We start from the raw sequence: 288,358 nt of genomic DNA, 5'->3' as shown, positions 1-288,358 counted from the left end.
CGTGGGAGGCAAACAGGTCTACCTGTGCATCCCCGAACTGATCCCAAATCAGCTGGACCAACTGGGGTTGGAGTCTCCATTCTCCAGCGAGAGGCCGAAGCCGAGACAGCTTGTCGGCCGCCTGGTTCAGGTCTCCCGGGATATAAATGGCTCGAAGCGACCTCAGATGCTTCTGACTCCATATGAGGAGGTGGCGAGCGAGTTGCGACATACGGCAGGAGCGTAGACCACCTTGATGGTTGATGTACGCTACTGTCGCGGTATTGTCTGATCGGACTAGTACGTGCTGACCCCTGAGCAACGCACGGAAGCGGTGCAGGGCGAGACGTACAGCCAGCAACTCAAGGCAATTGACATGCCAAAGGCGCTGGGGTCCTGTCCAGGAGCCCGCAGCAGCATGTCCATTGCATATGGCGCCCCAGCCCATGGTGGAGGCATCTGTTGGAACAACAACATGCCAGGAAACTCGTTCTAAGGGCACTCCGGCCCGTAGAAAACTGAGGTTCGTCCACGGGGTGAAGTTATGACGGCAGGCTGGAGTCACTGGGACTTGGATCATGCCGTGTTGCCATGCCCACCTTGGGACTCGATCGCGAAGCCAAAGCTAAAGCGGTCTCATATGAAGCAACCCGAGCGGCGTTACTGCGACTGCGGATGCCATATGACCCAGGAGCCTCTGAAATAGTTTCAGTGGAACCGCACTCTTGTCGTCGAATTGGCGAAGACAAGTCAGCAGTGACTGCGCGCGCTCGCTCATAAGCTGCGCGCACATGGCGACCGAGTCGATCTCCATGGCGAGAAAAGAGATCCTTTGCACGGGGCAGAGTTTGCTCTTCTCCCAGTTGACCCGAAGGCCCAGACGAGCTAGGTGCCGGAGCACAAGGTCCCTGTGTTCGCAAACCTGGTCTCGAGAGTGAGCTAGGATTAGCCAGTCATCGAGATAATTCAGGATGCGAACCCCGTGTTCCCGGAGGGGAACAAGGGCTGCCTCGACGACCTTTGTGAAGACGCAAGGAGACAGGGCTAGCCCGAATGGGAGAACCGCATACTGGTATGCCCGCCCCTCGAAAGCAAACCGTAGGAACGGTCTGTGTCGAGGTAAGATGGAGACATGAAAGTAGGCGTCCTTCAGGTCGATCGCTGCAAACCAATCCTGTGGCCGCACGCACTGGAGGATGTGTTTGGCCGTGAGCATCTTGACAGGCAGCCTGTGAAGGGAGTGGTTCAAGACGCGCAGGTCGAGGATTGGCCGTAACCCACCGGATTTCTTCGGTACAATGAAAGAAGGGCTGTAGAAGCCGGACTTCATTTCGGCTGGAGGGACAGTCTCGATCGCACCCTTCGCCAGTAGGGTGGCGACCTCCACTCTCATGACAGGGGCATTGCCACCGACCATAGTGAAGCGGACTCTCCTGAAGCGGGGAGGAGACCGCGCGAACTGAACCGCGTAGCCGAGCCTGATGGTTCTCGCGACCCAGCATGACAGTCTGGGAGCTCTAGCCAGGCTCCCAGAAACTGCGCCAGCGGGGTCATTCGAACCACAGACGTACCGTCGGTGGTGCAGCGATGCCGAATGACCGGCTCAGGCGAGGGTGGCATAGCAGCCCTGTGCGGGGGCACGGTCATTAGCCGCGTCCTGCCAGAGGAGGCCAGGGGAGGACCAGCGTCCCGCGGGGGCGTGGTCTGGCGACAGAGGGGGATGAGAGGAGCGTGGCCCGTGGGCGGCGCGTGCTGTCATCCAGAGCCTCTTGGGGCTCAGAGAAAGAGCATCAGTTCTTTTTGAACGAGATTCTCCCCCAGCCCTCCACAGGGGGAAGGAGTGGTCCTGCTACCAGCTCCTGAAAGAACCGAGCCCTAACTCCAAGCTGCCCATCTCAGGAGTGCTGCTTAGCCAGGTGTTAGCCGGCTAAGGGCAGAGACAGGTGGTGCCAGCCTCCAGCGACCTCCTCGTGCTCGGGCCGTTGAAGGCTCGAGGGGAGGAGCCGCATGGAGGCGGCGTCAGCGGGAAGCAGACTAAGGAGACCACACGGACGGATGACCGTCAGTGCAGAAGCCTCAGTCCGCTTCTGGAGTGATCGAAGAATGTTGGGCGTAGTCCTCAACCACACCGCCGACCAAGCTGCCCGTCTCAAGAGTGCTGCTTAGGCTGGCGTGGCAGTCTAAGGGGCGGAGACGGGCAGGGCCGGTGAAGGTCCGAGGCGAGGAGCCGCATGGAGGTGGCCTTGGCGGGAAGCAGATTAAGGAGACCACAGGAATGGATGATCATCAGTGCAGACGAACCTGAGTCTGCTTCTGGTGGCCGAAGCCACCCCGCCGAAGAGCCCAGCCTGGGACGTGGGGGAGCTGAGAAAATGAATTCTCAGACCCCCTCACATCAACCTGGCTAAGCCCATGTCTGGACCACTCTAGTAGACACCACCTGGCCCAGGATCACGCAGGTACCGATGTCGCCCGAGAGCAAGGTCAGTAGTGTGCGCGGCGGAACGACCAGGCCGGGCATGGGAGGCATAGCGTCCCAGCAAGGGGGCGTGGTCGAGTTTCCGCGTTCTGTCAGCATTTCATTGCCATTAGCTCGTTTTGTATACTCGAAGGTGAGAGGCTTTCTAAGCGAAACCCCATTCGTCGTCATCCGACGTAACTCGGAGTGACCATGAAAGGGAACCATCCTTACAAATAAAAAGTTTCTTTGTAAGAAAAGAAAAAAATAGTTTCCGTATTTTAAAAATATGAGAAAAACTTTAATAATAGATTTTTAATCAATTTTATTCAAAATTAGCTTGTCAGATTTGGTATGTCCAACTCATAAGTGATATTCAGATATTTTATTAAGGTAGCATAGCTATTTATTACAGTGATATTTACAAAGCCACTGTTTTAGAGTCTGAACAAAGACGGTCTGTTTACAATGTTTGTACCAGAGATATTGCATTGTGATAAAAATGTGAGTTATTGCTGTGTCAAGACTTGGAGTTTGCCAGAGGGTCCAGTGCATATGCTTTGCATGTGCATTCATGTGTCTGGTGCCTTTAATTGTGGAGATTGTGTCTCTGTTCATGAGCAAATACAGTTAAAGAGGAACAACATCACCCCTCTGTGCTCAGAAGACAACACTGCATGCATCCCTTTTATATTCAGTGTTAAAACAGTTACAACTCTCACCAGTATCATTCTTAACAATGCTATTACTCCTTTACCAGCTGTTGTGTCACAATTCACAACAATTAATTTGGATTGGAAACGTTTTTCAATAGCAATCTGAGCAAAACAACTGTAAGTCACGTTACAGGTGCTATAACAGCAAGTTTGTTGCCCCAGGCAGGGATCAAATTTACAGCTTGAATCTATTTTCCTCCACAGGAGACTATTTTATTTTATCTTATATTTACTATTTTATCAATTCTACTCTAAGATGGAAGACATAAGTGGTCATATACAGTACATCAGTGTTGTGGGTAACAGCACAGTGACAATGGCTTTGCTGTCAAAATAAAGCAGTTGTGAATGAGAAGATTCTAGAGGACAACACAAAAGCCAGAGGAGGGAGGGAAAGTTTTAATAAACTGCACCCCAGAGGGACACTATATTGTATCTGCTCACAACTACCAGACAAACACATTTGAGCACAAACAGAAAGCGAACAGCAGAAGCTAAATGAGGAGATGAATAATAAGGAAGAAAGAGTGAAGAAATTGAGCCCTGTGCCTTTTAATAAATGCAGCTCGAGCTGACCACTATATGGCCCATGGCTGCTATTTGCACTAATTATAGCGTACCAAAACACACAGTGCCTAATTTTTTTTAAAGCCAAATCTGTCTTGTCAGAAGTTAAGGGTTCTGCCATTAGAGGAAGTTGGTGGGCACTGAGTAGGGTGTTGAATGGCTCCAAAAACATCACTGTTCAGGGGTCTTGTGGGACCCTGTTGGTTGGGTAAAAAGAGAAAGTACACAGATCAAAAGAAAAAAGAAGAAAGAGGGCAAAATAATGAGGACAGAGAGAGACTAGATTGGATGATGTCTGAAGAGAGGAGAAAGTCATTAGAGCTTGACTTGGGTTCTGTAACAATTAACTTTGCCGAAAATAGCGCGGAATGCACGTGCTGTGCATCACAGTCCACGTTTTTTGACAGCCCTCATGCCCAGAGGAGAGATAATAATAGGACTGTTTTCTTTGTGATAACATACAGCAAAACATTTGGCGATTATAATCAATTTATATGATCCAGCTTGGCAATTTAAAATATAATGATGGTAATTTGTTTTATATACTATATTGTATCAGGTTCTCAATCCATGACAAAGCAGAACTGGCAGAAGGGATAATGAAGAGATAATTAGAGTGGGCAATTGATGAGAGCAGTGCTATTCTTTCCATTGTCAAAAATAAAATGGTACCCTAATCAGTTCATTTCAGTGATCTGAACAATGGTCCTGGCAAATTGAACTATTATTTCCAGGAATCTGTTATCATTTTGTCAATGCATTTACTTAAAGCTAAATGCTTAAAAGGGATTTATTTCCATTTACACTTTACACAAGGTGTACCTTACCTCAAGGTGCAGGTGTTTTCAGTGTTGGGTCTGCAATGGAAGGAGGTGTAGGGGCCCAGGAAAATTTGAGATAAAAAATACAAAATTAAGTTTAAAAAGAAGCAATAAAAAAACAAATATGCATATTGTTTTGCAGAATCGTTTTTAATGTCCATCTCTCCATTTTCTTTCTTCTACATAATGTTCAATATTAGTTTGTACTGTATACTGTATGCTGTTTGTGTAGCAAACAACCAAATACTCACTGTCATCTTTAGCTTGTTCAGCAGTTATTTTCACTAAAGCTGCATATGAATTATTATGAAAAGTGCTATAAATGTGAATTTAAATGTTTATCTTGAAAATGTTTCTACTTTAATAGAAAAAAAAACTCTCAAAATGGCTCTTCGACAATACATAAAATAAGCTTTGTAGGAACAATATAAAATGAATAACTTACCACAAACTAAAAATCCTGTCATTTACTCTCCTTCATGTCGCTCCAAACTTGTTCTTGTCCCGGGAAAAGAGCTTGACGATTCTGAATACCAACATCCCAAAAAACAAAATGCACATAAGCTTGCGCTTGATGTCATATAAGGAGAAGGGTCAGAGCCATATAGAGATAGGAGATATGAGATAGGAAAACTAAACTGCCCTCAAACCTCAATGGTTGATTTGCACATATATCATCGACTGGGGTATATTTGGATGTGTGTATAGAGAACAAGATTTCAGAACTGATTAGGGAAGTAAAAATAATATTTCATCTGAACAGATTTTTTTTTTTGAATGCCATCAATTCTGTAAAGATATGCCCTTTGCAGCCAAATGTTAAAGGGATAGTTCAGGTAAAAATAAAAATTCTGTCATCATTTATTCAGTCATTCCAAACCCTTTTGTTCTTCTTCGGAACACAAATTAAGATATTATTCATAAAAACTGAGCGATTTCTGTCCCTCTATTGACAGCTATGCAACCACTTTGACGGTTCAAAAAGTTCATAAAGAGATTGTACCCGAATTGAGCAGTTAACACAATCACTATACTATATGCTGAATAGATTTAAGTTTTTATTCACATAAACATTCATCAACGCACACATCAGTTGTGGTAAACGGAAGCTCAAGCATCCTTGCTTGACGTGATAACCAATAAGGTTCATTCTCATGTGTTACGCAGCACGTTTGAGCTTCTGAAGGAACCAATGAGGTTTGTTCTCGCAAGTCAAGCAGTTTCAGATGAGCGTCTGTTTATGTTCGCTGATCAATATTAATGTGTGAATAAAAGCCTAAATTCAATCTGTTCATCATATAAAGCGATTATGAAAATCAAATAATTTGATCTAAACCACTCAATTCATATGGATTAGTTTTACAATCTCTTTATGAACTTTATGAAGCGTCAAAGTGGTAGTTGCCTACATCTGTCAATGGAGAGTACATCAGACAAAAAATATCGGTAACATTTTACAATAAGGTTTCATTAGTTAACTTTAGTTAACATGAATATATAAATATATTAGAATGAATGATCCTTCTCCAGCATTTTAATTGTAATACATTTTAGTGCACAATACATTTAATACATAACTTTTAATAACATTATTTAAAAAAATCAAAAGTTGTAAATTTTAACATTAGTTAATTAACTGTGAACTGACATGAACAATGAAAGACAGTATTTTTATTACCTAAGATTAACAAAAGATTAATAAATATTGTAACAAATGTATTGCTCATTGTTAGTTGATGTTAACACATTAACTGACAAATGAGACCTTATTGTAAGGTGGAACCAAAATATCTTCATTTGTGTTCCGAAGATGAACAAAAGTCTTATGGATTTGGAACTACACGAAGGTGAGTAAATGATGACAAAATTATAATTTTTGGGTGAACTATCCTTTTAAGGAATCAAGCAGCAAAAGCCATGCTAAACATCAATACCTCTGGAAATCCATATGTTGATGTGAGCTATTAAATGATCTCACAAACCACCATCCAGTGCTTTTTTTAGACAGTAATTCATTTTTGAACACTGAATAATTATTCATTAATTGAAGTCAGCGCTGAGTGACATTAATTCCCAGACTCTTGTCTGTCCCTAATGACTTTTATAAAACCATTGATCTTTTTCAACACAAGCCATTACCGTCTCCATTATTTATTCTGAAGCTGTCCCATAATTGCAGACTTTTTCATGCTGACTTCACTGACCAATAGAAAGAGGTATGAGCATTAATTTATACATGTGCAGTCTAACATTCTTTATCCTTATGGTGCATGTGCCATATGGTGCGTGTTTGAGTAATTTTTGTGTGTATATAAGTGCAAAAGGCTAAACCAACTAAATTTAGCAAGAGAACTCAAAGCTGAAAATGAAAAAGAGACACTAAAGATGTTTTAATAGATTTAATAGTATTTTTTTATAATTAGTTCTCAAAATATTTCTACATCTTTAGTTATTACAAGTAGAGAAGACTCAAAAAAGATCTGCTAACATTAATCCCATGTTGACTAGAGTTAATATGAGTATGGATTAAGTATAGTATATTAAGTTAGAATTTTACTCATTGTCGTTGTTTTTGTAAAACTAAATTACACAAATTATACAGTATATCATAGTATATTTAGTAAATTCCTAAATCGTTTTGTAGTACTTTCAGTTACAGAACAGTTTCACTGCTGAAAATCAACATGTGTATGTGAGTGTTGTAATTGTGTTAACACACTCTTCCGATAATGATTTGCACAAGATGGCAAAATCTTATACAAAAATGTATAGAACAATAATAGGTAGGTCCCAGGGGTTGAGTTTTATGGTTACTTTTAGGTTTGAATCATACGCTCTACATTTTTGCCATTTCAAATGAACTCTAATGACACTGTGTGTATTAGCGTTTTCTGCGCTCCAATGTGATCCAGATGCCTTGCTCTGGTCGCAGCACCAGTTCACCCAGTGGCCGGAGTTCCTCCCTCTTCTGACATGCCACTATGTTAAAGTAGCGCAGAATATAAGCCAGAATAACCTTCTCCTCCATTATAGCAAACCGCTGACCTGAATACATAGAAACGTAAAAAAAAAAATGTTGGGAGCTAGAATAATAAATGAATGAAAAGTATGATGTTTGTGTGTAGGTCTCACCGATGCAGTTGCGAAGACCGGCAGAGAAAGGAAGGAAGGCATATGGATGTCGACCGACGCAATTCTCTGGCAGAAAGCGCTCAGGGCGGAACTCTTCAGGCTCAGGGAAGAAGCGTGGGTCACGGTGAAGGGCATAAGTTATGATGATGGCATTTGTTCCTTTAGGGACTTTATAGCCATCTACAGAAGGCATATCACACACACACACACACACACACACACACACACACATATCATGTCAGATGTCCATCCTTATAGTTTCTCATAATAGGAAGGACTAGCTAACCAAGAGATTGTCATTATTTTAATATATATATATATATATATATATAAATAATGACAATATACTTATGATGACATTAATGTAGCTTCAGTGGAAAGAAAAAGATTATGCCCTCATAATATTTATTTAAAATAACTTTTGTCTACTTCTTGCAATTACTTCTCTTTTCTAACGTATTTACTGGGGCTATATGGGACAACCTGTCACCTGTCTCACATGAGATCACATCATTAGCAAACCACAACAATCCAGTCAATTCCAGATGGACAAAATAAAGTCCTGCACTATGTTTGAGAAGCCATTTCACTCTGATATGTCATAATAGAGAAGAAAAGACTATCGCAACGTCCGTTTCATGCTGAATTAATTTTATTAACTGATGAATAGACAGAGCAAAATGGACTCAAAAAGATACTAAAAGGTGTAAATGCATGCATGACTTAAGGAATGAATGAATATGTGAGAAGGGAAGACTAATCAAAGGAACTCACTTATCTGTGTATCCTCGCAGATGGTTCGGGCAAAAAATGGAACAGAGGGGAAGAGACGCAGAGACTCCTTTATCACACACTCCAGATAACGCAGTTTCTTCAGATCCTCTGTGTTAACAGGTCTCTCAGACTCGCCTGACACACACACACATTGCAAAAATTATTAAAATGAGTTCCAAGCTGTTTCAGGTTCTTTTACCTCACAAAAATATTTCAACTATACTAGGTGTTTAACTGCATATTATGAACCACAAGTGGGCTTAACACACCAAAAACCTCAAATAGTTCTTGTTGGGCCTTTCTTTGGATTTCAGGATGGGAACCTAACAAGTGTATGGCCCAGTTCATGGCAGCCGCTGTAGTGTCATGACCCTGCAAAATGTTGCAAAAATACTAATTGGAATAAAGCCATCAGGATATAACAGCACTCTAACATGAAGTTATTGTAACAGTTCCTGCCTCAAACATAAAGGTGTCCACTTCCTCCTGGATATCTTTGTGAGTTAACTTTTTCCCATCCTCATCTGTTGTTTTCAACAGCATGTCCAAGAAAGCCCGTCTTTTCTTCATCCCCTGATCTGATTCGCTGTCGGACTCAATGTAGGTGATGTACTCTGCCCTTTCATAAATCACCTGTGTCAGAAAAAAAAAACAAAAAAAAAAACACAGGTGATCAGAATGCAGCCTTGGCTAGAATGAATTTGGACGGATAACACATAGACACTCACACTCTCTGTGAAGGAGTGAAGGATCTTCAGACTACGGTTGTGTTCTCTGCCTTCGCCAAAATAGTTATACACAAAATCAGGCCAGTACCAGGGCATCCTCTGGCGCCTAGTGATGATGTCACTCATTCTACACCAAAGAGAAAAAAAAGGGACTTGTTTCCACAATTATCAACATTGCAAATCCATAACCTTTTTTCATATTTTCATTTCTGTTAATTAATATACATTTATCGCGGTAAACTTTGTGTTAAATTACCTTGGCAGTAAACTACAAAAATAAATTAACACTCTGAGGGTGTTTCTTATATAACGGCTAAGGGAGTGATGGCAAATATCACATCATTCTCTCTTCTGACCAACATAATCAATCTCTCAATATTTTTTACTCAATATAGTTACATCTGAAATGTGAAAAGGATCCATGGACTGTTTAGAATAGCATACTATATATAATTTTTTTTAAATTTATGTTCTTTGATAATTCAAGCTAGAATTATTTCAAGTATTTTGAAACTCTCAGAGCACTGACTACAACTCCAAACTATTTGTGACCCTGGACCACAAAACTTTTTTTTTTAACTTGTTAATTGTTAATTAAGCTTTTCATTGATTTATGGTTTGTTAGGATAGGACAATATTTAGCCGAGATACAACTATTTGAAAATCTGGAATCTGAGGGTGCAAACAAATCTAAATATTGAGAAAATCGCCTTTAAAGTTGTCGCCTGTTCTGTTGCCGATTTTGCTGCATCCACTCACAAAAATAATTTTTTGATATATTTAGGGTAGGAAATGTATGAAATATCTTCATGGATCATGATCTTTACTTAATATCCTAACGATTTTTGGCATAAAAGAAAAATCGATAATTTTGACCCTATTACCACAAATATACCTGTGCGACTTATGACTGGTTTTGTGGTCCAGGGTCACATTTGATAAAGACACTGTATTGCATGGCCTTTACCCTATTCAAACAAACATGACGAGGAATAAAAGCTAACTCGCCAACCCAGATAAATACACACAGTCATTTGCACAGTTACAAACCAGCATTGATTTGTACTCAGATGCACAGTCCAATCTGTCTAATGTCCACCCTAGATATCCCTGCCATATTAACACTAATATAAAAAAAAAACACTTACTTGTACACACTGCGCACATACTCAGAGTCATAGTTGCTCTGTGCATAGATCTTCTTCCCCATAGCAGTCTCTGAAATGCAAACAAGATCTGTTTTTGGCACTTGCTCCACTTCCTCAAAGTACTTTCTATTGTCATCAACACTAAAAACTAAAACCATCATTAACACACAAAACCGTGTACCTTTAAGATCAGTCCAGAATGTATATATTATCTATACCCTGCATACATATTAGACTATCAGTACCTAGCCTGTTATCATTCAGTGTCCTGATGGTAGCGTGACACTTGCCACCCTTTTTTATTGCCATCTGAGTTATCATCATAAATATAATTCGAAACCTTACTTGAAATTCATGACTTTGGACATTGCAATACCATGAAAACTATAATTTATAACCTTTTAGCAGGCTCAATTGTTGTGTTATCAGTAACCAGTTTGGAACACAACTTGGTTAGAAACGGCTTTGATTTTCTAGTTATTTTAGAGTATATATATACAGTAGTATAAAATGAAAAATGTTTAGTTTAGTAGCTAAATTTGTTTTACAGTAAACTTAAACTTGAAGTGCTTTGATTTCTGCATTGATCTGTTGAGTGGCTTCTTTAAAAATAGTCAAACCATGAATTATAACAATTTAAGTTCAGCTCTATGCTCAAAAAGAGGAGTGACAGTTAACAGGTCAAGGTTCAAGTGTACTCAGAAAATCACACAAACCACAGATGATGTCAAGGGCGCAGAGAGTGATGTGGTTAAAGCAGTTGAAAGGCCCTTTTCCAGCTTGCTTCTCCAGTTTCTCTATGAGCACCTCCGCCTGCTCATTCATCACCTCAAGGAACTCAGTTAGTATAGAGAAATGAAATGTTGGAGTTAGCATCTTACGTCTGCGTCTCCACTTATCCCCAGTACTAATAGAAAGGAAAATAGAAGAATATTTTAGACAAATATCCTTTATATCAGTGTGGATATTCACATCTACGTTATGGATAATTTGATCATTATTTGCAAAGGGATAGTACTAATATGTTTACTCTTTTATTAAGAGTAATTTAGTTTACCTGGTGAGTAGTCCTGTTCCCAGCCAGGGGTGCAGAAATTTGTAAGCGTAGGCTTTGTCCATGTGAACAGGGTTGTTCAGCAATGTCTGTATACGTGGAAGGATTTGCCAAGAGCAACATATTAAACAGAGAAGTGAGGACTTGCTTTGTAATAAATTGAATTTCGCATGAGTGTTACCACTAGGGTTAGATGAAATATTGAGTATTTATGATTTGTCTGCAATGGAAACATTTTGTCAGCAATATAAAATTAAGCAACATTTTGAATCTTTTTATTTGACAATTAAGTTTCCTAAAGACTGCGTCCTAACACTAGTTTCACAATCTTGTCTTTTTTCATAAGTGTGAGGCATTCTGTTGCTGATTTGTGTCTTTTGTACACAGTGAAACTTGCACTTTTTTATCATATTGGACTTTAATACTCCACTGAAAATTCTCTTTGAATATTCTCTTCTAATCTGAAACCTCCTATGTATTTCTTTATACAGATAACATATATTATCTTTTTAGTTATAGTTATCAACTTTGTCGTGTCAGATAAGTTCGCAAACCAAGGTTATCTTCATCTTCAAACATTCACTCATATTGTGAAATATACTGATTAGGCCAGAGACCCTGATCATTACAGGTGAGTCTTTCTGTCTACATGCAAATGGACAATACAGTACCTCAATAGTCTCAGCATGGTATAAGATGAGAAACGGGACAGGTCCAATCCATAATTTAAACAGAGGAGAATTCCGGAATTCATTTGTGTAGCCAACCAACTGACAAAAGAAATCTGAAAGAAAGTTTTCAACTTTTTTATTTTAATGCATCTGAAAGGTTACTTTAAGTCAAGTGCAATTGGCGTTGTTGACAGTAACATGGACATGGACTTTTTATTTTAAATTTAATAGAGACTAGGGGTAGTAGTCACATTGGTATAGGTGACACAACTATAAATATATATTTCAACTAAAGTTTGTAAGTAAAATTATTGCACAATCAATTACGCAAAATATTTACTCTAGAGTAAAAATGTGACGCCTAGTCCCAGGCTTAAAATATGGTAAGGGAAACTGTACATTTTAGGTGTTTTTAACTGATACTAATTTATTTTTCGTTCTCCCTTTTATAGTATTGAGAATCAGATTTAAGAACAAGCCTCCAAATAATCTCAAGAAAAACATTTTGAGAAAATAAAATATCTCATTTGTAATTTCTCATCAGAAATATTTTTGATTTGGGAAAATGTGGCTGATTCATTTGCTACAAACGCATGACCTGAAAGCGAATGAAGTTGATTTTTTAAATACAATACTCTAGTCTTTCAATTAATATGTCATAAGCCTGCATTGATAAGAAGTGCACATATTAGGAAATTAGGAATTATAGCATATTACAATGGATTAGTAGCCTCATTACTTGACATGTCATATCAATTACCCATTTGATTGTTATCATCCTTATATAATTTAGTTTAAAATATTTTCATGTATAAATTATATTTGTATTTTTATTGAATTTTATTTTATTTTATTGGACCGATATAAAGATCCTCTTACCTCCCCCGTTTGATTTAAACTGCAGCGCGTTCCCAATGAATGGATATGTGTTTCCAATGCTCGGGATGGGCTTCAGCTCTTTCCAGTTGTGCAGGTAGTTTTTCAGCAGCTGGTAAGTGATATGTGTCAAGAGAATAACGCATACTGCCGCGGCCACGAACCCAAAGGTATACACACCGACAAACACGACCATCTTGACAGTGAGACGCACGGCCGGCGAGTCGTCTGTGTCTCTATCAGCTCTCCAGTGAATTTATTGGACTTTGGATCATCCTGACAATAATTCCACAAGCGCTAGTACAACCCACTGAAGAATGGCAGAACTGTTCAAAATCAAAATGTACTTTGAAATTACACAATTAAGTTTGGTGTGTTTATGTTGGGAAAGTCCCAATGGGAATTTTTGGAAGGACTATAGACTACAATACGATGTTTGAAGCATAGAAGCGGTTAGAGTGAATATCAAAGTGTCCCAAAAGAATAATTTGTATAGAGATCTGCCAGAAGAATCAGCCATAATGAATGGCTTAACTGATTACAGAGGCATCTGATGACCAAAATAAATTGCAATTCACGAATTTTAAATCAAGTGAGCCCAGAGCGATTTGTGTTCACAATGTAGCCTACGTTTTAGTTAAATGTACTCAGACCACATCCCAGGATGCTCTCGGGTTGGTTCAGTCTCGTTTGGAGTACTCAGCATATCGAGCAAAAAGACCCCTAAAAAAGGACCAAGTGTGAAAACACATTTAAGGATGTGTTCACACTTGTTGATAGCACGTAGCGTGCTATCAACAAGTGTGAACACATCCTTAAATGTGTTTTCACACTTGGTCCTTTTTTAGGCTACATCACACAGATATATGCTCACCCGCAATATGTCTCTAAGACTTTTCCTGTCAGATGTCAAAAAGACATTTAGAAAAAGACATTTATCAGATTTTTGTACACAGCATATGCTTTCCAGACATTGTGCTCTCCTCTGAGTCTGTACAAGACATCTTGAAGATGTACATGTGCTATCTGGGTTAGTTCTTTTGGTCCGGACCAAAACAAAAAAATAAATAATTCCTGATTTGTTTAGCATTCACACTGTCATTTTTAATACCGAACCTAAAGATACAAAAAAAATTGCCTTTAAGTTTTCATACTGAGCTCATAGATTAAGATAAAGATTGTGTTCTAAGGGGTTAGAATTGTTGCATTATTCCAGATAAATAGATTGAGATTCACAAATAAATGTAAAGAGTTTAACAAAATGAATAAAATTCACAAATAAATAAAAAGAGATTTCCAAATAAAAACAGTATTTACAGATGTGTTTCATGACACAAACACAACTCTGCCTGGCATTCATTTGTGAATCGCTTTCTGTGCATGTGTAGATCCCCGCACGCTTTTGTGGATTTTGAAATACTTGTAGCGTCAAGACGTGCAGACAAATCCACAAATAAGTGGAATCCACCCACCATCTACTTAAGCCAATCCGATAACATCCATATCTGACCACTCATAGCACGCTCATGCTCCAACCAGTCTTCAAAATCAGGGTGGTCTTGCCCTAAAATAAAGGTGCGTTCACGCCATGTTGTACTTGCCGCAATTACATGATTTCAACTTGTAAGAAGCGTTCACTTCCTCGTAGAGCTCGTAATTACAGCTTATACAGTAAGATGGGAATTCATTTAGGTGTTGATAGTGGTGCCATAGAAACAAATAAGTTTCTATTCTGAACAGCTCAGAATATAACGCCACGTGTTGTCATCTTCAGACTAAGGTAATTACGACATGGCGTGAATGCAGCATAACTTTGCTCATTAATCTGCATTTGCTCAAATAGGAAGCATAAGGCCCATAAAATTGGTACAGCAAAAGATGTTTTAAATTTGGATTTCATTAAACCATTAGACTGTGTATCAAGCCAAGCCAGTATTATATTTTATGAGCCTTTGAAACTGCCTGAGAAACAACGCTTAACATTTCTGTTATGGGAAAAAGGGGTTATGGAAGCGTCACATTATTCAAGATAGAACAGAAAAGCATTTCACAGTCCTGTTCCCAATGTACATATGTACTTATTATAGTAATCACAATAACTGGGAATAGTATAACTAGGTACTAACCAGAGCCCGTCTACGGAGAGCCTGGCCACTCCCTATTAAGTCCTATTGTACCGAATTTTGGTTGTAGTTCCACCAGAGTTCCACTGAGGGGCGATCGCCCATGAGTGCAAAATGAATGGGAGTCTATGGGGCTAGACGGCTAAATTTGTCTCTTTCACCCGATTGCCATTGAGAAATCTCAGATTTGATTGTAGGTTTTGCAAGTTCAACATGGGTTATACGTCGAAAGTTGAATGAACGAGTACTTATGTCCTTTCGATTTCTTACAGGTTGAGTTGTTGTTGCCCATAACACGCTAGCATTCTGCTAATGAACGCTGATTGGTCAGTGAAGGACCGATTACGACCAGAGATACGCTTGATGGCATCGTGGCATCCGAAGCGGGAGCAGAAACAAACAAAACAAAAACTCTTCTAGCACGTGTGTTTGCCTGTGTCAGCTGTGTTGTCGATGCCTCGAGAGAAAAGAAAGTGCAGAGTGCAAAAGCACCAAAGTGACTGAAGGATTGCCGTAAAGCAGTAACTCTGGTCGTACGATGTGTCATAACGTCATTGACACTTTAAAAGACTATTTAAAGCAAATACTGTAAGTGACTCTAAAAAATCTAACACCCAGTGATGTGTAATTTCTTTGCATCTCCTTTCGAATACAACATTCAAATTACTAGACAAAAAAATATATCCTGAGAAAAGTGGATTTTGATGGGTATAGCGCCATAGACCTCCATTCATTCTGCACTCGCCTGCGAGCGCCCCCGCATGGACAGACACGTGTTACTGCAGCCAGTCCAGAAACCGGAAGTAACCAGAGAGTGCCAATTCTCTTCCTATTAGACATTCTCTGGTACTAACTCTGAACCTACCCCTAAACCGAACATTAACCACGTAGTTAGGCCTACCTTACCAGGTAAACAGGCTACACTGTAAGTACAAGTAAGTGCACATACTGTGAAATAAAGTGCAACTGAAAAAGCATCAATAAAAATGGTCTAACAAAATCCAAATTTAAACATCTTTTACTGTACCAATTTCATGAGCCTCAGAGTTGTGTTTGTGACATAAAACATTTGTAAGTATTGTTAGTAAAATTTGTAAGTAAATATTGTTTTTATTCGCAAATCTCAATTTATTTGTGAATTATATTAATTTTTGTGAAACTCTTTACATTTATTTGTGGATCTTCATTTATTTATTTGGAATAATGCAACAATTCTAACCCCATAGAAAAGAGAGGAGCAGATGGCAAAAAAAAATACAGGTTACTTAAAGGTATGGCAGCAGACAGCAGTTTTACGAACAATTTTCACATAAATTTTGTGTTGAGGCACAACTGTGAAATTTTTACATTGGTGGAAGTTGTGGCTGTAATTAAGGGCGTCTGGATTTAAGAATGTGAATATTGCATTGAAATGTTGCTATAGTTTGTTTATCTGCCTGCGTGCAAAGCATAACGTGAAGTTTGGCTACAGGTTTCCTTCGTCATTAATGCATGACAAAAGAAATGTCTAGGTTGCCAGGATACGGTTATCAGAGTTGCAGTTATTCAGCTCCGCGGGAGAGGGAGGCATTGTGCGCGTGAAAGTCTTGTTGGGTCGTCAGGGACAGACAAAACACTGAAGCTCATTCGAGGGCAGGTTATCGTTTTAAATGTTTTATTGCTGTCTTTATTATTAGTGTTAAGTTTAACGTAGTTAGATACTGTAAGCTACTTATAGATCATGCACACGTTAATCATAAATAGAATAGCCTAATTATTTTAAAAAGCCACAATTTAAAAAGGTGGCATAAAGTAGCTAAATTAATATATCTTACTTTACTTTATATTATGTTTTATATTATATCCTGTAACGGTAGCCTAATAATCGTATTGTATTGTAACTTTGCACTTACCTCTTCTGTTAGAATTAAAACTGAGCGCGTTGCCTAGGAAAGGGTAAGTTGGACTAATCCCGGGGACAGGTTTTAGTGCTCTCCATTTGTGGAAGTAATCTTTAAAAAACTGATATGTTGTGAAAGTCAAAACAAGTAGAAGTAAGACAAAAATTAGAAATCCATTTAACAGTTCACCAACTTCCACATGCATTTTGATGTTTTGTAAGATGTTTCGTGCAGTGCTTTTCCAGAGCTCATCGTCTAAATGACTACTTGAAAATGTTGTAGGCTACATCCCCCTAAAGACATGGGACGTGCTTAGGTTTTCAAATAAACAAAATGACTCTCCCTGTTTATTCTGCACAAGCATATGACCACAATCTTTATTTATTTAACATGGAATAGAAATGACAAATACCCCTCTCTCTCTCTCTCTCTCTCTCTCTCTCTCTCTCTCTCTCTCTCTCTATATATATATATATATATATTTATACATACATGTACATATATGTGTATATATATATATATATATATATATATATATATATATATATATATATATATATATATATATATATATATATATATATATATATGAAATGTCAAATGGCATTTAAATGTGCTTAGAGAAAGACAAAAATAAAAATTTACAAAGAAACATTCTGTAGAGTAAAGAAATGAACACTGGGTGGCTGCATTGTACCAAAAACAAAAAGCAATTAGTTAGCATTCAAAAATACTCAAACATGAGCTGCTTTCTTAGTGACATCATTGGTATTTACATTGTTTAGCATTAACATTGATTTTAAATACAAAGTGCAACATTTATCATCAGTTTTTTTACTATTACTCCTCCTCAGGTTGAAACAATCAAATAATCAGTACCTGAGGCAACATCCCAAAGCTACTCAATCTACAAAAACATATCCTGCTCTGCTGTATTTTGTTTGACTAAAACCTATTGAGAAACTGAGGGGAAAAAATAATAAATTAATACAAAAAAATACTGTATATTTTATAGTTCAACAGATCATTGAAAGTGATTGCTAAATACATATTTTTACCTTTTCTATTTGGATCTGATGGAAGTGGCCAGCAAATGGACAGATTTGATAAAAATTTTATGTTCACAAATGCAAGTTTGTGTAAACTGATCTCTTTGGGCATAAGGAAATAGCACCTTAGACATACTGGGCCTTATTGCAAGTATGGAGTTGTAAATGGATTATGGTACTGAGGTTACTAAAGAGGGTAAAAAGGTAGTGAAACTTCTAATCATAATAAATGTATGTGTTTGATTAAAATAATTTGACAGGTCACATTTGGTAGCTTCCTTGCAAAGACATTTGATGTAATTTCTGCTAGGTGGCACGGTCTGCTGGCTTTGGAAGGAACCATCACTCAATATTATCTGACCTGCAACTTCTTTTCAACTGTAAATGTGTTAAGAAATATGAAAGTGATGAAACTGAGAATACATGTACGGACCTGGACCTGGCACAAAATAAACATTATGGAAAAATAATTTCTAGTTAAGCCTGTTGGTGGAGGCTAATGCAGAACGAAGTTTCTGATGGAAAGCTGGGATACGCTCCCTGTGTAACGGCCAGTTGAGAACACAGCAAGGTTTCAACATGCCACGACGAAGATGCAGAGAGCGGTTCAGATTGTAATCAGTTACATCTTGCAAGAAAATCAGAATCAAGGAGACGATTCTCCTCCATTACCTGGTGAAGTGCATGATGTGCTTTGAATCTGCAGAGAAAGGAGAAGAAAGTGTAAATACTTCTGATCTTTTGAATACGCTGAAATACCTGTGCATTTCAATAACTTGCTGAAAAGGAAGCTTGTGTTTGGTGAATATGTGAGGTGTTTTTTTCAGGATCTGAATCTATACCTTAAAGAACCGAAAATGGTCAGTGGTTTGTATTTAATTAATGGTGACAAAATATTATTGTAGGTATGCCTTTTTCTATCTATAGATTGAGTAATTTTACTTACTGCCTACACCATGGATCCTTTAAAAGCATTTCTGTGATAACAAAAATTATCTTCCTGGATTGTCCCATGTTATCAATAATGGTGTCAAGTTGAGAAAAGCCAGGGATTGCATCTCTGTCTTCAAGGAAAAAATTAAAATTTTCGTCCTCTAGGGGGAGCAAGCTTCGTTCCACCCATGGTCTGTCCTTCGCAGTGTGAATGATATAAGCATCATACTCATATCTACCTTCAGCAACGCTTTCATCCTCCAGCGACCCCAGCATACGGTTTACCATTATGCTCCAAAAGAACTGGATTCTCCATCCTTGGAAGTGCACCAGGAAAGCTGTAAATAACAACATTAAGACCCCTGTGCTACTCAAAATGTACAGTGCCTTAAAAGGTGTCATATCCTTGCAGGACAATGGGTCAAAGTTCATGACTGAGCGGTTAAAGTAGGCATTTGGGGTGTTACAGATGTAACTCTGAGGAAATCCAGGAACGCTTGCATTGGTGGAGTTTAGCCACTCGGAGAACCACAGGATGCTCTCGCATGTGCAGTCAAAGGGGTTGCGGTCCATGGAAAGTTCTGTCAGGTTGGACAGCGGCACGCCAAATGTGGCACGTTGGACGGATGTTATAAGGTTCTTTTGAAGATGCAAATACTTTAAAGACTGTAGGTCATCAAAAACAGAGGCATGCAGCTGATTCAAGAGATTCCCACGGAGACTTAGCTCGTGTAACTCAGAGAAGCCACGCAAAGCATCAAGTGGAATCTCATCTAGGCCATTGTAATCCAGATCCAGAAGAGTCAGCTTTGTGGCATCCTTGAGGAAAAACACTGGACCACCAGGGTTGGCTGTCTTCCACAACCTAGCCAAGTTGTTGTGCTGCATTTTCAGCACTTTCAGATGATACAGCCCTGTCAGCATGCCAGCATTTATGTTTGCAATATTGTTATTACTGAGATCTAGAACTGTGAGGTTGACTAGTGGCTTGAATGGAGATTGTTCCATATCTAGGGTCCCTTTTAGGGCACGGCCTAGCTTTAGAATCCTCAACGTAGGGACGTGGATGAATGATGCATTGGTAAGGGAAATACTTTGCTGGTTTATAGACATGTCAATCTCTTTAATGCTAGTTAGGCCCTCAAACTCATCCCCTTTCAACTGCTGATTAATGAAGTTTCGGCCAAGTAGAAGTGTAGTAAGGTTGCCCAAAATTGAGAAGGCACCAGGCCCCAACTTGTTTATACCCATGGCTGTAAGATTAAGAGTCTCAAGAAGTGGAGATTCTTGCAGAGAAGCAAAGGTTTTGTTTGTGACTGTCTTCAACCCTGTGATGCTCCAACTTAAATCCAGTGTCTTCAGGTGCAGAAGTCCAGAGAAGATGTGTTCCGTTATCTCTCGGAATGCAGTATTTCCCATACACAGATGCTCCAGCTGGACTAAATGGTGGAATGAGAAGTCTTCAATAATTGGTAAGGATGATGTATGACTCTTAATCAGTGCTTTCTGCAGGTTTAGCTGCCTTAGGTTTCCCAGTCCACTGAAGGTGTCCTTAGTTAGGTGTCTAAGGGAGTTATGCTCCAGGGATAAAGATTCCAGTCGGGGAAACCACTGAAATGCACCATCAGCAATCTTTGACATTGTGTTGTAGCTGAGGTCAAGCACTGTGATGTTAGTCTTGTCAAGACCTAGAAAAGTCATGTTTGAAAGTGTCACCTGGAGAGTGTTCTTAAGGGAAAGGTTTTGCAAGGCTGTGCCACCAAGTTCTTTGCTAAGATTGGTGATAAACTGAGAGCTGAGCCTGCTCCCATCCAGAACCAAGTCAGATATTCTAGCAATAGCCTGGAAACAGCCTTCCTCAACCTGAGTTAACAAAACAATTGAAAAAGAAAACAAAGTTTGTTGGAGTGAGAATGGTAGAGCCAAACCAGGTTCAAGAAACTACACTTTATAGCATGACATTGAAAAAAATAAGGCTGCACAATTAATCGCAATTAACATGAAATTGCGTTTAAACAGATTTGGCTTATCTGCGATTATTTGTTGCGCAGCTTGTCAGTGACGGACGGCTCTGTGATCAGTAGTAAATGCTGCTCCATCTGAAAAAACTGTGAGTTTGAGTCACTTATAACGTGCATTTGAAAAAGCAACACGCGTCATTCCAATCATGAGAGCGCATCTATGAACCTCTTGTCCAACAAAAGACAACACTTAATATACAAATTAAATAAACAGTGCCTTATTTTTTCAGATACAGTAGCAGTAGGTGTATTTAGCAGTAGCATTGAAGAAAGTATTAAATGAACAAATATGAAATTAAAACTCTAGACTTCACTGTATAAATTATACATTGATTCTTATTAAAGCTACTATTAAAGTTCTCAGTCAGTGAGTGATTTTCTCTTTGTGTTTTGTTGTTTTATTAACATTAACACTAGAACTGCCATGGCGGTTTTGAATTTTATAACTGCAATAACTTTGTTGAAAAAATAAATACAATCCTGCTGGTACCTGACTTTTCCTAAAAGTGTCTGTATTTTCATTTAAAATGTTTTTTATATAAATTACACATAAGGCAAAAAAAAACAAATGAAAATATTTACCTATTTCGATCATAAACGGTCATATTGACCGCACTGAATTTCGCGGTATTATTATACATATACCAATATACACAACAATAAAATGTGGTAAAAAATACACTAAACATATTCAACAACAAATCATTTAAATGTAATGATATTCAGAACAGAACAACAATGAAAAAATAACTATAAACAAGCCAAAATTAAATAGGCCTACTTTATAAGCGAAAGTGAAAGTAAGCGGCGTTAGGCTCACGTAACACTCTAATTAGAATCAAAATGTTTCAACATTTGCGATGTATTTAAATGGTAAACTATTTTTTATTATAGGCTTTGTACTTCACTCCTGTTCCAATATTGACGGAAAAAAATCATCCTCTTCACACACGCAAAATGGTACAAATTGTACTAGGCTACTGAGAAACAGAGCAGTGGAATTTTTATATGTTAGGTTGACTATTTTATTATTATATTTTATTATGGCTATAATGAACAGGCTGCAATGTCAAGATTGCAATGCTGGAATATGGTGTGTGTGTGTGTGTGTGTGTGTGTGTGTGTGTGTGTGTGTGTGTGTGTGTGTGTGTGTGTGTCGGCGGGTACGGGCGCGGGCGCGATCGAACAGTGGAAACATGAAAACATAGGCTAGGCTACTCCGTCATTTTGTTCAGGACATCTACGGATATTATTTATTTATAAATGTATAATTAAACTTGTTTAAATGTACAGTTTGGTGTTGTTTTGTTTTTAAAAGACATCCTAATACAATAAATGCATTAATCTCTCAATTGGGTATTTATCATTAAAGATATAGAGTTTGGAATCTAGCGGTCAAAATGACGGCTTGCGGCAGTTCTAGTAGTTATGGAATCCTGGCACTTCTAGTGTTAAAGGATTAGTTTCCCCAAAAAATGAAAATTGTCATAATTTACTCACTCAAGTTGTTTTAAACCCAAATAAGTTCCTTTCTTCTGTTGAAAATAAAAGTTATTTTGAAGAATGTGGGTAACCAAACAGTTGCTGGTCCCTAGTGTATAGTTTTTTCTCCTATGGAAGTCAATGGGGACCAGCAACTATTTAGTTACCCACATTCTTCAAAATATCTTCTTTTGTGCTCAGCACAAGAAAGAAATTAATACAGGTTCAGAACAACATTAGAGTGAGTAAACAATAACAATTAAAATTTTTTGGTGAACTATCCCTTTAAGGACAAGCAGCAGCATGTTTACCATTAGGCCGGTGACACACTGGATGCGTGGCGTGAGCGTGGCGTTTCTGTTGCGTGTCAGCTGCGTGGCGGCTGCATCGCGTTTTCCATGTCTTTGCACACCAGAAGCGTGTCTGACGCGGCGCTGCTGCTGCTAGGTGACATATTTGACATATGGGGAGAGAGTTGTGGAAGGCCTATACTTCATGTTAAACAAATATATAGCAGCAAAGACAACGTCGGCAGTGTTGACGGCAATATAGACTATAGAATATTTCGTTCTGTATTGACAGGTGCAGTATTTGAAAATCGATAATATTTTTTTCAATTGCATTTATATTTGCATTTATGTCAAACCCTAGACACTTTCAAACATCAAAATGACATTTATTAACATGTATTCGTGTCAAAATTTCATATAAACATCTTTTCCTATTCAATTTTGCTTGGAAACTCTTCCAAGACGCTTGCGTGTCGCGTGAAAAATAGGCGTCGGTTCTATTTCTAGCAAGCACGCGTTTTCCGCGCGGCTCGGGCCGCGCCTGAGACGCGCGTGTCATGCACGCACTGTGCAAGCTCTAACCTGTTAACATGGGAGCCGAAATAAAAACGGACACGCCACGCAGCTGAGACGCTTACGCCACGCATCCAGTGTGTCACCGGCCCTTAGGCTACTGTCACTTTAAGACCGACATGCGACGCATATAATATACACGCATATAACACACGCACCAGATTTTCTCTCAAATGTTTGCTTTCACTTTAGACATAAGCAACTCTGTTTATGTAAACCTTGTGTGTATTTGACAGAATTAGCGCAATGAGACTCTAAAGATAACTTAGTCCAGTAAACAGGCGCTGTTTGACAGGCTGTTAGTTCCTGTGAGCTTCGGGTGTACGCGCTCAGAAAAGCGCATGTTAGAACAGTGCATCAGCATGCAAATGAAATGTCTAACTGGCAAGGCTTTAAAGCACATGTAAATAATGAGCTTTTGTGAAATATTTTGTTTTAACGACATAACATCTCGTTATTACGAGAAAATATGTTGTTAAAATGACATAACATCTCGTTATTACCACATAATAGAGTTGAGAAATAATATCTATGTGGCAGCAATGCGCCATTGAACAAACGAAACGAAACGAACGGACCTTGGAGTCAAACCCATGTCACTAAGAGCAAACTAAACTGCTACCCGTGCATGCAGTCTACTGCCCTGAAGGTGGCAGATAAGGATAGATGCGAGTAAACACTCACTGTGGCAAACACGTATGGTGGAGTCTGAAACACTAAAAAAGGTTTTTTATATAGATTCTAATGTGCAGTGAAAGTAACCTAACATGTGTCACATTCTGTTCCTCTTACCTTTTTAAGAGACCGAGACGAGAGTATCAGAACCCGAAATCCAGAGGAATTACTGAGGAATGAGAAGTCATTCTTTTGCAGTACAGAAAATTCATTTCCAGAAAGAACAAGGGTCACCAGATTTGGCAGCTGAGGTTGTATGCCCAGTTTAGCAGATTTTAGTTTGTTTCGAGATACATCCAACCATGTCAAACTCTAAATAGGGAGGAAATGTTATTGAAATGCTTATCTATGAGACCATAACAGACTGGAAAATGTTTCTTCCAGTAAGAGGACATAGCATGAAATCAGTAATTGGTTTGAGTAAACACCTCAAACTTTTGATTGTATTTCATATTTTTTCCCTGTGTGGGAAAATGTGTCTCCTTATAAACATACCTTTAGAACAGAGAAGGGTTCCCCTTTTAGCTTCAGACGATTGTCAGACAAGTCAAGTTGTGTTAAATGAACACAGTTTGTCAGGTCTTTCTCGCTCATCAAATATACTTCATTGTGTTGCACATTCAGAATTTGCAGGTGTGGCAGAGAAAGACATAGATCCTTTTCTATGGCAGTTAAAGAGTTGTAGCTGGCATCTACATTCACCAGATTCGAGTACAAAAGCAAGGAAGACAGATTTTTTAATCTATTGTGAGACACATCCAATGTGGTGATATTTTGCGGCAAGTTGGTTGGAACTACATCCAGATTCATATGACTACAGTCTGCTTTGGCATTTTCAATACTACATGTTGGCTTGTGTGGATATGCAGAGCCTGCACAGTGGAAACAAGTGCAGAACAGGGGCAACAATATGAGTTTCATCAGTTCCATATATTTCCCTTCCTTATAGGCTTTTTTCCTCCAAGTCAAACTGCAATAAACATAATATTGTTGACAACAATATGTCATACACAAAGTATAAGCTTTCCTAAAGACAATACAACATGCTACCTTACGAAAAGATCTAAAAGAGACCAGGGCTAATTGTAACATGAGGAAGTTGGCACAAGATTTTAACTGAAGTTGAAACCTCGGGATAAGTGTATTTCTTTCTTGTCTGGTTGGGTCAGGTTATCACATTGGTAATTATATACTTATACAGTTTATTACTTACTACTATTAATGTTATATGGTATGGTGCCTTGTAACTAGCCCTGGTCTCCACTCTGAACTCTTATTAAAGAAACATTCTACATCTCAGGAAAGTTATAACAAAATAATTGTTTAGACTCTTTCCAAAACTGCTAACATTAGGCTGCACGTAAACTTATTATTTTTGTAACAAAGTGCTGCTATTGAATTTAGCATGTGTGTTCATTTCATGGACTTACTTGAATTGTGACGATCTAATTTCCCACGTTCAGCTCAAATATCTGCATGGTTAAGTGGTTCAAGAGTGAAGCAACTCAAGTCAGTCCTCTTGTATAGCTTGTAAAATATAATATTTGCATGGGGAAAATAACCTTCTAAAGGGAACAATTCCTGTTTCTTAAGAAGTGAAACAAAGAGAGGCGGATCCTTTCACAGAGACGTGTCCTAGATATCAAATTTCGTCACTCAGTAGCCTATCTGAGTCTCAGATTCGACAGCGAGGTCAAGAGATTAATCATAATATAAAATGTAGCCTATGCCAAATAACATGTTCCCCTCATTATTTCAATGCAGAATCGAATATGTTGCAAATTGCTTTATGACAAGTTAAAATTTCATTTGTCAACAAAAAACAAAACAAAAAACTTCCTGATTGTCATATGAACTTGCGAATTTAATATCACTTCTGCTATTAGTTTTTCCCCCTCGATATATATATATATTTTATTGGCTTCCTGAAAAGAAAGATAGGAAGTGAGTAATCTAAGAGGGATTTCCCCCTCAAGAACATTCTGCAGACTCTCGAGCTTTTGTGAAAACTTGATAAATAATGAATTGCAATAATTATTTTTAGTTGATTTAGGGTCTACGATATTTATTAATTAAAAAATAAAACTTAATTATCATTTTAAATGCAACATCGCTTTAGCAGTCATTCATCAGAATGTCCAACAGGGGGCGCCAGATATTTCAAAATGTGATGACGTTGGTCAAGATTCAATAAAACACTTTGTAGCCTATTAGCCTACTGTTTTTTCCAATTGCTAACACACTAAAATGACATGCACAGCACAATTATTGACACACAGAGAGTAAAACCTCTTCTCAAGTCTTCAAAAGTCTAAACACATTTTCTGCTTTACACGCATTTTGCAATTCAAAATGGCACTTTTTAAATGCACTGAACATGGTTCTCTGCATAAAACATTACAATCTGACATAAAGTCACATGTTTGTCATTTCAAAACACTGCCATTCAAAATGACACTATGTGAGCTAATTTGCCAATACATGTGCCAGCTGGCCAAACACCTCAATGGATAATTGTTAACACTTTTTTTTTTTTTTTTTTTTTACTTGTTTGGTGAAAAATAAATACATAAATGTTTCAACAGCATGTGTGTGTATCTGCAAATATTTCTGTGCATGTGAACAATCTGAATAATTTTCTACAATTTGAACTATTTTAGTATTATGACAAAGCATACTAAAGATGAGTGCTTTTCATTATGCCCAACAGTGTGTAGTTGGTTAGACAAAAACCTGGTAATATGAATGAAGTGTGTGCCATTTCGTGCAAAAGTTTGATTTTGATAATGCTATTTGCAGTTTTGGTTGCATTGCTTCAATTTTTCAGGATATATTAGGTATTTTTGCAGTGTGGTTTTGTGAATTGTGTTTTTTGATAGTTTTTTGGTTTTATCAAAAGTATTTTGATAAAACCAGCCTAGTTTGCAAAATTGTGTATTAGCAATTGGAAAAAACTGTAACAATGTTTAATAAATCAGCATTCCATGTATGTTTGAATATGAATAGAAAAATAAATATGAATCTGGCATTTCTAACTATTTGAATGTAGGCTATAGACGTATAGGCTAGTTAAACATGTGAAATGTCTTGCTACTCACATTAAAGGATCTCTGCTCCGGCTGAATTCTGCGGGAAAATGTGTTCACAATCTCTATAATAATTTTAATTCAAATGTAATTTTTAAAAAAATCATTAGAACTGGTCTTTGGTTTCATAAGATGGCAATGAACACCTTGGTGTCAGAGTTCAGCAGGTGTCTTGAGGAATAGGTGTGCATGTGGTTCTTAAGAATTTGGATGCAGATGTGTGCAGTTACCTAGCAACTGCAGCAGGAAGTGGAAGGGAGACTCCAGGTGAATGACTCATTGACAAAACAGCAGGTTACCAAATTTTTATTGGAAAATTATATCAAATAGACTGTCTATATGTTCAACGCTTTTTAATTTCAGCCACATTTTCTTTCTCTTTCACCCACACTCCATATATCTCTCCATGCAATAGTGACTGAACAATGCTGGACAGGTTTCATAGTCAGCAATTATTCGGTCCACTCAAGTGATCAATATTCTGTGTGTGTGATGCTGGTAAACCTGTGCATGTTTCGCTGACACAGTTAGTAACATGCAGTTATTCTCACAGATAGTTACTGCAGGCAATCCATCAGTCCAGGCACCCACACAGACTGTAAGTACACTCTATGATTCTGAAAGAATCAGCGGCAGGTAATGTCTCAAACATTCAAAATTGTGCATAATTTATGGTAGTGAACATTTGCATATAAATAGATGGAGTGAAAGCTAGTTTGGTTACAGTGACTGTGCAGATCAGAGTTTATTATCTTGTTTCCACATATAAGAGCATCAAGTGCAGGAATGAAAGTGTGGACTTTGCGTTAGAAGATGTGTACGACCAAAGCCTATATACAGATTTTATTGCATCCATCAAAACCTGAATCTGTATATAGGCTTTGGTCTATACTGTATATAGGCTTTGTACGACCAAAGCCTATATACAGATTTTATTGCATCCATCAAAACCTGAATCTGTCATTAAAGGGAAAACAAGTTACAATTTCTCTATGCTGATAATACTTTACTATAATACTTAATACTTTTATTTTAGCATTAATTAGAACTTATCAATTTTATTTTACATTTAAATGTATACATTTTAAAAGTATATATTTTGTATTTGCACAAGTCTTTTCCCCATGGCCTAAATAAAAACCTGCCTTTATACCTGTCCAACTCATGCATAATTGAATTGATAACATAATACCCTTTGTTTCTTTCCATCTCTCTAGACAGAATTCTTTTGTTTCCTTCTTTTATCTCTCCTCTCAACAATCTCTTTCAGTTGGTTATTCCCAAGCATTCTTTCAGAGATCAGAACAGAAAGATATGACCTTTGATTGACCTCGAAGTGATGCCAGTTCTGTACCTCAGTCTACTCTATACTACATCTGTATATTCTACATCAATATATCCTTAATGTATATATATATATATTATATATATACACATTAAACATTCATTATATATTCATTATATAGTACATCTGTATACTGCACTCAACCTGTATCTTATATACTGTAAATTAGTTTGTACAATGAATATTTAGCATGCATTTACATCAGTCTTTATAATAAGTCTACATATTGTATAGGCCAATTTAATGTATACTCTACACCAGTCTAGTCTGTGGGAAGTAAAGTCAAAATACAACTACATGCCACATCTATACACTACCGGTCAAAGGTTTAAAATAATTAAGATTTTTAAAAAATGTTTTTGAAAGATGTCTCCTATGCTTGTCAAGGCTGCATCTTTTTCTCTCATTTTGTAAATTATTATTAGCCTACAATTTAAAATAACAATTTTCTATTTGAATACATTTAAAAATGCAATTTATTCCTGCTGTGATACACAACTGTTTAAAAGTTGCACCAAAATGTAATAATATTTCACAGTATTACTTTATTTTTTACTATATTGCTGTATATTTTATCTAAAAGTAGCCTTGGTGAGCAGGCTCCATTTATTTGATAAAAAATTCAGATCTTCCAAAAACATTAAAAAAGTCATTCCAAACTTTTGACTGGTATATCATTTCAAGGCATTGTAAAGTACCAATGTAAATACCCCTGGCAGCATCCCTCCATCTCTATTGCTTCACTCCACCTAGAAGAAAAAGGAAAATGAGCAGAAAATCAAAAGGTTATTGCAATCAAGTTGAGCTGAAATGAGGACTTTATGCTGTCAGTCGTATGTCTCTCAGATTTGATCTGTTGGCATTTATCGGTAGAGATCTGCACTGTGGCCTTCTAAAGACTGAAGGATGTAGGTGAAAAATACTCATACAGGGAGAGAGACAGAAAAGGGAGGTTTAGAGAAAATTGATGGACAATTAAGTTAGAGAGAAAGGAAACTGAGAGAGAGAGAGCAAACCTTGCAGAAATCAGCCGTGCACTGGAGTCAGCAGTGGAGAGGGAGACCGAGAGAGAGCTGTTGGGAAAAGAGTACTGTCACATTCACAGGCTGGAATCTACTTATGAAGAAACACATACTTGGATACAGTAGGACATTTCGTGTCTAAGTGCACGTGTCAAAGTCCACTCATGTAGATGGAATAACCACATGGGTTGCTGTTGAATCAGAGAATGTTTCAGAAAGACAGAGAGAGAGAGAGCTAGTGAATGCATAACAGCGTGTTCAAAGCAAACCCTCAATCTGAGCTTCACATACACTCACATATATATATACGCTTTCTGGATTTGGACCGTACTCTGGACAAGGTAAGAGCTTAATGAGTTTGTGTGAATGTGTATTACTGTGATCTTGTGTCTATCTTAAAATGAAAAGGTGAGAAGTGTGTGTGTTTACACTTTTCCTAGAATATTACACTGCGGTAACAATCCTGCATTCTCATTTGCTGACAAATAGTGTATAGAGGTCATCTTGTATGTGTTTGTGGGTGTGTAGAGTGTTGTGCGAATGTCATGCTGAAAAAGAAATTGCTTTAGGTTACTAGTGGTGGGCAATTTCATTTAAGTCCTACTGGTTAAGCAATGGTGCTGAAATACTGTAGATACAGGGTATGTAGACAAGGCAGATCTACTGTCAATATCTAATAACTGAAAACGTCTCAGCACAGCGTCAATCACCTGATAAAATGTCTTTTCAATGGAAGGTCAGGAAGACATTACAGTATGGGCCATAAAACCCTCATAGCTTTATGTGGATAATTGGTAGAGTCAGTGCTTTGTGATGACGTGTGTATATGTGTGTGAAAACAATAGCTCATGGTGCTTTTTTCACTTCAGGGGCTGCAGTGCAAACCAATCGCTGACTCAGCCACACACACACACACACACACACACACACACACACACACACACACACACACACACACACACACACACACACACACACACACACATATAATGTGCCCCCTGGGGCAGCAGGGCATCAATACTACACCCAGATCAGCAGCATAGCTCAGCATAGAACAGAGCAGAGCAGAAACACAGCCTCAAATACAACACAAAACAGCAAGAGTAACATTAAACTATAAATGAAGCAGTCGGATTTCATTGAAGGCTTTTCCTGAGATGGTCTGACCTATACAGAAAGACCCTGCTTCATCCTTGCATCTCATTTTACATCTTCTTTTATGTTATGGTTGACTTTATCTTATTTGTGTTAGGGTCCCCGAGCCCCCACGATATATGTGTAAAAATAATACCGTTTTTTTTTCAAATGCTTACACACATTTTCAAAACTTTGCCTCTTTTTTTTCCGCAACTTTACACACAAATGTGCATTGCACACACAAAATGCATTTGCCTTATTGCAAACACCTTTGCCATAATATTATATTTTTAGATACATCATACACAGTTTTTCTTCTTACATGAGCTCCTATGTACATTTATGTACATGATTGAAAGTAATTGGCAGAGACATGTTGAAAAATTCACGGTAAACACGAAAGCAAGATTGTAACCAAACTATTTATTTTTTACTGTAAGCATTTGTGGTTGTGAATACAGTATTACACAGTCCGAAAAACCTATAACTTGACCTTTGACCTATTTATAGGCCATGATTGGTTGGTGTTAAGCAAATCAATGAGTGTTTGCACATGTGAGGAGTTAGTGCGAGGCTCTGATGAATTAGTGTGGCATTTTGATAGGTTGTATTAACAATGGGTGGAATTATAATTATTGTTAACATCATTATTAATGTTATTGACTGTTATACAGGTTTACATTGTCATGAAAAGCTGTGATTTTTTTTTTACCCAATATGCCAAATTAACGGATGTTTATTTGTTGTTGTTGTTGTTTTTAACTATCAAGTAGTCCTTGGAGTCTCTCAGACCCCAAATGGAACATGAGATTTAACATCTTCAGACAATACAGAGAATACAGTACAGAGAGTAATAAAGTTGTTGTATTTTTTCCTTTTTCTTTTCTTATCTCTCATTTTGAGAAGGTCAAACACAACAGAAGTAATGAAACATGCTCTTTTATTCTGATTAGTTAAAGGAAGTTGAACAGTCTAGTTGACCCTCCCAGGAAATTTGCTCGGTGTGGAATGTGTGGGAATGCATTCTTCGATTCATTCATAGCATTTTTGTCCTGCCTGACTGCTGAATTGTGAAAAAACATATCCGTCCTCAGTCCCTTTTTGGCTATGATGATGATAGTGTGAATATGAAAGGATAATTCTTTTAGTCATGTTACAGAAGATATATAGAGCTGCTACCAAAGAAGGGAAAGAAAAGAAACCAGATTCCATTCAGTACAGCAGCTCAGAAAACCCCTAATCCCGTTCATCAGCGTTGTGTGAAGAAAATCATATATCATGCCAAAAGAAGATTTATAGAGAATGGGGGGGTTTACGTTTTTACATTAATAAATTCTGTAGTATAATAATGCCTCTTTGTTGTTACAGGCCATTCGTGCAATAATTTATACCACAATAATAGAATAATAGAATGGCATGAAAATGATTTTATTTTTAAATAATAACATTAGCCCTGGTCATGTAAGCTAATTTCAGAGTAAAAAAAAAAAAAAAAAAAAGCTAATTGCTATTTTATTTCTTGTAATTGCGACTTTATTTCTCGTAATTGTGACTTTGTATATCTCACATAATTGACTATAGCTTGAAATCTGACTTTATATCTCGCAGTGTGACTTTATATCTCAGAAGGCAACTTTATATCTCTCAGTGTGACTATATCCAACACAATCTCATGGTAATTCGTAACTATTTTACGTTTTGGCGAATTGTTTGCTGATTCGTATGAATTCATACGATCTCATTAGTTTTCATACGATCTGCTTACGCCCCAGTGACAGTTATAGTTATATTTAGGGGTGGACCTTCTTACCTTTTTTTCTAATATTTGTATGTAAAATTTATACAAAATCATCCCCTTGTTAAATAGTTACGTTTTCCCATGAGTTTGGGTTTCTATCTGTTTCTCATAAATTTGACTTTATCTCAAAATTGCAATTTTATATCTCACATTGTGACATTATGTCTTGCAATTTTGACTTTTTTTCCCTTATAAATGCAACTTCATATCTATGACTTACTTTCTTATTTATCTCAAAATTATCTTTTTATTTATAGGCTTCCACACTCTGTTGTACAGAAAACACCAACAATCTAGTGGAAATGTTTATAGATTTTTGTGATTTGTATTTCTTCCCATCCAAAATTAACTAGAGCAGACTAATGCAGTGGTTTTCAAACTGTGGGTCACACAGTGAGAAAAGGTGAGTCGCACAAAGGCACTTAGGCCCCGTCCACACTACTGCGTTTTTGTTTAGAAACGGAGAATTAAAACGAATACGATTTCCGTCCACACCAGCGTTTTAGCTGCGTATTAGAATTGATCTCCGTCCACATTAAAACGACTGAAAACGCGGATCACGTGACTATTCACCAACACTGGGCATGCGCGTGCCGGTGTAAACATAGAGACTTTCAGACATAGACTGTAAAAAATGCTTTCAAACATCAAAATGTCATTTATTAATATGTGTTTGTGTCAAAATTACATATTTTCCTATTCTATTTTGCCTGGAAACGCTTCCAACACGTATCGCAGGAAAAATAGGCGTCGGTTCTATTTATAACATGCACGCGTTTACCGCGCGAGCCGCGCTTGAGACGCGGCAGTTTATTACTGTAAGAAACTGTTCCAGCGGGTGAAGTTTACTGAATATTACCTGTGTACTCCATGACTGATGACACCCAATCATAGAGCCGAGCGTGAGCCTCTGCGTCATCGTTTCTAAAGTCCTCCGTTTTGACCCGTCCACACTAAAACGCCCTCCGGAGATTCAAAACGAAAAACGGGTCGGCAGCGTTTCTAAACTTCTCCGTTTTGGGTCTCCGTTTTTGCCGTCCTCCACACCCTTCTAACCGTCAGAATGGGCGTGGCCAGCGTGTATATATTCAGCGCTCACAGGCTAAAATTCTGATTTTCTTGTCTTCAGCGACGCTCTTCGCATCGCTGGATCTTGAGAGCCGCCGCCGTTGAAACCAGCGACCAGCAAGCTTAGGACAGCGCCTGAGGAAGCCGGCCGTCTTCGCCGCCTTCAGCCATCCGTGCCTGCTACGCTATCCGGCGACATATCCTTTACATTATTACTCTTTCTGTGTGTACTCTAAAAGAGCACGAGGCGTTTTTGTAAAAACGCCTCGTTTTTGCGGCTCGTGCCGCGCCCCGCTCAGCAACGGAGACCGCCACCTCTCTGCGCTCTCCGCCTGGGCCGCGGGCACGCCGCCACCGCACTCTCCGAGTGCGAAGAGCTTTCAATGTCGACCCTGCGGGCTCGACTTGAAGCTTTCGACCAAGCTGTCGCTCCGCCTGTCCCTGCCGGGCCGCGCAATAAGAAGCGCCGCTCGCAGCGACCACCGGAGACTGTTGTGACTGAGGAGCTCGCCGGAACCTCTCCCTCGAGCTCTCTCTCGCCCTCTCCCTCCCGGCCGCTCTACCGCCGGCTCTGCCCGCGCCGCCGCCGCGTCAGGAGATGAGGCGAATGTGATAGATACCCGTACTCTCCCTCTGTTCGAGCCGTGCAATACGCCGCTCACAAGGGATGGCAGAAGCGGACGGTCTTGGAGCGAGTTTCCTCTCCCTCTGTTCGAGCCGCGCAAACTGAGCCGCTCACGAGGGATGGCAGAAGCGGACGGTCTCGGAGCGAGTTTCCTCTCCCTCTGTTCGAGCCGTGCAATACGCCGCTCACGAGGGATGGCAGAAGCGGACGGTCTCGGAGCGAGTTTCCTCTCCCTCTGTTCGAGCCGCGCAAACTGAGCCGCTCACGAGGGATGGCAGAAGCGGACGGTCTCGGAGCGAGTTTCCTCTCCCTCTGTTCGAGCCGTGCAATACGCCGCTCACGAGGGATGGCAGGAGCGGACGGTCTCGGAGCGAGTTTCCTCTCCCTCTGTTCGAGCCGCGCAAACTGCGCCGCTCACAAGGGATGGCAGGAGCGGACGGTCTGAGCTCTCTTTACGTTACAAGAAAGCTACTCCGTCCTCGCGCGTCACTGGTGAAAGGGGAACAGAGTGTTTTCGTCCCGCCGTGGCCTGGACTATAACCTCCATTCTCACACATTTCTCAGTCCCCTCTTAAGTTCAGGCGACTGGAATTGTTACTATTGCAGTATACAAGCCTGTTATAAATACACGCTCGCCTGCAAGCAAACACCGTCACAAGACGTGATAATAATGTATTCTCCCCGTGGCTCAGTGGCGGAATCCTAGACTGTCAAGCTAGAGACCGGGGTTCGGTCCCCGCTCTCGCGGCAGTTAAAGTTTATGCTGTTCGCTTCTCCGAGCTCGCGGCCAGTTTTTCTTACATACAGAAAACAAGCCCGCTCTCTCCCTCGTTGGGCCGCGCAGATTGCGCCGTTCAAGGGATGACAAAGCGGACGGTCACGAGCAGCGTTCAGCGTGCGCGCCTCACTCACCGGCGAAAAGAGAAGAGAGTGTGTTAGTCTCGCTACGGCTGGACAACCGCCAATTCTCACACATTTCTCAGTCCCCTCTTAAGTTCAGGCGACTGGAAATATTACTATTGCAGTAAACGAGCCTGTTTTAAACACACGCTCGCCTGCAAACGAACGCCGACGCGACACATGAGGTCGCTTTTTATATGCTCGCGCTAACTGAAAGCCTATGTGATTCCCCTGTGGCTCAGTGGCAGAATCATACGCTTTCATGCGAGAGACCCGCGTTCGATCCCAGCTCTCGGGGAAAATAAAATTTATGCTGCTTGCTTCTCCGAGCTCGCGGCCAGTCTTTCTTACTTACAGAAAGCGAACCCGCCCCTCGCACCACACCTTCTCAGGGTGCTCGAGTATTTTTTGAGCGTCTAAACACGAGAGAAGAAAAGACGGTTAAATCCCGCAGCCCTGCGGCTGGACCACCGTCGAAGCTTAACGCTCTGTCAGTCCCCGTTGCCACGGCTACTGCAGCTGTTTACCCCGCAGTCAACGAGCCGGTATCTACCCGCTCGCCTGCGCGCATCCGCCGTTCTCACGGCAACCCAGAAAAATGTCAAAAGAGCATAATGTCTGGTTGCACGGCTGACGCCGTATGTGTTTCTAGTACAGTGAATGTGCCCACGTTCTGTGCTCACCCCTGTACACAAGCACTATACATCCCGTGTCTCTCACAGAGCCCACTCTCATGAAGCAGGCAAAAGCCGCTTTAGTGTTAAAAGTAGGTCACGTGTCCACTTCTCCGTGCCCACACCTACTCACTGCCCGCTCTGTCACACGGCCTCGCACGACCGGTCATGTTTTGAATGTGAGTCCTGTGCCCGCCCTCGAGCGCTCACACATACATTTTCGCGCCTCACACTATATGTTCCCCGTCCAAAGCCACCGGGACACTGTGTGTAAAACGGCCAGCTATCGCTACGTGCGATCCGCCGTATCTAACCACCAAGAGCGCGCGCGCCGCGCCCGCCCCTGAATGTAACTCCTGTGCCCGCCCTCGAGCGCTCACACATACTAACGAACATTTTCGCCCCGACGCCGCCATCGCGCGTCGCGCCTCACACTTTATGTTCCCCGTCTAAAGCCACCGGGACACTGTGTGTAAAACGGCCAGCTATCGCTGCGTGCGATCTGACGTATCTAAGCACCAAGAGCACGCGCGCCGCGCCCGCCCCTCCGTTTCGAGCTCTCGAGCCCGCGATGCGCGGCGATCGGAGCCCGGAGGCCATTCTGCCCCTGGCTGCACACGCAAAAGCGTGGGAAACTATTCCAGGCGCATCAGAACGGGTGCTAAGCACAGTAAAACAGGGCTATACTCTGCAGTTCGCTCGCCGCCCTCCGCGCTTTCAAGCGCGTATCGAGACCAGAGTGAATGGGGAAGTAGCACATCTACTTCGAGCAGAAATAGCTACACTTCTGTGCAAAAGGGCTATGGAACCGGTTTCCCCTTCCATGAGCGAGTCGGGCTTTTACAGCCGTTATTTCCTCGTTCCCAAGAAGGACGGAGCACTCAGACCAATTTTGGATCTGAGACGTTTGAACGAGGCTCTTATGAGAAGACCGTTCAAAATGCTCACAACCAGACAAATTCTCGCACAAATTCGCCCGAGGGACTGGTTTATATCTCTCGATCTAAAAGACGCGTGCTTTTCAGATCCTGATAATACCCCGTCACAGGCCATTCTTGAGATTCGCCTTCGACGGTCAGGTATATCAGTACACGGCCCACCTGTCGACACAGCGCGCGCGCTGCATTCGACGCCTGGCCGCGTCCCTCCGGCCGGGCAGCACCGTACCTCTCAAAACATTTCAGAGGCTACTGGGTTGTATGGCCTCAGCCGCAGCAGTGCTTCGGCTGGGTCTTTTACGAATGCGCCCGCTACAACGCTGGCTGAATGCCCGAGTGCCTCACAGAGCATGGGCTTCCGGCGGTATTCGCATCAGAGTGACTCAGAGCTGCGTTTCAGCTCTGAAGCCCTGGTTAGCGGCCGACTGGTACCAGCGGGGAGTGACAATGGGAGCTATCTCACACCGCAAAATTATCTCGACGGACGCTTCAACCTCAGGCTGGGGCGCTCTGTTCGAGGGCAAACCGGCTTTTGGCCTATGGTCAGACCGGGAAAAATGCCTCCACATAAACTGTTTGGAGATGATAGCGGTCGAGAACGCGCTCAGGCGCTTCCTCCCATTCATACGGGATCACCATGTGCTAGTCCGCTCGGACACCATGTCCGTGGTATCCTATGTGAACCGACAGGGCGGTGTCAGATCCAGGAATCTGTGCAGGCTGACAGAACGCCTTCTCGTGTGGGCTTACCGCTCGCTGCGCTCGCTGAAAGCCGCGCACGTACCGGGCCACCTGAATGTCGGTCCAGACAGACTGTCCAGGGACAACATTCCCCCGGGAGAATGGTCTCTGCACCTCCAGACAGTCCAGTTTCTCTGGCGCCTATTCGGCAGAGCGGAAATCGACCTCTTTGCGTCGAAAGACAATGCTCAATGCCTGAAGTTTTATTTGAAGAGCGAGGACGCGCTGTCCCAGACATGGCCCAGCCTCCCGCTGTATGCTTTTCCTCCGATCTCCCTGTTGCCACAGGTCATTTCGAGGATCAGAGAAACGCACCACTCAGTGCTGCTGTCGCACTCACCCCCGTGGCCGATCCCGGTGAGAAAGGATCTCCTCTCCCAAGCCGCTGGATCGATCTGGCATCCCCATCCAGAGCGCTGGTCGCTGCATGCATGGGTGATCAACGGATACCCGTTGACCTGTCAGAAGGGGTCGTGAACACGATCACACAGTCGAGAGCCCCCTCCACGAGACGGCTCTATGCGTCTAAATGGTCGGTGTTTTCTAAATGGTGCGCTACTCAAAACCTGGATCCGCGCGCATGCGGGGTCCCGCGGGTGCTCTCCTTCTTACAAGAGCTGTTGGAAAAGGGCAGATCCCCTTCCACGCTCAAAGTATATGTAGCCGCTATTACAGCGTTCGCTGAGACGACGCGCGGCCGGGCAATGGGAAGGAATGAGCTCATTATCCGCTTCCTCAGAGGAGCTAGACGGATGAATCCCCCGCGGCCCCCCTCGGTTCCCTCGTGGGATCTGTCCTTGGTCCTGGCGGCCCTAAAGGCTTTTCCCTTTGAACCGCTTGAATCTGCGGATCTAAAGTATCTGTCGCTTAAAACCGTTTTTCTGATAGCTCTGTCTTCAGTCAAACGAGTGGGTGATTTGCACGCGCTATCTGTTAGCCCTGCATGTCTCGAGTTCGGGCCGAATGACTCGAAAGTCATTCTCAGACCGAGGCACGGTTACATCCCCAAAGCGATTGGAACCCTGTTTAGGGCACAAGTTATTTCCCTCTCGGCTCTGCCAGCATCCGATAGTGGGGACAGTGATAACCTCCTATGCCCTGTCCGGGCGCTGAGAGTTTACATCACGCGCTCCGCCGCTTTCAGGCGTTCAAAGCAGCTCTTTGTTTCCTTCGGCGGACGCACCAAAGGTCTTGCCGCCTCGAAGCAGAGCTTGTCCAGGTGGATAGTGGACGCGATAGCAGCAGCTTATGCCTCCAAACACCTGCAGTGCCCTCTGGGCATCAGAGCCCATTCCACTAGAGGCATGGCCTCGTCGTGGGCCTGGTCCAGCGGAATTTCTATCCACGACATTTGTATGGCGGCGAGCTGGGCCTCCCCGTCAACATTCGTGAGAAAGTTGGTAGCACCAGAGCAAGTGGGTCTTGAGATTGATTATACTTGTCTAGGTGGGTCCCAGAATGAAAAAGTTTGGGAACCCCTGGACTAATGCATAGGCATAACTCAGAAAACAAACATATACAGTTATCTTGGGAGTATCTAATTATCTTGCTAAAACGTATCTCAAACAAAACTGAATATCTTTATAAAGATTTATTTCCATTAACCTGGCAAATCCAATGATTTGATGTTTCATCCTCAAAAGCACTTGTTGTATTAGCTTTGTCCCTTTTAAAGACAATTGTTTACAGGCAGATTAATAAAATAAAATAAAACTAGTCCTAACCTAAATTTTAAATCTGGTTGGCAGGAATGTTATTCCAGGACTAAATCACAGTAAGCCTTTCGTCTCCATCTGTGATTCAAGAGAGATAAGATGTTCTAACAGACATGCAAATCTGACAGACACTCACACAATGCTTTACTACAACAGAAATGCTGTGTTTTGTTTGCGTGTATGTGTGTGGGTGTATTTTCATATTGTGGCAAAGCAGTCCAGTTGTCGGCTTCATCTCCTTATGCCAGTGCCAATCCACAGCATCTGTACGGCTAATGCAAGAGCGGCAAACAGGAACAAATGCTTCTTTCTATAGTGAATTAATCTAAGTTCACTAAAATAACCTGCAGCTCTTCAAATGACCAGACTGAGTGTGTGCCCGTCTCGCTCTGTCTGAGTGTGTAGGTGCTAGCCGTCATAAGTGTGGGAGAGATGGTGATTGCTAAGTGCCGCTGAGAGCCGGCTCTATTATTATGCTCTATTATTCTGCAGAGGTGGCTTTGATGCCTTTTGAGTGAAGCATGGTAAGTGTGTGTGAACCACACCCTGGCACAGCGTACCAGTTATTCCAGACATTTATTTTACATTCATCACAGACACAAGATACTGTATGTGAATACATACTTTGAGTTACCAAAAAATGGGCAAACAAAAGTGTCTATGACGGCAAAAACAAACAAACATAAAAAAAAAACGTTTGAATGACTTTATACATGCTTAGTTATAACATTTGGGGACATTCAGGCAAGTTCAGGAAAAAATCAGAGACTTGTTTGGAATAAAAACATGCTATGCTTACTATAAAAATGCTAAATGTTTCATAGTCTATTGCAGGGATGGGCAACTTTGGTCCTGGAGGGCCACTGTCCTACAGAGTTTAGCTCCAACCCTGAAAAAATCACCTGCCTGTAACTTTCTAGTAATCCTGAGGACCTTGATTATTGTTCAGGTGTGTTTGATTAGGGTTGGAGCTAAACTCTGTAGGACATTGGCCCTCCAGGACCGAAGTTGCCCATCCCTGGTCTATAGGGTGTGAGTTTGAGTTATGGTTGGCAAAATTCAGATTAAAAGAATTTAGCTCTGTCTGTCTGTCTGTCTGTCTGTCTATCTAAAAAAACCTTTCAAATATGGCTGTCAAACCAACATTAAACATTTTTTTCTAGTTTAAAATTAGTTAAACATCTTTGAATTTCTACTTTTTTACATTTCAATCGAATTGCAATTCTACATCCTGTTTGCTATACCTTAATTCATATTCAGACATGTCATTCTCAATTCAGCTCTGAATGATAGACAATCTAGGTTTGATTTAGCCTATAGGAATTATAAATTACTTTATATTAAAACAATAGAAGTCTATATGCCCTCATATAGATAGCTAGGTAAACTAGTTTGTGCATGTGTGCATTCATGTGTGAAAGTGGGAATCATTCCTATTCCCCCAAACACTCTCAGCTGTGAAAGTGATGGAGATGTTAAACATGACAGAATCTCACCTCTGTTCCACTCTTCTCACTTCTGCTCTCTCCTCTCTTATTCTTCCCTCTCAATCTGTATCATTTGGTGTTCTCGCTCCCATTGCATCATGTCATAAGAGTGTCTCTTTTAAATAAATAAATAAATAGCCTGTGTGTACAGTATGTGTGTGGTCAGATGCCTTGAGGTCTGTACAGTGGCAAGAGTGAGTTTGAGAGGGTTGTATAAACAAATAAAATTAAGAATATATTTTATCTTTTTTATCTCACAGTTGCAACTTTGTTTGTAAGAATTTCATCTTCTATGTCACAGATACCTCACAGTGTGGCAGTGGGATTTTATTTCAAATATTATTTTACAATTATTACTTTTTACTCTAAGGCAGAAGCAGACTTTTATAAGGAACAGTGCAAAACATGCCCAAAAATTGACATGCTGCAGGTCCTGTTCCTGAGAAACGAAGAAGGGAGAGGGAAAGTGCGATAATCCACTCCTGTACAGCTGGAGCAAGATCAATACTGCACAGTTTAATTCTGCTTGAATGCAGAGTCAATAAAGTTCAACTTTATAGACAAAGGGGAGGACATAAAGAAATGCAGAGAATAAGAATGAAGACACCAAATTAATCAGCTGAGGACAGAGGTAGTATCGACCAATATGGGATTTTTTAATAAACAGTGTCAATATCTGTGATTCTTGACCACAGCCACCATCTTTAAATTGCAGATAGCTTAGTGAATAAGCTGCAGTTTAATATGTACACATTTGCATGTGACCCTGGACCACAAAATCAGTCACATGGGTAAGTTTTTTTAAATTTAGATTTATACATAACCTGAAAGCTGAATAGGATATGACAATATTTGGCCGATATACAACTATTTGAAAATCTGGAATCTGAAGGTGCAAAAAATCGAAACATGAGAAAATCGCCTTTAAAGTTGTCTATTTATGTTTGCAGTTGTGCTGCATTCACTCACAAAAATAAATGTTTTACATATTTATGGTAGGAAATGTAAAAAATATCTTCATGGAACATGATCTTTACTTAATATCCCAATGATTTTTGGCATAAAAGAAAAAACGATAATTTTGACTCATACAATGTTTTGTTGGCTATTGCCACAAATATAACCGTGCGACGTGACTGGTTTTGTAGTCCAGGGTCACTTATGTTCATTTACATGAGACTCCAGTCAAATCAGTCTTATAAAAGCGGTTACGGGTATTTTTTACATGGATGGCAAAATGAGTGGCACTATTTTGAGATAACATGACGAGCTGAATATTTCTATAAACCCCCTGTTATTGGACACTCTTGCCCATGAATCTGAATAGCATTGTTAGCTGAAAACTTTTGCTTTTGGGTGAAACCGCTTAGTGTCAGTATATCTCCGAAATGGCTACCATATTGGCCAGAACATACAAAAGTGCACATGCAGTAAAGATTCCACCATCCTAAGATCAAAGGTGAGCCCAAGTTCTCTTGAATCCATTCATTACTCTTAGAAAAATTACCTCATGCTGGAATGTTTCTGTCCGGAATGCTATGTGGCTAAAGCAGATAGAGATAAAACCACACTATCAAGTGCATGGAATGCAAAGTGAACAGTAGGAGCAGGAGATAAGGGTGTTATTTTTTTCCTGTGTATTTCATCACGTATGCAGATGCAACAAAGTGTGGCTGTGTGTGTGTATGTGTGAACAGAAAGCATGCAAGCCACATTCCGTGGTATTTTTGGAGCTCACATGCAAGATTATTAGAGACTAGTGCATCACGTCATGCTGTAAGTGGTGGGCTGTGACATGTGCCATGCTCTGTGTATGTGTGTACTCATGCATGTGTTCTCACAGTGTAAACTGGGTTGTTTTCAGTGCATACTGTGCCACAATCTAAATTAGGTCAACTAGGCAACCCAGCTACCAATAAGGAGGCACAAATGTTTGTTTAGATAAAGTTCAGCTTATTTAAACTTGTCATTCATCAGATAAATTAATACAAAATTCAATCCTTACTGTAAAAAGTCACCAGCATGTTGATTTTGGAAGCTAGTATGCTAGTTTCCCTCTCCAAACCCTTGAAATATCTTAACCAGCAAAACATTTATGGTCATTTATCTTCACAAAAAGACCAGGCTGTTTAAAATTTTACTGGTGAACAGCATGTCTATGTCAGTCAGAGGCCTACTTTAGACTAACATTAACCATCTGTGATTAGGTATGTATGCAGATATAAGCTGTTTTTTTCATGGTAAAGTGCATTGTTTGAGGCCTAAGGATTATGAGGTTCTTTAAATATATTTACATTGACTATTCATATAGCAGATGCTTTTATTCAAAGCAAATTTTAAACAATGAAAAACAGGAGCAAAGACAAGCAACTTGCCTGGAATTGAAAATTAAAACATTTGCTTTACCAACCTAGACTCTTAAACAAGGTCACTACCTGTGGTAACGCTTTACAATTAGGTTTACTATATTAGTTAACATTAACTATCAATGAAAAATATTTTAAAAGCCTTTATTTGTCATGGTCGGTGCTTGTAATGAAGCACACGACTAAGGAACTATTCAAACAAAGGAGCTGATTAGTAAATTACCGAGACACATCTGAACAGAATACTCAAATCAATCAGAACCATAGAAACAAACAGGCAGGGAATGGAGTAGAAATGAACTAAATAACAAACTAGAAGCAATGACAAACTGGAACATGACAAGGAGACTGAGTCAAGCAGAAATATAAATAATAAATATGACAAAAACAAACTCAAAATGTGACAGTACACCCCCCTCCCGGAAGGTGCGTCCTCGCGCTATATAAGTCCATAGGGGTGGGAGGGTGCGAGGGTGGTTGCCCGCCCACCCACCTGCCCGCCTGCCCGCCCGCCCGCCCTGGAGGATGACGAGGGGTGGCTTAGGCAGGAGAGGAAGCCTCCATGGAGATACCAGCAATACAGGGAGCCAGGGAGGTGCCGGTACTTCAGGGAGCCAGGGAGGCAACAGTAACTCAGGGAACCAGGGAGGTGCCAGTAGCTCAAGGATCCCGGGAGGGGCCAGCTTCACTGGGACCCAGGGAGGTGCCGGCAGTGCTGGAGCAGACTCTGGAGTGGACTCAGGGACTGAAACAGACTCTGGACTGGACTCAGGGACTGGAGCATACTCTGGACTGTGCTCAGGGGTAGGTGTAGATCTCTGTGTGGCCCAGACACACATAAATGGTAGAGTCATTATGAACAGTGCAGTGCTCTCTTGTTTGAGCTCTGGGATTTCCCTCACTGGAATGGACTTGGGAGTTTCTCTCACTGGAACAGACTCTGGAACTTATCTCACTGGAACGGACTCAGGAATCTCACACACTGGAACAGGCTTGGGAATTTCTCTCATTGGAAGCATTGTGTCCTGTTGCACTGTCAATGCTGTAATCCTTGGAGCAGGATTTTTTCTCACTGGAAAGGACTCAGGAACATTACTAACTTGAACAGACTCTGGAAATTTTCTCACTGGAATTGATTCAGGGGTTTTTCTCACTGGAACAGACTTGGGAAGATGACTCACTTTCTTAGCAATGCTATAATCCTTGGACCTGGAGACACTGTGACCATTTGTATTGGTAGTGCTGCTAAGTCCATCTGAAATGGTCTTGCCTTTTGTCACGGTCGGTGGCTGTTCAAGGAGATATTCAAAATAAATCTTTTATCCAAGAATCAAAACAATAAACAGGAGAATAACTCTGAAGAAACACAACCATGAACACACTGACTTAAAACAACAACACAAGACAGCAAACAGACTCAAACAGAGGGCTTAAATACATGAGCACAAACAAAGGAGCTGATGAGTACATTAACAAGACACCTTTACAGAATACTCAAATCAATCGGAAACAGGCAGGGAACGAAACTAAACTAATAAACAAAGTAGAAGGAATGGCAAACTACTGTAGAACATTAAGGAGACTGAATCAAACAGAAATATAAACAATAAACATGACAATTACAAACTTAAAACGTGACATTATTAATGTTAACAGATTAATAATTACAGTACCAAATGTATTACTTATTGTTAGTTCATGTTATTTAATGAAATTAATTAATAACGTTGTTACAATTCCTGTCGTGTTTCCCCTGTTTTGTGTTTAAGGTCTTGTATTATTATTTTATTTGATTATTATTTAATGTTATTATTATTTCATATGTATTTTCTGTCCCCATTGTTTCAGTGTTTCACTTCTTGTGTTTATGTTGTATTGTAATGTTGTAATTACTTTAATTGTGAAATTTCAACTTGTAAAAAGAGATCATGTCCTCGTAGAGCTCGTAATTACAGCTTGTAAGATGGGAATTGTACCACCTGACCATTGCCGATTAATTAAGGCATTGATATTGTTGCCATAGAAATCCCTACTTCCCAGTCTGAGGACGTAAACCGCTCCGCATAGAACGTCACATGTTGTCATCTCGAGGCTATATGGTAATTACGACATGGCGTTAATGCAGCATGGGTTCCTTTATTTGCCTTGTTTCCCTAGCTCCCTTATTTGTTTCCATAGTTACCCTTGTTTGTTCCCATAGTGATTACCTGTCCCTTGTTAGCCCCTTGTTATCTTGTGTATATATACCCCTATGTTTCAGTCTTTGTTTATCGGTCATTGTTTTCACATCCCTTTAGTAAAGGCATGTCTTCTGCATGGTTCGAATTAGTGTTTTTGTTTGGATTTACATTTGCCTTGTTTTGATGTATGTTTCTTGTTAAGATTTTGGTATTATCCATTACTTTGGATTACTCCTGCTTGGATCTATTTATGTGCTTTCTAAAGTAATCTGCATTTAGATCATCGACTCTACTCTTCCCTGTCACCGTGTAACAGAACAGCAGACCCATGTAATGTATATAGCAGCAGTAAGCAGAAATTTCGAGGAGTAATTTTGCGCCATCTATCAAAATGTATGCCTTTGTTGAGGAGTTTCCCAGGGATCTTTTGTTTCTTGGTATGAGGTGATAATAATGGACTGTTTTTGGAGTGGGTTAGACTATGGCATCAGTCGACTGATGCCAGAGGGAGATTCCAGCTGGACCCTTGCGCAGTACAGTACATGGATCTGGCTCTGTAGTTGACACACCATGGACCTAGAGCACAAACCAACTACCACTACCAACCCAGAGTCTCCTTATGTCATGGCCACTACGCCAAAGCACTCAGCCATCTTGGCCCCTGTGATAGAGTCCTCAGCTTAATGAAGACAGAATAAACGAAGGCTGTCTCTTGGTGTTGGGTACTGGCATCCAAGGTGGCGGACCCTTCAATGATGTCAGCCCGTGCAGCTGTGAAAATGTTGCCGGTGGTTCCAAGTCCGGTGGTCTTAGAGGTCCTTACACCATCAGCTGCACCTCCTGTGCTTGCAACCACCATCTTGTGTGTTTGGCCAAAACACACTTCCCCTGCTCCTCCTAAGGCGGCGGCGACACAACAGCTCCTCATGACACAGAGAACTCTCTGCCTGGCCTGTCATGGCCAAGGAGGCTGTCTTTGAACTACCTGAGCTCCCAATTACGACCAGTGAGGCAGTCAATAAACTCTGTGCTCTCTGTTTCAGTTGCACCTTGGTGGCCTACAGGTCTGCCTGTTCAGCCGTGGTGGTCTCCAACTTCGCCTGCTCCACCTTGGTGGCCTTCTGCTCTGTCAGCTCTGCCGTGGTGATCTCCTGCTCCACCCTGGCTGCCTGATCCTTCTACTCCACACTGGCTCCCTGTCTCCAGTCAGTCTTCCACTTCAAGGGTCTGGCCCTCCATCTCTCCATCCCTACCTCTGCTCCACCTCTGCTATATGCTCCAGTATATGGTATATGTTCCCTACATCTTGTCAGGAGTTTTGTTGTATTTCCTGTTTCTAGTGCCATGTTTCTAGTTAGTTGTATTTTTCTCTTTTGATTTGTCTTGATTGTTCCCAGGTGTGTCTTGTTAGCTTGTTACACCTTTGTGTATTTATAACCCTGGCATTTGTTTGTTCCTTGTCAGTCGATTCTTGCTGTTTCATGGAGAGTTCTTTTGTTCTTCCTTATGTTCCCTAGCTCTTTGTGTTCCGTAGCGCTTAGTTCTTTATTTGTGTTTAGTTTGTTTGGACTATTAAACCCTGAACATGAATCCTTGTTTAAGAATTATTAAAGGGGACATAACACACACAGTTTCTGCCAATCTCATGTTAATCTTGAGTACCTATAGAGTAGTAGGCCTATTGCATCCTTCATATCTCCGAAGAGTCTTTAGTTTTTTCCAGATTTATAAAAGACAAATATGCTCTGAGCTGAACTCCTGGAGGCGTGACAAATCCAGCGTCGAACTGGGCCTTGTTTATAAAACATTTGTCACTGAAATGCCGAGAACAATCAAACACACTAGCACGACTCTGTTGCAGCCCCGGAAAAACTCCTGCATCCACTGTTTTCCTAACGCTGAGTTCTTTGGGAAGCTGAACAAGGTTATCTTTCCTTCACAACCAAAAACAGTCTTTTTTGGTGACATTGTTGATTCCGTGATCTAAAAACAAAATGGCAGTGCTGCCAATGGCTTCCGTAACCCGAACGAAGCATGTTGATTCATTGCTCTTGCTCTCTCTCTGGTTGATGTGTGCATGCGCTCTTCCAGGAGAAGTGCCCATACAAGGAATTCTGCCCTTTATGACATCATACAGGGCCATCCTCGAAAAAAACTTTCCGAAACTTATATGAATCCTGAAGGAGTGTATTTGGCAGAGAAATGCTCCGTCATACGTCCAACTCATTTTTTTTTTAACTTTGGCCATGATAATCCAACTCGTCAGAATGCATGAAATAGCATTAGACATCAACTTTAAAGAATATACACTCTCAGATATCTTTAGGGGTATAACAGCTTGTCATTGGGGCTCTAAAATGTGTGTGTGTGTGTGTGTGTGTGTGTGTGTGTGTGTGTGTGTGTGTGTGTGTGTGTGTGTGTGTGTGTGTGTGTGTGTGTGTGTGTGTGTGTGTGTGTGTGTGTGTTTATATCATATAATATAAATATATAATTATATATTTATTAATTTTTTTCTCATTTCAGTTAATCAAGTCCTGGTTATCTGCTATGACTAAGCACATCCTCGTCACATACTCGTACACACATGTACAGTCATATTCTATCGCAAAGGTCAGCTGTGAGTGAAGAGATTATATTTGGATGTCTTTGATCTGCAGTAGTCAGAGGTGTTACTGATGTGGGGTATTTGAGACTCAGTCTCCACAGCAGCATAACAGTACAGTGGGACATTTGTGACAGAGCTGAAATCTCACCGTAAATGCACTCTGTTGTTTTTGCTCCTTATGAAATTATTATTATAAGGATTCAATGTTTTCATATTTAAAATATTCTAGAAGGTTAGAATTAAATTCTAAAAAAAGACAAGTCCCATGACATGTTTGCCATAAAATGCATGTTAAGGTAGTTAAGATATTACGATAACATGAAAACCTGACAAAGCTGTCCTCCATCTACTGTATTTCAGAGTCTCACACCAGACCATGGTTAAATCTATTCTGTGAAAAAAAAAAAAAAAACATTAAAAAAATTCATGACAGCATGGCATTCTGCCATAAAGATTTGCCAAGTCCCAATGACTGCCAAAACAGCGCAGGATAAAATATTATATTATATTATATTATATTATATTATATTATATTATATTATATTATATTATATTATATTATATTATATTATATTATATTATTTAAAATGTGTATAAAATATGATATTTCTATTTCCAACATTGTAACATCTGTCTAAGAGGGAGATTGACAGCAACTTGTACATTAGTGTAAGGATCAGAGCCACTGTATATCAACCAGAGAAAACAGTACTATTACAATAGTTTGGATATTTGTTTAGTATTATTTATGCAAATACATTTTCCAATAAGATAACATTTTAATAAAATCCAAAACGATAAGCATGTTATTTCTTATGCTTTATCACATTTAAGAAGAAGTCAAATGCAATATTTTACATGGCAAATAGGTAATGAGCAAATCTGACCATAATGAGAAAAAAGACAATGTGATGCATTGTGTAATATTACCTTGTAGCTGTGACATTATAAATATATACTGCAAAAGATTAAACCATACCATTCTAAATTATGTAAGATAAACTATCAAAATTCCACTTAACAGCTGCTCTGAACGCTGTATCCCCATTACTTTCAGTCCTTGTAACGCACAGGTGTTCTGAGGGCAAATATGTAGAGTCTTTGGCTAATTAAGTAAATGCTTTGTGAAGATTATTTGTCTGGTTATGCATTTGAGAGGTTTGTTTGGGTTGGTAGGTTTGTATTTGTCAGTGCTGCTGTATGTCTTGGTGTTTTAATATGTGGGTCAAACTATAGGGGAACCCACCATGCTGCCACTGAATAATATATTACTGTGTGTGTGTGTGTGTGTGTGTGTGTGTGTGTGTGTGTGTGTGTGTGTGTGTGTGTGTGTGTGTGTGTGTGTGTGTGTGTGTGTGTGTGTGTGTGTGTGTGTGTGTGTGTGTGAGAGAGAGAGAGAGAGAGAGAGAAAGAGAGAGAGAGAGAGAGAGAGAGAGAGAGAGAGAGAGAGAGAGAGAGAGAGAGAGAGACTAACTTTTTATATGATGGCATAATTTGTGTATATCCACATCCTATTAGTGATGTTCTTATTTTATTTATTTTATTATTTAAATAATTGATGTCCTGTTTATTATACATATAGAATAAAGAGAGTTAAAGTGGGACACTTTCTATTAATTTGTAATTGGCATTGTTTTTTTTGTTTTTTTTTGTTGTTTTTTTTTGTTGTTGTTTTTAAGTCCAAATGGTCCAAAATTCCCTCACACAATACTATTTTAAAAATAAGAAATATTAAAAACAGAAACTTCTTTAACACGCACAGACCACAAATAACAATTTGACAGGAATTGGCTGGCAAACTGGGATACATTTATAAAGTAGTTATTACAGCAATACAGCAATATTTGATTATATATGTAATCAATAAAATGCATAATAATAATAATAGATTTACAAAATTAGGCCTGTCCTGGCCTTCTTCCCTTTAATGTCTTTCTTAATAATTATAATAATAACTATAAACATTATTATTATTATTACTTCTAGTAATGCCTAGTAAGTCTTAAGCATGCATTTACATAACATGTAGTATTATTCCTCTAATATTTGATGGTGAAATACAAATATAATTTATTGCCCCTCTTAAAATTACTTAAACATGGTCCCAATTTACCAATCAATACCAGTTTGCCAGTTGTTGTCAATGTAAAAGCATCAAAGAAAATATAAATTATTAATTTGAAAACTATTATATGTTATCACATGCGCCATCATATTTTGCTATTTTATTACACACAGCCAGAAATGATGTCAGAACCTGTATTCACCCAGTGGAATCTGGTTCATTGCAATTCTTTGTTAATAACAACTCCACATTCCTGAGGACTATATTGGTGGCAGGTCAAACGGCAGCATTAATAGTCGGAGATGCCTTTCAGTTCTACTCTGTACAAACTTTTCATCAAACTTTAGAGACTGATACAACAGTTCAATGCGGTGCTTTTGCCCTTGAGGTGACCTCAGCATCTCACATCACAGTTTGTGCTCCCCTGAGCCCTCGCGCTGATTGAAGTGTTCTGGTTGCCATGACTACTGAGAACCTGTGAGGGACCAATGCGCGGCGCTGCTCTCCATCTCACACATGAACGCGCGGACTGTGCTATAAAATACTCCTCTTCCCTGAGAAACAAGCGACGATTGGATGATGTCTGGATAAAGTCTCTATTAAGGACTAGCCTCTTGCGTTCGTGACGTGCTCATACGCGCTCTCGCGCTCAAGCGTCGCGTCCTTTAAAGTAAGCAAAACGAATGTGATATTGCGTTTCTATCTCCTCCTCCTCCGCCTACGTGTGAGAAGTGTTTCGTCATGTGTAAAGAGACAGTTTTACCGCAATGCTATTCCAATAGCTCTCCAGCTCCGCACGAGAGCCACTGACCCAAGAGGAAAGGGTGGTGCCGCGCAGTGGCATAGTCCATGCGCGTTCACGCGTTTATCTGGAGTCGGCACGGCACAGCGGAGAAGAACCGAGCGGAGAGCAGGTGTGTGCTTTCAGTCTGGGTTCTCTCTCTCTCTCTCTCTCTCTCTCGTCTCTGACTTTGATGGACTTACATGCGGCACGTTAGTGTGTAACTGCGGTGGATGACTCCATATGCGTGTTTATTACTCAGGGTAAGAAACGCTTGTTTCACGGACACACACTGACAGAATCACAGTAGCGCATAGAATGAGCAGAGTTTGAAATCACAGAGGCAGATTTAGAGGTAGATTTAAGAAACAACATATTAGACGCAGAATTAAAAGACAAAGTATAGGCTACAGAAACAAAATTTTAACGACACGTTACAAACAGTAGGTTAAACAGATACAGATTTTTGAGGCATGACATTCCAGAGACATGAGAGTCAGTTATCAAAGGCAGATATTAGGGATGGAGGCAGAGCATTTCAGATACATAATTCAGCTGCACATTCCAGCAGCACATCATTCTACCTGGAGATTTCAGACCATTATAGAATAATAAATTGAGACCGGTATATGTGGCACAGCATGGACCCTTTAATGAAAAAACTATATTTGCTTAGCTGAACTGTTTATGATGATCTCGAAACATAATGTACAGCTATCAGATGTTGTAACACTTTCTCATCACCAATTTTGTATTCTCTGCTGCTTCTCAGTTTGCAGTAGCCTACATGGCGTTGGTTACAGTAGCACATCTGCACATTTGGATGGTGCTGTATTCGCCTCCTTTAGATGTTTTACTCTGCGATTCTGATGTGTTGTAATAGTTGACCCAACAAGTGTCAGAATAAAATTGTGTCAGTTTTGTCCTAATTCCAATGCTTTGGCGTGTGAATTGAGTTTGTGCAAAAAGTGAAACTGATTACCCGTAACTCAATCTAGCATGACCTTCCACAACAACAAAGAGCGCTTGTGTCCCAAAATCCTACGCCAAGATCCTTTGGCTTAATTGATTAACATAACAATTAAGAGGCTTGTCATTACCAGCTCATTAGTGAGGTCCAGTAAGCGGTGGAGGTAATGACCGATCTGTGTACGGATGATGGTCAAGTGTGTGGATTTGCATTTTATTATCCGGTGATGGATTTCACAAGAATTTCAGCACTGTGTCCACGATCATCTGATTCAATCATAATTTTGTGCAATGCAAAGTCTGTATATATATACTGTGTATATATAATTGTATATTAGAATATAATTAAATCTCTTTTCTAACACAAGCTGTGTACAGACTTTGCATTGCACAAAATTATGATTGAATCAGATGATCATGGACACAGTGCTGAAATTCTTGTGAAATAAAATAATCCCATCACCGGATAATAAAATGCAAATCCACACACTTGACCACACTTGACCACAGTAAAATGAATGTGTAATACAGATATAGTCACCTCATCAGATTTGACTATAGAAATATCACCATTTAAACAAGAAATTTAGGCTAATTTAACTTCTTCAGTGAGTTCATCAGTAAATACACCATTTGTATTATTATATAAAATTATATTATTACTATATATATATATATATATATATATATATATATATATATATATATATATATATATATAATTCAGTATGTTTTATTTTATTTATATGTTTTGCTTTTATTTATAGTTAAATGCAAAAAATTACTTTAAAAAAAATGTTTTATTATATTTCTAGAATCCTGTTTCCTTTTATAGTATTATATATATATATATATATATATATATATATATATATATATATATATATATATATATATATATATATATATATATATATATATATATATTGTAATAATATAATTTTAGATAATAATAATTCAGTATGTTTTATTTTATTTATATGTTTTGCTTTTATTTATAGTTAAATGAAAAATGTACTTTAAAAAAATATGTTTTATTATATTTCTAGAATCCTGTTTCCTTTTATAGTGGTATCTATATGTACTGATAAACTCACTGAAGAAGTTAGATTAAATTTCTTGTTTAAATGGTGATGTTTCTTTAGTCAAATCTGATGAGGTGACTATAGCCCAGGGATATGATGTTAATGTGTCAAACAGAGAGAATAGAGGTGCTTTAATCTCTTGTGAACCAGATCTGTGTGATATTGTGTGTATATGATGATATAATGACAGTAAAGTGAGATGATTTCTTTTCCTTTCTCTTTATCTCTCGATATCTGTAATACACATTCATTTAAATACTGTTCTTGTGGGAGATTAACTAGCGGGGAAAAGTCACACCAGATCACGCCATTGACCTCACACTGAGAGATGTGTGTGTTCAGCAATGGAATAGTTCCAGAGTTACGCAATCAATCAAAAGTAAAGGTTTTCAATACATTAACTTGATTAACTTGTATATAAGGATGCTTAATGGCAACTCTAATCTAGTTGTTACCTTTCTGAAATATGTAGCACACATGAAACTGAAAGCTTTCAATCACTGCGTTAACAGAATTAAGGCAAAAGCAGCTCTGGAGGGAAACCCCCGAAGCAAATAAACCTCTCTCTGAAGTTACTTAAATTCCTCATCATCATTAATATTTAATGCAGGATTTATGGCTCATTCTCAAAGTTTATGACCTCAGTGTGTGCCATATATAAAACTGCCTTAAATCTGCATTTTCAATGAGAATATAATCTGCAGGAATGTGTAGACCAGAGCTTCTGTAACACACACAGACAGACACATGCACCTAGTGTCAGTGTCAAAAAGGTGTGAAGTGCTAAAGAAAGCATCTCTGTGAACCCAACGCTGAGTGTTTGTGTGATGAGATCTGCATGCCTGAAGCCAAGGTGCCTGTGTACATTTGTCTAATGTTACTGGGTAGAGATCCCTAGAATAGTGCCGGATAAAGTGCAGATTACTTTCTAGGCCCACTGTAGTTGAGTGGAGGCAAGAGAAATGCTCTGATCACTACTTTCAGAGAAACCTTGGCCCTGCGTCCCGATAATGATGGATATTGACTCTTAAGGGCTTTCTCATGCAAGGTGTTTGAATGCATTTCACATGAGCCATATTTATTTATCTTTATTTACAAATTTCATCTAATATATTTAATACATTGTATGTTTTATTTTAAATTGTAGCCTATTATTTTAATTTAAACTAAAATACATGTGTTCAGATTTCAACATATCTGGCATTGCTGCATAAACTATACAATACATTCATTTTAGGTGTAATTTTGCTGTATGCAGGTGATGCACTTAGCAACTGAAGAGTACTTGTAGATCTATGGTGATTTTAAGTGCTGCTACTTTAAGCTATGATGCTTTTGGGAAACAGGCCATAAAAAAAGATGATTTTATAGTTTCTACTACACTTACAATGATTTTGGTCAGTGTGGTCCAGAGCATTCTAATTTTTGATTAGAGTTTTGTTTGTACATTCCATTTATCATCTCCAGATAAAACTAGTGCTGCCAAACACAGGGCAAATAGCAGTGACTGCTGTATCGACCCACAGATATTGTATAATTGTTAGCGTTACTGTATATTATCAACAGCAATGCTTTTTATAACTTCTCACTTGCTGTGTCAGGAATGTTTAGCTCATATTCATTGTGATAGTGTTGACATGGGTCAACAGAGGTAATGTCTATCCATTCCCTCCACTGTTTCAATACACATTTGTTTAATTTTAGACATTTAATAGTGGATGTGAGTGTATATTAGTATTTGCAAGAGTGGGAGTGGAAGTAATTGCATGGTTAAGTGTGATTCCTTTGTGAAAACAGGGATTCAGCTAAATTAATTGTATACTTTTTATTTGTCACATCCACTATATGCATTTAGCCTGATATTTGCTTTTTAAGAACTGTTTGCTGGCCATAAAACAGCAGTTCGGTAATGGTTTTGCAGTGGTCCTTTGCACCACCTCAGCATTTCGCTGCGTATGACTTATGAGTTGGCAATAGTTTTCTTTGGAGATTAAAGAAAAATTCCAGTTTATTCCCATGTGCTTTAAACCATCAGTACTTAAATGTTTTTTTAAGGACTATAGATGATTAAAATCTAGTTTAATAAATAAAAATGATGGCATCAAGCTTTAAAATATATACATTTTTGTTGTTATTGGAATCAATTTATTTTAAACCTATGCGTCAAGTTTCCTTTACTTTGGTAAATTGATTAGCTTAGTTTTTGAAGTTTATGCTGTGTCATTGTATGATGTTCTCTGGTGAACGATGAAGTAAATTAAATAACATAAATGAGTGGCTTTCCTCAGATTTTCTCTTAGCCATAACTTCTTGTCTTTTATCTGTGTAATCTCTCCTAGAACAGTTCTTATTTGTATTGTTCTCAAATGTTCCTAACTGTAGTTTTATCAGGCTACTGGAACATTTACTTACCATTACATCATTGTTGTGCATAGTATCAGTTTGCAGCTCGTTGTGATAGCACAGTCATGCCTGGCATGTACAGGACCTGTGATCGCGTCCTTTTTCATCCAGCGCTGACCGGCCAGCAGGCCGTTGTATCAGAGACCGTGTCATGCATCACTTCAGACTAAACTCACACCAACCCACTTACAGATGTCTAATTCTCTACACCTCACTAACAGATCATATAAGGACATTAAAAAATAGTTTTTGAATTTCATTAAACCTTTTATTAAATCAGTTGTGCCGTGACCATGGAAAACACAGCAAATAAGGGCAACAGAACTTAAATCATTCTCCTACATTGTTTGAACTGATTAATCAAATAGGGTTTAGTGATATGATCCCTTCACATGCATACTTATTACATCTAATTATTGAATCCTATGAGATATTTTACATAACCTTAAATGACAGTTTAGTACCACAACATCAGACCCTAGGATAAACAGCACTTCAACTTTTATATAGCTGTTAAACTTGTTTTAATTAGTGTTTTGTTGTGTGTATATGACACTACAGTATGCACCATCTATAGTATTGACCACAGTTAATGGAAAGATGACATACAAAGAATTTCGAGTCTTTGAGAATGATATAAAATACAGTCATCTGTCAGCAAAGGGTTGCAATAAATAGGTAATGTAATGTAAAAAAAAAAATTTAAGATTACATGAGGAACAGGAAACACTAGGGACTGAACAAGATAATTAACAAGACACAGGCGTAACACATAAGGGCTAATCGAACACTATGGCGAAAGATGATCAAAGACATAAAACTGAATAAAACAGTGCAAATCCAACTCAAAGTCGACTAAAACAGGCAAAACGTGATATCAAAATATCTGTAATGACAAAAACATTGTTACCATATTTTTTACATTGAAAATTTGGTAACAGCTGTCAGTTTTTATTAAAAGTGTTTTGTTTTTGTTGTTGTTGTTGTTGTTGTTGTTGTTTTACATTGTACACAGATATATTTGTCAGTTGCTTTAACTTCATTGTACAGCTGCTTACAGTCACAGTAAAAACAGCTATGCACACAAATTCACACATTAATCAGCATTTTGATGTGGTGATGTATGCGTCTCTTAAATGCTAGGTCAGTAGATTAGGCATGCATATTTCTCAAACTGCCCTGTTGTACGTTAGAATCTCTCTTTGGGACCATAATTTCGATGTGAAGCAAAATCGCTTGACACTTTAAGGTGCTTTATGGCTTGTTAAATTTCCCTGAGGTTACTGAGCCGCTTACAGTGGATGTGAAGATGTTGGGTCACTGATTCAGACATGACAGGTGGAGCCATGCAGACCTCAGAGGGGAACTTTCTAGCCACTACAGAAGCATGTCCAACTACCAAAATAGACCTATCTGATCTCTCCCTTTTTCTCACTAACCCCACCTATCTTTCACTGTCTAACTCTCCTGTCTCCCCGGAGTGGTGCTCTGCTCTGGATGGTGAGACTTGACAATGATAGCCTGAATACAGAAGAACAAAAAACTAATTAAAAAAAGCGAATTCAAGACAAGCAGAAAAGTGACATTTCCCTGACTTTTGAATGAGAGCGCGAGTGGAATTTATATGAAGGTAGGATTATGCTTGTTCTGTGTCTCTTTCTTTCCCCACATCTCTTGCTTTCTCTTATTGTTGTGCTGATCACGCATCTTAGTGAAATGGCATTGTCTCTTCATGTGCCTGACTTCATGTCTAATATGACAAAAAATCTGACAGATCACAGTAAAGTTTTGCACCATGTATAGTGGCTAGTATATGGTGGTGTTGAGAATATATCTGGTTAATATTATGTCAGTATCAAGGAAAGAGATGTTCTCTGCTCGTGAGGCACCTACAGAGGCAGAGTAAGCACTTCCCACAGATCGATTGTTCCAAATGATGTACATACTAATTATGCTGCCCCCTCTTAAGATACCTTGATTTAGCCCAATTCTAAGGGAGATTCTAAGACAATGCAGTAATGCTGATTAGGCATATATAAAACATGTATTTATGTTGTGTATATTATGTTGCTATCTGGTATGTGTTCTCATGCTATTGTAATTTATTATCATAATCATAATCTAAATAGTTTTAACGTTTACTGCACTTACCTATAGCGGCTAATGAATCGGATGTCTCGCACATTCACGGGAAATGACTTACTTCCGTGTTGGAAAATAAGGTGGAGACTAGTATTGTGTTGTTATCTTATGCTCTATTGAACTTTATTGTGTAGTCTTTTATATGGAACACTATTTGAGTCGCTGCCTATGTACAGCATTCTAACTTGGACACTTATGAGTTTCCATTACACTGGGATGCTATTAGAAGGTAGCTGCCAATGTATGCTGCGAGGAACTCAATAGGTTTTGAATGGCTTGGATATTGAAATATAATGATCTTTACACTTTCACTGAGTCATTGAAGTCAGAATTAAAGAGCATGTACACTTTTTTATGGAAAATGTTCAGAGATATGACTGGTGAGAAGGTCAGCACAATGCAAGTCATATTGCTGCAAAAGCTGCAGTAAGTCTCCCAGGGAGTATATGCAGCAATTCAGTCTGTGCCACTGTATGTAAGAGGAAGGCTATACGCTCATACAGCATCTGAACACAGTTGTCAGAATTGGTTCAGGGTGCTTCAAATACAGTTATATTCACACACAGTTATTAATAATAGCTATGTGTTAAAGAGAACAAAATCATCACTTACTGGGAAATTGGTGCTAAATGCATAAAAATGGAAGTTGCTGCAATCGGGGAAGCCACTGTAGCTCTTCTTTTGTACATCATCAGTGATTTGTGCCTCAGAGCGGGCAGATGAAATGTAATAAACACTGTCATGTTATCTTGCATTTGGAGGCATGATGCCTGGTTTTATGGGTGGTAATTATACCCAACCATTTTGATGACAGACATTGGCTCAGGTATTTCAGAATGACCAAACCAACATTTTAGATACTGTGTGTGCAATAAAATTGGTTCACTGGTTAGTCCAGTTGTCCAATCACATCCTATGTTGAGGCAAATTCTTTTTTTCTTTTTTTTTTTTGCACATCAAGGGATTTATTTGGTAGATGTGTTTCCATTGTAGTTTATGTGCATGTCTTCCTATTGGATAAAAAATATCAGTCTCAATTGTGTGCATACATTTTTTATGCACATTTTTAGAATTTAGTGAATGGAAACGTATTGTGACAAACTCTTTAACACCACAATAAAGGAACGTAATAAGTGCATCTATAGTTTTGTATTATATTTTTCTTTCTTTCTTTCTTTCTTTCTTTCTTTCTTTCTTTCTTTCTTTCTTTCTTTCTTTCTTTCTTTCTTTCTTTCTTTCTTTCTTTCTTTCTTTCTTTCTTTCTTTCTTTCTTTCTTTCTTTCTTTCTTTCTTTCTCTATCATTTGAGATATACTATACTTGTTTGCATGAACTGTTAATTGTTTAGATATGTAGCATTTGTTTCCATAAATTATTATTATTATTTTTGTTTTAATTTTGGCCTTTATTCGTGAAATGTGAGGAGAACAAATTGCTGCATGAATCAGTCCGTTCTTACATTGTCACATTCAATTTAACACAACAATTTTTGCAAGAATGTTTTACAAATGTTTTCCATTGGGAGCACAACATGCTATAGGATGAAGGCTGTCTGTGATTTGTCTTACTTCTGTGTGCATGTATGTGTGGGTCTTTAGTTAGTCTCTGGTGTTCTGGAATGTCACCTTGATCTCATCACCCTTAAAGTACATAGAAAGTGAGATCTCTGATTGTATTACACACACACACACACACACACACACACCTGCACACACACTAATTTTAAATGATTTATATTTTAAGTACAGTAGCAGATCTAAAAACAGACAACAACTTGGTAACACACACCAGCACATTATTTGACATTCTCTGTTTTTGATACAGAAAAGATACAGAAAATGGGAAGAGTGAGAGGATGTGTGTACCAGCTCTTTGTGTATTTTCCCTCTCTTCCTCATTCCTCTGTTTGTGTGTGATTAGTTTAAGCTCACTTGCTCTCACCACAACAAAGGCCTCAAAAGGGAACACGGTGAGTTTGAGTTTCAGTGGTCTGGGAATACTTGGAAACCTGGCCAAACAGGGCATGCAGGCAAACACACACACACACACACACACACACACACACACACACACACACACACACACACACACACACACACACACACACACACACACACACACACACACACACACACACACACACACACACATACACACACACACTGGACATGTATCTGGCTAGATGTGGACATACATACAATAGAGATTTATTTATATTTGACTAATTATAAAAACTGGAGACTAACCCAAACTCACACTAACACTAACACAACAAACGCCAATACAATGGTAAGTCAAACTCAAACACTTTTACACACAACTGTTATAATATATTATAATATATTAATATATTAATAATATATTATATTTTTGGCATTCTGATCAGAATCTTTTTTTCATATTCATTACACACACACACACGCACACGCGCGCGCACACACACACACTACTGTTCAAAAGTAATGGTAGTTTTTAAAAAGATTTTAATACTTTTATTCTCAAGAATGCATGTAATTAATTCAAAGAGAGTAAGGATTTTTACAGTATACATTGTTATAAAAATGCTGTTCTTTTGAACTTTCGATTGATCAAAGAATTCTGAAAAAAATATTATGCATTTAAGAAATATTTTCGAAGGATCATGTGACACTGAAGACTGTAATGTAAAGAAAGTAATGGCTGCTGAAAATTCAGCTTTGCCATCATGGGAACAAAGTAGCCTATACATTTTAAAATATATTAAAATAGATTTTTTATATAATAAACATTTATTTTACATTGTATTCATATTTCACAAAATGTACTGTATTATGGATCAAATAAATGCAGCCCTGGTGAGCGCAAGAGGAAAAAAAAATCTTACTGACCCAAACCTTTTGAATGGTATTTAAAAATTATAAGTTGAACCAAGCGTATGCCCTCCAAACACCTGTAGAAATGTATTTTTGTAGATGACTTGGTTGAGCATGCTTTTCAAACAGGATAGAGGTGCAGGGCTTTATATTTAGACTCATCGTATCAGTGGTATTTGGACTGGAGTGGCTGGGTGACATTATTCACAGACTTAAGTATGATGGATGGATTGCAGGTGATTCTGTTCAAGCTTCCTCTGTCCACCCGTTTACTATGATCGAAGTTAAGCATGTGATGTGGCCTGTGCCGTCCAGTAACTGTTAGGACTTTCCCATCTGAAGTAAGTTTTTAAAGGAGTGTTAGTGTACATAGTACATAGATGAGAAGGCAACAAAATATTTCACACCTTTGTGTTTTGCCAAAGAAGAAACACTGCATGTTTTTCAGAGTAATTGTTAGTTGTTATGAACTGATCTCCGCACAATCATGATGTATTTCATAAATGTGACCGATTGGGTTCATAGAAATACAAAAACTTTAAAAGAAATAACCAAAACATGTTGTCCATACGCGCGTGTGTGTGTGTGTGGTCCAGGTATTTCCTATGTTGTAGGGAGTAAGGAGGAAACCTGCCATTTTTGATGATGTTTTAAAATTTCTGTCCCCATGAGGAAACAATTTATGAATCATACCACAAAACCCATACTGTGCATGAATGTATAAGAGATATTGTTCATGTTCCTTTCATGAGCCAAACTTTTATTGTCATGTTCATGGTGCACACAAACCACAGCAATTAGTCCAATTTGCACTGAGTCCTAATGAAGTTTCCGCTGTGGTGCCTGGTGTGTATGTGTGTGTGTGGGGAACTGGTCTTTGTTAATATCGTGCACTGAAGGAACTCATTCATCTTACATAATACTGCATGCCACAGGCTCTCACTGAATTTCTAATTTCTCTGTCCTTGCGGTTTCTATTGGTTAATCGCCTCTCTCTCTCTCTCTCTCTCTCTCTCTCTCTCTCTCTCTCTCTCTCTCCCTGTTTTCATCCTCTTCAAATTCTGCTAAAAATATATTAATTCTTTTTCCTCTACCACATAATAAAAAATTTCATCTCACCAAATTAGATTGTCCAAACCTTAGGGCTATTGTTTGTATATTTGTCTCCTGTTTCTCTGTCTGACATGTTGTCCCCAAGCTCCCTAATTTTCATTTTCCTCATATCATCACTTTTTTCTTTTCTTTTTTTTTTACCTTAGGCATGAATATTTTGTCAACTCTGTGAGGAGTAACAGGTTATCATGATGAATATGTCATCAGACCCTGCATGCTCTGAGGAGATGCTGCATTACATAATCAAATCACCCTACAGTTCAGTGGCTTCAAGAGTCCCTGCCATGTGTTGTGCATGTTAGAGTATGGAGTAGAAAATACGATGAAACACTAAGCAGATCTATTCTATTCTATTCTATTCTATTCTATTCTATTCTATTCTATTCTATTCTATTCTATTCTATTCTATTATATTCTATTTTGTAACAGATTTCAGATGTAAAATCTAAATGGGGATGTAATATTCAATCAAAGACATGTATTCTGTTAATTTGACCATCTTTAACATAAAATGGACTTTACACCCATTTTGCTTTAATCGAACACATTTAGGAGTGAAACAGGATATTCCATATCAAAAAATATAGGACGTAACTTGATTTGATCCATTTAGCATCGAATGGATTTTGAAAAGTGTGGGCTTTACATTCTAGAATGGAATTGGTGATGTCAGGCTAAAAGGAAAATTCAGGTTTCAATTTCAAAAGTAGAGTAAACTATTATATTTTGATGAAATATTGCAAAGACTAGCAGTTTTTGTCCATTTGGGACATTATGCACTGATGGGAATATGAAAATTGTTCACAATAAGACCAGGGATGTGCATTTAGAAAGTCAGTAAACATTTTGTTATCATGTTGACTTTTAGAAATTCGGATTTGCGTCAAGCCTAATGGTAACTTCTCTTCCGTCATAAACAGAATATAGATCACAACTTTGAATGGTTTTTCTATTCCTATTCAGTTTAACACAGCAGCAGGGACAAAGACTGTAGTATATCATTATATCATTATTTTGGATTTAATTTATCTGGAAACACTCTTTTGGACCAGCAGTGTTTCATTTGCCTTTATGGTCTTGTTTTGTTTTGGAGATCATAAGGGTAAAGCTCCAGGGAAACAGAAGTGCCTTGTTGCATTTAACTAGAATATATGTGGTCAGTTGGGAAACCAAGAGAGCAATCTAGACCAAGCAACAGCAGCTGGTATTTAACCACCCAGTCTCTCAAACTCCTGACATGACGCTTTTAAGATATGAGGCTTTTAAAATATCCTACGAAAAATGTACCAAACAAATATCTTGGCAATGTTTCAGAAGCTTGTTCCGTGAAAAGACAAACTGGATTCTTCCTTATTTGGATGGATCTTGTGTTTGGAGGGAATTGAGACTTGTGTCTGCATTCAGATTTATATGGACATCTGGCTTGAAATTCTGAAGGAAGGATAACATTGCTGCCCTCAGAATTTGTATTTAAGTGGTATGTGTTTGGTTGTTCACCACCAAAATTGACTTGATGTGAAAATAAATGTAATGTAACTCACATCCAGAAATAGCTGCCTGTTCCAAACATATCGATAGATTGAAAACTGTACAGATAGGTGAGTCTGATAGTTAAAGCGGTTTATCTACTGCTCTTTTCTTGCACAGCTTTAAATAGGGGCGTATGCACTCACACACACACTTAAGCACACGCACACACACATACTCTTAAGTGGTTACAGTCTGTGAGCGTGCCCGCCATAGTGGCCCTGACATGTCATGACCTTTTCCCCTTAGACCAAAGAGTCACCTTATCTCCGTCGCATATTTTTTAAAGGTCTACCCTTTACATGTAAGTGTATTGCAAAAAGTCTTTACTTTATCTGTATTGTGTATTGTTTTCCAGTAGAAATTAGAATTTCGTAGAATAAAATAGAAAAGTTGAATTTCTACTGGAAATCGTACATCCCTGGTATGAAAGTTCTGGGCCTAAATTGAAGATTGTGGATGCTCTTGGCTGAAAAACAAAACTAAAAATGCTTTTTAATAATTATTTGTTTTTTTTTATTTTAAATTAGCTTTTTTTTAAATAATTGTATTAATACTGTAGACTTTTAAATTAAATTCAATAATTTTAATGATTATGAATAATAAAAAAAAATACTTTTATTGAAAGTAACAAACTAAAATTATACAGAAAATATATTCATATTTAATATAAATAGGCAATATTATTCTTTATTTAGTTCTGTGCAACAGATTTGACCAATTATCCAAATAATAGTCCTACAAAGCTATTACTATCAGAGCATGTGAGCAGAGCAGCGAGGAGCGGATCAGTGAACAAGAGGGTAGCATCATTTTTCCAGCGTTACCACACCATGTTATAGCACAGTTATTGCAAACAGAAACAAGTGGAAATTTCACATCGGCACATTATTTGAGCGGACTTTGCTTTCTGATTTTTTTTGTCTGTGTGTTTGGTTTCCTATGATTCCTTGAGAATATGAGTATAACACATGGGCTGACTGTGATATGTTTTATGAAGGTTTATTTCTGCATGCAAAGTCTCTTTGTGGTTGTGGCTTTCACCAGTGTAGGTTTTTCTATGTCTGTCACAGTAGCAGGAATCTGGATCATGTTCCAATCATATCGGTTAAAATAATATGAGGCAGCACCGGACTGAATTAAACTTGACTCATGTAGCTCTGTTTTATTTCAGTGTTATTGCTTTCTGAGTTCCTCATGTAACCATACTGCCTGTGTCACACAGTTAACCACATGATACAATAAAAATAATTTACTGCATTCTACCGTAAACCACATTGCGCTTTATAAAGAAAATAAATAATAAATCACTCTGCGGTACTGGAGTACTGCCAGCAGGAATACCCTCCAGAATCATTTTTGTCAGTTTGCTATAACATGATTGTTTGATGATGGCTCGATTTCATGATGAAATAACTCTGGTTAAGTTGGCAATAGGGCAGAATTCCCCATACAAGACAATATTATGGGCACATTATTCATTTCCTGCCTCTAAACCTTTATGAAACAATAAACAGTGTCAGTTGCATTCATTGTTTGATCACCTGTACGGTAGCTTCTCTCAAAATTCTGTGGAGGATATTATTATAATATAGGCCTATAGTCATTCTGATATGCTGATTTTGTGCTCAAGAAACGTTTCTTATTATCAATGTTGAAAACAGTTGTGGTTCTTTTGTAACATTTTCTAATGTCTTTACTGCCACTGAATGTCCTTGCTGAATAAAAGTATTAATTTCTTTAAAAAAAAAAAAAAAATTGTACAGACCTCAAATTTGAACAGTTGTGTAAATGTTTCATAAGGAGACAGTAAAATGAAAAAAAATGTGTCTCAAAATTGTTCGGTATTGATACTTTGCAGTCACGTGATATCTGGCGGGCAACAAACGCGGTTAGTGCATCCAATCGCACAACAACTATCTGGCATGTCGTGTACACCTCAAAACACCAACTTTTCTATATTAAAACTGGCAACGTCCGGGCAAGATCCTTGATTAGTTTACTGGTTTTCGTTGCTAGAGAATGACGTTCTTGCCGGCCAGCCAGTACAACTGACGTCACGTGCAAAGTATCAATATGTAAAGTGTACTGTATGTAAGAAAAACCTTCTACAGATTCTCATCCCATTCTTGCTTCATTTAGCACTTAGAATTATGTTATTAGCATTTATCATTGTGTTTGTAAAAAACACTGCTTTTGCATAAACTCAGTTGAAAAATCTGGTTTAGCTCAAAACATTAGCATAGTTTACATATTGTGTACTGTGCCAGACGCTTCACTGCACTAATAGGAAGTGGAATGTGGTTTGTGGCATTTCGGTCGAAGCCACTAATGAATCAGCATCTCTGACTGAGGGAGGCAGAGAGTCTGGTTTGGGCAGGAGTGTAAAGGGTCTACAAAAAACTTTTAGACACACACATTCGTTTGGGCATCCAATAGTACACTAATGACAACTTTTGTATAACTTTAGAAACCCAAATGGCCTCCACATCTCTCTTTAATGGCACAAACACACACGCACAACTGCAGAACAACCTCTTATATTCCTCCTCTCACTCCCACATAGCTTTAGATAGAACAGCTAATCTGACTGAACATCAACATTAATTTTGTTGTGTCATGCTTGATGTTGTCCTCCCCTGTTTTGTAGATTCTGTCATCAAGTTATGCAGAGTTGATTTATTTAGCTGACTAAAATTCTCTGGCCCTTTAAATCTGTCATGGTGGTTTAAAAATATTCCAAATCAAATTCTTTGGCGGTCGATGGTGGCCTATTTAGAGCGATTTTATTTATGCTTACAAGACACACACATTCACTCGTAGACACTTCAGATTCGTAATATATCACTGTTCTACATTTAACTCAACGCCTGTTATATATGGGATAAAAAATTACCTTATTACACAGACATGCTCTCTGCCACCAGTTCTGTCATATAAATATGATTAAATGTCACTGCTTATAAGGGGCCATTCTTAACTGTGCCTCTCAAGTAAAAATCATCAATACAGGCCATGTTTGATTAAGTACATAACAGTCCTGAAGCTGTTTCTGTTAAGAATTACAGGACATTAATAGATTACTTACAAATGCTGCCATAACGATCATTTTAAATGCATGTTGAATGCAAAATGAAGATGATATTTAAAAAAAACACTAGGACATTTTTTACACAGAAAGCTACAAGAAACTAATTATTTAAATTTTTGAACAAACTATCCCTTAATGGAGAGATTGATGAATATATGAAAATGTATAAATAGCAAATAAATCTGTAGAGCTGTCAGATGTGAAATATTTTCTATCATGTGGCGCATATTGATGTTCTCATGGTTGCCGGAACCACTCTGAATCAGCTGTCAGATCAGTTTACTGCAGCCACTAACACGTTTTTGAGAAGCATGAAAGAACTTTATGATGGATTTCACGATTTGAGATTGTGTTTTCTAACTTGTCATATTGCTTCCTATTACTTTTTCACAAAATAAGAAAGATCCCTAGAGAACTGAAGAGGTCTTGACTGCACTGCTTTATCTAACACTTCAGAATTGGACTTAAAAAATACACTATTGTTCAAAAGTTTGGGGTTTGTAGGATTCTGTTTATTTATTTATTTAAAAAAAGGTACAAAGATGTCATTTTAAAGGCACTGCCCCAGTGACAACCTGTTGTACCCCTAAAGGTAACATTTTTACACCTTTTTTCTCTGTCTTGGATAATTATTAATAATGGGTCTTATTAACAATGTTGAAAAGAGTTGTGCTGATAATTGTAATAATTTTGTGGAAGCCATGATACATTTTTATAGGATCCTGAGGTAAAAATTGTTGTGCTCAATTATCAATAATTACCCTTTGCTTAACAAATCGCTTATATCCCATGATCCTTTAAAAATAGTTCTAAAAATAGTTGCTGAGCAGCATTTTAGAACTATTTTTAAAGGATCATGGGATATAAGCGATTTGTTAAGCGAAACGTTGAAAAATATTACTGACCCCAAACTGTTGAACAGTATTGTATATTTCATCATACTGTATGCCTGTGTGTGTAGACAGCTGTTGTGACTCCTCCGGTCTGCCCATTGAAACACTATCCTTGCACTGTCCTGTCACTGTATGCTGATCTATAGTGCTGACATTCCAAAGGCAATGTGAGTGTGTGGATGAGAGCATTTAAGAGGCCACAAATGAGTGAGAGTGTGTTACCAATAACCAATGGTGAACAGTGAAAGCCTGCATGTATGCTAGGCAATGGTAAAGGGTAGCCTAACTTTATTAGCATCTAAGTCATGTCAAGAAAACGGCAAACAAACACTCAAAGCTACTGACAAAATTTTTACTGAGCTTACTCTAGCTATTTGTTCCACAAATCTATCTGAAAACACCAATATCTACCATCTGAACCTTGTCAAACAATGGAGAATTACAGTATTCATGGGTAAGTGCACAACCGTGGCAGCTTGTCCATTACATAACGGAAATGCCAGCTTAATAGCCCTTTAACACAAGCTGCAGATGGCATTGAATGTTTGTCACACTCAAGTACACCCAGAGGGCTTTGCACTAATATTGCCAGTAACTAATCAGGCGCTCTAAGCTGCAGCTGTGGATCAGAATAAAACATTTTGAGGTGGGATGGACAGGACTTAATTCTACCCATCGGGAATAGGATTGTGTAAAGGTTGGAATTATATATAAGCCAGGTGGATGCTGTGAAGGAGTTGAAAAATAAGGAAAATTTATGTTATTGGTCAGAGTGCAACATGTTTGTCAGTTTATTTGGTGATGATTCAGAATCAATCTCACTAAAGTATGAGTTTTCTGAAATATGAAAACCAATCTCATGAGAGAATTTTATATTGAGGTGAATTGTGATGAATTTGTATGAATTCGTACAATATGAGTAGTATAAAACATACAATTTATTGAAAAAACTAAGCATGAAAATCCACCCCAAAAACTAAAGCTTCAGTGTAAGCAGATCGAACGAAAACATACAAATGTAATTCACCAAAACATAAAATAGTTACGAATTTCCATGAAAGTATTTTGGAAATAACACTTGGTAGTAAAATAGTAAACTGGTTTGCATAGTGTAGATGATCTTTAAATAGCCTGTGTTTTGCTTCCTTTTCGTGATGACCCAGAGACTCATTCTTTTTAAAGATGTTACAGACTATTATAAGTGTTTTTAGTGTCTTTATTTTAGGCCCAACAAGTAGAGAAGAAACTTCACACCATAAGCTGGTTCCCGCAGCATGTTATGAAAATCTTTCTAGAGTGTTCTTTTACTTTCTGCATTAGTTTCAAGGTATAGGGGATAATAAAAACGGACATATAGCCACTAAGCGAATGCCATAGTTTCAGTTACTGAGACTCAAATAGTGTTGACAGCGTTTTCACTCTCTGAGTGTTACACGACTTTCTTTGTAAGTTATAAATCTGTCAGTGGCCAAGGGATATCCGACAACTGCATCTTATTTTTATGTCTAAATGCTCTCTCGCATAGGCTCTCTCTATCTCTCTTTAATCCATTATGTCTGCTCCCGTTTAGCCTCAGTGAACGAGAGACATATTATCAGTTATTGTAAGGAGTGCGTTTGGAAATCCTCAACTGTTGCTATTCTTAAGTGGAGTGACATTATCATAACAATATCCCGACATAATTTCTATCTGCTACTGTCTGCATTACCATGTTCCCAGCTAACAGAGAATGTTCCCAGAATTTTGGATAACGTTCTGGCAAGGTTCTTCAGTTATGAAGAAATGTTTTTCCAGTATGTTCTTTTTGTATTTTATAATGTATACTGTTATTTCTATAAACATTAGTACAAAAACATTATTTTTACATTATTCATGGAACATTTTTTTCCTGAAATGTTTTAGTTGGACGTTCATCTAATGTTTTTTTTTATATATATATACTTGTTTCTTTTCTCTGTTCTCTGAACATTCTGAAGTATCTCCAAAACGTTTGCAAAATGATAATTTCGCATAACCAAGAAAAAAACATTTTTAAAACAATGTGATTAAAAACGTGTTAAAGGTACAATATGTAAGAATTTTGTATCAAAATATCCAAAAACCACTTCCACAGTGTTATATATTTCTTTCATTTGTGTACTTCCATTATCCTAAATGTTTCCAAGAATTTGTAAATTCAGAGAAATTTTACACAATTTTAAAAAGTGCCCGTCCCTGTTCACTTGTCGCCTGTCAATTACATAATATCTGCATTATCCCTGGTTTCCGCTTGTACTGCCATAGTAACCATGGCGACAGACGTGGACAACTGCGTTACGTCTAGCAGGACGCTCACGCTGTTGTTGTTTCGTTCAAACATTATGAATCATGGCAAGCAGACTTTTGGACAAAAGGAGAACTAAAACGAGGATCAATATCAGCGTGGCATTTTCGAGATGCCGAGAGCTCCACGTCCGCAACTAACTTGGACTTGACGCCACTCTTGCATGTACTTTATTAGACAGGTGAGCAAATGTACATAAAACAAATCAATGTTATATAGCTCAACATGGTGAAATGTTAGAATATGATCAGTATGTTATTCTAATGTTGATCTAGCTTACTGCTAGTCTCATATAGCAAACAAACTAACACAGAATAACATTATAACTTTCAACACTCTCAAATGCTGTTTAGTGTGATAGTATAAAGTTAGACCAAATGAAACAGCGCTGCGTTACCTCACAAGTTTAATTCGTCAAAAAAACTGACCTGTGTGAGTAGTAATTTAGCACTTGCGGGTAGTTCGGTAGAATGAAATGTCCTTATTCCTTTATATCCGCGGGACTCGCGTATGGCGCTGATATCTGTCTTCATACCACAGTCATGTTAAAAAACATGAATGTTTTCACTCATCCATAAACATTATTAGATCTTTCAGCATGACGACAAGTCCCATCATTCTGCTTGTTCACTGCGTCATCAACCTACGCCTTTGTTATTGTAAGAGGTTAGCGACCCCTAGCAGCGAAAAAATATATACATATTGTAGCTTTAAATATTCAGAGAACATTGAAACATAACGTTGTTCATCATAACATTCTTAAGGACTGTTCAGAATGTGCTTTTCCATTCCACTCTGCTACTCTTCCATTGTTTTTCTATGTAAACACATGCTAGACGGATGTGTTTGATATTGCACCTCATGTCTTTTGCAGTGTTTTGTACGTTTTGTTCTAAAATTCGGCACAACAAGATAAAATAAGTTCAGCTTTAAACAAAATTCATCTCTAGTCCTTTCATTTCCCCCCCCCCCATTCCACTGACGCATGTTTAACTGCAAAAATACATTCTGTGTGAACTGACCCTTATAACACATTTTTTTGTTAGCTGGGCAAACATTGTCTAGTGGGCAACATTATTTAGTATTCATATGAGACAGATGCAAATGCTATAATTATCCCACCACACACACTCCACTCCTCATATTTGCAAATTCTGATAGTGATTAGAGAGAGTGAAATATGTGTGTAGCACACTGTAAAATTAACACATAGCAGGCACACCAAGTGCATTCCTGGTGTCCAGACTGTCTGGTGTCAGTCAGAGTATTACAACATGTGCACACACACCGACGCCACCGTTTCTAGCTGTTGTCTGTCATGGATCCATATTAAGGTCTGTGTCTCCATTTGATACACAACAAACATGTTTAAAGCAGAATATCTTCTATATCTGCCACACTGAGTAAATATAACTTGTGCTAGTCATAGAACAGTTTAGGCACTTTACCATGCGGTATTGGGCATTAAACAACATAGATAATTTAGCTAATAATTAAGCATGCTAATTCATTCTTCAAAACAATATACTTTTAGCATCTATTTATGTAGATATAGAAGAATTGATTTTGAGATTATAAATAGTTTGATGTTTTACAGGTGAAAGTGTCCTTTTTCAGAACACAGATCAGTGGAGATCATCATCATGAATACAGGTAAGTCCGTTATTAAAATACCTGTGTGATTTCTTTGCCATTAGCCCATCATTAGTGTGCATTTGTAATCAGATTTTATGAAAAATGTCATGACATGTTGTGGGCTAATAAGATATTGTATCAAGAAAGAGATCAGAAAGAGGTGCAGTAAGTGCTTCTGGTTCATGCATCACACTTTAAATAAAGGTCAAGCCAAGCACACTGCATTCTGGGATATGCTAGAATATATCACACAGTAAGCTCTGTTGTATACTGTTCATTTGGACCAGCTTCGGACCAATTACTGCATTACTTTATTACATACCAGATGTGTTCACATCACACCTGGTTAGGAAACAATGTCATTAGGTGTGTACGGCTTGAAGCAGCGCTGTGCCGACCAATTGGTGTATGACATCAAAATTCTTAGAGAGCTATTAGAGAGCAGACGGCTCACTATGCTTTCAAATCGTTTTTGCGGTAATTTGATGTAATACACCAATCCGTCTGCAACGAACACACCTAAAATAATCTGTCATCTTTCCTGCAATGCTTTGCAAATCAGATACTGCACAAGTCGTATGCTGTTCTGTAAAGGACTAACTTTTAATTGGTATAATACAGTACCATTCAAAAGTTTGGGGTTTGTAAGATTTTTTTATTTTTTTTTTTGTATCTTATGCTCATCCTTTGCATGTATTAGATCAAAAATACAGTAAAACACAACATTTTACAAAATATTATTACACTTTGAAATGTTTTCAATTTTAACATAATTCAATAAAATTAATTAATTTATTCCTGATAACAACAATAATTCTAATATGCTGATTTGGTGCTCAAGAAACATTTCTTATTATTATCAATGAAAACAGTTGTGCTGCTTAATATTTTTTGCAAACTGATACATTTTAAAAAGGATTCTTTAAAGGATAGAAAGGTAAAAAAAAACAGCATTTATTTGAAATCAGGGGCGGACTTTACCATTAGGCAAAGGTCGGCAATTGCCTTGGGCCCCGAGCTACCTAGGGGCCCCCAAAATGCCCTATTAACTTATGTCTAAGGTTTTTTTTTTAATTATATATTTCTAAAACTCCATTTGCGAAAAATGGCATCAAATCATTAGTGTCGCAGACAGGAGGGGGCCCCCCCGCCTCACTACATTGGATTATTCCATTATCTCACTTACTGCGCATCTGCGAAAGTGACAAGGCTGTGCCAAAAAACTGACGGAGAAAAGAAGTGATTGACAGACAGAGTGTACAGAGTGACAGAGACAGAGTAAAAATGAAGCGAAGCTAGCTACCCAAGCGGTGCTGAAAAAAGGAGGAAGCGGGAGGAAAGCAAAAAGTCCGTAAAGGTGCGTGGCGCGAAAGATAAACAACACGCAGTAACAGGAGGACTGGGAAATACACAAACAGAGCAAGACGAGTCTAAACGCGAAAATTTAAAGTTTCGAGGTTACCCAAGCGGCTCAAATAAAAGAAATAAGTGAAAAGACGCTGATAAGTATTATTACGGCTACTGTTGGGGATACAGATCAGGAACAACAACGTCCAAGTCCAACGCACAGAAAAATCGTGAAGCAAAGAGGACACGGAGATCGACAGACAAAACTGAGCAGTTTATGAATCATGATATTTAAAAAAATCTCAGCTCTCAGATTCTGTCAATTCTATAACGAAATACAAACAATAGGTGAATTCAGGTAGAGTGGGACATCAGGTTGAGTGGGACACTTAAGCTTTTGAGTACTGTACTGGGTTAATTTTGTAAGCCAATCACAACAATTGTTACTGTGTTGTTGCTGAATGTCTATTGGATATGAAATAAAGGTTGTGATTGGTGTGACATCACAGATGTGGTCCAGTTGTTATTTTTCAAATTGCTTGACTCCTGGGACCTCATGGTAAGCCACCCGGCAAGTGTAAATCTATTTAGAATAATAAGGTTGATAATTCTGTCACTTATTATGTAACAATAAAACTTTTGCTTTTGCATACATTTACACTGTCTGTGTATTAGAGATTAATAACAATGAGCATCTAACTGTTTAAAATATTTGTGAAAATTAGATTCACAGCACTGTCCCACTCAACCTGACAGTGTTAGGTTGAGTGGGACAGTGCATTTCAGGTTGAGTGGGACAGTGCTGTGAATCTAATTTTCACAAATATTTTAAACAGTTAGATGCTCATTGTTATTAATCTCTAATACACAGACAGTATACATGTATGTAAAAGCAAAAGTTTTATTGTTACATCATAAGTGACAGAATTATCAACCTTATTATCCTGAATTCAGCCCCCCATGCCTCCACACTCACAACTGCGCCACCCTCACCTCCAGATGACTTCATCTTTCTCGGATGTGTTCACTGAAGTTGTTAAAAGGTGGTAAAAAGATGTAGGCTTAATGACAGTTCCATTCATTGAATGTAGAGTGAAGTTTACAATGTTACGATTTTTGCATTAGTTCCACAAATGCATTTAAAAAAAAATCCTTCCAAGTATTAATTCATTTGAAGGTCTCCGTTGTTGTATTTTGCGCTTCATAATGCGCCACACATTTATGTATTCTGGTTTTATTTACGTTTTACACAACGTCCCAACTTCATTGGAATTGGGGTTGTATTTCTCATGTTCATTTTAACCATAAAATAGTGTCCCACTTTCCCTAACAAAGTGTCCCACTCAACCTGATTGCTTCCAGTTTGCTGAAGAGGGTGTCAGATGGTGTTTAAAGATGAACAGTTTGTTAATAAATACATAAATTGGAAAAATTTCACCATAGTGGCCTTCATTACAATCTATTTAAACAAAACACATACAATTTTAATACATTCTAACTGATTTAGGTTGTTTAAAATGCAATTTACCAAAAAGTGTCCCACTTTACCTGACTTCACCCTAAATACCGTTTTGCCGTTTTAATGTTACGTGACAGATTCCTATAGCGGCATGTGAACTCATCATCTCTTGCTAATAGTAAATAAACACGAATTAACAATGTTGAAAGATACAGTATAACTTACCGAAATGTATAATCCTCTTTCATAATATCGATCAATAAGTGTTTTTCAACCGTGGAAAGCTGTAAAACAGCTGGAGAACAATCGTCACATAACTTTACCTCAGGAAAGCCATTTAATTGGCTAGAAAAATAAGAGCTATTAGAGAGTATTTGGCTAAATATGTGTAGGCTACTATATTACTCATTTTAACCTTAAATTATACCAGCTGATAGGGCTTTTTTTTCTTGAGAAAAAGTAACGCCTATCTTGTGAAACGTTACCTAATATTTATCCAAATAAGTCAATATTGAATCAAATCACAAGAATTGAATCGAAATGGTGAAATTTGTCAAGCAAAAAAAAAAAAAAAAAAAACATAGCTTACCAGAAATTGTACCATGTAGGCTAAACATTGTAACATGTTTCTGTTTAGGAGTAAAGAAGTGTATGCAGGGTTTAAAGGGGACGTTTTTTCTCCTCTCTAACCTTTACATCCCCGTAGATTAGCTTTACCTGCCTATCCACCATTCAGTTGGTACATATTTTTTTCGCTCTCTTTTAAAGATTGGATGGGGAGGGGGCCCATAGCTCTACCTCGCCTTGGGCCCCCGATTTGCTAAATCCGCCACTGTTTGAAATACTTTTTTTTTGTAATTCATTTCTTTACTCTCACTTTTGATCTATTTATTGCAATCTTGCTAAAAAAAAAGTACGAATTTCTTTAAAAAAAATCAAACTGACCCCAAACCTTTGAACGGTATACATTTTTTCATTTTATTTACTTTTTCTCTTTTTTTTTGCATTATCTTTTGGTGCAATAATGTTGCATTTAAAATGCATGTGCTTTGCTTTCTGTTTGTTTTGCATGTATGCTTCTGTGTGTGTGTGCAAACAAACATACTCCAGATAGCGGAGGACGTGCTCATAAAAGAGCATCCCTGTTGCTCCCTCTCTGGCCTGTGAAGAGGGTCCAGAGCTCACCCAACCTGTACGCTGCTGCAGGTATCAGTTATAGAGCAAGACTGTCTAACAGACACAGATCTTTAAAATAGAGTTTTTAGAATGTCTTTTTGCATATCAGTGTTCCATCTGTATAAGTAATTTAGATGAGTTTTCTCCCCAGTGTTCTGTTTGTGTGTGTGTATGCAAGCATGCTTGTTTTGCATGTGTTTGCAACATCTGTTTTGTTCCATATTTGTCTTGCTAAGTTTGAAGATAACAGAGGCATTATATTTAGGCTTTTCTATATTGTCAATATGATACAATTTTAAAGGAATAGTTCATTATTAACATAACATTATTAACTCACTCTATCTCTCAATATTCCTTGAATATATTCAAAGCAGATTTACAAGAACAGAAAACAATGGCCTGCATGTGCAAGATAATTAACATCTTTAAATTAAGCCTTTCAATTTAACATGTTAATTTAGGGCATTATAACACAATAAAAAGGTTAATGCAATTAATTGTGTGCCTTAACCCATATGCAAATGTCAGTAATATTACATTTTCTTACCATCAGAGCAATTCATGATTCATGATTAAAGTTAATATGACGGAACTTTCTAGTTGATTGACAGCCTTACATTAAATTAAAAGGTTTTGGGACAATTATAGTGTACCAGAGAAAGAAAAAAAGAAAAAGAGACTACTGGACATATTTTCTCTGAACAAATGGGGTGCTATAACAGTTTTCCAATTTAACGTAACCTAATCTGGCTTCTTAATTTATAAATAATGCTCAGTTTGTAGTCAGTTGTACTATGTGGTAAATATTGTAGACACTGTTCAGGTTTTAATGAAATCAATAAAACCATTTTCCCTTTCAACACACTCTCTATTAAAAATAGAAAATTGCTGCCATTTTGGTGCTAATAGTTACAAGGATCCAGGCAACTTTGTTGTTATTTTCTGTTGCTTTAGTGAGTTTGCTGAAAAAGTGACATGATGTCAAGACCTGCCAGGGACATGACAACTCATCTTTAAATTTTGAAAAGCTGCTGAATGTTGAATTGTTTAAGGCACATAGGCTACTGGTTTATCAGATGTCAGTTTGAATAGCAAAATGGAGACCATACCCTTCACTTTCACGTATAACAGTCCATACGTTACTGGACCCTCTGTCATCCTCACAGCATGTTCATGTATATTTTGCAATAGAAGATTTTTGTGCTTCCACTCTTTAAATGTACATAGTGTTTTAGTTTTAATCATCATAATGAGTAAGAGGATTAGGTATGTTTCAAACTTTGTGTGGTCTTAAGTAGTGTTAAGTGGCGTTAAGTAGCAGCTTCTGCTCTTTAATCTTCTGTCCTCTGTAATTCTGCATCTCTATTTTCATTCTCATATGTTGTCCGTCCTCCAGTTAGATGCTTTCAGGCATCATGGACCTAATTTTTGAAGGGACACCAATAGTAGGACTGGCTCACAATTTGCAATAAGCAAGATAGGACATACTGTAACATAATTTTTGTTGCAAAATCCACCTCCAAATGGATAGCTCTCTTATGTAGTTATTACAATTTTATTTGTTTGCAATTTTATGTTTATATTAATTATTAATATATCTTTTTTCCCCATAGGTAGTGATTCCCAGTCATCAGATTCAGGCAAGTGTTTGCTGGATGTGTACGTGATTCTGTTCATTAGTGTGTTTGTGTTTGTGTGCACGTGTATATATAATATCTTTGTGTGTAGATGCCTGGCGTTCACGCAGCGTGACTGAGGGGTTGAGGAATGGAGACGCCAGCAGCTCGTCCTTGACTGCTAAAGGCTTCCGCAGCGTTAGACCCAACCTACAGGAAAAGAAATCCCCTACACCGGTACATATTTATCTAATTATAATGCAATTTGGGCTGTTAATGCATTCTTGCTTGATCATACTGCTGTTATATATATATTTTTTATTGTACTTCATGACTGTTTAGATTAATATTGGTCATGTTTTCCAAAATGACTTTTTGGAAGTGTTTAGACAAGGGTTCATATCAAGTGTTTTCTTGACTCCTTAAGCAGTCAAACTGAAATTTCTCTATTTATTCTATTTAAAATTCACTCTATTTGAACTGATTTTATATATTTGAATTGACCTTTTTTCTGTCAGGTCCCCTTGCCGCCCCCTAGGAGAGAGAGCTATCACATGACCCCTAACCCCCCATCTTACAGTTCCCTCGCAATACTGTCAGACACCTTCCTCTCTCACCCACAGAATGATAATGTAATTTCCACAGGCTCTTACACTAACCAATCTAGTGCCACCTCCTCATTTTCAAACTCTAAGACCACCCGAACCTACACAAGCACCTCTGGAGCCCCCCTCGAGGAGCCCCCCTCGTCCCAACAGGCTAATGCTAACAGTTTTATCACTCGGGTTCTTGGGAGCAAATTGCCCTCTTCGAAATTCACCACTGACCATTTAAATTCAGCACCTAACAAGATGAATATGATTAATACTGACCCTATGTCTAAAACTAAGCGGAAAGGTACATCCGCTCCCCCACCTCAAGACCCCACTGCCACTTCTGAAATGCATGTAGCCTCTCTCTCCATCCAGTTAGCTCCCCGCAGTCCAGAACCCCAAGCAGAGACCCAATCAGGGCCTGAGACTGAATCCAGGACTAACGCATTGGACCCCGCTGACCCCATGCGACCCCCTGTCGTACCACCAAGACCAGCCAGCAATTTGGTGGTATTACTGTCATTCATTTACAGTGAAAATGTACAACTACTGTGCCAGTCAAAAGTTTGTAATAATTTATATTTTTCAATGTTTTTGAAAGAAGTCCTTTACGCTATCCAAACAATTTAAAAGAAACATTAAAAAATAGCTTCATTATTCCAAACTTTTGACCAGTAGTGTATCTCATACTCTTAAACCAACTGTGTAAACAGCACCCATTGACCCTCATCTGTTAGGATAGAGTGAACAAACACAGTCGGCATGATGAAAGAGCGTGTGTTTCTGCTAATTACTCATTTTGTTTTATATTTCCAGCCAACCTTTTATTTCTTCCCACAGATTTACCAGTTCTTCTTCACTCAACATGGTTAATTTGCTTTAATCACTTCTTGCTCACTGGCTTTGTTTTGTGTTCACGTTAATTTCTTGTCTTCCTTCCCTTTTATTCCCACTCACCTCCATCAGCGTGAGTTTTCCCCTGTAAGAGGGGGCACTGGAATGCTCTCTTCTGGACCCCCCTCCCCAGACCCGTCAGCTCGTCGCTCACCGTATAGCCGGGCGAGTCAGGATTCCCCCGACTTCCTGTCGGGGCTATTGCCCAAAGCCCTCTCGCCAACACCCTACACCCCTCTGGAACGTTCTGGGCTAATGTCGGCCTCACCTGCTGCGTCACCGGTAACCGTGTCTGCGCTGAGTCATTATTCATCATCCACGGTCGGGCTGGAGGAGCTGCAGATCTGCGGCATGGACTCCTCCCCCACGGCCACGGCCACCCCTTCCCCCACTCTCAGCCACGCCTCCAATGCCCCTGACGAGCTTCCTACCGCCCCGTCAGCTGCCACAGGCACTAACGTAACTATCACGCTCGACTGGCGCACCTCACCTCAATCTGCTGTCACGTTTGTTTGAATCTGCTCGTGTTTGTATGTCCTCACTAGTCTTTCAGCGCTATTGTATGTCTAACTTTGACATGCTTTATGTGTCAGCTTACAGCAGGTGGCTGTCTTGGTTTTCACTCTGCTCTATGTATTCAGTTTTTCATTGTGTGCTATGTATGTTGTTTCCCATTTAAAGTCAACATGCATGCGTCATGTGACATGTTTTAAATTGAAACAGAATGTAAAAACTGTAGGATGGATTTTATCCATTGAGAATTTAAAAGTGGGAGTCCATGGTAGAATGGAGCCAGACATAAATGCGAGTTTGTGGTTGAGAAAGAAATTTTATTAATATGAACAAAAACCTATTACTGCTGTACTATTTATTATTGTATATAAATGCACACTACCTATAAAAAGCTTGGAGTTGTTTTTTAAAAGAAGATTCTAATTTGCATTTATTTAATGTGAAATATTACAATATCAAATATTACATTTGTATTAAAGATTACAAACCTTTTTCTTTGGAGTAATGTGCATTGATTAATTGTCCAGGAATGTGTATTAAAAAAAGGAGAAATTTAAATTTCATGTTAACTTTAAGGTTCCTATGATGACCTCTGATTCTCCATGTGACCTTTCATGACGTTTGTTTGATTACTCGAACATCAATGGATTATGATTGTATAATGGAGCTATATTCCAGTGTTTTTAACACTCTTTCTTACATAAATTGCCCTGCACTTATTATCTACTAAAGGTTATTTTAATGTATGTTTGTTGTCATGTGGTCTAACAGTTTTTCAATTACATCTATATTTGTCGTCCATAATTTCTCTCATGTTACTACAGAAGCACCAACATCTGATCACAGCCTTTGTCTTTTTTGTAACAGCATTTTCCCCATTAATGACATCTCTCAGATACATTTGTTATACATTTGTCTTTTGATGTGTACTCTAATGTCTTGCATTTCTCATTTTTCTAATTACTTATTGTCTCATAGCTTTCACCCACTCATACTTTGTTTGACTTAAATTGACTCTATAAATGACATTACCTACAGTTCAATTTCTTATGTTCCCCAGGGTCAGATGGCAGTGAATGGAAGATCTCAGTCTCAGAGGCCCTTCTCTCCGCCTGTGTACCCCCCTCCACCCCCAACCCTCAGTCCAGGCCTGGTAAAGATTCAGCGGGGTCGTTGTTCAGGTGAGCTCCGGCTAGTATCGCAGAGTAGAGTTTTGACTATCAGCATATTGTTGCTTATTTAGGCAAGAACCGTCCACTTACAGTAGACTGAAATAGTATGTCTGAAGCACATGTAAAACAAGTTTTTTGCTACATAGTGAGACTAACTCGATTACATCATTTGTGGTTCTTCATGAGAGAGGCCATTCCCTGCAAGCTCCTTTGCTATTTGCTCATTATGACTCTATGATTGGTGGAATTTTCCATATAGAGAAAATGAATGGAGTTTTTAATTTTAGAATCCAACTATTTCATTCTATACACAACTCCTCTCCCCTGGCTTCATATGATAGTAAAGTGACCATTGAATGTGTACTCTAGAATTTTTTTCCAGAATACTATCTAGTATGACTAGGCATATTCAGATACAGCTAAACTTTTAAGTTTCCTCAATTGTCTTTTTGTGATTTTATTGATTGATTCCTAGTTTTGGCATTCTAAAATAATGGATTTGTAATGTACTGTACAGTTCTTGTTAGTGGATGCCGGTTTTGTCAGTTAACGGTGCAATCCAGTCCTCAGGATATGATGCATTTGCATCCATTAGACCAGACCAGAGCAATCAATACCTGAACAAAGGGAAACTGAGGACAGGAAAATCTCTGACTCTTTAGAGGGGATTTGCTTAGGATGGCAAATTCATACAATTGTTGTAGAAGAAAGATGCTGACAAAAAGTTTGCTGTAGTATTTCCACATGTCATTGCTTTTTTGTTACTGCAAACCTATAGATGTGAAGGAATAAATGTAGCTGTCTCATTTATGCTGTATCATGCAAATTTCATAGTTCAGGGTGCTTAGTCAGAGTGAGAGCTTGTGCCATGTCAGTGTTCCTGCTCAATTAGATTAGATTTGACTGTGACTGTCAAGCTCACACACGCCATTTAGTTTCTATTCCCAATTTCTGTCACTGTAGTGTAGTGGTTTTTTTTTGGGTGGACACTGTGTGATATTTGCCATGATTTTACCATCTGAGACACATTTTTGAGGAATATTCTAGATTTATGTTGCCGAAGGCAGTCTTTGTTCGCTTAGTGTGGCATACTCATAGACAACCAATTAATTGCCTTTACGATTAATTGCCTCCGACAAAGTCCTGACAGTAACAAATTTTGTGTCCTGCACTGTGACCGTATCTATGGAAGCAGTGTAATGAAGAGCCAATAGCAGCACAGCAATCAATGATGTGTGTGTGCGAGAGAGTGACAGAGAGGGAGAGACGTTCCGTTAAAAAGGTTGATACTAGGTTGTTGCACTGTCTGCATTTGCTGTTACCCAGGATCTCACTGGGGTCATATACAATTTGACAAGAAACAATTTTCAATGACAGAAAAAATTACACAGCAGTTCTAAGCTGTATCCAAACCTCTCTCTCTCTCTCTCTCTCTCTCTCTCTCTCTCTCTCTCTCTCTCTCTCTCTCTCTCTCTCTCTCTCTCTCTCTCTCTCAGAGGGTTCAGAGACGTTGAAGAGGGAGACCATTGTCTCTGGTCAGACAGTGGTCAGTAGCTCTGTGCCCATTGCTCGTTTCTCGGAGGAAGAGAAGAAGGTGTCTGTGATAAAAGCGCCCCATTACGAAGGCATTGGACCAGTGGATGAGTCAGGCATTCCCATCGCCATCCGTACGGTGAGTGATATGCAGGCATTTTTAAGGGAACTGACAAAAATTACAATGGTAATAATTGGTTAATTGATTCTCCTCACCTGTTCCCTCTGTTCACTTAAGCCTCGTTCAGACTGTCAGTTCAAATCAGATTTTTGTTCATATCCGATTGGAATCTGGCAAAACGGCAAAAAAATCATGAAATGTGATTTTTACAAATCTTTTTTGAGCTACATTCATGTGTGGTTTGAAATCCTATTCAAATTGCATTTCTGTAAATCCATTTCAGTCTGACCACTCTAATCAAAATTTGCTTTGTTTTTGTCACTTTCTCACGTCACGTAAAATGTAAACATAGTAGACGTTGTTACAGTATAGGAAACATGCTGAAAGTCACTATAAAGCAAGGTTGTGTTGTTGAGCCGGTCAAGCAGAAAATTACATTACAATAAAGACATGTTTTGAGACCGGCAGAGACGACAGCACAGAATAAAGCTGTGCAGCCTCCTACGTTTCTGCCGCTGCCTCTGAAGACGTAGTAGTCCAGTGCGGCGGCTACATATTGTCATGTTGTAAATAAGACAACATCTGGATTGCAAAAACCTCCACATTGCTGTTGTAGTTTTTGCCTTATGTCTACCAGCGCAACATCATTGCCATAGAAACCAATGCAGATATTTCAGATCTGAACAGTTGCGATACACAGTGTGGACAGTCAATAATTTATATCAGATTCCAATCAGATACACAAATAATCGAATTTGAACTGATAGGGTGAACATAGCCTTAATCTGTGTATAAATAGCCCTCAGTTTTAGTTCATATTTGTCTGTTCTCATCTGTTATGTTGGTTGCTGTTCTCTTGAGTCTCTCTGGTTCGCTTGTGCTCCTGCGTGTTTGTTGTTTTGATTATATTGTTAATAAATGTGACTTCTGCAAGTAGATCCGTAATGTCCATAATGAACTGCAGCATGTGATATGATCAGGACTCTCTTGAAAAGCGAGTCATTGAACCATTTATTGAACCAATTCATTCAAAACACTAATTCGTTCAAGAGAGAAGCAACTGTTGCTCGGAGATGCGAGTGGTTGAGTCTATTTTGAATTTGTTTGGTTATTTTTGTTGGCAAAATACACAGAGTGACTGCCAATATTTTCTAAAATGTGAGTTACTCCATATTAATTGTGTTTATTGAACTGTTTATATCAGTTTAGTGTTATGAAGCAGGTTTTTGAACCAGTTTAGAGTACACAGCGCTTTCCACTAATAATCAACAGAATGTTGTGGTTGGTTAGTACAGAGATTTTCATATCTTTTATTATGTGTTGCAATATCACAGGCGGATCTGGTTAGTAACGGAACAAAAACAAAAACTCATCCTCTTTTTCAAGTCACATGAAACGGAAGTTGCAATAGTCTTTTCTTCCCTATTGTAACATCTATCCGAGGGAAAAGTATTCTTGAACAAGAAAAAATGTAGAGCGGGACCTGATTTTTTCCATCAGGTATTGATAGGATCATTGGATCATTGTCGTTTGCTGTTGCTATAATCTTATGTGAATCTACTGCACCTACCAAGCCAGTAAACACATCATCAGAGAAGAGAAGAGATGTTGCTGCAAGAGAGAGAAGTTATTTTGATTAAAGATTATGAAGGCACAAGAATTTCAAAGAAAGAAAAAAAGAAAGACGTGCACGGATAAATCATTTATAATAAATACTGCAATATTCCATAAGAAATAAGAATCGTCCATTTTGATTTCATGGAGAGTTTAAACAGTACGACATCTGCTGACTGTCACTGATCAGTTTTAAAACAACGATTAGCTGTTAATGATCTGTTTTGAGGGCATTTTTCTTGATTTGTGTCCGAGTTGTTGTGACATTTGATCCTCTTATTGTGGTTAGAGGAATGCTTTTGAGCTCTCAGCAGTTCAGACTGTCTGTGAATGTGTGTGTTTGTGAGCAGAAGAGAACATTCCTGGCTCTTTGCTGGCAGGTTACTATGATACTCCCTGTCTGTTTCTCTCTCTCTGCTTTGGTGATTTTGTTGGTTGTCAGGTAATGACAAATGCTGTTAGCTTTTTGTGCGCTCAACCAACAAACTGACAAGGCTGCTCGTTTCTGTGTGTGTGTATGTGTGTGCTTCTGTTTAGACTGTGGACAGACCCAAGGACTGGTACAAGACCATGTTCAAACAGATTCACATGGTTCATAAAGCAGGTGTGTATGATGGAGTGAGTGGGAGGATAATAGAACATATCCTGGAGTATTCATTTAAACTGACAAACACATACTTTATTTTTAGACTTTTTTTGGCTTTTTTTGCTTAACTGTGTAATTCTGTTTTAACAGACGATGACTATGCAGACACATATAATGCATCTTATACTGTCATAAACAATGGTAAGATCTGAAATCTGAAGAGCTGATGTAAACTTCCATCTTCCATCTGGTTGCTTAAAATCTAACAATGTGTAATAGTGTTATAAAAGTCTGAATCATATGTCTGTGTTTCTGCGTTGCATATAAGAAGTGTTTTTTAGTTTTTAGGGTATTAAATTGTACAATATAACTATTTAGGTGTAATTATTTTTCTACAGTACCTATCTACCACATTAACAAAAATGGATATTCAATTTGAGTTACAATTGTGTTAAAAATAGAATAAAGAGTTGGCATCTAGAAAGTGTCAAATTACTGTATTGTTTGTCTTAAATTGTGAACAATAAATATATTATTTTGTAATATAATATATTTAGTTTTTTTAAACCTAAAAAGCTATTTTGTGATATTTGCTGATATTTCTTTAAAATAAATAAATATAATTTCTTATATAACATACACTAACTTTTAAAAGTTTGAGGTCAGTAAGATTTGTGTTTTTGAAAGAAATTATCACTTTTATTCAGCCAAGAATGCATTGATCAAATTGATCAAAATTGTTAGTAAAAACGTTTAAAATGTTGCAAAATATTTTTAAAATAAACAGTTCTTTCCTGAATCCTGAAAAACACTTTTTTTCAACATTGATAATAAGTAATGTTTCTTGAGCACCAAATCATAATATTAAAATGATTTCTTCAGGATCATGTGACTGAAAATTCAGCTTTACCATCACAGGAATAAATTATATTTTGAAATGTATTAAAATATAAAACAGGTATTTTGAATTGTAGTCATATTTCACACTACTACTGTTTTTGCTGTATTTTTGATCATGTAACTTGCGTTGGTATAAGAGACTTCTTTTAAAAACATAAAAAAAATCTGCCCCCAAACTTTTGAATAGTAGTGTACGTTCATTTATTTTATGTTTTGCTCTAATGTAGCCACTATACATTTGTTTTGTTGATCTGTCATATTACTGTGATATTCGTGCCTCTTTCTTAGACAACTACCCTCCTGTCCATGCACACCCACCCCCTCGAACACACACGTACCGGCCTCTCTCTAGAAATGCCTCAGACACGCCGGACGGTGCCACCCAGCGGGAGCTCTCACAGTCACCTGTGCCCCCGCCACCCCCTCCCATGCCCTCACTCCTTCAGCTCCGCTCGCGGGACATGGACAGAGAGAGAGAGTTTTCACACGACCCGTAAGACACCCAACCTCATGCAATGAGCTCCGTTTCAAAGGTGCCCGACCACTCTGATTGGTTCTTATTGTCATTGTTACCTGCAGAAATGAGTGGGGTCCTCCAGATCGTAAAGTGGACACGCGTAAATACCGGGCGGAACCACGGAGCATCTTTGAGTATGAGCCTGGAAAATCCTCCATCCTCGAGCAAGAAAGGCCTGTGAGTGATCATAGAGTGATTGTTGTTCATTCATTTAATTTAAACTGGCTTAAAAATCCCCATTACATGGACTCATGGTTTCAAAGGTCTAAAGGAAATTCTGTTCTTGGATTCTCCTTCATTTTAGAGTAATTCAGTGCTGTTCCAGTCTATTTAATCACAAAATCAAATATACAGGGTCAGTCTCCTACACGGATTAGGCCTTGTCCTGGATTAAATTGCTCTGTCAGCAGAGACTTGCCATTTGAAAATCTTTTTTAGTCTGCGTAAAGCCAAATTTGTGTCCCAGAAACTGTAGAAAGTTTTAAAGAAGATTAATATTTTGTCATTATTTACTCACCATGTCATTCCAGACCTGTATGACTTTCTTTTTTCTGTGGAACACAAACACGCACATTCAAATATGACATTTAAAGATGCGTCCCACCAGGTTTTTATGTGGATTTTCACAATAACGAAATAACGGAAAAAATTGTGGTCTGTTCCTCAAAGTTATCATAACCTCAGACTGAAATATAGTGCACACATCATATGGACCACTTTTATGATACTTTTATAGTGCTTTTTTTGTCAATTTTTTTGTTAAGTGTGTAAAATTAACATCCTAAACATTTTTCTACAACATGTTGTTTGAAATAAATTAAATTAATATTTAGATTTAAGTAGAATTTAGTGAACTAATCATTTGGGACAATTTAGTTTTCAGTTAACTTTTCCTTTAATTTCTGTATGATGATTTTTTTAAATATAATTTTACAATTTTATAAAAGTATAATTTTTTTTTTTTTTTTTTTTTATAAATGCAGCCTTGGAGAGCATGAAAGACTTCTTTTAAAAACATAATGAAAATTAAATCACAAAGCAAAAATCTCAATTTCATTGTTTTTTTCAGTGTTTGTGCTTGAATTCACCTTTATAAAGTTGTCGCTCACAGGCCTGACTGTTTAGTACAATGTCGAACTGCAGTTTTCCAGCCGGATGATTGGACATGTGTTAAGGCTGGGTTTCCATGGATTATTTGACCAGATATTGGACCATCAGCAATGAGTTTGCTTATCAAGAGCAATGTGGTGCTATAGCAAGCTTTCTTTTGCTTTGTATATTAGTTCATGTAGTGGGTAAAATATTGGTAAAGGTTTGCAATAAAAACAATCAATTGGAGCTATAGTGCTGTGGTTAACATTAAGTCATGATATTCATGCGAGCAATGCAGCTTTGAATTTTGCCAGCAATACAGCATGTCCTAATCCCATTCTTCCCTTAATAATAACTCTTTCTTTGTACTGTATTTGTGTAAAAAAAAAAAAAAAAGGCACAAACAAAATGGCTCAGTTGAGGATTTTCCCCTATGCTTCCTTTGAGAGCAGTTGAACTTTTATTTTGCATTGCAGATGTAAAGAGCTGGAAGGGTGTCAGACAAAGCGGCGCAGTTGTAGCCAGTGGCTCGGTTCACAGGGAACAATGGGATAGAAATGTCAGGAGGTTGAATCACAGCACTGCCCTCAGCACAAATGCTGTGGATGTGGCAGTGGGAGATGTCCCAGGTGGCAATATGAGTGGGCAGTTTTCTCAGCATGTTCTGACATAGCTCGAGGATGAGAGAAAAAGACTTTAGAGAGAGAGAAGAGAGGAAAAAGCATGATGTCTCCCCCTTCTGGACAGAACTGAAAGGCACAATTCCAACTGATAATGAAAAGTCTGTCATCCTTTACTCACCCTAATGTCGTTCCAAATGACTTACTTTCTTTTGTGGAATGTTGACACTTTTGGTTCCCATTGACTTCCGTTGTTTTTTTGTCCATACAGTGGAAGTCGATGGGAACCAAAACTGTTTGGTTATCAACATTCATCAAAATATTTTATTTTGTGTTGCACAGAGGAAAGTAAGTCACACAGGTTTGGAATGTCATAAGGGTGAGTAAATGATGACAGAATTTTCTTTTTTGTGGTGGACTATACCTTTACGTCCTAAGTATTGTTATGATTTGATGTTGCATATTTTGTGTGTGAAAGAAATTGTGTTGATGACCCACAACATCATCCTCTTCTGTTCTTTACCCGCCATGCCTTGCAGCATATTTTGGTCCTAACGCTGATTGCATCTCTCTTTTCCTCTCATTGTTTTCCTCTCTGTTTACCTCTATTCTTCCACGTTGCTTCTTGCTCCAGACGTTTGATTTAAACCCAGATGACATAGATTTAGAGAACGAGCCTTGGTTTAAATTCTTTTCCGAGTTGGAGTTTGGACGGCCGGTAAGTTGAATGAGGGAACGGCAGGTTGGCATGCTGTAGGCTTTAATCCGGCACAAATGCTGTTGTGTCATGACAAGCATCTGTGTGTATGTGTGTGTGTGTGTGTGTGTTGTAGTTAAAGTTCTGACTTGTGGCTTTAAAAACACTTATTTGACCAAGGAATCTGTGTTTGCACACTGAAAACAGTAAAATGGCTTTTAACATCACCACAATAACAATTAGCACAATAACATGCGAGAGGCAGCAGGTCTGATGTTAAACCACAAGGCCAGTGTCCCAAGACAAGTAAATTATCACGCTCTGTTTTCAAAACACTCACCGAAAGAGCAACATTGTCTGTACTTGTGCTCTATTTATGGGGTACAGTGTTGTTTTAAGAGGAATTTGATTCGTTTTTAATCACTTTAAGTGTGAAACACTGTGTTTTTGCTTTGGCTCTGTTTGCTGTATCACACACCTGCTCTTATTATACAGCTTACAGCTCTTATAGCTGCAGAACCTGTGCAGAAAACACTCTTGACATGTCTAACTCTTTTTATGTGAAAGATGAACAGATGGTGGATAATACAGTGGCCCTAAAAAAGGATTTGGACACTTAATCCACTTATAAACTTTGCACTTTTCTAGCTGAACAAGATCACATCAAGAAGTTCTAAATGCTAAAACAATAGATAAACTGTAAAAAGTATTCAGACACTCAAAACCTGGCGTTCTCTAATATACTTGAGCATGCACTATACTACTAGGATGTAACCAAATTAACTTTTTTTTTGGTTGTGCACATCCACTAGTTGCAAATGCCATTACAAAAATAATGTCTTTAGGTATTATCATTATTATATTTTATCTAATGCAATGAAATGCATAAACATTTGTAATGTGTAGCTCAAGTCTACATATATTTTGGAGGCCACTGTATGTTCATAAATGAGATATGCGCAGTTCCTCCAGCTTCTAGAACACACTTTCTGGCTTGTTTACTGGTTGAGATTGCTGCCACCATGTGTAAACAAGCAAAATATGTGTGAAGCCTTTTGTAGTTTCATCATTGCGTGTATTACATGTACACGCAATCGTCAGTGTGTGTAAGGTACTGTAGGTGAAGCATGCTTGGGCACTGTAGTCGATTTTCGAAAGAAAAGCACTAATATTCACCCTTTGTTTGTTTACGTGTTTTGTGTGATCTCTGTTTCTCCATGTCCTAACGTTCTCACTCTCTCCACATGTGTCTTTTTCCCATGATGCACCTGCTTCTCCACCTCATCTTCACCTCTTCACCTATGTGCTGTTCGTTCGTTCGGGTGGCGGGGTATTCAGCCTCCTAAAAAAAGGTTGGATTATAATCCTGACTACTCCACACATGCTGTGGCACAGGTAAATCTACCCTCCTGTCCATCCATCCATCCATCCTTCCTTTGCTTGTTTCTTTGCTCGTCCTACAGTTTGCTGTTCTGCTTTCCACTTTGTCATCTATTATCTATATCTTCAACGTTCTCATTTCCTTTCACTTTTCCTCCTGCCCCATCATTTATTTTCCAGATGGCAGATGAAAATCAGTTTGACCCACATATGTGAATTCTTATGTAAACTATACAAATAAAACAAATGTAAAATTAAATGTGAAATAATTAGTTAACATAATAAAGGTCACTTTAATTGAGGCATTCTCAGATGAAAACACTACTGAAAAATATGAAAAAATATGCTGAAAATGTAACACTCACATATGCATTTTGTGGTTTAAAATGCTTTTTCATAACTTTTTTTATTAGAATGTTCTTTTGTATTATTAAGTCACTCGCTGTCAGGTTGACTTCCTCTTCCCCCAGTTTTAAGTTTTTAGTTTTAAAGGGATAGTTCACCCAAAAAGAAGATTTTTAGAAAAATGTTGGTAACCAAACAGTTTTGGTGATGATTGACTGCCATTGTATGAACAATAGTTCTCAAAGTATCTTAATTTATATTCCACAGAAGAAAGTAAATCACAGGTTTAGACCAACATGAGGGTGAGTAAATTTTTTGGGTGAACTATCCCCATAATTTCTTTGGAAATTTGCAGGGTCTTCTTAGAATTTCCTCTGATGAATGAATGTGTTCATGTGCATGAGAGAATGTTTGTGTTGTAAGGTTTTTCTTTCTTTCTTTTTTTCTTTCTTTCTTTTAAAATATGTTGTTTGAGAAGAGTCACATGCTCACAAGTAATACTGAAATGCACAATGTGCCTTTGGTTTGGCTTTTTATTTATTTTCCTATATCTGGCTTTGGATCAGCATTGGTGTATTAAAAAAGCTGTTCTTAATTGCTTTCCTTTCTTTTCTCTGATCCAAGTCGCATGGATACGCCAGAATGAACAGCAGAGACTGCTGTATTGTGCTCAGATTTGTTGTAATTCACCCCAGGCTGTGTCAAAGGAAAGGAGGCGTGGCGATCTTGGATAACATAATAGACTGGGCTTCTTGTGACCTTGTGCCACGTGCAGCCTCTCTGGATCTGTACTGCTTTGTTTGCTGGCTTTTGTTGGGCTCTGGTTTCTGTGGGGCCCTGTCCCCTTTTTTATTATTACAGGAGGTCACAGTTCATTTTCACAGTCCTTCAAGGTGGGATAGAGAGATGTGGAACCCTTGTCAGTCTTCGTTTTCTTTGCGCATGCGGGGGGAAGGTTGTGAGCGAGGCACAGGACGGGTGCGTTACACTTCTTTGTTCCCATGGATCTCACTCTTCCCTTTTATTGTCTGCTCTCTTTCAGTCATCCCTCTATCTCTCACCTTCCGAACAGCCTGATGGGCCTTCAAGGTAAGCTCTCCTTTCATTCACATATCTTATTTTCTCACTCAGGTTCTTTCATTTCGCAGAGAGATGCTTATTGGATATCCATTGGAGGGTAGAAACTGAGCATCCTCTGGCTAATTTTATTTGTTCATCATGTTTTAAAAGCTCTGCCACTCTTTATTTGAGTCATTTAGTGTGTACAGTATATGAATGCGACATACAATAATGGTGTGTGCATTGGAGTATTAAGCGTTCTTTATACCTCCTACTGCTTTCAGATCATAACACATGCTGTTGTTCATATGGCATCTATGTACATGATATTAGAACCCTTTTTTAGAACTGTTTAATGCATAGAAAACCCTGTAGTCAGACTGTCATTGTCATTCTGGGTGGTGTTTACATTTTTCAAAATAGCATAAACAGTTTATTCGTTTGGTTTATGCACTGTTTTACAGAATCATTAAAATTACACAGTTATTCCCTTAATTATGAATTTTTTAGGCATAAGAATATATTTTTTCTCTGTAATCTTGTTTACATATGTAATATGTAACAAGTTTAGTGTCATTTTTGATCTTTGAATTTCAGTTCTGCAAGTGACTACAGGAAAAGACGAAAGTCAGAACCATCTGTCACTCAAGCCAACACAGGAAGTGAGCAGAATGCCAGTCAAGTATCTTCCCGCCCTCTGGATTCCCATAAAGCACAGACATTGAAGAAACCCACCATACGTTCCTCCCCCTCCTCACCATCCAGAGCCAAAGGTAATTTCCGACACACTCACACAACTACACATGCGTATAGAAGGTGTTAGACTGATCGAGTCTTGTTGATCATGCATCAATGCCTTAAGCCCAAAGTATACTTCTGCCGTCTACGTTCTGCGACGGTCCGCGCACTGTCCGTGTGATGTAATTATCATCATCAGGAGGGTCTGCGGATGTCTGCACACACCGTCCTAATCCCGTGCGGACAGTGCATGTACAACAGCACATATGCAAGTGACTTGAGCACTTGAAAACAAAGTCCACTAGATTGTGTCTTTCCACACATACGGTCAAAGGATTCTACTTTAAAAGGCTCGTGCTCTCGACTGTGCACGAGACAGAGTAGAGCGCTGAAAATGAATTATACCCGGACCTTCATGGGATATTAAATTATTGCAAAAAAATTCCGTCAAAATAACTGTTTGATGGATTTGTTCTATTACAATTTCTTGGTTGAATAATTTATAAAAAATTCCTAATGTATTTTTTTGTTTGATTTATGTCAAATACCGAAAATACTACGTGAGCTTTTACTACGTAATTACGTGAGACTGCATGTTGTCCTCTTTCTCATATAACTATACTGACACTTTCTCACTTATACCTGTTTTCTCTCGCTTTATCAATCTCTGTCTGCTGAGCTAACTAACCAGCTTTCCTGTCTCCTCTTTGTCATGCTGCATTGGATGTTATTTTAATTCACAGCTGGAGACGCTAGTGAGTCACTCTCCTCCTGTATGAGCTCTCCAGGTATGGAGCATCCTTCCTCTCATCTCTCCTCAGACTCCCTCACTATCTCCACACCAACCTGGCGCGGCTCCAAGCGCTCCATCTGCTTCAAGAACGGTTGGCAGACAGGCCGACATGAAGCTGCAGAGACTTGGAGTAGCGTTGATGATGAATCTGCCATGACCCCTACATCACCACGGCTCAAATCACGCAGCTGTGATGACTTGTTGTCTGATGGACATGGTGCTAGTAATGACGGGAGAGCATCCACTTCTGTGACGACCACTCGCTCGGAAAGTGCTGGTTCGTTGCTCGATGAAGACGCTCCACAGAAGCCTCAAGTAAAAAGTCTTACCTCATCTCCCAGGGGGCGTCGACATCACCGGCGTAAGATGGCACATGATGCTCCAGGTTTCCTTCAGCTCTACAAGAAGATGCACCACATAGACCGTGAGCAACTGTTGCCGTCAGAGGTGATTCGGTCTGTACGAGCACGAATCCTCGAGTTGGAACGACTACAGCAACAACAGAGGCACAACCTCCACGGTTGGGCACCTTTTGGTCATGAGGTGCCACAACACATGGTCCCAAACCGTATATCGGAATATGAACAGCTGATCCAGAAATCAAAGTCCATGCCAGACCTTGGTGACGAAAATGCCCCTTCGGGCACCACCACACCAGGGTCCTCGAGGGCCAGCAGCTGTCCCAAAAGACGCTTTTCTGTTGAATCACTTTTGGAGGAGGAAGATCCTCCAGTAAGGTCTCGAAGTCCCCCTGAGGGACAGCCAAGACTGGGACCAGAAAGCAATAGCCTGGTGCCAATTCATGGGAAGAACCAGAGGCAGCATCAAGACTACTCGGACAGTGAACAGGACGCCTGTGCCTCCGAAATGAGCGACATCCACATAGAAGGGTCTTCACTTTGTAGCGAGAGCGACCTGGATCATTGCTCGCTCACCTCATCGGAGAGCTTCTACAGTTCTGGGCAACATCACCATCATGGACGCCATCACCATGGACACCATCACCACCGCCACCATCACATGCACCAGAGTGTGGGTCAGAGTCAAGGTTACCAACACCGCCACCTCATCAGCTCCTGTAAGGGTCGTTGTCCGGCATCCTATACACGTTTCACCACCATGCTAAAACATGAGCGACAACAAGAAAGGGCTCGGCAGGAATCCCATCCTGCTGTTACATCTCCACAAGCCCAACAGTCACCCAGTGAGTCAGGCCTTTCCAAACTGGCCTTCCTGGTCAGCCCTGTGCCTTTCCGCCGGAAACGAGGCTCCCCGCCGACCCAACGACGACATTGCAGAAGTGGACGGCCGAAATCCAAAACTGCGATTTATGAGGCTTTAGATGCTGCTTTGCAGGACATATATGACCACATAAGAGCGGAAAAGGGACAAGGACCAGCAAGGATGCCAGATGACAGCATATTACGGCGGTTATTGGAAGAGTTGCTACCAGACGTGCCCAAGCGTAGCTCCTCCTTGCGGGCTCAAAGAGGGTCCGGCTCCCCCTCCTTGCCCCACGTCCACCAGCCTTACCATGGAGCCCACCAATGTGCCTCCTACCAGCAGCAACACCATGCAGACGCCTCCAACAACAACCAGCATAATGTTAATGCTAATGTGCACTGCTACTCAGGTGCAGCTAGTTCTTTGTCTTTATCTTTTTTTATCCTTCCGTATCATTATTGCAGAATATACCTCAGATGTTACCAATCGAAAACATGCAAACGCTTTCACTTCTTTTCTACATAATCAGCATGCTTCTTCAGCATGGCACCTACGTGTAGTGTCTGAAGTGAATGTTTTAGGTAACTCGGTTGCCAGTGGTTTACTTTTAGGAGGAGGGACATTCTCATTCTAAAACAAATTTGATTAGACAATAGTCAATATTTTGTACTTGTTTACTTCATTTGCTAATAGTTAGCTTTAATGCTAACACAAAAACTCCAATTATGAATGCATGGAGAATTTAACAGTGTTGTTTCTCTTTAAGCCTGTCTCATCCCTGCAGTTCATACTGTTTATGTGCAATAATACAAGTGGAAAAGAAGTATTAGCAGTTCATGGTGCAATTCATGTCTGGCTAGTATATGCATGGTGTGTTTACTGAGCTTAATTTTATGATTTGATTTTGTGCCCTTGCCCGTCATTGTTTTGTTTTTGTTTTTATTTGCTGATGTATGGAATACTGTTGTTAAACCGCTTTTTTGTTTCCTATTTTATGCACTTTCTATGTCAAGTTTTTATGTCATATTGTGCTGTTCCAGATCATCCCTTACTTTTTGTTTGACCCCAAATGTGAAATAAATATTTGTACATTTTTTAATTGTCTCATTTTCCTTTTGACAGCACTAGAATGCATGTGGTGCCACCATGGACATTACACAAGTGTGTTTTCTTTCTGTTGACCTTTTCTCTGTGCTTCCACAGATCAGGGCTCTGATACAGGACGTCTCACACCACAAAGCAGAAGACCCACTCCAGAAAGAGAGGTAGAAATGTTGCCATCCCTCATATCTATTTTTACATGAGCTACTTTATTTAATTAGAACCATGATTTGAAACCTGCAGGGAAAACATAATTGATTAAAAAGTAAATGTATGGTGATGGGAACCAATCAGAGCAAATCCTGAATCCTTATTGTGCTATGCCATAAATCCCATGATCTTGTAACCTTTATTTTGGTTAAGGTCTCAGAAAATATGGTTTAGGCGTGCATATGTTGGATAGCTGATGGTCTTTTTGCTTGCCTCGTAGGTCTCCTCTAAGCAGATGACCTATCTTATATTGTCTTCTCTCCTCCATCAGAAACAGTCTGCCAGGGCTATTTATGATTTTAAAGCTCAGTCTGCCAAGTGAGTATATATATAAAACTCTGATACTATAAGCATCTCACTGAATTTGAATCTGCAAAATTGACTGTGCCAGCTTTTTTGTGAAAATTCATTTAATTTTACTCCCACCATTCAAAACTTGTTCTTTCTTTTGTTTTGCATTTTGTTATGTGGCATTTTTTTGCTCTCTGGCTTCTGCATACTAAAGTAAAATTGGTCTCTGCATCGCAATTGAGCTCTGTGCTGTCAGTCATTGCATGAAAGTGTCAGCTTGCATGAAAATCCATGCTAATAAAACCATTAGAGAATTTCAAAGCCCATGAATTTCAGCCTTACATTTGCATATCACCAAAATACATTGTTTAACAAAAAAGATAAGTATCACACAGCTTGCAAATAACAGAGTTTTTATATATATATATATTTATATATATATATATATATATATATATATATATATATATATATATATATATATATATATATATATATATAATTTTACTAAACATGTATGTCCTATGCACCTGCCTGTGATCACCCAGGGGTATTTGTCATTGTGCACCACAGAAAGGTTTTTGTTATTTGTTGTATCAGTAAGTAGAGATTCAACTGACTGATACAGAAGGTAGATTCAGTGTCAAATATGTATAAATAAATAGGTATAAATATATTATCCTTACTATGTAAGTAATGCCCATTTTGCCTGCACATGTGTGTGCATTTACAGGGAACTTTCCTTTAAGAAAGGTGATGCAGTCAACATCATCAGACAGATCGACAGCAACTGGTATGAGGGGGAAAACAGAGGTCGGATTGGGATTTTCCCCATCTCTTATGTTGAGGTCAGTGTCTGTATAACCTATTGAGTTAAACTAAACCCTGACACACACTTAATCATATTCTCTCTTGCGTTCTATCTTTTATTCTCTCCTTCAGAAGGTGGCATCTCCAGAGCGGAGGCAGCCTGTCAGGCCTCCTCCTCCAGCTCAGGTTCGAGATATGGGAGAGGCCATAGCACGATACAACTTCAATGCTGACACTAACGTAGAGCTTTCTCTTAGAAAGGCAAGTGTAAACTCCTATAACACACCCTACCATCTCTCAAGCTCTAAAATATGCACTTACTAACTCAACTTAGCCTTAATTTTAAGCATGCATTTTTGCTGTTGTAGGGGGAGCGAGTGATCCTCCTAAGGAAGGTGGATCAGAATTGGTACGAGGGAAAGATTCCTGGCTCAAACAAACAGGGCATTTTCCCTATGTCCTATGTCGATGTGATCAAGGGCTCTCCTTCCAAGAGCCCCAGTCACCAAGGAGACACACACACACATAGGGCACAGAAGGTAAGTCCTGCACCAGTTTTGGACCATCACACCCACAAAGTCTGTCCTTATTTAAACCAATAAGTTCATAAACCAGTCTTTCTGATTTCTTTCTTCCTTGCTCAAGCACGATACAGACTCCCATTTCCCGTGGCTTGATTCTGTCACTAGGACACACCTTCAAACGGTCACTAGCGAATGGCTGTCCCTCACATTGGGTGTGTCCACCTCTTCCTGTGGCAGTCCTGTGCCACCCACCCCTCCTCCCTTACCCAGCCACCTACAATACATAGGTCTCCAATCCCCTGCTCCACTTGTGCAAAGGGTGACCCCACCACAAAACCTTTCCTCCCCTTATTTCAGCCATGGACCAATCCCTTCAGAGTCCTCAAATGTTTCCCATGAACTTCTCTACAGAGATAAACCAACAGACATAGATGTAAAAGAAACTTTTAGTTTACCCATGAAATGGATCACAGACTATAATCAACAGCTGTTAAGAACTAAACGAAAGGAGCATGATGGCAAAAAGCTCTTAGAAGACATGTATTTAAAGGAGCACAGCTTGAAACAAAACTATGACCCATCTAGGCCAATAAGCCAACCTGATCCATATGGTGAGCTTATGTCGACGTTTCTAAAAAATCAACTCCATAATGAACTTAAATGCAGATTGGCCAATCGATCGAAAAACATAGCTATTCAAGATGTATTACCTGACAGGCCAATGTCCATCAGTTCAAGTCACAAATCAGAAAATAAACTTGATCAACATCATGATATCTTTGAGAAAAAGGCTGAGGAGCTGCTGTCAGTCATTTTGAATGAGAAAACAGATTTTTACAGTCCAGTAGCTGCGCTAAAATGGGAGGAGCTTCCGGAGTTGTACATACAGGAAGAGGATGATGAAACAATCAGCAGATCAGCCTTGGAGGCTGTTTCAAAAAAAGAGGTGCAACATGCTGTGTGACAGAAGCATGATAGTCTGGTTGTGTGTCGAGTGTAAAAAACACTTAAGTTCAATGGTATTTTTTTGTCAATTCTGAAAAAAAAAATCTTATTATTTGCATGTTCTTTGACTAAATTAAAGGGGCCATATCCAACATGTTTGTAAAAAAAAAATATATCCGAAGTGCATACAGTATGTATAGTGTTTTTCAGTGTTTCTTAAACAGATTGGTTTTGCATCTGAACCTTAATAGCCTCTTCACACCAAGAACCACAACTATAAAGATAACTATAATGTTAACTAGCATCCACACACCCTCAGACGATAACTTTCTGTTATAAGTGTGCGCTGTAGTTATTGTTGTCTGACACTTTAAATGCTCTAACATTTTAAAGTGAAGTGGATTCTGAGATTGGCAGTCAAAAATTGTATTGTTCTAGCCTGGCAAGCCAGACCTACATCAAGATGTTAGGTCTGGAAACTCACCAAAGTCACGGCTCAATCCGAGGGGCGGGATAAACGGCTGTCTTTCAAATTCCCTCTGCACGCAATAGGACAGCGCTTCAACCAACCAGAGCATTTTCCCAACAGCGGAGCTTAGTTGATAGATTCAACTTTTGCCATATCTTCCTTTTTTTAAGAATGACTTAAGTGCCGTTCTTTGCTCTTTTCTCAAAGAAAAACTTAACTCCAAGTACTCCAGAGTCGCGGCCAAAGCCGATTCGAAAGACCGTTGTTCTCCATCAGCAGCCGCCATTCTTTGTTTTCAAGTAGCAGCAGCCAGGTAACCGTCGCAACTCTGTCGTGTATGTTAAGCCCGCCCCCGCCTACTCTGTACACAACGTGATTGGCCTGACCCAATCTGGGTTTTTGCAGCGAGAAGGTTTATTGAGAGTTGCTAGACCAGCCTGGCTGCGAAATACATTTTGCTGCCGCTAGGGTGCGTCTAGATTTCTAGGCTAGTATTGTTCATCAGTTAAAAAAAAACATTCTGAAAGTGATTCCAATGTTATCGTTCACATGAGCCATTAGTTGGGGTGTGGACTTCCCTTTTCTCATAGAATTAGAATGATTATAGTTCTTGTTATAGGTATTTATCATTTATGGGTTGTGGCTTTTCTGTCAGAATCCGTTGGAAAAAAGATTTATGAAGATATGTCCAGTTTCCTGAGTGGTATCATCAGATTCACCAATCCTGCGTTATCCTTATTACTTTGCCATAACTGGACGTGCTAAACTTCTGGATACTGAATAGGTGTAGATAAGTAAACATTGAAGGTTACATGACAAGATTTCTGAATAGAAATGTAGTCTACTTTAATTATATTTCAAAAGATCAAGGAAAGTCCTGTTTTCCATGATATGGCCCCTTTAAATAGTCTTTGTCACACTAGTTTTGTGTGAAATTTTGACAGTCAGGCTTACAGTTGTAAAAAGTAGTTCACTTCAGTAGTTTCAGCTTTGTCCTTCTCTTTGCCAGGCTGACTCCTCCATCACTCCACCTCTCCCCTTCTCCTCCTCCCCCACCCCTAATTCCTCCCTTACTCTGTCCTCCACTAGCTTTTCTCCTCCACACATTGAATCATCTGCCTCTGCTGTTCACTGTTATCCACCGTCTTCTTTCAAACCTTATCAATGTTCTATTTCTTCACCTCTTCCTTTGGTGCCCTATTCCACCTCTATCCTCCAAACCTCAGTTGTTTCTTCCCCTTCGGACTCTCCTCTCCCTCCCTCTCTCTCCACTCCTCCTTCTCCTCCGCTGTCTCCTCCAAACTCCCCAATCCCTCTTCCTCCTCCCCCTTCAGCGACTCTCAATATTTCTCCTTCTTCGGCCTCTTCTTTACCTTCTAATTATCAATACATTTCACCTCCTTCTCTTCCTTCCTCATTTCCGCAACCCCTTCTTTCTTCTGTTGTTCCTCAGCTATCCTCTCCTACTTCCACTTCCATTTTCTCAAATATCTCTTCCTCCTACTCTCCTTCTCCTCCCTCCTCTCCTCATTTCTCGCCAATCCCGCCATCTCCTCCTTCATCTCCTATTCCTTCTTTCCATCCACCTCTTTATTCCTCCTGCCAGCCTCTTCTGCCAACTATACCAGCCTCGCCACCCTCCACTCCTTCTCCTCCTCCATCTTCTTCAGACCGCATCCCATCTCCTGAAATTCCACCTTCTCCTCCCAGTTCTCCTACACTCCTTTCCTCACATCCTCCCTCCTCTGTACCTGTAGTCTCCACTCAGCCCTCACCATCCACCCCCCCATCCTCTACATCTATTTCTCCTCTCTCCCCACGTTCAAAGCCTCGGTCTCCTAAGATTAAGGTAAAAAGAATGTACAAAACAGTGGTTTCAGGGGTGACGTGTGGTGCATGCACGTGTGTTTTTTTTGACATTAAGCAAACATTAATAGTCATTTAATTTGTGGATATGAACCCTGAACCTTCAGAAAAAAAAAACATGTTTTTGTAAAAAACATGTTTTTTTGTAAAAAAACAGGCTATGTAAATATGTGAACAATAGAAACATATTAATTTAATTCAAATGACAAGACTTTATGATAGTCTTTTCTTCCCTATTGTGGTATATCTAAGTGAAATGGCTTCTCAAAAAAAAAACAATTTTAGGACGGGACTTTGTCCATATTGATATTGTCCATCAGAAACTGATTGGATCGTTGTTGTTCGCTCTTGTTGTGATTTCATGTGAGTGACAGGTTGTCCAGCCCATCAGAGAAGAGATGTTGTTGTGAGAGGGAGGGGAAGTTATTTTGATTTAAAATTACGAGGGCACGGGAATTCAATTTAATAAAGATGTGCACGGATAAATCATTTATAATAAATACCGCAATATTCCATAAAAAAAATAAGAATTGTCAATTTTGATTTCATGTTGACTTTAAGGTTAGAAGAAGTAATGTCTTAAAGGGCTAGTTCACCCCAAAATTACAAATTTTGTCATTATGTATACACACTCATATTGTTCCAAACCTGCAATAGAAATATCGCAAGCTGCTCTTGCCACACAGTTCAATCAGACCAGGGCCAAGCAAGAACATGGACCACTTTTGTGCCTTTATGGTGTTTTCTGTATTTCTTTAAAATAAATCACTATATCGGTTATCAAAAGTTTTTAGAGACTGTTTTTTTCAGTGGATTTTTTTTTGTTTTTGTATTGACCGATATTGTATATTTAATTGTGCATGTCCCTATTTTTACATTTATATTATAAATTAAACAAATAAATTTAATCTTATATTAAATTAATTCATAAAATCTCAAAATGAACATCCATTGTAATGCCTAAATTTAGCATTTAAAATGATTGTCTTAGTGTTTCTTTTTAATTTAAACAAAATAGTATATCATTACAATATCAGCATTTTATCAATAATTAGCCATAACGTGAAAATAATCAGCCAGATTTTTAATATACCTGTCCTTATTTTTAGCTTAACAGCCAGTAGTTACCAAGACCTGTTTTTATTGCAAGAGGGATAAATAACAAATGGGATCCAATACATTCTTTCTCCATTTTTTGTTCACTGGAAATTTGTTTTCAATAGTTTTGTTGGTTGAATGATCGACAAACTAAACATTCCTCATTCCGTTATTTTAAATACGGTGTCTGAGGTCAATAGTGCAAGTGAGACAGGTGTGTTTTTGCATGTCTGTGTCTCTTACTTGCCCAAAGTTGGACTGTACTTATCAAATCCCTAATAATTCAAGATTTTGGAATCGCTACTAAAACTGAAATGGAATTAACACAGCATTATTTATAACCTCATTCATGGTCTTAATCTCAATACCAGCAATGGATTTTGTATGAGAATGCTGATCTCTGATTGGTTGCCTTGCATTTGATTCTTGCAGACAGTTTATAGGCAGGAAGTGGTGGTTGAGGGTAAACCACCACGTAGCCCCATATCCACCAGGAGGCGCTGTTTATCTCCCTGTTTATCACCCAGTAGAGCACGAAGGGTAGGATGGAGTGTGCTGTGACACTAGCACCAGTGCAGACTGGGAAATGAAGTCCTTTCTAATCTCTTTTATAGTCCTCTGGTCGCATCATGGGTGGATTTCCTCTATGTGTGTATCGTAACAACAGGTTATGTGATGACGATGAAGACTCATAGAATGACATCATGTGCCTGGATTTGGCATGATATTCTGACGCGTTAAAGTGTTACATGCACACTATAGTGACCCTTTCTACTCTTTTTTTCTGTCTCTCAGAAAATGATGCAGGATACCCAGAATGCAGGCGGTGACCCGTAAGTACATTTTACCGTTTTTGACACTGTCTGTGTTGTTTAGTTTATTCACTGTCCAACCGTAAACAGCACATTTTAAAAACGTAATTTTAATGTTGCTCAAGCTTCCAAGCTGTCTACAACTATGTGCCTCGTAATGAGGATGAGCTGGAGCTGAAGGAGGGAGACGTTGTTGATGTCATAGAGAAATGTGACGATGGCTGGTTTGTGGGTATGTCTTTTATAAAGCTACTACAGCACCTCTGCAAATGGTATATCATTTCCATTAATAAGACTTGCTTGAATGCTTTTCTGTTGAACTTTATATTCATAAAAGAATCCCAAAAAAAATATATATATCAAGGTTTTCACAAAAAAATATTAAGCCACACAACTGTTTTCAGCTTTGCTATCACAGGAATGAATACTTTTAAAATATATATTCAAATAGATAGTTATTTTAAATTGTAATAATATTTAACAATATTACTGTTTTAATCAAATAAATGCAACCTTGGTGAGCATTTAAGAGTTCTTTTTTAAAAACATCTTATTGACACCAAACTTTTGATCTGTAGTTGATATACTAAAGGGTTTTATGTGCTAAAGAGTGACCGGCTGTACTTATTTCATGGTTCGCACAAGGTGCTTAAAGTACTTGAAGTACTTGAATTTGACTTTTTGAAATTTAAGTCCTGGAAAACCCTTGAAAACAGCCATTTTAATGAAGAAGTACTTGAAAAGTGCTTGAATTATTGAAAGACAATATATGGGAATTTTTTTTTTTTTTTATTGATAAAACAATCTTTTCACACAAAATGAACGCTGCAGCCCCTCTTATATAGATATAGAGGCATTTCGCATGGCCATGAGCGTGATATTGCTCATTTAAATATCCAAGTACAGCTTTTATTCTTCAAGTCAATCATATATTCATGGGAGAAAAAAATCAGTCCTTAAAAAAAAAAAAAGTAGTGATTGAAAAGTCCTTGAAAGTCCTGGAATTAGATTTTACAGTATCTGTACGAACCCTGTTATTTCAGAGCTAGTGTTATTACTAAATAAATAAACAAGTGAATTATTTGAGTTGAAGTTATTTTATTTTAACTGCACCGCTAGGTATGTAAGAAATCAATTACTTTGGCCAGTTGTCAGTTAGTTATACAATCATTATACAAAAATATTTGACCAAATAATGTGATTCACCAATCAGAATCAAGAATTCCAGAGTAAATGTAATTATGAAAACAAGTTTAATGACATGTTTTGACTATATGTAATCATGTTGGTTAAAACCGTTCATGAAAGTTATTGTATTGTATTGCTGATAGTCGTCTTTTCTGTGTCTTTGTTTTCAGGTACCTCTCGTAGAACCAGGTTATTCGGAACGTTCCCAGGAAACTATGTTAAAACGCTTTAACAAAGAGGAAACAATGGCACAAATACAGCCACTCCAGTGCCTACTGTGTAGGGCCAATGAGGCACCTCACCTTTGAGAAAGTGTGTGCGTGTGTGTCTTTATGTGTGAGTGTGTTCACAAACACAACATTTTTAGCTCTGCCATTTCTGCACAGACAAACCACTGAAATTAATTTCACTTTGAGCACTTTTTTGTGCCATCACACAATCTCCTCACTGTTCCTTTATCTGCTATTTTGCTATTTTGACATTTTGTTATTTTCCAGGACGTGGTAAAGTTAGTACGGTGAGGATTCAGGTAGCGTGGTATTGAGTGAGGTCAGTAGAACAGTATAAATGGTACTGAGGAGAAACCTCAGGCATCAGTGTTAAACTGAGTGTGTGTGTGTGTATATCTGTGTGTAGTGTAATAAACAGTGCACGGTTTATAGCAATATAGAGACCACTGGTTATAGATGAGGATGTATAGTTTCATTAAAATTAGCTACAGGTCATGTCATGGACAATTATAAAATTGTTCATTCCCCTTGTGTGGCCAAAATAAGGAAGTGATAGAAACAGATGTGTTTTTAACCATTAATTGTATAGTTAACTATGGGGTGAATTCACTTTTTCCAAGTCTTCTCAATGGCAAAAAATGTCCCAATCATCCTAAATTCACCCCTACTTTTGCCATACAGAATTACATTACATGGAGAAATGTTGCTATTGTTTAAGTGGCAATCATTCATATAGGATAATGTTTGTATAATTATCAGTGCATTGTGGGTATTTGTATAAGTTGTCTTTAAAAAGAAAGTGCATTGACATTCTGGAAAGGAATTTGGTAAGAAATATTTGATTAATGAACATGTTTTCTAATGTTTACTTGAGAATTTTTTGAATGGACTGAGTTTTAGAATTGTAAACCAGGTGTCAGTGAACCACCTGACTTTCATACAGTAAAAAACAAACATGTAAATCAAGATTAAATCATTGCTGGTTTTAGTAATGAATGGCAACAATGTTACAATAACAAGTTAGTAGAGCCTGTTATAATGTTTCATTTTTTTTCCATTTTTTTTATTTTATTTGTTAACCTAAATTAACTAATTTATCTAAAAGGTAATTTCTTGATCTCTGGTATAAAACTTAAATTATGTAATTTATCCGCCACGTTTCTCATGAGATCCACTCATATAGAGATTGCATCGTATAACGCAATAGAGAGAGTTGTTGGTCTTTGATGAATGTTGTTCACGTTTCTTTTTGAATGATTTGTATATCAGTATTTTCTGCACTAAGTGTATCACTTGTGTTCTCATGTGAAAGCATAGCTTGCGTTGCATCGGCTTTTACAAGTACGTATATTCAGTATATGGAAAAGTGTGTCTATGAATTTCACAGACAGCAGAGCAATCTTAAAGCACCTTAAACATTTATTAGTTCTATTATTTTTGTTTTCTTTAAAGTTGAAGTGCGTAAGAATGTTAATAATGAAATATTGTCTCCTTACGTAGCATAATATGCAGGGACAACTATAATTAAACCATCCATAGGTTGATTCATCCAAGTGTAAACACACACTGTGGCACTGGAGCACAACCAATAGTTTGAGTTTGGGGCGGAGTTATCTGTTTAGCTGTCCAATGGCTGATGGGAAGGGTTTTGGAAAGCTATTACATTTGTTGATGCAGAAATGACACACTTCAACTTTAAATATTTTAATCCCACTGTTTGCATTTTCCAGCTTCACGGCTGTGTTTGCTGATACTATGTCCTTTTGTATTGTACTGTACATGAGTTTCACTTCCATTATAAAGCCCTTCCTTTCTCACTTTTGGTTTCTTTCATCTGTTTTTTAGTCATTTATACTTCATCCCATGTGCCAAATTTATTCTACACACCCAACTTCTGTGGTGCAAAAAATGAAAGAAAACGTATGCAAAAAAGAAATAAGCAAAGAACATTTTTGGGACTAATAAAGGACTTTCTTCAGCACAGGATGGATACTGATGCACACTGTAGTCAAACTGCAGTCACGGTTTGCCTTTGCTACAGCCACAAACTACTCTCCTCTACTAAAGACAGTGGATTTTTTGGAGGATATTGTTTTGCCTTTTTCTTTATAGGCATATAGTGTTAGTGTTAACACTATATAAAATATGGTGTTATTTGATTTGTGTGTGTGTGTGTGTGCTTGATGAACTGGTGAGCTTAAGAGGATATTTAACCTGCTCACTTTCAAATAAAGCTTTCTCTCTCCTTCTTTATTATTTTCTTTCTCTATCTCTCTCCCTCTGTCTCTGCTCTTTTGTTTTGTTCTATATCCAATAAACTTCTGCTCAGTTATTTAAGATTCTGTTTATCCACTACCCCCCAGTTCATATAGAACAAGTCATTTTTATATTTCTCTTTTCACAGCTAAAAGTGCATATTTCAAATCAAACAACAAAGCAATTGTTATTTACTGTAAAGATAACACAGGCAAACTTGTCAAGGAATTTCACGAAGTGATATATGATAAAATAGTATACCATTCAAATGTTTGGGTACAGTAAGATTTTTATATTTTTGGAAAGAAGTCCCTTCTCACCAAGGCTTCATTTATTTGATCAAAATACAGTAAAAACATCATTATTGTCAAGTATTATTATAAAATAAGGTTTTCCTATTTAATTTATTATTTTAGCTGAAATTTCATCATCCATTACTCCAGTCTTCAGTGTCACATCATCCTTCAGAAATCATTCTAATGTGCTGATTTGATGCTCAATAAACTTTTTTTTTATTATTATCAATGTCGAAAGCTGTTGTGCAGGATTTTTTTCAGGATTCTTTAAAAATAGAAAATTTAAAAGAATAGCATTATTTGAAATAGAAATCTGTTTTAAATAAAATTATAAATGTCTTTACTGTCACTTTTGGCCAATTTAAACTTTAACACACACACACATTTGAATTGTAGTGTATATTTCTAATGTAATGACATTCAAGCATTTCTAAGTGTCCAAATAACTTTGTATAGTTTACCTGATACTTCAATAATATTGTAAATTGTCACAGTACAAAGCCTGTGAAACTATAACCGTGGATCTCCAAAAAAAAGTTACTTACAATGATGTTGTGTCCACACACACACACACACACACAAAAACATTACTAAACATAACACACAGGTCAATGAAGTAGCTGACGTCAATTATCATTGACGTTTATTTTGTTTGGCTCTATCCCCAAAAACCTTTTATGGAATAAATCAATCAGGCCTGTTGAAGTCCAATTTCTGTCTATGTCTTTGGGGTTACATTGTTACTCTGTTGTTAAAGAGCTAGAAACTTGTATTATAATAGAGTTATGTCATTTATTTTTATATATGTAAAGCTGACTGAACTAAAAGATGGAGGAATTGATTAGACGAGAGATGGAGGAAGCCCAACTGTTTGTGCCAGGAAAAAAAGCAATGGAAGGAAACAGAAGGGTTTACATTTGGATCCATGTCCACTGCCTTATGTTTATTATTACTGTATCAACAAAGTAGAAGTATAAAATCAGGCCACATGAGAGGAGAAGATGTAAAAATGAGAGAAACTGAACAGGGCTCTTCTTAACATGTGAGATACAGCGAAATCCAGATTGGTAATAAAAGAATGTGCCTGTGAGACCTCACAAGCCTCTACTTCGTACACTCACCAAATAAGGGCAGAAGCAGTGAGCCCTGTCTCCAGGCCATATACAAGCACACGGCCCGCCATGAGGACCAGAGAGTCCTGCCTCAATCTCTGCTGGATGCATGACAGTGAGGTCAATGTTTCTGTGTAGCTCTGATCTAAGATCAGTCTCCCTTACTAGAAATATGGTAGAAGATTCTTATATTAACAGAAAAGGGAACCCTGAACTAATGCTTAATCCTCCTAGGCTGGACAAAAATGGACACACCTTGGCACACCTATTTATTTTTTTTATCTTAAATTGCCAAGGAATTCTTTTTTTATGGATGGACTTGATTTCACCTATAGTAGAACATGTTGCTGGATCAACATCCTTGTTCATTCAATCCAATCACCCGATCAGATTTGAGTGACAAGTTAATGTCAAGTTGTTGTCAAGTTTAGGCTTGACTTCTAGGGACTTCTACATCATTCTTATTCACCTCTCAGTCATTTCCCTCTGATTTTAGGAACATGTTATGGGTGGAGGAAGGTTTAGGCGTAGGGATAAGGTTAGGATTATGTTTTTGGACAGGAATGTTGTTCCAGGATCAACAAAAGATGTTGATCCATGAGCACTTGGCAAAATAATGGAGACCCTTTTTTATGACCGCTTACACTTATTGAATAAAGTCCCTTTTATTGGATCAGATTGCATACCTTAAAACGTTACCAAGTAAGTCACTTACAAAAAATGTTTGTAAGAAAAAAACAAAAAAAAAAAATGTTTTCCAAAATTCTTACAATGTAAACGAATTATATAACGAGCATCCAGGCTAATATTTAAGATAACCATCAAACGAGCAATCAGTTAATCAACCAACCAATCAATCAGTCAATCAATCAACTAATCAATCAACCAACCAATCAATCAATTCAAGGTAAAAAAAACAAATATATGTCTCTATTTCCTCAAACAAAAGACCATTTTTGATATTGTCATTGTGAAGACTTTCCTTAAAGGGATAGTTATGAAAATGAAATAAAAAAAAAAAAAAAATTCTATCACAATTTACTCACCTTCAAGTTGTTCCAAACGTGTATCCACAAATGAAGATATTTTGAAGAATGTCGGTAACCAAACGGTTGATGGGACAGTAGATGGGGCCCCATTGACTTCCATGGTATTTTTTATTTTCCATACTATGGAAGTCAATGGGGCCCATCAACTGTTTGGTTACTGACATTTTTCAAAATGTCTTCTTTTGTAGCAATTCAGACAGGTTTGTAACAACTTGAGGGTGAGTAAATGATGACAGAGTTTTCTTTTTTTGGGTGAACTATCCCAATCCCACTGGGAAAAAAAAATATGAAAAAAATATATTGTTCTTATGAAAACAAATGTGTAAACATGGCTTGGCATATAATGTATTGTTCTGATATAGAATTGATGTGGTTAAGATTAGTTGTGATAAGACAGATTAAGATGTAGATGGATATAGAGAGAGTGGCAAATAAATGTAGAAAGTAAAATGAGAACTTAGTGGAAGAGAGCAGAGGGAGATGAGATGGAAACAGTGATGAATAGACAGATAAATTAGGGAAGAACATTATTTAAAAAAAAGTGAGGGAGAAAGATAGAAAGAGAGAGATAGCCCTCGCTCTGGAGGAGTGGTCTTCCCTCTGCTCAAAAGGATTTAGAGCTGAACACACCATCACACTCGACACACACACACACACACACCTGCTGTGGATATGCCGTTCACTGTTGTGCTGGATGGACCCGCACCGTGGGGCTTTCGACTTATTGGAGGACAAGACTTCAGCCAACCATTCACCGTCGCCAAAGTGAGTGTGTGTGTGTGTGTGCATTTACCTGTTTAGGATTTTGTTATAATTCAGTGAAAAACAAAAGGTCATTGTTTGTTATAAAGAACTTTGTTCAAAAGGGCAGCTGACTGATTTATAGAAATAGAGTCTTACATCACCCATATAGACCTAAATACACTTAATCTGACGGCAGACTTGACTGTTGAATCACTGATCTGTTTTAGGAAGTGTGTGTTCATATGCCCTAGAAAAATTATGTTTCTCATTAATTCATTCCCACATATTCTATAATACTAATTACAACAAAAATATAAATAATAATAATTATTATTATTATTATAGTAGGCTATATATGTAAAAAATATATGTGCAATATAATATAAAACTATAATTCAATTAGAACATTATATTATTATTATTATATAAATATAAATATCAAATTTGAAATGTTTAAAATATATTTGTATTTATATAGCTCAATAAGAAAAGGACCCTTCACAATGCATGACAATAAAGTGAATAGTGAATAGAGACGGAAAAGTAAAATACATAAAACACAAGGCTGAGTAAAAGAAAAGAAATATGACATGATTGTATAAAACAAAATCTGGCATGACTCGAGGATTGCAAAATGCCTTATAAAGAGAATGTTTTATGGGGAAGAACAATGGCTGTCCTCCTGCTCTATTTATGATGCACTGTGTGTGCATGTGTGTAGCTAAAATTGTTGATGAATCATTCATGCTGGAACTAACATTTGGATCCTCACACCTGTTGTGGCAGTGGATTTGTGTATTCTACATCTAAACAAATGTCAGAGAGAGTCAAAAAGAAAAAGAAAGAGAGATAGGAGCACATATTTATTCAAACAGCTCTGTCTTTTCGGCCCTTAAAGGGATAGTTCGCCCAAAAATTAAGTCATCATGTGATTCCCAAACCATTTTCTGTGTCTTCATGGAACTCAAAGGGTGACTTTTTGTGGAATATCCTCAAATGGAACTGGGGCTTTTGTGTTCCAAGGAAGAAAGAAAGTCATGCAGGTTTGGAACAACGTAAGCAATAATGATAATAGTTTAATATGTGTGAACTCACTTTAAGGATAAGTCTTTCAAAACAGCGGCTTAAAATTCACATCATGTGATACAAACTGAATCTTCTCACAATGATCAACTTATTCTTCATCCTTTCCAAAAAAAAAAAGAAAGAATTGTTTCAATAACTTTTGCCATGTTTAAAAGGTTACAACCTATTACACGATCAAAGATCCAGTATTGAAATACACAATGAAGTTATTGTGCTGATCTGTTTGCACAGAGGTTTTATGCTTTTGTTCTCGGAGCAGCTCTAGTTTTGGATTTCTACTTGGCTTTAATGAGATTTCACACTTGGAACATTCTCTGCTCACTCTGCGGGTTCAGCATGACACTGTTACCTAATCTTAACATCCCGCAGCCATTTTTGGTCAAACACTCTCCTGTCCTCTCTCTCTAGGCCTTGGGATTTTTTTATTTTTTTTAACTTACAGCTGGACTGTAACCTGGACTTTATTAATCAAAGTATGTTTTACCAGCAGCAGGTTGTTGGAATGTGCTCAAAATGTAAGAGTGAGATTTGTTGGCCTTCAGGACTTGGAACTGATGCAGGAGAGGGATATTAACTTTAAAACTGATTGAGTCTATTTGCACTATTTATGGAGAATTTTGCCTTGATTTTCTTTTTGATTTCTTTTACATTTTCATTGATCTAAACATCTCTAATAGATTTACGTAACTGCATAATAACACTGCAAAAATACATTTGTTTGTATAAACCTCACTAAATGTTGTTTTAACCCTGGGGTCCTTCGTTTAACAGTCACACTCAGGACCTTGGGTCCAAATGGACCCGGAGGGCGGGATTAATATATATAAAAAAAAAAATCATATATTTTTTTTTTACTTGTTTTTTATAATATTTTTTCTTTTCTTTTTTGGTGTTTTGAGATAATTTTTTGATTTTAATTAATATTTATACAATAATTATGACCCATTTTTTCCATTGAATGTAATAGACATTTTTTATATACATATTTTTTATTTTATTTTTATTAAAAAAAATGTGTGTGTGTGTGTTTTTTTTTTTGCACTCTTGATGTTTTAGAGATTCACCCCTTCACTGTTGAGTCCTTTTTTTCTGCATCCTGGCTGATTTGTAGCTTGTATGCACAAAAAAATTCTGTGTTTTCATATTTTTGACAATTTCCCATTCCTTTCCTATGGGGGTCATTTTTGACCAAAGAGCAGAAGTGTGACATGCTTGGATCATGACCCAAATATTTTTTGTGTGTTCACATACCTAATACCATAAAAGTCACCAAGTTTCGGAACATTCCGATGAAGCTGTGATTTTTAAAAATTCAAAACAGATTTTTGTAATCTGAATTTATTAGTGTGTGTGTATAAAAGTGTGTTTGTGTGTGTGTGTGTGTGTGTGTGTGTGTGTGTGTGTGTGTATGTGTCTGTTTTGCACTCTTGATGTTTTATAGATTAACCCCTTCACTGTTGTGTGCTTTTTTTCTGGATCGTGGCTGATTTGTAGATTGTACGCACAAAAAAACTCTGCATTTTCACATTTTTGCCAATTTCCCATTCATTTCCTATGGCGGGTCCATTTGGACCTGAAGGTCCTGAGTGTGACTATTTTTTTACAACCACTTAGACTATTCAAATCCTGTCCCCAATTTTTTTGGGTGTTCATATACCAAGTACCAACAAAGTCACCAAATCTCGGACCATTCCGATGAAGCTATGATTTTTAACTTTTTTTTTTTTAAACGCTTCGGGTCCATTTGGACCCGAAGGACCCCTGGTATATGTTTTAGTAGAAAAGGGACAAAAAAAACTGATTAAAAAATATATGTTTTACTGAAAATCAACTTGATTTAGTCTATTCTGTTCTATACTTTAGTTAACAGTATTTGGGGTCTGAGCATAGAGTTGCATTAATTTAAAATGTTGTGTATTAGATTTTGTATTCATTTTTATATATTTATATATTAATGAATGAAAAAAAAGTTTATTATTTTTATTATAATTTTCTATTTTTTTTTTTTTTTTTTTGCTTTATATAGATAGGATGGCTGGTCTGAATTATTGAAAGCACATCTGGGATGAGTGGATAAGAGACTATAAGGAACACATTGAGTTCTTGATCCTTCTTTCTGCTTGCTGATAAAGAGCTAATTTAGGAGTCAGGGCCTGATCCAAAGCCAAACCAGTTCCACAGAAAAGCGCTCTACATCCAGAGTGCCTTGATGTATGACTGATATGATGGATGCAACTTTACATTTGGTTCTTATACCAGTATACATGCCATTCTGCTCATGTAATGCAAGTCAAATAATGCAATGCATGTGTAGTTTAATATAATTCATCTCTAGAGCTTCGGCAGAACTGCTCTGGAGACTGTTATTTCCTCCAGCATGTTTACTGTAGTGTAGTTTACACGGGTACATACCGATGATAACAAGCACTTACATATAAACACACCTACATATGTATTTTTTGTTGAGTATCATATTTGATACATCAGGCTTCTAATGCCTTATTTAGTATGAACTAAAATAAATGGTAAAAACAAATAAAAACATAAAATGCACATAAATATCAGTTGTCACTCTGTATCTCCCAATAATCTGATATTTAAATGCTTAGTTTTAGGATTTAAAGCTCAGTAGTTTTTATTGTGGGGGCAAAATATATAATGCAATGCAATAAAATGATTAAACCTCAAAGGCCTGATTGTATGTATGGATAATCAAGTAAACCTAAGTGGCTTCGGTCCAGCAAGAGTTCATCTTGAAATATTATTAACAAATGGTTACACTTTACTTTAAGGTGACGTTGTTACAGTGTAATTACACAAAATAACTGAGTAATAATTAACTACATATACTTACTATAGGGTTAAGGTCAGGGTTAAGATTTGGTTTAGGTTTAGTTGCTTGTAATTATGTATCATTTACTTTTATTAGTATAGTAAGTGCATATAACTTCAGTAACTACATCACCTTAAAATAAAATGTCACCAGTTATTCTTACGTTTTTATTTTATTTTATAAAAATAAGTAAAGATTTCACAGCAAGAAGACATGTGTACCACAACCTCAAGGTGGACATTTTTAGAATTATACAAAAAAAACGTATATACCCATAAATCTGAGATCAGAATGCACTGTAGCAGAATTTACAACAGGTTTTTCAGCAAAATTTAGATCATGTTGATAATTTATAGGCTTTAGAAAATTGTTTGTCAAATATGATACAGTATTCTTTATAGGGTTAATAAGCAATGAAGTCGTTATTATTATTCTTATTATTAATAAGACAAAACAAATTATATTAACCTGAACAAATGTTGCATCTTTGCCATTTGCTAACACTAATTAGCGTCTGCTGATGTTGTCTACTATTCTGTGTTTTCAGATATCACCAGGAAGTAAAGCTTCCAGTGTCAACCTCTCTCCTGGAGACATCATTTTAGCGATAGATGGAGTTTCTACAGAAAACATGATGCACTTTGAGGCTCAGAATCTAATCAAGGATGCCACTTTTCAACTCACACTTACTGTTGAGAGGTCAGAGGTCAACTATAGGTCCATGTGAATGTGCTTGAGTACAACTTGACTAACCGCTGCACACTGCATCAACATTGTCCTTTACATGCAACAACACCAATACCACGTGACACAAGCAGGTCCTGCAGCCAATGAGATTGCTTGCTCAACATTTAAATAGTCTGGTTCAGTGTTTGCTATAGGCTAGTCCTGCAGAGTGCTATCAGAGTTCCTCTGAACCCTCCACCTCCCCCTGTCTAGATCTGCATGGGATTTATGTATGTTTATTTATGCAGCAGCAGCAGCATATTTTACATGCTCACAGCAGAGTGTCTGTGTCTATGCAGTAGTCCGCCAAAACCAAATATATTAACATTACTTATTAACATGCCAAAACTACTTCAAGAGTTATCATTATTCAAATGTATTCAGAACAAATAATAAAATCACATTATTGTTTTGCAGACCAGAGACTAAGTTGTGGTCACCAAATATCACTGAAGACAACAAAACCAATCCATTTAAAATGAGTCTAGAGGCAGAGAGACAAGTATGTGTCTTCATAGCTTACATATGATGTATATCTGCACAGTCTTATATTATCTTTGATGCTTATAATTTTGGCTGACAGGAGTACAGACCAATAGGGACAGGCCATAATCGAAGGGCTTCACCCTTTGTGGCTGCAGCCAACATCGATGAATCGCATCAGGTGGTGAGCCCAACCTACAACTCCCCTATCGGCCTTTACTCTTCAGGCAATATCCAGGACGCCTTACAAGGACAACTCAAGGGCCTCATCCATAACAAACCAGACAGGTGAATGTCACAGTCCTTCATACCTGTCTAACTACTTAATCTGAATCCTTCTAGTAGAGTAAATGATCAGAACATGGGTATTTTTGAAAGAATAATAGTAGCACTGAGCGCACCAGGAAACATGGTTATGGTTCTTATCATTATTTGAAATATAACATTTACCCAGCTAACAGGGAATGTTCTCGGAACTTTGGCTAACATTCTGGAAAGGTTCTCTCAAAGTTATTACAAACTTTTTTTTTTTTTTTTTTGTTACAATGTTTAGAGAACATTCCTATAATGTTAGCAAAATTATAAAATGTAATGTTCCCTTTTAAAAAAAAACAGGTTTTGAACATTCATGGATCATTAAGAAATAACATTTTCATAACTTAATGGGAACATTTGGAGGGGAATACAGTGAAATTGTGTGTGTCTAGTCCCAGGAAGCTGAGCAATATAGAGGATTCAGATGTATATCGGATGCTGAGAAATCAAGATGAGGACGTACCCCACGAACCGCGACAGTCTGGATCCTTTAAAGCCTTACAGAGCTTCATCAACAGTGAAGGTATGACACACATGTACACACACAAAACCTCAACAGTTTCAACAGTAATGGATAAAGAGACACAAAAAAGTTAAATCCTTCTTTAAATTAGCCATGTAAATCTTGGATTGTTTGCAAAAAAAAAAAAAAAAGATTTCTGACATTATTTTAGATCATAATGGCAAAAATGCCAATTATGTTTGCGTTTAGTTACATGCTGTTTTGAACAGATGTAATATGTCAGTGACGGATTTAGGCATGGGCGACATCTTGCCGGGGTAACAAACAAACAAACAAAAAAACAGAATGCGCAAACCAATTTACGATCACCGGAGGCCGTATCAGTCAATACCGATCACTGAAACAAATAAACAGAAGGCTTCAAACAGACCCACAGCTATTCTTAACAACAATGTACTATATATTACGTATTCAAATTAAGAGATGAGAAAGTATCATGAGTTGCCAACTTTATTTATTGGCAAACAACATGCAACATTTCACATTCCCTCTCTTAGAGGTGACAAGGAACAAATATAGCATACCTGTGAAAAAAATAATTTAAAACAAGAAAAACAGAACAAGTCTATCAACAAAAAGATATCAAATAAAACAAAACTGCATAGCTGTCACTGTATAAATTAGAAATAGATTAACCCTAGTAAATATACTATAGAGCAGTGGGTCATTTTTTCTTTGTCTTTTGTTGTTTGTGCACTAATGACACAGACAGCAGCGGGAATGTTAGGCTGCTGTCACTTTAAGACAGAACGCACGGATCCAATATACTGAAACACATGCAGCTTCTGTACACAAATAATCAGATTGCAACGTTTAGGGTAGGCTACATATAAACAGTACTTTAGAAATCGAGATTGTATTCATTTAAAGGGGTCATATAATGGTACATGCACTTTTACAAGTTGGTTTTACTGAAATGTGTGTTGGCAGTGCCTGTACACAACCATCATAAAATGATAAAAATCCATCCAGTGTTTTTTTTTTTTTATCTTCTTCTATGTTTTCCCCAAGCGGCAACATTCTTATCTGAAAAATGAAGCCTACCCGGAAGTGCGAAAAACTGCAATACATCGAAAATCCACTAGAGGGAGGGCCCAAAAGGGAGCAAATGTCCATAGACCCCCATGTTCGTTTTCACAGCATAAATTCATGTTTTTACAAGTTGGACCCATGTTCTTTTATTGTATTTTTCGATAGGTTCCGAGTGCCTGACAACTGTGAGGGGGGTGAATTTTTTTCTAACTCCTTAGTTTAGATCGTATTTAGATATAAAATGTATGACAAATAAGGGTGTGGTTAACTTTGATTGACAGCTTGATTGACAGCTGATAACGAGCATAGACTGCGCCAAGGAGAATGACAACATAAGAAGCGCCATTTTTGAATATACAGTTTAAATAATACTACTGTTTTTGTATCATGAAATGTAGTTTTAAGAGTTTTTCAGGCGAGAATGTAGTTGTTTAAAGCTCATATCGGTGGTTTATTTATAAAGATTTATGAAAATTTTATCCAGGTTGTAAGATCCAGGCGATCATCGGGCGCTCGGCGTTCATGTACCCCGCCTGGAATAGCCTTTCCTCGGCTAGTCGTTCTGACGTTTGCCGCTGACTCTGGCGTCTCTGTAGTGGTTAAACATGAGATATAATTCGTCTTTGGGCGATTTTTGGTCTCATGAATCTATAATTTGTTCTCTGGCCAGTCGTTTTGGCTGAGGGCTAAGTGAAGTTTCATAACTTTAAGCTATTTAACTTAAACACTTGGTTGTGTTTTATATTTCGTTTTGTTATAAATAGGCTAACGTTATATGTAGTGAATATAATCAATACGCGTTGCCTAAACCACATTTGTGTGGCTATAATGTTTAAGATTTCTTTAAATGAAAACGAAAAGAGGCAGTGTGGTGTTTTATAACATATTTTGTTTTATTGTTGCCTAAAATATACATACAGAGATAACCGGAGTAGCAGAGCGAGCTGAATGACGCAGAATAACCGGACTCGCGTCCTCGGGAGTCATTCTCCTGAGTCGGACTTGGCAATTAAGTCCGAACTTTGCATACTTGCTATCGAGAAACGCCTAATGTCGGCGCTTGGCTTCTTGTGACAAACACGAGAAGCAAGAACAACATCTGCTGTGTGTCATCCATTGTTGTTTATGTTGCTTTCTTCACGCGAAAACGCCCCTCCCACGATTGTTGATTGACAGTAGCGTTTCAACACAGGCCCGCCCTCGCTCGTGAGCGAGCTGTCAATCATAGTCCGCGTGGACCAGCGCGGTCATTGTTGATACGCTGGAGCACTGTCTATGAGCAGAATGGCGATTGTGGTGTTCTGTTCTTGGGTGTAATAAGGAACACAGCAGTCATTTTGATATTCCTAAATCCGAACCGCTGAAGACGCAGTGGCTGAGTTTGTTTTCGAAGGGAATATTCCCCACGATCAACGTCAATGCTTTCATGTTTGTGCGAATCATTTCACCAGACTGCTTTACAAACGAGGGTCAGTATAAAGCTGGTTTTGCTAAGAAGCTGCTCCTGAAAAAAGGATCAGTACCAACTATTCGTGTTCCTGCTGCACCTCCAGAAGAAGAAGTGAGTGTAACGTTTTATTAACCTTAATATTATTAATATAATATTAATATTAATATTTATATTAATCTTTGCAAATCGCTAGCACGCTTCACGATGAATGCGGCTGTTTACACTCAGGTAACGTTACATTACGGCATGATTTCTATGTACGACGTTCCCAATATAATTCATAATCCCACGTTTATAATGAACAACGTGTTATGGTTATTGTGTTATCATTAAAAACGGTGTATGCATAGAACAGAGGGGCGGGGTGAGCAAAGCTCATTATCATTTAAAGACCCATGCACTTAAACGGCGTGCTGAAAACAGAGCTGTTTTTGACCAGGTAAAATGAGTGTTTTCTTACAATACTAATGAGAATTTTTAATTAAAGTATATTACAAACTTTTAATTTAGACCCTAAAGAATCATATAGCTTGTACAAAAATGGCATTATATGACCCCGTTTACAAACATGGTATACTGGAATCTTTTTGATCTTTGACAGGTACACGTCCATTACTGACAAGGAAAGTCTGTGCCCCCACGACCAGGCCATCTGCTCCTGCGGGGAACTTGCACAAGTTACCAATTTGTGATAAGTGTGGGAACGGCATAGTGTAAGTCAGTTCACTGGAGCCATTGCATTGTCAAAACACTTATTTAAATACAACATTCTTGGTAAGACGAGCCACCAAGTGTTTCTTCAATAGATGCACCGAAAAATCAGTACAATATTAAAATTCATGTTATGGCATTAATTATATGTCATAAATGTACACTACCGTTCAAAAGTTTGGGATCAGTAAGAATTTTTTTTTTTTTGAAAGTAGTTAATACTTTTATTCAGCAATTAATGATGCATTAAAAGTGACAGTAAAGACATTTGTTTCAAAATATTTACCTTTCAAATAAATACTGTTCTTTTGAATTTCATCGAAGAATCCTGAGAAAAAATATTAATATTAAAATATATAGCAGCACAACTGTTTTCAACGTTGATAAGAAATGTTTCTTGAGCATCAAATCATGTGACACTGAAGACTGGAGTAATGACTACTGAAAATTCAGCTTTGCAATCACAGGAATACATGACATTTTACAATAGGCAATATTAAAATAGAAACCAGTTATTTTCAATTCTAATATTATTTCACAATATTAGTTTTTAACTGTATTTTTGATCAATCAATCTTCTTTTATAAACAAAAACATCTTAACAATCCCAAACTTGTGAACGGTCAGCTATACGCTAAGATGATGCATGAGATGCAGTTCATGAATCCAGGTTAACATCCTTGTCTCTCTCTCTCTGATTGGCTCTATTTTCTCAGTGGGACGGTTGTGAAGGTTCAGGATAAGCTTCGTCACCCGAACTGTTTTGTGTGTACAGAATGTGAGGAAAACCTAAAGCAGAAAGGATACTACTTCATAGATGATGAGCTTTACTGTGAAACCCACGCTCATGCCCGGGCAAAACCTCCTGAGAGTCCAGACCTCTGACCCTCTCACTCTTCTGATTACACGAGGGCACTAACTACAGTACAAGTCAACTACTCAGTGCATGAACATCTTGTTTTAACCACAGACACAAAAAATTTGCCACAAATCATGCACAATCATGATGGACACAGGTTTATGGATAGTGCATTGTCGTGTCGTGTGCTGAGATGCAGTATTTTGCACTTACTTTGTAGGAACATGTGTGTTGCCTGAAGTTTATGAATAAAGCATTTTGTTTTTTGAGAATCTTGCTTGCAGGTCACATCATTTCAAAATGAGTGATGAATAGAGTTAGAGAGCATTTCTTAATTTCAATTCTGAATCCTTTGTTCTACTTCTGACATTAAGAGAAGTCTGCTTTGGAATTTTACTGTCACCTAGAGTAATGTACACAAGTGAAATTTACCTTATTGTTATTGTTTTTTTCTGCACGCATCACATTTAATGTCTTTCCATCTCAAGCATGCCCTTCACTGACACTGTTGTCTCTTAAGGTGACTTTTGATTCAACTTTATTAGTGGCAAAACTGTTCAGTTTGGTGGAAATAAAACAACTGATATAAATACAATTGTATTAAAAGTCTGGTTCTGGCACAAGGGTAAGACAATAAAATCTACACATAAAAGTCAATTGAAAAGTATAGCAAAAATAAATGTTATGGTAAAATCTTTACAAAACTGTTTTAAATGTGACATTCAAATATAAAACTATTTTAAATGTGACATTCAAATATAAAACTATTTGTTTTAATGAAGCAAAAATATTTATATACAGATTTTTTAATTTTATATTGTCAAATAAATAGGCTAATGTGTGGAAGCTTGTTTCCGCCACAGAATAAAACAATTTAACCCTCTGGTTCTCTTGTGTCGGTCAAAAATGATTGCATTTTTTTATTTTATTTTTTAATTAAATTAATGTACAATATTTTTAGGGGATTTTATGGTACTAAATTATATTTATGTTGTATTTATAATCCATTTATTCACTTTTTGAGCACCTGAAAATTTAATTTCCAACTTAAACTGTCATTAATCTTGAATGCTTTAGAACACAGACTTAAGTTTGATCTCGTTTCAAAGACGACACTTGGCAGATTATTGCTGAAGTGTCAAACTTTTTAAAATGTGAGCTTTAAAAAAGTTACAGAATTTTACGTTTGTTGTAATGAAAAATGTGCAAAAATACTATTTTTATTTTTAAAACAAAATATATATTTTCAAAAACATGTTTTACTCTAAAACTGTAAGAAAATCAAAACCATAAATCTAAAGAAGTTGTGTTCAAAATCTGAGCCTTACATCTCAAAAAATTAGATTTAGTTTGGCCGCAGTACCAAAAGTTTTCACTAGATGGAATTCTTCTCCCATTCATTTCCAATGCGGAAATGAGTGTGACTATTTTATACAGGACCATTTCGAATCATGTCAGAGCCATTCTCTGATCATGTCCATAATTTTTTTTTTTTTTTTTTTTTTGGGAATGTGTGTATGTTCTCAGCAAGTGCCAAAACCTTTGCCAAGTTTCGTACCATTCCGGTGAAGAAAAAAAAAAATATATAAAAACAAAACAAAACAAAAAAACAAAACAAGATAATTGCGACTTTTTAATCTCACAATTCTGACTTTTTTCCCTCACATCTCGAAATTTTGATGTAAACTCCCCCCCAGAAAATAAGATTTGTGAGATAAAAAGTCGCAAAATCGTTTTATTGTGGCTTGCATGTTCAAATCGATCGATCGTCAGAAACATTAGCCTTGAACGTTACCCTTTATGTAGTTACGGGAAAATAACAGTATTCAACAATCACGCGGTTAATGTGTTATCGTTGATCGAGTAGGCACATGTGATCGATTGAGAAGAATTACTTTACGAAATACAGAGATCTGGGTGGAAAAAAACGAGGCGGTGTAACTTGGCTAACTAGTGACGCGAACTGCTCTAAAGAGACTAACGTTAGCATCGCCTTGGTTACCAGATATTCATCAAACTACTGTAAATGTGAGACGAAGCAAGAACAAGTATAATCAATTTATCAGTCTTCCTCTTCGCGGTATGTAGCCTACTTTTTCATCCACAAACAGACGTAGGCCTAGATAATGTCCTAAAATGGTACCATATGTAGCCTAATGCTATAATCAGGGCTTGACATTAACACCCGCCAACCCGCCAAATGCGGGTGGATTTTGCTCGTGGCGGGTAACACAGTCACTCCAATTAGCCACTTTGGCGGGTTGAATAATTGTAGTCTTTTCAAAAGGCATCTGAAATAAGTGTGACACTACGACACTACAACACTACAACTCCCGTGAGTATTAGGGCTGTCAACGAATATTCTAAATTCGAATACTTTAAAAAAAAAAGAATTTCGAAGGTGAAAATGAATATTCGAATGTGGAAAACGCCCGCGGTAGCAGAGGCGCGGCTGTCTGCTTTGCGAGTGGGCGCGCTGCCTGAGGGATCAGGGACAGGTAACAGGAAGAAGCGTTGACACATTAAACAGAAACATTACTAAAGTGTAGGCTACTGTACTGACTGAATAGATATTGCATGAATAAGGTACGTTAGATACAGCAGTTTCATGCACTGCAGGCTTCCACTGGTTTGATTATTTACCGTTTCATGTCAAGGAAAAGTTCCATGTTTACCACAGCACAGCTCGCTCGGAGTGTTCAATGTAGGTTCTATATACTGTGAAACTTCAATTAATGTTAATAATATTTGTTTCAATCACTGAATGAAGCCTGCGACCTTTAAGTCGCGACCTTAAATTGCTTGCACAAAACTCTTGATCAGCACTCAACATTTGCTTATTGTTGTTTATCCTTTAAACCGTTATGTGCAGAGAGCGTGACGCCTCATTCGCGCCGCAAGACCTCCAGACGCGCATAAACGCGTCTTTACATTGAAATCACTCGCGCCTGACGCGCTATTCGTGTCCGGCGTGAACGCAGCAGGATGAGGGCGAGCGAGAGAAAGTTGATTTACTTTTTTGTGTGTAGGTAATACGTTGTCAAATATGTTTAAACTTAAATAAACTACCTATACAAGTAGTTATGTCTCTTTCTATTAATTTGTCCTGTTATTGACGTAAGCGCGCGTCATTGACAAAATGCGCAACCAGATGTTCGAATAGTTCGAATAGGCAATAGGCTTGGCTATGTGTTTAGCCTATTGCCCACTAATGTGTGGGGTTTTTTTAGAGGGAATATTCGAACGTCATTTTTGAGCAATTTTGACAGCCCTAATGAGTATTACATGCACACAGTGTTGCCTTGCGCGCTAGTGACCGACAACACAGAAACGAAGAGACAGCTAGCTGCCCTGCTGGAGTTAGTCGTATGCCGGTGTGGAGCTATGTGGCGACATATAATAGGCCTACATAATACATGGTTTTATTTTAAAAAAGGAGCTTTACACATAAACCTTATCAGAGCTAATGATAATGACCTGTATTGTTATATATTTATGTAGTCTTGATTTGGGTGTGTACAGTGGTTTTACATTTAAAAGGGTTGCAAATCTAGTTCAAGTAAATTTTAGCACGCCATAGTCAACTTTTATCAGGTAATTTCACAACAACAAAAATGTGGCTAGTAAAAATGCTGTGTGGCTAGTAACTTTGGAAAACCACTAGCCACATTGGCTAGTGAGCAAAAAAGTTAATGTCAAGCCCTGGCTATAATGTATAGGCAAAATTATACAAAATAGGGCCTGTTATAAATAAATCAATATTTACTCTTGCCCTGTTAATTTTAAAGTAACATTTCCCGTTTTTTGGTAATTAAAATGATATTATACTATTAAAAAACGTTAGGCCTATTGTAATTAAAATATATATTTGAACTCGTTTTAATAAGTTTACCATTGAAATTAGCATGAAAGTGGCCTATGTCCTGTGCACTTGTGCAGTGCATTCTTTGACAAATGCAACAATTTTGTATGAAAGCAAAGTGTGTTGACGCCACTAAACTTTTTATACATTTCTAAAATAGTAATTCATTGCATTGGGTGGCTACATTAAATAGCCTGCATTTGAGATAACTGATTATCCTTTTCAGGAATCACACACAAAAGAAAAGAAGTTGCTTAGTGTTGTATAGCAACTACTAACTGGCATCAGTGAACAGGTTGAAGGAGACAGCGAAAAGCTTTAAGTAGTCCAGATAAAGAAAACAACAGCAGACATCATGGATAAGTGCAGATTTTCAGACAGTAGTTTCCCACGTGGGTTGAATTCTGACCCTGCCATGCAAGCAGGTGAATGTGGAGACCGTCCCAAATCAACAGACCTTAAAGACACTGTGCGGAAACTAAGCAATGCAATGGTGCCTCTTGAGGAAGACAACTTAGTACTGCGTATGAAAGAAAATAAAGCCATGAAACCTGAATCAGGCTGTAATGATGACAGTCTTGCAGCTAAGCCAACTCGTCAATGTCCATTTGAGGTCTATTTAAAAAAGTGCACACACTTAGAGAAGGAAAACCTAGAGGTTAAGAGGAAGCTTAAAAAGACGGAGAAGTATTCCAAGGAATGCAAAACAGAGCTGCAGAGATTTGTGAATAGGTTTAAAGAGTTTAAGAACATAAACAAAGACCTGGATTTGAAGAACACGCACCTTCTCATTAAAAACCAGCAAATGAGGCAAAGAATTACAGAGGTCTTAGCGCCGAGCAAACCTCAGTCCAAAGATCTAGTCACCAAATGCTGTGAACACCACTGTCAGGAGAAGCAGCAACTAAGAAAAACGGTCGTGGTACTCCAAGAGGGGGAAAAGAACTTGACAGAACTAGTCGAAACTCAAAGAATGAAACAGGATTCAGAAATCAAGATTGTAACTCAGCTGCAACAGGAGAACCAGACTCTAAGAGAGAGACTGGAGCGCAACAGTCAGGTCATAAAAGATGCTGAAAGTAGAGCCGAGAGGGTTGAGCAGGAGCTGGATGAGCTTGAGTGTTGTCTGCTCACTGTACAGACTGAGAGGAATCTACTGAGACAGGAAGTGAAGATGCTCCATAAGGACTATATCAGCCTAACTAACAGCATCTCACTGCAGCTGAAAGGAAACAACAAAGCTGTTGATCTCAGGGGGGTTTCAGGGAAACCCACAGAGAGCAAGGCTTTACAGTCACCAGGACAACATCCACCAGTTCAGGATCCTGTAGGTAGGCCTATATGAAAAGCCGTTTTAACATTTGATCCTTAAAACATACTAGTATCCACTAGTACGTTTTACTACTATGTAGTAGGTACTACTTATTTTTTAGAATGTATTATTAGATAGATACTAGTAGGCCTACTTATTTATTAGATACTCATACCTAGTAAGTAGATATAGTATTTATGTATTTATTCATTAGATGCTAGTTCTTATTTATTTTAGGTACTTATTCATTAGATTCTCGCACTTATTAAATACTTATTCATTAGTTAAGACTAGTTGAAACGAGTCAATAAAAAATGTCACATGATTTACATCATTATTTACAAGTTAACTTTATTTTGTACTGTTTTCTTCCTGATAGGAGGAGACACAACATAACAGATAAAGGTGGAATTTGAAGACAACTATGAAGAATGAGGAAATACAAAATGTATTTGTATTTATATGTACTTAATATATACTTATATTTCCATGTTTTTTATTTTAAATTGTATTAAATTATTATTATTAATTATAAAATGAATATCTACTGGTGAAAAAGTCGAACAATATTCTGTCATTAATGCTGTTTGTTTATTGGTATGTTTTTCCCTCTCTGTCCCCCAAACATTCTGTCTCTCTTTACTGTTAAAGGCTGAAAATAAAATAAAAAATCTCAAGCAATATTACTTGTTCTTAAAGTCTGGAAAACAACATTACTTTTTGGGATTGTTTACACATTGAACAGTCACTTTCAGGTCAGCAGGGGGCAGTAAGAGGCTTTTCCCTGTGATGCGACATCAAGTACACGAGGAAGATGTGGGCATTTGTATGATACGTCATCAAACATGTCAGCCTGCTGGTGACAGCAGCTGAATTTGATATTTGATCGAGGGAATTAAAATGGTAATATGCTTCTCTTTTAAAAAAAACAAAACAAATATGTATTCCGTGAAACGATTTTGCACACTATGGTAATATAATATGAACTTGCCTTTTGTCAACATATGCTTCAGAAAGAAGTACATACATAATGAACTGCAAGACCTATGAGCTCAATTATTTCTATCCTAAGTAGTTAATGGTGTGTATTTTGATTCCCCTAAGGTTTATTCAGAGGAGTGCGCCATTATTTTTCGTTTGAAAGGAGTCTTGGAGTTTGCTTGCCAGCTTGACAATCCAAATGGTGAGTCTCAAATTAGAAAAGGATGAGCTGGGTTTGTATTGGATAGAACTTTTAACTGTCTTTTAGGCATTATATCTAAACTATGCTGGATATGAAAAAGATGTCTCTGTGTTTTCTTTATTTTTAGCAGGTTCACAAAGTCAAAGCACCATATCAAAAAGTTTTCAGGGCCTCCGATCCAAAGTATCATCAAAAAATATTGTTTTCACTGTCTGTAACAGTCCAATATTAATATGGCCCAACACTGGTTTCCGGTCAAGCGTGGAAAGCTTGACAGAAGCATCAGCATGTGGAGACATTCTGCAGTATATAGAGTAAGTGGTCTGTATTGGTATCTGCATACACTTTCTAGTTTTTCTCAAAACTAAGACACTTTCTTGTTACTTTTCACAGATCAGATGATGGTGGGAGCAAGAAGACATTAAAAAAGAAAGATAAGAAAAGATCTGGACATGTGAGAGCCTCTCGCTAGATCAGGGGTTTGCCCTGGATCCCTAAATATGATGTTAACCCTTTCCTATAACCATATAACTATAACCATGACTAACTATGTATATATATGAAACATAGAATGTAACAAAGTACCTGTCATTAATCTTATGATTACAGACTAGTCTATAGAATAAAACAAATAGAATAAAATCTGTGATATTAAATATGATTTGGTTTTATTAATTTGCATAATGTTTCAGTTTTCTCTGAACTTTTCACGGACCCCTTGGCAGTTTGAAAACCCCTGCACTGTTTGAAGGGTGGTGACTGTTAACAGTCACTCTAACAGAAACTCTCTTTTTCTAGACTGTAGTGAATCTGAAGCTGTTGTTTGAGGTCACAGACCCTGCTGGGAATGAAGCTCCTAGTCTCATCCGAGTGGACACACAGCAGCACTGTGTGAAGATGCCATTGCATTTAGACTGCGTTCTGTCTGTGACCAATGATGAGAGCCTGGCATCGTGAGTGCATTTATTTATTTTTTTGTCTCAAGTTGTCTTAAAACTGTAAGGTTTGTAAGGAAGTTGTGTTTTTATTGCAGTGATTTTAATGCTAATATCAGAATGATTGTTTGTGTGTGTGTGTGTGTGTGTGTGTGTGTGTGTGTGTGTGTGTGTGATTGTCCAGTGTGTGTACAGGGCTGGTGGAGACATTAAGGAAGCAGTTAGCAGACATGGAAGAGGTGGTGCAGCGGTACAGGAAGGGCTCCTCGTTTCTGGTGCCACAGCCATTTCACTTTCAACTGCCTGAACCAGCTGGACTCACCACTGTAATCTACCCAGCAGGAGTGCCGGACAGCCAGTTACAGGCGATCAGAGAGGCAAGACAAACACAGATTCACTACCATTCAAAAATGTCGGAAGAAAATGAATAGTTATTCAGTAAGAATGCAAGAATGGTTTCTAAAGGATCATATAACACTGAAGACTGAATGTCTATTAAGACTAATGGCTGTTGATTCAGCTTTGCAGCCAATCAGTGATAAATTACATTTTAAAATATATTAAAATTGTTATTTTAAATTGTGAAATATTATTACAATGTTACCGGTTTTACTGTATATTTGATCGAATAAATCTCATGATGCTTTGGTGAGCATAAGAGACTTTTTTTCAAAAACATTTAAAAAATCATACCGACCCCAAACTTCGGAACGGTAGTGTACATGCACAACACTTTTAGTAGAGGCAGCACAATATCTCTATCCTAACCATTGTTATTTATTACAAATCCACATAGTGTTCTCTATATCAGGTTAGCTTCTTTTGTATGCAGGATCTGCACAGGAAGTTTGAGTTACCAAGTGACAGGCCATACCTGAGACGTGCCAATGCCTTTCATTTCCCTGATGCAGCCTATAAAGACGGTTATCTCCGCAATCCCCACATACACCTGAACCCACCCAACATCGAGGATGCTAAGGTGAGACTGCGCTATAAATGAATAGTTCACCTACAAATTAAATTCATTTTCTCACCCTCATGTCATTCCGAACTTTTTTTCTTTTTTTTTTACCTGTGGAACACAAAAAAATAATTTTGAAAACTTTTCACACTGCTCTTTTCCATAAAGAGTCTGTTCAATCTCCAAATAGGACAACAATTCACCAGTATGCATCTTAGATTTCAAAAGTAAACTTTTTATTTCTAAGCCTTCTGAAGTCATATGAGCATTTTGTGTGAGAAACAGATGGCAATTTAAGCTGTTAATCACTGATTCTTCTCTCTGCACTTATTCTAAAAAGGCACTTTTGGTTCGGTCACTTTAAAAATGGGAATTTTAGACATCTCAGGTTGATGTGATTGATGACAAACACCAAAGTAAAATGGCTGCATCCAAAATTGCATTCTCTCTATGAGTAGGTAATTATTTTGATAAAATAATTTGCGATCGCTAAAAAACATATGTTCTATATAGAATGAATGTGTGTAGTATGAATGTACTCCGAATGTACATTACTCACCATACCACTGTCATATGAACTACCAGCATCAGCTGCGTTACTTCACTGTCATTCACAAATCCTCTCCCATGGCCTCATGGGATATTAAAGTGTCCAGTGTATACACTTCAAAATCTTGCCGGAATTACTAGGTCATCCGGGTACTTTTTGCCTAGTCTTTCATGAGTACTGTGAATTCGGACTTACTACTCTTGTGAGTAGTGACTTAGGTAACTGAGTAGGTAAATAATGGCAAGATTTTCATTTGTGCATGAACTATCCCCATGAAAGGGGGTTGAATATGTTAATGAGCACTTTTAAAAATGTGCCAAATCTCTTGATACCAATACTAGTAAGTTTAACAAATCAAACTCTGTCTTTTTCTTCTCTATCTCTCTAGCTGTATCTGGTACAGGGTGTGTACATTTATCATCACTACATGCAGGATCGTGTGGATGATGATGGCTGGGGATGTGCATATCGTTCGCTTCAGACTATCTGCTCCTGGTTCCAGCAGCAAGGATATGTGGAGACAGCTGTTCCCACACACACGCAGATCCAGCAGGTAAACAAAACTGCCACTGTATGGCAACTCTGGCCCTCCAGGTCAAATTTCCTCGATTAAGCTCACCTGCCTGTAACTTTCTAGTAATCCTGAAGACCTTGATTAGCTTATTCAGGTGTGTTTGATATGGGTTGGAACAAAACTCTGCAGGAAAGTGGACCTCGAGGGCCAGAGATGAGAACCCCTGTTATATGGGATGGTGTTAAAGTTATGCTGTCTTGTTATATGGATTAAAGAGGAACCGCCCTTATAATCTATACATTTGTTGGTTTGTCAGGCTCTTGTGGATGTTGGGGATAAAGAGCCACGTTTTGTGGGTTCACGTCAGTGGATCGGCTCCATTGAAGTTCAGGTTGTCCTTAACCAACTGCTGGGTGTCACCTCAAAGATCTTGTTTGTCAGGTAGACAGAGGTTTTGTATGTTTATTATTTAGGGTGATTATGCATTTTTCCTTTATAATGGGCAGGTTATGTTGGGGTGGATTCTGAAAAATTAGATGCATGTGAGCTATGCATTTTGGTTAAAACCTGGAAGTTGGTCAATCTGACCAAATTTTAAAACGCTAGACCCCAGTTTCACAGACAAAGCTTAAGACTAGTCACAGAATAAAATGCATGTTGAGCTGTTTTAACTGAAAGCAACTTGCACTGACATATCTTAAAATATCTGTTTTGAATCAAGATGCACACCAGTAATGTTTTTTTCTAAGGCATGTTTATAAAAGCTTCTTGAATGTCTTAACTGAACTAAAGCCTAATTATGGCTTAATCTAAGCTCTGTCTGTGAAACCTGAACTTCTGAGGAACATTACCAGATTTTTTTAAATGCAACAAAAACTAATGCAGAAACATATAAAAAAAGACAAAAATATGTGTTCTAAAATCATCTGATAATAATAAACACGTTTGATATCCTGCAGCTGAATGGAATCATAGTATGAAGTTAATAAATTTGAGTCTTTGCCCATCGTATAATACTTGATTTCCTGTGAAATCAGTCAACCCCTACTGCTCAAAGTTTGGCTCTGACTTTCTGTAACTAGCTTCAACTGTTCTAGACTGTAAATCGGGGCAAAAATCTAGGCTAAAGTCGTGTGATGTATTCCAGCCTTAAAGTCCCCATGAAATCAAAATTGATCCTATTTACTTTGTTAGCGCATATTACTAGTCTTGTGGTGAACAATTAATCCGTGCAAGAAAATATTTAAAAAAAAAATTTTTTACCATGGTAATCTTTAATCAAAATCTGAAAATGCCCCTCCCCTCTGCATTGGAGGACCTTCTCCGATGACGTAGGTTTGAGGAATTGGTTTGGGCAACGCGTAACCACTCCCCTCAAACCGTTAGTCTGCTATGAGCAGAGATGGAGAGGAGGAGCGCTAGAGTAAAACCCTGCCCTCTGTTCAATATTCCGTTTCACTGGGAAATACGTCATAACACTGGAGAAAAGTCGTTTGCAACTTACGGTTCACGGGGACTTTAAGCATCTAAAGCTGATGCTAAATTAACAATGAAAGTGTCTGAATGGCTTGATTTGTAAAAAATGTTGATTTGTCTTTCTGTTAAAGTCAGGGATCTGAGCTGGCAACCAAGGGCAGAGAGCTGGCCAACCACTTCCAGACTGAAGGAACTCCTGTCATGATTGGTGCGTTAAAATGATCTCCAGCGCCTTCCTTCAGCTGGTGATTGAATGGGAGCAAGGTTTTTCCTCAAAGAAATTATATTATCATAATCAACTTCTGATCTGGAATACATGTCAAAAGTGATAATAAGAAATGTTTCTTGAGCACCAAATCCACATTAGAATGATTTATGAAGGATCATGTGAGTAATGGCTGCTGAAAATTTAGTTTTGCCTTTACAGGAATTTTTTTTTTTAATATATTAAAGGTCCCATGACATGAAATTTTCACTTTCTGAGCTTTTTTAACATTAATATGAGTTCCCCTAGCCTGTATATGGTCCCCAAGTTTCTAGAAATTTCAATCGGTGTAAATCGAGCTTTTGCTATCTTTCTCTGCCTTTGAGAAAATGGAAGCTCAATCGCGCTGATCTTGAATCTCCTCCTTGTGACGTTATAAGGAGAAATGTTACCTCCCCTGTCTCTGCTTTGCCCGCCCAGAGAATATTTTCCGCCCATGGGAAAATGAGCTAGGAAGTAGGAACGCGCGCGCGCGATTTTAGTTTGTCCACGAGAGATATCATGGCTTTTGAGCGAGCGAAGCTGCATAACAATTGCTCAATAATTGGATGTAACGTTACAAATGAACACCGAAGGGTCAATACAGAGCTGGGCTTGCTGAACGTCTGAAACTAAAGTCTGGATCACTCTCTGGCTCAGCTACACACCTCGGACAAGTAAGTCAACAAATGATATATAAGTGTGTTGCTTTACTGTTTATGTTTGCCTAGACTGTTACACGTAGAATGTGGCTGTCACATTAGCTATGTAGCCATGCAGTTTATGTGTGTGAATACACACTGTAACGCGAGTGTTGTACACTTCTTTGTTATTTGGATAACCGTTTTCCTGTTGGTTATACGGCGCGCGCGATATCCGCATTTCAAGATCGCAGAGCTTGATGATGTAATTGTAATAAGATAAATTACAGATGTTACAGATCTCTCATGAAAAGGCAACAGTAGGTTAGCGTTAGCTACATGATAATAACTGTAAACCATCCGAATAAAGTACCGTATCCAGACATAATATTTTAAACTAACCATTTGGAAACGTCCTGCTGGAACCGCTGAGTTGTTGCTTCTCCATCCGGATCAGATTCTGGGTCAAACTGAAATGCTTGAACGACTGCGTGTCCTCGTGCCATTGCTATATCCAACGTAAACATGCACGCCACGGTACCGTTGCGCAAGATGGTCAAGGCCACACCCACCCTCCACCTTGCGCCACCTTTCTCCTCCTCATTAGTATTTAAAGCTACAGACACCGAAACGGCCTGTTGGAACATTTAAATGGGGCTCATTCTGGGACTGGAAGCAAAAATTCTGGGAATTTTTGAAAAGAGATTTCAGATACAGTACTACCACTAAGGCCTATATTAAAGCCTACAAAAAGTAGCATGTCATGGGACCTTTAAAATAGAAAGTTATTCAATTGTATTTTTGAGCAAATAAATGTGAGCATAAGATGTTCCTTTCAAAAATGTGAAGAAAAAAAAACGTGTTTTTTGTCTTTATTATGCAATTTACCGTTTTGCTTTTTTACATTTTTGGATGTTAAAGCTTGGTAATTCTTTCTCACCAGGTGGGGGGGTACTTGCACACACTATTCTAGGCGTAGCTTGGAGTGAGAACTCTGGACAAATACGCTTTCTTATCCTGGACCCTCACTATACTGGTGGAGAGGACTTGCAAACCATCACTGACAAGGTACATGTGACAACATCACTACATCTGTCTAGCCTGTCCTAATAAAAACAAACTACTTAAACTACTTCTTCCATTATATCCAGACACAGATGGGATTTTACGTGTAACATGTGGTTTAAAACATCACTTGTTCAGGTATTAGCAACTGTTTAAATGGTGTTTGATGAAACTGACAGATTTAGCTGCACCTAGAGCTTCCCTAATATCCTATTTACATTGGCTCCCACGTTAGTGTATTATGAGTTATATCATTTGTGAATCGATAGCTCAGTGTTTTTTTAAAGTAGGTCATTTGTTAATGTGTGCGTTTCCTTCAGGGATGGTGTGGATGGAAGGGGCCAGAGTTCTGGGATCAAAATGCCTATTACAACCTCTGCCTTCCCCAGAGACCAAAGACCATCTGAGTCACGTGCATGACACTTATTCACTCGTACTCCTCCTGCGAGTCCATGGATTCACAGGAAGTCTCATTGTTTTAATGAATACAAAGCGATATGTCACAGTAAAAAGTGATTTATCATTTATTACCCATTGTCCTCCTTACAATGTTCTAAACGTTCATGCCTATTTTAACATCCGTTTTCAGTCACGCTAAAAATTACATTGATTGAGTCTCATGTGATTTTTACAATCAGGCTGTAAATGGGTGATCGTTTTTTTTTTTTATACAATCACTAGGACACATTTTTCAGTACTTACAGTAGGTCTTTTTGTCAAAACTCTTAAGTTTTCTTTACCAACTTTTTGAGCACAGCAGTTACTTTCACATCCAAAATGCACTAATACCAAAACACTTCATACTGTATATGCCTCAAATGAACTCCGTCTTCCAGAACACTAGCAAAGGTTTCACCCAACAAACACACTTTTTTACGCATAAAACAATGACCAAAAAAACACTAACAGGTAGCATTATAGTTTTCTTTTAAAACATTCCTTTACAGAACAAGAATTATATCTCTACTGTTTAGGATTCACTGCAGTATACGTTTAATGGTCCATGTTTTCATTTCAGTACAAAATTATTTCCCCCTTTTGTATAAATGGTAATTAAACACTTTTTTTTACAATTGTAATATATTTCAATATGGTGTAACTATAGTAAAATGTTATACCTTATTCAGTTTTGTATTATGTTAAGTTTTGAAAAAAGTATTTAAATGTACAAATTGGCCTGTAGGTAAAGGGTTTTGGCTGTGCTTGTGTCTAAGTGTGAGAAGAAAAGTAATTTGAAAGTAGTAGTCATTGAATTTTGTGCCAATGGAAAATTATCAACAGTTTAGCCCACATAGACTGCTGTTGTGCTCACTGTATAGAGAGTTTTGAGAATTGGGTCCTTGCAATTGTGTAAAAAAAAAAAACTGTTGACATACTGCAATATCCTTCAAACTACCCGAGTTCCTCATACATCAAATTCACAAGATATCTTTGAACCTTCTTGAACAGCAGCTAAAATCTCTTTCATATCATGGAATAAACTCCTAAAACATTTCAAAAACAGTTTGTCAAAGCATGTCACATATTCCTTTAATATTTGCCATCACATTTTTAAGTCATGTTTTACCTTATATAGACCAAAAATGTCACATACTTTAACAACTAATCTAGCCTTATAAAGAATGTCTTGATTAGCCAAGCTTGGCAGCAAGTCAGTTGCCTTCTGTTTTGCTCATTCATATCCACTTATTTCTGCGGTCCCCGACTGACTGTCACAAAACCCAGAAAGGGTATATATGATTGATTCATAAGACGTATGTGATCCAAGTTAAATGTTGCACACTTTCCAGTGAGAACCCCAGAAGTTGCAATCTCCACCTTTAAAGAAAATGCTCTGCTTTTGCCTTGATTGCCATCTGCTCTGTTTTGGCAGGTATATGTGTGTGAAGCACACTCCACTCTGAGCAGATCTACAGTGTCAGTGATTCCGCTTGAACTTAAGACCCCAAATCACTGACCCCAGAACAGGATCAATTTATCTTCACTGTTGAGGCTACAGTAAGCTCAATACCAAATGTCCACAGGTAGTTCAGACTCTGAGGGCGTACTGAAACATCATCTGTTTACCATTCACTCCGGTAATGGATAAACAGCCTATATGTTACTTGAAATTCTCTCTCTTTATTGAGAGCATTGATCACCAGTCCCGTGCTTTCTTCCCGTCTTGAGCACTGGAGCCTGCGCGGCCTCTCTTCTGTCCCGCGAGAGTGCTCCTCAGCACATGGCGTTCAGCGAGAGGTGATGATGAAGTGTTCTTCAGGTCCCGTGTTATGCGATGCATGTTTAAAAACCTCCCGCATTCCTCGAACCCACAAGACCATGCGATTTCTTCAGCGGTCTGTCCAGCTTTGTTACAAATGCTGAACAGAAGGGGGAAAAAAATTATAATTGGAAAAGTGTTCATATTCATAAGAATACTGTTGTTGAGGATGATGTTTGCATTAACAGGTAAATAATGGAGCATTCCTGATATGTTTAAGCTTTTTTGAACTTCTTAAAATCAACATGCATGTGTATGTCTATAATATATGGTATTCCAGACTTTAAGATATGCACTGGGACAATCTCAAGCACATAAACTATTAACTGGGCATGTGGCTTGGTTATATAAACAATAGTAGCGACAGGAAAAGAAAAGTTAGCTTAGAAGTCTACCAGATTTTTTTAAATAATTTTTTAATTGTATCTAGCAAGGATGCATTAAAGTCCAACTGAAATCAAAATTGACCCTATTTACTTTGTTAGCACATATTACTAGTCTTGTGGTGAACAAGTAATCCGTGCAAGTTGAATCAAGGAAAAAAAATTGTTTGCCGTCGTAATCTTTAATCAAAGTCTGAAAAGTTACTTCCGGTCTGGAATTATCTGATGACGTAGGTTTGAGGACTTGGGTTGGGAAACGCTTAACCACTCCCCTCAAAGCGAGAGATGGAGTCTCTAGAGGAGCGCTAGAGTAAAACCTACCTAGTTCTTTTAAGTTTTTTTTTTTTTTTTTTTTTTTTTTGCAAATTTTGATATACCTACCAGAATGAAATATTTAAAAGTGAGACAATCTAATACCATAAAACGTCTGTAAACAATTTAAAATTATTCTCAAGAAAAAGGTTCAGTTATTTGAAGCACCCTATGTTCTTCACGTAGCGTATAAGCTAATTGTGATAGGTCAACTATGATTTCCACCTTGAGTTTAAAGACATTAAATGTACCGCATTGCAAGAACGACATAACACTAATTTGTAATATGCAAATAGGCTACTGTGGTAAGGTTTCTCTCTGTCAAACAAACGCTAGGAGGAGGAAATATCCAACTTCCCACATGCACTTACTCGAAATGTGCGTCACTCGCCATCAGCACACTGATGCACTCCAAACTGCCCGCTCTGGCTGCTTTATGGGTGTCTCTCCAGTTGCGTCCTTAAAAAACACAGAGAAGAATGGCATGGTGAACAACAGAAGCCCAAGTAACTACCGCTGGGTTAAGGTGGGTTTTTATATGTTTTAGAGACAGCGTACCTGCTGGTTTGCATCAGCACCGGTTTGCAGCAGCCAAAGCAAGCAGAAAGCCTGACCTCCGCATGCCGCGAGATGCGCAGGAGACTGTCCGTGTCCCGGACCATTCAAACCATTCACAGCAAACCCGCTTTCAAAAAGATTACTAGGACAGTCCTGCTGAATGGAGATTCAATGAAACCACGTTTCAACCAAAATAATTATGATTTTCTTAAAGCGCGTTATGAAATAATTTTTAAATTCTCTTAAATCTCTGACATAGCATTTTTAGCGACTTGGTTAAACATAGCGCTTTCCTTTTACTCATAATAGTATTTTAATTACATTGACTTACCGACTCTGTCTCAAGTAAAAACATAGCTGTTGTCTGGATAATTCAACAAAGAACAATGCGGTAGGCTATGAAAGTTTTGTTTGGCGTGACAGCTATTCCGCTGCTGAACATCAGTGTTATACAATCAAACAAGCACACATGCAGAAGTATAAAAGCTATTTACACCACATGGTTCTTTGATGCTGACCAATCAGAATCAAGAATGGGCAATCATTGTCACGTGGCTATGCATCAATCCGCCCACGGCTCGCGAACAAGCTGTGTGCAGCTCCACACGTAGGCACTTTGTTCATCAATTCACTGCATACTTTGAAACACTGCTTTTAACAAGTAGATTTAATAATGCCACTGTTTACATTGTGGTGTTCCGAGAAAAAAAAAAGTATCTTATTTGAGAAAAAAAACTAAACTACAGGTCATTTTAAATTGAAGTGAGTTTTGGACTGAGACAAATTACACCAATGATTTTGTTGGGTTGTTCTCAGAAATTAAGGTTTTTTTTTTTTTTTTCTTCATGCTTTCGAGTTTATGGTTATTTGTCATCTGCTGCTTTCCCAAATTATGTCAACACTCTTTTATTTTCTGCAGAATTACAATAGGCCTACATTGCATCACAAATGAGTTTGAACAAAACTAAAAGGGTAAAACCTTACAGCTTGCATAATATAAAATCTTAATAAATGTAAACCTGCTGTTGCAGTGTGGCACTGTTCAGCATTATCCTTCACCTGGTCATGTACACGTGTAAATATTTTGCCAAATTTATTATAGCTAATCATGGCAAAGGGTGGCAATCTGTATAGGGATTGTGGACTTGCAAGTCTGGCCTTGCATGGTGTGAGGATGATGGATCATCTTCCATGCCACTTGTGCCAAGTAAACATGAAAGGGGCTTTGAGGGAATGTTATGTGCTGCACGCCCACAATTTAGCGCAATGCCCTACTTTAAGAATGAGCATCATTAAACATGCACAGTTGTCACGTATTATAATATCCCAGACAAAGGCAATGCTTGTTTAACAGCTTAATGAAACAGATAATACAGCTCAGAGGGTTAATGTGGAGATGGTTGATTTGTCATTGACATCATCACCAACTAGGCTAAATGAAAGCATATGTGATTTAGTCCAAAAAAATATTTAGTCCAAACAATATTAGACAATGAAAATTAGTTAATGAAAGTATATAATTTGACTTGCATTTAATTGTTGCTCTTCATTTTCTTTTCTATTTTGAATTTATTGATATTAATTTAATAATGTTGTTCAGTCATTCATGACAGTTAACGGTAGGCATTGACTTCCATAGTATTTTTTCCCTATACTGTGGAAGTCAATGGCTACTGTCAACTGTCTGGTTACCAACATTCTTCAAAATATCTTATTGTGTGTTCAACGGAAGAAAGAAACTCATACAGGTTTAAAACAACTTGAGGGTGAGTAAATGGTGACAAATGTTTATTTTTGGGTGAACTATTCCTTTAAGTTTGGTATCTTTTTAAAGATGCCACTTGATAGATTATTGCTGAAGTGAAAAATGTTTTTAAAAATGGTATAGAATTTTTCGTTTATTGTTATGAAAAATGAACAATAATACTATTTGCAATTTTTATATGAAATAGGCTATATATTTTCCCAAACAAGTTTTACTATAAAATTGCGAGGAAATCAAAGCCATAAAGGTTGATATCTCAAAAAATTAGCTTTCAGTAAGATTTTGTTTGGGCGCAATACCAAACATTTCCACTTGATGAAATTCCTTTCCAATTAATTTCCAATGCATTAGGACCATTTAACCTTTTCGAATTATGTTCATGTTTTGTGTGTGTTCAGTAAGTGCCAAAACATATCAAATTAGATTTTTATTAGATATTAAAATAAATTAGATATTCATCTCATTTCCACCATGTTTTGTAGTGTTTTAACACTTTCTACTCGTGTTTGTAGTTCCAAAGCACAATGGGTTGTGGGTAATATTACGGTGAGCATGGATTCACACCAGAGAATGTCTAATAGGAAGAGAATTGGCACTCTATGCTTACTTCCGGTTTCTGGACTGGCTGCAGTAACACGTCTCTGTCCATGCGGGGGCGCTCGCAGGCGAGTGCAGAATGAATGGAGGTCTATGGCGAAAAACCTTCAAAATCCACTTTTCTCAGGATATAATTTTTTGTCTAGTAATTTGAATGTTGTATTCGAAAGGAGATGCAAAGAAATTACACATTGCTGGGTGTTAGATTTTTTAGAGTCACTTATTTGGTTTAAAAAGTCTTTTAAAATGTCAATGACGTCAGAATGCTGACGTCATTAGCAGAATGCTAGCGTGTTATGGGCAACAACAACTCAACCTGTAAGAAATCGAAAAGAAATAAGTACTCGTTCATTCAACTTTCGACCTATAACCCATGTTGAACTTGCAAAACCTACAATAAAATCTGAGATTTCTCAACGGCAATCGGGTGAAAGAGACACATTTAGCCGTCTAGCCCCATAGACTCCCATTCAGTCTGCACTCGCTCGCGATCACCTCCAGTGGAATTCTAATGGAACTGCAACCAAGATTTATACATTGGGGCTAATAGGAAGTGCCAAGGCTCTCCGTAGACAGGCTCTGTCAGAGTGGTTGGTTGGTTCTAGATCCATTATATCTAGATGTTTTTTTCTGATACTTAAGCATTCGTGACTTTTTAACTAAAACAGAAATAAGAATTGTATTCTAAAAAAAGCGCAAAATAAGTTACCTCAGAGATCACCTACCGCTGCAGATGCGTACGCGTGATTTTTTTTCCCAAACCACTTCAGCGGAAATCCCGCCCTGCAGCCTATTTAATTGGTTCAGGTTACAGTGACGGGTAGGTTTAGGGATCAGTGTTTGGTGTAGGCAATCTGTGACGGGTAGGTTTAGGGATCAGTGATTGGTGTAGGGCAATCAGGGCGGGATTTCCGCTGAAGTGGTTTGGGAAAAAAAATCACGCGATGCGTACGGTAATGCAAACCGGAAATGTTTATACCCGTTTTCCGGTTCGAACGTTGGGCGTTCCGCATAACCCCTATTCTCTGGCTCTGTTCACACTTCGAAAGTTGACCATCCGGGGACTTCTGGCATACTCTTTTCAACATAGCCTATGCAATTGGGACACACTTATTTCAATCTCACATACTGTTTAGGATGGATAGTATGGACATTGAGACCCTGCAAGGCAAGTTTCATACCATTCTGATGAAGAAAAAAAATTCTAAAACAAAAAAATGTTTGGCCAAATATGACCGAAGAGAACCAGGGTTAATAGTTGTCACAACATAGCTGTGTAAAAACGGGAAGACATTAAAAACACATTAAATTAATTGATTGCATTGCCATATATCAGCAAGTGTTAGCCAGAAGTAATACATAAAAAGCGAAAATACATAAACGGCCTCGCTCTCTCTTCTCGGGCTGCGTTTAACTCCACTTTAAAACACACTTGAAAACTTCCCTAAGTAATTCCCCTCGGGGGAATCCCCACCGCCATTTTGAAATGTGTTCAACTTCATCAAGTGGACGAGAGAAGTTTATTTGGACAGACGCTCGACCTCTCGATTTTGACAGAGGAAGCGGGTCTATTCCTAGGCTGCATCCGAAATCGCATACTTCCCTACTATACAGTAGGCAAAAAAACATATACGTGACGAAAGTACTCATATAAAAGAGTAGGCAAAAAGTACCGGGATAACCTACTACTTACGGCAAGATTCTGAAGTGTGCAAACGATGGACACTTTACTATCCCACGAGGCCACGGGAGAGGATTTGTGAATGGTAGTGAAGCAACGAAACTGATGCTGGTTGGTCACGTGATAATGCCTAATGTAGTTGCCTAGTCCAGATTACATTCATTCTATATAGAACATACTTTTTAGCAGTCCCCTTTAACATTATTGAAAATAAGCAACCAAGAGTATGCGATTTCCAACGCAGCTGTACACTTCAGGCAGATCCTTTAGTCCACACAATGATTGACATCACAGCAGTTAGTGCTTAATTTGCCCTCACCCAACATAACATTTAATTACATTTAATACTTGTAGCTACCTTAAGATGACTGTTTTTAAACACAGTTATAGTTTATTGTATTGTTATATTTTTAGTTTGTGTGTTTTTTTAATGTTATAATAAATATATGAATATAATTAATATTTGTTTGTATTGATAAAAAAAAAAAAAATCGGTAAATAATAAATCAGCTCCATTGCAGATTCCCAAGTGATCAAGGGCTTTATGGCGTTCCGCCAGTAGTGGGCACTCGTGCAACGTAAGCAATGACGTACATCTGAGTAAATGAGATGGAGGGAAGTTAGCGAAGGAATTAAGGGATAAAAAAAGGGGATAGTTAATCCAAAAAGGAAAATTCTGTCACTATCCCTTTAAACGCAGACTCGTTCTTCTGATGCGGCGCCAAAATATTTAAGGAAATGACGTCACTTAGTTACCGTATCTATCGAGCCCACACACTCATCTGTGCAGCGAGCTGAACAGTTGAAATAGTCCGTTTTAACTCTTATCTTCAACCTTTATCTTTCTGAAAAGCATTTGGAGATTTAAAGTGAATTAAAATGTTTTGGAGACTTCGCCTGACAGTGTCGCGGTCCCGCATGTTTTTGTTGTAATGTCAAAAGGTAGGCACTGCTAACTGCATTAGCTGTATGAGTTTGCGTGGGCGTGCTCGAGTTATGCATATGTAACGTTACACAGTTTTATGGTCTTGTTTTTAAAATAGCATATGCACATTAATATGCACGCCAGTCTGTTGAATGTGAATGTCTGTGGCAGCATTGCTAAACCAACTGCTTGGTTCTCTTGTCATAGAAACATGTCCCCTGTGTGTGTCTGTGTGTGTTATGAGCACCTCTGCTTTAAGAGTGTTAATTGAGTTTTTTCCTGGTAACGTTAACGTTACCTTAACAGCTTTGCAAGGTCTCAAGCGTATTGATGTTTTGATTAATGCTAAAACACAAGAGATACACTGATGATCGGTTTGATATTGACACATTTCTGCTCGGTTATTAGTCCTCTTAATATGAGTGTACCGATAAATGATAAAATATTTTTCCATAATTCTTTTCGGAAGCATACCACTTTGTAATCATTGTGATTGTCTTGTCCGTGTTGTTGTTATTATTATTAACTAACGTTATATAAGTATTCCAAGTGATTGTGGTAACGTTAATTGTTTAATGATTTACTTAGACAATAACAAATATTTCAACAAACTGAAACAAAACAATAGTTAAAAACTAACTATATAGTATATCGGTTTTGCATTAATCTGTATTTTAGCGCTCATAAAAAAAAGAGCAATCCCTAAAACTGGTTCTCCACATTTTTGACTCCAAATTATCCACAATAATATTTGAAGACAATGCCTTTTCTTGTTCATGATTTCCTTGACAAGGATTTAGGATAAGATTTTTATTTATTTTTTAAATACTTTTTAAAACATTTTAAAATATTGGCATAACTAGAACAAATTTATGAAATAATTAGGCCTATGTAGAATCTATATGCATTTTTCTAAGAAGTAGAAACTTTTCTACCGTTCTACAACCGTAGTTGTTGAAGGGGGTGCACTGAAGTAAGAAATATTGTATTTTTTAGGCTTATTTTAATGATTTTTTTTTCTTTTTTTAAATCTATTTTAAGTTACCTTATGTGGCCCCCCTCTAGTTTGCTGAGGCCCTGTAGTGGGCCCTGCCCCCCTGGTTTGAGAACCACAGCTCTAGAAAACATTGAAATAGTTCAGACATCTCATTTTTCCACATGTTGAGCCTAATAAAGGCATATCGATAATTGATGCATTAGTTTTTTAATGCATGCGGCTGATTATTTGTCAATATACTTTAATATGTGTGCTATGTTAATTGTGGGTGCAAGGGCAGGTGAGCGAGGTATTGTTTTGTTTATATGTTTGTATCTGTGTTTTTTTTTTTTTTTTATATATGTACTGTGTGATTAACCATTGTGTTTGTACAAATGCGCAGGACCCCCTTGAAAATGAGATGATACATCTCAAGGTGTTATCCTGAAATAAATTCAAATTCAAATTAATAACAGTTGGTGGTATATAAAAAAGTTTTTCAACTGCAGCTTCTTTTTCCTTTTTTATCCAGGTTCCACTGAATGAGGACACATTTGGAAGACACACTACAGACATGTACAGCCCCAAAGAGTTGGAGGGAGAAGTTGACCACTCGTTCTTTGACAGTGACTGTGAAGCTAATGGACTTGATGGTTCTGAGAATGGGCGGCTCAATAAACAGAAGGCCTCAGAACGACATGATGAGAGAACAGGAAAAGAGACCCATGTTTCAATGGATCAGATAGGGAGTGAAGTTCAAAGTGGGAGGAACAGTATAGATAAAGCCAGATTGGAGAATGGTTCAGACCAGCAGGGCAGACTGGGACGGAGTAAAGAGACAGAAAATGAAAGAGAACGACAAAGTAGTGATGTACTTCTCAAAGGCTCCTCAAAACTCCCAAGTGTCACGAGCACAGGGACTACGAACAACAGCCGATCTAGTGTGCGTTCATACTCGTCTGATGAGGAAAGAGAGCTGGATGAGAAGCATGCTGTTTTTAAACTCAGTGGTAATGCTAACCGTGATGATGATGATGATGGATATCATCATAGTGACGATGAAAGTGAGGACGATGTGAGATCAACAAAACATAAGAGATTGTCCCATGGAACACCTAAAAAATCTGCTGGTAAATTCCACAAGCTGAGCCGCAGCCACTCGTCATCATCCGATCCGGAGTCCTCACACAGCAGTGACGAGAAAAGCTCTGTTCGCCCGCAGAAACATCATCGGGTGGGTTCAGCTAACCAGAAAGAGCGACAAAAAGAAGTGGCAGAATCTGATGACACAGTCACTGATGTTACCCCACTCTCGACACCAAATGTTAGTCCTTCCCAGTCCATTGATGTTGTTCTGCCCTCTGAACAATTGGCAGCAGATGTTCAACAACAGCAGCCCAGAGTTGCTGAGGAGATGCTTGTGAATGATGATTCGGACGGTCAGGGCAGTATAAGTTCTGAAGGAGAGAACGGATCAGGTTTGTACCGTGAATCGAGATGGTTTTTGTTGTTGTTTTGGCTGTTTCTCAAGAATCTCTGTCTGTCTGTCTCCCTTGCAGTGTTTTTAAAAGTAGAGAAACAATTAGACAGAGCACTTGTGGTCTCCAGCCCTGGCAGTGTTGGCAGCAGTCGTAAGAACTATTCCTTCTCAAATGAAGAGGTATGGGAGATCGACCGGGAGAATCAGCGGCTATTACATGAACTATCCCATTCCACGGCTAGTTCGCGTAGCGGCAGCTCCGCCTCCTCCAAAACCAGCAGTCGGAGGAGCAGTGCACCAGCTATACGCCTTTACCACAGCGCCCTCAACAGACAACGAGAGCAAGAGCGAATCCAGAAGGAAAACCTGGTCAGTTCAGATTCTTCACTAGAAAATATTTTCTCTCATTCCACTAGAGGGAGTTATTCCCTATCTTTTTAGTTATGCAGTGAACTCCCCTTTAACTTTAGATTAGATTTTAATTTTAATCACACTGAGAGCAACTCCTATTATAAGAGAGAAGCTTTCATTAATTGTTGGCCTCAGTCAAGGAAGAAATTGTGTGTTTAGGTGTACACATGATGAGCATGTGCATGGACACTACTGTTCAAAAGTTTAGGGTCAGTATTTATTTTAGCAAGTATTTATTTATTTTAAATTTATCATATTTAGCAAGGATGCATTAATTTGATCAGAAGTGACCGTAGAGATTGACATGTTACAAACAAATATTAAATAAATGCAGTTCTTTTGAACTTTCTATTTATCAACGAATGCTATACCATGGTTTCCACAAAAAAATATTAAGCAGCACAACCGTTTTCAACATTGATAATAATAATAATAATAATAATAAATGTTTCTTGAGCGCCAAATCAGCATATTAGAACGATTTCCTAGGAATCATGTGACACTGAAGACTGGAGGAATGATGCTGAAAATTCAGCTTTGTCATCACAAGAATAAATTACATTTTAAAATATATAAAAATAGAAAATAGCTATTTTGAATTGTATTTTGCTGTATTTTTGATCAAATATATGCAGCCTTGGTGAGCATAAGATATTTCTTTCAAAAATATAAGAAATCTTCCTAACCCCAGATGATGTATGTTTCGATTCTGTCCTTTACAGTGCTCTTCTACTCAGATGCCCCAGTATGTATCACCAGATGTTCTTTGGTGATATTATTCATTCATGTAATGGTGTTCTGTGTGCGTGTTTATTTAAGTGTTCTGTGAAAGTGTGCATGGGTTAGGTGGCGCTGTCAGCCACAGCCAGTGAAAGCAGAGAGACAGTGGCCACCTGACTGAGACGAGAAGAGACAGGTGGAAGCAGTTTTGCGCACATGCTGGTCTTGACATTATACCGAATTCACCCCCGTGCTTTCCTCATCTAAGCTTCAGTGAGAGAGAGTATTATGCAACTCTTCAAATTACATTTGAAGGAGGGCAAGTAAATGAGGATCTCTCTGGCTCCGTGCTTTTGGAAGCAACATAATGTGTGTTTGTGTTTTGTGCTCTCTTAACCTTGCTTGTTTACTGTTACGTATGCATATTCTCTCGCTCCCTCTCTCTTTTGGTCACCCTCACAGAGCCTTACAGAGTCAGATCCTCTCTGTCAGTTTTTAATGCAGAAAACAGGAAAATGAAAATAAAATACTTCTTAATCAACAAAAGCAGGGATTATGAGCTGTGACTCAGACTGCATGTTCTTCCAGGTCTTGTTAGCATTTTACTACCTAGCAACTAATGCTGGAACACAAGACAGTCTCTCTCTTTCTTTAAGAGCACTGAGCGAGTTGACCTCTATCTTCACCTTTACTCTATTTCCAGTCCCAGCTCTTTTCATGGGCTTTGCTTACTGAGTGGTTTCCAAAGGGGTGTTTGTACCAGCATACGGAGGCATAACAGCCTGTGACATTCTGATCCTTGTGCACAGGTTATTTTTATTCTCAATGGTTCACTGTGGCTTTTCAGAGGTCATAGTTGTAGTCACACTACTCTCTTGGTCGTCTTGTTTGAGGCAAGTGATTGTGAGATCATAGATGTCTGAAAGCTTTTAGCTTTAGGGTGAATCACAAAAAAACTGTGAAGAGAATTTTCATCCGTCATATTTCATCCCAAATAAAAGGAAATTTTTTAAGGGCCATTGTGGTATTTTTGTGAAAATTTGTGCACATTTTTAAGCGCACAAAAATAGTTTTTTTTAAATTATTATTATTGTAGTATATTGTAAACCTTTTTTACGGTATGGCAGTATTCATTAGTAATGATTAAATAATTGTATTTTATGTGAATTGTGGAATTTTAATTTACATTAACATGGTTGTGTTAAAAAAACAATTAAATCAATTCTGTTAAAAAACAATGAATGAATAAGTATTATTATACTATTAATGCTGTTAATATTGTTGTTTTTTGTTTAATATGTTCCTTAATTTGTTTTAATGTTTTATATAATGAAAAATCTATGTAAATCAGTGTTTAGTGTCTTATGTTATTTTATTTTATTTTCAACCATTATCTGGATCCATTATTTTATTAATTAACTATTATTAATAGATTATTAATTATTTATTGTTTATAATTTTTTCCATAAGGATTTTGGACAACCTATATAACTGGCATTCTTGGCCAGCATGTTAATAATAATACATGTTAATAATTCATGTTGTAATTCAGCAAGCCCAAATTAGTTCAGGAAGTGAATTAAATTTCTGACCTAAGTATTTGTGCTTTCAGGCATTCCTGAAGCGTCTAGAATCTGTGAAGCCCACTCCTGGTATGACTCGAGATGAGCAGCTTTCTGATTATCAACAGCAGTGCCGATACATGGGAACAAGCGTTACAGCTCTTCCACCGGTCAAACTCAAGTCCACCAAAACATCTGGTATATGCACACACACAACACAAACTTAAAGGCACACTATGCAGTTTCCGTTTTTCTCAAACAGCGACCCCTAGAGTCGCTGTGGAGTACTTGTATTTAACGTTACTGTCGTAAATACCACTCACGCAGAGCCGTCTCTTGCGAACGCGCTTTCTTCGTTTCCTTCGTCGTCTGCCATGATTCACGTCTGAAATGCGTGCTAGTGTCTTCCATAGAGGCTGCTTCATATGTTGTTGATGTATGTGACGTCGTGCCGTAAAGTAAGCCGTGATTCTCGCGAGATTTGTCGGGGCGCCACCTCTCAAACTTGCATTGCTGGTTTGCCAGCGGCGTCATCCCCCTGCTTTGTTATCGGGATGATTCGCCCTACTATGAGTTTGTTTACCATCGAAATGATTTCGAAGCTGTTATATTAAAGGCAGGGTAGGTAGGATTTTTCTAAAATACAAACATGTTTGTTTAAACTGTCTTTATATACCAATACATAATTAAAATGTAAGTACTCTGAAAAAGAGAGTATAAAAATCGAGTGTATGTAGACCTCTCACGGCTGTTGTAAACACAGCTAATTATTTCCATTCACTCCACCCCCTCCCTTCTGAGCTCCTTCCAAAGCCACGCCCCAAAAACACATGAACGCGCGATGCCAAACGCTCAGGCTCAGCTGGAAGGGTAAATGCGACATTTATTTACCTGAGACGAGTGGAGAGGAAGGAGTGCAGTGCATGCAGTGACATCATGTCAGAATCACATGTAATAAAATACCTAACTTTATCACTATAAATATAAACAAATAAGATTTCTTTTAGTACTCACTATCAAGCTAGCATATCGATACTGGTAAAGTTTAAAATATACTTTGTTTGATTCGGTAACAAGCTATATTTATAGGTAACAAGCTATATTTACAAGGCAAAGCTAAAAACAGGTTGCATTGATACACGTTTTTCCATTACCATCAGTTACACTGTGATGAAGGTGAATTTCGTGTAAGATTCATAACATATAGGGTGTTTTGCGAGTTTCCATGATGAAAACATTGCTGACTCTAATGAAGACTACACTCCGGAGACAAGTACCACATCGTCGGTTCGAGGACAGGTCCGGGGTCGAGGGCGAAGCAGAGGAGGTCGTTCAAGAGTGCGGGCAACCAGGGTCCGAGGAAGTAGTTTTTGCCTTGTTTGCCTTCGCTGACTGCATATGCAGGTGCTTTGAATTTTGAATGCTCTTTCTCTGCCATAATTTTACTCTTCGTAGGTTCCGCGCCTCTTGCACTCCTCAAATCAAACGGGTGCACGCGCATATGGGCAGATCTTGCAACAGGGGTGGTAGCCATGGTTGCGAGAGTGAGTGACAGTCGCCCAAACCAATCAATTGTTTCGTCCCGAATGGAAATAATGAGCTGTGTTTATTGCAGATTAAAAGGACTACAGTCACTCGATTTTTATACTCTCTTTTTCAGAGCACTTACATTTTAATTATGTATTGGTATATAAAGACAGTTTAAACAAATTTGAAAAAAAGTTTTTTATAAAAATCCTACCTACCCTACCTTTAAGGTACAAATCTTGCATAGTGTGCCTTTAAGCTGAAGTTTGCATGAGGCACTTTGAATGAAGACATGTTCAGTTGTCTGCATGTCATCACCATTACATCAGCTCATATTCAGCTGTGTTGCAGATTCCAGAAATAATAAACGAATTATTTCGGCTGTTCATGATATATACTTTTTGTTTATTCAAAATAGTGCATTCAGTTTGCATCCAACTCCTCTGAGATGATAAAAAAAAAAAATGTATATATGTATGTATGTATGTATGTGTATATATATATATATATATATATATATATATATATATATATATATATATATATATATATATATATATATATATTATAATATATATATATATAAAAAAAATAATAATAATAATTATTATTATTATTTACCATTTGTGATGTGATTCGCTTGTATGAGTTGTTTTTTACTTGTTTAGTTTCAGTGATAATTAAAATCTGCCATTGCAACTGACTTTACTTTTAATTGTGCAACTGACTTTACTTTTAATTGAAAAGTATCTGATTTTTTTATTTTATTTTTTTATTAACTGTTAGGTAGGTCTTTCCCCATTATTTACTGATAAACAGGATTCTAGCCACTGTATTTGAACACAGACAACTGCTGTCATGTTGATTAGCTGCATGCATAACATTTAATGCAAAATTGTTAATGAACAGTCCTAACAATAGTGCAACTCCTGTCTTTCCATGAACACAGGGAAGACTTCTAGACCTGGCAGTAGTCCTCACAAAGCGAGACCGGGAACCGTTAAACTCAACAGGGCAACACCACGTCCTGCATGGTCCTGATCCTCAAAATCCCTTTCACTTTACATGTTCTGCTCTAACTGTAAGTAGAAAATATGACTGTAGGTCACAACATGAAACATTCTGGACGAACTGCTTGAGCTCACGTTAATTTGTCTGGATATGGAGTGATATAAAAATGTAATATTTGTTAAATAATCTACACAGCTAAATGTTTAATGACATTAATTACTTAAAAATGTGTGGCTTATATACATTTTAGATTTTGTTGGAGACAATCTAAACTGTTTGGGGACAATAAAGTGTGACATTCCATTTTCTGAGACATTCAGAAGTAAACCTTTTTTAATATAATTTACACGCATAAAAAATATATATATATATAAGCTGTGTATAATTTTAAAGTCAATGTTGCTGTTATCAGAATAATTAATTACACAACACATCTGTTGGAAACTGTAAATTTCATGTGAAATAAATGCTTTATTAGTTATGATAATATCCAGTGTTGTTCCATTATTTGGCAAGTAAAAGTGGTTTGTTTATTGACCCAGCTGAATGACACTTGAATAGCTGGCATGCTGATATGAAGTGACACACATGCTTAGACAGTGTTCCATCTGTTACAATCATTGTAACAATGCCAGGCATTCACCTGTCACTCTTAAATTGCTTTTGAAAAGACTGACTGACACTTGTTGACACATAGCAGACTAACAAGGTTATTATGCAAACACAGAGACTGGCACAGTAGTCATTGTTGTGGAAGACACTGCTATGTTGTTTGACTCGCATTAGTGTAACTGGTTACTGTTACTAGCCTTTACTGGGCTATTACTATTATACTAGTATTATAAACCAACTTTACATTATATATTTCTTTACAGATCAGTATTTAATGTGCATTCAACATCAAGTAATGTTTTAATACTTTTTAAGGTGATTATAATTTATAATATATTAGCCATATAATATGTAATATAATTTTATAATCACTTGTATTGTAATATCATATTATGAAATTGAAATATTTATATATTTCCGTTGAAAAAAAAAAGATTTAGGGTTGGTCAGTTTTTGTTTTTTAAAAGATTTATAAAAGAAGTATTTTCTGCTCACCAAGGCTGCATTAATCATATTTATATGATTTAAAATAGCTATTTTCTGTTTTAATATGCTAATTATCTCTTCAGTGTCACATGATAATATGCTGTTTTTGGTCCTCAAGAAACATTTCTTATTAATGTTGAAAATCATTTTTTTTTTTCAGGATTGTTTCATAAATAGAAAGTTCAAAAGAACAGCATTTATTTGAAATCGAAATCTTGTTGTGACATTATAAATGCCTTTACTTTCACTATTGACCAATTGAATGCATCCTTGCTGAATAAAAGTACTGATTTCTTTACAAAATGTCTTAAAAACATCTTACTGACCCCAACAAATTCTGTATTTGGTTTAAAATGGGAATGATAAAATTTGAACAGTTTTTCTTCATTAATTCTGTTCATTTAAAATGTTTGTGAAACAATTTAAACTATGAAAGCCAATATGAGTCCACGTCCATTCTTCAGCTGTAACAAAACTTTTGACTTTTTCTATCATCATAAAATCTGGCAGTAAGAAATAATGTTATAATAAAAAAGAAACCACAAGCACCGATCAGGAGTTGTATTGTCAGCTTTATTCTTATTAAAAGAACACATAAGGTGGAATAAACCACAAGAACAGTCAGCTTTCCAGTGTACAGCCACTTGCTTCAGTCTGAGAGTGTTCAGCTAGCTACAGAAGAGAAGAGCCACTGTAGAACTTGTAGACTCTCAGAGTTGTGAGGGATTGATTCAAATAAATAAATGAGAAAAAATAACTTCCAATCTGACCAGACTGAATGTCATCTAAAACTGGGGGGCAGTTGGTAGAGTTAAATATATTTACAAGTGTAGAGGTGGAGGGTGCTGTGACCACCTAAGATCACATGATTAAAATCCACCCCTGGGCCAGCATGGCTAAGTACACTTCCCCTACTTCACTCTACACAATTAAGACATACACAGTACTCAGGGGTTCCTTTGATGGGATCGACATGGAGAATGTTTATGTGTACTTCTTAATCTCGTCATACAGAACCAGCACAAAGGCGCCACCCATGCCTCTGAGCACATTGGACCAGGCTCCCTTGAAGAAAGCTTTGCCACCCTCATCCTTAGTGATCTTTTTCCAACAGTCGATTGTGCCCGAGTACATAATGTCAGCTTTTGGAAAGAAAATTATCCGTTAGACTGATCGACTAATCATGCACAAAATCCATGGAACAATAGCTTGTGCCAAAAGGCTTACCTCCTTTGCGTCCTGACTGCATCATCATACGACGTCTGACGGTGTCGAAAGGATATGAAATGATGCCGGCTGCAGCTGTGACAGTCTGGGCAATCATCCAGCTAATGACAATGTGTGTGTTCTTGGGGTCTGGCAGCATACCTGAGTGATAGAGTTCGACCATGTCACTGAGTTGTATTTAACAAGCGATTTATTTGATCCATGTCAGATTTTCCGCAATAGCTGCTTACCTTTTGCTGTATCGTAGACACCAAAGTAAGCAGCTCTGTAGATAATAATGCCCTGGACAGACACATTGAAGCCAAGGTAGAGACCCTTAATACCATCAGACTTGAAGATCTTGGTAAGGCAGTTCCCAAGACCACTGAACTCTCTCTGCGCCGCGCCTTTACCGATATCAGCAGCAAGCCTTGTTCTGGCGAAGTCAAGAGGGTAGACAAAGCACAAAGAGGTGGCACCGGCGGCACCGCCAGAGGCCAGATTACCAGCAAAGTAACGCCAGAACTGGGTCTTCTGGTCCACTCCTCCAAGGAAGATCTTCTTGTACTTGTCTTTGAAGGCAAAGTTGAGGGCTTGTGTGGGGAAGTATCTGATGACGTTGGCGAGATTGCCTCTCCAGAAGGACAAGAATCCCTGCTCTTTGGGAATTCTTACTACGCAGTCGATGATGCCTTTGTACTGCATCTCAGCTGTGATCTGTTTGCTGGCATGCTGGACCTGTGAAGCGGCACAGTTTGAATTGGTAAGTGGAAGAGTGCACCCTTGATATCATTGTGGTCACACATCGGATGTGGATTATGGGATATGAATTTTTGAGTGTAATTTCATTTATTTCCTTGTGTCAGTGTTGCATGATCATCCTGTATAAAGGAGCCACAAAAAAGTGTGATTATTCCACTTGGGGATTAGTCTGTCCACGAGCGCGAGCTGCACATGGCGTCACACCCATCTTGCGCGCGGGGTTTAAGTATTGGGTTGCAGCCTCCAGACTATTTTTAACTTTAAACTTACACCAAATATCGCTGCTCTTCACAGTCACGATCTTAACCCACATGATTGGCCTTTATGAACGCGGAACTCGGAGTGACGGAAGTCGTCAAGGTCAAATGTTTCAACTTTATTTTTTCATTTATTTAATTAATTAGTAAAGCACTACTTAAATGACCAAATAAAATGTACCAAACATTAGTTAAACTTACCCAATACTGAAATTGCACTTTTTTGTTTGTCAGTGACGCTTGTCTTAGTAACGCTTTATAAAGTAGCACCATGGACAGCGCCATAATGATTTGTCGGCAAAACTCTCCAGTTTAGTCTATTCTGTTTTATTAATGGATTCGAATTTCACCGTAACATTTCTAAACTAAATAAACTTGACATGCAAGTTCACTGCACCCTCTTTCTAATGTATGACTTACTCGCAACTTTTTTTTCCCCAAGCTATTTACGGGGACATTCAACACTCTAAAAAATGATGGGTTGTTTCAAGCCATGTTTGGGTCAAATGTGGACAAACCCAACCGTTGGTTTATATTTTTTAATTACATTTTAAACCCAACGGTTGGGTTTGTACATATTTGACCCAAACATGGGTTGAAACGACCTAGCATTTTTATATTTTAAAATGATTGATTCTGACTTCAAAACGTACCTGCAGTAAGAGTTTGACTCTTTCAATGGGGGCCACGGCTGTCTTGGAGATGGCAGCGGCCACACCACCGGCCAAGAAATCCTTCAAGAAGCTGATCACCGCGTCAGACATGATGTCCTATCTCCTGGAAGACAATCTCACCACTAACCAAAGGACCCTAAAAGAACCCCTGCGACGCCCCTTCAAATGGACGAGTGCTCGTGTTTGCTCTCAATATATCCAGACTCATTATCGCGAGAGGAGCAGATGATGGATCCACGAGGGACCAAACAGAATCTCAAAGCTGAATAAATATCCTGGGTCACAGGCCACGAGTCTTGCGCAAGTTCATTAATGTCCTGGGTCATTGAATTGGGGACGTTTAAAGGACAACTTTTATTTCTCACATATATTATGAGAAATCATTTTACCACAGAACCTTGCACCAAAAGTAGCCTATTACGGAAATAGTAGGCATATGGAATACAGTATGCCTAAATAAAATAAATGTAATGCCAAAATGCAATTTTGCTTACAAAATTTTTATTATCTAAATTCATTTATACTTCCATTAAAACTGATATGCGTGAATGTCTAGTTATAGGCCAATGTATGGTATATATGCCATTTGAATTTGCATTGTGATATTTCAAATTATTTTGATTGTACCTATAAAATACCGGTTCATAGAGTTAGATTTCGATTAGTATTCAATGGTTAGTAGCCTTAAAAGATACACTATTAGGTCAACATTAAGTTGAACAATGAAAAAGTAGCCTACAGTTCTTGGTAGGTTCGCGATGGGACACGTTACATATGATTGCCTCCTGATATTTACTGGAAAATCGATCAAGGAACAAGAATAGGCTACTTTTGCTCATTCTATAGTGGCCTGCACGCGCACCTGTGTCACGTGACAGACTGTCCTAAAATACGTAGGACGTTTTCTGCAGCTATTTGTAATGCTACACTGATTCATTGCATAATGACTAATAAGCTTAGTTTATTATTTATTGTTATCATTTAGGCATAGGTAATGCTTACTTAATAACGTGTTAGTGCCCGGTACCCAATATATAACTTCAAAGTTTGGATGGTAATTGTATGTTAAACTTAAATTTAATTACATAAGTTCGTTCTGAGTAATTGATTTTGAGGAAACTTGTGAGTAATATTACTGTTTATTTACTGTATAACATGTATGCATTGTAGAGTGTTAGACCCCTGCGCATTCTAACAGCAGTTTTAGATATTGGAAACCACTACCCCATTTTTTCACCTCTCAGTCTGTTAGTTAGGGCTGTTGCCGGGCTACAATACAGCAGTATTCTTCTTGAGTGGGATTTGAATGTTACTAAAACAATGTGGGAGACTCTTCTTTAAATTACAACACAATGAGAGTTTGACTGGGTGCCAGGACTGTGATGACACATCAGCTCAGATTTCCTCAGCCACATGCAGGAACAAAATTATTTGATTCACTTTCTCTCATTGAAGCTCAGAAATGAATAAACATGCCAAATAGAGATTGCCAAGTGTTTATTTCTGTTACTAAGAATGCTTTCAAACTGACTATATATGTGTAGGTGGGTTTACTTCAGGCTGGAGACTAAATTGACCCCAACAGGGAATTAAATCTGACAAAACTTCTCTTTTTCAATAAATATTTGAAAATTAAACGTTTTCTTTTACGGATTGGGTTAGAATTCATTACATTTACATACAAATTGTATTGTATGACTTTATTAAAGTAGCCAACTAAACGCGTATTCTCGATCGATTTCCTGTATGAACATCACATGAACATTTGCCCGCGTAATCTGCAACCCTATGCGCGAGAGCTTGCTGTTGCTAACGGCAACTTGGCTTTTCTTATGTAATAAAACAGTAGGCAGACAGTATCTCCTCTCATAAAAGTTCTTCAACATTATACTACACGGCACTTTTGACATTTAAGCCATTATAAAGCGACTGAGTTCGATGCGCAATTTATCTCATTTAATCTATTTTCTTCTTAGTGCGTAACCCACTTTGGAAAAGGGCTTCCAGGGAGAGTTGTATTAAAACCTAAACTTTTTAGTCAGGATGTCCACGGTGGCTTCTGTGCGGCTCCCGGCCATTCAACACCCTTCATCAAGACTCGGAGATCCAGATCTCATCTCTCTCCGGGGTTTTTCCACAGACTGCGGCAGAGAACAGAGATACTGGATGCCTCAAAGAGGAACCAGACCTCAATCTCCAGGGACGGAGAGCATGGATTCCGCTTTTCGCAGTGAGAGCAGCAGAAGTGATAGAAGTTCTTTGATGGAGAAAGGAAAAAGAAGAGGATTCGATATTCCAGAGCAAATCCCCGAAGGAGACGAGGTCATCCACGACCAGGAAAAAGCCAGATTACCTGCCTTCCGTGAGTCACTAGCCTGACATTTATGCAGTTTGATATGAAGGGGCTGCACTGGCTACAACTGGTGATATAAATGTAGGCCTAATGGTAATGCTTTGTCAATTTATGGAGGTCTGACTGTAAATCAACATTTCAGCGCTACAGGACAAATAAATTGCTGACTGTGAAACATATATAATGTTGTTTAAAAAAAAAAAGAGCCACCGAGCACATAAAGCACACATGAGACACTTTACATAGGCCTAATTAGCTATTTAGAAACCAGTTCCGTTAAAGATTTTAGTTGCTTTTGAGGGGGGAGATTTCAACACAACGTAGCCTAACAAAAAATGCTTGATTCAATCCATTGCAAATCGTCCCATTTTTTAAATAAGATACAAAAAAGTAGCCCATTTTTTTTATTTTCAGTCAGATATGACGGTTAATCAGTTACTTACGGTTAAAAGTGAGTGTTGCTTGATCAAAATGCATTTTAGTCAACATCGAATAAAACACTGCTGACTTTATGTTGTTGAAGAATGCACGTTGGAGAATCTTTAAAGGAACTTTTAGTCATGAAAATTTGACTTAGGTATTTAAAAAACAAAAACATAATTAGTAGCCTACATTTCATAATTATTCAGACTGTCACGTATTCGACCACACGAGGGCGCTGTCTCATCAGAGGAATGAATTGTCTTGTGGTCAGTCTCCTTAGTTTCAGAGACTTGTGCATTTAGAGCAACTGTATCCTGCAGGAACATGTATAGGTCCTGAAAATATTATTACGGTATAAAAAAAAAATTATATTAAAATAATTTGCATAATTCTGTCTTGACATTTTCATGACAACCAAGTTTGAAAACTTTTTGCTATTTGCCTTGGTCCCCCATTCAAGTAACGTTAAATAGCCTAATGGATGTATTAAATAATTTGTATGCATGTTTGTCTGGTTTGTGTGTTTGGTATAGGTCACAGGGCGGCGTCAGAGAACCGATCCATTAGTATGCTTTCTCATATAACATACTCCAGCACTGGTCCGTGGATGACAGATGTAAGTACATAGGCTAGTAGTTAAAAGACACCTAATATAAAGTGGGACGTACTGTGTAATGATATGTTTATGATTATTGGATTACAAGACACAGTGGCTTTCTATTACATAGCTTATTTAAACACTATACATGAATATTATTAAATTTGATATATCTGAAAAATTATAATTTAATTTAAATAGTTGGTTAGCTTTTACATTATACAATATAAAATAAATGTACTGTTTATTAATACTGTTTACTGTAAATAAAGACAAATGAAGACCTCCGATGCAAAAGCCTCTAAAAGCCACCTCTGTCAAAAATGAGATAATAATATTGAGTGAATGCTCTCCACACATAGTTCATATACGTTAATCAAATACTTTCACTTCAAACTCACTAAATCCCAGCCTCAGCCCATTCAGAAATGCCAGTACTTGGGTAGAAACCTATAGGAGCCTGATCAAAAATGTTAATACTAAACAAAAGCTTTAGATGGACTTAGAGGCTTTTGCATCTGAAGTCTTCAAATACACTACCGGTCAAAATTTGTATTTTTTTTATTTAAAAAAAAATTAAAGTCTCTTATGCTCACCAAGGCTGCATTTATTTGGTAAAAAATGCAGTTAAAGATGTAATATTGTGAAATATTATTAATTTGTTGCCAAAACATATCACTGTTTCCACAAAAATAATTAATGATGATAACAATGATGATGATAATAATAAGGACCATTATTGATATTTTTAGCATGATTTAGAATGAATTCTGAAGGATCATGTGACACTGAAGACTAAAGTAATGGCTGCTGAAAATCCAGCTTTGCCATCACAGGAATAAATTAAAATATATTAAAATAGGAAACGGTTCTTTTAAATTGTATATTCAACAATATTACTGTTTTAATGTATGTTTGATCAAATAAATGCAGTATTGGTGAGCATAATGACTTCTTTCAAAAGCATTCAAAATATTAATGTAATAATGTAAATAATTAATTATTCCAAACTTTTGAAAATGTCTGTTATTAATGTGATGAACTCCACACGTGCTTACTATATTAGGACACCTGTGTGAAGTTAGGGCTATCTGACTTCATACATCCACTCCATCTGTGGACCAGTTCAAAATTATGCCAAAAAAAACTAAAACTAAGATAAGTGAAATTAGAGCTGAGAAAAAGCGGTTGCAGATGCAGCCTGGTTTAATATTTTATTTAATGCAATTTTAAAAAAGAAAAACATTTTAATTACATGTTTTGGAGCCACTGTGCAGGTCTCATGCACAATGTGATTCTACAGAGATTAATACAGGCATATTCTCAAGTATCCCCATGTGCTTTCCTCTCAGTGACAGTGTTGCTGGTCTGTGTTCCTCATTTTGACATCAAAGCGTGGCATTATCCCATTGAGAAAGAAAGCTACTGCTCGTGTAGAATAAAACACAAGAACTGATAAAATGTCAGCTGCAGCTCAGCGGTTAACACCAATGTATAGCTGAGTTTACTCAAGAGAGATATTAGCAAAGAGTGATAAAGAGAAGGAGAAGGGGGGCAGTATATGTGCAAATGGGCGTGTGAGAGAGAAAGTCCTGCAAATCTGCAGGTGTCTGTCTTCTGGAGGGGGTGTTGTGTGTGATTAACCCTGCCAGTCTTATCCCTGGGGTCCTGTCTGTCTGACCGACTGAACCCAGCACACAGGCCCCCTCGACTCCGCCTGGTCACGAGAGCTGCCTTAGTCACACAGTGGGGGTACACACACACACACACACCCGTCACAAGAGTCAGAGTGGGTGTGTGGATGAACACTCAACCCCTCTATCCCATCTTGTCACAAAAGAAGCTTGAAATGCTGTCACTCATTATATTTAATACAATCAGTAGGCCTACTTATAAAAATCTTTCAGTTAGTGCAGTTTTCAAATTTTTGCAGAAATCTCCTGAGAGAGAGAGAAAAAATGAGTACTAAAGTGTTATAGGTCTATATTTATAAATAGAATAAATATTTTAACAAAACATTTGAAAAACACTGGTCTAAACAGACCTTTTTGTCTGAGTCTTTTATTCTCTAGAGTATACATTTTCTTTTATTCTCTAAAAGAACTGGCTTGTTAGAATCATTCTGTCATGATCATGTTCTGTTTAGTCTTGTCTAGTTGTCTTAGATGCCGTATTCACAACACTGTTTTCAACTAAAAACGGAGAACTTTTTATGCGTTTTGGCCATTAATTTAAACGACAATGGATTTTTGGGGGCCTGAAAATGCAAACTTTTGAAAACGGGTGCAAGTTTTGAAAATTATACTTTTATTGGCCCTGTATAAACAACCAAAACGTGAATTTGTGAAAACGGTGACGTCATGCACATGCATATTATGTGTTCACTCTATAGGTGCACAGTGTTTCTTTACAAAGTGGCATTGCCAACTGGATCCCTGTAGCCTGGGAAAACCCAGACAACTTCCGGCAAATTTAGATTTGCTCTGCAAGCAGTCTGGCAAAGAGCTCATTCAAGCCCATTTCTAATCCGTCGAAATCGCGGCACCAATCAGAAACGTTGGGGCGGGCTTTACACAATGACGATCGCTCTGATTGGTTTTAGGTCCGTTGGTGAAGCGCACATTATTATATTCAAATTGCAAACACATGAGGACAGTCTTCATGAAAGACCCACTGGCAGATGAACGTGCTACTACATTTCTCTCCGAAACGGTAGGAAATGAAATTAAATTTAATAGAGGATTTTAACTGTGACAAGATGATTGACAGGGCAGTTGAAGTGACAGGATGCACGCGACAGATCCGTCCAATAAAGATGACGAAGTAGTAATTTAAGCTTGCCTACTTTTTTGCTACACATTCAAAAGTAAATAACAGTTACATTTTCTTCTCAAAAAGACTACATGGTTTTATGGCGTAGTGTAACTTAGGCGAATTGGGACGCAGCATATGGCTTTACACGATGACGATCGCTCTGATTGGTTTTAGGTCTGAGGCATTTGAGCGACGTCCGTTGGTGACGCCCCTTTGGAAATGAGTCATTAATGAAGCTTTGCCAGACCATAACTCAGTTACTACTGAGAACGGTCTGGTTAGGATCCATGTGAACTGGGATAGTTTTGATAACGTTGTTTGTATGTGAAAAATTCAAAGGAAAAACTTTTGTTTTTAGTACATTTTTGTCGTGTAGACATACCCTTAGTTCCATTGTTACTGTTTTGCCGTTGTCATAGTCCCTGGTTAGTGTCACACCTGTTCCCTGTTCTGTTGTTTACCTTCCTCTGTGTATTTAAGCCTTCAGTTCTTTGTTCTTTGTCTTGCATCAATATTATGTCCATTTTGGTTTGTGCAGCAGTGTGTTAGGGTTACAGTGGAAGGTTTTTATAAATACATATATATATATTTTTTAAATACAGAAACTACACTTAACCAATTTACCGATTTCATCCTTTCATTTAAAGCTGGAAGATGAGCTAAAAGAGCGCATTCAAACTACTGGAGCTCTGGCACTCAAAATCCTGTTCAAGAACAACCACCCTGATGGCAAACCTCTGGTCAACAGGTAAAAACACAGGCACACACATGTTAATCTAGAAAATATTTCCATTTTCTAATGGTTTGTTCTTTTCCTAGACCTGTTTTACTTGAAATCCTTACAATGTTCCTGAGACGGCCTGTCACAGCTAAACAGCTGAAAGGCCTTCTATTCCGGTAATTAATGACGCTCTTACAACTCTCAAACAAACATTATGTTTTTATGCTATAAAACATTGTCTAACATTGACCATATTAAAAAATACACTGTCTTGCTCTTTCTGTTTAGTCTGCACCTCTCTGACCGAGTGCTTATCAGTTTTGAGGAGTTTTATTTGGCCTTAAAAGACCCAGACTTCAATAAAAGTAACCCTGCAGGTCCTCTTACAATTCCCCAGACACTGGCCCTGCTGAGAGGACCTGCACGCCGCAGGTGAGATCTCTGAGGTCTTGACACACTGCAGTATTTTCCAGTTAACTGGCATATAAAATAAATTCTTTGTTGTCATCTGGGAGAAAGTGGGAATTAAAATATAAAAATTCTGTATTATCAAGTCAAAGTAAAAGGCAATATCAATAAACAGTTCAGATAATTTAATCAACTAAAGTAGCATTAATATTAAAGAAAAAGAGTATAAGCATACTTTTCAAGCTAAACATTTTACAAACATGTTCATATATATATATATATATATACATATATATACAGTGCAATGCATAAGTGAATACACCCATGCTAAAGTTGACTAAAAAGAGGAATAAAAAATCATATTTTGGAAATTGAACTTAATGCCTTAATTTAAAAAATTAGGAAAAATCCAACCTTTAAGGACACCAATTTTCTTTGTGAATGAATAATGTATCATAAATAAATAAATGTTCTTCCTTAAAATACATGGTGCATAAGTGAGTACACCCCTATGTTAAATTCCCATAGAGGCAGGCAGATTTTTATTTTTAAGTATTTTTTTAAAAAAATTTAGGATACTATGCATCCTGATAAAGTTCCCTTGGCCTTTGGTATTAAAATAGCCCCACATCATCACATAGCCTTCACCATACCTAGAGATTGGCATGGAGTAGTTTTCGTAAGATCATCTCTCAATGCAAATCAAACTAGCTTTTAGGCTAACTGAAATAAAACCATGCCAATCTCTAGGTATGGTGGAGGCTATTTTAATACCAAAGGCCAAGGGAACTTTATCAGGATGCATAGTATCCTAAAATTTAAAAAAAAAAAATACTTAAAAATAAAAATCTGCCTGCCTCTATGGGAATTTAACATAGGGGTGTACTCACTTATGCACCATGTATTTTAAGGAAGAACATTTATTTATTTACGATACATTATTCATTCACAAAGAAAATTGGTGTCCTTAAAGGTTGGATTTTTCCTAATTTTTTAAATTAAGGCATTAAGTTCAATTTCCAAAATATGATTTTTTATTCCTCTTTTTAGTCAACTTCAGCATGGGTGTATTCACTTATGCATAGCACTGTATATATAGTAAAATATATGGTAAAATAGCAAAGAACACATCTAAAATAGTGTGTCTTAAGTTAACTTCTTGTTTATTGAACAGTTCTAGAAGCATGGTCATGCGCTTTCTCATTTGATTTGTGATGTTAGCCTCTGGCCTGAATGCTTTGTGTGCTGTGTTTACTTCTGCTGTTATTCAGAACAACAGCAAGAATGCGATATTGCTTTTATATCTCTATAGGCTACTTTATTGTTGTCAAACACGTCCAGTTATGAACTACATCTGTGGTTATTCTGCTAGGTCAACTGTGGCTCAAAAAAGTGAAGTTGTTATTCTCCGAAATGTCAAATGTCAAGAAACTTTACTGCCGTACCATGAGTGCAGCAGGCGTAATAATATGACGCATTGCCTGAAAATAGTCCCCAGCTCGGTAACTTCCAACGCTGCCTGTGCAAGCAGGTTGTCACGTTGGTTATGTTGACGGAAGGTAGCCTATTTTCAGGCGCTGCGTCATATCATTACGCCTGCTGCACTCATGGTACGGCAGTAAAGTTTCTTGATTATTACGCAGGAATGAGAGTATAGTTCCTAGCCATATCAGCCTAGAAAATCGCAACTTTACATTTTCCGTCGGTCTTAGTGCACGATGTAAGATGAGTCAAGTTTTAAATAGGAAAAATATTGAAACTCTTTGGTCATTTTTTTTTAGAGAAATGCTAATGGTCTTGTCCACTTCAATGATGTATGCTAAGCTATGCTAAAAGTGGTACCGCCAGTACTGGAGATCGGCTGAATGGATTCAAAAACGGTTAAACTCAACAGTTTGAGCCTATTTCCCAAAAAAGTGGAGTATCCCTTTAAAGACCAGATCATTTTAAATAAACATTCTATTTACGTTACTGGAAGAATGTTTGTTTTTTAACTTTGAGAGAACCTTGCCAGAATGTTAGCCAAACATTTTGAGAATGTTCCCCTGTTAGATGGGTAGCTAGTCCCGGCCCCCTGGTTGAGAACCATCATTAATAGATGCCATTTGGTTTATTATTTTGTATACAATGCGGCATTCAGACATAACTTAAGCGTACAAATACATTTTGGGGTCACTGTATGATGATTATTGAATCTAAACTGTAAAAAAACAAAACAAAAACAGAAGTCATCACTCAAACAATACTCTAGAAAGACATGACGATTCAGAAAGAATGTGAACTGCTCAAGCTCAAGGTTCACCAGCAGGGAGTGCGAGAGCAGCTCAGAGAAGGCAAAAGGATGATCAGCAAAGCAGCTTACTACTCTGCAACCTCCATTTCTCCCTCTCTGTACTACTGCTACTATTGTATCTAACTGTTTAAAGCAGCAATGGAATACAATGAGGTTGTAGAGGGAGTGTGCAAGAGTGCGAAAGTTTGGTTGGAGTGTGTGTGTGTGTGTTGTACTGATTGCGTAAGACCTGGTCAGACCAAGACACACTCCAGCCGTGAGCAAAAAAAAAGAAGAAATCTCTGTGACTAATCTCACACATTTTCCCTCTCTTTCTTACAGACACATTGATTATGAGACTACAAGTGAAAGATGGTAAAGATAGGATGAGGGAAAGAAAAAAGACTGAATAAAAAGACAAGAGAGGGATAAAGATGAAAGAGAAACAGGAAAAGAAGAGAAATGTGGCACACATAAAAAGTACCCAAAGGGCAGATTTATGGGTCCGAAAAGGTTGAAAATAGAAAGAAAGGATAAGTGGAAGAGATGAAGTGACATAATAAAGAGAAGCGTTTAATCTCTTGCTCTCTTCCTCCTCATATGTATGATTGAGTGTGTGTGTGTGTGTGTGTGTGTGTGTGTGTGTGTGTGTGTGTGTGTGTGTGTGTGTGTGTGTGTGTGTGTGTGTGTGTGTGTGTGTGTGTGTGTGTGTGTGTGTGTGTGTGTGTGTGAGAGTGAGTGTGAGTGTGAGTGTAAGAGGGACAAAAAAACTGAATTTTTAAACCTCTTTTTTTTATCTCTTTTAAGAAAAAGTAAATAAATAAGAGATTTTCGATATGTCAATAATTTGAATGGTTACTGATACCATGGTCAGCATACACCATTAAAAAAAATTTGGTTAATAATTTTAGGTGGGTTTTTTTTTTAAAGAAAATAATACTCATATTTAGCAAGGATGAATAAAATTGATCAGTGACATTAAATGTATTTACAAAATATTTATATTTCAAATAAATGCAGTTCTTTTGAACTTTCTATTCAACATAGAATCCTGCAAAAAAAATTATCATTGTTTCCTGAGCACAAAATAAGCATATTAGAATGATTTCTGAAAATTAAGCTTTGCTATCACAGAAATAAATTACATTTTAAAATATATTAAATATTTAGCAATATTAATATAGTATAATGTGAAACCAGCAGTGATTTTACTGTATTTTTGGTCAAATAAATGCAGACATGTGAGCATAAAAGACTTCAAAAGTCAAACAATAGTGAATAAACATGAAAAATGAGCTTCTGAGTTGCTATTTGCCCTGATTGTGCACCCATTTCTCCCACTGTAGGTTTCTGGAGTGTGTAGAGGTTTTGTGCAAGTCAGACAATCTTACTGAAAACTGGATTTCTGCCGCAGAGTTCAGAAATATTCTCAACAAGCTCAAACTTCACCTGAAAGATCCAGATTTTGAAAAATTATGGAAAAGGTTTGAAATTATTAATTTGTGCATTTATTTATTAATGCATTCATATATACAATTACATAACTACAAAGGTTTTTTTTAGAATAGAATTTTCTATAAAAAAAAAAAAAAATCAATAAAAATCAAAAAAATTTTAACAGGCTAGATGTGGATGGACTTGGAGCAGCCAAACAGACTATTTTTCTGAAGAAATTGGGATTGAGCAGAAGGATTGAACCAAACAATGAGAAAAACTACCACACTTCCATCAACGCTAAAGCTGAGGACACAAAAGGTAAAGTTGCCCGTTAGCTAATAATATAGAATTCGTACAGTTTCAAGTAATGTTTCATGAGCTGATTTTTTCTACTTTATAAAGTGTCCTTATCTGTTAATTTACTAAATAATCAGTAATCAAATGTATCAAAAAAAGTAGTCCAATCACAGTCATAAGTGAAAGTAAACCGAAGTTAAATGACTATTGTACTAAAATTATGAATTGAAATGATTATAGATAAATAGTATTGATTTTCTCAGAAACAGAGGGACAGACTTTGGATAAACTGGCCGTTTCAGTTTGCTTTAGATGTGTACTTGAGCAAAGGTCGACCTATAGAGGGTGCTGTGATCCTGTTTCATTATGGTACTGATGATTTAGCTTTTGCTTGGTCTAATTTGAACTAATCAGAAGGTTATGTCATTACATAATTAAAATGTTCATACGTTCCTGTCATGCCTTCCTCTTCACTGCAGCTCCTGCTAGGACACTCTCTGAGGCAGAAGAGGAGCGTCACACATCTATCGCCATTGAGACATGGCTGAAGGACAGATTCAGAGAAGGAGCTCAGAAGATGAAAACAGAGTTTGATCAACTGGATCCTGAGAACAGCGGGAGGGTAACGAACAGCATCGGGCTTCATAAACAGGCTGGTTTATCATATTGATTGATGTAAATGTTGTGTGTGTTCTGTTTGCAGGTGAGGGGTGCAGACTTTCTGCAGGTGTTAGGGAAGTTTGGCCTGCATCTGAAGACAAAGCACCTGGGCCTGTTTCTGTCTCGGTGTGGTCTGAAGCTTAAAAAGGGCTGCGTGCAGTACTTGAACTTCCTGCGCTCCTTCCAGGACAGAAGTTCAGATGGCATCACTCACAAGATCATCTCCAACCCAAAACACCGGTCAGATTTACAACATAGCAATATCCTAATAATGTTTATTCATATGGAGCTTTGATCTCTCTTACAACATCTGCAATTCTGCTCTTTTTTTGTGGCGAAGAGGCAACACATTTTTGCTTACTAAAATTTTAAAAACATAAAAAGAAACATCCAATGTAAATTGAAAGAGGCTGAAATTATTTTAAGTGAAGACGGGGCACTTATAATCCTTTTAGCCTCATTCAGTTTACATTGCTCATACAGATGCATAGATATAAATAAATATTCCATATTCAAGTGGATTAATACAGACATATGCTAGTAGCCAGAATTAATTGGGATATGACAATCACATCACTATATTTACATGACACAGACAACTGTTTAAAAGTTTGATGTCAGTAAGTTTTTCTTTTTTTCTTTTATATATATATATATATATATATATATATATATATATATATATATATATATATATATATATATATATATATATATATATATATATATATATTTACTCTGCAAGGATGCATTCAATTAATCAAATTTACATTTTGCAGTGTTACAAAATATTTATATTTCTAATAAATGCTGTTCTTTTGAACTTCATTTTTATCAAATAATAAAAAATGTATCACGGTTTCCACAAAAATATTACGCAGCTTAATAAGCAGATAAATATTAAGTTCAACTGTTTTCAACATTGATAATAATAATAAATGTTACTTGAGCAGTAAATCAGCGTATTAAAAGGATTTCTAAAGGAGCATGTGACACTGAAGACTGGATTAATGAGGCTTAAAAAATTAGCTTTCCATATTAAAAAAACATTTTAATATATTACAATTGAATTTTTTTTAATTGTATCAGAATTTTACAATATTACTGTTTTTACTATATTTCTGGTCAAATTACTTTATTGGACTTTGTTGAAAAATCTTACCGACACCAAACTTTTAAATTGTGCATATGGTGGGATTTTATCTGAACATGACCACATACAATATTGATTCTGATAAGTGTAGATAATTCCGTTCTGTCACCAGTAACAGAGCAGTGTGGAAACAGAAACTCTGAGTCTTTTCTCTGCTTACACAGAGCCCAAATTACACAGAAGCATCCAGAGAAAGTGATCTTTAAGCCTTGTAGTCAAACTCTTTCCATTTCTAACAAGCTTACAGCCCATAGTTCCTCCCTGCCCTGGGTCACCCAGCACACAGGGTTCAGTAAACAGCAGCTGAACATTAGGCCTAGACTGACTGTGTTTGGTTTGATTAGGGTGGTCCACAGCTTAAAGGATTGGCGGATGAATAAAATGGGCCAGGCAAACAGTTACAATGTATAGACCTTTCACCATGGTGACAATATACAGTGGCCCCAAAAAGTATTTAAACACTTAAGCCACATTTTACAATCCATGAATTTTATTGCAATAGATAACAAAATATTAGATCTAATGCAGTCTGTAAACAAAATATGATATAGCTTTTCTCTAAAAAACTTATCTTTTATATATATATATATATATATATATATATATATAGAAGTTATTTAAAGAAAAGCTATATCATATTTTGTAAGTATTTGTATTTGCAAGTATATTTGCAAGTATATTTGCTATATATATATATATATATATATATATATATATATATATATATATATATATATATATATATATTTGCAAGTATTTTATTATTATTTTAATCAAATACTTCCAGTGTCATTTGTAGTGGATATTTTATATATTCTAAAGAAAAACATGTTTTGAAATGTTTTTTTTTTTTTTGTAGGTTTCATTCTGATGAGAACCTCAGATGTGCTTCCTCCTTAAGTGCCATAGAGGCCAAATTAACTCGCCTGTTTCAGTCAGAATACCTCTCCCTCCTCCAGACCTTTCAGTGAGTACAATCCCATTCTCTCTCTCCCTCTCTCCCTCTCTCCCTCTCTCTCTCTCTCTCTCTCTCTCTCTCTCTCTCTCTCTCTCTCTCTCTCTCTCTCTCTCTCTCTCTCTCTCTCTCTCTCTCTCTTCTTCCTTCTACTCTTTCTCCTCTTTTCTCCTTGTGAACAAGACCCCATAAACACCCTCTAAATTGAAAACAGGTATCTCTTCTCTCTCTTTTAACACAAGATGTTTTACTACCTTTTGGGTCAAAGGTTGACACGTTTTTTTGGTCTCTTTAATTATACCTTTCCATTGTTACCAAGAACCTCATCATAGAAACACTTCTGCTCAAATGAGTTTCCTTTAGAACACCCTCAACTCCAAATCCTCTAACTAGAAGCATTGAAAAGACCATTCTCTTACTTACCTACAGCTAATGTGTTTAGCAAATGCTCTATTATACTTGTTGAAAAGAGAATGTAATTTTTTATTTTTCAAAATCTATGTGTGTTTCTTTGTGTGTATGTATTTGTATAGGAACATTGACAAGCTTAATAAGGGGACTATGAGTAAAGAAGAATTTCGAGCTGCAATGGAGAGCAGGTAAATTTTTCATATTTCTTATCTTTCATAAAATAATTTTCTCTTTAATGTTTCTCATGTAACACCTCAGATTTGCAGAGTTTGAAAGCAGCTTCTAAAATAAATCTAATTGATAATTAAGCTGCATGATTATGATTATTATTGGCAGAAAAATGTTTGTCTAAAATGTTGTGGCAGAAATCACACATTCACATGCCTAATCGAGTCTCACTTTTAGCATATTTACTTTAAAAATATTGTCGTCATCATCAGCACTCTCATTTGGTGACACAAAATGCTAAATTTATCATTGGATTAGAACACTAGACTAGTCGTTCTCAACCTTTTTGACTCCAAGGCCTCCTAATATATTTCTGGTACTTCTGTTGTTATGACAAAGCTGCTCATTTTCCAAAAAAATTATTGACAGAAACTAGGAGTGACAATTTATTAAAATAATGAAATAAAATAATTATAAAGTATAAAATTCCATAACTTTCATTAACAATGTTATTTAGCGTTTGTTTGTTTTTCTAGTTGTTTGTGATTACAGTTTATTTCTTTTTTTTGTACTCACAAATTGCAATTTCTCAGCTATGTCTACCTAATAAAATATTTTAGAGAATGACATAAATAGAAAAATGTATACATTTATACAATCTATTATAAAATGTTTATTTGATTTTTCATGACTTTTCCAGGTAGAAATTACATTAAAATTCCATCATATAACAAGGTTTTCCAATACTGTAAGAGTCCTGGTCCATAAATAAAAATGACAGTTAAATTAAAATAAGATATACAATGTCAGCTTACATTTAATTGTTTTTTTGCTGTTTTAAAGTTTGTCTTTAATTTAAGCCATCTTGTGGCCCCTTTGAAGTGTGGTGAGGCCCCCTAGTGGGCTCCGGCCCCCTGGTTGGAAACCACTGTACTAGACTGGCATGTGTATATGATGAATAGTTGTTAAAAGTATTTTTTCGATCATGTGTTATCTTGCCTACGGGACTAAGTAAGCCATTACTTAGACTGCTGCCCCCTCAAAAAAAGACCCTGCCTTATTAGCGTCTAAACTAAGTGAGAACCTAATTTACTCATATCATTGAAGATTGAAACACCCCTGTCTTTTCTCTCTGTCCTTTAAAACACATTTACCTCACCATAATCCTCTTTATTTGAGTATGTAGTATTGTAGTGAGTGTGGACCATGTCTGTCACATCTCAAGGACAATCTCACATTTTTATTCATAATCTTTGATAAGTTCATTTGTCTTTATCTGTGTTTTCTGGAGCGAGTGAAGGTTGTAGTTTGTGCGAGTGAATATTTGAGGGTGTGCATACGTGTATGTGAAGTCTAATCCCTTGATTGACTGTTCAGTGTGTGTCCAGCTCTGTGCGATGCCCGGGTGAAGAGGGCAGTTGACCTTATGACCTCTTGACTCTGCAGTGTGCGAGAGGGTCAATGAGTGGCGTATGCTTAAGACCTGCTGGACTGGCTGGTCCTGATGAGTGGACTCTCTGCCTGTGGTGACATCATGTGATCTGGTGCTGACCTTCCCCTGACCTTCTCCACAGGTTTGGCCTGGAGATTTCCGACCCTCAGTTTGAGCAGCTGTTGGACAGGCTCCCTCTTGACCGCCACGGAAATGTGCAGTACCCGATCTTCATGGCAGCCTTTGACACCAGGTACAGAGCCTTTAAACCAGTCAGCTTAACATTTGCTATATCAATGTTAACTGCACACTAGTTTTGGATTTCTTTTTTTTTTTACTATTTAATGTTGGCATCATGTTGCAGGACCTCATACCAATTACAAATGTAATAAGAGGGAATTAGTAAGCTTTTAAGATAAAAAATAATAATAATTGTTTTATATTGTTTTGGGATTTTGATCAGCATTGGTTTCAAGGATCCTTCAGAGATTTAGAAACATTTCACTCCACAGAGCTTAAAAAAAGTAAAAAGTAATGAATTAAAAAATTGGTGACAAAATATTGAATTTTAAATTGCATGGACAATGGGTGTGTTTGTTCGTTTATTCATTTAGAATATTTCAATTTATTAACATTTGTGAAAATAGTCTCCAACTAGAAGGTTCTACTTATTTTAATTTTAAATAGGTAAAACCGTTTCAGTTGATTGCATTTTAAAGACTTTAGCCAAATGCTGAAAATCTAAGAAAAATATGATGAAATTATTTGATTACAGTGAAATTACAAGTCATGTCCGCAGCTTATTGTCATTTTTGATCTCAGCAAACCTTTTCTTTGCAAATCGCTTTGCAAATATGCACTGTATTTCTCTGCGTTTAAGAGAGTTTAAAAAGACAATACAAGCCATAATTTAAATGAAAAGTATTTGATATTGTGTAGTAGTTATTTGTGGGGTGTTTTTGTGTGTGTTTTTTTGTGTGGCTACAACAGTTTGCATGATTTGTATTCAGAAAGAGGGAAGAGATTAGGTCTCTAGTGACGTCATGCTTCAGGGTGGCTCTCTCCTTTGCTTTTGTATTTTTGTCATTGTGCTTGTCCGGATGCCTACGCTAGCCTAAAAAATATGCAGGTCTATAAAACAACATATATTTATATTTACAAGTGTATGCGTAACATTGGCTAACTGATAAAAGCTTATTTGCAAAAACAATCATCCTACAATTTAGCATGTGAGTCAGATATGCATTTCAGTTCATTTTAAACTAATTTTAAATTAGATTAGATAATTTTAAAAGAAGTTTTATAGCTAACAAACAATTGTCAAATTAATTGAACTTGAAAGATATTGTAAGATAATCTAAACTTTGATTCAAACTCTTGATGCTTGAACTCAAACATTGGTTAAGCTTCATTTCGATTTTCAACAAGATATTCCACTAACAAGTAACTTTGCAACTACATGTCAACTAACTCTCATTAATTTGCAACTACATGTCAACTAACTCAGTTTTACTGTTAGGTTTGGGTTTGTAGAAAAAGTATGACATAGTTGCAAAGTTACTTATAGTCAGTAGAATGTCTGTTGAAGGACCATCAAAATAAAGTGTTAGCAGATATTAAGCAGACTGTTTACTAAAACTCTAATGACTGGTAGTTGACATGTAGTTGTAGAATGTCTAAAGTAGACTATCGAAGTGTTACCAAAATATTTATGAAGCTGAAAGCACAGTGGTGAACCAGTGATGAAATAAATGCAACACATGCATGGGGAACAAAAAAAAGAGGAATTTGAGAATAACCTATATATGATACGTGTTTCTTGCAATGAGCCCACATATTTTGTGTTTATGCGAAGATGCTTTAAAATAGTTGGATATGAGGATTAGGTTCTGACCACCCTGGGGGACCCATGTGAACTCCCCTAACCACCTAATGAATGACCAACAATAACCAACGCTATGTAAACGTTTCTTAAATAGAACAGGGTAATGAATTTTAATCTGCTAGAGTAGCAGCTCTGAGACATGCAGTTTTAGTGTGTGCGTGCGTGCGTGTGTGTGTGTAGGGTGTGTGCACGCATCAAATGGGGGCAGGGTTTAAGCTTAGCTGCTCATTTTATTTTCTCTCAGTGTGTGTAGGGGATAAAGACCTAGAAAACCAGCCTGGCTTAGTTGACAGGTGACAAGGGTTATACTGAATGGGGATTTTGTAATACTAACAGTGGGGAAAAAGCCCATGGTCCAAGGGACCTCCTGAATAGAGAGAAAGAAAACTTTAGAACTTCTATACTCGCAGAGAACAGTGAGAAAGGCCGACCATGCCCCGCCAATGACAGCTACAAACTGTCGCTCTTTCCCTTTCGCTTTCCCTCTGTCCCATGAGAAATGCTAAATCATTCATGCTAAAGCGGCCTGATCCCAGTGTCAGTAGTTCCTGTGTGGCATTTCCTCTGTTTGGGTGAAACTTTGACATGTTAGTCAAACAGAGCTTTAGCTGTCAACATTCAGACCTCACCAGATTAACATCGCTCACATCCCGCTCTAGCTTTCTTCTGAGTTTAATCACATTATTGAACCTTATATTGGACATTTAATAGCAACAATACAAGAGAAAGCTACATGTGAGTAGATAGTAACAAATAAACTGTATCCATATTATTTCTATCAGATTTTGCTATACAAAATCAGCCACCTCAAGTTAAAGCTTCTCTCAGCCAGATATTGGGAAGAGCAGGAGCAAAGTGATGAAGTGGTGTTTGAAATTAGCAGAATTTATGGAATATGTTTAGCTGCATCTTTGTTAAAGCTTGGACAAGAAACAAATTCAACAAGTGTTGCTACAACAAACAAAGGAAATGGAAATGCACTCTTAATATCTCCTAAAGGGGTCATGAACTGCATTGTTTTATTGTTTTATAATGTTTCCTGGGGTGCACTTATAATGTTAGTATGATTTTTACATCAAAGAAATTGTCATCATTTAGAAATAAAAGGCATTTTTCCTACTCTGATTTGGACGCTCTGTTTGAAGGTGCGTGTCTGCTGTGAGACTTCAGTGTAAACGCCCACTGCTGTGATTGGCTAACATCTTTGCATATGAAATTGCGCCGAAATTGCGACTGATTTACCAAAGATTCCACAGTGAAATCCACAGACATTCACATTGTTGAACAATTCCTAACATTAGGATCCTTTAGAAGGTAATGTTATTTTTAGTTCAGTGATCCTATATTGCACTTCTCTTTTCATCATCTCACTAACACGCTAGTGGGCGGGGCCAAAGTTGCGATGATGAAGTAGGCATTGATTTTCTTCTGCAGAGGGGGTCTTTCACCTATCTATGTCATAGATAGACACATTCCACAACAAGTCGTTCGCTGGGCTTGGTTACAAATGAAAGCTGGTTTTGAACTAACAAGGAAGTTTATATGTCTTTACATATCTCTTATATGTCAAAAGCTCAAGGAAAATTTGATCTCTCAGTTCATGACTCCTTTAATATCATCTAATAATATAATATAATATAATATAATATAATATAATATAATATAATATAATATAATATAATATAATATAATATAATATAATATAATATAATATAATATAATAACGATGTATAGTCCTATCCATGAAGATGAATTTCATGTTACTCTATTTCCTCTGCAGATTTGAAAGCTTTGCTTCAGCAATGGTCGTTTATACTGCTCGAAAAGTATGAAAATCTGATCTATCATAAGTTATTTACTTTTTGATGGCTCTAGCATTAACGATTAAAGTATATATATATACTGTATATATATATATATATATATATATATATATATATATATATATATATATATATATATATATATATATATATAATATTATTATTATTATTATTATACATTTTCTTTTATTTATTTTTTTACTGTAAACATCTGGTAATACTTCTAGTGTTAAGAGCGTTTCATCAGCCTCAATTTAGCTTGATTTGTCTACCTCTCTCTATGGTGGTAAAGGGGCCTAAGGGTTGTTGGGCCCCTCACAGTTTGTGTGGTCCCTATGGTGAGACCAAGAAACCAAGCAGTCATAGGATGTGTAGATGTCAGATCTTCGTGTGGGAACCTCAGACGTCAAAATCCCAGATATCCCAACCTAATCTCCAGCAAAACATTTTGTTTTTCCTCTTTCTCTCTCTTCGGTCCCTCTCTCTTTTTCCTTTCCTCCCTCCACCCATTTAGGGCTTTAATTTTTATTCATGGGGTGTGAAGGGGTTGAGACGGGGGTGTGGGGACAGGATCGGGATGGAAGGGGATAACTCCTTGAGCTGGGTCCAGGGCTCAGACCAGCGCTGGTGACAATGGCCTCAGTGTTGTGCTGGGTGTTGTGAGCAGGCCGTTTGGACATTCTTCCCCTGTCAGTGGAAGCAGATCTGGGAGGTAGCGGTGCCCGGGATTACCATCTCATTAATAGCAGCCATGACTTTTGTTCAAAGAACGACTTGTGTAATGTTGCCGTGTGGATGATGGGTAATCCGCTGAAGCTGCAGCTGTAGGGGAAACTGGACACAAACACACACACTAACACACACACATTGTGGCTATACAATGTGAATCCTTTTATGAAAGAGGCATTGAAAACATAAATTTATAGAAGTCGATATCAACAGGCAAACTGACCATTAACCGCAAATCAATCAATCAATCAATCTATCTATCTATCTATCTATCTATCTATCTATCTATCTATCTATCTATCTATCTATCTATCTATCTATCTATCTATCTATCTATCTATCTATCTATCTATCTATCTATCTATCTATCTATCTATCTATCTATCTATCTATCTATCTATCTATGGTGACAGAAAGGGGACAGTTAAACAGACATATAAAATGTTATTAAAGATTTATATTCCAAATAAATACAGTTCTTTTAAACTATATATTCATCAAAATTTACTTTTTATATATATGTATCACGGTATCCACAAAATTATAAGGCAGCACAACAATGTTTTGAACATTAATAATAAGACAAAAAGTTTATTGAGCACTAAATCAGCATATTAGGATGATTAAACCAATTGTAATTCCTGTTTTTACTATATTTGTATCTAAATACACAAGAACATTTAAAAAATCTTACCCAGCTTTTTAACTGCAGTGTATATATTGGAGGTCAAATCACAAGACTGATTGCTTGGAAAATAGTAATAGTACACCTCTTTTCAACAAGCCTTCAGATTTGATGTATCATTCATATCCAAAGCAGAACACAAAAGAAATGAAAGTCAGTGGGATTCAAAACAAAATATTTCAAAATATCTTCTTTTGTATTGTAGAAACAGATGCTATCAGGTTTGGGATGACATGAGAGTGAGTAAATAATGACATTATTTTTATTTTTGGGTAAATTGGCTCTTTAAAGATTTTTAATAATAATTGCACACACACACACACACACACACACACACACACACACGCACACACACGCACACACACACACACACACACACACACACACACACACACACACACACACACACATTTTCAGTCTGAGCCCCAGCAGCTCACTCATGTGGCTCTTGTAGTCTCTTTCACACATTCCTCTCTCCACACACACGTCTCCTGCTCTCAGATGGTGGCCCAGATTAAACAGAACAATACAGTCCAAACGTGATAAATGTGCATCTACTTATTCCTCTCTTTCACTCCCTCACTCAGTCCATCCATCCTCAGACGAGATGATATAAAAGCGAAATAAGCAGCCCATTCATTCACCAGTTATCTCTGTGGGCGTCTCGTCTCTGCGAGTGATGGGACTCCTTCCTCCTTCAAGTTCCCTCTTCTTTTAATTTCAAATCCCTCTATCTCCGCTTGTGGAGAACAGTGGGTCCACAAGGAGTTCAACCGACCCCTCGTCTGTTAAAACAACATGCTGTCTATCCTCTGAAGATCAGTCGTCTTAGGCAGAGAGGGGGTCTGCCAATGACTCTGAATCAGAACTGAACTTGGGTGGCAATCTAAAATACATGTATGTTAATCTAAATAGTATCTTGCATGTAAAAAGTTTCAATTCAAGAGCCATCATTACATTATCATACTTGAACTTGCAGAGCTGAGTGGATGGGGGAGGAGGGCAATTTACAAAAGGCAAACGAAACTCAGGGCCCTATCATACATCCGGTGCAATGCGGCACCAGGCACGACGCAAGTGTTTTTTGCTAGTTTCAGCCCGACGCAGTTATCATTTTCACGTCCTGCGCCACGTTGTTTATATAGCAAATGCATTTGCTCCCATCTGTTCACCCATGGGCGTGCTGGTCTGAAAACGAGGTGTGTTCAAGCGTATTGTTGGCGCATTGCTATTTTGAGGCAACTGAAAAATTAGACTCCGCCACTGACCAACAAAAACCTTGTATAAAGTCAATGGCGCAGTATTGTTTTGTTATTTAGAAAAAAGCGCATTAGTAATATGAGCCTCTAGGCGCGTGCATACACTCTGCTTATTACACACACAGGGATGCGCAGCAGCACACAAACATGCCAAATATTAAAAATAAAAGGATTACAATGTAACAGAATATCATTGTGTACATTGTGGTGAATTTTCTTTGGGAGTCCATATGAGACCACTCTGTGATCGTGGGAGTGGGCTCATTTTCTGGGTCTGTGGTGTGCGAGTGGCTCCCCCTCCATCTCACCCATGGTGAAGGAGGAAACACTTGTCGAGAGCACAAGCTCAACAAAATCCCCAAATCTCCCTTGAGGACCATAAACGGTAAAAGCAATCTTGTTTTTTAACTGTTCATTGAGTCCAGCATAAAAAAGGAAATCAAAGCACTGTCAGGGTAGTGGGTCTGATAAGCAAGGTCCAAAAAATAACTGGTATGGTCCTTGAGGGAACGATCATCCTGGGTGAGGAGGAGGAGGCGGCGTACTGCTGCTAGATATATTTTTTTCTGGACGGTCATTCTGTCACGGTTAGCATGGAAGAGGAGAGGCAAGGATCTATTTGCAAGCAGTCTTCCACAAGCACACAAAGCAACATAAGAAACATAAATCCAACCAGGAAGACAAAGATCATACTCTAATGGTGATAAATCGCCCCGATTGCCTGCTAGCTTCTCCTCCTGTCTATACGGTAATTTCTCTACTGTGCAACAGAGAGTCGCGTGGTTATGACGCAATCGTTAGCCTATTTTTACAAAAAATGTTTCTACAGGGCCATAACGTAAGATACAAGGTAATGGAGCCTTTTATACATTTTCATGTTTGTTTAGAAATAAATAATGGACAAATGGAGTCTTTAAACGCCTCAGATGTAAAGTTATTCGCTGTCAAGGTGACGCCAAAATGAGTCAATGGAATGCTAACAGCAGGTGGGGGTCTGCTAATCAATGGCGGCGCCCGGGGAAGCTTCAATGTTTTATGAAACATTAGACCCCTGAGGCTAACAAGGAACAGGTGTAGGTAATGAGTTGTCATGGAACCAAACAAGTCAGCTATGGAAACAAAAGCTAACAGGAATCAGAGATGATTCGTGGCTCTTCCAACTTGGATCATGTGTGCCTTGATAACCAATCACATTACAGTCTTGACGTCATTGAATTTCATTCAGAATTGTGCGACAGTCAATAACTGTGCATATGTATATAACATACAATAGAAAAGAATGAGAAGTGCCGTAAACTGAATCATACCTGTCAGACAATTGTCCGTGACTTCTCTTATAAAACAGCATTGTAAACTCTGAAAATAGATCAATACAAAATGAATGTTTACGAGCAAACATGTTGAAGATTAGCTGATGGGCTGTCAATTAATTAAATTATAGGCTTGGCCATTTTACCACAAAAGCAGTTTATTCAGTGTAGTGAAGCCTCTCTTTCATTGACATCCATTAAAAAGAAGTGAAAAAAAAACAACAACTCTGTTCTCCTTCTCTACGTACCACTGCAATAGAAGGCATTTCAATTTTTCTTTTTGGCAAACCTTGCAGGCTTGCCTTCAAGTGGCTATGCAAGAACTAAACCTCAGGAAATTAAATCCAGACACAGCCAGACAAAAGAATATCAAAATAAAAGTCATAGAACACTAAACACAAGGGAATTGAGACACTAGCAGACTTTTAACAATCAGATCATATTATGAAACATTAACCATGACAATTTATACTTTTTTCAGTTCTATCCTACTCCTAATATATGTAGAAACTGTCTTTTAAACATTTTAATATTATTTTTTTTTCCTAAAATAAATCTATTCTTAAATAAATAACTTAAATCCTCAATAAATAGATGGATGGATGATAAATAAATAAATAAATAATTCTTATAAATAAATAAGAATTGATCATTCTATCAAGTATAAAATTGGGCCAGTTTACTAAAAGGTTTTGAATTTCCTTTTTTTTTTAGGTTTTCTAGCAAGTCAATTGAAGAGTCATGTGCCCCCTTATGGGCATAAAAGAGAGACACATGTGAATTACCTCGAAGAGCTTATTTGGAAAACAAATGCAAAAACTGCTAATTTGTTTACTCTTTATAGCAATGTACAATATATATATATATATATATATATATATATATATATATATATATATATATATATATATATATACACATAAGTAAAATAACTAACTGCTTATCTTTTTCTTTTCTTTTTTTACTTTATTAGGCTACTATTACTATTATTTATTTTTAGTTACTTTTAAGAATGTTCTTCAGTTTATTTGTATCATCACATCAAACGCCTAGTTCATTTATAGGGGTAGCTAACATAGAATCATGTTAGCAAGGGATCAATTTAGATTTCAGAGTTCAAATTTTCTGCAAATCTTGTGACCCGACTCAGTGGATATTTGACTCCTTGCACTTTTCGTTTGAGTGTCTGTTTGTGATAAGCTAAGGTGTGTTTATTTGGCTTGACACGGATGTCACGTCCTGCTGTGTTGGTTTTGTGGCAGGGCTGTTGGACATGGGAGTCCTGCTGAGATGTCCGTGGCTGGGTCACAAGGTCTCCTCCCTCAGCATCCAACAGTTCCACTAATATTTAGTTCTATATTTGTCCTGCTGTGTGACAAGCAGTTTGGCAAATTGACACTCACCCTTTGTTTAGTAGCATTTTCAGGAACTTTTTCTCACAGAGCTTTTAGTAAACACTTATTTTACCATACAGTCATGGCCTATTGCTATTCCTGGCTCATTCAGGTCAGCTTAACTGTTGAAAAGAGCAGTTTGCCTTGAGAAAATCCCATAGGCACGCTCACGTTGTCATCGACACAATGCACAAACACAAACATAATGCCTCTTGCTGTCAGTGTCACTGCCGTTTGCCTCTTTGAACTGCTATCAGAATTATTTGAAGCACCTCTGTCTTTTAAATCTCACCATCTCTCTCTGTCCCTCCTCTCTATTTCTTCCTTTACATAGTGCTTCTAACTCTGCTCTATAGCGCGTGACCTCTCAAGCCAGCGGTCCGCCCACCTCGTTCGGACTGTGGCCCTGAGATGGCCCAGACCGCTGCCCTAAAGCCTGGGGAGTGGTTGTCCTCTCTGGAGCACAAAAGAGCCACGGCTATCCGCTCAGCCGAGCCCGGCCCCCATGAACTCATCCAAGCGCACAGGGAACACATTAGCCTAGGCTGGGCTTTGTACGTCCGACTTTTCTCATGTGCTTCTTCATAGTTTAGCTAACACTTCAAGACCGTCAGGTGTCTGCATGGTTTGACCACTCCAGTTGCTCTCAAAGCGGTCAGCGCTCCAAGGCCATTTCGGTGTCAGGTCTTGTAGCTCTCCGTTTGCCACTCAAGCGAGAACGGCACAAAGCAGATCGCTCATTCTAAGGGTTTCTCGGGGCTTCTCCAACATAGTATAGGTAATCACAAAAAATCTGAAAAAACACTGCCATGGTCTCAAAGACTTACCCTTTTTCTTGCTCCTCAGGAAAGGAGCTCCCAGCCTCTTTCAGGCAGTCGCCCAGCCTGCCTTAAACCATGATACAGGCGAGGAGAAGAGTTCAGAAGAGGATCAGAGTGACCTTGAGGTATGACCTCATATGGTTTCATAACATATCAATTGTAAATTCCAAGACGTACAAATGCTGCTTTTCAACATACTCTACCATAAAAATTTTAACGGTTGATAAGATTTCTTAATGTTTTTTAAAAGAAGTCCCTTATGCACACTAAGGCTGCATTTATTTGAAATTTTTTTAATATTGTGAAGTATTATTGCAGGATTTGGATTTGGTTGAGGGTTAGTTGCATGTAATTATGCATAATTTAATGTTATTAATAAGTACATGTAACATATGTAACAAGGACACTAGAATAAAGTGTTACCAATAACTGTTATCTATTTGAATCTATTTTATGATGTAATTTATTACTATGATGGCAAAGCCGAGTTAAAGCTGAAGCCAAGCAGACCTTTCTCCAGTCTTCAGTGTCACACAATCCTTCAGAAATCCATCTAATATGCTGATTTGATGCCCAATGTATGCATGTATTATTTTCAATGATCTTATCTAAATAAAAGTATTAATTTCTTTTCTTTTTTTTTGAAAAAAAACTTGTGTTTTGAATAGTAGTGTAGATTCTCCCAGAAATAACTAGAATTATCAGAAATATTAGAAAAATCTGAAATATCTCTCAGATATTTATAATACAGGTAAAAACAACTGTTGAGCATAATTCTGTTTATTCTTATGTCTGTAAAAATAGTGAGAATAATAATAAACCTTAACTTATTGTAATCCTCAATGTAATTATTGTTTAATGATTGTTAGTGTTTTTTAACATTAATAATAACTTGCATTCTGTAATACTATATACTTTTGCTTATTTGTTATACTACTAAATGAGAATTCTTTACATCAAGAAAAACTCTTACAGTAATCAGTGAAATTAATGAACATTTATTGCGTTTCAGCTGTTTATTCTGGTGAAGAGTGTGGTGGCAAATCGTTACAGAGATGTACTGCGAGAGTTTGAAGAGCTGGATGAGAAAAACACCAGACGTCTCACTCAGGAGGACATGTACCAGTTATTTAAAAGGTGACATACCATATAAGAAAAACATATTCACTTACATTTGTTTTCTTCCATGTTCTTGAGATTTTATTGTAATGTGATTGGTTACAATAAAAACGTCAGTATTTAACACTTTATCATAGTTTAATAGTAACAGCTCATTTAACAGTGAATGAATGCATGAATATCAAATGAATAATTGATCTGTTTTCAGACATAATGTCTTTATTTTTTCTATTAGCATCTCAGTTTGATAGTCAGTACGTCAGAAGATTATCTGGGGAACATTTATATAGCTGTCTCCAACACACACACACACACACACACAGACTGCTGGAATGTGGAATGCATTCCTCCTCATTGTCTTTAGCACCATGCCGAATCACTGAATCTTTCTCTGCTGTGTTTAGTCCTGGGTTTCTCCCAGAGTCAGCGGTCGTGACACAAGCATCCCTTGTGTGTCTCACAAGACCTATGCGGTCAACCCGAGTCTCCCAGCTCTGGTTTTTAGAGAGCTCTTGCACTCTTTTGTCTTCCAAGACAATGCCAACGGAAAGCAGGCCTTTTCTCTTGGCAAATGATGCCTTAATTGTGCAAGTTAACAACCTGCTCTTTTTTTCCCATGAATAACAATATATTTGGTGTACGGAGCCTTAGAGAGCTGCTGGCACGGTGAAGATCTGAAGCTGTGGGTTTTTCAATGGCCTACTGCACGCTTGTTTAGCTGTTCCCATGCCTGCTTCAATTTCAGCTTCATTGCTGTACTGTGTATCTCTGTTGTTCCTCTAATTAGGGGTGCTTGCTACCATTATTATTAAAGAGTGGTGCAAGGATGACGTCAAAACCCGGAAGACTAATTTGCCACTGGTTCCCTCGAGATTTTGCTATGGAGTTTTATAATGGGGATTTTCAATTTACGAGTATAATAAAGCCTATGGTAAACATGCATTGACGATTCTTTGACGTTTTGTTCTACAACGTAAACTGCACACACTCACACCCCAAATGTTCTTATCTAGTTACTTATTAGAAACAAATGTTTTTAAAATAAAAATGACACTTTTTTTTTTTTTTTTGCTTTGTTTTGCTTCGTATTGTTTGTTTGTTTGTTTTTTTATCTTAAACTTGTAACTCGTCCTGCACGATTTTTGCTACATGAATTATAAATGTTTTTCCTAGTGAACAATAAAACCTACAAAACCCATAGACTTGCACTGAAAAAGGGACCCCAGTCATATCCAGAGATCAAAATATCATAGTAATAATGTGGCTTTTTTTTTTATTTCATAAACACAGTAAGTAACACCCCAACAACACATTTTCAACCACCCGGAACATCTTAGCAATATACTAACAACCACTCATAACTCCTAGCAATGCCGTGACAACCACCCAAATAAAGTACTTTTAATAAAGCATTTATATTTATATTTAGAAAATTTAAAATTTGAAACATTTTTCAAGGTTACAAGCTGGTTTACACTTTATTTAGATATTTAGTCCACTTTATACATTCTATTAACTATAAGTAACTTGTGTTACTTGTACAAGTAACAAATGTACTTGTAAAGTTACTTATAGTCAGTAGGATGTCATTGTCTGTAAATTGCATTTGTAGTTGATCTTTGAGTGAATCTGTGATCCATCTATTTTTATATCAACCCTCCACCCTTGCCTCTTTTCGTTTAACTTGTCATTTCCATTCTTTTGCCTTTCTTAGGTATTTCTCTCTCTCTTTTTCAGTCTGTGAGTTAGATGCGTTGTTGTGGTGAACTGAGTTAAGTGTCCTGAACTCTTCTGAACTGTTCACCCCATGTGAGAACCTCCTTCATTTCTATAAATTATTTATCTGTTTATTTACTCTCCTCCCTCCCCTCCCTGTGCTGTTTTTCCAGCTCTTCCTTTGACCCTTTTGTGATTTCTCTCCCACCCTTTTTTTATTCTTTTTCTACATCACCCTCTTTTATCTCTCTATTCATTTTTTTGGCTGGAATATGGCGGCAGGCCTAAAAGGAGTCGTGGTCTGAATGGGGGGCATCGCGAGTGGATTTGCATAATCTGTGGCGTGGCACTGGTGCACAGACACAGAGAGAGACGGTGCCAACCAGTCCAAGGTGAACTGAACTCTCCTCGCCAGCTCAGAGATTAGTGACACTAACAGGCTTTACAGCAGCCGAGTTCACAGAGGGTTTGGCTGACATATCAGTGCCAACTTCTCTGGCTCCCACAGTGAACATTGTGTATGTGTGTGTGTGTGTCTGGTGAGAAACTGTTGCTTCTTTGATTGATTCCTACAAGGCAGAGACAAACGCATACGTGTATGTTCACACGAACTCTTATGCGCACATACTCAATACAACAAGGCCCAAACTGAACTGAAGAAACCTACTGAGGCACCAGAAAATGTTAATCCTCTAGATTCAAAGTATATGAAACAATAACTTAAGAATCATTATTTGGGTCATTTTTTTAAATGTCAAAGTGGTTTCAGAATATCCACCAAATACAGTTCTACCACATTCAAGTCAGACTTTAATAATGAAAACTATTGGGGAGAACAAGGATAATTGCAACTTTCTGGGTTTTGCTTATTTAAGGTGTGGTCACAATAGAGAAATTTTGAAATTTCTCTGGCAAAAAAGTTCCATTGTCAATAGTGTAGCGATGTCACTTTCAAACCAAGCAACTTTCAGTTGTTCAGTGCGGCAAATTCATGTGACCTGCTTGAACCAGTTGCGAAAACTACATTGGCAAATTTTTTGCCCTCACAACGAAATTTCTGATCTCATAGATTCCAATAGAAATGACTTGAATTCGCCTGCAAAAATTCAATGAGCAATGATATGACCAAACCTTTACTCTGAAAATGTTTTGTACAAAACTTTCGGTTACACTTTATTTAAGGTGACGAAGTTATTAATTAACTACATTTACATACTATAGAGTTACGATTATGTTTAGTTACTTACAATTATGCATAATTTACTGTTATTACTATAGTAAATTCATGTAGTAATGTGTAATTACATCACCTTAAAATAAAGTGTGACCAAACTTTCAAACATTTCATAACACAATATAATTGTAACTATATATGTTTATATATGTCAGTGAATGAAACATCTTTATATTAAGGATATATTGTAAATGTATACTAATATTAGTCCATGCATAAAATGTCCTTAAAAACTGTAGGCACATACTCAGATTATGAAAGGCAGGCTTTAATAATGACATCAGACAAACAGGAAAACAAAACTAAATATTGGCTGCTGAAAATTCAGTTTTGCCTTCACAGGAATAAAATACATTTTCAAATATATTCAAATAATAATAAAAAAGAATTAAAATGTAATATTATTTCCACAGCATTGCTATTTTACTGTATTTTTAGTCAAATAGATGCAGCCTTGGAGAGCCTAAGACTTCTTCCAAAACATTATAAAAATCTTACCAGTCCCTCACTTTTGAATTATGTATATTAAACTATATGTACTGTGTAGTATATAGGTAAATATACATATATCCTTTAAAACAGCATACCTATTTAACACAATGAATAATTTGATTTATTGTAAATAAAAGTATGTACTTAAAACCCAAATGTAGCCTACATTTTACTTTAAATATCTATGTTTACCATAACAGACAAAGATCAGGGTTGTATGATATAGACGAGTGTTTGTTTGCTGTCAGATCCCCTCATAGTGTGTCTTCTCACAGTACTGTCCTTTCTTTAGGCGTGACACTGTGTTTGTGCATATGTGTGAGAGAAACTGTTGCTTCTGTGCTGTTAGTTGCCAAGTTTTAGCTTAAATGCTGTTCAAATAAAGGGGATGAGGGGGTCTTTAGGGTGTGGGGGGTTTAAAGGGTACAGTGTTTGTATTATTCTAAGAAAGCGAGGTGTATTCTTTAGATTCAGATTATCATCTCTCCCTTTCCCTCTTCCCATCATTTATTCCTCTCTCATTGTTTGCCTCTTGTATTCTTCCTCTCACCCTGCTCAGGTTAGCGCTCCATCCTGAGGTAACTCGTGGAGAAGTCCGGAGGTTGTGGTCCTCTTTGTTAACCCAGCAGGATGGAACTGTGGACTTTCAACAGTTTATACGACATTTTGGCCCATCGCCCAAATCCTGCTGTTACCCCAATGCCAAGCACAATCCCCCCAAACGTGGAGACAATGACTTCATGCGCCTCTCTAAAACACTCAACTGCGTCTCAGATATACTAGTGGATGCTCTAAGGGCCAAGGTGGGGGCGTGCTTTTTTTTTAAAAAAACGCTGCAGTTGTGTAATGTTCTTTACCTAAAAAGAGCTGAGATATATGATTATGCTATTTAGACAATTTTCTGAACCTTTTTATCTCTTGCTCTCAACAGGTGGAGTTGTCTGTTTCTGAGCTCTGGACTGAGTTCTCCGAAATGGATTTTTCTGGAACAGGCTTTGTTAGCAGTGATGAATTTAAAGAGATTCTTATGAGTCTCTGTGTTCATCTCAGCCAGTATGAGTGTGATTTACTGGCCAGGAAGTTTGACATCAACCATGATGACAGGTAGATACACTTGCACACAAACAAACATTATGGAGGATCAACCCTGCAATAAGTAGATTAATAAATAAATCAAGACATTCGTGCATAATACTATTTATATGATTAACTAAACGGTAACACTTTACTTGAAGCTTTTATAAAAGTATTTTTAATGCATTTATTAAGCCTTGCATGAAAATATATAATTGCATTACGATGTTCCGAATAAATAATATATTATACTGTATATACATATAATTATATATACATAAAAGGCTTCAAGTAAAGTGTTACCAAATCAACAAATGGAGATAATAAGCAAATATATAAACAAACAAATAAATAAAAATAAAAATAATAACCATTATACAATAATACATCTAAATGGTTTTGGAAATAAAACATTCATTCATTCATTCATTCATTCATTCATTCATTAGATGCTTCATAAAACTGGGGTTCCAGTCCCTTTTGCTGCTTCAGTTATTTTATATATGTACACAATAAGGTTTGTGATACCGATAAATATAATGTATTTAATGTATCAAATCCAAACAAAACCAACAATGTTTTATCAATTGCAAGTAAATTGCCATAAACAATTGTGAAAGAATATGAAAAGAGTTTTTTTTTTAGGTTTACATAATACCAGACCTCATACTTGTTTTGGTAATAATAAATCAGAAATATTTATGACTGGAAACACAAGTATCATATGTTCGTGACAAATTACTTTTTCCAAATTTGGATCAAGCCTATCAAACCTAAATATTTACAATGCATTTAAAATATATTTTATAGAGAATTCACATTCATCCTGCAAGATAACAAATAACTGAGCATTTCATGTCCTCAAGGAATTTGTCATAAATTTGTTTTCTTCTGTCAGTGTATCCTACACAGAATTCCTTAGGCCTTTTCTATCCCAGGGTCAAATATGGAAGCATGGGTCTAATATGGCAGCTGCTCTGCAGACTCCCAGAGAAACTAAAGAAACTGTTACTCTGGAAACATTAAGTCGCAGGATCAGGAAAAAGGTGATGCATTGTTTATAGGTGATAATATGTGTGAATGCATGGATGAATATTCTCATTTTGCTTATGTTTTGTTGTTGCAGCTCCAACGTAAGGCCAGGGCTCTTAGAAAGGCCTGTGCCCGGCTGGATGGCTCCAGCACTGGGCTTCTGTCTGCAGCTGAGCTGGGTGCTGTGCTACAGCTGTGGGGAGTGTGCCAGAGCCAGGAAGAGCTGAAAAGTGTGTTCTCTACCCTTCACACCCACCCCACTGGTCGCCTGGATTACCGCCCGCTCCTAATGGACAAACACAGGACATCCAGTCACAACCAGCAAACCAAACACCAGCTCAGCCAAAGGTGTCAATAGGTCAGAGGTTTATAACAAATGATGGCTACATTGGCTTTATAAATTTGTAAGTTGGAGCTGTCACCACTTCTTCACAAAGAGAGATGGAAGTTAATGTTTTAACTAATCATATTAACCCTATTGGCTTCATGTAGGTGGGCACAATCGAAGTTATAATCATGCTGTAAACATTATTGTTTTGCTTTATATTAGATTTGGTTGGTTGGCATGAATTGTATTTCAAAGCTTTATATAGTAAAGTGTGTGCTTAATAAAATCAAGTCAAATAAAATTAATTTGTCAACTGATATGAATGCAAATTAATTTACATTGTAATAACTCTAAACTGAATTTGCATTGAAATACATTTAGACATGACATACTATACTACATCTAAAACTTATTTTAAACAACATTTTGCTTATTTTTTTAGTATTTAGTATTTTTAGATTTTTGCATATTATTTGTACTATACAGATACATTTTTCACAATGTGCACTACCATTTAGAAAGAGGGGGGGAGGGGGGTTGAAAGACAAAAAATACTTTTATTCAGCAAGGAAGCTTTTTATGGAGCTATTCTTGTGCCAATAAAAATGAACGTAGCTTTTCAATAAACTAATGAAAATATAAATTGAAACTAAATAAATTATCTCTAAAACTGAAAAAGAATAAATCGCAGGCAAATTTTTTGACTTCGTTTTTAATACACTGCATGTTTTGCTAACTATTTCTCATATTTCAATCGCTGATCTGAACTTACAAATGCGCTTCCAGAGTTTTCATTTACGCTTCTGAAGTTTTCGTTTTCACTTCCAGATTTTTCGTTCGCCGTTCTGACACATTTCTCTCGTGGGGGCGGGGCTAGTAGCAGTGTGTTCTCATTGGTTACTGAGCTTTTGATTGATAGCTACGTGACCTGGAAGTGAAGACGTCAGTGGTGTGTTTATGTGTGGATGTGAGCGTCTGTAATCGCAGCTTTCTATTTCATTTTAGTGATAAGTTATGTTTGTTTTTTAATTTTATCTGTATTTACCTGCTGCTACTACTTAGTTACTACTACTTACTACTACTCACAAGAGATCTATTCAGTCTATTCAGGTGTAATTGCACATTAAAGTACTGTCTGTATATAATACTTAAAATATTGTAGTGTCCAATGTTTTCGGAGAATATTTGTTTATTCCTGATGATTATTTTGCATGTTAGGCTCTGATTAGGTTCAGCTGTTACAATTTAAAGAGAATATTAGCAAACGTGTGTGATATATTCAGCCGTCAAGAAAGTCAAACTTCAACCAGGTAATCAAGGTTGGCATTTGGCAACCATGGCCATCACACTACTCATTGTTAGCATGATATACGTTTACACCATCAAAATTAATGATCACTTAAATAAGAGGAATTTAAACAAAATGAAAATTACAGTCTTGGCCTGCTGTCAGATACAGACCTCAAAGGGCATTTCATTACGTCACACAAAGAATGTTCTTATTGCCATTTTTTTTATTGATAATTATATTTAGTTATTTCATTTAATTAACATTTTCATTTAATTTAAATATATTTTAACAATCATCAACCGTTTCAATCGTGACTTATACAACCAGTTAAATTAATGTAATTGAAAATATGAATTCAAATAAATGTACATTCTTTATTGTCACTAAAGCATATACACAAGTATCAGAGTGAAGGTCTTGGATGCAATTATGTTGTGACCGGAAAGACCAGAATCCACAAAACATTAACTGCATAATATACATGCAATGCACAGTATTCTCATGATATACATTACTATAATGTACAATTACAAATACACATTTTAAAAATTAATATACATTTTAAATGTTGCAATGATTCTTTAAAAAAGTTCCTGTTGCAGTACAAGTAACAAAGCAGTGACTGGACACAAGCAGAACAAGGATTGTCCACCCAAAACATGAGCATTCTCTTATCATTTAGGCTACTCTCCTTCATGCCATCCCAGATGTATATGACTTTCTTCTTCATATAAACATAGACAAAGATATTTAAGGAAATAATCCATCTCTGTGAGTCCATAATACAAGTGGACTGTAACCAATGTACGTATGATTTTTAATAGTTAAAACAGTTTACATTATTATTATTATTTTATCTAGCGTATTGTTTGACTTCAGAAGGCATTGATTCATCCACTGAGGTCGCATGGATTACCGTCACGCTCACTGTGTGTGATTTTTAAAGCGTCTTTAGGACTCGCAGAGATGGATTACTTTCCTTACAATCTTAATTCGTGTTTATCTGTAGAAAGAAAGTAAAATGTATCTGGGACAGCTTGAGGGTGAGTAAAATAAGAGAGAATTGTATTTTTGGGTGAACTATCCCCTCAACATTCATATGCTATTGGTATGCTAATCCAAGATTAGCATAGTTTAATAAGAATAAAGTGAAACCTCTTGTGTACTTGCGAACTATGTTTGTTTTAATCTAGAGGAAATTGAAATATTTGCTATATTAAAATAAATCAGGTGACTGAAGATCAAGATCCCAGTTATTCAAAGGTGATGTGTCTGAACAAAGATTATTGTCTGACAGGGACAGTGGATCTCTGGTACTATCACTCCATCAGCATCACTCTGTGTCAGCATCAGTTTTATGGAAAAGTTGCTCCACTCCCTGGAAAATGAGAGAAGAAATGTATTATAATCTAACAATACAAACTGCTTTGAACTCCCCATACAGTAACAATTTGCAGACTTAAAATATTTATTATATATACAGTATATTTAAGGGATTTTACAGTACTAAATATTTACCTCGGAGTCAAGCAGCATTTATCATCTGTAATACTGTTGTGTAACCAGTAGATGGCTGTATAGCCCTATATATAAACATATGGATGTGTATTCCCTAGTAGCTGGATGTTTTCAGTCATAATTACTTGCATGTATTAAGTTTTTAATGTGGACATATATTTATTATTAAAGACTATTAAAGATTTAACATTTGTCAAATAAATGTTCATTTGAAGTGCACTTTTTTTCATTATTATTAGTCAAATATGGACACAGAAAAAGCATTTTGTTACTCATACTAGCTACATATAATAGCTTTATTAGTCATCTTTATCACAAAAAAAAATTAGAATAAATACTGCACTCTGGTCCTATGGCATCGGTCATTGTACAGTACAGATAGGCTACTGTACAGTACTCTAGCTCAAAGTTGTTTGGGGTGGCTGGGGGGAAATATGATCTAATCGAAGCAAATATGATCTAATCGAAGACTGTAACCGAATGTAGTAGATAAACAAGTCATGTAATGATTGGGCTAACAGTTAAATCAAGACAACACAGCTCAGCTGTATAATGTTATGGGCTCTCACTGAGCTCTAATGCCTCTCCACCTGAAAAAAGCCAGTACTGTATTATAAATAGTATTAGTATAGTATAAAAAAAAATCAGACTTACCACGAGTAGGCTTATCCAGTAACGTTATCCTCCTGATATAGCGACGATGACTAATGATAAATATCATTCGTCTGTACTATTCCTTCTATAAGAGATCATCTCAACAATATAGTGTAGCAGCAAATAAATACAGATATAAACTTAATATCGCTAAAATGAAATAGAAAGCTGCGATTACAGAGCTCACATCCACACATAAACACACCACTGACGTCTTCACTTCCAGGTCACGAAGCTATCAATCAAAAGCTCAGTAACCAATGAGAACACACTGCTACTAGCCCCGCCCCCACGAGAGAAATGTGTCAGAACGGCGAACGAAAACTCTGGGAGTGAAAACGAAAACTTCAGAAGCCTAAATGAAAACTCTGGAAGCGCATTTGTAAGTTCAGATCAGCGATTGAAATATGAGAAATAGTTAGCAAAACATGCAGTGTATTAAAAACGAAGTCAAAAAATTTGCCTGCGATTTATTCTTTTTCAGTTTTAGAGATAATTTATTTAGTTTCAATTTATATTTTCATTAGTTTCTTGAAAAGCTACGTTCATTTTTATTGGCACAAGAATATCTCCATAGCTTTTAATGAAATTAGCATTAAAAGTGACAGTAAAGACATTTATAATGTTATAAAAGATTTGTATTTCAAATAAAGGCTGTTCTTTTCAACTTTCTTTTCATCAAAGAATCTTGAAAAAAAGCAGCACAACTGTTTTCAACATTGATAATCATAATAAGAAATGTTTCTTGAGCATCAAATCAGCACATTCAAATGATTTCTGAAGGATCATGTGACACTGCTAACTGGAATAATGGCTGGAGAAAATTCAGCTTAACCATCACAGGAATAAATTACATCTTTAAATATATTAAAAATATATATTTTAAATTGTAATAATATTTCACAATATTGCTGTTGTTAGAGTTTTTTTTTTTTTTTTTTTTACATAAAAAAAAAGTAATGACCTTAAACTTTTGAACAGTAGTATAAGGCTACCGTTGGTGTAAATTACCTACTAAATCCAAAAAGGTGATTTAAAAATGGTGAAAAACTAAAAGGAAAATGATGCTGTCACTATCATACAGAATGTTGTTAATGACATCATGTGCAGTTGGAGGAGTAATAACTTCTGCTAATGCTAATACATCTATTCAAGATATCCAAGATGCTGCTGTAATGAACATGGCACCTAATGGCTACTTTTGTATTACTTTTGCTTTTGTTCCATGTCATTTAGCATATTTTTGTTTGATTCATCGCAGGTTCCCTCATTGGTCATTTTCCTTGTGCATTTTACGCACATGCGCACTCTACACAATTGGCACTGATTGTTGACATGCTAAAATATATAGATTAAAATGTATTATATTTAAAATTGAGTAAAAGATATGGAATGTAGAGAATGTTAGGTTGCTTATTGTGCCAAAGAGCATGATCCATAAGTCCACATATCATTTAACAAGAAACTATGCTTCTAACCACAGCTCGAGAGCCATAGTTACAACCATGTAAGTTTGCAATGCTGTTTGATGCTGAATGTTCGTTGGAACTATGGTTTCGAGAAAAGCCAAATTGTTGAACTATGTTGGTAACAACGGAACTTGCGACCATAGTTGACTAACAATGTTTTTGGGAAACGCACCCCTGTTTAGTTTAATTTACCTTACTTCTGTTTGCCTGAGTTTTCGTTCCTTGTTTGTTACAATAGTTTGTGATTGAGTTTTGCACCTGCGCCTTGTTCTGTTGATTATCAGTCCCTGTGTATATTTAAGCCCTTAGTTCTCTCAGTTCATGGTCATCAACATCAAGGATTCATGTGTAATGTGAATATTCTCTGTGTTTATTAAAGTCTCTTTGTATCATTCATTCTGCATCACACGTATTTTTTTAATCTTTGGATTCTATACACAGCATCGTTTATTGCCCTTGCCCTTGAGTGTCTTCTTTTGTTGGATTTCTCAGCCCGGTTCTGTGAGTTAGCCTAGCACTCCTGTCTGGATGAAGACACATTGAAATCTATTTATAGGATGGAAGAGAACTATTATGGTCCGCTGGACCTACCAGATAATTTTAGTTGGCAAGAAACCATTCTCTGTTGCCTGGAATATGTCTAACCATTGTCGATGTCCTCATCTACGAACCCCACTGACCCAGAACCAGAACCCAGCGAACACGTCCACATACCCGCCACAAACCTTGAGGCAGTGCCTAAGCTTTCTAAGGGCAAAAAGCCAGAGCCCACCACAAACCCAGAGCCAATGCCAGCTGAGTCTGACCAGGTGTGTGAGCCAGCCCCATGTCCATCCAGGAGCTCGAGCCTGAGCCAATATTTGTCCAGTTTCTATGTGTATGGACAGTGAACCGTAGACCTGTAGCCTGAGCCTGCAGAGTCTGACCAGGTGTGTGAGCCGGCAGCGACATTCGTCTCTGAGGGAGTGCTGGTAGAGGTAGACTTTGTGGAGCAGAGTTCCATCCATTCCCCTAGCCCTGATATATATTTTTCCCTGTGTTAACTCCTGGACCCTCTGATCCCCACCCACTTTCAAGCCCTGTCTCCACCACTGGTCATGTCCAGCCCAAAGTCTCCTTCATCGCCGCTCATTCCGCCTTGCCCAAGTTGCCTTCGTCGCTGCTGGTTCTGCCTATCTTCAAATCTCCTTCATCGCTGCTGGTTCCACCCAGCCCCAAGTATCCTCTGTCATCATTAGTTTTGACCAGCTCCAAGTCTTCTTCGTCGCAGATGTTCCCGCCCAGGCTCCTTCTCCCTCCTCCTCTGCCAAAGCCATCCAGTTCCTCAGCCCCGCCTCCACTGGCTCCCATCAGCCCCTCAGCTCCTCCTTCAGTGGGTGTGCCCAAATGCTTGGATCCGCCTTGCTCCACCATGGTGTGTCGATCCCCTAGCTCCACCTTAGGCTTCTGAGTCACGATTAGTTATTTTCTGTAATATAATTTGGGAATAGATCAATGAAAGCAAGTATTTCCTGCATATGAACATTGTAAACAGTTCAAAAGTCAGGGTGACGAGAAAGTCTGAGTCTTTTTATTTTGTTTCCAAACATAACTGAAATAAATCCAATCAGGTGTTAAAACTCAAACTCAAAATCACAGTCCAAACGTGTAAGGTCTGTCTCTCCCTGTCCCAGGTCTACTTGGCGATTATATCCTGCCTCTCCGCCAATCACTGGAATTAGAGAGCCTGTGGACCACCTTGAACTTAAAAGGCTGTGAAGCTAAATGCCAACGGGTGATCCCCGTGTTGGTGTCCTAAATATGGTGGAGCCACTGGAGGGGCGAGCAGTGGTCCGAACAGAGAGTGAATGCCCATCCCAGAAGGTAATAACGGAGTGTGAGGATAGCCCACCAAATAGCCAGATACTCTTTTTCAATGGTGCTGTATCTGGTCTCTCTGTTTCAGAGCTTTCAACTCAGAAAGCAGCTCATCAACTTGGGGCATTGCAAGGTATTCATTTGAATTTCGCGAGGCTGCTCTTCTCTGTTTCACTGAATCATGGCTGCACTCAGACGCTCCAGACTCACTTTATGACATCAGTGGTTTTTCACTCATAAGGGCGGATAGAAATGAAAACTCGGGGAAGAGTCGAGGAGGAGGGATTTGTGTTTACTTAAACGAACGATGGTGTCGTCAGTACACAATCAAGCATGTTAGTCAGGTCCCAAAATAGATAAATAGCCCTGGATAAGATGCAGTAGGCATTTTTGAGGAAAAGTACTTCAAGTGTTGTTTCTATATGATTTTTAGGTGCTGAATCCATTTCTGCCGTATAACAAGTTGTAAACATCACTGTTTTGGCATAAACAATAAAAACAAAATGGCTGCCAAAAAAATGGCTGCATTTATTGCAGTTTAAACATTAAACATTAGAACTAAAACTATGCATTCTCAGAATATTTAAACATGTAAACGATGAAAAAGCAACATTAACATGAAAGGGATAGTTTTTAATGGCTGCTGGAATTATGCCAAGGTACACTGGGAAGCATATATCAGTGGAAATATGCAATTATGCCCAGCCCGAAGGGGGGGACTTGGAATACACATGACCCCAGGGGGCTGCATATTGAGAATCACTGGGGTGTCCAGCTGCAGGTGGAATATTTCAAACCCAGGGGTGGCAAGGTAGCTTGCCGAGGGAAAGACACATGCTCAGAGAGGCTTACAGTGGACTACACACGTGGGGGTTGCCCAGAGGGCGTGTTAGGTGTAGCCCAGCCTGCAGATCTACATATGTCTGTTAGCGAGGCGCCATGCGCTAGAGCCCAAGAGGATGCCACACTCCGGGTGGAGCAGGCCGTCACACCAAGGGGGCATGGTCGACCTTGCTGCTGGTAAGCCAAAGCAATGGCGTCCACTATCCAGTGAGACAACCTTTGCTTGGAGAGAGCCTTTCCCTTCAGCTTCCCACCATGACAGACAAAGAGCTGGTCTGAAGTCCTGAAACAATGCATCCTGTCTATGTAAGTATGGAGGGTGCGTACTGGACAGAGCAGTGCCAAGGCTGGGTCTGCGTCCTCCAAGGGCAGCGCTTGCAGGTTCACCACCTGGTCTCGAAAGGGTGTGGTGGGAACCTTGGGCACAGTCTAGCGGTAGTGATGGTAGCCACCACCGCTGGTGGTACGGTACTCAAACCTGCCTCGTCCCGTCCAGGAACCACACATGGAGGTTTCAAAGATCGGGACGAGGGTGCCATAGGGTGCCCTGTCCCTGAGAAAGCAGGTTCTTTCTCAGAGGAATTGGCCAGGGAGGTGCTGTCGCGAAGAGTACTAGTTCTTGGAACCAGGTGCGCTTGAGCCAATACGGGGCAACCAAAATTACCTGCTCCTCGTCCTCCCTGATCTTGCGCAAAGTCTACGTAAGAAGGCTCACTGGGGGAAAACGCATACTTGCAGAGGCCCTGCGGCCAGCTGTGCGCCAGTGCATCCGTGCCGAGCGTGCCCTCGGTCAGAGAATAAAACAGGTCGCAGTGGCAAGAGTCGTGGGAGGCAAACAGATCTACCTGTGCGTCCCCGAACTGATCCCAAATCAGATGAACCGACTGGGGATGGAGTCCCCATTCTCCAGCGAGAGGCCGAAACAGAGACATATCAGCTGCACGGTTCAGGTCTCCCGGGATATAAATGGCTCGAAGCGACCTCAGATGCTTCTGACTCAATATGAGGAGGTGGCAGGCAAGTTGCGACATACGGCGGGAGTGCAGACCACCTTGTCGGTTGATGTACGCTACTGTGGCGGTATTGTCTGATCGGACTAATACGTGCTGACCCCTGAGCAACGCACAGAAGCGGTGCAGGGTGAGACGTACAGCCAGCAACTCGAGGCAATTGACATGCCAAAGGCGCTGGGGTCTTGTCCAGGAGCCTGCGGCAGCATGTCCATTACACATGGCGCCCTAGCCCATTATGGAGGCATCTGTTGATACAACAACATGCCAGGAAACTCGTTCTATGGGCACTCCAGCCCATAGAAAACTGAGGTTCGTCCACGGGGTGAAGGTCTGACGGCAGTCACTGGGACTCGGAGCGTGCCGTGTTGCCATGCCCACCTCGGGACTTGATCGCGAAGCCAAAGCTGAAGCGGTCTCATATGAAGCAAGCCGAGCGACGTTACTGCGGCTGCGGATGCCATGTGCCCCAGGAGCCTCTGAAATAGTTTCAGTGGAACCGCACTCTTGCCCTCGAACTGACGAAGGCAAATTAGCAGTGACTGCGCGCACACGCTCATAAGCTGCACGCACATGGCGACCGAGTCGATTTCCATATCGAGAAAAGAGATCCTCTGCACGGAGCAGAGTTTGCTCTTCTCCCAGTTGACCCGAAGGCCCAGACAAGCTAGGTGCCGCAGCACTAGGTCCCTGTGTTCGCAAACCTGGTCTCGAGAGTGAGCTAGGATCAGCCAGTCGTCGAGAGGAACAAGGGCTGCCTCGACAACCTTTGTGAAGACGCGAAGAGACAGGGCTAGCCCGAAAGGGAGATCCGCGAACTGGTATGTCTGCCCCTCGAATTATATATATATATATACTGGTATGCCTCATTTGCATATGTAAACATGACATTTCAGAAAACTTGTAATACAAAAAATTTCTGTCTCTATGTAAGTGAAAAACTGGAAAGGTTTTATGGTGATATCTATAACTTAAAATTTTTACCCTATCCACCTGTAGTGTTTTGGCTGTGAATAATGCACCTATTGTTTCAATGACAATTACAAGAAAATGGGACCCTTATTTCAATGTTATACGGTGGATCCTTATTCAGGAGACATTGAACTTTCTAAAAATGTGGTATAACAACTTTTCCTCAAAAATGCCTACAGGGTTACACAATCTTGAAGATTCGGACCTGACTATGTGATATGTAACAGAGATTTTGAATTGCTGGGCATTGGATTGAGACCATTTTATCTTCCCCGGGAGTTTGGCTGCATTTTGCTATTTGTTGTTTATGTTCCCCCAAGCAGCAAAATACACTGTGCCGCTGCATCAATAGCTGATTGTGTACATGATCAACAACAGCAATTTCCAGATGCTCCTGCTATTGTTCTGGGTGATTTTAACAACTGCAATCTAGAGAAAACTTTGCCAGGATTTCAACAGGTTGTGAAATGTGAAACAAGAAAGGATAATATACTGGATAAATGCTATATTAATCTCCCCAATGCCTATCAATCCAGGAGCAAACCACCAATTTCTAACTCCGACCATAATGTAGTACATCTCATCCCGACGTACACATCAAAATTAAAAAGTCGTAAACCAGAGAACAAGGTTGTTCGACAGTGGACTGATGACAGTAGAGAAGAATTGGGAGCTTGTTTTGACTGCACAGATTGGCAAGTGCTGAGGGGGGACACATTGGAAGAAACTTGCACTGTAACAACAGACTATATTAACTTTTGCGCACAGTCTATTATACCTACAAAAATGGTTAAGGTGTATCCCAATAATAAAATGTATGTAACCAAAGACATTAAACAAGTAATGAATTTGAGGAAATTGGCTTTTAAAAATAAAGATAGAAGGGAGCTACAAAAAACAGACAAAGAACTGAGAGAAAAATTGAGGAAGGCGAAGGAGGCACACAAGAAACACCTGGAGGAAGCCTTCAAGGCTGGCAACTCACGTAAAATGTGGGATACAATGAAAAGTATGACAGGTATGCAAAGTAAAAACAGGAGACCTATTGTGACAAATGATGAGTTAACCTCTGCTATGGAATTGAACACCTTCTTTACTAGGTTTGAAACCTCTGGGAGTATAGAGAGATGCAGGGAGGTGTTGGAGTCAGTCACGGTGGGCACTGAGGATAGAGTGACAATTACAGTAGGTCAGGTGGAAAACGTCTTTCGTCAGCTGAATTCACGTAAGGCCACCGTCCCGGATAACATCAGTGCCTCTATCCTGAAAACTTACTATAATGAGCTAGCCCCAGTGTGGCAACCCATCTTCCAACAGTCCATGGATACACATACTGTTCCCATGGCCTGGAAGACATCGCACATCATCCCTCTACCAAAGAAACCATGCCCCAAGGAGTGTAACGATTTCAGACCGGTAGCATTAACATCAGTATTAATGAAGTCATTGGAAAAAATCATATCCTCTGTACTCTCTCAGTCTGCACAGGACATACTGGATCCGTTCCAGTTTGCATACAGGCAACAGCGTAGCACGGAGGATGCTGTTGGCACGCTCATGCATTTGGTCTCAAAACACCTGGATGCTCCAAAAATAAAGCCATACGCCAGGGTGCTGTTCATCGACTTCTCCTCTGCATTTAATACAATAAAACCGGACATATTGTTATCTAAAATGGTTAAAATGGGTATAAACCCACATCTCGTTCACTGGTACTGTTCTTTCCTTACTAACAGGCAACAGCTGGTCAGGGTCAATAACACCTATTCCCCCATGGTTACAACCAGCTGCGGTGCCCCACAGGGTTGTGTTAGCTCTCCTTTGCTCTTCACGCTTTATACCAACGATTGTGTTACCTCTGCATCTAACCATCATATCATCAAATTTTCCGATGATACTGCACTTGTAGCTCTGATGAAGGAGGGAGAGGGGGCCGATCTTTATGTGGAAACGGTGAATAATTTGGTAAAGTGGTGTGACTTAAATGCCCTCATCCTCAATACACAGAAAACTGAGGAGATTGTCTTTGGCACCTCTCAGGAGTGCAACATTACACCATTAATCATTCATAATCAAACCATAAAACAAAAATCATCGTTCAAATATCTTGGAGTGTACGTGGATAGTGACTTTTCCTGGACTTCTCATGTAGACTACATCTGCAGCAAAGTACAGCAGAGAATTTATTTTTTAAGGAGACTTAGGTCTTTCGGAGCGAGCAGTGAAATCCTGTCTCTTTTCTTTGTGTCATCAATACAAAGCATTCTGCAGTATGGAGGCGCAGTGTGGTTTGGGGGTCTCTCTGCTCATCTGAAGGCCAGGATTCTACGGCTCCTGGGAATCTGCTCCAAATTGGTGGGACACTCAGTGGAGAATGCATTCATTGAAAGCCATTTACGGCACACCATCAGACTGGCAGACAAAATCTCCCAGGACTCTTCCCATGTGCTGCAGCGGGAGTATCAACTCCTGCCCTCCGGCAGGCGTTATAGGGTCCCAGACTGCAGAAAGAACAAATATAAACACTCATTTGTTCCTCTGTCCATATCTCTGCTTAATAAATACGGGAGAGTAAAGAAGTGTTAATTCCTACCCACTTTTATTTATATTTTTATGGATATTGAAGACCACTCTTGCAGGGCAGATGGGGCAGGGCCCACCATCATATTAACTATTTATTTATGTTGTTACTGATGCTTATATGTTTTTAGTTTGTTTTTGTAGGTTGTTGCATTGTAATTGTTGGAGCTTGTATTGCAAGACAAATTTCCGTGTACACGGACAATAAAGTGCTATCAATCAATCAATCAATCAATAACCGTCAAATTTCAACACAGCATTCACCCTTCTATAATCAACACAGAAACGGACAGAGCCATCCGTTTTAGTTACCAAAACTATTAGGCTTGTTCAGTATCTATGCAATTCTTTTATTACACCCAACTATTATAGCATGGCCTTTAATTCATCCTGTACCATTTTTTATTGTGTTCAGGTAAACAATAGGGATGGCTGCGCACCATTTCCCCACAGATCGTTTCGGCATGGTGCTCTATGAGGTCTATGCGACCGGGCAGGGGTAAAACACATCAGCAAAATCTGCTTGCAACTTGGCTAAATCAGTGAGCTGCCGCAGAGAGAGGTGATCTCCCCCTGGGACAAGAGCAATCGGATTGGTTTTGACTGCTTTTTAGCTGCTTTTGGTCCGAGATCTTCCTCTGCCAAAATGACCACTGCTAACTTTACAGATGTCACCTCATTCCAGCGTTTTAAAAGATTGAGATGATAAATTTGACATGAATCACCCCTGTCCGTTCATCTTACCTCATTCGCTAGTAACTTTGGACTAGACGTTGTAAGTAAGACAAGCACTTTATCTTCCGGTGTAAATTGAATGCCTCTTGAATGCCCCTGTTGCACAGCTGACTTTGTCTGCCCTTTGCCTGGAGCAAATTCTACATAGAGAGCCGTAACAATGTGTGGAGTTTTGCTCGGAGGTCCACGAAATACTGAATTTCACTATGGCTATTTGAAGATCCCTCCACCCAAGCCTCTCTAATGACGTCAAGCACCTCATGGGGCTGACAACTATAGAGAAGCTTGAATGGGGAAAACCCAGTGGAGGCTTGTGGAACCTCCTGCACCGCGGACAACAGGGGCTTGAGCCATTTATCCCAATTTTTTTATGAATTTACGAACCATAAATTTCAAAGTGCAATTAAATCGTTCCACCAAGTCTATGTCTGTGAGTGATAGACGCTGGTGCGAATCGATTCAGCATCAATTCAGCATCGAAGAAATGGTGCGTAACTGCACTTCTTCTGAATATCGTGTTGCATAATCAAAATGATGTCCGCGTGCTGAACGTTTTAATGGCCTGATGAGGTCCATACCAATTCTCTTGAAGGGGACCTCTTCTAATGGTTAATGGGAGCAATGGCGCTTTTGAAATGGCCGGTTCCTTAACCAGCTGACATTCACGCCAACCGCACACCACCGGCAGACGTTCTAATGAATGCCCGGCCAAAAGAATCGGGCCATGAGACGATAGTGTGTCTTTTCTTTCCCCAAGTCACCTGCCATGTGACTACAATGAGCCACCTGGAAAAACATTTCCCGACGGCTTTTTGGCATTAATAACTGGGTTGTATCTTCCTTTGTCGGGTTGTCTTGGGCCACCCGATACAACCTATATTTTATAATAGAAAAATAGGGATAGGAGAGTGGCTGATCAGGCTGAAGTAGCGGTCTGTTGACGGTGCGGACCCGGTTTTTGAGCATTTCATCATGAGACTGCTCAACAGGAAAGTCATCTAACTCAGACGGTAATAGCTCTGCCCTCGTTCTCGTTTCTTCTAAGACAGTCTGTGAGCATGCCGGAACAGCATCTACAGCCTGAGCCAAGGCTTTTCTTGTCCCAAGCCCTGTTCGCCAAGAGGCATCCGCACACAAAATTCCCAATAATTGTGAAAAAGCTGGGTAACGGTTAGTCCACCACATCCCCATGCAGACACCTCACCTTAACCTTGCGGCTTGCATCCAACATCCCTAGCTGCATCAGACTTTGATGAACAGAGGTTTGGTTACAGCCTGAATCCACCAAAGCCTGATATATACCCCTCTTATTACTCACAGGTATTTGGTACTGCCCGGCTTGATCGAGGCAGCCCACTGGGAGTATCAATGTTACCATTTCATTCACTGGGCACCAGTCCTCTCCTGGAAATGAGCCGGTCCCCGCATCTCCAGCAGGCCGGCCCAGGCCTTCCCGCCGGCAGAAGGATGACCAAGAGATTGGCGGAGAGAGGAGAAAGGTGTAGATGGAGCGACTGCTCCAGCGCTCTCTGCCGCGCCCCCACATGTCCCAGATCTATACCCCTGGGTAAAAAACATTCACGCTGTGACGCGTTGCTTCGCGACCTGGAAACAGGAATAGGGCGAGAGAGAAAGCAGGAAGAGAGGGAGAAGGGTTGGAGAGAGAGAGGTTAGGTAGGGGCTCGCCGACCCCGGGGCACACCACCAGATGATCTTCAGCCAGCTGGATGGCCAGGCATCCCGGAGCTGTTGGGCCATCATGAAAGGTCAGCTGCTGTCCCCCAGCTCCACTGACCGCAAGCACTGATGATGTCGGGCCGGGGAGTGGCCAACCCAATGAAGGATGTCCCACTTCAGATCGTTGTAAGCTAGGAGGTTCGGTACAGGTAGCTGTTGCGCTGCCACCTGTGTCTCCCTGGACAGCAGTGGGATCAGGTGCACCAGCCATTGGGTGCGCGTCCACCAACATGTCTCCGCTGTCTTCTCAAAGAGGTCCACGAACGCCTCAGGGTCGTCCTGTGGACCCATCTTCACCAGCAGGACGTGGGAGATGGTAGTGCCTGCGTCTGGGGCGACCTCATGGCCAAGCAAGCTCCGGATGACCTTCTGAACTTCCTCCTGTGCCTGGATCAGCAGACAGAAATTATATTTCTGTTCTAGTCTGAGGTCCATCAGCGCTTGATGCTGAGTCTGGTGAAGAACGACGAGCGACTTGACTAGCTGCGTAAGCAGCGTTTTCTGACCTGACTGCATGGCGGCTGGCCAACTTCTTCCTTGTGGGTTTCGGGCACCAGTGTAAACCATTCAAAATAAAAATGACAAAGAAGTCAGGGTGGCGAGAAAAACTGAGTCCTTTTATTTTGTCTCCAAAAATAACAGAAATAAATCAACTCAGGCGTTCAGCCTCGCATCCAAACACAAACTCAAAATTACAGTCCAAACGTATAGTCTCTCTGTCTGTGGTCTGTGGTTATATCCCGTTTATATCCTGCACTTATATCCCGTTTCTCCGCCAATCACTGGAAATAGAGACAGGTGCTAGTTATCATGCCCTTGACCTCCTTATCCCCGCTCTTCTCTGCACTCGTTCCCTCTCTGTAGACTTCACATTACCATGCCCCCTCGCCACAAACATGGCTTTATTTCTGAATAAACAGTGATAGCTCACAGCTATACAATATGTCAGATTGCTGAGGGAGATCATTTGAGATGCATTGTTTCATTTTAAAATCTTGTCAATATGGATGCACCGATATGAACATTTCAGCTGATACCGATAATTCATTATATTTGAAAGCCGATAACCGATATATTGGCCAATAAACCACATTTTTATATAATTTTTGAGAGCCTGATTACAAAAACAAAAGTCTGACCATTAAAACACATTTCCCAAGCACACATTTATAATGTTCTCATTATAGTTTAATGTAGCCTATGTGTAACCGGGGCAGGAATAGCCTGAAATTTGATTAATTCCCCTGGTGATTTGCCCTTATGTTTGCTTTGACTCAGCCGTGCGCTGTCCCCTTTAAGATTGTGTGCATGCGCAGATGAGATAGAGAGCGCGTCCGACTGAAAGAGAGCGCAGTTTGAGACAGAGTCACACAGAGGGAAAAGTAGTTGATTAAACTGTTAAAGAGAGAACATTTCCAGTTTGATATTGACTTGTGAATCTGTGGTGATAACAGCCGTGTGATATTGTCGAGTGTATGGTTGATTTCGCTGCTCGTACGAGTGTGGTGTTCCTGCACGTGAGAGATCTTCCGTGGGGAAAGGAAATACAGAGACGTTGGGGAAGATTGAGCGTGAGTTACTCTGTGATATGTTATAAAAAGTTGTTGAAAGGTTAAATAACACGGTTTATTTAATATATTAATGCAACTTTGAGTAATTATTGTTCTTTATGCCGTGTTAGAGGGGAGAACAGCCACGCGTGATATTGCACGTGCACCAGCTGCCACGTGAGCTTTTTCTGTGTGCTTCAAAGTCTCAATAAGAGTGAGTTTTGATCATTTTATTCTCCTAAAGTGTTTATGTATAAGTTTTAAAGAATATTTGTACCTTTGTTCAAGTGTATACTATTTTTCTTGTGTAGTTACTGTTTGACTTGAACAGAAGGGGTCAAACTGTGTATTGTAATGTATTAATGTGGTGAAATGTGCAGATTTCTCATGTATGCTGTTTTATTTCTTTCATTAGGCACATACAGGCCACTACCGTTGTTTTTGGCACTCATTTTATTTGTTTCTGAGATTATCAATGTGAAAACCTCCTTTTTATTTGTTTTGTTTTGTAAGACTCTTATTACTTTGTTTTCTGCACTTATTGGAGTCAGTTTGATAGTTTATTTTGTTATGCCAATTTTACTTATTAATTGGAATGTTTTTCTAAAACTGCTTTTCTCTTGAACAAAAATATACATTAACGCTGTGCCTCATTTGAGGCTCAGTCAGGAATAAAAGAACCCGTTTTCTTTAGATGTTATGGCTGTGTCTTATTTCCTGACATAACGTTTGAACGGCCACATCTAATTTGGTACCAGGAGTGGGGTTTCCGTTTTTTTTTGTTTGGGGATTGGTTTATTTTTGTGATAAGAGTGCTAAAATAGTAGGGTGCAAACAACGGTAGTGGTTAAGAGCGGCTGAGTGCTATAAGGACCTGCAGAATATTGTGTGCCATCCTGAAAGGAGCTGCAGGAGGACCAAGAGCCAGCAAACCTGGACTGCTGCGTCGGAGGAGATTGTGAAGGACGGTGCTTATTGAACTGACTGTTTGAGAACTGAGACTTTCTGCAACTGTGAGTCATGGACGCTGAGGACATGGACGATGCATCCTCCCAGGGTGAGGACATTCAGGGTGCAGGTGCTGCAGCTCCGGAAATGGACATTGAGGGAGGTAACCCCATCTCGCAGCTACAGTCACAGATACTGGAGTTGGGACGTAGACATGATCAAGTAATGTCAACGCTTTCTAACATGACTAATGTACCTACTAGATCTTATGTGTATATCCCAAGAGAGAGACAAATTGTACCTTTCAGTGGGGATCCGGGTAAAGATTGCCAAAATGTGGATGAGTTCATTGAGGAACTTGAGAGAGTAATCAGAGTGAGGGGTTTAAATACAGAGGATCAGGTGGATTTTATCCTCTCCCACTTAAGGGGTTCCGCTCTAGATGAAGTCAGGTTGTGTATGGGAGGGGAGGATAAGTTACCTCAAGACATGTTCTCCTACTTGAGGGCAGCCTTCAGGGAAAAGCGAAGCACCCCCCAGTTGTTACATGCATTTTATGCACGGAAACAATTGGATGGTGAAGATTTCCGTGATTATTCACACGCCCTGTCCTTGCTGCTCAATGCTGCACTCCAGCAGTCACCCCATATTGTTCCGCACATGCAGCTGGCATTGCGAGATCAGTTTATAGAGGGAGTGAGGGATTCAATGCTCCGTAGGGAACTGCGTAAGGTGGTTAGAGAGCGACCTCACGCTACATTATTTGAAGTCCGTGAGGAGGCCCTTATGTGGTGTTTGGAAGAGAGACCCCGTGCAGCTAATCTTGCTAGAAACCGAAATCTAGTGGGTGTGGGGGAAAATGTAGAGCATGCGAGAATGTCTGCGACCGTACCAAGTGACTTGAGTGTAGCCCTGCAGGAAGTAATTAAGGTAATTACACAACAAGGGAAAGCAATCGGGGAACTTACCAATGCTGTCCGTGACCTCACGATCCAGAGGTCTGACCCAAGTGGTGAGAAACCTAGTAAGGCCAGGTTTAAGCCAAAATATACCCGTGATGGTCAACCCATTTGTTTGAGATGCGAGGGAGTTGGACACATAGCCCGGCAATGCACTGTGCCACGCTTCCGTGAAAACCCTGTGCCAGCTACGCCAGAGTCTCAGAGTCTTCAGGGAAACTGTGCGCCTCCATTGCGAAGAGCCGAGCAATGAGAGGTGGCACTGATGGCTCAAACAGTGGCACCCTTACCAAAGAGCGATTCCTGGAGCATGCAGTGGGCAAGTGCCCAGAAGTCGAAATTTACATTGGGGGGGTAGCTGTCAGGTGCCTATTGGACACTGGCAGCAATGTGAGTACTTTGACAGAGAGCTTCTTCAAAGAGCATCTTCATGGAGAAGATAAAGACATGCATTGTACGACCAAGTGGTTGAAGATCACCGCTGCCAATAGGTTGCCGCTTCCCTACCTTGGGTATGTCGAACTTGATATCCAGGTAATGGGTTTGACTATACCTGGTTGTGGGTTCCTGGTGATTCGTGACCAAGAGGAAGGGGCAACCGACTCGGCGCCCCCAGGCATACTTGGCATGAACATAGCGCAGCGCTGTAAACAGTTGATTCTGGCCGAGTTTGACAATGCTTTGGAAGGGACGTTGGATGCTGACTGGAGAGCCGCCTTTAACAAGGTGCAAGAGGCTATCCCAGTGGAGGCGACCTCTATGGTTCGGACAATAGGCACACATAAGCTGTATGTACCTGCAGGCTCAGTTGCTACAATTCAGGCTAAAACACACAAGGAACTGATTGGAAATAGGGGCTTAGGATTGTTTGAACCAGGTAATACATCATTGCCAGGTGGCCTGGTCCTGGTTCCTACCTTGGTGTCACCTGGTAGTCGAGTGTTCCCAGTGCAGGTAGTAAACTTGTCACCAGAGGATGTGTGGTTGCCGCCTAAGTTGAAACTCGGGATACTTACCCAGGGTCGTCGCTTTGAGGGTAGCTCCTGCGAGGTTACATTCCATCGTATCTCCGCAGATCATGAAGAAGTTACTGTCCACCAGAGATCAATGACAGGGGTTGGGAGTGACCTGCAGTGTCCATTGGAGAAGGTGCGGATAGGTGGTACCCCTACACAGCAGGCAGAGCTGAAGGCACTCCTGATGAAGTACTTGGATGTGTTCGCCACCTGTGACGAAGACCTTGGTTATGCTGACCTGGTAAAACATGAGATTCCCCTGAAAGATGACCTCCCTGTCTCACAGCCATACCGACGAATACCCCCGAACCAATTTGAGGAGGTAAAGGACCATATCTCCGGATTACTCAAAAAGGGTGTCATCCGAGAAAGCTCCAGTTCGTACGCTTCTCCGGTGGTGTTAGTTCGTAAGTCTGATGGGAGTCTCCGACTATGCGTGGATTACAGGAAGCTGAACTCTAAAACTAGACGTGACGCATTCCCATTGCCACGAATTGACGAGAGTCTGGATGCTTTGAGCAAGGCCAAGGTGTTCTCATCTATTGATCTTGCGAGTGGCTATCATCAGGTGGCAGTTCATGAGAAGGACCAGAACAAAACAGCCTTCATTACACCATTTGGGCTGTATGAGTACCAGCGGATGCCGTTTGGACTCTGTAATGCGCCTGCGACATTCCAGCGCCTCATGCAAAGCATAATGAGTGATCTGGTCTTTCAAATGGTACTTGTATATTTGGATGATTTGCTTATCTATTCAAGTACATTTGAGGGACACTTAGTGAGGCTTGAGACTGTGCTAAAAAGGTTGAGGGAGGCTGGTCTAAAGGTAAAGGTGGAAAAGTGCCATTTTCTGCAGTCAGAGGTAAAGTTCCTGGGGCATGTTGTATCAGCGCAGGGGGTGTCTACAGACCCAGACAAAGTGAGTGCAGTGAAGCAGTGGCCTGTCCCTAACACTCTAAAGGAGCTGCGATCCTTTTTAGGGTTCTGCAGTTACTATCGAAGATTCATTGAGGGTTTCTCTAGAGTGGCGGGTCCGCTTCATGATATGGTTAACACTTGTGTTCGCCAGGGGAGTGTGGTTCAGGCCAATAAGTTGTTCAAGGGCTCCTGGACAACAGAATGCCAACAGGCCTTTGAGCACCTCAAGGAGAAGCTTACCTGTGCGCCAACGCTGGGCTATGCGGACTTCACCCTACCGTTTGTGCTGGAGACTGACGCCAGTAACCTGGGATTAGGCGCTGTGCTATACCAGCAGCAAGGGGGAAGGAAAACCGTGATAGCGTATGCAAGTCGGAGGTTAAGGGGTGCAGAGCGAAATGACAGGAACTACAGCAGTATGAAGCTGGAGCTCCTGGCACTCAAGTGGGCAGTGGGGGAGAAGTTCAGGAGTTACCTGCTGGGATCGAAGTTTACTGTCTTAACAGATAACAACCCCCTGTGCCATCTCAACACAGCCAAGCTGGGTGCAATTGAACAGAGGTGGGTTGCACAGCTTGCAGTCTTCGATTTTGACGTGCAGTACCGTCCTGGTCGGTGTAACACTGCAGCCGATGCTCTCTCCAGAAGACCAGGGCTAGAGGGAATGGAGGTGGTAACTGAAGATTCAGAATACGACGGCTGTGTGGCTATTTGCAGCGGGCTCTGCATCGGGACGGCAGTGGAGGCTGATTTGTCAGGGCTAATGGAAGGGCCTAGAAATGGAGGGACAATACAGCTACAATCAGCCATGGTTGATCAAGGGAATGAAGAGGGACAACTCCTGGAGAATACCCCAACCCTACCTGGATACACGAAAGATGAGCTCCGTCAGTTCCAGGAGGAAGATCCGACCATCAGCACGCTTAAGTGTTTCTGGGATAGGAAGAGGAAACCCACAAATCATGAGAGAAAAGGCTTGTCTCGATCTGTGCTCTTGTTGCTTAAGCAGTGGGATAGAATCCAAGAGAGAGAGGGGCTGTTGTTTAGAGTCATTGACGATGTGTTCAATTGGGAATGCAGACAGTTGCTGCTCCCTGCATGTCTGGTCAAGCTGGTGTTGCAAAGTGTCCATGACCAGATGGGGCATCAGGGCATTGAGAGGACGCTGGGCCTGCTCAAGCAGCGTTGTTATTGGGTTGGGATGAGTGATGCTGTGGATAAGTGGGTGAAGGAGTGCCAGCGATGCGTGTTAGCCAAAATGCCGCAGCCGAAGATACAAGCACCTTGGGCCCCGTTCTTGGCGTCACATCCATTAGAGGTGGTTGCGATGGATTTCACCACACTAGAGCCTGCATCGGATGGGCGGGAGAATGTCTTAGTTGTAACCGATGTATTTACTAAGTTCAGCCAGGCGTTCCCCACCCGCAATCAGAAGGCAGACACTACAGCTAAGGTCCTTCTGAAGGAATGGTTCCTTAAGTATGGAGTGCCACAGCGTCTTCACTCAGACCAGGGGAGGAACTTTGAGAGTGCCGTTATTGCAGAACTCTGTAAGCTGTACGGGGTAAGGAAATCCCGCACTACGCCACATCACCCCCAGGGAAATGCGCAGTGTGAGAGATTTAACCGCACTCTGCACGATCTCTTGCGTTCATTACCACCTGAGAAGAAACGGAGATGGCCAGAGTACTTACCTGAGCTGGTGTACGCCTACAATGTGACTCCCCATTCTTCCACCGGTTACTCTCCATACTACATGCTGTTTGGAATGCAGCCACACTTACCAGTAGATGCCTTGCTGGGTCAGGAGACAGGAGGGGAGATAGAGCCTACCTGGTTGTCTGTCCATAAGGAACGGCTTCAGGATGCACACTCCAGAGCACGAGAGTATGCTGAAAGAAAGGCAGCGGACCGTGTTGCCAAGCGTGAGAATGTGGTGTATTGTCCAGAGGTAGCAGTGGGTCAGCAGGTGTATTTACGATATCGTCCTCCAGGAAGGAACAAGATCCAGGATGCCTGGGCTCCCACGGTGTATACGGTAGTTGAGGTGCATGGAACAACCTACACCGTGGAACCGGTGGGTGGTGGCCCTGCAAAAAGAGTGCATAGGTCAGACATCAGGCCCTGTCCAAGACCAGTCCCAGTGCCGATGCCTAGGAAAAGAGTGACACCTGTAAAAGTTCCTACCTCGGAGTTGGTAGAAGGGATGCCTACACTGGATGCAGAATGTGTGCTGGTGGAGGAAACCAGATGGACTAAGGAGGATCCAGTGGACGAAGTGCTTGGGAGGTTGCAGCAGCCAGTGGTGCAGCCAGAGGATGATGCTGAAATAAGAGAAGTGGAGGGCAATGATGGAGTGCAAGTAGATGATGAGGCGAGTATAGTAAGACAGTTCCCTCAGCCCAAAACAGAAAGAAAGGATTCAGCATTGGATGTGGTGGTGATTAGGCCAGTTCCTGTTCCCCGAAAGCCCAGGGTAGAGAGTGCCCAGGTGGATGTACCCTGTCCTTCACCACGCAGGACCCAGCGGTCTACTGCTGGGGTTCATAGCAATCCAAACAGGTTGCCTAAATCGGCTTGCAATTCTGTGTCTTTCAGTCCCGATGCTCTTTCCCAAGTGTTAGCTGGAATAGTTTTGTATACATCTGGAAAACTACAAGGAGTAGTGGATGATTAAAGCATGTTTGTAGTCATCGAGGACGTTGACTGTAGGCAGGGGAGAGTGTAACCGGGGCAGGAATAGCCTGAAATTTGATTAATTCCCCTGGTGATTTGCCCTTATGTTTGCTTTGACTCAGCCGTGCGCTGTCCCCTTTAAGATTGTGTGCATGCGCAGATGAGATAGAGAGCGCGTCCGACTGAAAGAGAGCGCAGTTTGAGACAGAGTCACACAGAGGGAAAAGTAGTTGATTAAACTGTTAAAGAGAGAACATTTCCAGTTTGATATTGACTTGTGAATCTGTGGTGATAACAGCCGTGTGATATTGTCGAGTGTATGGTTGATTTCGCTGCTCGTACGAGTGTGGTGTTCCTGCACGTGAGAGATCTTCCGTGGGGAAAGGAAATACAGAGACGTTGGGGAAGATTGAGCGTGAGTTACTCTGTGATATGTTATAAAAAGTTGTTGAAAGGTTAAATAACACGGTTTATTTAATATATTAATGCAACTTTGAGTAATTATTGTTCTTTATGCCGTGTTAGAGGGGAGAACAGCCACGCGTGATATTGCACGTGCACCAGCTGCCACGTGAGCTTTTTCTGTGTGCTTCAAAGTCTCAATAAGAGTGAGTTTTGATCATTTTATTCTCCTAAAGTGTTTATGTATAAGTTTTAAAGAATATTTGTACCTTTGTTCAAGTGTATACTATTTTTCTTGTGTAGTTACTGTTTGACTTGAACAGAAGGGGTCAAACTGTGTATTGTAATGTATTAATGTGGTGAAATGTGCAGATTTCTCATGTATGCTGTTTTATTTCTTTCATTAGGCACATACAGGCCACTACCGTTGTTTTTGGCACTCATTTTATTTGTTTCTGAGATTATCAATGTGAAAACCTCCTTTTTATTTGTTTTGTTTTGTAAGACTCTTATTACTTTGTTTTCTGCACTTATTGGAGTCAGTTTGATAGTTTATTTTGTTATGCCAATTTTACTTATTAATTGGAATGTTTTTCTAAAACTGCTTTTCTCTTGAACAAAAATATACATTAACGCTGTGCCTCATTTGAGGCTCAGTCAGGAATAAAAGAACCCGTTTTCTTTAGATGTTATGGCTGTGTCTTATTTCCTGACATAACGTTTGAACGGCCACATATATGACAGACTTGCGCTGCACATGTTGCACTTAACTGTATCTTCCTTTTTGAAAGAAGATAAAGAGAGAAGATTCCAATCATATTTCAAGCAATTTAAAACCATCATGGTGAACAGTGGTCATCTGAAATGTCTCAGCTGAAGGAAATATTCCATTATTTATTGGCTTTAATATATCAGCCAAATTTTCTTCACAGGCTGATAACGATAACATAAAAAATTAATATATTTCGGCCGATATCGATATAGTGGCTGATGTATCGTGCATCCCTACTTGTCATATTTTTGTCACATTCTGACTGCTATAGGTCTGTGTAGGCCTTCGGGCTGATTCCCTCCACTTATATCATTTGTGAAAGTGTCAATCATACTGAGTGAACAGAGAAATATAAAACACCATACCGACAAGATGGTGTTTCATATGTTATACCCTGCAGCGTCAGATGTTTAGTTTAGTCAAGACCCACATTTATCTTAACAAAATTGCTTGCATATAAAGAAAACTTTAGATGAGAAGAATTTTTGGTTGCTTTCGTTGGCATATTAAGATATTTTACATGATAATAGAATAAAACCCTGAGCCATTTTAGCTCTGCTTCATTTGTTTTGATTCATACTGTGTGATGAAGCTAAAGGAGTCTAATTTTACCAGCTTTTCTCCCTCCGCTTAACACAGTGTTCCCTCTGCGGATTTAAACCAATATTGGCTTGTTGGTCACTCAGTGCTCTTTCATCGCTTTCCTCTTTCATGGCATTATCGTTTTTCCCATCTGCATGTCCTCTTTGTCTTCTCTCCTCTTTTCTGCATCAACGTTTTTGGCAAACAGCTTTGTGTTATTCATCCAATCATCCGTTCATCCATCCATCTCTCTGTCTGTTCATCCATCAATTACTCGCTCTGACAGGTGTATGACAGACAACTGAGCTTTTCATCCCAAAAGTGCTAATGTAGGTGTTTGTGGGTCTTGGTGAGTTCTGATGCATCCATGATCCTTCTGTATAATACATATTCTACCATTTAAACGTGACTGACAGTATGTGTTTTTTTTTTTTTTTATAAATAAATAATTTTATTATGCAGGGATCCATCAAAAGTGACAGTAAAGAAATGTATAAAATTAGTACAAATTACATATTTCAAATAAATGCTGTTCTTTTGCAATTCAAATATTCCCTATGGTTTCCACAAAATATTAAGCAGCACAACTGTTTTAATAATAATAAGAAATGTTTCTTGAGCATCAAATCAGCATATTTTCTGAAGGATCATGTGACACTGATGAATGGAGTAATGATGCTGAAAATTCAGCTTTACCAATACATTAGGAATACATTCAATTTTAACAATAAAATAGAAAAAAGTCAGTTAAAATTGTACAAATATTTGACAATATTACTGTATTTTTTATCAAATAAATGCAACATTGGTGAGCATTAGAGACTATTTATATATATAGTATATCTGCTTGTGTATATATAATATAATATATAATAAAATAATGTATTTGAGTCTGTGGTTGTGTCCTGCAGTCTCATGCCTATATTCTGGCTCTCTTTTTAGGAGCTTTGATTTCATGGTGCTGATTATTTTTCTTCAGGTCCACTCAAGGATGAAGCCCAAGGAACCCAAGATGGTCTTCCTTTCAGTCCAATCACAATGAAGCAACCCCCGCCAAAGTATCACAACCTCTCCCGCCTTCTCCAGAATCCCTCTCCCTCTTTCTTCCTTTCTCTTTCCTTGGTGCTTTCTTGGAGCCATACAACTTACTTAAAGAAAGACTTAACGGCATTGGGATGAATTCAGGATATGAGGAGGGGTCCCAGACTTAAGTAATCTATCTGGGCCAAAATCACACCTGTCTTGTACCCATCATGATACTGTAAGACAGTATGTGCCTTTAGGTATCCCCGTTGAGTATATCTGAGTGATATTGGTTTCTGGCATTTGGGGTGTCAAAAGTGTGTGAGACGGGGGTGTGGTTCACTTCTTCTGCCATTGTAGAGTCAAAAGAGAGTAAACCCTCTACAGTTAAAGAGGGAGGGACACAAGTGCCAACATCTCAGAAACAATCAGTGTCATGGCTGACTGGAACCTGGTAAAATGATATGCAATAAGGTAGAGTTCTTTTATTTTCCACTATGGTGCCATCTCTCCCCTAAGCTAATCCTGACCACAGTGAACAAGTGTCTGATTTGCTCAAGTCAAATATGGAAATGACACATATTGTCTAGACTGATTCACATATCACATATAACAGCACTGCATAATATGGCCTTAGCAGATGTAGCTGCTCCCCACTGCAGTATTTACAGTCAATATTCTTGTGCCTTCACAATGCTTCACTATGATCTTTTCCCAGAGCAGAGTTAGAAGAGGCTAAAATAAGTGCAACCATTGATGATGTCACTCCCTTAAATATTATGTCTGAAAAAAAGTAAAAATGCAGGGTATGTAGTAAAAAACACTACATACATTCAAAAGTTTGGAGTCAGTAAGATTTTTTTTAAGAAATTCATATTTTATATAGCAATGATGCGTTAAATTGACCAAAAGACACATTTATAATGTTACAAAAGACTTCTATTTTCAAATAAATGTTCTTTTGAACTTTCTATTCATCAGAGCATTTTAGAATGATTTATAAAGGATCGTGTGGCTGCTGAAAATTCAGCTTCACCATCACAATAAATGACATTTTGAAATTATGTTAAAATAGAACGTTTTTTAATATTATTTTTTAATTACTGTCATCAAATAAATGGGTAGTCTATACAACCCATTAAAGTGAAATGAAATGCATAGGGTTGTGTAAAATGTTGAAAACAAATATTGAGAAATGAAAGTAATGTTTTAAAAGTTTTTTTAATTACACTTTATATCTTAACATAATCTCTTAAATGTTACTATGTTCAATAACAAGTTACTTTGATCAATAATGAATTATAGGGGCACACAACACACAAACGGCACTAGTTTCTTAGATTTGTTTTTGAGGGAAATATTTTATTAATGCAGTAAAAGTAAGAAGGTGAATGTGTTTGTGAGATAAAGGTAACGTCACATAGTCACTTTTTGTTTTGTTTTGTTTTCAAGGACTTTTAGTATGTTTCTATTTGTTTCCTGTTTCCTTTGTTTTATATTCCTGCTTGTTCCTTGGTTGTCATGACAATTCATTATATGATTAATTAGAGCACACCAGTTTGTATTTTAGTTCATTATTTTGTGGATATAATGCCCTCAGTTTCTTTAGTTCATTGTCTTGTGTTGTCTGTGTTTAAACACTGATACTTTGAGTCTTTCGTTTGATTAATTTTGTTAAAGCGATGCTGCTGTATGAACTCAAACCTTCCTCTTCATCATCCTTTGTGGATCTAATAGTGACAGGTAGAGAGGGAGAAGTTGATATCACAAGAATATGTTTGTCAACGCTTCTGGATTTCAGCATTTATTACTCACACATTCTTACTCGTCTGACCTTCATCTAACTCACAATTATAGAGAAATACAAGCTGACTTAAAGGGATAGTTCACCCAAAAATTTTAATTCTGTCATCATTTACTCACCCTTAAGTTGTTCTAAACTGGTATGAATTTCTTCTGCTGAACGCAAATGAAGATATTCTGACGAATATGGGTACCAAACTGTTGACTTTATTGACTTCCATAGTATTTTATTTATTTTTTTCTCCATACTTTGGAAATCAATGGAGGCCCATCAACTGTTTGGTTAATTGTGTTCAGCAGAAGAAAGAAATTCATACAGGTTTGGAACAACTTGAGGGTGAGTGATGAGAGAATTTTCATTTTTGGGTGAACTATCATAAAAACACAAACATTTGTACTTTTCAAAATTGTATTGATCACTGAGTAATCATTAACAGAGCAGAAAGTAAGCGGACCTCTGTGTTACAAATCTTACGGCTTCGCCAAAAGCCAAGTCAATATAAGTCAACTAAGGGGGTGAGATTGGTGTTGTGGGTCGCACAAGTGATGTCCTCCCTTTACATAAAGACATAGAAAGCCTGTTATGGACAAATTGGTCTTCTGAAAGATTGGTTGGTGTGAACCATGCCTCAATCCCAAAAGCTTTCACAGGACCATAAAAAGCATTAGGCCTATGGAGATTCAAGTAGCTGGGAAAGTCTTAAAAAGCATTAAAAACCCGGGTGTTCCCCGGGTAAAAATCCACGGTAAGATAATTGTGACTTAAATTAAGATCAGACCACATTTTATTATTAATTAAGTTCATAAACGTATTACTGCAACTGTAGCCCTTGTGTGTTAAAATATCTTAGATCCAGACTCCCTCACTAGAATATTTAGTATTTATCAGTTTGATTTGTTATTTGCATCCTATTTAAATATAGGTGGAAGAGACACTGGGATATGATGGGGGGGCTGGATTTGTGTCCAAATGGATTCCCCTAAAGAGAGGCTTATTGTCAATCAAGGGGTCTCAGACCAGCAGACCATTACGCTAAGTGTTAATCTTAGAGACACTAGAGACAATACAGTCTAGTTACAAAGACAAATTTAGCCATGGTATCTTCATAAGAATTTGTGCATGTCACAACGGAAGTTAAGAACTCTGCAATATTTTTGTGCATTAAACTATTTTCAAGATTTAAATAATAAAAAAATAAATATTAATAAATGTATATTTATTTTTGAACGATATATGGAAAAAAAAGTCATGCTATGAAACATATTTAATTACATTAGACAAACATCTTGAATATTGGTTTAATGTTTATGCAAATAATGTCCAGTTTGCCATTGTGCAAATATTTGACCTATGTTATTATAACTGTTTATTTATTACATTTTAATTATAGAATCTTCTTCCTCTTTTAGACAAAAAAAAACTGGAAACCTAAAAAATGTACTTCATGTGGTAACATCTAAATTAATTGATTTTATTCAAATAAAAATGTTATTTAGCATTACTTAATCAACCTAAATATATATGGTTAAACCATATAAAAAACTAAATGTAAGTGTAAGATAAAATACTGTAGCACTAAAGTGAAAATTTCAGGTTTTAATGAAAATGTTTTCTTAAAACACTATAATAAATAGTTTGAAAATAACAATACAATTTGAATACAAATATGCAATTAGACATGTTAAGATAGCCTACCTTTATTAAAATCATAAAAATCATTGTTTGTATATGTATTGTTTGGTTAATTCAATTCCTAAAAATCTCCTATAGGTTTGCAGTTCTGTCAATGTTATGTGGATATTATACAGCTGAATTTCAAAATGACTGATATTTTTTCCCCCAATGAGCACACATATAGCATATAGGCCTATAATCCTCAATGAAAAAGAACTTCCAACATCGCGCCAAAATACAGAATCTTATTCAAACATCATTTATTTCATGATATAACTACATATTAAAATAAAACATGTACACATATATAAATTAAGGACATATGCAGACGTATTTACAGAGCAGCGTGTTGTGCATTGTGTAAGCTGAAGGCATTGTGGTGTGAGTGCCCGATGAAGTTCATGTAATGATGATCGAGTCCCTGAACCGGTGATAAGTATCCACTGTGCTGAGACATCGCTGGATACGCGAGCGTGGGGCTCCGCGTCGAGCTGTGCCAGGAAAAGTGTCCGGGTGGGCTTTGCTGAAACACTGACTCGGTTGGACTTGAACTCTGGTACTCCAGCTGGCACAGAAGGTCCGTAGGGTCTGGTGAGATGGTACCTAACGTGCCAAACACAGGCTCGGTTACGACTTTGGACTGCAGGAACGCGAGAATCCGTGCGTACTTGGTGTCTTTGGTCTCCATTCGCTCCACGGTGGTCAGGTAGTGAACGAGGTTCTTCATGCACTCGTGATAGCCGTAGTGAAAGTAATTGGCAAACTCTGTCAGCAGTTCTCCTGAGAAAACAAAGAACCTTATTAGAAAATCCATAGAAATTCATCATGGGAGACAGAGCTTGATATGATGTTTTGAAATTTTATATGTTTTCTCTTGCGATGTACGAGGAATTGTATTTAATTTGTTCATATTTTTACTCTAATTTGTTATTTATTATTTATTCGAGTTTCTTACCCTTTTCTCTCCCGCGCGGGAAGTCTGCGGAGTGGAGCGCGCGCAGATACTGCACCGTCATTTCCAGGATTTCTGCTTTCTCGAGTTTCCCAGAGTTCTGTTTTAATACACAGATTTTGTTAGTCATAGCATATATACATACATGTACAATCAAGGCAGTCATGATGAGCACGTAAAAGACTTCCCACCTGTTTAGCCAACGCCATAGGAACTGTCTTTCCCAGCTCGTTTAGACATCTGTTGATTCGGTCTCTTCTTCTTTTTTCAATGACCTTGTGAGAAACAGGAGTTTTCTGTGGGAAGGGAACATAATAAGATGAAAAATAAATTAAGGGAACAAAAGCGCCATCACCAAAAACGAAATAAGCATGGTTATATTATGTGTTGGATAAGTTTAACTTGATAAATATAAAAAACAATCAACGGATAGGTAGTTAGCCTACATTAATGAAACTCGGGAGGATAATCTATTCGGTCGATAAAATATCCTTCAGTAAGTTTAACTTGATTAGCAATAAGTTGTGAGTGGAATGCAGCGCCGCGCTCTGCTACCCTGCACGCGCGCAAAACATCTATCCGAGGCAGGGCGTCATTGAAGGAAAGCGCTTTTACATCGCAACCAAGTGAAATAATATAGTTAATTTCTTTAGAGTGAACCACTGGCTTACATGAAATATAAGACCAGGAAAAGCATTCTAGCACTACAGTAGGCCCATCCCGTAATGATTAGCCTATTCTTAACTGCGCGCAACCAAATGCTGAAATGATTGTTTTACGTAGGAAATATTAATATTATGCAATTCTGAAAAAAAAAAAAAAAAAAAAAACATCAATCAGTAAAAAAAAAAAAAAAAAAAAAAAGTATAAACATTGAAAGAGGCCATCGTCTGCATGCATCGTCTGGCAACATGTGTGCGCCACCAAAGTGTCCACATACCTTGCGATCCTTCATCTTTGACGCCATCGTTTGGTAAAAACTAGGACAAAAATGATAGTGAAATTGTGAAAATATTTTAGCTAGACTATGTACGCGCTCCTCTTTCTAGACGCTTCAGACTGAGATGAGCTGACTGGAGGCAGCCGCTTATAAAGCGCTCGCGCATTCATGGCCCTAAATTATTCCATAGGATTAAAGGCGAGCTTTTGGTTAATGTGTGCACTTAGGATCAGTTAAAGAAATAGTAAAACCTGAAGCTGTGGGCTAGCGGGGGGCAGACCTATTTTGTTAATCCACGTGGCCTATCTAAAGACACGTGATGGGTTGCAGAATATTATTTGCATAGTAACAGGCCTTGCTGGATGTGGCTCGCGAGCGAGCGCAGAGCGCGCAATGAAAACAAAGCCCCTGGAGCAAGGCGTCTCTTTCTGTTCCACGTCGCGTTTCTCACACGATCGCCTGTTTATGGGTCTCAGCAAGCGATCTTAACTTCCATCCCAAGCCCGTCTCAGGTTTAAAGCCTGTCTACTGTTATTATAGTAATTAAGTAAGCACATAATAGGCTGTTCCGCCGAGTTCAGGGGAGACCTTTTGGAGACGGAGTCCCCCCGTTTGTTCGCCGCGTTTCTCACACGACTTGGTGACACGTCCATCTTTCATGGGCTACGGCCGGGTTTTGTTTACATTCTCTAGTTTTGTTAGGGGCCTCGGCAGGTGTGGGGACCCGGCCTGGCACACGAGCGGCCCCTCCGACCATGTTAGAGACTCCAGCCGTCTTTGGCACACGAGGGTTACCCACCGCTGGATTCCCTTCAGAGGGGCTCAATTTGTATCCTATTATCCTATAAGAAAATGTCTATTGAGCGGAATGAATAGTTTCATTGGCCTAAATTTTAATAATGCAGTGAAAGAAAAGAAAAGGAGAAATAAAGAAGAATGCAGCTGGTCCTGACGCGCATTATTCTCCGTCACCTGCGCCTGGAGACCCCTATTCATTTGCCTAATTTCGGTCAACTTAACAAACTTTGGAAGAAATTATTCTGGTATTGTTGTGAAGGGTGAAGCTTTCTGATCGAATTAACAGCATGTTTTGATCCGGTAAATGTCATTAGAAAGAAAGAAACAATCGCGTATAGAGGGGTCTGGGTAACGCGCCAAGTGGCGACGCCAAAGCGCAATTCATGCCACAGGGGACTTTTGTACCCCCACATTGCTCAAGTTTGTGCCCAACAAAGGGCATTATTTTATACTTGAATACATTTCATACAACAATTGGCTGTTTTCATCAAACATATTTTCACAGCAAGGTTAACAACAGGTTTATTGTGTTCGCCCAGACTCCCAGACTCAGACTTCATGCGCCAAAACGCCTGGATCTTCTGCTTTTTTCACTGGGAACGTTTTAATCCTGAAGGTTGGCTACGCTTTAAAGTGCGATATCGTGTTGAATCGTGGAGGGAAAAATCAAAGATGTGAGGATTTTTTTTCTTTTTTTTTTTCTTTTAAAGTATTCAAGTTCTTTGGAAAGCCAAAGCAATGGAGACTTTTTAATACTATAGCGCGCAAAAGAAAAGCACCAGTGAAACAGACTAAAGCATAAAATCCCATTACTTTTTATTGTTGAATTTACCACAACATTTTATGCAAACTCCGTGGAGCCGACACAACAAAACGTTTTAACTTGCTTTCGGATTCTAAAGTTCTGTAATGTGACCATTTTTAATCTGTTTTTTGTAAACGTGTGTTGTGCATTGAAGAAGAGCAATACGTCAGCGGAATTTTCTCCTATCACAATATAATTTAATCGCCCAACATTACACCAAACAACCCAGTACAAAAAGATTAAAGTATTTTGATATCTTGAGAATAAGCTGATATGCTGCATACATGTTTGTTTTGTGGAAGAAACTCTCCAAGAAAAAAATAGAATGCACAAAGCTGGAAAACGTGAACAGAATTGCATCATTGTACGCAACAAGTTCATCCCATATTTAGTGCTGGTATTTTTTTTTTCTCTCGATAAGAAGACTATAACAATAATTATATTTCTCTAATGCCTAATTTTATTTTTACACATTCCTGATGCATTTTTTTTAACAAATTGCGTAAAATACGTATTATGCAAGAAAAAAAAAAACCGTATCGTTATGTATAGGTTATGTCATATATAAATCAAAACTAATATTTATGATCATAATATTCCTCAATATTAAGTGTAAAAACTACACAATAAGTGCTTAGGTTACAGTTTAAACGTTTTTTTTTTTTATAATAATAGTATTTATGACAGTCATATTAATAAGCTGAAAACGTTGAAAGTCGCAGGATTTTTTTCTGAATGACAAGATTTCTATTTTTTACACGATGCTATTTAATGCTATAAAGTCATAATAATGTAATTTTTAAACTACAGTGCTACAAAACGAACTAAAATAGTTTATTTAAAAAAAAAGTCTTTCTAAATGAGTTTGTATCGATAAAAGTCATAAACTCTCCTAATTGTCGTATCAATGTTTCATTGCTGTGGCACATAAGAGTTTAAAGCTGTCCAAACACGCTTCTGTATGGGGATCCCAGTCTAAAAGAGAGGCTACCTGAAAGCTCAACTCTGTCTGTAAGGATCTGTCCATGTGAAAGAGAATTAGAGGAGCGCAGTCATGCATGTCACCCTGATTACAGCAGTACAGTTCGCCTTATTTCCCAACCAACCTAAGACTTTTTCACAGACACACTAACCAATCTGGGCTTTTTCGGACAGGAGGGGATGCCTTCGCTTGTGTGAAGGGTTGCTAGGGCAAATCTTTTTAAGAGTGATTAAATAAGTCCTGCCCTGTGCTACTGCCTTTACACTTTTCCTTCTCTGGGTATTTTTAAACTTCAAATAGTCAAAGCATCACTTTTTTTCTCCAATGTAATGTTTTTATTTATTTAAATAATTTATTGTATTGGTTATTTGTTTTTATATGTATATATATATATATATATATATATATATATATATATATATATATATATATATATAGATAGATAGATATGACCTTTCCAGAAGTTGATTTAAACTGTTTAAAAAAAATCTTCCTTTTGCATATGTTTATAAAAAGATTGAAAGCGCCATCGTGTGGAGAGATGAACAAAACTTAACAATAACACGATTAACAAAATCACGTCGACTTCAAATGTCTTTTAAATAATTTTACATTTTAATTAAATCTATAAGTAACGAGTATTTATGTATTATTGTTATTCGTAAGACTGTTTGGTTCAGACAACATTTATTATTTTAATTAGCTCTTTTTAGTTAACTATTAGCTACTTTTGTAGATGCAATTACAGGGCATACTACACACACTATAAACATTTGTCCAGTAGCACATTTGCGAGATTTGAAATTCCTACGTTGATGGGAAAAAATGTTGATCCTCCCGACGATGTGTTGTCATGCGAGAGGCGGTGACCCGTGGTGACCCCGGGCCAGAGACGCACACAATCCTTTAGCTTCGCGCGCCACCGTGAGTCTCCTCTGCATCACTTCACACGAGACACATTCAGCATTGTTCGCGCATCACAATAGAACATCCTTAAAATTCAAAAAATATTGTCCAAAAATACAATATAGAACTAATCACTTGATGATTTAAACTTTAGAAACAGCTTTTCTTCATAAATGCAGCCTATCTTAAAAAATAAATACTATGATTGAATGGCGCCCTCTTGCTCACTAGCACGTTATTGTCATTTGCAGTACAACTTGAAGTACAACTAAATGCTTGTTGAAAGAAAGCAAGCAAGCAAGCAAGAAAGAAAGAAAGAAAGAAAGAAAGAAAGAAAGCATTTTGGTAACACTTTATTACAGTGTGCTTGTTACACCAAACCCTAACCCCATGGTATGTACATGTAGTTAATTATTATTACACAGTAGCTACTTAAAAGCATAATTACACTGTAACACGGACACCTAAAATAAAGTGTAACCAGAATATTTAATTAAAGCTTTTTGTTAGACTTCTCAGATCTTGTTCCTTCTTAATCAGCACATTTTAGAGTTATACCATAAAACTATTTTTTTTTTCTTGTTATTAAATATTTGACAATTATATGTTAATTAGACGATTAGTGTTGGTGGTCAACAAAGAGGCATATTTACTGATGTGCAGTACACACTATTATAGAGCATTAAAATAACTAAATAGTTAAAAATAATTATATACTAGGCTAATTAATAGAGAATTTTTAATAGAAGCCTATTTATAACTCATTTATTATACTTAATTTCATGGTGCATACCCCCCCCCCCCCCAAAAAAAAACAAACAAACAAAACAAAAACAAACAAAAAACATAAAACAAACAAACAAACAAAAAAATAGAGCTTCATTGTGTCATTAGTCATTAGTGAACATCGCAGTTGATCGCAACAGTGCGTATGTAAATGTTATTAAAACATGACCAATTGCAGTCGTTCTTTCAATTCATACGCGTAAACATATGTGACGGGTGTTCTGATTGGTCGAGCGCCCAGTTTCCTATCTGAAAACAGCGCGGAGGAGAGCCATACACGCCTCTAAATAACAGCTGTGTGGACGCTACATTCACATCATTCAGGTTTGTGCAATTCTACTTTAATCTTGACTAGGCTACTATTCCTATTCCTGTCGATGAAACTGAATAAAACTTCCGAAACGTGCATATATATCACGAAGAAAAACGTCCAAATGCATATTGTTGGTTAGTGCATCTGCTTTGCCTGATCATGAATTATCAGTTTAACACTAATTTTAAATGCGCTGATTACGCCTTTGGCGATGTGTTTTTCTGCAGCGAGAACGAGTTCGTTTTGAAGCATGAGTGGTGACGGAAAAGTCCGACTCATTTACGCGAATCGGTTCTTTTGAACGGTTCTTTTCAGCCACTTAAAAACACGATCATTTTTCACGGCGAAAATATCCTTTCTGCATCCCAAATTAGCAATAGGCTATAGACACATGATGTTTTTTCCTCCTTGTTTTTTCGCTATTAATTTAAACCGGTGTTACACCTACTTAATTTTAAATGCTGCTCTGTTTCGCATGTGTCGGGTGTGTAATTTCTGTTATTTATCTATTAAAGTAACATTCCCCATCAATCCTCCTTTCCCACCAAACGCATACCATCAGCTCACTAATCAGTCACAGCATATTGATCATGTCCATGCAGTTATCGGATTTATGTTGACTCGAAATCCGCTCTGACCGATTTTGTCCGTTCAGATTGATTTTGTGAACCGGATCAGCGATTCATTGAAAAGATCCGATTCAAAAGAACGAATCATTCACGAATTTGACCTCGCAACGCATGAGCGCTGAAAGCGCTTCCACCTTTGCCAGATAGTGAGCAGCAGAAAGTCCACAAAATATTAAAACGGTCTTCTAAAATATATAGGTTATTTATGTCTTATCCCAACACGAATTTCCTTCGTACTCCTCTGGCAGAGAAGGCTGAAGTTGAGTGGAGGACCTGTGTGAAGACAAAGAGATGGGCGGACGCTTTTCGGAGTCTCGCGCGCTCTATTGTTAGTTAATTAGCTAATTCAGAACAGAATCGGATAAAGAGACCATGCATCCTTTGTCCACGACATGTTGTGGCATCACTCCTTGTCATTTAACCTCCCATTAGCTTATCCAGATCACTGATGGCCATCACAAATTAGATGGCATCCTGAAATAGCCATATATATCTATATTACAAATAAGGGTTAACTTAACACTTTACCTTATTTCATCAGCAAACCTTAAACATAAACATAACATTTATTTGATGCAAAAAAAGTGTTGACTTTGCCCATGAAAGATTTTAAGAAAACATCCAACTAGTGCAACAGGTCTGCTGACAAGACCTCTGAACACAGATCATTTGGCCTCATTTCGTTGATGCAGGGCTGAAAGATGCGCTTATTTTTGGACCTTAACTCCTCGGAAGAATTATATTTGTCATTTATTAAACTTTACTTATTTCGACGGATTTGCATGAAAAATCTTAAAGATATGAATTATGTTTTTTTTTAATACTGTGGTAAGAGACGGTTTTTAGCTGCTCATCATTCTCATGTCAGGTAAACTCATTTCTTTTTTTGTGCAAAACAGAAAGTTGTGTGTGAATATGTTGTGATTGAGAATGAGATTTTCAACTTGTAAACAGCGGAGTTGCGAATTATGAGCAGCAAACACGCTCAGGACTCAAGAGATTGGAATGTTTGCAATTTTGGCTGTCTAGCAGGCTGATTTCATTTCCTTTTGTTTTTCTTTTATTCATGCAGACAGTTTGTTCTGCATCTTCAGGTTTTGTGGGTCAACTTAAGTTACATCACTTTTCTCAAGGTTGAGGTTGCGTATAGCAAACTTCTTGTATATTGATAGTTTGAGTATTCTCTGTTGATAGACAATTTTGCCTGAATCTATTATAATATTTTGCTGCAGGTATTGAAGTACAAGGTGAGTCACTGGTGAACAATCCACCAAGGATGGGACTGGTAGCCCTAACCCAAAATAACACCTGTTACTGTGGTTCGTTACCAATACAAATGTTGTCTCATCTCTGTTATTTAAGATTTTCGACTTAATAGACTAACAGATAAAAGAGCCTGTCTCAAATTTCAGACCTTCCGAAATTCCGAAAGTCTTTCATCTCACAAATACAAAATTGCCCACTGGCTGTCTATAAACTTGGTGTGTATTATGTGCTGCTCCACTTTTAAACTCCTTATAGAATGCTTTAGGTGTGGTTCAGCTGGAAAGACTTCAAACATGACCAAACAAGCCCATTTCAGGCCATAATCTAGAGTTCTAGCTTATGTAAGATTAAGTAATAATAGGAAATTCAAATGAAATGTCCTTAAACAGGCATAATAAGTAGAAAAACAGGTCACACTTTATATTAGGTTACCTTAACTACATAACAATAAACACTTACAAGACTGAATTGACTGTGTAATTAATACGTACGCTGTTCTGGAAAATTTTCACATTTACTGCTAATGAGTTTGAGGTTATAGGTTCAGGAGGGTTGTGGTTAGGATTATAGGGGTAAGAGTTAGGTTTTGGGGTAAGGCTTGTGTTAGGTCGGGGTAATGTTATGTTATGTTAATGTTAATAAAATGGCATTACAATGCACTAACATGTTGTATTAAATGGTTAAGAACATAGTTAAGGCCACCTAATATAAACTGTGACTGCAAAACACACATGGTGTATAGTTGCAAACACACTCTGTGTCTATTGCCAAGTGTTATTTTTAAAATAAATTTTGGAAGCTAACGTGAATGCTGTTTCACATAACTAATGAATAACAGCTCTATTAAATATACTGAGCAGTATTAGCTATTAGAAATAAACATGAATGAACATCAGAAGGTATGTTGAAAGAAACTGAAATGTATCATGTCTCATATATTTGCTCAATCAGGCTGATTTTTTTTAAAGGTTTAAAAACCACTGCCTTGAATGTATTTCACCAGCTGCTGCGATACCCTGATAGATTGTGGAAAATAGGAAATATATTTGACCAAAAATAATCTCTGAATCTGAATAGGCCACTGATGGAGTTATGCCGTTATGAGGGTTAGGTATATTCAGGGCTGTAGGCTACAGTGCGACATAGGCTACTATATGTATGAATAAGTTAACCTCATAGCACGCATGTTTGTGTGAAGTGAGAGTTTGTTGTTGCGCTTCTTTGTGTGTGAGGTTAAAGTTTTTTTTTTTTATAAATACTTTTTGTTTGTACTGGTTGAAACTCTCTTCACAAACTGATAGCAATCAATAATAGAAGTGGTCTAAATATAAAAAAAATATACAAATATCTTCTGTGGAAGTCTCCAGACCAAAAAATGTTCTTCCAATAATTGCATTCGGTCCGATATAACCGTAATTGCAAGATCTGCAGCAGTCAGGTGGTACAAGTATGAGCTCTTTAAGTTTTTTACGTTCATTATTATGACCGCCGCTAGCGTAGCTAGCGAAAGCGGTCATATAGGGATTGTCAAAGTTTTTTTTTTTTTTTCGTCACCTTACTGAATTTTTCGTCAACGATACCAGGGCCACCGAAGCACCGGGGAACATGAAATTTGGTGGGCATGTAGCCCCACTAGACTTCTAAGGAAAAATTTCGTTTGGTCCCCGGGGGCCACTCCCCCCCCGCGCTGGGCCCCCCCAAACCCAAAAAAAGGCAGTTTTTCCTAAATAACTACCTGAACCGTGGCACCGAGGATGAAGAAATTTTTATGGTATGTTGGTCTACTAGACTTTTACGGAAAAATTTTGTTTGGTCCCCGGGGGCCACTTCCCCCCCCGCGCTGGGGCCCCCGTAAATTTTTCGTCAACGATACCAGGGACACCGAAGCACCGGGGAACATGAAATTTGGTGGGCATGTAGCCCCACTAGACTTCTAAGGAAAAATTTCGTTTGGTCCCCGGGGGCCACTCCCCCCCCGCGCTGGGCCCCCCCAAACCCCAAAAAATGCAGTTTTTCCTAAATAACTACCTGAACCGTGGCACCGAGGATGAAGAAATTTTTATGGTATGTTGGTCTACTAGACTTTTAGGGAAAAATTTCGTTTGGTCCCCGGGGGCCACTTCCCCCCCCCGCGCTGGGGCCCCCGTAAATTTTTCGTCAACGATACCAGGGACACCGAAGCACCGGGGAACATGAAATTTGGTGGGCATGTAGCCCCACTAGACTTCTAAGGAAAAATTTCGTTTGGTCCCCGGGGGCCACTCCCCCCCCCGCGCTGGGCCCCCCCAAACCCCAAAAAAATGCAGTTTTTCCTAAATAACTACCTGAACCGTGGCACCGAGGATGAAGAAATTTTTATGGTATGTTGGTCTACTAGACTTTTAGGGAAAAATTTCGTTTGGTCCCCGGGGGCCACTTCCCCCCCCGCGCTGGGGCCCCCGTAAATTTTTCGTCAACGATACCAGGGACACCGAAGCACCGGGGAACATGAAATTTGGTGGGCATGTAGCCCCACTAGACTTCTAAGGAAAAATTTCGTTTGGTCCCCGAATGCCACTCCCCCCCCCGCGCTGGCCCCCCCCCAAACCCAAAAAAATGCAGTTTTTCCTAAATAACTACCTGAACCGTGGCACCGAGGATAAAGAAATTTTTATGGTATGTTGATCTACTAGACTTTTACGGAAAAATTTCGTTTGGTCCCCGGGGGCCACTCCCCCCCCGCGCTGGGGCCCCCGTAAATTTTTCGTCAACGATACCAGGGACACCGAAGCACCGGGGAACATGAAATTTGGTGGGCATGTAGCCCCACTAGACTTCTAAGGAAAAATTTCGTTTGGTCCCCGGGGGCCACTCCCCCCCGCGCTGGGCCCCCCCAAACCCAAAAAAATGCAGTTTTTCCTAAATAAATAACTACCTGAACCGTGGCACCGAGGATGAAGAAATTTTTATGGTATGTTGCTCTTAAGGGCCCACATCAACCTAGCCCATAATCACTCATTTGTGATTTGCGCCCCTCCCATAAAAAATGAAAATGCAATATTATTCTGCTTTAATCGCCCCTATCTTCAGTGGAGATGTTCAGAACTGCACCATATTTCATGTGTATGATTAACTTGACATCCTCTGGGGGTATCCTCTGCTAAGTTTTGTAGAATTTCATCCATGGGGGGGTATAAAATAAATTCATTTATGTGCACATTTAGTGACTGTACACTCATCGGCCTGTAGATGGTGCTGTTGAGCGAAGGGTTGCTGGTTTAGGATGATACTGTCACACACACACATGCAGGAATACAAACAAACGCAAGCATGCACACACACTGACATCCACACGCACAGACACACACCCATACACACACATACAAATCCACATGCACAGACACACACACACAAACACACACGCGCACACATGTACGCACACATACATACACGCACAGACACACACACACACACAGACACACACATACACAAACACACACACACACACACACACACACACACACACACACACACACACACACACACACACACACACACACACACACACACAGACAGACATGCACATACTATTACTTTTTTTGGGTATATACATAAACACGCAATACAGCCAAATTACTCCACGTCATTTATTTTTGTGGAAAGCCAGTGCAGGCCTGAGCGGCGGTCATATTTTGTACCACGATGCGGTACATCTAGTTATTATAATGTTATGCGCTTTGAGACATGAGATAATTTAACACTTCTCTCGTCTCGTGATGCTTTGCAGAATCTGCTGTGTGTGTTCATGTGTTTTGGAGGTGGCGTGGCTTTGTAGAGCGCTCTGAAGGGAGGGTGGGATCTAATGCTTTCAAAGCTAGCTTGTTATTGTTTGGCCCAACAGTGGAAAAGTGGCTTATGGTGCGATGATGTAAAACTGTTTGTCGATGTCTTGCTCTGAAGGCAGGCATATGCAAATACATTTGCCCTTGTGACGTCACAAGTCCCTCTAATATCAAAACGGGCTGTTTTTGGAGCTTGCTTAAATAAATGCTTTGTTTATGAGTTGGACGTTTTAAGCTCTGAATCTTGCAGGATGTTAAAAGATCAAGGCAAATTTAATTTCTCATGTCATGACCCCTTTTAAGGTTTGATTAGGTTTGTGTGCATGTTGTGTGTCATGTTTTTGGTATCCTGAGTAGCATTTGTCAGAACAGCTGTTTGTTCTGCCTTCTCTCTCTCTTTTTCCATTGGCTTCCATTTATGTGACAACATAACTTTCCCAGCCTCCAAAATGATAAATAAAGCTTTGTGTATGTGTGTGTGTGTGTGTGTGTGTGTGTGTGTGTGTGTGTGTGTGTGTGTGTGTGTGTGTGTGTGTATGTGTGTTATTCAGCATCAAGATTAAATGGAAAGGTCTCAGTTTGTATCTATTTGTATTAATCCTAAACAATTTTAGAAGAAACATCTAAGGGGAAGTTTAAACGAAACTTCATTAAATCGTGCTATGAAAGAACAATCATTGAGCAATACAAAGTTCCTCTGGGTTCTGCTGAAGGACTTTCTGTCTGCCTGTCTGTCTGTCTCTCTGTCTGTCTCACTCTTTCTGTCTTTCTCTCAGTGGGCTGATTGTAAGTGTAGCTCTGTCATTGGTTTGTGCTCTTTGCGGCCCAAGTATGGAGAGAGGTTAGCTTTCAGTTCGAGAACAAGCTCTGCCAGAGCGGCCATGTGATTTTCCCATCTGTGAGCCAGATAAACACACAGCTGCTTCCCCCTCTCACAAGTCTCATGTGGGCATATAAATGCATAGTTTACAGTACATCTTTTATGAATAACCACTCTTCAAGTTTACCCTAACACTGTGTAGCACCACACAAACATTTAAATCTTCAACGACACTTACACAAATTCTGGGCACTATTGATAAGCCTATAATTTCTAATGTTATGGCCAATAAACAAACAAAAAATAAATAAGCAAAATTAAAACACACTAAAACCTAAATTAATAGTTTTAAATGAATGCTTTCAAACGTTTTAAAAAGTGAATGCTGCTTCACAGTTAAATATAGAACTCCGGTCAATTGTAACATTGAGCTCATTTTTTTGTACATTTGGAGTGCTGTCAATACAGAGAACAACGACAAAAATCGGTGTTGCCTACACCGAGTTAGGCTATTCTATTTTTAAAATTTGCACCCTGTTGACTTCAATGGGGCAATGTTTAAACCTGCTTTTAGCCTCTTAACATCCTTGATGTGTCATTACAAGTGCACAGAAAATGTGAGTGATTCCTTCTGAGTGAACACGAGTGGATCTGACTGCAGTAGATGTAAAAGATATGTATAAAAATGATGTTATTTTAGCCAGCGCAAATACCTGTTTACATCCTGTTTTTCGGTTGAAGTCCAAAGTAGTCGATTGCCGAGTTCACGCGCATAGGTTTAGTTACCAACGATCACGCGCGTGAACTCGGCAATCGACTACTTTGGACTTCAACCGAAAAACAGGATGTAAACAGGTATTTGCGCTGGCTTAAATAACATCATTTTTATACATATCTTTTACATCTACTGCAGTCAGATCCACTCGTGTTCACTCTGAAGGAATCACTCACATTTTCTGTGCACTTGTAATGACACATAAAGGATGTTAAGAGGCTAAAAGCAGGTTTAAACATTGCCCCATTGAAGTCAACAGGGTGCAAATTTTAAAAATAGAATAACTCGGTGTAGGCAACACCGATTTTTGTCGTTGTTGTCTGTATTGACAGCACTCCAAGAGTCCAAATGTACAATAAAATGAGCTCAATGTTAAAATTGACCGGAGTTCTCCTTTAAATATCCAATGTCAACTGTTTCAGACAGTTACAGCCGTTACTAATTATAAAAAACACTAATAGCATCTGATAATGGAGCTGATATATTATGTATCTCTAGATAATTAAAAAATTAAATAATAAACCACCCCTTCCCCCCTTACATTACAGGAATGTTATTTATTTTATGCTAATGCGAATTCAGATCTTAAGTGTCATTAAAATAATGTCCCAATGCAAAATATTGCTTTTTATGTTAACACTAATGTTGGACAGTCTTATTGGCAATTTGTTTTACTAGTTTTGATTTTTGGTGTGAAATGTGACCCAGATATGTTCTTGACAGCGACATGTTCTGTGAGATTTGTGAGAGAGCTTATTTTCTGGCACATGTGGAATGTCTTCCTTATTTTTTCTCTTTATCCATGTGAATTACTGTATTGTATTTGAGTACAGAGTGTTTGAGTTGCCACACATCTCTTGTTCTCATATTACAGAGCAGATCTGCTGCACTACTATCAGCTACTGTGCTGTTCAGCAAGAATTTCACACACGTACGTACACGGCAATGTCAGCTCTCACGTCTTTGGATTGGATTTGTGTGCTTATGTTTCAGAGATAAGAACAGCAACAGTACGCTTTGTATTGATGTGTGGGATGCCAGCATCTCCATGTGTTTTGAAGCATTTTAAAAGACTCGCTCACGCACGACACAAGCATACACGACTGCATCTGGTATAACAGACTACAGGGCATAAATACTTGAGCCAACAGCTATAAAAACATTAGTGCTGCATTGAGGAGTGGGAGACACTTGAGAAAAAGAAAACGAGAAAACGAGGGGAAATTCAGTGACAGTTTATAGTGAAAGATTGATAGAGAGCGTGAGAGAAAAAGAGAGAGACCCACGTGGTGGTATTGCTGTCCGTGAGGGTCGTTCTGCTATTCATAGCTATAGTTTCCTTCAGCACTGCTTAGGTCAGTTTAACTGCAACAACAGACACAACGCAAACAACGCAATTACAATACAGCTATTACTCACTCACAAGAAAAAACCTAACCAGAGCAGCACAGTAAGTCTTTTTTTTTTGTCGTTCAGTTTTGATTCCATTATAAAAGTGGCTTTATGTCAAGCTGTGTGTGTTTTTACCTGTGCTGTGATACTTTGGATATAGGACTGTCCCTATAGAAGTAAGGTAAATGTGGGTAAAATTTGGGGGGATCCTCAATTGGAAAATCAATTAATAAAAAACACTAATATTCATGAAATGTCCTCATTGAGATAGCTGTGTAAATGTCAAATGTGTGTGTACTTCACATACTCCTGGGTAAGTTCAAGGTCAGAGGCACTGGGCTTTTAGTAGAGTGGAACCGAGAGAAAGTTTTTACCTTGAGAAAGATATATATATATATATATATATATATATATATATATATATATATATATATATATATATATATAATAACATTTTATATACATGTATAGTGTGTGTGTGTGTGTGTGTGTGTGTGTGTGTGTGTGTGTGTGTGTGAGAGAGAGAGAAAGTGTAAAAGTGTGAAACCCTACCCTACACTAACAAAGACTCCTGAGGTGAAGACCCACCATATTATCGACAACACATTAACAGTGCTGTTCACAGGCTTTATCACTCATTTTCACCCTCTGCATGGAGCTGGCTAAAACCTCACTAATGCAGGGAAGCTGTCAGCCTTTAGTGAAGGTTTCCATCTTTAGTGTGAGAGCATGGAAGTCAAGTCAAGCTACAGAAGTTTCTAGGGTCTCAGCTGAATGAAGGGTCCTCAATACTGTCTTTAATCATAGTCCACTTCCATGAGGAGGGCCTGTACAGAGAAACATTGCTGGAGACTAGGCTGATGCAGCTGAAATATTTATTTGAAATATATATTTATTTTTTTAATAGCCCTATTTTCTGCTCATTTTGAGCTGCCATGAAACAAACCATAGGGATAAAATGAAAGATTGTGACTGTCTTTCTCAGCTAAGTTGAGTGTTCACTGATTATTATGAACTGGGATAAAACAGGCGTGTGTGTGTGTGTGTATGTATAGGGATGCACTATGATATTGACTTTCTGGCTGATTTTATAAATCTATACTAGTTTAAGGAATTCACTTATGTTTGTGTTACATACTGCTCCGAGACTTGGATTGGAGATCCAAACTCAGCTTTATTATTAGGGTAATCCAAAATTGTAATTCAAATAACAGACGGGATCAAAAACACAGGGCAAACAATCCAAACCACAACTGAGTCCAAAATCAAACCATAGGCAAACAGGGAAATCCAGGAAACCAGGCAGATGATCGAAACCATAACACGGGAAGCCAAAGAGAGAGTGCTCAGGATTGCCCTGTGACACAAACAAGACTTCACAAAGAATGGCAGAAAACACCAGGCTTAAATAGGCAGACCTAACTAGATAATGACACACCATGGAAGTGACCACACAATAATGAGTCCAGGCAATGGATTATGGGAACTGAAGTTCATGATGGGGAAAGCAAGGGAGTTAAAAGGAGTGCCCTCTGGTGGCAATCATCCAAAACTTAATCCATTTTTGTACAAAACGTGTTTTCTTTGCCAATAACTTTAATGCCAGTCACAATCATTTTAATAAGGGCTAACACGTCATATACAAAAATAATTTTGAATATTCATCATAAATATTACCAAATGTTGCATTCACTTAAAACTGATTTTCAAATGACAATTAAAAGTGCATTTCAAAATACACCAGTATCTGTTTTGTTTTTCCATAATCACTTTGTGTGTCCTCCCTCTGTGTTTTTCCTTTCAGACTTAAGTAAGCTGAATTGGCAAAGCAATGCAGGCCCAGGATCTGATCCGACACCTGCGGATGCCTGAGCTGGACGACGTGAGGCAGTATGTGCGCAGTTTACCCACTAACACCCTCATGGGCATGGGCGCATTCGCTGCCATCACCACATACTGGCTGGCCACCCGTCCCAAAGCCCTTAAACCACCATGTGACCTCGCCATGCAGTCCGTGGAGGTACCGGTAAGTGTGAAAATGCAGTTGGTTTATGTAGTTTTATACCTAGGGGTAGGGGTTTAAACGACTTCAGATTTTTTTAAGCCAACATTTATGTGATAAAAGTCGAGTCGACTAGTCGCTGATGACGTCATTAATGAACAAATAAGCCTGAACCTCGAGCTGAGACTAGAAAGCGGGTTGCCTTGTGCCGGGTTTTTGCTTGTTCTAAATCAGATACAGATAAAGTAGCACAGTAAAGATTGCATTGAATGCATTAGTGAGAGATCGTTTGTGTGTGAATTAATTCTACTGTGCAGGGTTTCTCTACTGAAGCTGTGGGTTTTAGTCACTATAAGAAATATATGCTAGAGCTTTTCAGTTTCTAAGCTATTTTATTGATAAATCACAGAACAGTGTTGACTAGCCTATACATTTCTGTGCTACTGAAATACAATGCTGCTGTGTATTAGTTTAGATCGGCGATTAACTTACATGTACAATAAGCTGTTTAAAAAATGCATTCACCTGTTTAATTTTGAGCATCCAGATGGTATAAACTAGGGCTGCACGATATGAGGAAAAGCTTCGATGTGCGATAACATTGTTTAATATTGCGATGACGATATGACTTGCGATAAATATTCAAATGTGAATGTTAGCTATTCGATGTATCGTTCAGCCCTAGTATAAACAAACATATCTCGTGGAGCGCTCTCGGTGTATGCATTCCTGTCCTTCGGATGAGACGTTAAACCGAGGCCCTGACTCTCTGTTGGCATTAAAAATCCCAGGATGTCCTTCGAAAGACTAGGGGTGTAACCCCGGTATCCTGCCCAAATTTGCCCATTGGCCTCTGTCCATCATGGCCTCCTAATCATCCCCATATAGACTCATTGGCTTCATCACTCTGTCTCCTCTCCATCAATAAGCTGGTGTGTGGTGGGCGTTCTGGCGCAATATGGCTGCCGTCGCATCATCCAGGTGGATGCTGCACATTGGTGGTGGTTGAGGAGATTCCCCTTCTATGTTAAGCGCTTTGAGTGCAGAGAAAATTAAATCTATTTGTCATTTTAATTGTTGGAAACGGAGTGTAAAAGTGGACTTCAAAGATTTCTTATCCTGTTGCGCCCTCTATAGACCATGGTCAGTGACTAGTCGACGTCAAGCGTAAAGCGTCATGGCAGAGCATTAAAGTCAACTAGTCTGTGCAACCCCTAGTTCAGGGTTAGTAGTCTCGTCAATATGTCTGTAAAACAAAGTCTGATCTACATTGTAGTTTTTTTTAAGGCCACATAGACAGGTAGACCTAGATGCAAAATGACCAACCACAGTTTAGATGATGCCTACTCTAAAACTCTGGCATGCAACAATGAGGTAAATCTTTAATTTTGAGATTATTGACTATTGATTATACCATCAGTTGCACTTGAATATTTCTTGTTTCAATGTTACTAACCACCTCAAACAAAGCTATTAAATATGTTGTACTTCAAAAATTTGATTCCATAAAAGTTTTGCCATAAAACTTTGGTAATTCTTCATTGGAATTATTCAATGTGGCCAGTGGCCACCTGGTAAAAAAAACTTGCCAGCAGTTTGAGAAAAACTAGTGGATTCTCATCTCCAACAGTTGCTTAGCAGCCATTGGCTTGCAAATCCACCAAGGTCATAATTTCTCCACATCATCATAGCTTGCGCAATCTTGTAACGCATTGAAATAAACACGTTATCAGTCAGAGACCTTAGAACGCATTCTAGAGTCAAATCTATTTTGAAAGGTTGAAAGTGTCTCCCAGCTCGAGGTGCAAGATTTTAGTGGTTATATACAGCAGTACAGACTGTTGCTTCTTCTGGTTAACCCAGCATATGAAGAGGTCACCCGCTACATGTCACAAAACTCTTCTTGTTTGAGCTGTTTTAAGTTGCCCATCTGTGTTCTCAGACATATAGTACTGTACATTTAAATAAATCTTTGTGCACAAAATATGTGCTGTGTTTTCTTGGAATCATGCATTGTGGTTTCTATAATAACCATGTTTAATTCCTGTCTGTAGAAGAAAAGGTTTAATATACACTACCGTTCTAATATAATGTTTTTATTCAGCTAGAATGCATCAAATCGATCAAAAGTGACAGTAACAAAATTGATAATTCGATATTTAAATAAATATAGTCAAATAGAAAACAGTAATTTAAAATTGTAATAATATTTCACAATATTATATATTTTAACTGTTTTTATGAGCAAATGCAGCCTTGGTGAGACATAAGAGACATATGCTCAAAAAAATAAACTACTAGGCCAAAACTTTTGAATGGTAGTGTGTGTGTGTTGAAAACATTGGAACCTACAGCTGGTTTTGGAATGTTAATGGTTTTGTGTGTACACATGTGCACAGACTGTAACGATGCCTTAGATACAAATAATTACAGCCTCTTTCACCCAGACGAGTGTAATTATAGATGTATGTCCTTGATCTCTGTCTCTGTCTTTGGCTGAAGAAAACATAGAGGTTCTTGTATTCTCACTATTTCTTGTATGTTTGCTATGGTAACTGAAACGTGTTGGCAACAGATATAAAGACAGTCAGATCCACTGAGCAACGACCATCTGTAAATTCTTTTAGCGTGAAGTCTTCCTTCCTTCTGCTGTTAATGGCCTGGTCCTTTTGTTTTATCAAACCTAAAGTAGTGAAAGATTCGGTGACCTTTACATTTCTGTGAGTCTTATTTTCTTGTTTATTTTGACAAGTTAATGCTACTGTAAAAATAGTTTATGCATAAATGAAATTAGCATTTTGTTCTGGTCCTCAAATTTCAAATGCACTGGGATGATTCACTGTTCATTTTACTCTGTTTGTGTCTGTTCATGCTGTTCCAGAGTATCTGTCTGGTGTGGAAGCAAAGCGGGAGCGGATTTGTAAGGAGTTGTGATTTGATTTTCTGGGATTTTGTTTTTTCAGGGTAGTGAATATGCTCGTCGGTCTATCCTATTGGACAGTGACGCATACATGACATACTACTATAAAGACGCTCAGACAATGTATGAGTTTTTCTTACGAGGACTAAGAGTGTCAGGTAAGTCAAGTGGTCATTTAAACAGACATTAAAATCAACTAAATAGATCACCTAGAGCTGCGCGATTAATCGTTAAAAGATTGCGATCTATAATATATATTATTCCAAAATGTCAATGATTCGGCTATGTCTATTAAATCTTTGACAAGTACAATCACAGCGAGCAATTAAATCTGTGTTCGTACTGCTGCTGACCCAGAGAAAGCAGTTATCATCATATATAGATATGAAACAGTCTTTTCAACCACACAGTATATATATATATATTTTCTGGAAGTACTGGAATAAAGTTTATTGCATATAAACACGGATGTGTGCCCTAGCGATCAAAATAGAGTAAATGACACATTTTAAAGTAACTTGACACTTCCAATAAAGATGAATCAATAACATTGTTACACCAGTAGGTGGCGACAAGGGACTGTTTGTGAATTTGTCATTGAATCATTCATTCAAAAGATTTGTTCAAAAATGCTGATCCATCCAGTAATGAAACAAGTCTTTATGAGTAAGTCATTGAATCATTAATTAAAACCAATTTTTTTTTACAATTATTGATTCAGATAATTTTTTTTTTTTTTAATATACTGTGTTGTTTAGTTGTCTATTCAGAATCGTGGGAGAATCGTGATCTCTATTTTAAACAAAAAAATATCCAGAATCGTGCAGCTCTAAGCTTAAAGTTTTGTCATCATGTTTGAGATCTTTACATTTTTGTGATTTAATTTTTATAGACAATGGTCCTTGTTTGGGATCACGAAAAGCGAGCAAGCAATATAAATGGCTGTCGTATAAAGAGGTAAGATTTCTGTAGTCTGCGGTGTGATTTTAAATCAGAACTGGTTTAGCATTTTATTTCGTAAATGTCCATGGATTCCTCTCTTGTTTATATTTGATCAGATATGGCTGTGCAATTGAATAAAGTTATGTATTTTCGTATGATGTTTGTGTTCGTAGGTAGCAGACAGGGCAGAGTTTGCAGGTTCAGCATTACTCCACAGAGGTCACAGTCAATCGGGAGACAAATACATTGGCATCTTTGCACAGAACAGGCCAGAGGTAATCACATCCTACTAGAGCTATCTGCCTCAGACAGTTTGATTGTAAAATGGATTGATGTGGGCTGTAGGCCGATAATCATGTATATGTAAGTAAACTAAACAATATGATAACTTCTAAAGCCACCTTTTGTCTATTCATTGCTTTACTTGTTTGCCACAATAATGTAATAACTTTGAACATTTTGGTCCCACTTTATATTGTGTCTTACTCTTTAACTAATTTGTACCAACATTTAAATTAATAATTTGATACAGTGCACTTATTATGTACATACATGATTTTACATTGTACTTATATTATCATAATTATCTGCATTTTCCCTTCCCTTTTACTAAATCTGTCCTAACCTCACGTATCCCACCTCAATAGCTGCAAAAGTGTTTTGCAATACAACTTCAACAAAATAATTACATTGTTCTTATTATTTGATGTAAGTACATCATAGTTAAAGACACCTTGTATAAAGTGTGACCGAATTTTTTCATTTGGGTGCTTTCTCAGAAATATTAATATATATGATTTTATTAAAATGTCATGTATTCACATTAATTGAACAGCCCTAATTAATTGCTTCGCTTATTGTACAGCAGGTGTGGCAGCACTTCCTAATCCTGTTTTATTCTATATTTATTCTGTTTAAGATTATATTATTTGTGCATAAATATGTGTGTTCCACAACTGATTAAATTGCTTGTACATTAGTGGACAATTTCAGAGCTGGCATGTTACACATATTCACTGGTGGCAGTGCCACTGTATGACACACTGGGTACAGAGGCCATCAGCTACATCATTGACAAAGGTGAGCAAGCACACAGCATTTCTTTATAATTCTGTGCAGAAGTTTTATGATATCTTCTTCTCCTTCTATTTAGTTTTATTTCTGCAAATGAATACTTGAAAAAAATATTTATTTTATTTTTATTCAGACTAAAAATGTCCTATACTTATTACGAAAAAGCATTTTGTTCACTGAAAAAGTAACTAAAACATGAATAACTAGATTCCTTTAACATTTTTTAATTGAATTACTTAAAGGCACAATATGTAAGTTTTTTGGATTAAAATATCCACAAAACACCTAAAACAATATATATTTGTTGACTTGTGTACTTACATTATCCCAAATGTTTCCAACAATGTTTAAATCCAGAAAAATCAGCTATTTTAACCAGTGTCATTACGTAGCATGTCAATGACATCATATCCGCGCTACACTTAATTTCCGTAGAAAACATGGAAACCATTTAAAACCAGGAAACACGCTGTAATTTGTTATGCTTTTTGGTGAGCAACTGTTTGAATACTTTTAACGATAGAAAATTAATCATTGTTATATAGCTCAAAACGGTTAGTCTTATTGTTTGAATCTATTGATTTCTTGATTTACCGCAAGTAACATATTTGTACCATGCCTCAAAGACAACACTTTTTTTGTCAAGTGGCTTACACAGCATAATCAGAAAGAGCTTTATTTGTAGTAACAGTAATACAGCATTTTATACAATATATTTTAAAATAAATTGCATGCCATTTAGGAACACAAGTCATCCAGCTACTAATATCGATCTAGCTTACTGCGGTGTGCAACAAGTGTCTCATACCAGCCACCAAGCAAGTCAGGTAAAGTGACCTATAATTCAGCATTTGCTGCTATTTCATCAGAATGAAATTAAATAATGTGAATTTAAGTGATCAAACATAACTGTAACAAAGTTTAAATTCAGGGACGAAGGAGGTGGGCGTTAAACAACTTTAATCGTAACTTTAATCATAAAATATGCATGAACAACAAATCGAAGAGAGCGGCAGCGGCCGATATAAGCAAAAACAGCACCCATGAACATGATTTCTGCCTGAGTCCCGTCGGATTGCTTTCCATCGGCTGTGGAGGTGAAGACGACAACTCCCATGATTCCACGCTCATTCACGGTGTCATCAAGCTACGCCTTTGTTAATGTTTTGAAATCAACCTCTCAAAACTTACATACTGTGCCTTTAATATTTAATTAATTAACAGAACTATTTTTAATTTCATTTGAAGGTTTGAATGAAGATGGGAAATCGTGTTGACATTGTGATGTGTTGTCGGAATTGTGGAAATTTCTTGTGGGTAACAGAGCTTTTGTTGTAGCCTCCATCTCCACTGTGATCTGTGATCTCGCGGAGAAGGCTCGTCTTATCTTGGACTGTGTGTCTGGCCGGAAACATAGCGTCACAACCATAGTGATCATGGAGAACTTTGACAGTGAGCTGACTGCACAAGCACAACAGAATGGCATTGAAGTTTTGAGCCTCAAGGAGCTGGAGGTTTGATACACACACACTTAAACACACTTGCTAAACAGTGATCACATTAATCCCATTTAATCTATTTGTACTGCACTAAATGAAGTCTTTCTTTTGGCAGGCTATTGGCAAAGCCAACCACAAGACTCCCATTGTGAGTAAAACTGAGCACTGTATTGATTTACTGACTTGAATAATTAATAGTTTTATTTGATAGCTTTATTTTTGATTTTTTTTACTTCATAATTTAATGAATGCTTAGTATTGATTTTTTATTTCAAGCCTCCTAAACCAGAGGACCTGGCACTGATTTGCTTCACAAGTGGAACTACAGGTATGCGGACTAGGGGCCCTATATTAACGATCTGAAATGCAAGTGTCAAAGCGCAAGTAACTTTGTGGGCGGGTCTTGGCGCTGTTGCTATTTTCCCGGCGGGATAAATGACTCTTGCGCCAGGCGCAAATCTAAAATGGGTTGGTCTGAAGTAGCTTCATTATTCATAGGTGTGGTTTGGGCGTAACGTGAAATAAACCAATCAGAGCGTCATCTCACATTCCCTTTAAGAGCAGACACGCTTTTTCTAAAGCGGATTCCTATTGTAACGGCGGATTTGCCAGGCGCGTGCCAGGAGCGGTTCACAGCCGAGGAGAGCAACACTCTCGTCAGGGACGTTGGGGATGGAGAAACCCACCCAAATTAACTTCGGTTAAAAAGGCTTATGATAATTTGGGTAAATGTGTAAGCTAGATGTATGCTTTTATAATAAATTGTCTATCTATCTATCTATCTATCTATCTATCTATCTATCTATCTATCTATCTATCTATCTATCTATCTATCTATCTATCTATCTATCTATCTATCTATCTATCTATCTATCTATCTATCTATTATAATAATGTATGATTTGCAAAAATGAAAACTGCTGCTTCTGTGTAGATGAGAGAATCAAAGTGTATGCGCGTTGTGCACACGCTACATTGATTATGGCCAAGCATGCGCCCTTAAAATAGCATATGAATAACATGCGCAATGCGCCACTGACTTTAAACTATTTTTTTCCTGGTTAGTTGCGCAATTGTTTTCTAAACCTGCAAAATAGCATGAAGGAACGTTTGCGCTGAAACACGCCTCCTTTTTTGCGCTGAACCGCCCAGGGAGCGCAAGTTCATTCCCTAGTTTAGCGACGTGCTTCTGTGGAGGGAAAAGCGCGCTTTGCGCGGGTGCAAAATAGGAATGACACATGCGTCGGTGCACAAAGTCAATTGCGCTGGGTGCAAGATAGGGCCCTAGATCTGCTATTCTGCTGCTGTTGCAGAGCAAGTATGGACTTGATACTGCTAATAGATACACAGACACGCTGCTGTGAGCATGAACGATATCCTGCTGCTGCTGCGTAAGTAGACATGCATAAATCCCATAGCAGATCTAGACAGGTGGAGGTGGAGGGTCTCAGAGGATAGCGCTGCAGGACTAGCATACAGCAACCACTAAACCAGACTATTTAAATGTTGAGCAAGCAATCTCATTGGCCGCAGGATCAGCAGAGGCCAATCAGCTTGTCCCATGCGGTAATTATGTGATTGCTTGTAGATTGCATGTAATGGACCTATCAGCCCGGGCCCTCTAGAATTTCATTTCTGAACTAGATATTAATGTATTAAAGTATTTAATTGTTATTAATCTCAAACTAAATAAATTATTTTGTAGTTAACACATCAATGCTTTCCAATGAAAAAATAAAATGCAAAAATATAATATGTGGCTTTAATCATTGAGTATTCATTGATGAACAAAGCCAACGTCTTTCCTTTTTCATTTAAATGTTGCTTCAAAGTCATATTTTGGCATTTTTTAGGACTCCAACCTGGAGAATAAATGTAACTGATTACTTTGCCGACAGGAAATCCAAAGGGAGCAATGCTTACACATGGAAACGTTGTTTCCAATTGTTCTGCTTTCATTAAAGTTACACAGGTAAGATCGATTTTTTTCGCTTCTTTATCCTTTAAAATTCATTGTGCTGAAGTTTATCTTTGAGAAAAAGATAAAAACTGCCAACAAAGGAGATTTAAATGTCAGATCAGATCGATGAGATTTTTAGGAGCCTGTTTCCTTTATTTTGTTTGTCAGTTAACTGTTAAGTGAAATGTTTTCTTTCTGTTTCTGTTTCTTGTGCCTCATTTCCTCATTTAATTATCTGTTTCCTGTTTCTACCTCCCTCATGATCTGTATGTTGATGTGTTTGGATGTGTGTGTGGTTAGGGGTTGCTGAAACTTGGTCCTCAAGATGTCCTCATCTCCTTCTTACCACTAGCGCATATGTTTGAAAGAGTAGTTGAGGTATGCTGGATTTCACACTGCACGTGTGTGTGTGTGTGTGTGTGTGTGTGTGTGTGTGTGTGTGTGTGTGTGTGTGTGTGTGTATGTGTGTGTGTGTGTCTGTGTTTTACAGGTTCATTGCATGCTTAACCAGACAGACATTCACATTTCTTACCTACCACTAGCACACATGTTTGAGAGAGTGGTTGAGGTATGTATTATGCATGCACACAGTCATTAAACAAATGTTTTAATACATTAAATTAATAAGTTAGGGATGTTTTGGTTAAATATATGACACTATGATTTATTTACTCTACCATTGGCACATATTTTACATATTGTAGTTGCCAAAAGTAATTTCCGTCCTAGGAAATTTGACATCTTAACCCTTTATCCAAATAAAGTATTATTAAAAATGTGTTGTATGTATATACTGTATACAGTATAAAAATGAATCTACATTATATTCTTGTTGTGTTTGTTGTGTGTGTATAGGGTGTGCTTCTGGTCCACGGGGCCAGGATTGGATATTTTCAGGGTGACATCCGTCTGCTGATGGATGATTTGAAGACTCTTAAGCCCACTGTATTTCCTGTAGTGCCCAGACTACTCAACCGCATGTTTGATAAGGTAACTGTTTAGTTATACACACAAAAACTGTTAACGTTGAAGTCTGTCTTTAAATATACCTAAAAATCTTTACTCATTATACATTCATCTTTGTTTGCGTTAAGATCTTTGGACAGGCGAACACTCCTCTTAAGAGATGGCTGCTGGATTTTGCCACCAGCAGAAAAGAGGCGGAGCTAAGAAGTGGAGTCGTGAGGACGGACAGCATGTGGGATAAACTGATCTTCAGCAAAGTACAGGTAACCAGATGAAAAGGATATATATATATATATATATATATATATATATATATATATATATATATATATATATATATATATTGATATAGATATAATGTAAGAAACCAATTCACAATTGGGAGATTTAAAGTTGCAATTGGCTTTTTATTGATTGATTGATTGATCGATTGATCAATTGATCGATCGTATTTCAGGCTTTCATAGAAACTCTGCTTCTGCTCCGCTCTGGTGCTGGTGAAAAAAACCTTGCTCCGAGTGATTCTGTAGTGTGAAACAGAGTCACTCTTATATTCAAATACAAGTTTTAGTTTGTTTTTCAACAACACAGTACACCAGTATTCAGCCTTGTTATAAATAGATTTATATAATAGAATTCTTCACATGCTTATGTCGCATCTACAATTAATTCTACTATATGGGCCATTCTACAAAATTGGTTCAAAGTCAGAGTTGGAAACGTCTTGAAAAAAATGTCTTTTCCCACAAATTTTGTATGTATGCAAATTGTATTATATCCAAGGTACACGTTTCTAGTAATTGTGCAGTTAATTATCATATTGTATTTTCAGAAAGTTTTGGAATAATTTTCCTCTCCCCAAATTTGTCACTACCGAAACACAATAAAAAATAATTTAATAAGAAGGCTTATATTGACCTATTAATATTTTGTTTACATCTACCTTGTAAATATATTTTTTGCTGTTTTTAAAAAAAAGTTTTCACAGTTAAATCAATAACAATTACAATGTTAACAACATTTCAAGTGTAATTTATACGATTTGTTGTATTTTTAACCCAATCTTTCTTTGCAAAAGGCATTGAGTTAATCATACTGATTTCAAAGTTAAGGAAATCAGACAAAACATCCATGATTTGGTTGTGGCGGCACATTTTCTGTAGTGACAGTAATGTTTTGGTAGCAACCACATCACATTACAGAATTTTAACTTGCATACTAAAACACTACTAAAACATACTAAGATACTAATGATTTGCATAACTGTACTAAAATGTTATTTCCCCCAAATAAATGACTATGTGTTCCTTTTTGTCACTACCAAAACAATGATGACATGTTTTGGTCATGATTGTTTCGGTAGTGACAATTTAAGATACTTTTGAGCCGAGTTCAAAGATGATAATCAGCACATGGTTACCTAGCCCAGTTCTGAACAGTTGTAGACACATAAAAACTAGGTTTGGTAGTGACCTCCCTTAAATTACACACAGATTTTCAGACTTTTAAACACATTTCCCTCAACATGATGATACCTATCTATAATGAGAGAGAGGCATTCAGGAATATTTCCTGATCAAAAATGTAGGGGTGTGGTTAAAATCAGTCTCAGCCAATGGACTAAAACACACACTGTTTTGGTAGTGACATGAAAATGCGGGACACATTTTTCTTACATAAAGTTTCATGATTTAAAAATAAAATATAAAATAAATGTTCCCTTTCGTGGTCACTACGAGTTACGTCAGTGACGACGAAATGGGGGTTCCCTTTCGTTGTCACTCCGAGTTACGTCGGATGACGACGAATGGGGTTTCGCTTAGAAATCCTATCATCTTCGAGTATATAAAACGAGCCAATGGCAATGAAATGCCATGGGTCTGCGGAATTTGCATAGCGTAACTCCGCCCCACCCTGGGGGTATATAAGGAAGTGCGCTGGCAACATGCAGATATGTTTTCGCTTCGGAGCCAAGTTGATGTACTTCACTCCACAGCCAATCCTGAGATTCATCTCTTCATTCTCTTCGAGACGAGCCTCTCTCCAAGTGTTGGTGTGACAGCGAGTTCCAGCGAGTGCACATTCCCTGCTTATCTGTGCAGTGATTTGCCAGAGTTTGTGTGTTCATCTCCCTGGTCGCTTCAACATTTGTGGAGAAATCTCCTTTCTAAAAGAGCTTGCACGCGGCACGTCTTTTTAAAGATGCCTCGCCCGTGCACTTCTGGTTGCGGTCTATTTGTTTCTGACTCTGATGGGCACAATCGCTGTCTTGTGTGTCTGGGCTTAGAGCACGCTAAGGCGTGGATGAGTCATGTTCCCATTGCGGGAACATGCCCATCGCACGGTTACGGTCGAGACTCAATGACCTTCATGGTAGAGTCCCCTCATCCGCACCCCGATCTACGGGCTCCGCGAGAGCTAGTACTTCGGCTGGCGGCCAGGGTGACCTGAGGGTTACGGTGTGGGACAAAGCGCCGACTATTCCACGCTCCACACCGTCCTCTAGTGCCGTGCAACCCGCGAGTGGTCCAAATGAGCCCGCAGTACAGTCCTCTGACTTGCCGCGGATCTCATTTGGCGCTCCAGAGGAAGATTCGATGTCGATCGCTGCATCACAGGGTGGGCAAGAGTCCTTGGGAAGTGAGGATTCGGCTGTGCTGCCACCTTCGGGTGTGCCAGCATTGCCCGAGTCTGATCCCGAGATGACTGCCATGCTTTCCCGGGCAGCCGCGGCCATTGGGCTTGAGTGGTCCCCGCCACCTGGTCCGGTGCGCTCGCGGCTGGACGATTGGTTTTTGGGTGCCGCCGCTGATCCCCGTCAGCGCGCGTCCCCAATGCCTTTCTTCCCGGACATGCATGAGGAGGTCACGAGGTCCTGGAAGGCACCATTGTCTTCTCGTGATCGCTCGGCGACCTCCTCCGCCCTGCCTCCTCTCGATCAGGCGGCCGCCAAAGGGTACACTGGGGTTCCCCAGGTTGAACGCTCTGTTGCGATGCAGCTGTGTCCTCATAGTGCTTCTTCCCGCGGGGACCCAAAGCACCCCTCCAAAGCCTGTAGGTTCTCTTCCACGCTTGTGGCGAAGGCCTATAGAGCTGCGGGGCTGGCAGCCTCCTCACTGCATGCCATGGCGACACTCCAGGTCTACCAGGCCCAGATGTTGCGTGACATGCACGAGGGGAGGACTGACCCAGCGCTCTTCGATGAGCTGCGTGCCGCCACCGACCTTGCTCTCCGAGCGACGAAGGTGACCGCACGCTCCCTGGGTCAGGTGATGTCCACTTGCGTGGTCCAGGAGAGACATCTGTGTCACACCTGGTTCTCAGAACTAGTACTCCTCGCGACAGCACCTCCCTGGCCTATTCCCCTGAGGAAGGACCTGCTTTCTCAGGGACGGGGCACCCTATGGCACCCTCGTCCCGATCTGTGGAACCTCCACGTGTGGCTCCTGGACGGGATGAGGCAGGTTTGAGTACCCTACCACCAGCGGTGGTGGCTACCATCACTTCCGCTAGAGCATTGTCCACGAGACGTGCCTATGCGTTGAAGTGGAACCTCCTCGTCATCTGGTGTTCTTCTAAAAATCTAGAACCCACGAAATGCCCCATCAGTGTCGTGCTTTCCTTCCTGCAAGAAGGGTTGGAGCGTAGGCTGTCTCCCTCCACCCTGAAAGTGTATGTTGCCGCAATTGCCGCACATCACGATGCAGTTGATGGTAAATCCTTAGGGAAGCACGACCTGATCGTCAGGTTCCTGAGGGGAGCCAGGAGACTAAATCCTCCTCGTCCTCCCCTCGTACCCTCTTGGGACCTCTCAGTGGTTTTAACTGCCCTGCAGAGTGCTCCCTTTGAGCCTCTGCAATCAGTGGAGCTTAAGTTCCTGTCTATGAAGACAGCGCTCCTGGTTGCATTGGCCTCCATCAAGAGGGTAGGGGACCTGCAGGCATTTTCGGTTGACGAAGCGTGCCTGGAATTCGGACCGGCTAACTCTCACGTGATCCTGAGACCCCGGCCTGGATATGTGCCCAAGGTTCCCACCACACCCTTTCGAGACCAGGTGGTGAACCTGCAAGCGCTGCCTTTGGAGGAGGCAGACCCAGCCTTGGCACTGCTCTGTCCAGTACGCGCACTCCGTGCTTACGTAGACAGAACGCAGTGTTTCAGGACCTCAGACCAGCTCTTTGTCTGTCATGGTGGGAAGCTGAAGGGAAAGGCTCTCTCCAAGCAAAGGTTGTCTCACTGGATAGTGGACGCCATTGCTTTGGCATACCAGCAGCAAGGTCGACCATGCCCCCTTGGTGTGACGGCCCACTCCACCCGGAGTGTGGCATCCTCTTGGGCTCTAGCGCATGGCGCCTCGCTAACAGACATATGCAGAGCTGCAGGCTGGGCGACACCTAACACATTCGCGAGATTCTATAATCTCCGAGTGGAGCCAGTTTCTTCTCATGTACTCGCTTCAACTAGCCGGTAAGAGATTCTGCTCAGGTGTCTTCGCTTGTTCGCCATTCCTCTCCACGGACGGGATACGTGCGATATATTTCCTCAGGTGAGCCTGATAAGCCCTGAGTCTCCTCCAGCACTGATGACGTCAACGCCAGAGTTATGCCACCGGCAGCTTTCGCGCTTGGCTAGGTGCCTCCATGTGCATGGTTCCCCCTCTGGGTGACCCCCACATGTGTATTCCACTGTAAGCCTCTTTGAGCATGTGTCTTTCCCTTGGCAAGCCACCTTGCCACCCCTGGGGTTGAAATATTCCACCTGCGGCTGGACACCCCAGTGTTATTCCGTATGCAGCCCTTCGGGGTCATATGTGTATTCCAAGTCCCCCCCTTCGGGTTGGGCATGATTGCATATTTCCACTGGATATGCTTCCCAGTGTACCTTGGTATTCCTGTGTTAAGTAGGACTCCTTCGTCCGTGCTAGTCTCACGACAGGGAGCTCAGACTTACGCAGGGCACTGGTAGACAGTCGAGAGGTGGCGTGATTACACTGGGAACCCCATTCGTCGTCATCCGATGTAACTCGGAGTGACAACGAAAGGGAACGTCTCGGTTACGGATGTAACCCTCGTTCCCTGAGTAGGGAACGGAGACGTTACGTCTCCCTGCCACTTCCGCTGTACCGCTGGAACGCCTGAGTTCAGTCTCGGCTCCTCAGCGAAGACATATCTGCATGTTGCCAGCGCACTTCCTTATATACCCCCAGGGTGGGGCGGAGTTACGCTATGCAAATTCCGCAGACCCATGGCATTTCATTGCCATTGGCTCGTTTTATATACTCGAAGATGATAGGATTTCTAAGCGAAACCCCATTCGTCGTCATCCGACGTAACGTCTCCGTTCCCTACTCAGGGAACGAGGGTTACATCCGTAACCGAGACGTTTTGCTTAGAAGCCTATCACCTTCGAGTAATACAAAACGAGCCAATGGAAATGCCATGAGTCTGCGGAATTTGCATGCGTAACTCCGCCCTACCTCGTGGGTATATAAGGAAGTACACCGCAACATGCAGGTATGTTTTTGCTTCGTAGCCAAGAGGTCCTCTTCACTCCTGTAGCTTGCATTCTCTGAGTGTCATCGAGTGTTCTTCGAGACAAGCTGCTTTCCAGTCTGTGTTGGTGTCATAGGCGATTTCCAGCGAGTTTCACATTCCTGCCTGCTGATCTGTGCAGTGGTTTCTCCCTGGCCATCTCGGCACAGATTGTAAAGTTTCCTCTCACAAAAGAGCTTGCACAGGCACGTCTTTTTAAAAATGTCTCGCACGTGTGTTTTTGGGTGCGGTCGTTCCGTTCCTTCTTCTGATGGGCATGATCGCTGTCTTGCGTGTTTGGGCTTAGAACACACAAAGGCAGCTTTCATGGATGAGTCATGTTCTCACTGTGGGAACATGACCATCTCTGAGCTGAGATCGAGACTCTGTGACTTGTCTAAAGGTAGAGTTCCCTCTGCCACACCCCAATCTGTCCCCTCCACGAGAGGTGACACTTTGGCTGGTGGCCAGGGTGATCTGAGGGTTACGGTGTGGAACACTGCCCTGACGATGCTTCCTCGGGCCACACCCCCCTCTGCAGCTCAGCAACCCACAAGCTCTTCAAGTGTCGTCGCGGGGCCGCCTACGGACGTGCCTCGTGTCGCATTTGGGACTCCAGAGGAGGAATCGGGAGGAATGTCGATCGCCGCATCACAAGGTGAGCTGGACTCTTCTGGGGATGAAGATTCGGCTGTGCTGCCGCCCTCCGGGGTCCCAGCACTGTCCGAGTTGGATCCAGAATTGACGGCTATGCTCTCCCGGGCCGCCGCGAGCATTGGGTAAGCGTGGAACCCTCCACCCTGCCCTGAGCGCTCGTGGTTGGATGATTGGTTATTGGGGGCTGCACCCCCCCAGTTACCTTCTTCCCGGAGGTGCATGAGGGAGTCACGAGATCCTGGAAGGCCCCATTGTCTTCCCATGATCGTTCAGTGGCCTCCTCCGCCTTCTCTGCCCTTAATGAGGCCGCGGTCAACGGGTTCCCCCCGTTGAACACAACTGTGTCCGCAGAGTGCTTCGACATGGCGTGGCGACCCAAAGTACCCCTCCAAGGCCTGTAGGTTTTCGTCCATTCTCGTGGTGAAGTCCTACAGAGCTGCGGGCAGGACGCCACCTCGCTGCATGCCATGACCATCCTACCAGGCCAGGATGCTCAAGGACCTGCACGAGTGCAGAGCTGACCAAGGGCTCTTTGATGAGCTGTGTGCCGCCACCGACCTCGCTATCTGGGCGACGAAGGTGAAAGCACGTTCCCTTGGTCAGGTGATGTCCACTAGTGTGGTCCAGGAACGACACCTGTGGCTTAACCTGGCCGATATGAGAGATGCCGAGTGGACTCGGCTACATGGGGTTCGCATCCTGAATTATCTCGACGACTGGCTGATCCTAGCTCACTCTCGAGATCAGGTTTGCGAGCACAGGGACCTAGTGCTCCGGCACCTAGCTCGTCTGGGCCTTCGGGTCAACTGGGAGAAGAGCAAACTTTGCCCCGTGCAGAGGATCTCTTTTCGCAGTATGGAAATCGACTCGGTCACCATGTGCGCGCAGCTTACGAGCGAGCGCGCAGTCACTGCTGACTTGCCTGCGTCACATCCAGAGCAAGAGTGTGGTTCCACTTAAATCCTTTCAGAGGCTCCTGGGGCATATGGCATCCGCAGCGGCAGCCACACCGCTCAGGTTGCTTCATATGAGACCGCTTCAGCACTGGCTATGCGATTGAGTCCCGAGGTGGGCATGGCAACACGGCAAGCTCAGAGTACCAGTTATCAGTTACCTGTCGTCAGACCTTCACCCCGTGGACGAACCTCAGCTTTCTACGTGCTGGAGTGCCCTTAGAACAAGTTTCCAGGCATGTTGTTGTCTCAACAGATGCCTCCACCACGGGTTGGGGTGCCATGTGCAATGGACATGCTGCCGCGGGCTCCTGGACAGGACCCCAGCGCCTTTGGCATGTCAATTGCCTCGAGTTGCTGGCTGTACGTCTCGCTCTGCACCGCTTCCATGCGTTGCTCAAGAACCAGCACGTACTAGTCCGATCAGACAATACTGCGACTGTAGCGTACATCAACCGTCAAGGTGGTCTACGCTCCCGCCGTATGTCGCAACTTGCCCGCCACCTCCTCTTATGGAGTCAGAAGCATCTGAGGTCGCTGCAAGCCATGTATATTCCCGGAGATCTGAACTGTGCAGCCGATGAGCTCTCACGGCTTCAGCCCCTCCGTGGAGAATGGCGACTCCATCCCCAGTCGGTTCAGCTGATTTGGGAACAGTTCGGCGACGAACAGGTAGATCTGTTTGCCTCCCACAACTCTCCCCATTGCAGCCTGTTTTACTCCCTGACCGAGGGCACGCTTGGCACGGATGCACTGGCGAACAGCTGGCCGCGGCGCCTCTGCAAGTATGCGTTTCCCCCAGTGAGCCTTCTTGCACAGATCCTGTGCAAGATCAGGGAGGACGAGGAGCAGGTCCTTCTGGTTGCGCCTCATTGGCCCACCCGGACTTGGTTCTCCGAACTCATGCTCCTTGTGACAGCCCCTCCCTGGCCAATTCCTCTGAGGAAGGACCTCCTTTCTCAGAGACGGGGCACCCTTTGGCACCCTCATCCCGATCTTTGGAACCTCCACGTGTGGCTTCTGGATGGGTCGAGGCAGGTTTGAGTACCCTACCACCAGCGGTGGTGGCTACCATCACTTCCGCTAGAGCATTGTCCACGAGACATGCCTATGCGTTGAAGTGGAACCTCTTCGTCACCTTGTGCTCTTCTCACCGAGAAGACCCCAGTAAATACCCGATCAGTGTCGTGCTTTCCTTCCTGCAAGAAGGGTTGGAAAGGCTGTCTCCCTCCACCCTTAAAGTATATGTTGCCACTATCGCCGCACATCATGATGCAGTTGAGGGTAAGTCCATTGAAAGGCATGACCTGGTCATCAGGTTCCTGAGAGGAGCGAGGAGACTGAATCCTCCTCGCCCTCCTTCTCATGCCCTCTTGGCACCTCTCAGTGGTTTTAACTGCCCTGCAGAGTGCTCCCTTTGAGCCTTTGCAAGCAGTGGAGCTTAAGTTCCTGTCAATGAAGACAGCGCTCCTGCTTGCACTGGCCTCCATCAAGAGGGTAGGGGACCTGCAGGCATTTTCTGTTGACGAAGCGTGCCTGGAATTCGGGCCGGCTAACTCTCACGTGATCCTGAGACCCCGGCCTGGATATGTGCCCAATGTTCCTACCACCCCCTTTCGAGATCAGGTGGTGAACCTGCAAGCGCTGCCCTCGGAGGAGGCAGACCTAGCCTTGGCACTGCTCTGTCCAGTACGTGCCCTCCGTGCCTACGTAGACAGAACACAGTGTTTCAGGACCTCAGACCAGCTCTTTGTCTGTTATGGTGGGAAGCTGAGGGGAAAGGCTCTCTCCAAGCAAAGGTTGTCTCACTGGATAGTGGACGCCATTGCTCTGGCATACCAGCAGCAAGGTCGACCGTGCCCCCTTGGTGTGAGAGCCCACTCCACCTGGAGTGTGGCCTCCTCTTGGGCTCTAGCGCATGGTGCCTAGCTAACAGACATCTGTAGAGCTGCAGGCTGGGCGACACCTAACACATTCGCGAGATTCTATAATCTCCGAGTGGAGCCAGTATCCTCTCGTGTACTCGCTTCAACTAGCCGGTAACTTGGATCCGCTCAGGTGTCTTCGCTTGCTCGCCATTCCACTCCACGGACTGGATCAGTGCGATATTCTCCTCAGGTGAGTTTCCCCGAGAAACCCTGAGTTCCTCCAGCTCTGCTCACACCAACGCCAGTTTTATGCCTCCGGGAGCTTTCGCGATTGGCTAGGTGCCTCCATGTGCATGGTTCCCCCGTTGGGCGACCCCCACATGTGTATTTCCACTGTAAGCCTCCTTGAGCATGTGTCTTTCCCTTGGCAAGCCACCTTGCCACCCCTGGGGTTGAAAGATTCCACCGTTCGGGCTGAACACCCCAGTGTTCTTCCATATGCACCCCCCCTCCGGGTCATATGTGTATTTTTAAGACCTCCCTTTGGGCGGGCATTGTGTTGCATATTTCCACTGAGATATGCTTCCCAGTGTACCTTGGTATTCCTGTGATAAGTATGACTCCTTTGTCCGTGCCAGTCTTACAACAGGGAGCTCAGACTTACGCAGGGCACTGGAAGACAGCCGAGAAGCTGGCGTGATTAGACTGGAACCTCCATTTCGTCGTCACTGACGTAACTCGTAGTGATCATGAAAGGGAACGTCTCGGTTAAGTATGTAACCCTCGTTCCTTGAGTAGGGAACAGAGACGCTACGTCTTCCTGCCACTTTCGCTGTACCGCTGGAAACGCAGGAGTTCAGTCTCGGCTCCTCAGCAGGAAATATATCTGCATGTTGCGGCGTACTTCCTTATATACCCAAAAGGTAGGGCGGAGTTACGCATTCAAATTCCTCAGACCCATGGCATTTCCCTTGCCATTGGCTCGTTTTGTAATACTCAAAGGTGATAGGCTTCTAAGAGAAACCCCCATTTCGTTGTCACTGACGTAACGTCTCCGTTCCCTACTCAGGGAACGAGGGTTACATACGTAACCGAGATGTTTTTTTTAACTTTACTTTTTAAAAGAAATCAAAACTATATTTTTTAAAACAACAATGGAAAAAATTGAAAAAAAACATTTCAATATAATTTTCACAAGTTTTCACAAGTGAAATTTAGAGGTTAGGGTTCGGGACAGCCACCTCCCAATTGAAAGTACACAATAAATGATGATTTTATATTTATTAAACTTATTTATATTTTAAATATTATTGTGGGATTCAATAGATAATAGAAGGATCTTAGTAAACATTTACAATTTGAATACCTAAATGCTTTTTAAATGTGTTTTTTGGTTGTTGGACAGCAGTTTGCACCAATTCTGTAGAATGGCCCATTTATGTCAGGACCACTATCATCGAATACGATTGACAATTAGCATACAGTTTGGATTAGCGGTATGGTTCTGTTCTTGGCGAGAACTCCCTGCGCATCCATGCAGCCTAGCATGGATAAGAGCAGGGAGAGCTGCAATAACCCCCCTTAGGGTAAACAGAACAGAACCAAAATGAATGTATTGCCAGTATCATTAATTAGTGGTGTCAACAATAATCGATTTGGCGATGCATCGCAATGCGGGGCATGCACGATTCAGCATCGATGCGGCAAAGTGCCATAATCGATTATGTCACTGTTTATTTTCTGGCCTTGAGTTGGACAATAAAGTTGTTAAGTTTCAATTACTTCCGGGACTTTCAAACATCAAAATAACATTTATTAATATGTATTCTTGTCAAAATGACATATAAACATCTTTTCCTGTTCTATTTTGCCTGGAAACGCTTCCAACACGCTTGCTTGTCGCGTGAAAAATAGGCGTCGGTTCTATTTCTAGCATGCACGTGTTTTCCGCGCCGCTCGAGCCGCGCCTGAGACGCGTGTCACGCAGGCAGTGTCCAAGCTCTACCTGTTAACATGGGAGCTGAAAAAAAACGGACACGCCACGCAGCCAGTGTGTCGCCGGCCTTACGCGGTGTGTAAAACCTGTCACACTAAAATCAAGCACGTTGGCAATACAACTAACTTAAGTTAGTTTAAAAAAAACACTTATGTTCACTGCTGGAAAAAATATTGGCTGTTATTATTGCTCTATTTAATTTCAAATGGTTCTGTAGCGACAATTTACCATCTTGTCACTAGTTAGAGGTGTTTGTAGGGCTATCTGACGCGTGGTTCCAAACAAATACACTTCCAGTCCAATACTGCATTTATCTTCTTTATTTTGGCTCAGTTCTGATGCTCAAACACATTGCACTCAAAAGTTAGCAAGTCCTTACATGATTCATGATCCTCACGGTCAAAAACTGTTTGCTTCCCCATTACACCTGACGTCTCTTGCTCTCTGATTATCTATATACCATAAACCCATACTCCACCCAGTGTTCTCCAGTGGAACTACAACAGACATTTGAGAGCATAATGGCTCTTACAGGTTCTAAAGCAGAGAGAAGAGAAACATTTCTCATTCAAAGCACTGAAAGCAGTGATTTATGTTTTCTTTTTCAGTTTTCAGTTTTGAAAATGCCATATCCAATACCCTGTACCATTAAATTTTATTTAATGACATTTATGTCTAAGACACAGGAGAGTGATAATACACACATAGCAGCCAATAAAATCTGTTGTTCAATATCTGACTGCTTGTATTGCCTCATGACTGATGAAAAATTTGCCTTGTTGTGTGTAGTAGAATTTTGATGCATCGCAATGCATCGTAGAATCGAATTGAATCGAATCGTTACCTGGTGAATCGTAATCGAATCGAATCGTGAGGGCAGTGCCAATGCACACCCCTATCATTAATTCAAGATTTTAAAGTACAACATAATTCGAGAATTTATTCTGATTCAAGGGGAATCAGAATGCCAAATCCTGACTGATGAGAGGATGAGCTGGGGATGGAGGAGGGTAATTAGCTCCTGAGAAACGCGATAGCTGCTGATAATACTGAAGGAGCTTATATATGTATACAATGATAGACTTCGTATTCCTATAGGTAGATGTGGATCAGATGAGAGTCAGCTGATGCGAGCTTGACTAACGTGACCTGCCAGAACTGACACTACGCTTGATATAAATCTGTTATGTCAATCGTGTACTCTTAATACAGCACATATCAGCTGAACTTGCCCAAAAATCTGTCACTTAGATTAAAAAAAGTGATTATGATTTGATTAGTGATTATGATGACTCTAAAATCTCTTTTGTAACTAAACTAAGTATGAACACAACACTATTTAGCCCTCAAAAAACAGAACTATTTTCTGCTAGTGGGTAAACACAACCAAACCAAACTGACTCCTGTGACTCTGCCTACAGGCCAGTCTGGGTGGGCGCGTGAGGCTAATGATCACAGGAGCTGCTCCTGTCTCTCCCACCGTCCTCACCTTCCTGCGAGCAGCACTGGGCTGCCAGGTACACACACACACACACACACACACACACACACACACACACACACACACACACACACACACACACACACACACACACACACACACACACACACACACACACACACACACACACTTCTGTTATCATGCTATCAGTTCCCACATCTCATTTAAAGTCACTGTTTTTGTGTGTTGCTTATGTGTTAGTTTTATGAGGGTTATGGGCAGACAGAGTGTACCGCAGGCTGCACAATGTCACTTCCTGGAGACTGGACAGCAGGTAACACATGCAAATCTCACACTAACACATAACACACAGATACACCGGTTTTAATGAATAAACAGCCTGTACTGTAACACAAACTCTCTTTGTCTCTTGGACTCAGGTCATGTGGGAGCGCCGCTGCCCTGTAATTTCGTTAAGTTAGTGGATTTGGCTGCAATGAATTACTTTGCAGCCAATGGAGAGGGAGAGGTAGGTCACCGGTTAAAATGTTGAATTTTAAAGGAATGTTCTTGGTTTATTACAAGTCAAGTGGTCCCACTTTATTTTAGGTGTCTTTCATGTAAAATGCGTAAAATGTGGATTGTATAAAAAATGTATTTAAATGTTATTATATAGTTAAATACACTTAATATAAAGTGGTTTCAATTAAGCTTTGCTGACGGCTTTTGTGGCATAATGTTAATAATGAAATGATTAATAAATCAAATAATTTAGGGCACGTTTACAGGACAACGATATGCTTAAATCAGAGAAGTTTTTCCTTTGAGTTGTACGCGTACAGGCGACACCATTGTCAAAACGATCCCCATTCACACGGATGAGTGAAAACAACCAAAAACGCTGTATTCTGCCGCCAGGCCATTAGATGGCGATGAAACACTATAGACTGAACACGTAATACACGTGCATGACATCATCGTCTTCAGAGATTTGCGTTTTTGTCGTTTACACGGATACCGTTTTCAAAAACTTGCACTTTGAAACCGTTTTCAAAAGTTTGCATTTATAAAAAAGAATACTTTTTCGTTTTTAGATGAAAACGGTGTTGTGTAAACAGCTCCTTAGACTCCTCCCTCATTTATGTATGAGATATTAACAGATGGAATGGCTAACTCCCAATATTTTTTATACTTTTGTCATGACAAAAGCAAAGCAAAAATTATCATTTAAACCTACTTTTTTTATTTATAAAATTTTTGAGTGGCACAGTACCTCACAGTTTACTGGCTATGTGTGTGTGTGTGTCCTCCACAGGTGTGTGTGAAAGGACCAAATGTGTTTCAAGGTTACCTGAAGGACCCAGAGCGAACTTTAGAAGCCGTAGATAAAGACGGCTGGCTGCACACCGGAGACATCGGCAAATGGCTACCGGTGAATTCTACATTCTCTCTCAGCACTTCTGCTCCTTATTTACTCTGTTGACAGATCTTATTTTAGTCTCCCAGTTCAGTTCTAATTTAATCAACTCCCTGATTTCTGTGAATTTTACCCTTGTTTCAGTGAATCCGATTAATTTCAATTGGAACTGACATCAACCCAGTTACTGACTCACCCAGTTACTGACTCAGTTGGTGACACATTTTGTTAATAAAACCACTTTGTTAATAAAAATTATGCCATCTGCATTTACACTACAATTTAAGATCACCTGGGTTACATTGTTGTGAAAATATTATTACAATTTAAAATAACTTTATATTTACAGGAATTTCTATTTACAGGAATTTAAATATTGATTTCAAAATGTAATTTATTTCTGTGATAGTGAATCTGAATTTTTAGCAACATGACTTCAGTGTCACGTGATCCTTCAGAAATCATTCTAATACTATTTAATTTGATGCTCAAGAAACATTTCTTATTATTATCAATGTTGAAAACAGTTCTGCTGCTTAATATATATATATATATATATATATATATATATATATATATATATATATATATATATATATACAGTACCAGTCAAAAGTTTGGAAACGTTACTATTTTTAATGTTTTTGAAAGAAGTCTCTTATGCTCATCAAGCCTGCAGTAAAAAAACAAAAACAAAAAAACAACAGTAATATTATGAAATATTGAATATATTTTAAAATGTAATTTATTTTTGTGATGCATAGCTGAATTTTCATCAGCAAGTACTCCAGTCTTTGGTGTCTTATGATCCTTCAGAAATCATTCTAATATGATGATTTGATACTCAGTTATTATCAATGATGGAAACAGTTGTGCTGTTTAATATATTTTTTTGGAATACTTTTTTCAGGATTCATTGATGAGTAAAACGTTAACAGCATTTATTCATAAAAACAGCATTTATTCAAAATAAAAAAACATTTCTAACAATATAAATCGTTACCATCACCTTTTATCAATTTAACGCATCCTTGTTGAATTAAAGTACTAATTTCTTAAAAAAAAATAGTTATTGTTCCCAAACTTTTGAACGGTAGTGTATATTGTTACAAAAGATTTCTATTCTAAATAAATACAGTTCTTTTTAACTTTTTATTCATCAAATAATCCTGAAAAAAGTATCTCAGGTTATAAAAAAAATATTAAGCAGCACAACTGTTTCCAACATTGATCATAAATCAGCATATTAGAATGATTTCTGAAGGATCATAAGACAGCAAAGACTGGAGTACTTGCTGATGAAAATTCAGCTTTGCATCACAAAAATAAATTACATTTTAAAGTATATTAAAAAAGAGAACCATTATTTTAAATTGTAATAATATTTCATAATATTAGCTTTTTTTTTTTTTTTTACCGCAGGCTTGATGAGCATAAGAGACTTCTTTCAAAAACATTAAAAATAGTAATGTTTCCAAACTTTTGACTGGTACTATATATACAGTATATATATATATATATATATATATATATATATATATATATATATTTTTTTTTTTTTTTTTTGTGGGAACTCTTAAAAAGAATGCAAATGACTGATGGGAAAGTTTGCTCTGAACACTGCCTTATTGCATTAACTAGTTCTTGACAGGAGTTATTGTGAACCAGATATTTACACAGTTCTGCATGTGTGTTCACTGAAACTCACACTTGCAACTATATTAATAATGTTGCATTAATAATAATTGTAGATAATTAAAGCATATCATGCACAATAAGTTTTTAATATTTTGAAGTTAATACAAGCCAACAGAAGCCTCCACTTTGTGACATGCATTCATTTTATGGTCCATCATTATTTCTTCCTTACTTAATTAGTGAGTATTCATTAGAATACTTACTCATTAGATGAGTATTTATTGTTTTAGAATGGAACTCTGAAGATTATAGACAGAAAGAAACACATCTTTAAGCTGGCTCAAGGTGAATACATCGCTCCAGAGAAGATTGAAAACATCTACATGCGTAGTGACCCTGTGGCCCAGGTCTTTGTACATGGAGACAGTCTACAGGTGAGAAACACACACAGCAGTGAATCAGAGTATATGCTATAAATGAGAGTGAACCCATTCTGGTACTCTTTGCAGGCATGTTTAGTGGGTATTGTGGTTCCTGATCCAGACTTTCTGCCAGGATGGGCAAAGAAAAGAGGCATTGAGGGCTCCTACACTGAAATGTGCAAATCCAAGGTAAACCACTTATTTAGAAAAAATACATTTAAAGGCACAATATGTAAGTTTTCAAACTAATAACAAAGGAAGCTCGATGACGCTATGAAGGAGAGTGGGACGATGGGAGATGTCATTTTCTCCATCCAGAGATGTATGGAATTCACGAATCATGTACACAGATGATTAGTTTTTGTATTACCTGTACGTTTTATCACACTATTTTATGTCATTGTAATGAATTAGCTGAATTTTTAATGGGCTGTAATGTTTGAATGGCCTGTGCCAACCCTGAAGAACTGACGCCTGGTATTGTGTTTAAACAGGAACTGAAAAATGCCATTCTAGAGGACATCATTCGGCTTGGGAAAGAAGCCGGACTGAAGTCTTTTGAACAGGTGAATCTAACAAACACAATTCCAGATAAATTAAACTCTGCCACTTATCACATTTTTACACAATTTATCAGTTTTTAAGCTTAATTCTTTTTTATTGTGAATAAATAATGATGCAGATATCAAAATACAGAAGAACTTGCGCAAGGGTTTTCAACCAGGGTCTGTGGAACCCGTGGTCCGTTAACTTAAAAAAATATTGTTTTTGAAAATATTCTACATAGCCTATTTCAAAAGATATTTCTAGATATGGAGAATTTAGATGAGCTCACAAAAATAGTTAACTGACCACTACTAAATGCTTTATAACTACCTGCATTTACTACATTTACTTACACTTAAGTGATCTTATGAATCACTGACAACTCCATTAATCATTAATTATTAATAAAGTGTGAAAATACAATTATTAAACATTATAGATATGCTTCTAGATCAAGAATAAAGCATTTATAGCTGTATTTATAAACTGCTTATTAAATTATGAATTAACTGTTTACTAATGCTAAACTAATGATTAATAGCGTGCAGTTATTATAAAGTGTTATAAAATTATATACTAGTTGGTTGAGAGTTTAGATGGGGGGTTCAGAAAAGGTTGACAACCTCTGTAAAAGAATGACTGTGTATTCTTTTATCTAATCTGTGTGTTTGTAGGTGAGAGACATTGCCCTGCACATGGAGATGTTCTCTGTTCAGAATGGACTCCTCACACCAACACTGAAAGCAAAGAGAACCGAGCTGAGAAGCCGCTTCAGGGAGCAGACTGACCAGCTCTATGCCAAAATCAAAATGTGAACACTGAGAGTGACTGAACTAGAACACCCCAAAACACGCATACTTGCGATGTGTTTATGATTATAAAGGAGGTGCTCCAGTTCTGTCATGTGATTGCATCAGGACCACTGCAGATTTTGATACTCTTGGACTCACTGAAGCCTAATTGTAGTACTTTTGTCATTTCTACCACTTGGAGGTGCCTGCGTCGTCTCTCAAAAGAGGTGAAGTACTGCCCTTCCAGCGAAGTACATACCAGACATTTCATGAGCTCTGCTGTTCATCTGTGATGAAAATTCAAGCAAACTGGAAGTGAACCACCCCAATGCCTTAGGCCAGTGAATGCCTTGAGTCTAATAATCCAGAACACATGCAAAAAATATAAAAAAATGACAGGCTGATACTTGTATGCCAAAAACGTGCTGACAGTTTTCTGATTTGTAAACCATGCGTAGATATTTTCAACAAAACCTATTTAAAATATAGTGATTTCCAATAAACTTATGTAAATGGATATTTAATTCACAATGCTTATTATTTAAATGTAGGATCCTTAGTGTGTAACAATGCTTCTGTTATGATAAACCATGTGTTTGACACAGACTCATATTTCCATATCTGAATAAATGATTTCCATTGAAATTGACAGTAGAATGACATCTTAAACTGGTTGTGGTTGATGCTCAGATTCCACTAACAGCCCTTTGAAATCTCAGTCCATCTCAGATGTGCCTCTCTCATGGAGACTAAAGCTTGTATATAGGTTATCTATTTATGTTTTTGTACATCTTTTAATGTATTCTGGTTCATGCAAATTGTGCAAAAGTTTATTTGTAGCATGTGGGTGTGAGACAGAAATAAACTGACGGCATTGACTTTTAATAGTGTCTGGGTTTGTTATCTTTAACCTAGTTCCTATTAATTATTTTTGATACATACCTCAAGTGTCTATATTTAGAAAATGTGAGTGTTGCACAATATAATATTGGTAATACATTTCCTCATTGGGAATTATTCATCAAACATCAGTATATTATATTATTGCATCTATTTGCAGGTGTTTGTGGTAATATAATTACTAAAGCATAACTACATTTCTGGTTCACAGACAGTGGGAATGATCTTGCATGAGAATGAGTGAGAAGAGCAATTCATTTTGAGTTAGATTTTTTTTATATATATGAACATTAAATATTAACGCTGTACTTTTGAAAAGACAAATATGACTTTTGTGGTTAAAAAATAAGTCACTATTTGAAAAGTTCTCAATATTTCTTTCATTGGTGCTATTTTATACTAAAAAATATAGGGGGAAAAGATATGGGGCATAATATATGGGGGAAAAGATTCCATGATTACAATATAAAGTGTAGATAAAGGTCTTCTCTATGACCTGCTACTAAGAGTGCAAGGCAAATGGCTAATTATTTTCATTAATGAAACTGAAAAGACAATGAGGTATATGATTGAATAAATGGATGAGAAACTCCTTTTCTTTAGATTACGATTCCGTTGTCACTTACTGTTACCTGTGCTTAGGCGATTGATACACCTGAACAAACTTTCTAAATGCAAACACCCTTCTTGTAATTCAGTAAACTGGTTTCACTGCCTGTCAGTGTCCTACACGCTATATAGACATAGGTTGTGAAAATATGTTTTTGTGCTCCCAATCTAAATATTTGAGATTATAAGAGCAAACAAACACCCATTATAGATGCAACTGTTCTTTAGACAGACATCTCTATAATTTACAACCATCAGTTTATTTCAAAACGTCTTCAAAAATGCCTGCTCAGTACTGAATCATTTTGAAACGTTGGTAACAGAAACACCAATCATCCAGTGCACCACAGAGCTGTTTAATTACATATATTTATGATTGTACAATAAACATGAAACATTTTCTGTCATGTATGCATAATTAGAAATTCATAACGTACACAATGCATGCATGACCTCAACTGAAAGAATTCTTCACGACATTCTTTTCTCCGGTGACTGATGCTGACCATTACAACAAAAAGAGTGTTGACATTTATGCACTTACAGTGATGGTTTGGACAGTCGTTTGCCCCACAGATTTAAACTTTTAGACCAAAATGTCAATGCATGTACACAATTTTCTGTGGTAGTGGACTGGATGTCACTGATACCTTCCACAGCTTAACTCCATGTAACAAAGTATGTCTGTAAATAATGCATTTATTGTGTCTCCGTGGAAAACTACACATTACATTTCAGAAGTTATCAAAATCTGTTAACATGGCTCAGTGAGAAGCACCAGGAATATTTCTGATTGTTGTTTGCTTTTCACATTAAAACAGGCACACTGGTTTCCATTCAATTTAAAGTAATCTCACCGCCAATTGCTTTAACTGATTTAATGCCCACCTATGATTCCCATTTAGTCAAACTAGTGCAATAACACATTAAAGTTTATCAAAGTCACTGATTACTGTAATTCTGCCACCTTTTTTTAATTCATTATTATTATATTTTTTATTAGAAAACCAGAGGCAAGTGACAAGTAAATGGTATATAGTCACAAGATGAAAAAGACCTGAGCACCTAATTTTACGTACAACACTTTAAATGCCATTTAGACTTGTTAGGAAAAACATCAACAATAACCGTCCTGAGAGAGGAATCCCAAACTAAGCATGTTCAGCTAATGCTTCTGGTAAATAAGTGGATCTGAAAAAGAGTTTCCCTAAAAGTGTCTTACACTTTTAAACTCACCCCCTAAATCTATATCATAAGTTCCCTTGTACCTTCAAGGATTGAAGTACATCTCTTTGGTGAGCATCGAGACAATGCAGGGGATTTGTTTCCTAGCGTCAAAGTCAGGCATGTTGGAGGTCGACTCAAAGTTGTACGCCACTTTATGGTTGACCCTGGTCATGATCTGCATGAGCTCAAGTTCTTTGCCATACTTTGCCATCATTTCACAGAGAGACTGAATGAACCATGAACCGGTGGTGGTATTTCTCCAGGAGTAGTAACCTGACAGAGAAAATAAATACATTAGGAAACATTCCATGCATGTAAATTAGGGCTTTCAAAATGAACGCGTTATGGCATGCGATTAATTTTTTCAGTTTAATGTGTTCAAAATATTTAACGCAATTAATGCAGCATTCGTTTTTTTCTGCCATCCTTTAGCTAGCGTTACATTATATAATCACGCCCCTTATTCATGCAAATGCTTTTAAACCATTCAAGCGTGACAAGAGCATCATTACTCTAAACTTCAATTCCACATAATGCTTCAGAAATCCTTCTTATATGCCGATTTGGTAGTGTACATTCATTATGTTTGTGAAGTTTTCATCTGACACTCAGAGGAAACATTTGTGTGCTTTGTGTGTCTGCACCTGGTACCGTAGAGTACGCATAGAGGAAGTCTGCCTCCACAGGGATCCTCACTGGACCATCTGAGCTGCTACTGGCGTCAGCCTCCACACCGGGATCCAGCTCTGTACCTCTACAAGCCTGGATAATTCAAGAGTGGAAAACAAGCACTCTGAGCCAACTCATTATAAACATCAACCCAGAAAACACACACACACACACATAAAATGACAGCAGAGATTCAGGATGTACCTGTATGAAGAAAAGTTTAGGCTTTCCCACAAGCGATGGGCAGCGGTCTCCTCTAAACAGGCTAGTTAAGGACTTTAGCTCCAGAGAACCATCAGTGCCAAAAAACACCCCCTCGTCTCCATGACTGAGCATCACACACACTAATGAAGCACAGCGACTGTGGTCGTCACGGGCAACTGAGAGAACAACAAACAGCCATGTTACAATTGGTTACAATTCAAATGGTAAAACAAGCATAATGTTCAATTAACATAACATTTGGGTATTGGCAGCTGATTCAAATTCATTTGGTAATTTTGCAGTTATAACAACAACACGCTTTTTAAATAATTACTTAATGCCCTGATCGCAATAAACTTGGATTGAAAACTTGGGATTTTAAGATTAATCTAGTGATATTGAGGCAGAAAGCTGAGAGACAAGATATAAGAATTCATTTAAGGTTTGTGCAGACTGAGTGTAATATGAATACACCATACCTGCTGTTAAAACCTGCTTAATCTGCATTACTGTCTGGTCATTGTAAACTTTCACAGTGTATCCAAGCTTTCGAAACACATTCATTACGTTTCCTGCATCTACATCAGTGCCATTGCGTTGGTTCATGCCTGTGGGAGGTGAAGAACAGGTAACCATCACTCTATTACATATAACAGATTTTTTTAAATGACTTAAAAAGGTTTAAGACTAGAGAAACACAATATATTCATTACATTGTTAATTGACATTAGTGATTCACACTTTCACAGTATGGCCATCAGTACTATGGAAACCTTGCATCTCCATTTTTCGTCTTTTTTTATTAAAAATCATTACTATTGGTCACCCTTTATGTCTGTCTGTGGGTATAACATTTAAAACCAATCATTTACAAATGTTGATTATATGTATAAAACAGTGGTTCTCAACTCCAGTCCTCGGGACCCGCTGCTCTGCACATTTTGTTTGTCTCCCTTATTTAACACACCTGAACCAGATCATCAGCTCATTAGGAGAGACTCCATGAACTGAACTGAGTGTGTCAGACAAGAGAGACATACAAAATGTGCAGAGCAACGGGTGCTGAGGACTGGAGTTGAGAACCACTGGTATAAAAATCCTATATTTCAGGTTTATTGCAAAATATGCATAAATTATGCACATTCATAGTGCTTTATGGGAGTAGGCGGAGCTAAAGAGCTATTTTAGAGCATGTTGCTTTTTCTGACTATGACTGGTGTAATTTTCTGTACAGCATCATAGCTGCACGCAGTTTGAACAGTCTCTGCTTCACTGCTTGTTTGCAATGCAAGGGTAAATAAAGAATTGGTTCTCTGACTTTGAATAAGTACAGCATTTTCTTTACTCAAGAAACACTATACATATATAAAGGCTAGACTAATGTTTTATGTATTTGAGGAGCAGAGAAGCATGTCGTAGTCTAGCATTTGTCATCGAGTCATAGCCAATAATGTCATAAATAGCCTGTGCGTAGCACTTCGTCTTTAAATACACACGATTTTGGCCACATGACAGAAAAAAACTGAGCGCCCACATAGCTACATTAAACTTTATAAGTTGAATATATGCATAATATATGCACTTATTGCCTCAGATGCAGTCGGTCCAATGACGGACAAAACATGTATGTCCGAAATCCACTGGTCAAAAAACTCCTAACTCCATTTGAGCTTGATTTTGGGTAAAATGTCAACAATAAAATGACACATGCAAGTGTCTGACCACATATAAAAGCATTAACTTTGACAGCGCAGTGTTAAATTATTAAAAAACTATGGTGTTTTTTTTCCTTTACTGAAAAGTAACGTTTTTGGAAATAGAAGGTTTCCACCTGACAACGATGATATATATACACAAACACAAACACACACACACACACACACACACACACACACACACACACACACATGTCTGGTTTACTATCTTTGTGGGGACTCTCCATAGACGTAATGGTTTTTATACTGTACACACTGTATATTCTGTCCCCTTACACTAACCCTACCCCTAACCCTACCCATCACAGAAAACTTTCTGCATTTTTACATTTCCAAAAAAACTAATTCTGCATGATTTATAAGCTTGTTTACCCATGGGGACCTCAATTTAGGTCCCCACTGTAACACGAGTCCCCATGAGTCTGTGTGCATTCAGGTTGAAGTCCCCACCGGGATAGAAAAACAGGTACACACACACACACACACACACACACACACACACACACACACACACACACACACACACACACACACACACACACACACACACACACACACACACACACACACACACACACTCTACAGGTTAAAAAAAAAAAAAAAAAAAAAAAAACTGTTAAGACAGATATTAATTTTGGGTTCATCTAAAGATTACATTTACATATTCTTATTACGTATAATACATGTATATTATTTTATTTACTTTGTTTAATGCATGTATAGGCCATAACACTAATAAATAGTCATACACTACTAAATTTGTTCACTGTTCCGTTCATAAGTAAATGCATTTCAACAATCATCTGAGTTTGATGAGCATTCAAGCTGACAACTAGGCCTGTCACGATAACAAATTTTGCTGGACGATAAATTGTCCAAGAAATTATCGCGATAAACGATAATATTGTCGTTCTGAGACCATTTTCATTTAATATAATTATAATGGCATAATAATGCAGGTACACCTTTTCAACGATCTATAAACTTTTATTTCTAAAGAATATTAAACATTGAAAACGGAAAACATTTTAAATATCCAAAAAAATGAACAAAACAACCAAAAACAATGAAAGCAATGGACTCTTAGTGTCTGTTAACAAAATAAATGTCTGTTAATATATAAAATGAAACAAAATTGCACTTCAAAAAATATTAAACATTAGACATTATTAAATGGTGATACATTCCATAACAGGCAAAACTGACAGTTAGGACCTTTGTAAACAAATAAAAAAAAGCCTCAACAAGCCATATCGCACAATTTTGCACTGTTACTTTGTCCTCCTGTTACTTTGTCAAGTGATTGTGTACTGTCGGGAAGACGGAGACGCACTTTATTGCGTGTGTATGCTACGCACTGAAAATACTTGGTTAGGATTAGGGGTGAGGAGTGCGTGCGTATTACACGCCATAAAGAGCGTATCATATGCACGCAAAAACTATTTTTGGCGTATAAATGGCACGAGAAATAACATTCGTGGTATAGATATGCATTTTCATGTGATCGGGCTCGCTGTCGCAACTCACAACTAGCATCTTCTCTCTCTCCCGGCAGTAGCCGCAAACAGTCCCGCCTGCGCTTTCCCACACAAAGACCATGTGACTGACAAGCGCCGCGCCGCCGCCTCCCCACACAAAGACCATGCAACCAGAGCCGGCCCGTCCATTAGGCGACATAGGCGGTCGCCTAGGGCCCCGCCTTGCCTAGGGGGCCCCTGTATCTAACAAATATTATATTTTATTAATCGTTAATTAAGCATTACTTTGAGAATTCACTCAGGTGCGTGCATCTCACGTTTAACAATCAAATTTGCCCGACATTGCATGGACCTGACTAATCATGATACAGTTCACAGAGACGGTGAGTATCTAATAAATTACCCAGACCTACAACATACATAAAAAGGATAGCTCTGTATAGTTCAAACATGACAAATGTCCGAAAAAGATAATAAATACATAACAATAGAACGAATAAAATACGAAAACATAAGAAATATACATAGTAGCTCGTCACATGCTAATTTGCATAATACCGCCCGAAATATAGTGGGAGACCTCGAGTACCGTAATTATCACAGTATTCACACATACGGATTCCACCACACTTCTCTCCAAAATGCTCACGTTTTAGAAACAAGAGACTTTTTTTTTTTTTTGTGGTGCTCTTACCCTTTAGTAATGCTTAATTTCTTAGGCCTATATGAGGCATTTTGCATGACAGAAAATGTGATGTCAAAAATGAAATACCAAATATTATAATCTCTATGGTAATATCGACTTCACATATTTGGATTGCCTCTTGTCTGTCATAACGTCACGAAGTCTCGTCAGAGTCGTAGTCATACAGCAATGCTATTTTTAGTAAATTGAAATAATAATATGTTAAACTGTGGTAGAAATGGCATCCAAACGCCATCTTTCTGGAGCTGAAAAAAGGAAGAGGAGAATGGTTGAGGAATAAAGACAAGCTCAAAGTAAAGGTGTGTTCTTCTGACTTCTATAAATAGTGCGTTATTTATTGCTGTATTATTAGTTTTACTAATAAATGTAACAATGCCCATGATCGCAGTCGCAGACAGACAGACATGGAAAAATTGGGCCACATTCAGCGTGTTAAGAATTATCTACCCATGCATTTTGTATAGATTTTAATCCTCTGATGAAGTTATCGTAGTTTTTTTAAATTAAGGTGGACCATCTCAGACCTCAAAATGGCCGTTTTACCCCTTTTGATAGGCTATTTATGCAATTAATTTATATTAACTGTCTCTTTTTCTGCAATTTCTCAACTGAGAATAATGGTCATTAATAATCACTATTATAATTTTGAGCAAAATAATTGTGATTATCAGTTCCATTATTATCATGCAGTCCTAACCCACCCCATCCATTCTCCCTTCCCGCTAAAAACAGGTTTCTCCCTCTTTCCAAATTAATATTTAAACATTTCTAAATAATACAAAACATTTTTATTATTGCGATCATCAGTAAAAAGTTAAAATGTAGTAGCCTACTGCATTTCTAGTCATTATGCATAATTACTACTGCATTTACAAAAATACCTTTAATTTATGCTTTATTTTATATGCTTTATTTTTTATGTGTGCTGTCTGTCTTTTATGTACTAGGCTAGGGCTATGCTAAAAATCTCTTAGTTTCTTAGTGTTTTTTCATATGTACGTTGAATGTTACACTTTTATAAACTTATATATTGAGCCATCTATAGCCTAATTTTTTTATATATATATATATATATATATATATATATATATATATATATATATATATATATATATATATATATATTAATTTATGTACAATTCATACATTTTATTTCATTTATTTGAGTTTCATGTAAATATTTTTTTCATTTTTGAATGCTACACTTAATACACATTTACAAACTTAAATATTGAAATTGTCGTATCATGTGCTATCTCTTCCTTCATAAAATTGTTATGAGAGTTTTTTACTCCAGTGGGGCCAATTTTCATGATCTTGCCTAGGGCCCCACAACCCCACGGGCCGGCACTGCATGCAACTGACAACAAGAGGGTTCAAGCCTGGTTTATACTCGACGCGTCCGCACGAGCGCGAAGGTGCGCGCGGCAAAAATGACGTCATCGCGGAGTGGGCGGTCGCGCGCGTTGGGTGCGCAAGGGCCCATTTCGCCTGGCGGTGTGCACGGCAGATTTTGTAACAACGCGCGCGGCGCCGCATCCGAAGATGAACGACTTCGAGCCGAATCTGGCCGAGCTCGAACTTCTCACCACACTGGCACCCAGTTTGCACGTCTAAATGAGTTGCTTACATTTTAAAAATGAGCATACAATAGCATAAAAAGTATTTTTAAAGAACATAAAGGTCCATGTTTAATAAAAATGTTCACAAAACTTAAATGTTTAGTGAAATTAGAAAATATGTAAGAGATTGTTAATTTAGTTATGTTGTATACACATTCTCATATCCATATATTTTGTTTTATTGTCACTAGCAATAATCTCAGGGTTTACTGGGTTTTACAGGATTCTTTTTGTAGTGTGGCCGTGTACTAAAATAAACATTGTCACATGTGTATAGCTTTCTTCTTCTCATCGCTGATTCCTGATGGTTAGAGGATAATTACTGGAGTCGCCCCCTATCGTTTCAAAGAATAGTACAACGGCGAGCGCGTCGAGTATAAACGCCTCGTCCGTTTGGGGAGGTGCGCGCGCAGTCTGCGGAGACTCGCGCTGAGGAGCCAGGCGAAAGTATAACCAAGGCTTCACTCCTCCTATACGCTAAAGAACCGAGAGTGGTCATCCAGTCTCTTTGGTAGAGAGAGAGAGAGACGAGGAAAACAAACAAGCATGCAAATGGAATTATCGCGGCCGGAAAAATTATCGAGCTCATTTTTTTTATCGTGCGATTAATCGACTTATCGACTATCGCGACAGGCCTACTGACAACTTTCACAAAAACAAGACGACTGACAAGTGTTACCTGTCTTGCGATCAAAGTTCTTGTTGTTGATGATGACGCAGTGCCCGATGTTGGGGTAATTCAGGCTGTATCTGAAGACATGTGACTGACCCTTAGCGTCCACCTGCATGGGCTGCAGTCCAGATGCCACATCTGCACCAGGACTGGACAAACAGATGCATGAATCAGTTAGATGAAACTGTAGCTACTATAAATGGAAGACATATTAAATGAGATTAAGCAGATGTTTGTATGGGTCTGTTCTTTACTTCTATGTTTTATTTATTTAGCAGTAACCGTAATATTCATGGAAGTTAATGGATTAAACTATAAATATTAATATATAATAATAAACGTTAAATACATCCCTTCACGTTATTAGGCCTAAATGCTAAAATAAACAAGTAGAAACAAACCAGTCTATATATTTAAACACCATGGTAACAAAAAAGAAAGCAATTGTTAGGGAATTTAATACTGTTTTTGAACTGTCAATCACTTCTGAAAGCTGCATAGCAACAGTCGTCAATATCATCTTACTCTGTTGAAGCCTCGCTCCGCGCGTCCACGTAGTCTCCGTTCATCTCCAAACGTTTAACGATCACTCTTAAAGACAAAAAAGGTTTCCTCTTCACCAGGAGAAGCTGTTATAAGTTTAACTGGAGGCGTACAACGCGTTATAACGGGTTTTCAGCTGAATGAGCACCGAACCAGCATGCCGGATGTATTGTCTTTGTTGTTTGTTGTTTTGCACGACCAGCCAATGGGAAGCTGCGAAGAAGAAAAAAACAGAAATAAGACTTAGGATAGTGTGCTTAATTGAACAATATATAAATGCAAAAGGCAGCGTTAACAAATATATTAACTAGCAAAGTCAAATACAGTATTAACACAATGGCTGTGTTTCAAAACCTAGCGAGCTGTCTTCCAGCGTGTTGGGAGTGTTCCAAACGTGCAAGTTCACAAAGTGCCCTACAACGCGGTCAAGGTGTAAAGGTTTAACGTTACAGACACAGCCAAAGAAGGTCAAGTCCCGCTTGCCCTGCCAATGCATCAAAAAATACATTCGAGACATAATTACAGCAAAGAATGAATGCCTATTACATTAACTACTCTAGTAACGTTACACAAGTAAATCCACGATTTTTTTTGGAATGCAGAGAGTCTATTTTAATATATGTCATACTATTAAAACTATGCATCCGTATGCATGCATGGCGTTTCTTTGTCTGCTTTTGGGCGTGTAATTTAAACGGGTAACAAGTAAAGATTGACATAAAAAAACAACCCCTAAAACATTAATGTCGGAAAAACAATGGCAACTTACTAACCAAAAATTGAAGAATGTCCTGTAACTGACAGCTTGTAGTGTACAAGATTCCAACGACAAAGCGGTTATTGTGCATCCAGGAAGTGTACTGAGGCGACACCTCTAGCTCTACAATAACTCGAAGCCCATGCGCTTGGCTATTGCGCTTCAATATCGCCCTCTGCTGGGTAGATGTCTTCTATACACACACATTTCTGCCACATGAACAGGAGCCTCTGAGTTCTGTCTGTCTGTAAAGCCCGTTACGCAATTGCGTATAGAGCCATTTGAACCATGCCCGTTGATCACGCCTCTTGTGTAGTAGAAAATACAGGGCAAACTCCCCAGACTAATGTTCAATCTTAAAAGATTGAGCTTGGTCTGGTGATAGCCAGACTAGTCGAGGGCCAGAGTTGAGAACCCCTGTCTTATACCACTGACATATTTCTAACCTTGATTATTCTGAGAGAGAGAGAGAGAGAGAGAGAGAGAGAGAGAGAGAGAGAGAGAGAGAGAGAGAGAGAGAGAGAGAGAGAGAGAGAGAGAGAGAGAGAGAGAGAGAGAGAGAGAGAGAGAGAGAGAGAGAGAGAGAGAGAGAGAGAGAGAGAGAGAGAGAGAGAGAGAGAGAGAGAGAAAATCATCCCTGCTGCACAATGTAGGCCTTTGGTACGACTGGGTACATTAATTTAAATAAAATTATAATGTGCAGGGATAAATTATTTATAATAAATTATTATTTGTAAGAGTCTGTCGATTTAATAACGCGATGCTTCAGAACGCATATGATTCTGCGTCATTAGAGAAGAGAAACGATGCACTCACGAGATCCATGCTTGTTAAGACTCAAGACGTTCTAACATCAAAATTGCTTTATATTTTTATCCTTACCTGATTCCCGCGTGGTGAGCATATTTTACTGTTGTTCCTGAATCGTTTGAGTAATTTTTTTTTATTGAGTAATTTTTAGACATGTAGCCTACTACAGCACTTTGGCCAACTTGTGTTGTTTTTAAAGGCACCTATTATGACTCTTTTCACAAGATGTAAAATAAGTCTCTGATGTCCCCAGAGTATGTATGTGAAGTTTTAGCTCAACATACCCAACAGATATTTTTTTACAGCATGTTTAAATTGTAATTTTTGGGGGCTCAGAAAAACGCGCTGTTTTAGTGTGTGCCCTTTAAATGCAAATTAACTGCTGCTGCACGGCACAGGGGGCGGAGCCTCACGAGCTCGCGCTTTAGTCAGGACAATCTCATCTGATAATATCAGAACAGAAACTCTCAGTTGCGTGTTCATTTCGACTCGGAGTCGGACAATAATGCCCACAGAGCCAGAGAATATATGCTGTATGGACATAGAACAGGTATAGTTTAATTATTATAGTTATAACTTATTTGTCATCTGCTTTTATCCACTAATACAAGCCTGCTGTAGCAAAACCCGCCCGAATGATGACCAAAATATACTGACGAGTTCAGTGAAGTTTATTGTACATCACACTTTAGTTTTACTCCAGAGAATCTCTGTAAGAGCTGAATGAACATAGTATAAGAAGTGCGCATTAAAGTCTTATCCATAAACTCTCTCTCTCTCTCTCTCTCTCTCTCTCTCTCTCTCTCTCTCTCTCTCTCTCTCTCTCTCTCTCTCTCTCTCTCTCTCTCTCTCTCTCTTTCAGATACATGTATTTAAAATACGTATTTGAAATACAAAATACTATTTTGTATTTTGTATTTTACAGCCTTTGGAAAAAATCAAATGTAATTTGTATTTAAATACATTTAAGATGAGTATTTTTGTATTTTCAAAATACACAAAATACTTTTTGCCAATCAACCTCTTTATCAGGGTATTGATTTTGTGCATCAACTAGTTCAGACATTCACTAGCTCAGCATCGGATCAGTGAATTTTTTTTTTTTTTTTTTTTGGAATAAGGTGAGGCATTATTCACTTAAGTTAACATGAAAGAATAAAAGAGCACAGACAAGTGGGAAAATAGCATAAGCCAATCAGTCTTGACCGGTTGTTGATTTTTATCAACTAGCTGGTCAAATCTGTTTAAAGCATTACTGCATGTTAGGGCTTGGTGATATGGCACTACATATCATAGTGATGATGTAAAGTGTGAATTGATGGAACTTTTTCTAAATCGTTTACATAGATAGGCCTATAAAGCAAATTTATCCGTGCAGCTTTTAGTGGGCAGAAATTATTGGAACGTTGGAGTGGAAAAAGAAGCACTTATGAATGATACACCACAAAAATCTTCCGCTTTAGTTTTATTGTACATAAAAAATAATAATAAAAAAGGGATACACTGAAAAAAATGATTAGTTGAATTTAATAAAAAAAAATATCGTAAGTGGTTGCACACAATTGATTTTAGCTACATTTAAACAAATGCATTAAAGGGTTAGTTCACCCAAAAATGAAAATTATGTCATTAAAGACTCACCCTCATGTCGTTCCAAGCCCGTAAGACCTCCGTTCATCTTCGGAACACAGTTTAAGATATTTTAGATTTAGTCCGAGAGCTTTCTGTTCCTCCATTGAAAGTCAATGGACGGCATACTTTCCATGTCCAGAAAGGCAATAAAGACATCATCAAAGTAGTCCATGTGACATCAGTGGCTCAATCTTAAGTTTATAAAGTAACGAGAATACTTTTTGTGCGCAAAAAGTAAACAAAAATAACGACTTTATCCCACTATTCATTTCCTTCTCTCTGGGCCTCGAGCTATTTCACGTAGTGTTTTTTGCACAGCACGTCTATGTTGTACGTCACACGTAGGCTCACTATTGGCCGACGCTGGTCATGTGTGATGCGTGTGACGTACAACACAGACGCGCTACGCAAAAACACTACGTGAACTCACTAGAGGCCTAGAGAGAAGGAAATGAATAGTGGAATAAAGTCGTTATTTTTGTTTACTTTTTGCGCACAAAAAGTATTCTCGTCGCTTGATAAACTTAAGATTGAGCCACTGATGTCACATGGACTACTTTGATGATATCTGTACTGCCTTTCTGGACATGGACAGTATGCCGTCCATTGACTTTCAATGGAAGAACAGAAAGCTCTCGGACTAAATCTAAAATATCTTAAACTGTGTTCCGAAGATGAACGGAGGTCTTACGGGCTTAGAACGACATGAAGGTGAGTCATTAATGACATAATTTTCATTTTTGGGTGAACTAACACTTTAAGTTGATGTCTTGGACACTCAGGTGAAGAGAGGGGCGGAGCTGTCAACTGATCACCACCTGGTGGTGAGTTTGATCCGATGGCAGGGGAGGAAGCTGGACAGACTCGGCAGACCCAAACATACTGTGAGGGTCTGTTGGGAACGTTTGGCCGAATCCCCAGTCAGAGAGATCTTTAACTTCCACCTCCGGCAGAGCTTTGACCGGATCCCAAGGGAGACTGGAGACATGGAGTCCGAGTGGACCATGTTGTCCACCTCCATTGTCAACGCGGCCACTCGGAGCTGTGGCCGTAAGGTCTCCGGTGCCTGTCGAGGCGGCAATCCCCGAACGCGGTGGTGGACACCGGAAGTAAGGGATGCCATAAAGCTGAAGAAGGAGTCCTATCAGGCCTGGTTGGCTTGTGGGACTCCTGAGGCAGCTGACGGGTACCGACGGGCCAAGCGGATTGCAGCCCGGGTGGTTGTGGAGGCAAAAAACCGGGCCTGGGAGGAGTTCGGTGAGGCCATGGAGAAGGACTACCACGAAGAGATTCTGGCAAACCGTCTGGCGCCTCAGGAGGGGGAAGCAGTGCCCTACCAACACTGTTTTCAGGGGAGGTGGGCAGCTGTTGACCTCGACTGGGGATGTTGTCGGACGGTGGAAGGAATACTTCGAGGATCTTCTCAATCCCACCGTCACGTCTCCCATTGAGGAAGCAGAGGCTGAGGGCTCGGAGGTGGACTCGTCCATCACCCAAGCTGAAGTCACAGAGGTAGTCAAGAAACTCCTCGGTGGCAAGGCACCGAGGGTGGATGAGATCCACCCCGAGTACCTCAAGTCTCTGGATGTTGTGGCGCTGTCTTGGCTGACACGCGTCTGCAACATCGCGTGGCGGTCGGGGACAGTGCCTTTGGACTGGCAGACCAGGGTGGTGGTCCCTCTTTTTAAGAAGGGGGACTGGAGAGGAGAACACGGCCGATAGTAGAACCTCGGATCCAGGAGGAACTGGACCAGCTCTATACCCTTTCCAGGGTGCTGGAGTGTTCATGGGAGTTTGCCCAACCAGTCCACATGTGCTTTGTGGATTTGGAGAAGGCATTCGACTGTGTCCCTCGCGGCATCCTGTGGAGGGTGCTCTGGGAGTATGGGGTCCGGGGCCCTTTGCTAAGGGCTGTCCAGTCCCTTTACGACCGGAGCAGGAGCGTGGTTCGCATTGCCGGCAGTAAGTCAGACTTGTTCCCGGTGAATCTTGGACTCCGGCAGGGTTGCCCTTTGTCGCCGGTTCTGTTCATAATTTTTATGGACAGAATTTCTAGGTGCAGACAGGAGGGTGGAGGGTGTCTGGTTTGGGGACCACATGATCTCATCTCTGCTCTTTGCGGATGATGTTTTCATGCTGGCTCCATCAGACCGGGACCTTCAGCATGCACTGGGACGGTTTGCAGCTGAGTGTGAAGTGGCTGGAATGAGAATCAGCGCCTCCAAATCCGAGGCCATGGTTCTCAGTCGGAAAAGGGTGGCTTGCCCACTTCAGGTTGGTGGAGAGTTCCTGCCTCAAGTGGAGGAGTTCAAGTATCTTGGGGTCTTGTTCACGAGTGAGGGAAGGATGGAACGGGAGATTGACAGACGGATTGGTGCAGCTTCTGCAGTAATGCGGTCGATGTACCGGTCTGTCGTAGTGAAGAAAGAGCTGAGCCGCAAGGCGAAGCTCTCGATTTACCGGTCAATCTACGTTCCTACTCTCACCTATGGTCATGAGCTGTGGGTCATGACCGAAAGGACAAGATCCCAGATACAGGCGGCCAAAATGAGCTTTCTCCGCAGGGTGGCTGGGCGATCCCTTAGAGATAGGGTGAGAAGCTCGGTCACTCTGGAGGAGCTCAGAGTAGAGCCGCTGCTCCTCCACATCGAGAGGGACCAGCTGAGGTGGCTCGGGCATCTGTTCCGGATGCCTCCTGGACGCCTTCCCGGGAAGGTGTTCCGTGCATGTCCCACCGGGAGGAGGCCCCGGGGAAGACCTAGGACACGCTGGAGGGACTATGTCTCCCGGCTGGCCTGGGAACACCTCGGTGTCCCCCCAGAAGAGCTGGAGGAAGTTGTCCAGGGAGAGGGAGGCCTGGGCATCTCTGCTTAGACTGCTGCCCCCGCGACCCAGCCCCGGATAAGCAGAAGAAGATGGATGGATGGCATTAAGTTGAACTTTATCAATTTTAGTTACTTAATGCATTTGTTTAAATGTAGCTAAAATCAATTGTGTGCAACCACTTACCATAATTTGTTTTATTAAATTCAATGAATAATTTTTTTCAGTGTAAATAGTGTCAAATGAATCTAAGTAATTCTAATACACTTTCTAATTTTAATAAACTTATAGAAACAAATAAACTTTACATAAAATAAACATAAAATTACTTAAAAAGCAACAACAACAACAACTCAAAAGAGTTTGAAATTCAGTTTATGCTGTGGAATCAAAACTGATATTGAGAATTGTGAAACTATTATATTGTTACTGTGAAGTAAAATTTAGATTTTGTCCACATCGCCCATCCATATTCTTTGCTAGATAGCAGAAAAGGTTTCCACAGTATGAATTTTTTAATAGTGTTCACCACAAGTAATAGACTACATTGTAACCAGAAATAAGTATATAAATGGCTGCTATTTTGCATAAGTTTATATGTAATTGCCAGAAAGAAAGAAAGAAAGAAAGAAAGAAAGAAAGAAAGAAAGAAAGAAAGAAAGAAAGAAAGAAAGAAAGAAAGAAAGAAAGAAAGAAAGAAAGACAGAAAGAAAGACAGAATGACAGAGAGGGCAGAGATGAGGTTAGGAATGAAAAGTCAGTTGGCCTATGCAGTTTCTTCATTCACTGTGACCTATACCTGCACTGGATGGCCAATTTCACATGTATTTTGTGTATTTTCAAAATACAAAATACTGTATTTGTATTTAAATACATTTTTTCACACAGTATTTTGTATTTGTATTTAAATAAATGTTTTCATACAGTATTTTGTATTTGTATTTTAAATACATTTCCATGTATTTATGCCCATCTCTGGTTACAACTAACAGTAAACAAATATACACACCTTTTCAGTGGGTGCTAAATAAACTGGTAAACCTTATATCCGTAAAACGACTCGATGAGCTGTGATAAAGAGCGCGCTCTCACTTTCATTTCTTCTGTGTCCAGTCACGTTAGGCCTGTCGCTCCGGAGACTGTAAGCTTGATCACAAACAGTACAGATCCATCCTCGAGTAACAACGAGAGTAAATGAAGACTGCTATGTTCATTCTTACATCCATCAACAACACACCTCAATCGCTTAGGAGACATTCTTCTACAGCTGCTCAAGCGTCGAACAATGGCTGACTCTGTGTCCAGCTCACTCAGGTGGGTCTATGCCCAAACTGAAGTGTCACTCAACAGTCGTGGGAGGGGCCTGCTCAATTATGCGTCACATTGCGCCAAATCTGAGAACAGCTCATTCTGAGACGGTGCTTATGATTTATTGAGATTGTAAAAAAAACACTGGGTGTATTTTTATCATTCTAGGGTGGTTTTGCTCACACACTGCCAACACACATTTATGTTCAAACACCATGTAAAAGTGAATTTTGCATAATAGGTGCCCTTTAAATGTGCTTAACAAATAAATGTTGATTGATTGATTTGTAGTTCATGTTAAAGTTTATTGAGATTACTTTTTGCATCTAAACGCCAAATGTGACACCATTGTTATTTACTCATGATTATACTCACATTTTGAGTTCTGTTACAAAGCGAGTGTTCTAAATATGTTTGTTTGTGTATTTTGAGATATTTGAGGCTTAAGGAAATGTTAAGATTTGATACTGAACGGCTGTGATCTTGCTGAATCATAATGTGAAACATACTGATCATAATGTGATGTGTAACAGTCATCTATGTGGAATAACTTGTGTTAATTTTGTAATCTGATTATATAGTGTTTTTCTTTGTTTTCAAGACCTTTCAGGGTCAGGTGCTTTCTCAGGGGACTTGACTGAGGCAGGAGTGCTTCCACAGGGGACCTGGCGAACACAAGTGCTTCCTCAGGGGCCACAGTGGGCTGTAGCGCTCATTTTGGTGTCCTTGCAAGGTGGTGGTCCTTTGGGGGGCCTTGCCAGCAGCCATATCACCCTGTAGCCAAAGAATGGTTGCCCAATGAAGCTAAGCAGGGTTGAGCCTGGTTAGTACCTGAATGGGAGACCTCCTGAGAAAACCAGGTTGCTGTTTGAAGAGATGTTAGTGAGACCAGCAGGGGGCGCTCACCCTGTTGCCTGTGTGGGTCCTAACGCCCCAGTTTAATGATGAGGACACTATACTATCAAAAAGCACCGTCCTTCGGATGAGACGTTAAACCAAGGTCCTGACTCTGTGGTCATTAAAAATCCCAGGATGTCCTTCGAAAAAGAGTAGGGTAACCCCGGCATCCTGGCCAAATTTTACCATTGGCCTCTATCAATCATGGCAGGAGGAATTAAATTTGCCACGATCCCAGAATATACAGAAAGATCATTGCGTAGTATGGTATGACAGCTTGTTATCATTAAGCACAACAGATCACTTATCCAAACTTACACTATGTAATTTTTTTTCACCGCTAGGGGTCGCTAACCTCTTACAATAACAAAGGCGTAGTTTGATGACGCAACATTTGCTAAGAATTATGGATCTTGTCGTCAACGTCAAGCCGACCGATCTAATAATGTTTATGGATGGGTAAATACATCGATGTTTATATCGTGACTGTGATATGAAGCAGTTTGGGATTGCCAAGAGGCAGCTATCTGCTCCACACGCGACGCGAGTCCCGCGGATATAAAAGGAATATGGACATTTCATTCTACCGAACTACACGCAAGTGCAGAATTACTACTCACAGGTCAGTTTATTAGACAAATTAAACTTGTGAGGTAACGCAGCGCTGTTCCACTTGGTCTAACATTACACTATCACACTAAACTGCATTTGAATGTGTTGAAATTTATGTTATTCTGTGTTAGTTTGTCTGTATGAGACTAGCAGTAAGCTAGATCAACATTAGAATAACATACAGATCATATTCTAACATTTTATCATTGTTGAACTATATAACATTGATTAGTTTTATGTAAATGTGCTTACCTGTTTAATAAAGTACATGTAGGAGCGGTCGAAGTCTCGGACGTGGAGCTCTCGTTTATATACTGTCTATGGGAGCTCTAGGCATCTCGAAAACACCGTGCTGATATTGATTATCGTTTTAGTTCTCCTTTTTCATCCAAAGTCTGCTTGCCATTGGTCCATAATGTTTGAACGAAACATCAACAGCGTGCAAATAGACATTGCGAACTACACAGTTGTCCATGTCTGTCGCCTTGGTTACTATCAGAGGGCTCTGGTTGCTATGGCAGTACGAGCGGAAACCAGGGACAACGCGGATATGGCGACAAAACGGAAATAAAGAAACGGGACGTGTCTTTGAATTAAATTACAAATTTCTCCTGGTTTGAAAGTTGTTGGAAACAGTCGGGATAATGTAAGCACACAACTAAAAAAAATATATAACATAGACATAGTGATTTTTGCTAATTTTAAAGCAAAAAAGTTACATATGGTACCTTTAACCGATAGGCCTATTACAATAAAAACGCATTTCTAATACAGGTTAAATAATTATTTTAGCAGGTAAAAAGTGCACATCAAAATGCATTATGTTTCTAGTTGCCAGAATAAACCCACAAAACAATAACATTTAATATTATTAATAAAATGTTTAAACTTCTCAAATAAAACTTCATGATGTTCTCAATGATTTTAAGAGGAAAATGTATCATGGATTTATGCTTTAGTGTAAAGTTTTTTCTCCTGGGTAAAAACAACAAATGAGATCAGTAAACTCCTTGACATCAGAACAACATCCTTTTATTACAAACATGGTCCTCAGGTCAGGTAGTTTTGCTCTCAGGTCTTTTATGGTTTGTTTTGCCAACATCTATCTCTTGACAGTTGTGATGAGTGAAAGTGTAGAAGCGGACAAGAGCATCTTTGTAATATATAATGAAATAGTACACTCTAAATAGTTAATCAGAGAGCCAAGGTGATATAACTGTCGATCTTGTCTTAACTTCTCATAGCTAGAGGGTTTAGTTGTCTACTTTGATCCAGATGTTTATCAGTGTTGCAGCAAGATAAATAATATAATAATGAATGCTGCAATATTTCAAAAAACAAAACAAAACAAGAATGGTGAGTTTTGACTTCATAGTGCAGACTGTGGAGTATGTTGTAAAGAAGTTTTTACCAACACTTCTTTATTCTTGGATATAGTGTACAATGGCTTTACAACAATACAAATTAAATTATATTGAATGTTTTAACTGTCCTGTTGTCTCTGTGGAGATCTGTTTACATTGCATGCAATGGGTGGTATGATTATTTTGGTAAATAGAATTTGTGGACATTTTTAGTATATTATGATTTTTTTTGTGTGCTTCGAGATTAAGTGCAATTTACGTGCAAAAACGTCAAGCATTTTCCTTCTAGGACAGTTCTCAACCACACTGTAAAAACTAAAGGTGCCTTGAATATCCTGTCAAGTACTCAAGGAATTTCAGTGGTGAAGCCTGTAGTTTTTGCAGGAACTGCAAGAATCCATTAAGCACATTGAATTCATTTCTGAGATTCTGGAGTTCATTACCATGAAATCACAATAAGCTGCACAGCCTTGTGAATTGTCAGAAGTAAAGGTTAAGGATCTATAAGCTATAGGGCCTTAGCTGCTTTTGTTCATTCATCAAAAGTGAATGAAGACTGAAGCTAAACTTTGAAGTTTCACTTTAAACCACCCCACCCCACCCACAATAAAACAACAATACATTCCTAGTTTTTAGAGCCCGTACAATAGCCATGTGTGATGAACAGACAAAAATGTAATCCGTTATTCTCTGAAAATCTTCCCACATGCTGCAGCTTTCAAATCTCATTCACTTTACTTAGATAATGCTTGGAGTCAATGATGCCTTTTACGAGGCATTTTGATTTTCTCTCTGTCTGAGGGTAAGAAGCAGGAATGAAAACCTCTTGTAGACCTAAAAATCATTGAAGTGCCAGGATCACGTACCACAAATTATGTTTTATTAACAAAGTTTGGGAGGAGCACGTTCAGATAAACCTAATTAAACACATGTGAACCACATTCAGATAATCAAACCTAATTAGACACGAGTGGAGCACACTCTGTTAATCAACCAATCAATGAGTTAAAGGAACACGCCGACTTTTGGGGACTTTAGCTTATTCACAGTATCCCCCAGAGTTAGATAAGTCCATCCATACATACCCTTCTCATCTCCGTGCGTGCCGTTGTGATTGGTTCAAAGCACGTTTTATGGGTAATCGCTTTAGTGCCTGGTTATAAATCATACAAAATCACTTTATTATAGAAGATGTTTGTACGTTATAACGAGTCATCAATGTATTTAATGTATTTTACATTATACGTTTCACATACTAGTATTTAACCGAAGCTATAGATTGTGAAATTAAACATTTCTCGTTGTTAGTATGTTTTTTCATAGACAGTAAAAGAAATGGACACAGCGACCCCATTGGATTCAACGGAGACAAAGTGAAGTCAATTAGAAACTCTTACTTCCTGGGGGTCGAGCGTACTGTGCAGACTCAAACTGCACTTGACGACGTAGATGTGACGTGAGCAACCCGTCTGTCTTCTAGTAGCTGTGCCGAGAGAAATCTGAATCATTCCCTTCCGAAACTTGCAGAGACGGAGAGTGTGAGTAGGAGCTGTCCATGAGCTAGGAGCAGGAGAAACGTTTGCTATGTATTCTGATTAATTATTTTGTCACTTTGTCTCCACGTCCCCCCGATTGCGCGCGAGCTTCTCCTCCTGTCCATACGGTAATTCTCTACTGTGCGACTGAGAGTCGCGTGGTTATGACGCAATCGTTAGCCTATTTTTACAAAAATTGCTTCTATGGGGCCATAACGGAAGCTGCAAGGTAATGAAGCCTTTTATACATTTTCGTGTTTCTTAAGAAATAAATAATGGACAAATGGAGTCTTTAAACGCCTCAGATGTGAAGTTATTCGCTGTCAATGGGATGCTAACAGCAGGTGGGGGTCCGCTAGCCAATGGTGGTGCCCGGGGGTACCTTCAAAATAATAGAAAACCCTGCCACAGGGTTTTTTAGTTAGCTTAGATAGTAGCATAGCATACAGCTAACGTTATCCGATGATCGTGCTATGAGCTTTACCTGATATTACTGCACTGATACTGCCTTACCGTATCGCGAGAACAGATTTAGATCAGGCATACTACTGGCATACTAATTGGGTCCTAAGCCCGGACCCATTTCTTCAGCCGGACCTGATTATTCACCACACCGTAACTCTGTCTGACGCACCCACCGCTAGCCTAGCTTAGCACAAAGACTGGAGGTAAACGGCTCCAGCTAGCATACTGCTCCCAATAAGTGACAAATTAACGCCAACATTTTCCTATTTACATGTTGTGATTTGTACAGTCACAGCGTGTACAAATAACAAGGTCACATGAGACAGCCATCTTCTAACCATATATATTCTGGAAAATATATTCTCAGAAGGCGAAGCACTGCTACTTGGGCGGAGTGATTTGCTAGCAGCACCTGAGAAGCCCTGTGGCGAGGAGCAGAGAGTTCGCTCAGCGTTGGAGTAAATCACTCCGCACTTCGCCTTCAAGTGCAATTTTTGCACAATTATGCAATTTTTGAATTGTTTGACAATTCTCTCATGAAATTTGGGACAAAATGGTGAGCCATGACCCATCTTTGCTTGCAAAGACAGAGAAGCTCCTTTTACACTCAATCACGATACCCTCACCTGGCTACTTATTGTGGACTGTTTCTAAACAGTTTAACTTGGATATTCTGTAATCTTTTCACTTTTATTTAGCCACTGTCCCAACTTTTTTGTAGTGTGTTGCAGCCATCAAAATCAAAATTTGTTTGTATTTTTAAAATATAATTGTGTTGATCAGTGAAAACATTGGAAAACTTTTCTTTGTACTTTTGAGAATTAACACATCACAGATTGTGGACTATCGCATTTTATAAGATATCCTAACTTTTTGGAAATGGGCTATTTTTCCTCTGTATTCATTGTTATTTAGCCTATTACTAGCATTTTACAAGAGTATGGATTCAAATGTATATATAATATGCAATAAATAATTCTTATTTTGTATTTGGTTCAGTTTTTCCAGTGTGTTTATTATAATTGAAGGTAATGGTAACCATAGTACCAACAAGAAATGTAGAAATATTAACAATAATAATTAATCATAAAATAAAAAAACAAAATTGGTTCCTGTAGGCACCCAAAGCAGTTCCACACATGGGGGCCAGATGACTTGAAATGATTTAAAACTAGACAAAAACTATCATGAAAATGGGCTTAGCAACTAATAATCAAGATATTTCTTCAAATATTGGAGTGGTTGAAAAGGCTGTTCTTTAGGGATTGAGTGTAGTGGAGGATATTTAAGCATTAAAGAGTAGAATAAAGTTTTGATTAATCTTGGATCAGATATATCAGAATACTGATCAATAAGGAGCTTAGATACTTTCAATACCGTATAAAGGAATACAAGATGAAGTATCTACTGATGATGTAAGCAGTGAGATGGCTTGTTTAGTGTTATCTCCCTCAGCTGTTCTGAGCAAATGTTCCTGTTATTACTTGCAATATTTCGTCTAAAATTAAAGTTACTTGTTTATTGAACCGTCACATAAAGAATTATAGTCTAACAACACAATGGTTACATGCTTATTGGTTGAACTACTGTATGAAAGCAATATTGCTTTTATAATAGCACACACACCCGGGCACAAAATGATATTTTTTACCAGTCATCTGGGAATTGTAATATGAGGATATTAACTCAATATCATATTTTCGAACAAAAAGAACTCAAAATAAACTGGAGGTTGAATTCAGTGTTTCTGGTCTTTTTGTTGTCGCATTATAATTTTAACTTAAGTTCATTTATTTGATAAGCTGCCATAAAAAAAGTGAGGCACAATTTCACAAAGCTAGAATATAGAATATTAGCGAGTAACATAATTCACGAAAATCCTATATCTGTCAGAAACTGATTTATGTTCAATTTTTGTAGCCTATAGTATGAAGGGTTTTTATATAGTATTTTGTGAGATTCATCCATACAAGTGCTTTAGAATCTTTCAAATCAAACCTTTAACAGGAACTTTTCATCTCAGATGTTATATACTGTAGCTATCAGTAAACAACTGCAATCCAATTATTTTCATGTCATAATGGCACTGTTACAATCCATTTGGAAAATAAACATCAAAAGATAATTCAGTTTCCCTTCTAGTTTCTAAATTCTGCCTATAGCTAATATAACTCACTGTCTGACACAAATGATGCTTCTGAATTGCTATCAACACAACATGTACGGCTGCTCTAATCACAGATCAACACATTCAAGCATTGATCTCCCTTTATACAAGTGCAGTATGTCAAGTTCAATATCTGAATTGTTCTGCCTAAATCTGTGTATAAAAAATAAAATGCATGCAAGACAAACGCCCATTTTAGAGAATAATTTATTGCCAGTAGTAAAGCAGTTAAGCTAGTGGCAGTATTTAATAAAAATCATAAAACAAGACCATAGCATTGCTCACACACACGCAGACCCTGAAAAAGTCACATGTCTGTGAATAATCTCGCACTATAAATATATTGTGTCCCATTTTCATGGTCAAAAAATAAAGATGTTCCAAAGTCACAATTTACAAACAACAAATTAAAAAAAAAGAAAAAGAAAACATAACACATCACAAGAATATGTAGACGTCAATCAGATGATCCTTTCAGAAATGAACACGTGTTGTGACGATCACACATTCACATCCTTTACATTATTATTTATTTTTATTTTTTAGACTCTTCGCTTGTGAAGGAACATACAGTAAGGCTGATAATGACACACCATTTGAGTAGGTTTACTACTTTTTCCTGTCTTTCTTTTTTTTTTGGAAAAGAAAAGCAAAAAATATCTACAGAAACCTAGTAAAACCTTGAAATCAAAACTGTACATTCAAATTTACATTACAAATGACTGAGGATTTGTATAAAAAAACAGTTTGCATGGTTATATCTATGCAAATACAGATATCACCTTTGAAATTATGCTTTTTCTCTCATTATCCATGACAAGTATATCAGTTATAATTTTCTGGGTAACTTGTAGCCTACATCTCAGCATGATGTTGTGCATGATGATCAATGTATTATTTAACGGCACGGCCAGGTCTAATGCTTTCTCCAATATTGTTAAATAATAATAATAATATTAATAACAGCCCACAAGAGCTACTGAAGAGAACTCATGTTCAAGCAAGTCTTTCCAAAAACCCCTCGCTCTTCAGTGAGATACGGATGTATACGGAGTGTGCGTTTGGATGTTTGGCATTTATATTAAGTGTAAGACTACGTTTGTGTACCGCGTATGTCGTGTGGTTATGGTTTAAACACAGTCAGTATCCTGTAGCAGGGTTTCATTTAGGCACTTTTGATACTTTTGTGTTGGATCCAGTGTCAGACTTCAGTATGCTGCTGCTGCTGCTGATGCTGAGAGTCCAGTGGCGGTATGATGAGCCTCTGAAACTGTGCTTCCTCCTCCTCTCCGCCGCTCTCGTAATCGCTCATCATCACTTCGGACTCCTCGCAGCAGGCGGACATGTCCGAACAGGACGCCGTGGACGTGTACAGGGACAGTGACATGTTATCGGCAGTAGGGGGGTCGAAGTCGCGGCCGTAGCCCAGTGGGTATCCTCCGCGCCGGTATCCTCCGGTGGAGGATGATGTGATGGTGCTGGTGGGGTTGGTCTGAGGTTCGGGGTCTGAAGAGTAATGGTGGTGGGGTAGGAATTGGGTGAGGCTGTAGAGTTGGGGTAAGGGCGGGCGCTGGTGTACTACAGACCCGCCGGGACTAGAGGGGACGCTGTTTAGTGCCCGCGTGGTGGACTGCAATGTGTCGTAGCGCTCCCCGTACTCAGGCACGGGCGGAGGAGGGGGCAGGTCATCGTGAGAAGGAAAGTCGTCGGGTGGAGGAGGGAAGTCGCTTTCGATGTCGTATCCGCCGGGATAGTAGTCCGTGTCCAGCAGGGTGGGGTCACTGTAAAGGGTGGGTGGGGCCTCCACTACCTCATACTGAGGGAACTCCTGAATTCCAGGAAGTTGAACGCTCGGCATCCAGTCAGATGTGTCCCAATGATAGCCTGTCGGATAAAAACAATAGTAAACATCACAGTGGCAGGCCATAATTTAAAAAAAAAAAAAAAAAAAAAAATAATAATAATAATAATAATAATCTTGATTGGGATTGGGGTCACACACTGAAGAAAGGCTGGGGTCAATTCAACTTCAGAGGGGTTGATTTTAGTTTTGAAGTCAATGGCATTCAGAACCTGTTTTACGTCTGTCATGTGAAGTACTGAAGTATAAAAAAGGAGGATTTTAATCATCAGGAAATTATTGAAATGATAACCAACACTTTTTTTTAAGCTTGTCATTATATGCTATTCTTGCCATAACCTTTATTATACTAGTATTAAGTGGCATAATGTTCACTTAATATTCAAAATTAATAAATAATAAATTAAAAATAATTGTTAATATATAATTTGTTAAATAATATATAATTTGTTAAATAATAATAATAATAATGAAATAGACTCATGTTGACTTTAAAGACGTGATGAAACGGACACACATCTGAAAATAATCGATTATCAAAAACAACCTTTTCATGCTATTTTTTTTTTTGGTCAAATGACAATTTATTCTGTGTAAAAAGTTGAATTGACTTCAACCCTTTTCATAAATCACTCAAGTTAATACAAGCCAGGTCATTTAAAACCAACAGCATGCAACGTCAGTATCACACCAACACAATGCAGATGCATTCAGCTTAACACTATTATTACTGGAGTGCACACAAATATACACCACACATGTGCACACACAATAACTCAGAATATGTCTACATATTCTATACACAACCTTGACAGAATATGACAATTAGTAAGTACTTTCAAAGATTCATTTTTACAAAATATATTATTAGGAAAAGTCTTTTATGGTTGTTATTATGTGGTTTGGGGGAATTTGAGGAAGACATCACTAAGTTAAACTGGGAACAAAAGCAAAAGAACAAAACGTTTATAATGCTGTGACAAAAATCGCACAAAACTACCAAAAGAAAGTTGATTTGAAAAGGTGAGTTGATTTGACACTATTTTTGTCACAGATTTGTGGACATGCAGTTTTATATAGAAAGGGTAACCAAGCCAAAAAAGTAAACAAAAATATCAAATTTAAAAGGCTTCAGGCAAATTGTACAAACAAAATAAATCACCTCTTGGGTTCTTGTGTTCATGAGCCGAGAATGACTCTTTAGAGGAAAAACAGACAGAATTGCAAAGAAAAGAGAAAGAGAAAATGTCAAATACAAGGAGATCAAAGAACACTGTGGAAAAAAGAATGCAAGAGGATGTGGATACAAATGAAAGAATCATGAAGGTAAGAGATGATCTTCATGCCATTTGCTTGCACAGAAACATTGTTTCATATCACAGATTGGAGGGAAAGTGAAATCAGTCTTGGCAAGATCGTAATTTTCCATTTCAAATTAGCTGAACACTCATCAAATGAAGCACCTGATTGGCTAATGAGGCATTTGATAGAAATTTTCCAGATGTGATTAGTCTTTTTTAATCTCTCTGTCTCTGTAGATGTGGTATGAAGAAAATGGCATTTTGGACAGCTAATAATCACCCACCAAACACTAAAACAGTCACTCAATAATCAGCAAACAAGCAGCAAAAAAATACCTTCTTTCTCCACCGAGTCAACAACAGAGCTGACAAGGTGGATTACTGTCACTAGGGAGGCTTGTAAGAAGGGCAGATAAAAGAAATCTTAACATTAATTTTTCAGAAGTAAACATGACAGGAAAGAAACACTAGAAGTCAAGACTGCAAGGGAGAGAGGAAACAGAGACAAAAACGTGTCTTACGATGAGACGTTGCATTCTGACATCTGACAAAACTGATGGATTTGATTTCATTTACCAGCACGTTTGAACAACAGATACTAACTCTGGTTTTATGGGATTCTGGTTTCTGACAAGGGTGTGATCTGAGGGATGGGTTAATGGCAGAGGGATTTGGTTGTGTCCGTAAGGAACACGTCTGGGTTGAGCTCAGGTGGAGGAGAGCGGGAGTGACGGCTGACGTTGTGCTCATGGTTACACACATTAACAGAGAGATGGAAGGAAGGATCAGGAAAATTCTCAAAGATAAAAGAGAACAAAGATACTCTCTGGCCCCATGCCAAAACCAACAGATGGAGGAAAATGAAATAAGCAAGGTTGACGTTTTATAGGAATATGCGGGTACATGACCATAAGGAGATATGGATAATCTGTTCAATATAATGCATTAGTATATATCAGAGATTTAGTAGTTTAGGCAGTTGTTAGGTCAAGATCAGGGGTTGAAAAGGTCAAATGAGGGTCAAGCTTCAAAGGTTAGATGAATTCGTCCCTCTCACATGACTTCCGTCAGGGCTTCAACTAGGCGTGTTCAAAACTACAAATCAAAATCCACTAACAGATGAGACACGTTGCTATAGCACACAGTCACACATGTGTTCTAGCCTGGAAATCCAGACCCAAATCTGAAAGATTAAGGGTCTGGAATTGAGTAATGAAAATCGCCCAACTCGAGGGGTACCAAGCATGCATTTGAAAATCTCACTGCACGCAATTGGATAACACTACGACCAATCACTGTCGTGATTGCGTTGTCACTAGCGCTGTCATCATGTTTAGCTCGCCTCTGGCCCGCCTATAGCAGATACACCGATGTGATTGGTGCAGCTCGGCTACAAAGGCATAGTTAATGAGCATCATTACTCAATGCCAGAGTAACTCGCTGAGCAAATTCAAATTGTGCTGGACTTCCAGGGTACATGTGCTCATGAATTCAAGAACAACTGAATGGAGTGAATGGGACTGAGATTTAAAAGTTGACTTTTTTTTTTTAGGTAAGACAGTTTGTCTTTTGATGGTTATCGTGACGACTCACCGAGAGATGTGACTTCTTTGTAAGTTTTCACATGAACAGTTACCTACTACGAATGGTATTTCTAAATTCTTCCATGCTAGTTCTTTCTGCTAAAAAAGAAAATACTAAAACAAAACAAAAAACATTGTTACCTAAACCGTACAAATATTAAAATAAAATATAAATATTAGATGAAAAGATTAAACATAAACAAAACAATTAGAAACATTGCCTTACGAACTAACCAAAATAAGTAATAAAATTACTAAAATTTAAATAAAAATAAAGCTACAGAGTAATATTTAAATAAAAACTCCAGAATAAAACAGACAAAAGCACATAAAATTACAAAAACTTAAAATTGAAAACAAAAGCTAGGGATGCACCGATATGAAAATTTTGGCCAATACCGATAACCGATAATTCTTTATATTTGAAAGCCGATAACGATATATTGGCCGATAAATCTAAATCCAAATTTTTATATAATTTTTGAGAGCCTGATTACAAAAACAAAAGTCTCATCATTAAAAGCCATGCCTCAAACACACAATTAATATTATTTTCATTATATTTTTATGTAGCTGATATGACAGACTTGTACTGCTCATGTTGCACTGAACCGTATTTTCCTTTTTAGAAGTGATTCCAATCATATTTCAAGTAATTCAAAACCATCATGGTGATCAGTGCACATTTGAAGTGTCTAAGCTGAAGGAATTATTTATCGGCTTTAATATATCGGACAAATTTTCTTATCAGGCCGATAACGTTTACATTAAAAATGAACATATATTGCCCGATACCAATATGGTGGCCGATATATCGTGCATCCCTAATAAAAGCCAATTCAAAATATGAATAAATAATATAACAGTATATAAATAATACAAAAATGACACTGCCATGCTAACGCAACCTTAACTTCAACAAACTTCTCAACACAAGCATCATTCGCTGATTTGATCGACCAATCTAACGTACATAATATGACGATTATTCTCCGAGTCTGATGATATACACACCTTTGACTAGATATGCACTGAATCAGTCTCTCTTTTATCTTGTTTTCCTTTTTTCACTCACACTGGTCTCATAATGATATTTTAATGATTTGTCCACTAACAATTAGCTTTGTTTGAAAGGTCAGCAGCAAATGGTTCAAAGCAGAAACTGTTTGTACTTTAAGCACTGTGTTACAACATTCGACTTGACTGCACACTACAGCTTGACAGTGCCCTGCAGTTCACCGCACTGGGGAAAGCTGCCACGAGTCATGTGAAAGGGCCTTCAGATACAGTTATCAGGATCAACAGAAATGACGTGTGTCGGAGACCCATCATGTGTACTTTTCATACCCTGTTTTTACACTCTGAGCTGATGTCTTCAACCATCCATTGGCTTCATTAAGAGAAACAAAGGGAAGGGGTAAAAAAGAGAAGAGATCCAAAACATGAATTTCACACAGATAACTAATAGAGATGCTATATAGGTCATTCTCAGATGTTGCCTTGAACTGATGAAAAACGGATGAGAAGCTTCCGAGAGCAACTGCGAAACAAAAAGGCGAGGGGGTTTGGAGGGAAGACACACTTTCTTCTTTTTATGCATTGAGAATTTCACAGGGCTTTTAGTGATCACTTCCTTTCACCGTGGGCGAATGTTCACTTACGAGCAGGCCTCTATTTAAAACCTTGCTCTGTGTCTGTGGTGAGATTTGATCCAAATGGGAGCTGAAGCCCCAGTGCAGCGATAAGGAAGAGAGAGAGAAACGACATAACACATGACCCAAAACATATCACCCTTTACACTCAGTTACATCAGTAAAATAAAGACAGACAGGGTTAGCAGATGTACAGAAAAAAAACAAAAAACAAAACCCAGTAACCATATAATTAACTGTATTTGATCTGTCTTCTAAGAGCATGCAAGAAATTTAGGCTATGTTCAGAATAGCACACGAACACTATGTATAGTACTGTGCAAAGTATGCAGATTTCCTGTTGACCTCTCTAGTATGCCGAATTATCAGAAATAATATCAGATACTTTTATCAAAGTTTTAACACAAAAAATGGATTTAACCGGCAATATGACAGTTTTATATATGAGGTGATAACTAAACACTGCTCAAACTAAACAAGTAATGTAACGTGGTAGTGTGTAGCACATACTACTCATACTTGCAAACGCTGGACTGGTGAAAGAGGACAAAACAAAAAAAACTTTAGTTCTAATAATAATAAAAGTTTTGACAAAAACTAAATAATTATGAAATGATAAACTTCGCATTTCAACCTTTAAACCATTTTTTTCTTAAGAAAAGATGAGTCGAAATGATAAAAGATATATATACATTTCACAGTAAGATGAGTTTGCAGTTATGGCTACTACTGTTCACAATAATGTAGCGTCCTACACTTTGAAACGCTTTTTTTTTTCCCACACAATTATTTTAAATTAGTAGACTGCATTCAGTGTATACTGTCTGTATGTATCGCAGTATGTAGTATGCAGTACACTAGTGCTCCATTCAAAACATAGCCTTTTTATTATTTTTTATCTTGTTACAGAAACATTCTATGTAAATAATTCTGATGTACGAAAAAAAAAAAAGCACAAAAACGTGTCAAGTATTTCACTTATAATTTGCAGTTTAACTGGCTGATTACGACCT

The 288,358-nt window shown here is 38.7% G+C and overlaps 12 protein-coding genes and 1 long non-coding RNA gene across 21 annotated transcripts in view; 7 read left to right on the top strand and 6 right to left on the bottom strand.

Moving 5' to 3' along the window:
- Positions 1-6,058: 6,058 nt before the first annotated feature.
- Positions 6,059-13,170, bottom strand: cyp4v2a (cytochrome P450, family 4, subfamily V, member 2a). The gene is made up of 11 exons (XM_081362219.1): positions 12,928-13,170; positions 12,049-12,161; positions 11,381-11,466; positions 11,040-11,230; positions 10,324-10,393; positions 9,176-9,302; positions 8,907-9,080; positions 8,717-8,819; positions 8,448-8,582; positions 7,674-7,853; positions 6,059-7,586 (listed from the first exon to the last, which is right to left on the bottom strand). The coding sequence occupies exons 1-11, from the start codon at positions 13,118-13,120 to the stop codon at positions 7,423-7,425; spliced, it is 1,536 nt and encodes a 511-aa protein (XP_081218345.1). The 5' UTR covers positions 13,121-13,170; the 3' UTR covers positions 6,059-7,422.
- Positions 13,171-17,548: 4,378 nt separating this feature from the next.
- tlr3 (toll-like receptor 3) lies at positions 17,549-25,473 on the bottom strand. Its single transcript, XM_081360442.1, is given in 6 exon segments — positions 17,549-18,630; positions 18,632-18,676; positions 18,923-20,772; positions 24,068-24,262; positions 24,446-24,920; positions 25,381-25,473. Coding segments are annotated over 5 exon segments (2,706 nt in total). The 5' UTR covers positions 24,881-24,920; positions 25,381-25,473; the 3' UTR covers positions 17,549-18,449.
- Positions 25,474-50,436: 24,963 nt separating this feature from the next.
- Positions 50,437-104,828, top strand: sorbs2a (sorbin and SH3 domain containing 2a). Its single transcript, XM_081362235.1, has 24 exons — positions 50,437-50,616; positions 70,478-70,533; positions 76,111-76,137; positions 76,226-76,350; positions 76,632-77,216; positions 79,174-79,294; positions 80,782-80,957; positions 83,091-83,157; positions 83,290-83,340; positions 84,328-84,532; positions 84,619-84,733; positions 86,903-86,986; positions 88,304-88,360; positions 89,733-89,779; positions 90,347-90,522; positions 91,231-92,913; positions 93,708-93,769; positions 94,036-94,133; positions 94,840-94,954; positions 95,049-95,177; positions 95,285-95,455; positions 100,614-100,651; positions 100,756-100,862; positions 101,989-104,828. The coding sequence occupies exons 2-24, from the start codon at positions 70,524-70,526 to the stop codon at positions 102,048-102,050; spliced, it is 4,311 nt and encodes a 1,436-aa protein (XP_081218361.1). The 5' UTR covers positions 50,437-50,616; positions 70,478-70,523; the 3' UTR covers positions 102,051-104,828.
- Positions 104,829-107,156: 2,328 nt separating this feature from the next.
- On the top strand, positions 107,157-118,409 carry pdlim3a (PDZ and LIM domain 3a). 2 transcript variants are annotated; one of them, XM_081361070.1, is made up of 7 exons: positions 107,157-107,526; positions 111,972-112,123; positions 112,568-112,652; positions 112,734-112,921; positions 113,341-113,471; positions 116,555-116,666; positions 117,381-118,409. In XM_081361070.1, exons 1-7 carry the CDS (start codon positions 107,434-107,436, stop codon positions 117,547-117,549), a joined length of 930 nt encoding a protein of 309 aa, XP_081217196.1. In that variant the 5' UTR covers positions 107,157-107,433; the 3' UTR covers positions 117,550-118,409. The 2 variants fall into 2 exon arrangements, with proteins under 2 accessions (XP_081217196.1, XP_081217197.1); XM_081361071.1 differs by having other exon boundaries at positions 117,440-118,110.
- Positions 118,410-123,419: 5,010 nt separating this feature from the next.
- Positions 123,420-132,985, top strand: ufsp2 (ufm1-specific peptidase 2). Of its 2 annotated transcripts, none has more exons than XM_081361773.1 (12): positions 123,420-123,600; positions 123,802-123,880; positions 124,008-124,194; positions 124,274-124,334; positions 124,679-124,833; positions 125,000-125,192; positions 125,648-125,794; positions 126,715-126,879; positions 127,157-127,281; positions 128,448-128,524; positions 130,145-130,269; positions 130,587-132,985. In XM_081361773.1, exons 1-12 carry the CDS (start codon positions 123,598-123,600, stop codon positions 130,671-130,673), a joined length of 1,404 nt encoding a protein of 467 aa, XP_081217899.1. In that variant the 5' UTR covers positions 123,420-123,597; the 3' UTR covers positions 130,674-132,985. The 2 variants fall into 2 exon arrangements, with proteins under 2 accessions (XP_081217899.1, XP_081217900.1); XM_081361774.1 differs by having other exon boundaries at positions 123,527-123,600; positions 124,011-124,194.
- Positions 132,986-133,596: 611 nt separating this feature from the next.
- Positions 133,597-146,919, top strand: cfap97 (cilia and flagella associated protein 97). Of its 3 annotated transcripts, none has more exons than XM_081361770.1 (5): positions 133,597-133,747; positions 140,256-141,201; positions 141,283-141,572; positions 143,947-144,094; positions 146,373-146,919. In XM_081361770.1, exons 1-5 carry the CDS (start codon positions 133,598-133,600, stop codon positions 146,462-146,464), a joined length of 1,626 nt encoding a protein of 541 aa, XP_081217896.1. In that variant the 5' UTR covers position 133,597; the 3' UTR covers positions 146,465-146,919. The 3 variants fall into 3 exon arrangements, with proteins under 3 accessions (XP_081217896.1, XP_081217897.1, XP_081217898.1); XM_081361771.1 differs by lacking the exon at positions 133,597-133,747 and adding an exon at positions 136,998-137,309; XM_081361772.1 differs by lacking the exon at positions 133,597-133,747 and adding an exon at positions 138,394-138,764.
- Positions 146,920-148,084: 1,165 nt separating this feature from the next.
- slc25a4 (solute carrier family 25 member 4) lies at positions 148,085-150,695 on the bottom strand. The gene is made up of 4 exons (XM_081361599.1): positions 150,411-150,695; positions 148,990-149,476; positions 148,760-148,900; positions 148,085-148,674 (listed from the first exon to the last, which is right to left on the bottom strand). The coding sequence occupies exons 1-4, from the start codon at positions 150,519-150,521 to the stop codon at positions 148,517-148,519; spliced, it is 897 nt and encodes a 298-aa protein (XP_081217725.1). The 5' UTR covers positions 150,522-150,695; the 3' UTR covers positions 148,085-148,516.
- Positions 150,696-152,317: 1,622 nt separating this feature from the next.
- LOC308687848 (EF-hand calcium-binding domain-containing protein 6) lies at positions 152,318-183,817 on the top strand. The gene is made up of 20 exons (XM_081360676.1): positions 152,318-152,793; positions 153,741-153,823; positions 157,267-157,367; positions 157,439-157,516; positions 157,629-157,772; positions 161,367-161,504; positions 161,642-161,775; positions 162,234-162,376; positions 162,458-162,654; positions 164,427-164,534; positions 165,056-165,121; positions 166,676-166,786; positions 176,465-176,564; positions 177,452-177,576; positions 179,273-179,294; positions 179,566-179,666; positions 181,560-181,803; positions 181,932-182,104; positions 182,973-183,120; positions 183,201-183,817. The coding sequence occupies exons 1-20, from the start codon at positions 152,475-152,477 to the stop codon at positions 183,462-183,464; spliced, it is 2,799 nt and encodes a 932-aa protein (XP_081216802.1). The 5' UTR covers positions 152,318-152,474; the 3' UTR covers positions 183,465-183,817.
- A 5,051-nt stretch (positions 183,818-188,868) lies between these two features.
- On the top strand, positions 188,869-210,534 carry LOC308688979. Its single transcript, XR_014029949.1, has 3 exons — positions 188,869-190,229; positions 190,312-190,356; positions 208,903-210,534. It is a non-coding gene; the product is annotated as an uncharacterized lncRNA (long non-coding RNA).
- A 1,901-nt stretch (positions 210,535-212,435) lies between these two features.
- helt (helt bHLH transcription factor) lies at positions 212,436-214,495 on the bottom strand. Its single transcript, XM_081361984.1, has 4 exons — positions 214,317-214,495; positions 213,568-213,672; positions 213,380-213,476; positions 212,436-213,204 (listed from the first exon to the last, which is right to left on the bottom strand). Exons 1-4 carry the CDS (start codon positions 214,341-214,343, stop codon positions 212,759-212,761), a joined length of 675 nt encoding a protein of 224 aa, XP_081218110.1. The 5' UTR covers positions 214,344-214,495; the 3' UTR covers positions 212,436-212,758.
- Positions 214,496-218,806: 4,311 nt separating this feature from the next.
- Positions 218,807-257,117, top strand: acsl1a (acyl-CoA synthetase long chain family member 1a). Of its 2 annotated transcripts, none has more exons than XM_081361982.1 (21): positions 218,807-218,917; positions 229,414-229,635; positions 232,575-232,689; positions 233,424-233,488; positions 233,647-233,748; positions 234,454-234,553; positions 235,886-236,061; positions 236,162-236,194; positions 236,323-236,374; positions 237,945-238,018; positions 238,307-238,384; positions 238,862-238,996; positions 239,101-239,235; positions 251,399-251,494; positions 251,680-251,752; positions 251,859-251,947; positions 252,734-252,850; positions 254,764-254,907; positions 254,983-255,084; positions 255,390-255,461; positions 256,116-257,117. In XM_081361982.1, exons 2-21 carry the CDS (start codon positions 229,441-229,443, stop codon positions 256,254-256,256), a joined length of 2,094 nt encoding a protein of 697 aa, XP_081218108.1. In that variant the 5' UTR covers positions 218,807-218,917; positions 229,414-229,440; the 3' UTR covers positions 256,257-257,117. The 2 variants fall into 2 exon arrangements, with proteins under 2 accessions (XP_081218108.1, XP_081218107.1); XM_081361981.1 differs by lacking the exon at positions 218,807-218,917 and adding an exon at positions 226,690-227,667.
- Positions 257,118-257,983: 866 nt separating this feature from the next.
- Positions 257,984-267,788, bottom strand: casp3a (caspase 3, apoptosis-related cysteine peptidase a). Its single transcript, XM_081361983.1, has 7 exons — positions 267,352-267,788; positions 266,561-266,791; positions 266,042-266,184; positions 260,321-260,449; positions 259,842-260,017; positions 259,613-259,730; positions 257,984-259,241 (listed from the first exon to the last, which is right to left on the bottom strand). The coding sequence occupies exons 2-7, from the start codon at positions 266,602-266,604 to the stop codon at positions 259,012-259,014; spliced, it is 840 nt and encodes a 279-aa protein (XP_081218109.1). The 5' UTR covers positions 266,605-266,791; positions 267,352-267,788; the 3' UTR covers positions 257,984-259,011.
- A 13,349-nt stretch (positions 267,789-281,137) lies between these two features.
- fat1a (FAT atypical cadherin 1a) overlaps positions 281,138-288,358 on the bottom strand; it is an 88,534-nt gene continuing 81,313 nt past the window's right edge. For 2 of the 4 annotated variants that reach the window (XM_081360943.1, XM_081360942.1), the window contains exons 27-28: positions 283,972-284,007; positions 281,138-282,832 (exon numbers count right to left, since the gene is read on the bottom strand). In XM_081360943.1, the coding sequence (XP_081217069.1) occupies positions 282,150-282,832; positions 283,972-284,007 (719 nt within the window). In that variant the 3' untranslated portion in view covers positions 281,138-282,149. Of the gene's footprint in view, positions 282,833-283,971; positions 284,008-287,040; positions 287,084-288,358 lie in introns of all 4 variants that reach the window. The other 2 variants (XM_081360945.1, XM_081360944.1) reach the window with 2 other exon arrangements.

This window comes from Scardinius erythrophthalmus, assembly GCF_964197995.2.
Source record: "Scardinius erythrophthalmus genome assembly, chromosome: 3".
In the NCBI taxonomy this organism is placed as follows: Eukaryota; Metazoa; Chordata; class Actinopteri; order Cypriniformes; family Leuciscidae; genus Scardinius; species Scardinius erythrophthalmus.
The sequence above is the reverse complement of the archived record's forward strand: the minus strand, read 5'-3'. Positions and strand labels throughout refer to the sequence as shown.

What these genes read in the sequence shown, in the direction of transcription:
- sorbs2a (XM_081362235.1), top strand. An exon ending in TTTAAAGCTCAGTCTGCCAA is followed by an intron (nt 94,134 to 94,839) that starts GTGAGTATATAT and finishes GTGCATTTACAG; the next exon opens with GGAACTTTCCTTTAAGAAAG. An exon ending in ACACACATAGGGCACAGAAG is followed by an intron (nt 95,456 to 100,613) that starts GTAAGTCCTGCA and finishes TCTGTCTCTCAG; the next exon opens with AAAATGATGCAGGATACCCA.
- ufsp2 (XM_081361773.1), top strand. An exon ending in AGTTACAGGCGATCAGAGAG is followed by an intron (nt 125,193 to 125,647) that starts GCAAGACAAACA and finishes TTTTGTATGCAG; the next exon opens with GATCTGCACAGGAAGTTTGA. An exon ending in CACACACGCAGATCCAGCAG is followed by an intron (nt 126,880 to 127,156) that starts GTAAACAAAACT and finishes TTGGTTTGTCAG; the next exon opens with GCTCTTGTGGATGTTGGGGA.
- cfap97 (XM_081361770.1), top strand. Translation starts at nt 133,598, where the DNA reads ATGTGCGTCACTCGCCATCAGCACACTGATGCACTCCAAACTGCCCGC. An exon ending in TGAAGGAGAGAACGGATCAG is followed by an intron (nt 141,202 to 141,282) that starts GTTTGTACCGTG and finishes TCTCCCTTGCAG; the next exon opens with TGTTTTTAAAAGTAGAGAAA. An exon ending in GAATCCAGAAGGAAAACCTG is followed by an intron (nt 141,573 to 143,946) that starts GTCAGTTCAGAT and finishes TTGTGCTTTCAG; the next exon opens with GCATTCCTGAAGCGTCTAGA.
- casp3a (XM_081361983.1), bottom strand. Translation starts at nt 266,604, where the DNA reads ATGAACGGAGACTACGTGGACGCGCGGAGCGAGGCTTCAACAGA. An exon ending in CTAAACTTTTCTTCATACAG is followed by an intron (nt 259,731 to 259,841) that starts GTACATCCTGAA and finishes TGAATTATCCAG; the next exon opens with GCTTGTAGAGGTACAGAGCT. An exon ending in TGCGTACTCTACGGTACCAG is followed by an intron (nt 259,242 to 259,612) that starts GTGCAGACACAC and finishes TTTCTCTGTCAG; the next exon opens with GTTACTACTCCTGGAGAAAT.
- cyp4v2a (XM_081362219.1), bottom strand. Translation starts at nt 13,120, where the DNA reads ATGGTCGTGTTTGTCGGTGTGTATACCTTTGGGTTCGTGGCCGCGGCA. An exon ending in GTTTAAATCAAACGGGGGAG is followed by an intron (nt 12,162 to 12,927) that starts GTAAGAGGATCT and finishes ACTTTCTTTCAG; the next exon opens with ATTTCTTTTGTCAGTTGGTT. An exon ending in CTGCGAGGATACACAGATAA is followed by an intron (nt 7,854 to 8,447) that starts GTGAGTTCCTTT and finishes TGCCTTCTGTAG; the next exon opens with ATGGCTATAAAGTCCCTAAA.
- pdlim3a (XM_081361070.1), top strand. Translation starts at nt 107,434, where the DNA reads ATGCCGTTCACTGTTGTGCTGGATGGACCCGCACCGTGGGGCTTTCGA. An exon ending in ATCCATAACAAACCAGACAG is followed by an intron (nt 112,922 to 113,340) that starts GTGAATGTCACA and finishes GTGTGTGTCTAG; the next exon opens with TCCCAGGAAGCTGAGCAATA. An exon ending in GAGCTTCATCAACAGTGAAG is followed by an intron (nt 113,472 to 116,554) that starts GTATGACACACA and finishes GATCTTTGACAG; the next exon opens with GTACACGTCCATTACTGACA.
- helt (XM_081361984.1), bottom strand. Translation starts at nt 214,343, where the DNA reads ATGGCGTCAAAGATGAAGGATCGCAAG. An exon ending in CTATGGCGTTGGCTAAACAG is followed by an intron (nt 213,477 to 213,567) that starts GTGGGAAGTCTT and finishes GTATTAAAACAG; the next exon opens with AACTCTGGGAAACTCGAGAA. An exon ending in CCCGCGCGGGAGAGAAAAGG is followed by an intron (nt 213,205 to 213,379) that starts GTAAGAAACTCG and finishes TTGTTTTCTCAG; the next exon opens with GAGAACTGCTGACAGAGTTT.
- slc25a4 (XM_081361599.1), bottom strand. Translation starts at nt 150,521, where the DNA reads ATGTCTGACGCGGTGATCAGCTTCTTGAAGGATTTCTTGGCCGGTGGT. An exon ending in GAGTCAAACTCTTACTGCAG is followed by an intron (nt 149,477 to 150,410) that starts GTACGTTTTGAA and finishes GCCGCTTCACAG; the next exon opens with GTCCAGCATGCCAGCAAACA. An exon ending in TGTCTACGATACAGCAAAAG is followed by an intron (nt 148,901 to 148,989) that starts GTAAGCAGCTAT and finishes TCTATCACTCAG; the next exon opens with GTATGCTGCCAGACCCCAAG.
- acsl1a (XM_081361982.1), top strand. Translation starts at nt 229,441, where the DNA reads ATGCAGGCCCAGGATCTGATCCGACACCTGCGGATGCCTGAGCTGGAC. An exon ending in TGAGCCTCAAGGAGCTGGAG is followed by an intron (nt 236,062 to 236,161) that starts GTTTGATACACA and finishes TTCTTTTGGCAG; the next exon opens with GCTATTGGCAAAGCCAACCA. An exon ending in GACTGAAGTCTTTTGAACAG is followed by an intron (nt 255,462 to 256,115) that starts GTGAATCTAACA and finishes GTGTGTTTGTAG; the next exon opens with GTGAGAGACATTGCCCTGCA.
- LOC308687848 (XM_081360676.1), top strand. Translation starts at nt 152,475, where the DNA reads ATGTCCACGGTGGCTTCTGTGCGGCTCCCGGCCATTCAACACCCTTCA. An exon ending in AGAGGACCTGCACGCCGCAG is followed by an intron (nt 157,773 to 161,366) that starts GTGAGATCTCTG and finishes CTCCCACTGTAG; the next exon opens with GTTTCTGGAGTGTGTAGAGG. An exon ending in TCCCTCCTCCAGACCTTTCA is followed by an intron (nt 164,535 to 165,055) that starts GTGAGTACAATC and finishes GTATTTGTATAG; the next exon opens with GAACATTGACAAGCTTAATA.